Source organism: Schistocerca cancellata, chromosome 7 (genome assembly GCF_023864275.1).
Source record: "Schistocerca cancellata isolate TAMUIC-IGC-003103 chromosome 7, iqSchCanc2.1, whole genome shotgun sequence".
In the NCBI taxonomy this organism is placed as follows: Eukaryota; Metazoa; Arthropoda; class Insecta; order Orthoptera; family Acrididae; genus Schistocerca; species Schistocerca cancellata.
The window spans coordinates 33,035,246-33,305,813 of record NC_064632.1 but is presented as its reverse complement, the minus strand read 5'-3'; the positions used below and the strand labels follow the sequence as shown (position 1 = coordinate 33,305,813).

At 40.7% G+C, this 270,568-nt stretch overlaps 3 protein-coding genes across 4 annotated transcripts in view; 2 read left to right on the top strand and 1 right to left on the bottom strand.

Annotated features, from left to right (window-relative positions):
• The window catches only part of LOC126092541 (proteoglycan 4), a 174,196-nt gene extending 88,640 nt beyond the window's left edge, over positions 1-85,556 (top strand). The window contains exons 4-7 of the mRNA XM_049908194.1: positions 76,656-76,721; positions 77,864-77,974; positions 78,514-79,179; positions 84,336-85,556. Coding sequence (XP_049764151.1) covers positions 76,656-76,721; positions 77,864-77,974; positions 78,514-79,179; positions 84,336-84,356 — 864 coding nt within the window. The 3' untranslated portion in view covers positions 84,357-85,556. The remainder of the gene's footprint in view (positions 1-76,655; positions 76,722-77,863; positions 77,975-78,513; positions 79,180-84,335) is intronic.
• A 45,305-nt stretch (positions 85,557-130,861) lies between these two features.
• LOC126091903 (uncharacterized) lies at positions 130,862-140,257 on the top strand. The gene is made up of 3 exons (XM_049907204.1): positions 130,862-131,001; positions 139,626-139,826; positions 139,894-140,257. The coding sequence occupies exons 1-3, from the start codon at positions 130,944-130,946 to the stop codon at positions 140,253-140,255; spliced, it is 621 nt and encodes a 206-aa protein (XP_049763161.1). The 5' UTR covers positions 130,862-130,943; the 3' UTR covers positions 140,256-140,257.
• LOC126091902 (uncharacterized) lies at positions 140,157-253,870 on the bottom strand. 2 transcript variants are annotated; one of them, XR_007521279.1, is made up of 12 exons: positions 253,145-253,870; positions 251,529-253,052; positions 227,432-228,697; positions 213,938-214,119; positions 208,030-208,236; positions 205,749-205,860; positions 177,823-178,024; positions 163,661-163,831; positions 147,647-147,786; positions 142,290-142,430; positions 141,863-142,024; positions 140,157-140,863 (listed from the first exon to the last, which is right to left on the bottom strand). XR_007521279.1 is itself a non-coding variant. In XM_049907203.1 (11 exons), the coding sequence occupies exons 1-11, from the start codon at positions 253,358-253,360 to the stop codon at positions 141,926-141,928; spliced, it is 4,260 nt and encodes a 1,419-aa protein (XP_049763160.1). In that variant the 5' UTR covers positions 253,361-253,870; the 3' UTR covers positions 140,872-141,925. The 2 variants fall into 2 exon arrangements, 1 of the variants encoding a protein (XP_049763160.1); XM_049907203.1 differs by lacking the exon at positions 140,157-140,863 and having other exon boundaries at positions 140,872-142,024.
• Positions 253,871-270,568: the final 16,698 nt, after the last annotated feature.

Here is a 270,568-nt window from a genome sequence, read left to right as displayed (position 1 = left end):
CAGCAGCTACTCCCCGTTGCAAGTCCTGTACCAACACGGGAAGTCCGGATGGGATGGGTTAGTTGCCGCGAGTACATTTATCGTGTCATCAACTGTTTCCTGTAATAACGTGCAAATATTTCGCGCTCTTTTAAACGTCTAGCGTCTTCATAAATATTGCAACCCGCGCTATGTGGTTTTCATATATGCCCAACAATATCGACTGTGATTTGTGGGTAACGGGGGAAACTATCAAATCAGCATTGTGCCGAATCTGATTTTGGCTTGCGCTTAAAGATGACAAATGCATTTTTGTTTCATGTCGGAAGAAACCTTTTTAAGCAGGTAATGCGTTCCAGTCGCGAGTGAAGTAGATGACGAGCTTCAGTTGGTAAGACTCGAGGAGAACTAAGGAAGGAGGTTAAGACTACACGTACGCCTCGTGCTGCTACTGCATCCGATTCGGTAAACGTGGGAAGTAGTGCATTTGCGAAGGAAGCCTCTGCTAATAGTCCGATGGATTACAAATACTAGGAAGTGTTGGAAAATTCCAATTAGTGCGCTCGTGGTTTTAGATCTCTCAAAAGCTTGCATAATTATATGCTCCGGTTTTGAGGGCTTAAGTTTTCACTCCAAAGTATAGGTTCTGTGCGGTGCTGTGAACTTAATTCTGCATCATTCAGCGTATATTTTTATAGACGACGTATTTAAAGGCCCTTGCTCTCAATTGAATTCGTCCTCGTACAGCTGAAATTGCATTTGTCATGCACGTATTTTTAGCTGTAATGACACCCAGGTTACACGCTATTGCAGTAAACAGCTAATGGTGTAATTGTAATACGGACGTAGGACATCTAAACCAGCACCTTACGCGGTGTTTGTGATACCGGTACGGTTTACACCCTCAGTGGATAAAGTACCTGACGAACATATCTGTAGTAGTAAAAAGTTGCAACCCGCAACAAGCGCCCCGCGAAGAACAAAATGAGACTAACACTTTGGACAGAGGTATAAAAGGGATAATGGTTTTTGTCCTCAGTCCTTCAACTGCTTCGATGTGTGTCGCCACGAATTGCTCTCCTGCGATTACCTTTTCGTCTGAGAATAGCACTTGCGCTCTACATAAAGTATTTGTTGAATGTATTCGTCTGTCTTCGTATACAGTTTTTACCTTCTAAAACTCCCTCTAGAACCGTGGAGGTTATTCTCCGATGCTTTTAACACGTGGCATATCATCCTGTTCTTGTCAGTGTCCTCCCTATGTTGCTTTTTTCGCCTATTCTGCGGAGAACCTCGTTATCTTACCAGTCCGTCTAATTTTAAACTTTCTTCTGTAGCGTAACTCGAGCGCTCAGATTCCTTTCTGTTCCGGTTTTGCCACTGTCCATGATTAAACTACCATACAGCGCTGTGCTGCAAGCGTATATTCTGAGAAATGTCTCTTCAAGTTAAGGCCTATGTTTGAAACCAGTAGACTTCCCTTGGCCAGGAACACCGCTTTTGCCAGTGCTAGTCCGCTGTAGGTTCTCGGTCCGTCCTTCAGGTGTACTATGCTACGTAGGTAGCAGAATTCCTTCACTTCATCTACTTCGTAATCACCAATTCTGGTAAATTTCTTGCTGTTCTTATTTGTTACTTCTCATTACATCCCTCTTTCGTAGATTTACTCTGTCGTTACTCTGTACTCATTAGGCTGTTCATTCCACTCAGCAGATCATGTAATTCTTCACTTTCACTGAGGATAGCAATTTTGTCAGCGAATATTATCATTGACTTATATTATCACCTCAAGAAAGATAAGTGAGTGTTCAGTTTCCAGGTACATGTCCACAATGCTGTTACTGGCATCCGCGCTTACACTGCCTTAGCACTCCGCCATAGGAGGTAAAACAAAATGACTGTTGCTCCATTTTTGGCTCCTAGCGATATGCTACCGTACTGTGGCCGGAGACGTTAGTGTGTACCAGATCTCGCGTCCGTCGGCCGTCGTAATTTAATATATTATTTACCACAAAAATGTATTGGTAATGGTGATTGTTGCCGACTTACGTGGTGGGCCTTAATCACAATGGTACTTCATTCAATTTTTATTTAGAATTAAATGCTTTTGTGAAGTTCTATTTTTTTAACAACATTGATCTTCAGTAAACATTTCTTACGTTAATGAACGTTAGACTCGCTGAATCTTAAAACACGAACATATAAGTTGAACAATGGAATAAACTTTTCATATTAATTTCCTCGACTAGTCACTTCACTTTAAAGCAAAAAATCTTTAGTTATTAGTTACAATTGTGGCCCACACACAGGCGCGAGAGTATTTCTTCTTACCATTGCATTGTAGTCGGAGTCCTGGCTCTGGCTCTCGGCTGTGGTACTGAAAATAAGAATCTTAAAGCTATGTATTTTCTGCAACGTCGGGCGGCTGTGGAGAAAAATGTATGTTATGTTAATAGTGGGCGAGTTTTTCGCTTCCGCTAAATTTTATAAGTTAATATCGCCACGTAATGGCGTCGTTGGCTGCATCGGCCGCTGCGATTGTTGCACTGTAAATTACTCGAATGCAGGTTAATTTAAGGAAGGCGGACATGAAATCGGGATCACCTCTTACAAATTAAAAGTGAACAATAATGTTAAATCAATATATTATCTGCTTAATTAGTACAAATATGCTTACATTTGCCAGTACTCACAAGATGTCAGTCTACACGCAACCAAGACAAGTGAAGACGACTAAAAAATTAACAAAAGAGCGTATCTTGTCTCTTTAGATCATTGTTATATTTCGTTGCCCTCGAAACTTATACAGAGAAATTATTATAATACGGGTACATGAGAAAAATGTATACTATTGAATTTTTAAATGTATCTTCTTTATACTGTTTTTAAGTCTTTACGTATTATTTCACTGGGGACGCTATACAGAACTACAGAGATGTATCTGGAAAAAGTTACGTAATTTTTTCGAGGTGGTAGTAAAAAGTCCGAATACTCTTCGTAGATCCAGTCTTTCTTTCTTTCCGTCCATAAGTCGTAAAGATCATGACCCTTGAGATCCAAATATGGGATACAACAGATTACACCACCTGGCATTCATTTTACGGCAATTAGGAGTTAAAACGTAGATGACGAGCACAGAAGTACCCATACGAAAGTGAGGAAGGAGGCAGCAGGTGCGCCGTGTTTTGGTCTCCCACGTCACGGCGGTAAACGCCAGACGACCACGCACGCCGGCCTTGCCAAGAGCGCGCCTTGGCAGCTGCGCAGGTCTCTCTGAACGGCGGCGCCTCCAGAGCGTGCATGCAGTACATTGCCACTGCTATTTGTGGCCCTCTTTCAACGCTCGAATGCCTCGAGCGATGTGGCCCAGTCGTTGACAGTGCCAGATTGCCCTGACACTCTTCTCGTAACACCCAAATTTTCAACTTACACTCATGCTAGTAATGTAGTGCATTTCACCTAGTAAGCGGGGTTCGAATCCCTGTCCGGCACAAAGTTTAAACTTTACCCATTGATTTGAAGCAGTGCCTGTTCGCAGCCATTGTGTTAATTCCTCTCTCAGTTCATAATGGCTGCTGGATCAAAGTGGTGTCTGTTCTTTCGGACACGGTACCGAACGATGGTGCCTTCCCCAGCCTTGCTCAAAGCAGTAGCTGCTAAGTCATCGAGGGATGAGCAAAATTGCCTTTCCCGTGCAGAGGCAACTGTTCGCATTAAATCCAAAATGAGTCTACTGACTGATCGTATTGGCCATTCTCACCATGCTCACCATGTTCTTCATACTGCCGCATAAAAACCTCAGTTGCGTTGTTATAAAAATATTTGTGCTTTGTGTTTTGTACGTACTTGGGTTGACACATTCTGTTGCGCAACGCGAACTGTTTCCGCCTCGAAGTTCGTAATTTATTGAAGTAACGCTGTAGACGAGGTGATAGTAAATTTTCAAGAGGTAGAACGCTTTCGTCGTTCACGAGTGAAGTGGGAGACTTGGCTTCGTATCTATATACAGCTTAGATCGTCTGTACGTACCTGGAACTGCTTACGTTACCCATCTTTAATGATGTTTAAACATAAGAGGCTTGTTTTTTGAGTAGTCCGAAATTTCTACGCTTACATTCGCAAGCACAGCTTGTGCAAATTAAGAATAATTTTTTGGCAATATTCTGCTCCCGCTAGTCTTCATGCTGTTAAAAACTAGTAGGCAGTTAGTCATTGTTACGTGTTACATGAAAGCAAAATATTGTCAGGTTTTCTGAAATCCACACAAGAGGTTTACCAGAAACAGCCAACTTCATACCAAGTGAAGGTATCAGTTTCTACCGCTCCTTCTCAAAGGACGACACAGTTTCTGTCGGCAGTTTCCCAAACTCAACAGCTCCTCTCTAGGTATAAGTTACTACCTCTCCTGGGAGAAAAGGAAGACAAGGGTGGAACATTCGGTAGCTGTCATGGCGGCAAGGACATGGCAGGACATCGTTTACATCTCACGGGTTGGTTGCACAGCAGAACTTGCGTACTGTAATCTGTAATGAAACTTTGATATTTTTAAAGAGCCCTTGCCACTCACGCATGTGATTATAACAACGGTAGTAATTTTAAGACATTATGTAAACATGTGTGACGTGTGTTTATATCTTTCTCAGTTGCAGTTGATACTAGCGCAAAAGCTGAAATCGTGATGGTGCAGGTAATTAAACACTCAAATGGCGGTATTGTTGTTTAAATACACGCAAAAGGTATTCCAAAACTAGAAATCCAAACGGCTACCTGAAGTGAATCGCTCGTCCTCGAGGTTGCTTTGTGGTGCAGAGGCTGTAAAAGCAGCAGCTTGAGATACACAGAACTATACTCCAACGTGGTCTCATCTGTAAGAGGTACAGGATCGCTCGTGCTCCGCGAATGCAACAGAGTAATGTGTAGGAGTGGTATCGAGCGCACTCTCCTCTCGGCTATATAGATAGCATGTATGGCATCTGTGTAGAGATAGTGCCGTCCTAGTTCAAATATTTGGCTGTGAGCATAGGTGATTCTTCAGACTTTCGAAAACCTGTAAAGATACCATTTAGCTGAAGGTTAGTTCGAACACTGCAGCGTTTCAGTAAACTTGTTCCTGTGGTTTGTGGTGCGCCATTACCCTCATCACACACATTTGAAGCGACATACACGGTCAGTATTGAGGGCCGGACCACACATTTGTAGTGCCAGAGAATCGTGCGTGTGCGTAGCGTATCATTTCAGTGGCGCAAGGAAAATGCTCATAATGTGTAGTGGCTTCTGAACGGCCCACAGCGTTGCGTATGCGGAAGGTGGTGCGATGCTTCAGAACGGAACTCGTTCAGAGATGGGGTCGCCGAGGCGCTGGGTACGTGGCCAGGACGCGTAGTTTCCTGCGGAGCGGCGGCCGTGTATCCGCAGTGGACCCCCGCGCCACCGGAACTGCACCCGCTGGCCGTCCGGAATCCCTTTTCAAAAACCGTGCTGGCGGCGCGCCTGGTCCCACCGGTGGCTTGTCACAGTTTCTGCGCTGCCGGCACTGGCTCACAGGAAGCAACAAATCAGCGCCTAAAGTCGGCAGTGTCACGGAATCAGCCGGACTAGGGGTGGGAATGGTGCTTTTAATAACCAGGGCTTCTACTGGGTTGCACGAGGCAGACTGCTCAGGTACAGGGCGGCAGTTATCCACTGAGATCACAAACTTTCATGCGCCCTTCCTGAAAAACCGAAGCCGTTTTCGGAAACACGGCTACACTGCCGGGAACCGTGCAGTGCGGAGTAGCAGTTAGTGTCGCTGCCTAGCGTGCTTCCCCCCCCCCCCCCTCCCCTCCCCTGTTCAAATTCGAGTACTAGCAAATACTTGTTAATTAGTATTTTATCATTTCCAGAAGGGTCTCGAAGTGTGTATTTGTCCTGTTTGCTTATTTTTTAATATTCCGTGTTTGTATAAATAGCAGCGCTCTTCGTCTAGGTCCTAGGAGACAGTTGTCTGGCTGCATATAAGTGTCTGTAATATGTGCTTTTAGTGCTAGGTTTTGTGCTTAGTTGGCGACCCTGCTTTCGGATTTGGACTTTGTGGTTACAACGTGACAATTATGTAGCTGTATGGACACCTGAGGTACGATTAAATTGTACTGCGACGGGGCTGGTGTGTCAGTTGGTTAATTTGCTAATAAAGGATGGCGCGTGTTTCTTGTCATAGAACAGTGTGCAGTTTTCTGAAGCTTCCCTACAGAGAATGTCAGTGTGAATTAGAAAAGGTTCTGTGCGCATAGCTTCAGACGAATTATTCTAAGGTAATGTCGGTTGAGGACTGTGCCTCGTGTAAATGTGCGTGGCACGTGACTTCTACCATGTTCTAGGTGGATGTGTCAACATCCATTTGTGTTCTTGAATATGAGCCAGACTTCAAAACTGCCCCACAGGGACTGAAGTACTAATTTTAACCAACAACCAGGTAAAACTGTCTTTGTTTGAAGAAATAGATGTCAAGTTTCACACGCGAGGCTTAACCTTCCTTAACATAGTAGTGTGATAACGCGGATGACTAAGAATGGAACATATCTGGAGATGGTGAGAACTTAATCAGTAAACTACTACATATACAAAAATTAAAATACGTAAGGTTACTGTAACGTGTCTGTAAGACAGATGTAACAGAATAACTCATATTAAACTAAACTTTTGATCAGACGTCGCTACTGCAGAATCTGTAATGTGCGTAGAAAAGCACGAACGGAAGTTTAGCATATGATTGGTATTCACATAGTGGACTCTGTACCGAAACTGTACTTGGGGTCGTTCAGCTTAATCTCGTCCCACCTGAGCTCAATCTGTTGACACACTTGTCACCCACTGGTCTGAGGCGGGCATATTCAACGCTAGCTTTCTGCGGGACACCTTCGTGTCTCGGGCGCTTGTGGGGAAATTGTTTCCTGATCTGCGACCAGCGCCTTTTATGCACGCGGACAATGACTGGGCCATAAACAGGGTGTGGCTTACGTAAGTGCAGGGATTTCCTTCGGTGACTGAGGAAAGTGTACTGAGCAACATGAAATCAATATTTTGTCATTTGCAGACTAATAGTTACAGCTGTTTCAAATCGTATGTTTTTCGGTTGGGTAACACTTCAAAGTACATGGGGCAAATACAAGCCATATGTGCTTAATTTTTCCGTGGGCAACAGGTCTAGTGTTTAAGCGTGGACCCAAGAATGCAAAAAGGTTTGTCTGTACTGCCACTTGTCGTTCACTTCGCGGCCCTGGTACGGCCATGCAGAAAACTTCGGCGTAAAGTTTGTGACATCTTTCCGGAAAGATTGTTCGATGCACAGAAACAGCCAACACTCCGATGCGTATAGGTAATAAGATATCACACACAAAAATATTTGCATTTTCACCCGTTACACGCTGTAAACCTTATTCGCCTTGTGTGTGTAAAAGTTAGGACAGAATGCGATACAGCCTCGTGAAGTACATTATTGCAGCCATTGAGTTTTTCTCATAAAATAGTTGTAGTACACCAATACGATCATTAGGCACTGTTCAGTTAGCTGATGCAAAGGCGAGAAGCTTGGCAGTTTGGTGTTCGGCGGTGTACGTTATAGCTGGTGACTGTATTTGCTGGCAGCTGTCTGCAGTCACCAGCCTCAGAATATGCAGCGGAAGCACAGTTCTTCCGGTCTCTCAGACTGACAGCGGGAAACAGCCGAATGTAGGCACACGATGCTGTGCATTGCTTTTGCGGAGCCATGGAACTCATTTTGCGAGCAGTTGCTGCTGCGTAGCTGCAGCCCTGATCTTCGATAGGAGTCTGGGTCAGATAATGGAATTTAGTCTGTTTTCTTGGACACTAGTTAAGTTTGATGGCGGACATCTAAATCTCTTGTACTGTCGTTCCAGCTGCAGTCGAGGGGCAACTAAATGTTGCATCGACAGGGCCAGTTGTCAAAGTAGTTTATGCTGCTGCCTTATGAATGTTTACTGCCGTATGAGTGTATCTGAAGTCGGTCTGGTAAAGCGTCTTCGCATTTGTGTGGCATGGTTTCCAGAAGCGTGTGCGTGTACGATTTGGGTGTGTGATAGCGTGTCACCAGTGTAGGTTATGTCGCCCTTTGTGTGCCCTAGTCACTTTCCGTATTGAATCTTTCGTAGTCAGATTGCAGCCTAACTGAAGCATGCTGTCTGTTGCTAAAGACTGCCAGTCTAGGTATCACTTGATTCGAAGTATTCCCTGTACGCAATGGCTTCACGTTACAACTGCATGACTGTCTACACTCATCTCAAAAGATACTACAGAGTATGTACAAAAACGTGCTGAGAAGTAATGGCTCCGATTTTTTAGGCGATAACTCGTAAATCTTTGTAAATAAAACTTTATTAACATTCTATATCTCGATTCATGTCTACCTGTTCATTCCTCAACATCGTCGTCCTGGCTTTGCCGACGAACACATTTCTCCCAGAGAGAGAAACTCCTTGATACTGTCACTGTAGAATGTTGGATTGTGTTGGAGCCACAACCTCGCCTCTGCTTGCATCACATTCACTCCCAAAGTCCTCGACGGTGTTGGTTTTGGAAACAGATGATCAAATGGAGCCAAGTCGGAACTGTATGGAGGATGATCGATGACAATGATCCAGAGGCCTCGGATTGTTGCAGATCTCGCACCGCTCGTATGTATTCTGGCATTGTTAGAAGAGAGGTTGCTCCATATGTTGAACTCTCCAAATCCGTGCTTTCAGCTTTGAGGGCCTCGCAGTACCTTGCGAGGTCTATACGGTGCCCTTAAGCGTGAATCCCAAGTGATAATCCTAAAATACTGAGCTTGACTTTGCCTTCTGTTGACATGGTCTGGAATTTTTTGGCGCCTGTGATCCTCTGTGGTGCTCTTGTTCTCTGGGTCAAAATGGTTAACCCAGCTTTCATTACCTGTTAGTGTTAAGGAACCTGTCGCCCTCACACGAAGGAAAACATTCGGAAGTTCACCCGTGAACTGAACTGTTTCGGCAAAAGAAATTGTTGACAAATGTCAAGTCTTCCGTTTCATGTCAGAGCTGAGCATTCGAGGCACCCACCATGCACACGGTTTTGTGCTGTAGTTCTGCAATGATGACCTGTACACGCTCTTGTAATATGCCACACTTAACACAGTGCTGTCTGTGTTATCCGACGATTTTATCTGTTGAATACATCAACCCAATTCCAGTGGGTCTGAGTTTCATCGTCCACTCAGTTGTGTCACGTTGAGGTTGGCACCACCGTTCCCTTCATTACGAGCACGTCCATCTCAACTTCGCGCAGTACTAATGCCGATAAAATCGACACCCTACAGAGCTTTCATTCTTCTAAGGATTTATAAAAGTTTTCTGCCGTTAGGGGCCCGATTAAAGCTCGCTGTTTCCGACGCACTGACAGGTGCGTTAAACTCCGCCATGTTAAAAGCTAAAATTCGGAGCCCTCTAGCGACAGAGAGTTGCAACTTGCGTCATCCACCCACTGATCTGCATGACACCTAGTACAACTGATCCTGAACAGAATAAAAAGCTCTGGGGCATTTATTTTCAGCACGTCCTCGTACTAAGGTCGCCCAGCATTTTTTCAGGCGAAAACATTGCTACGAATGCGAAACGTTACGTATGTATTGTTAGAGGTGTCCTCAGTGAGCGCGCCAAGTTTGTCACTTCCGGCAGATAGCGTGGCTGTAGGACAGTTTATAAGTGGTGTCTGTAGGTGATATAAGTTATAAGCAACGTGCCTTCATTCTCTCTCACTGCAGAGATAGAAACCGCGAGGAATATTCACAAACGCCTTGTGCAAAGACTGGAGCATCTGCTGTCGACAGGAGGACAGTTAGTCGCCGGGCTCGGAGGGAAAGGTCATCAGAAGGCAGTTCCGCGGAGCTCCACGGTTTGCATCGATTGGGGAGACCATCCACGGCCGGCTTTCACACCGGACCTAGCCCCCCCCCCTCTCTCTCTCTCAAACTTCCATTGTTTGGGCCATTAAAGGATGCCATTCGTGGAAGACATTTTGAGGACGGTGAGGTGGTGATCCACACAGTGACAAGGATTGGAACCACCGGGACGAGGATTGGTACCGACGGGGCATACACGGCCTTGCTTCGCGCTGAAGGCAGGCCATACAGCTGGACGGAGATTACGTAGAAAAATAGGGGTGTAGATACAACACGATTCTTTAGTGTGTAATTCTCATTATGTTCAATAAATTTTGAAGAAAAAAAAATGCGGTGCATTACTTTCTGGGCGACCCTCGTATTTCTGTTTCAAGGAATAGTGAACTTCGCTAACAGCGGCACCACTAGGCGTATTTTACGTTTAGCTAACTGCACGACTGTTCCTACGTCAGAGCTATTTGTCTAAAATATTAAATTTGAGTAGAGGAATAAATTTGCACAATTAGCAGTTTAGTATCTTGTGTAAGATTCAAAGACTTACCTTCTCGAGTTCTGTAGTTTCGAATGAGTGCAGCTATGTGCTATCCAGATGAAGAGTAACGTCACAAACGGCGGAATCGTAGGTGCCTCCGTGTCGCTGTAACACCCTGACGGCCACACCGCACTAAGGAACTCACTTGCTCGAAAGAACAATACGAGTCACACTCAGTGAACCTGTAATCTACTGGCGGCACACCGGCTGTTACCTCATTAGCCGTCGAATGGACGCAGCTCGATGTCACAATGTATGCCGGTAGTAATAAAGGCGCAAGGGGGAAATGAGCAGGTGTGGCTGTGTGACTCAGAGATCGGATTTAAAAGCGAGAAACGTGAGAGGCTGCTTGGCCGCCCGCCACCGGCCGCGGCCCCGCTTCCCACCTGTGCGGTCTAGCGGCCGGCCGCAGACGGCTTGTTTACACGGCTAAAGAGCCCGCTAAATTTCGCCCGAGGACGTTGCGCTGGCGGCGTCGCAGTTTCCCCCGTGCGACAGCGCGGGTGCGTCACGGCCAGGCCTCCCAACTCGCCGAAGACTGAAGGTGGTTCTCAGAGGCTCGAGGTCTGGTACCTTCTCGGGTCCTGTCGAGCCTCGGGCGATTCAGTTACATACTATCGTTGCTATTCGTGAAAAGTAAATGAAAGAACCTTCGACATCGCAGCGCGTCAGCAATCTTTGGTTCATATATTAAAAACTAAAAACTCGCCTCGATTGCGAAAAAAGCACCTAGTGTTAAGTGTTAACCCAGGATTCGGCGTAGATAACTACACCTTCAACCAATAAAACCCACAAGTGCCTAAGAATTACTTTTCGTTTATAAATGTATAGCTATGGTGTTCTTTTAATCATTGAGAAACGTCTTTTTAGGCACTTGTGGGTTTTATTCTTCTGAAGAAGGTGTAGTTATCTACGCCGAAACCTGGGTTAACACTTAGCACTAGGTGCTTTTTTCGCAATCGAGGCGGGTTTTTCGTTTTTGAAAAGTAAATGAGACAGTCTGTTTAAATACAGGGTTATTACAAATGATTGAAGCGATTTCACAGCTCTACAATAACTTTATTATTTGAGATATTTTCAAAATACTTGGCACACACATACAAAAACTCAAAGTTTTTTAGGCGTTCACAAATGTTCGATATGTGCCCCTTTAGTGATTGGGCAGACATCAAGCCGATAATCAAGTTCCTCCCACACTCGGCGCAGCATGTCCCCATCAATGAGTTCGAAAGCATCGTTGATGCGAGCTCGCAGTTCTGGCACGTTTCCTGGTAGAGGAGGTTTAAACACTGAATCTTTGACATAACCCCACAGAAAGAAATCGCATGGGGTTAAGTAGGGAGAGCGTGGAGGCCATGACATGAATTGCTGATCATGATCTCCACCACGACCGATCCATCGGTTTTCCGATCTCCTGTTTAAGAAATGCCGAACACCATGATGGAAGTGCGGTGGAGCACCATCCTGTTGAAAGATGAAGTCGGCGCTGTCGGTCTCCAGTTGTGGCGCGAGCCAATTTTCCGCGGGCTACGCGTGAAACTTGCCTGCACGCGTTCAACCGTTTCTTCGCTCACTGCAGGCCGACCCGTTGATTTCCCCTTACAGAGGCATCCAGAAGCTTTAAACTGCGTATACCATCGCCGAATGTAGTTAGCAGTTGGTGGATCTTTGTAGAACTTCGTCCTGAAGTGTCGTTGCACTGTTATGACTGACTGATGAGTGCATTTCAAGCACGACATACGCTTTCTCGGCTCCTGTCGCCATTTTGTCTCACTGCGCTCTCGAGCGATCTCGCGGCAGAAACCTGAAGTGCGGCTTCAGCCGAACAAAACTTTGAGTTTTTCTACGTATCTGTAGTGTGTCGTGACCATGTCAATGAATGGAGCTACAGTGAATTTATGAAATCGCTTCAATCATTTGTAATAGCCCTGTACTTGTGCTGCACATCTTCATACATATGCGTTGTGCGTCACGGAGAGATTTACTATTCAGATTTCGAGAGCACTTTTCGCAAAGAGTCAAACAACATATTACTTCCCCCTACATATGTCTCGTGTAATGACCACGAGGAGAAAATAGAGGATTATCGAAAGTCATTCTTCCCAAGCGCCACCTCAGTTCACTACCTCGTAGCTTCCATAATTCCTGCAAGATGCCACACTCCCGAGTGCTAGTTCATACTTGGCAGTAATAAATTACATACATACGAACGAACATTCCGTGTAAATGTCTATGAAAACTGCATCAAAATGAGCTTGTGAGATTAGAAAATAATTTTGGACCTCAAAAGGCATTCCTGTTCCATAGCCCCCCTAGTCATCTGTTCTGAACCCTTGTGACCATTTCCTTTTCCCGAAAATGTCTTCAAAGGATGTCATTTTGGGAATCTGGAGAACATTCAAAACAACGTGATCAACATGTTAAAGGCCCTACAAAGCTGACGCCTTTCAGCGCTGTTACGAAGACTGGGCTCGAAGACCCGGCCGATATTTAGCTACCGAGGAGAGCTACTTTGAACTGGACAATTTTTGTTTGAAAAAAGTAAAAACTTTGCTAAATAAAAATGTCTCGTGACGGTCGTCGCACACCTCGTAGGATCATGTCGCAGAGCATGCATTTCAGTCCGTCTTCATCACATAACCTGTTTTTTGTTGTTCAGGGGACTTCAGTGTAATTATAGTATTCCAACAAGTGTCATTCCTATTCGTGTCATTGCTTACTACTTTACCTTGCATACCTACATCAATACCTTGCAAACCACCGTGAGGAGGTGCATGGCAGAGAGTACGTCCCATTGTACCAGTTAGGGTTTTTTCCTTTTCCATTTACGTATGGAGCGCGGGAAGAATGATTGTTTAAATGCCTCTGTGCGTGCAGTAATTATTTTAATCTTCACAGTCCCTGTGTGAGCGATACATAGGCGGTTGTAGTATATCCCTGGAGTAATCATTTAAAGCCGGTTCTTGAAAATTGTGTGAACTTGAAAATTTTTTTAAGAGTTTCTCGGGATAGTTTACGTCTGTTTTCGAACTGCCAGTTCAGTTCCTCCAGTATAACTGCGACTCCCTCTCACCCATTAAACAAACCTGTGACTATTCATGCTGCCCCTCTCTGTATACTTTGTCCCTGCTAGTCCTATAGGGTACGGGTCCCACAGACTTGAGCAGTATCCTAGAACTGGACGCACCAGTGATTCGTAAGCAATCTCCTTTGTAGACTGATTGCACTTCCCCTGTATTCCACCAATTACCTGAAGCCTACCATCTGCTTTACCCACGAACCTATATGGTCATTCCTTCCACAATTTGTAGTTCTACGTAAGATCTAAGTTGCAATGAGCTAGGTTACTAAACGGCGACATGTTTGTGATTAGTGGTAAAATTTTTATTAGAAATTTAGACTGAAGTTTTAGTTTCTGTTTCCATTTGATCGTATAGATTTCATAAATAAAAGTAAAAATATTGTAACTGGCGAGAATCGAACTAATTATCTTGCAATCCCAATAAGATGCGTAACAGGTCTGCTCTTCACCTGGGCACGGTACTCGGATAGCTGCGAGTTTCGTGTTGCGCCCTCGCTGTGGTGATTGCTCGCTTCCGGACACAGTGATGACTGGCGGCGTAGTTGTGTAGGGCGGTGTCCGGAACGCGATCAGAAGGGGGGAGGAGGGTGTCGGTGCAGCCGGATGCCGGCTCCGGTCTATTTTTGCCGCTGTCGCGCTCCCCTCGGATTCCTGCCGCCGCCCCAGAGATGCCAGACGCCGCGGCCCGCGAGTAAAAACACGGCACGCGCTGCCTTGGACCGGCCGGCCGAGGCAGCAGTTCCGGCGCTGCTGCCGCCTTCCGTCCAGCCGGCCCTCAGCTCGCTCCGCGTTTATTTTAAACACGCTGCTTATCGGACCTCCAGCGTCTGCCGTCGCGTACCAAACTGCCCCGCTGCTCGTTTATTTTTATTTCCTCTGTTACTTTATACGTCTAGTTCAATAAGAGTGAAAACTTGAATCAGTCTCAATGATAAAATCACCAACACACACACACACACACACACACACACACACACACACACACACACACACACACACACACTCTGAGGTGACAAGTCATGAGATAGCGCTATGCAGATAAAAGGGCAGTACACTGGTGAAGCTGCCATTTGTACTCAGGTGATTAATGTGAAAAGCTTTCCGACGTGAGTATGGCCGCACGACGTAATTTATGCTTTGAAAGCGTGTAAGTAGGCTGTTTGTTTTCTTATTGGCAACGTTACGTAGCGCTCTGTATGAAAATCACTGGCTGTGCTCTGTGCAGTCTGTGGCTAGTTTGCATTGTTGTCTGCCATTGTAGTGTTGGGCAGCTGGATGTGAACAGCGCGTAGCGTTGCACAGTTGGAGGTGAGCCGCCAGCAGTGGTGGATGTGGGGAGAGAGATGGCGGAGTTTTGAAATTTGTAATACTGGATATTATGAACTGCTATATATATTATGATTTTCAACACTATTAAGATAAATACATTGTTTGTTCTCTATCAAAATCTTTCATTTGCTAACTATGCCTATCAGTAGTTAGTGCCTTCCGTAGTTTGAATCTTTTATTTAGCTGGCAGTAGTGGCGCTCGCTGTATTGCAGTAGTTCCAGTAACGAAGATTTTTGTGAGGTAAGCGATTTGTGAAAGGTACAGGTTAATGTTAGTCAGGGCCATTCCTTTGTAGGGATTTCTGAAAGTCAGATTGCGTTGCGCTAAAAAATATTGTGTGTCAGTTTAAGCACAGTCTTGTATAATTGTTCTAAGGGGACGTTTCACGCGGAATGGTACTTCTAGACACTTGGGACAATCCATTTTCGAAATAGTTAGGGAATTTAATATTCCGCGAGCCACACTGTAGTGTGTCTGCCGAGAATACCAAATTTCCGGCATTTTCTCAACACGCGCAACCCAGTGGCCAACGGACTTAACAACCGAGGGCATCGGCTTTTGCGTAGAGTTGTCAGTGCTAGCAGACGAGCAACACGGCAAGAAATATATTTGGGACGTAAGTAGAACGTAACCGTTAGGACAGTGCGGCGAAATTTGGGATTAATGGGCTAGTATGGCAGCATACGACCGACGCGAGTGCCTTTGCTAACAGTACATCGCCTGCAGCGCCTCTCGTCGGCTCGTGACCGTATCGGTTGGACCCTGGAAGACTGGAAAACTGTAGCCTGGTCAGACGAGTCCAGATTTCAATTGGTGAAAGCTGATGGTAGGGTTCGTGTGGCGCCGACCCCACGAGCCATGGTCCCAAGTTGTTTTGGCTCCATAAGGGTGTCGCTTGTTTACACGGAATGGACTGAGTCCTCTGGTCCAATCGAACCGATTGACTGCAAATGGTTATGTTCAGCTACTTGGAGACCTTTTGGAGCCATTCGTGCTCTTCATGTTCCAAAATGACGATGGAATTTTTGTGGATGACTGTGCACTGTCACTGGGCCACAATTTTCGTCATTGGTGTGAAGAACGTTCTGGACCATTCGGCCACCCACATCGCCCGGCGTGAGTGCCGTCGGAAAAGTGGGACACGACGAGAGATCAGTTTGTGCGCAGAATCCTGCACCGGCAACACTTCCGCAAGTGTGGGCAGCGTGGCTCAGTATTTCTGGAGGGGACTTCCGACCACTCGAGTCCGTGCCACGTAGAGGCGCTTCACTACTCCGGGAAAAAGCACGTTCGATATATTAGGAGATACCCCGTGACTATCATCTCAGTGTAGAAAAGTACCAGGTGTCTCAGAAGTCTTCCCCTGATTGCACACATAAGGCATAAAATATGGGACATAGGTAAATACTTTTTAATAGCATTGACATATCAATTTTTGTGTACATACACACTGTTTGTTGCAGACCCACAGACGTAACAGCAGAATGGGAAACAGTTTGCAAATACGAGGGCAGTTCAATAAGTAATGCAACACACTTTTTTTCTCGGCCAATTTTGGTTGAAAAAACCGGAAATTTCTTGTGGAATATTTTCAAACATTCCCGCTTCGTCTCGTATAGTTTCATTGACTTCCGACAGGTGGCAGCGCTGTACGGAGCTGTTAAAATGGCGTCTGTAACGGATGTGCGTTGCAAACAACGGGCAGTGATCGAGTTTCTTTTGGCGGAAAACCAGGGCATCTCAGATATTCATAGGCGCTTGCAGAATGTCTACGGTGATCTGGCAGTGGACAAAAGCACGGTGAGTCGTTGGGCAAAGCGTGTGTCATCATCGCCGCAAGGTCAAGCAAGACTGTCTGATCTCCCGCGTGCGGGCCGGCCGTGCACAGCTGTGACTCCTGCAATGGCGGAGCGTGCGAACACACTCGTTCGAGATGATCGACGGATCACCATCAAACAACTCAGTGCTCAACTTGACATCTCTGTTGGTAGTGCTGTCACAATTGTTCACCAGTTGGGATATTCAAAGGTTTGTTGCCGCTGGGTCCCTCGTTGTCTAACCAAACACCATGAAGAGCAAAGGAGAACCATCTGTGCGGAATTGCTTGCTCGTCATGCGGCTGAGGCTGACAATTTCTTGTCAGAGATTGTTACAGGCGATGAAACATGGGTTCATCACTTCGAACCTGAAACAAAACGGCAATCGATGGAGTGGCGCCACACCCACTCCCCTACCAAGAAAAAGTTTAAAGCCATACCCTCAGCCGGTGAAGTCATGATTACAGTCTTCTGGGACGCTGAAGGGGTTATTCTGTTCGATGTCCTTCCCCATGGTCAAACGATCAACTCTGAAGTGTATTGTGCTACTCTTCAGAAATTGAAGAAACGACTTCAGCGTGTTCGTAGGCACAAAAATCTGAACGAACTTCTCCTTCTTCATGACAACGCAAGACCTCACACAAGTCTTCGCACCCGAGAGGAGCTCACAAAACTTCAGTGGACTGTTCTTCCTCATGCACCCTACAGCCCCGATCTCACACCGTCGGATTTCCATATGTTTGGCCCAATGAAGGACGCAATCCGTGGGAGGCACTACGCGGATGATGAAGTTATTGATGCAGTACGACTTTGGCTCAGACATCGACCAGTGGAATGGTACCGCACAGGCATACAGGCCCTCATTTCAAGGTGGCGTAAGGTCGTATCATTGAATGGAGATTACGTTGAAAAATAGTGTTGTGTAGCTAAAAGATTGGGGAATAACCTGGTGTATTTCAATGCTGAATAAAACAACCCCTGTTTCAGAAAAAAATGTGTTGCATTACTTATTGAACTGCCCTCGTATGTACTCAAGCCAGGAGAAAGCCCAGTGTGCAGTCTACTATCAAGAGACCGTCACAGAAACGGTCCTCATTTGAGAAAAGGACACGTTTCAGATAATCTTTCTCTAATCTCGGCCAGCATGGCAACAGAAAACACACAACAAGCGCTGTAATCAGTTGATTGGAGGGATTGCGAGATGTAGACTTCGCACGCACGGAAAAGTTGTTTGTGTAGTATGCGGTGCACTTACATCTTCGGAATGTGCAGTTCACGTGAGACTCTGCCGTTTGACTTCGTGCGAAGGCGTCTCTCTCCGTCTGAATATCTGCGCATCACGTCCAGGCCTGCCCGCCTGTTGTAAGCAGACAAGATGCTCCTGGTTTTCAAAAACTTCGCGTACCCCATCTTGCTGTTTTTAATATGTGGTGGCTGTTTATGATATGTCGTGTGGAAGTTCCTCTGGACTGTTTCGTGATACCAGAGGGACACATTGGGTTGTCTCCTTGTTTGAATACACATTCGCAAATGGTGTCAGTCCGCTGTTACGTCACTGGGGCCTATAACAAATAGTACGTACGTTCACAAAAACCTGGATGTCACATGCAGTATAGGATAAAAAGTTTTTGTGCCATTTTATGCCTTATGAATGTTTATAATCTGGGAAGTAATGTATATAAATCCTATGCGGCCGACAAGCTAAAGTACTTCTTAGCGTAATCAACGATGAAACGCTGGAATTACCTTAAATTTTCCCAGGAACTCCCACACAGTAGAGGGCTCACCCACGAGAAAACTTCAGTCTAGACTTGGAAGTGCTTGGATTACTACCAGTACTTTGTAATCTTTGTGGTAGCTTATTGAAAACTGATGTAACAAAATACTGTAAAGCTTTCTGCATTAGTCAAGGAGATGCTGTTTGAATGCAGATTGGATTTCTGCCTAGTTTTGACTGATTCAAAACTGCTAATTTTTGGGAATAAGCTCATATTGTTAACAACATTAAACAAAATATTTGAGAGGCCGATGTTAGAGTTGCAAGACACTTGCAGAGCGTCGGCAAGAGGTTAGGGAACTTCCGCCACATTCCTCGAACAGCTCGTTTTGAGCCAAAAATTCCCTTTGTGAAGGGGAAGAGTAAGCTCAGGATGTAACACCATATGCCATAAGAGAATAAAAATAAGTAGACTAAACTAGCACTTACTTCGCACAGTTTTAATCTAAATAGAGCAGCATTAAGTTTTTGAACAAGTTCCTTAACATGGACTTCCAACGATAAGTTGCTATCTGAATACCTAGGAAATTGAAATGTTGAGACTCCGTAATCATATGCCCATTCTTTCTAATCATAATGGCAGATTTAGTTGAATTCAAAGTTAAAAATGACCGAACGTAAGTATTATACTCACCTGTCATATTAAAAGACATATGACAGAAGCGGTGCCATAACTGATCTCAAATCGAATTCCGCGTCACAGCCATTCTCAGTACTTCCATCGGAAACACAGCCGAAAAAGTGTCTGTTTTTATTTCAGCGTAATGTCGCGCGTATGCTGTTTGCTTTCCGACTGGTTTTAGATGTGTAAGGTGTCCATTTCATTCATGTTGTACCGGATCAGTCATACTCAAGTGATCGAATATCTTCGTTAATTTACATTTAAAATATGTTCAGGACACGCAGGGTCTCATATTAACATTATTCGTTAGCTGTATGTCCCGTACATTCAGATGTGCTTGATAAATTTGCTTTTCATTTTAATCCGTAATCTTCACAGTAAAACACACGCTCCGCGTACGGCATGCAGACATTGTATGTTAGTCAGGAACCAAGGACGCTACTCTACTGGTATTATAGCACATGACTACACCGCAGATTTTATAGTTTACTAACATTTCAGAAGTTGTCCAAGCAGAGTAGAAATTCGTAGTGTCTTGTCAGACGTTACCAGGTGATAGTGAGAAAGGCGTACTGGCTACCCAGGTTGCGGACCTGTGAATATGGAGACAGTGTCTCTTAAGCGTGCCAGTCCTTGTTTCTTAAACGGCGCAAGTATTATGATAGTGAAAATGAGTCGCAAAAGTAACCAGTTTTAAAAGCTGGACAGATAATGGGAAGAAAATCCCCTATTGTTACTGGAGCTTCAAAATCACATCTAGTCTCCCGCGGAGTCAGTCCTCAGGTGCTGAAGTGGTTACGTGTGGGTGTGGCACTCTTGCAGTACCTCGAATTTTATCACTCAGCTGGCAGAACAGCAATAATTCAAAGCGCTTGGTAAGTTGTCAACTGGTCGTCTGGTTTCTGGGCATTGTCACCTTATGCACAGTTTGCCTATCGTGTGGTGCTAGAACGACTGAAAGGGGAACAATCGTTTAGTTTACTGAATGTAATTTCAAAAGTGCAGAGCTTAACATATCACCAACTCCTCTGTAATACTGAACGTCTGATGTACACGCAGACCTTCCAGGTCGTATCTCCGAAAGCACTACAGCATTTTCAGTTACAAAGAAACTTTAGTGCAGTCACAATATTGCAGTTTTAATATACAGTATACTGTTTCTTAACCCAGGATAAACCAATTACGGTGTCTTCCTCTCAAGTCAATTTGCTCGACGACTCCTTAGCTACTTTTTGTGAGAGGTGGTTCTAAAGTAATTCCAAATGGAAACTGAAATGAATACACAGCTCCTAAATGGTCTGGCTAGACAATGAGCGTCGGCTGGTAGTCTTGAGAGCGTGCCAAATAGTTGCGGCGGAGCGGTTAATCACCCCCAGACATTGTACTCATAGCGCACCACATTGCACATGCTCTGAGTTCACCTCGTAAATTCCAGCGATGCGCGCAGGAAATGTGTGTTCCGTCCGTGGTGTTAAAAAAAATAGTCAAACCTCCCCTCACGGACACTGTTTGGAGTTGGTGCGATGCAGATGGCCTCTTGCCTTTCGCAAGTTCAGTTGTACGGGTTGCATACGCTATCTTAATTACCGCTGTGAAGGTTTTAGGAGCCAGTGAGGAAATACGGAAACCGTGTTGTGTTTTAAAAACGTCCTCAGTTCAGTTAGCATATCTTGCTCGGTACCCCATACGAATATACCTTTAAGTATCCCACCTCAGGCAGCTGCATCTTATTGTAATTTAGGGGTTTCAAAAAAATGGTTCAAATGGCTCGGAGTACTATGGGACTTAACTACTGAGGTCATCAGTCCCCTAGAACTTAGGTTAGTTAGGTTTAAGTAGTTCTAAGGACATCACACACATCCATGCCCGAGGCAGGATTCGAACCTGCGACCGTAGCGGTCACGCGGTTCCAAACTGACGCGCTTAGAACCGCACGGCCACACCGGCCGGGCTAATTTCAGGGTTTCCTGAATCTTGGGCGTAGTTGTGGAGCCTTGTCAAAAATACAAATTTGTTAAGAATTCTTTTCTGAATATATTTGTCAGGTTAGTAGACCTCTACGAAAGTGAAATGTGGAAAAGATACAGAAGACATGAGAGAATAGACCCTTATAAGAGAATAGTGGCTTTGAAATGTTGTGCTAAAGAAGAATGCCCAAGATTATATCAACAGTTCATTATTTATATTAAGTGCTGAATACAATTAAGCTGCAAGGGAACTGATGGCACAAGTTTACTAAAAGAAAAAAATAACTTGCTATAACACATCATGAGCAAGCAGTGTGACGTGAATATCTTAGTGAAGGGAAGTCGGGTAGGGGTGGGAAGTAGGTGATGAAAGTAGTAGAATGAGACTGACTTGATTACAGTAAACAAGTTTCAAATGGGTGTAGCTTGCAGTATAGCGAGGCAGAGGTGAACAGGGTAGTATAGGACATTTTTGCATAGAGCGCAAAATCGACTCGTCCGCGGACGAAAAATTGCTACCAATCCTAAGATGGAATTCTACAGTTTATTTCGCGCTAGATCTCATTCTGTCAATATTAGCCTCTCTAATTGAATTTTGCCATATGAGAGTATTAAAGGGCGATCTGTTTTCTTAAAAACCATTCAAAATCAAAGACCGCACAATACTTTTATTAAAGACAACCCGTTTGAACAGTCTTAACGGGTCATCTTCAGGTATTACACTTTTTTTTTGTAGTAAGAAATGTTCATTTTATTTCGAACCTCAACACACGATGTCACGTAGATGAAATGACACATTATAAACGTTTGTCAGCGCTAAAATATTTAAAAACACACAGCACTTTGTCTAAAAGACCATGCCTTTATACATTTTGCTCAGAGATGTTGGTTACATGACAAAAACACGATACGCAATAGCACATCTGTTTGCATATGCTGGAAACATACTAAACAGTGCGAATCCACTTCAAATAGCCATTTAGACAAGGTGCTGTGGATCATTAAATACTTTTAGCGGTGACAAATATAACGTCCCGTTTCATACACTTGACATCTTGTGCATGAGGTTCTGCGTAAAATGACCATCTTTTACTACAAAAATTGTTTGACCAGAAGATGACGACTAAGACTGTTCGTGTTATCTTGAACAAAAATATTTTGTGGGATTTTGGTTTTTAAATGGTTTTTAACGTTTTAATATTAGCCTCCGTGGTAAATTTCCGACAGCGCTGTTGCCGAAGAGTTATCTGCAAACATTGTGAGGTTATTACTACTCCCATTTGGTATTCTTAATAAGTATGACTGAACGTCAACCTTCTGTTATGATCTAGGTCCCTAAGAAACAGACTAAGTTATTTGTGTAAGACTGTAGAGAGAGAACTTCCAAAATCCATAATCACTCCTTTAGATTACATCTGTCCATGGAGTACAGACTGTACTGTAAACTGTAGCTGGCTTTCGTATGCTCACTTGACGGAGACAGCAGCAACTTAGCCAGGGGTGCGGCTACCAGCGTAGAAGCTCTTCTACAGCACCATTAAAAGTAAAACTAGGATGTGGGAGGATCGGCCAAAATACGGTAAGCCGGATACAGTTTGACAGATTTTCAGATTCAGATGTGATTATGATGACTGTTTAAGTGCTATTTACGGTAGTGAACATAGGGGCTTGCATGAAAGGACTACATACTAATTACAATACACTTTCTTAAATTCAGAGGCAGTAATGGGAAAATTGTAGTTGTAAGCAAGCATGGATTTGGGGATACATAGAGCGGCCTACGCTTCCACCACAACTGTCAATTACCATTCCATTTGTTGTCAGTATTTCAAAAACCCAATGAAACTTTGACCACCCGGGAATACATACATTGATCTAAAGCTTTAAGTGCTTCATTCTCACAAACGGAAGAAACTAGTACGGTGCAAAAACCAGTAAGATCCGTTATCAGAATTACATTTATAATAGATATTACAATGAACCTACTAGGATAGAGTACCACACACATAGCTCCAAATTTATTTGAGCATAATATAAATTTCATCGCTCATAAACCTGAACTCTTGTTTCAAAACAGTATCTGACACTTGGGGCCAAAATATCTTCATTACTTGTTTCAAGAGGTATGACATGTTATACCTCAATCGTTGCCTGAACCACAATAGCTTGCAGTTTGAACAATGATTCTCATTTGGTCGTCTTAGTCTGACACATTTGCAGTTACAAATGACTTCCATCTGTATGCTCGTGCTTAAGCTTTATTACTTAATTCGACATAGCCATTGGCCTAAACACTCTTCAACAAATTGTGTATCTGTAATCCTGGTGTGACAATGACCAATGATCAAAGTAACCTCGAAACAGAGAAATAATGAACAAGACTTAAGAAGTCGTAATATTCTGTCAGAAAAACTAATCGGTGGTCTGTTTTGAGATTTAATCGGGTAACATATATGATATAGTCGAAGAAACTGATGGCTTTGCAGTTAAACGATATCGGTGGATTTGGCACGAGCATATTTCAACACTTTTCGTATAGAATTAGAAATAACAAGTTCGCGAACTGTTGGGCAAGAAAATCGGCACTACGTGTCGCCATCTAGTGTATATTGATTTGACATTACCACCAAACAGTATTCACTAAACACTGAGCTCAGAAGAGAGCTGAAAAAACGTTGTGTGAATGGTCAGAGTAACCACGGCGGTCAAAGTACAACCGGTGTACGGTTGTCACAATACCGTCAGGGAATCTACCCAGGTCAGCAGACTCACCGCACTAATTTGGTGCTGAGAACATGGTGAACACGCAATTAAATGTGCTAGAAACAATATCCTGCCCTGGATGAACACTATTACATCTGAATTCTGAGAGGCTCTTCTTGAATTCCATTTTTGCATGGTCCAGTTACATAGGCAAAGGGTTGCTGGGTAATAAAATATTTCCATAGATTTGAGAAATTGGGTGGAATTCCCATCCCCGAGAAATACGGCGCTCCCCCGCCACGTGTCGAGACTTCGGGCACGGGTAGACGGTATTTATTTCGGCCCCGGTGCTCTCGGCCGCGTCATTACGGGCCGAGGTACCATTCCGCTGGAGTGGCGACCCGCGGCGCGTGTGAAAGTGTCCCAGATGATCGATGCGGAGCGCGGGCGGCGGTCGCCATGGCAACAGGAGCCCCACGTCTGGTATCGACCCGGCCACCCCCGCCGCCCCCGCCCCCCTTCGATGTAATTATCTCGCCGCCCGCCAGCCGCTGCCTGCTTCAATATGGCTGCAGCGCGCACGCACGTGTCTCGCCGTGCGCGCGGGTAATGGTGCCGTCCACGTGACTTCCTGCTCCGTGTCGGTTTGAATTGATGTCGGGTAGGTGCGTTAGAGCGCACGTGGGCGTAGAATCTAGACTTGCTTTTCGTGACATATAAAAAATTTAAAAATACTTTAAATAAAAGTGCAAACTCTGATCCCTAGAAGACTAGTGTACGAGAAATGCTTCGAATCATGGTTGTCACTTTTTACCTGATTCTTAGAGCCAGGAAGAGATAAAAATATTTACAAAAACTGGAAAGGAAGATTAGGAGCTAACATTACATCTTCGATGTCACTGGAGACAGAGCAGAAGGTGTGACGGGGAAGGAAATCCTCCCTTCCTGTGCGAACCGTCCCAGATACGGGGAAATCTCGGAAAATGGAAATTAGAATGGTCGAATGGGGATTGAACGGAGGTTCTCCAGGATGAGTCCAGTCTTCCCAATGCCCACCACGCTCGGTACGTTACTTTTAAGAATAACGCTCGTTCAGTTTTCTCAAAACTAAGGTTGTAGTTTGCCTAAAATCTTCATCGACGACATATTACAAATGGGTGTTACGTGGCGGTGATGACTGTACATGCACGATAAAAGTCAAGCTTGATTGATACTTTTTTGATGATCTGTTCTAAAACTGAGAGGTGCAGGAAGAATGAATATTTGGAAGGGATAAGGAAATTTCTGATACACACCGCTCACCAGCGACGAAGCAGAAGGTTGCACTACACGACGAATTAGTTGGAGTTCCTTGTTTCTGGAAGACAGCAGACTAAACTGAATCAGCGTGGCTTAGCAGTCAGAGATTCGAATCCTGATAGGCCCGAATTCGGGTCAAATATTTTAGTCACTGAGGTACATACATCAGTAACTGAATGGTAGTATTCATTAACTTGCTCTGAATTAAAATCCACTCATCGTGTCATCTTAGGCCTCCACAGCCTGTGATGTGAATTAGTCAAACTAGTTTAGTGGTTTTTGCTATAACATTTGTATTTCTAGTCTTCCTGTATTTTGCGCTCAATTACGAACTCGTTGGGCGTTTATCTGCTTCCACTTCAACTGGTAGTGCACCAACACAGTTTTACTGTTTACCTGTCGAAAATAAACCAGTAGCAAATAAGATTTAAAGCGGTTTTAGTATTGAGGAATGGAAGTTTCTGTTACTTTGGTATTGAGGAATGAAAATAATTACAAAGATGGGAAGATGAGTGTAGGTTCGTTTTGCGGCATCGTAATGTTCCCGAAATGTGTTAGAATTCAGTGTTAGTCCTCGGGTTCGTCCTGACTTATTTAAATGTAGCCGTGGGCAAGGAAGATGTCAGGCTGATTAGTGTGAAGAATCCTCAAGAAATAAAAATGACTCTTAAAACAAGTTCTCGTAAGACATTCTTGAATGTTATTAGTCTGTCTGGGATGCGAATGGTATTTAACGGAAAATATAGATTATATGAAGAGCTGCACTGTCACGGGTTTCAGACTTCAGAATTTCACGGGAATTGTTAACCAACCAACTACTGTGGGGTCACCAGGGATAATGTACGTCGCGGAGAGCGTTAAGTCACGAAATTAACAGCGTCCTCGATCGACCGTCCATATTAAAAACTTTCCTTTCTTAATAGAAGTAATTACCCAGTCCCCTATGCCACATCCAATGTATAGGAGAAACACCGTGTAGGTCACTCTGTTTACGGGATAAACGGAAACTGTATGCAACAAGTCACCTGACCAAATGAGTTTCTACTATCCTTTTATACTCAGGTTTTAAGGCTTTGGCGCCACGTTTTCGTGGTGTGGGCATTTGCAGAACTGACGATTGATTTCGGACTTCCAGCTAGCCTGCAGTTCCCTCCTTATGGATCTCCAACTGGCGACATTGTGCATCAGCATAATCACTTCAGGATGGCGGCCGGTTATTCAGTTGAAATACTGTCAAGATGACTAGATTATCCGACTGCAGATCTGGGAAGAGTATAATCAGCCAATACGCCGACACGCACATGCACTTTCGCGTTTTGATTTGGTGGATGACGTTTTGCCGCTTTCTCTGTATGCAGTATAAATCGGCGATATGGGGCCTCTTGAAACACCAAACATTTAGGCTACCTCGGTTACGGAAACACCCGCTGTACAAACGTGTGTTGAGCATTGCACAGGTGCTGTTCGTGGTCAGATAGAATAGCACTACGTGCAGGCTTGGCTACGATCTGCATTTATGTTCAAGAATGCATTTCTCGCAGTGATCCATAATACCGTGCAAGCCCTGTATGTGGCCGTATTCCGCCGTTGCACAGACCCAGCCAGGAAGTCTGGCTCACCAAAGTCAGAGGGGACTGGTCGTCTCACTAAGTGTTCGGCTTTCGATGCAGCGAAGACCGACCTCCATTTCGCCTCATACTGCGAGTGTATAGCAACGTGTTGTTGGCATACATAGCGATAGTGGACACGATGGCACATTTGCTGTTTGTACTGCACAGTAGGGGGCCGAATATTGAACCTTGTGGGACTCCCGCTGGGATCTGACTTTGAGGACAGGCCACGCTGTACCGTGACATGCTTCTCATTCCGCTAAAGATCTCAGAAGACGCACGTGCGTTGCTGCAGTCAGATGCACAGTGTTTTTGTACAAGGCACCCTCGTGACGCAGCCGAATGCTCGCGAGACGGCCCAAACGTCGTCCCGAAGTGGTCATGTCGATCGAATGCCTGTGTTGTCAATGGCGCGATGAATCGGAGAAACTGGTGGGTAGTGGCATTTCATTTCCGGAAGCCAAAGAGGTCTTCAGGGAACAGATGTACTGCCTCACAGCTGAGCCGAGGAGGCAGTTAACCAACTTCTAATGGAAGAGTTACAGGGGGACACCAGGCGTTCGGCTTGGATGGCTTCCGAATTCGATCGCAAAATTGCGTCAGAGAAGTGTCGTCTTTTTATTGCGGCAGTGCTAGAGGCGTGTAACGGCGCTGTTGGAGTCACGTGTCGGCGGCGTTTATCGTAATGAAAGACTGCCGAGCGGCGGAGATCACAGCAGCGGAACTGAAGAGGTGCTCCCGCGAGTGAAAACAGTTGCGGCACAATGGCGGGACGCCGTATCGACCTGTTCCCTCCTCCCGCCCCGCTGCGCCGCACTGCACATGCAAGGCGTTGCACTCCAAATGTTTGCCTTGCGAGTGCGCTCAGCCCCGCCACCGGGCCTAACGCCCCTACTGAGCTTCCCAGCACGTACCCTGCTACATTACTGCTAAAAAGTGCGGTCAACTGTGAACCCTCACTGGGTGGGACGTGTCTAAGACCTATCAGCGAAATCCTGCAGTGCAACGAGTATAGTGAGGAACGATAGCTTAAGCCAAACAAGGACTGCTTCTTGCGAGCAGTCGCCTTGACGCTTCAGCTGAACAAGGCTACTCTTAAATGAAACTTCCATTCTCACTGTTCCACTTTTTTGATTTCTTATTAGTACAACCAAAGGGTCTCTTAAAACGTGCATGATTTTTCTCACACGATATCTTGCTAACCAGGATGGACAACAAGCACGTATAATATTCCTAGATACTCGAAAAGCATTTGACATGATGCCCCACCGTAGAATGTTAACGAAGGTACGAGCATACGGAGCAGATTCGTTCCCAGATGTATCTCAGAAGGCCACTTTGCCATCAGAGGCAACTGTTACAGACAAAGGTACTGTCAGGAGAGCCCCAGCGAGCTGTGATAGGACCGCTGATGGTTGTAGGTATACAAAATGTGACGGACGGGGTGAGCACCACTGTGCGACTGTTTGCCTACGACGTAGTTACGAGAAAGTGTCGTTGTGATTGTAAGAGAATAAAGGATTACTTAAAATTTCTATTCTGTGCGATAGTAGTAGCTTGCTATGAATGCACAAATATGTATGTAGATGTTATGTAAGCTCAAAATAAGCCATTGGAAATGTGAAATGCTGGTACATTAATAACCGGTTTGACAAAATGTTGAATGCAAGCATGCAAAAGGGGATGTACGAGGTGCATTCAAGTTCTAAGGCCTCCGATTTTTTTTCTAATTAACTACTCACCCGAAATCGATGAAACTGGCGTTACTTCTCGACGTAATCGCCCTGCAGACGTACACATTTTTCACAACGCTGACGCCATGATTCCATGGCAGCGGCGAAGGCTTCTTTAGGAGTCTGTTTTGACCACTGCAAAATCGCTGAGGCAATAGCAGCACGGCTGGTGAATGTGCGGCCACGGAGAATGTCTTTCATTGTTGGAAACAGCCAAAAGTCACTAGGAGCCAGGTCAGGTGAGTAGGGACCAGGAGGAATCACTTCAAAGTTATCACGAAGAAACTGTTGCGTTAACGTTAGCTCGATGTGCGGGTGCGTTGTCTTGGTGAAACAGCACACGCGCAGCCCTTCCCGGACGTTTTTGTTGCAGTGCAGGAAGGAATTTGTTCTTCAAAACATTTTCCTAGGATGCACCTGTTACCGTAGTGCCCTTTGGAACGCAATGGGTAAGGATTACGCCCTCGCTGTCCCAGAACATGGGCACCATTTTTTCAGCACTGGCGGTTACCCGAAATTTTTTTGGTGGTGGTGAATCTGTGTGCTTCCATTGAGCTGACTGGCGCTTGGTTTCTGGATTGAAAAATGGCATCCACGTCTCATCCATTGTCACAACCGACGAAAAGAAAGTCCCATTCATGCTGTCTTTGCGCGTCAACATTGCTCGGAAACATGCCACACGGGCAGCCATGTGGACGTCCGTCAGCATTCGTGGCACCCACCTGGATGACACTTTTCGCATTTTCAGGTCGTCATGCAGGATTGTGTGCACAGAACCCACAGAAATGCCAACTCTGGAGGGGATCTGTTCAACAGTCATTCGGCGATCCCCCAAAACAATTCTCTCCACTTTCTCGATCTTGTCGTCAGACCGGCTTGTGCGAGCCCAAGGTTGTTTCGGTTTGTTGTCACACGATGTTCCGCCTTCATTAAACTGTCGCACCCACGAACGCACTTTCGACACATCCATAACTCCATCACCACATGTCTCCTTCAACTGTCGCTGAATTTCAATTGGTTTCACACCACGCAAATTCAGAAAACGAATGATTGCACGCTGTTCAAGTAAGGAAAACGTCGCCATTTTAAGTATTGTTCTCATTCTCGCCACTGGCGGTAAAATTGCATCTGCCGTACGGTGCTGCCATCTGTGGGACATATTGACAATGAACGCGGCCTCATTTTAAAACAATGCGCATGTTTCTATCTCTTTCCAGCCCGAAGAAAAAAAATCGGAGGCCTTAGAACTTGAATGCACCTCGTATTGCGTTGTAAAGGTGCCGGATGTAATTTTGTGGGATGTTCCACTTGGTCAATACAAGGATGTCAATGCTGTTTGTGGATGACGGTGGCGTTATCGTCAGATGATGTCCCATATGTTCTCGATTGGAGACAGAGCTGGTGATCGAACGTGACAAGGCAACATGTCGACACCGTAAAGCATGTTCGGTTGCAACAGTGGTACGTGGGCGAGTGTTATTCTGTTAGAACCCATCCTCCCTTGGAATGCTGTTCATGAATGGTAGCACAACAAGTGTAATCGCCAAATTGACGCACAAATTTGTGGTCTGGCTGCGTGGGATAACGAGAGTGCTCCTGGTGTCGTACGAAATTGCGCCTCGGACCCGTAGTTCGGTCCGTAGCTCGGTCCGCAGCTCGTGGTCGTGTGGTAGCGTTCTCGCTTCCCACGCCCGGGTTCCCGGGTTCGATTCCCGGCGGGGTCAGGGATTTTCTCTGCCTCGTGATGACTGGGTGTTGTGTGATGTCCTTAGGTTAGTTAGGTTTAAGTAGTTCTAAGTTCTAGGGGACTGATGACCATAGATGTTAAGTCCCATAGTGCTCAGAACCGTAGTTCGTGGTTGTGTGTGTGTGTGTGTGTGTGTGTGTGTGTGTGTGTGTGTGTGTGTGTGTGTGTACCCTAAAACAACTTCCTCATAACCAACACAAGGACATCACTGGCGATTATGCAGAACCAGCTTTCATCAGAAATATAACAGACCTCCACCTTGCCCTCCAATGAGCTCTCGCTTGACACCGCTGAAGTCGTAATTAGCGGTAGTTCGGGTGTCGGTGAAATGCACGCTACAGGGCGTCTGGCTCGCAGCTGCCCTTGAAGTAACAATCTGTAACATTCTGTGTCGCTGTCGTGCAAACTACTGCTTAAATTTGCTGCTGCAGATGCAGTTCGATGCGACAGAGCCATACGCCGAAAACGATGGTCTTCCACCGCGGCAGTACCACTCGGCCGTTCGGAGCCCGGTCCTCTTGTGACGCTGCCTTCTAGTGACCACCGTTGCCAGCTGTCACGTACAGTGGCTAAATTCCTGCCAAGTCTTTCTGCACTATCGAAGAAGGAATAGCTAGCTTCTCGTAGTCATGTTTAAAAAAAAAAAAAAAAAAACCTTAGTTCAAACTATGTGAGGTACTCCTAGCCTTTTTGTTGCCTTAAAGGCATTCTTTGCTAACATGAACTCACCACGTCAAATCTCAAGGCAACCAACGCTCACGACCGTTACAGCGTGTATTCAAAGCAAAACTCATTTGAATCCTCAGTGGCGCTATTAGCGCCTGTCTTATGTGACTACCCGAAATTAGAAGAGACGTCAGGTGCAGAAAGTCTACAAACTTCAGTTTGTCACACAACTCCATCTCGGTACAGCGATTTTTTCCTGTCGGTGTGTTTCTGAAAGTATGAAATAAAATTTGTTTCAAATATTATAATTGTGCCTGCAGAAGACTGTGTATAGGCATCTTAACGAAAAAACTTAACGAAAAAACTTAACGAAAAAACTTAACGAAAAAACTTAACGAAAAAACTTAACGAAAAAACTTAACGAAAAAACTTAACGAAAAAACTTAACGAAAAAACTTAACGAAAAAACTTAACGAAAAAACTTAACGAAAAAACTTAACGAAAAAACTTAACGAAAAAACTTAACGAAAAAACTTAACGAAAAAACTTACGGATCCGTATTTAGTGTTAGATTCTTCTGCTTACTGCCATAACCGAAAGTAAGGAAGAGACTAGCAGATAGCCTTGGCAATAGAAACACATCTGTGAAGTTTGGATCCCGGTGGCAGGTAGTAGCAGCAGCGCTCGGATCATTACAGCTGGTAAGAGATAGCTGGGAACGCGCCGTCTCCCTACGCCGTTTACTCGCCGCTTAACTGGCTGCAGGCTGTAAACAAGTTGAGGAGCCATCACACCAACTACTGCCGGATGCCCCTTCTCAGGCGTTCCGTTGTGAAGGTTTTACTACCTTCACGTAGTTGTATGGGAGATGTGTCCGCTCTGTAGCGGCGATTATCAGGCACTGATTACAGCCACATTTTACAGAACGTGTTAAGACACATTCATAATGTGTACTTTTAGCAGTATGGCACTACTATCATTCCCGATCAGTGATAGGCAACGAAAAATCTGTCATTCTAGCGGGTGCCGCGCAGCTGTTGCTTCCTCTCGAGAACGATAAAGTAGTTACTGGGTGAATTCCTCGGGTGAGGCAAAATTTGACAGCCAGAAGCAGCAGCGTGCGACTGTCCTGTGCTGAATTAACTGGGGCGCTATGGAGCGACAGCTTTCCGCGACATTTTATCTTGACAGAATCCTGTGACGATATGTCCCTTACGACAAAGGCTAGGATAAACAATAGTTTTGCTTTCGGACAGTTTGGTACACTCGAATAGTACTCACAGAATGGTTTATACTAGGGGCGAATTTTCCATGACAGTTTGTCAGATAGCTCCATGCGAGTACTCTTTAGTGTTGGAGGCTCTTGCGAGAGCATATGTCGGAAGCGTTTACTCAGAGCAGTGTGTCATTCTGTCCGTGAAGGAAGAGGTTGCGATAGAAGAGCGACTTAAAGTGCCTTTAGTGGAAAAAGGAGAGAAACGGAAACGACCGCGTTCCTGTTGGTTACGAGAGCGACTTAGGCGGCGGGATGCAAGAATCCTGTCTGAGACGTTGTGATCGAAATTTTATAGAGTGACAGCGCCAGCATCGGAAATATAATTCTCTTCATAACTGGACTCAAAATTCCAGTGTAAATACTATTATGCGCAAATCAATTAGTGTTAGTGACTACTTGTGAGAATAATAATCTAGCATTAGCTACATTTATTCTCTTTAATATTTGGTGAAATAAGTTACGACGAAATAACATTACACCAATTTCATCTTGATACCAATAAGTTAAAAAGCTATCTGATAAAAATATTCTGGGCGTACATTCATTTGAAAGTACTATTTGGACTGACTAGGAACCACTCGTGCATTCTCGAAGGTCTGTTAAACACCAAACACATTATTATAATCAATAAATAGCACTTTATATAAAATTGTAGCTACAGCTGTAATACATGAAGTTAACTGGCGACTTTCAGACTTCCAAAACTTCACTTGTCTATTTTAATATGTTGTGGAACTATTGATTCGTTGAACTGTGGATATTCTGGTAAATTTTGGTGGTGGTGGTGGTGGTGGTGGTGGTGGTAAAAACTGTAGCTATTTCAGCGAACAAACTTTGCTTCTCAGTTTCTGTAGTTCAGTAACTGTACATTCCAAACGACTTAAATGGAAAAATTTTGTCCTGGGTCCAGTTCCTGGCAGCTTGCTTCATTCCTTGTTTCGCTTGCACATTGACATTCACTCACAGAGCATATCCATCGCGACGTTAGTATGTTGTCCCGATAATGCCGGTGCATATGTATGGAGCGGATCGTTGCCGTGTTGGTGTGGCCCAATGGGTAGTGCGCTAGTAATACATAAACATTTTCGTATTAATGTGGAAGCGAATCTCCAGAGAGACAGTTTTATTTTAGTTTCTTAATTCTGTGTAATGTGTATAGATGTTACTTTGTTAGTTGCTGCACAGCGTTGTTGAAGTACAGAATTTTCGAAATAGGCTAACAGCTCGTGCTGTTCGTTTAGGACGTAAAGCGGGCGATTTCTTCGCTCAGAAGCATGCCACGGCCGCAAATTATGGCTCAAGACTCAAAACACACAGTTTCGTGGGTACTTAAATGTGTGCATAGGAAAGGCAAAATATATTACCAAGGTATGGAACTGTAAAAACTGAAATACGCCCAAAATTGCCGCTCGGCTCTGAGTAACCTCAGCTTTCCCGACAACACGAGTATAGTTTTTGTCAGAGCTACGGCGAGCAGCTCACGAGACGGAGGTTGCCGTCTACTCGAGATGTCTAAACTAGCAGACCACGACTCCACGACTGGCTGGGATCTTGGGGGGGCGCCCCCCCCCCCCCCTCCCACTCACTCTGAGACTGCCAGCGAGCCGAGTCACGACACGTATTACTCGCAAAACTTCAGAGAGTGAAAAACTAAGGTGTACTACTTGCTTTGCTCCTTTGTCCCTGAGTCATAACGATACACACGGCTCTGTATCATGGTGATCAGAAGTCAGTTGGATTGGCGTGACAAGTTAACGTTTTCGCTTGTGCTTCGGTTATATGCGGTTTCTGAATGGGTGTGAGCAGCAGAGGGCCGCAGTGGCCGGTAAACTCTGTTCAAAATGACATGCAAGTAGTTGAAAGCATAACCCTGACTGTGCAAATGATAGCAGCTGAAGAAATGAATTAAAATTTGTGCCATTGCCAGCTTGAACTCGTTGCTTACGAGGCAGAAATGCTAGCCACCACGGCGCTATGGGTAAGATATCTGCACGGACGACCCTAATGCAACGCCTGCTTAACACAAATTTAATTATATCAGAGCTATAGATCACATACGCCTGAGTTATAGCCGGGATGCCACTGTAATACTGGAGAGTCTTGGCAATAGTGATCATCTAAGAAGGGGAAAATAAGTGGAAGATGTGAACTGGTGTTACGGAGGGATTGGACTAGAATAGTCCGTGCAGGTATCTTAGCTGTATTGTTCTGCTGGTGTAATGGCTGGCATACTTGCCTAGTGACGAGAGTTTAATTCACTTCAGCTTCCGTAATTATCGTAGATAAAGATGAGTCTGTCTCAACGAAAAACTAGATCCGATCTACGTATTCACTTTTTCCTCTGTCAACTTCACATATATTGCGATTACTTGTTCTTTAACAGAGCAGTAGTCTCTAACGGCGTTATTCGTCATTCAGACTTCTTTGGCTGCACCTGAAGAGACTGTGCCTCTTCTATGATAGTGCAGTGTTGTCGTACAGTTTGACCAGTTGAGCATGCCTTGTTACATAATCGTTCCCTTTCAAATGCAGGAAATGTGCTGCTCGATACTCCACGTTCTCGATGGCCTGCGCCGTTTCATTTTCGTTCCTGTTGCGGTTTGGAACGGTACTGTGGCGCGGTTACTTCAGTGTCAACAGCGCAACAGATACGTACCTGCAAAAAAACAAAATTACGTATGTATATTTTTTCCGAGGTGGTAATTAAAACTTCTGTCCCCGTATATTCGTAGAAAGTAGTTACAACTGGATGGCACTCGACCTGACAGATTAACAACGTATATGGGTTAGTTAACTTGTGAGCTCTATATCCGCGGTGTGAAAATAATTAAAATCACTACTCGAATCATTAATTGCAATGAAATTAACAATCTAGTGAATAGTAACATCAGTACCCCCATAATTTACAAACAGGACTTAGACATTTTGTGTGGCAAATAAATCTGTTCAGTTTTTAACACTGAAAGGTCGTTTTTCTTTTGTTCTCCTTGGGACGGAACAGGGTCCTGCTCTAGCAGTGTGGTCTTTCGGCACAGTTTGTATCGGTGTTGGTTCTTTACCAAAATATCACTACTTCATAGACCGTCACGTCCTCTTCAACATCATGGACAGTGCTTTAATCTCCAATTGTTTCATTGCCTCCATATTCCTCTCATCCTTTAGCATCACTCACTTCTGCCCAGTAAAAGTATACTGAACCTCTCGTCGTGCAAACACAAAAATAGAAGTGTGGAAAGAACAGGCTATTGTGGGATACCTGGTATCGTAACAACGCTGCTAGCGAAAACACACTTCAAATAAATGTGGGCTTGCTACTGGATAAGTTTTTGCGTGCTCAAGATGTGCAAGAATCTCAAAGTGCAGTCCACTCTCGGAAATATTAAATAGTATCGAATATAGTACCACCCTCTCACTACGTAGTATTGCAGGGTTAGTGTGTGCGCGGTTCAGTGAGCGAGTCCAGACACTACCTGCAGTAGTACAGGATAGAGATGGGCAGAACTGTTCTTTTCAGAGATCGGATCAGAACTGTTCACTCCCTGAAATGAATTAGCTCTTTTTCATGACTCACCACTCATTTGCAATAGAAAATAAATGGAAGGCACATTGCCCTTTAAACTTGGTTTATTCCAGTACTATACCTGTATTTTGATCTTATTTGATCCTATTTTGAAGTAACACAGATAATGAGTAAGAATTTTGTATTGTTTATTGAAATTTCCACGATATGACAAAGTTTTTGATTATTGATTTATTTTGCACTATCGTGGTTTTTTGGGTGATCGGAAAATGTTGTAACTTGAGATTTACAGTAACAATATATTTGGCTATAATGTATTAAAATTTCATTAACCTCATACAAATACATCGCAAGCCATATATTTTTAAAGTGTACGTTTCCTTCCGAAGACGCCTAAAATCGCAAAATCCGTACCAGAATAAGAAAAAAAAATATAAATTTGACTGTAAAACGAAAGTGCTGTATATAGCCTTACGCAGAATAAAACAAGGAAAATATTGGTGTATCACATTTTGCGATACGTTTGTCGGTTCGCTCGTAATTAAAGCGTAAATTCGAGTGTCCATAATAAAAATCCTATAGTAAGAGGAGTCGTCAGGAACCTAATCTGATCAGTTTAAACAAATAAAAATAAAATAAAAACAAATGATGTATACATAACATAATGTAATATACATAGCGGTATTACTACGAAGAACAATATCCAGTAGAGACGAACTCCGATGCAGAAGCACTGAGTCGAGCAGGTCGAGCCGCGAGCTGTATTATTGTGTGAGCTAAGACCGCAGAGACCAGAGTTGCTTTGCTCAACGCTCTGGCTAGAGTCGAGAACGGTGGGGTGAGCGTTGAGCGGGCGAGTTCCGAGGGTGGGGGGAGCGGTGAACTCACCCGCTCAGAGACAAATCGTCCGTTCCCTTGCGAGCAGGTTGTTGCAAGTCGTTCCTATGTTATCCGCTAGATGGCTCTCTGTCCTGTTGCTCGCATCATCTGCCCAGAGGGCAGGACGTGCGACTGAAACGATCGCCGACAGAGTGCGATGCTAAGTTATGCTGCGCCAGACACTGCACTCGGCAGACGACGCACAGAGACGGCATGGCATATGTGAAACACAAAATCCAATGGGGCACTGCACAATGCAGGCAGCCAAGGTAGAAGCAGGGCAGAGGCCGGCGCTGGCTGTGTTGTGTGGCGTGCACTGTGCTGTGACCAGCAGAGGCGCTGCTGATATTCTCTCTCTCTCTCTCTCTCTCTCTCTCTCTCTCTCTCTCTCTCTGCCGTGGGAAACGTTTGCAGCTACTGTTATTTTTTTTTCTGAATCACTGATTGTTCACTCCTTTGAAAGATTCAACTCTATGAATCAGTTCAAGAGCGCATCCCCCATCTCTAGTACAGGAGCGCCCGCACGCAGTGTTGCCTAAGCAGCGCGCATCACGGCCGCTGCTGGCAGCGAGATTTGTGGCCGCCTGCTCTCGAAGGCGCCCCTCCCGCTCTTGAATTGTGGCCTGCGTAACGAAGTCTGGAGTGTAGAGGGCGGCTATTTCTGGCGGGAGTAAGGCACACAATATTCTGGAGCGGGATCCTCCCTGCTGCCTGGCAGTAAATCTGGCGCCGCATTCCAGCAGGGCGGGGCGGGGAAGCCGCGACTCCGCCCATATCTATAGCGCGCAGGACGCCTCTCAGTTGCTGGCGGCGGGCACTTTCCCTGTTCCGGTCGCGAATGGTGCGTGGGAAGCAGGACTGTAGGCAAAACTATGTGAGCGCTCGTGACTTCTTTCGCAAAAAGGTAGAGACACTGTCGTGCGAAAAGAATCTGGACACCCGTATGCTATTCAGAACTGACCACTAGGTGCCACGAGAGCCCGACCCGAAAGTATAAAACGAGGTGGGGAGTACTGTTATGATCAGAGAAGAGTGGGTGCGTCAGAAAAGGTCAGGGACTTTGAATGTGGACTGGTCATTGGATGTCAAAGTAACAAATCCATTGGGATACTTAAAATCCCTATAAAGCTTCCATGTTGGTGATTGTAAGGTGAAACATAGGGAACGACGACAGCTAAAGAAAGAACAGATAGATCCCGCCTACTGTCGGCTAGGGCTCATAGTTGTCAAATTTGGTCTTGATTTCTCCTATTTCTCTTCAGTTTCTCCTCCTCCTCCTCCTCCTCCTCCTCCTCCTCGCCTTCCTGTTGTTCTTCCTCCTTTCTGACTCTTACATTTACCACAGTGCAAGATATTGTAATGCAGCAACAAGCTGTACTGGCAGATGTGAATCTCTACATCCACATACATACGCCGCAATCCACCATATGGTGCGTGCCGGAGGGTACGACGTACCACAACTAGTACCTTCTCTCCCTGTTCCACTCCCAAACAGAATGAGGGAAAAATAACTGCCTGTATGCCTCTGTACGAGCCCTAATGTCTCATATTTATGGTCTTTCCGCGAAATGTAAGTTGGCGGCAGTAAAATTGTACTGCAGTCAGCCTCAAATGCTGGTTCTCTAAATTCCCTCAGTAGCGATTCACGAAAAGAACGCCTCCGTTCCTCTAGGGACTCACACCCGAGTTCCTGAAGCATTTCCGTAACACTCGCGTGATGATCAAACCTACCGGTCACAAATCTTGCAGCCCGCCTCTGTATTGGTTCTATGTCCTTCAATCCGACCTGATAGGGATCCCAAACGCTCGAGCAGTACTCAAGAATAGGTCGTATTAGTGTTTTATAAGCGGTCTCCTTCACAGATAAACCACATCTTCGCAAAATTCTACCAATGAACCGAAGACTACTATCCACCTTCCCCACAACTGCCATTACATGCTTGTCCCACTTCATATCGTTCTGCAATGTTACGCCCAAATATTTAATCGGCGTGACTGTCAAGCGCTACACTGCTAATCGAGTATTCAAACATTACGGGATTCTTTTTCTTATTGATCTGCATTAATTTACATTTATCTATATTTAGAGTTAGCTGCCATTCTTTACACCAATCACAAATCCTGTCCAAGTCACCTTGTATTCTCCTGAAGTCACTAAACGACGACACCTTCCCGTGCACCACAGCATCATCAGCAAACAGCCGCACATTGCTATCCACCCTATCCGAAAGATAGAAAACAGCGGACCTACCACATTTCCCTGGGGCACTCCAGATGATACCCTCACCTCCGATGAACACTCACCATAAAGGACCGTACTGGGTTCTATTACTTAAGAAGTCTTAGAGCCACTCACATACTTGGGAATCAATCCCAGTTGCTCGTACCTTAGTTAGGAGTCTGCAGTGGGGCACAGTCAAACGCTTTCCGGAAGTAAAGGAATATGGCATCCGTCTGATACCCTTCATCCATACTTCGCAAGATATGTGAAAAAAGGCGAGTTGCGTTTCGCAGGAGCGATGCTTACTAAAGCCGTGCTGATGCATGGACAGCAACTTCTGTCTCAAGGAAATTCATTATATTCGAACTGAGAATATGTTCGAGAACCCTGCAACAAACCGATGTTAAGGATATTGGTCTGTAATTTTGAGGATCCGTCCTTCTACCCTTCTCATAGCTAATTGTGCCAAGTGCTTGAAGTTGAGGCTTTGTCTTCGATAGATTGCAAACAGCAATCGAGGGGGTAAAATTGCTACAATAGCCTGTGTACCCCGTCACAAAACAGCTCCAGGTCAACTTTCTTACAAATGAATGAAGATTGTGAGGCGCTATGGAGCGATTTGCCCTTATTCTCGCGGGGCATACGGTGGTGTCAGATGCGCAGCCACGGCCAGCAGAGTGGATAGCTAGCGGGAGGCGTCCGCTGGCCGGGTTTCCAGCGGCGCCGGACGTGGCTGACGCGAATCAATAGCGGCCTGTGTGCATGCGTAGCAATTAGACTTCCCCCCAGCCGCGCCGCGGCGGCGTGCAGACAGACCGCACATACGTGGAGGTGCTGCCGCAAAACTCCCTGCGAGGTACTTGCGCGACTGGCGTTCCAGGTGATGCTGTCGCGTCCCAAACGTGATGGTTGCTTGCGACTGGGTTCGGGAAGAAGGGAATAGTTGATTGGGCTGAGTGAGAGGAGGGGGAGGCTTGACCTGAATTGCTAATATTCCCTTCTCACAAATGGCAAGGCTTGGTATAAGTACTGAAATACACTCCTGGAAATGGAAAAAAGAACACATTGACACCGGTGTGTCAGACCCACCATACTTGCTCCGGACACTGCGAGAGGGCTGTACAAGCAATGATCACACGCACGGCACAGCGGACACACCAGGAACCGCGGTGTTGGCCGTCGAATGGCGCTAGCTGCGCAGCATTTGTGCACCGCCGCCGTTAGTGTCAGCCAGTTTTCCGTGGCATACGGAGCTCCATCGCAGTCTTTAACACTGGTAGCATGCCGCGACAGCGTGGACGTGAACCGTGTGTGCAGTTGACGGACTTTGAGCGAGGGCGTATAGTGGGCATGCGGGAGGCCGGGTGGACGTACCGCCGAATTGCTCAACACGTGGGGCGTGAGGTCTCCACAGTACATCGATGTTGTCGCCAGTGGTCGGCGGAAGGTGCACGTGCCCGTCGACCTGGGACCGGACCGCAGCGACGCACGGATGCACGCCAAGACCGTAGGATCCTACGCAGTGCCGTAGGGGACCGCACCGCCACTTCCCAGCAAATTAGGGACACTGTTGCTCCTGGGGTATCGGCGAGGACCATTCGCAACCGTCTCCATGAAGCTGGGCTACGGTCCCGCACACCGTTAGGCCGTCTTCCGCTCACGCCCCAACATCGTGCAGCCCGCCTCCAGTGGTGTCGCGACAGGCGTGAATGGAGGGACGAATGGAGACGTGTCGTCTTCAGCGATGAGAGTCGCTTCTGCCTTGGTGCCAATGATGGTCGTATGCGTGTTTGGCGCCGTGCAGGTGAGCGCCACAATCAAGACTGCATACGACCGAGGCACACAGGGCCAACACCCGGCATCATGGTGTGGGGAGCGATCTCCTACACTGGCCGTACACCACTGGTGATCGTCGAGGGGACACTGAATAGTGCACGGTACATCCAAACCGTCATCGAACCCATCGTTCTACCATTCCTAGACCGGCAAGGGAACTTGCTGTTCCAACAGGACAATGCACGTCCGCATGTATCCCGTGCTACCCAACGTGCTCTAGAAGGTGTAAGTCAACTACCCTGGCCAGCAAGATCTCCGGATCTGTCCCCCCATTGAGCATGTTTGGGACTGGATGAAGCGTCGTCTCACGCGGTCTGCACGTCCAGCACGAACGCTGGTCCAACTGAGGCGCCAGGTGGAAATGGCATGGCAAGCCGTTCCACAGGACTACATCCAGCATCTCTACGATCGTCTCCATGGGAGAATAGCAGCCTGCATTGCTGCGAAAGGTGGATATACACTGTACTAGTGCCGACATTGTGCATGCTCTGTTGCCTGTGTCTATGTGCCTGTAGTTCTGTCAGTGTGATCATGTGATGTATCTGACCCCAGGAATGTGTCAATAAAGTTTCCCCTTCCTGGGACAATGAATTCACGGTGTTCTTATTTCAATTTCCAGGAGTGTATCAATGAATGATCGTTTTACAACTTCTTTCTTCGGAAAACAGTTTCGACTCCTGATGTACTTGATCTAAAGGAATTGTACCCCCGAAAACGTCTTTGCTCAGATAGTGACTAGCACCGTTCCGCCTGCGTGAAACGACTCGGTACTGAGCGCGCACATCCACCAATCGACACGCAGGAGTCACCAGCTGAACGACTAAGGTTCCATCAGCTACGCTGCCGCTAACTCTGCTTAGCCGTGCCTGGCTGCTCTGTTCGGCTGGCTCGGATAGCTGCCGCCGCCGCCTTTATATTCAGACAGCAGTAGACCTCTCGGAACGCTCTGCTTCAAGAGTTTCATTCAGTTTTGCCATTCTCTCCGGCAGTCCCTAACACGGTGTGTTGTCGAAGTTCCTTCAGCATGTCATTGGCTCTGTGTACTACTCTTCTTACCCTCGCTCCTTGTCTGCAGTTCTAACTCGCTAGTTCTCACAGTTTAGAGTGCTATCGCTATACACCACCGCACCATGGCAAATCTGGTCAGTACTTTCCCCGATGCAATTAGCAGCCTCTTGACGCTTCATGTATTCTCCATCAGAGGTCTACCTATTGAGTCTAGGTGACAGGCATATCGTGCCTCGCAACTTTCCCTTCATTATGTTTCCGATTTGCGACTTCACATTTTCTCCCGTGCGCAGTGTGCTTTCCGTTGTACCACGTTTCAGTAGAGTATGGAGCGTGGGAATTGTGTTCAGAGAAATGCGTCGTCACGGTCCCCATGGTAACGGTATTTCGTGGACTTTACTATATGTTTTGATTCCTCACTTACAGATGCTGCTTGTAACTTAGTTACTAATTTTTTTTTCAGTTTCATTCCGGGCTGTGGAACAGCAACTAGTATGCGTGATATGAAGAAACAGGCAGTCTTGGTTGCAGTGTCAATTTTTACTTCCCATTGACGCGTTGTGACCTTTATTTAGGCACCTCCAGACTGGCTGATATCCTTTAGCGATGGCTATATATATGATACTGCGCGTACAAATATCCGAAAAGCAGATGTCCTTATCAAACCTGTAAAAACACCGCGCGGTGCACTCCTTATGGCATCTGGCGCAGACAAATGCAAACGAAACAGGATCAACCTTACTGTGACTCCACTTCAGTGATGTGCCGGAGGTATAGAGCATATTGTAGATGTACAGTGTGATGTGTGCAGGGGCATTTGCCTTGCTCGGATATTTTAGTGCACGGTATCTCACGAAGCCATCGCTACCAAATATCGGCCAATCCGAAGATGTCTAAAGGTGAAACGCGTCATTGGGAAGTAATTAAAAAAATTAACTTTGCAACCGAGACTGCTTGTACCTTGTTAACTTCGTAACTACGCGTTTACATTAAAGCATTCGCTAGCCTCAAATTTTTCACCATCTCGATGGCTGACTTTCGCGTAGGTTGACAGACCGACCTATTCCAGTTAATCTGTCGCAAATGTGCTCTACGTACAACGGATTTAGTGTGTAGGTAAGTTGTCGGATTCTCTGGGTATGAGAACTCGGCACGCTTCGGCGGTAGCGCCGAACTAAGTGTCCCGCAACGTGGGGCGGCTCCCGGAGCGGTCGATTGGTGCCGCTTCGACTCCCGGCGGCCGCCGGCAACTGCGCGCCAGGCGCTGCGCGGCCCGCGGCTAGGGTTGCGGTGTCGGCTTTCGCGTCTCTTGTAGCGTCGCGTGGCCGTGACGGCGCCGGGCTCCGGTGACAGCCTCCCCTCCCCTCCCCCCTGCCCCACTCGTGGGCTCCCTAGCGCCGCCATCGATCCGAAGGATAACGATACACTCGTATGTTTATTTGCCTTCATTAGCTGTTCGCTCGTCAAGCTTGCTTGCTTTTTATACCACAATTACGAGGGTCCTATTTTTATTCGTGGCAACTATAGGATACACACACAAAGCACAGCACAGCTAAATAGGGAATACTTCAGCTACAGATTGCCGTCTTTTCCCCACAGTTCGTTACGCACTTTTTGCCAACGATGAAACAGAGCCTGTATGTCGCGCTTGTAAAGTATCGGAACCAGCTGAGGCTAAACACTTGTAAGGTAACAGGGGATAATATGGAACTCTTTCACAAGTCATTTAAAATTTAAAGCACAGCAGCATAGATAATATGCTGGGAAAAATAGACCGGAAAATACTTGTTTTGTGTATTGATGGGCGTTGTAGTTCCGTTGCATAGTGTTTTGGTTTTCTTTAAATTGCAACGAATTATATAAGTGTGGTGATAATTTGTAAAATTATATAATGTATTTAGATTTAAGTATTTAAATATTATAAAATATTGTAAACGAATTGTGGCCATGTTTAGCGATTATTTTTGAGTACTGTGGTGTCATGTGACCCGACTCAGGACTGTGGATATGAGCGGGAAAATCGGGGGTCTTTTGTCGTTGGCCGTTGTGGTGGCGAGTTGGGAGCACCAAAGTGCCGCGAGTGCAAGCATGGACGCCAGGGTATGCGAAGGAACAAAGTGAAAGTGTGTGGGTGTGAGACAGTGTACAAATTGCACCGATTATTACTTGTGAACTTAAAAATGCATGGCCACAACGTTAAAGTGTTTCTTTTGAATAAATAAGTTTCAGTCTAAACGTGTATAGTTACATTCACTGCTGTTCAAAAGCCGGCCAATATCTGACTAAATAACAGGGGCGCAAATGCAACCGTTTACTACCAACCCCCTTTGCAGATGAGCCACGTGAAAAATAGGTAGTAAACGAGCCCGAGTTCAGTTGCACACTTCCTTAAGCTTCGACAACACCGAGTCTTGAAAATGTTCGCCACACTGTACATCTTTGTGAGGCCTGGCGTTGTCATATTGTAAGTGAAAGGTGGTCTTCTTCTCTGGCCTTAACCTGGCAATTCAGACTTTGAGGTTAGTGTCATCTTGTAGCGTACTAAACGACATTTGCTCCAGGACATCCAAAAGAACTACATCCTGCTTATCCCAGAAGACTCCACACATCACTTTTCTTGCAGACGGCTGTACTTTGAATTTCTTCTTTGACGGAAAATTCTCTTGTCTCCATTTCATGGACACTCTTGGATTCCGTCTTATAGTGGTGACACCACGTCTCATCTCCGGTGACGATGCTATTCAGAAAATACTCGCGACGAATTTCCATTCGATGAACTTTTTGTTCTTCTGTAAGCATCCGTCCGACCGATCTCCCACAGATTTTGCAATAACACAGATGTTCCAACATCGTTTTCAATGTACTACAGCCGACATTCAGCTTTGCACCCAATTCTCTGGTCGTTATCCGCCGATCAGCACGGATGAGTTGATAGAGGCGCTCTTCATTGCGAGGGATGACAGCTGTGCAGGGCCGACCGGACCGTGGCTTCTCGAGCACATGTTTCTAAGCGCCTTGACAATGCCGTACCCTTCGCCCCACATTGCTCACGCCCATTGTATCGTCTCCATACAACTTCAGCAAGCGTCGAGGGATTCCAGTGTGCACAATTTTTTCAGCAGTGAGGAATTCAGTCACATCCGTTTTATATGGCGCAAACTACCGTAGAACAACGGAACCACCTGCAAACTAGAGGAAGGTTCAGACATAATGTCCTAATGTACTATTAGGTGTAAAAAGTTTGAAGTAAATCCTCGTCCGAATGTTGTGACCTCGCCTTGAGTGGATTTTGTGTTGTGATGAGAGAACAGAAGCAAATTTCGATGTGAATCTACCGTCTATTTTAGCTAATATGTGTGGCGGAGATTTTAAACTCTCGTGAGTTTTCTAAACTGCAGCCTAATCTTCTAAGTTGTAGAGTGTGTATGTGTTGTTGTGTGTGTCAGGGCGTTTCCTGTTTTTCCTTGGAATTACAGTTTTAATCCTTTTTACGTTCGCTAAGGACCTTGCTCTCGTGCGTCCATACAAACATAGTTATAATGCGTTGCTATGCTGAAACATAATTTTACCTGAAACTTATTGTGATCTGAAGGTTTACATTTTTGTGTTTTAGTAGCTATTTCTTTCTTTAGCAAACTCCATTTGCTCTTCGGCAGTTTTTGTCATCAGACAAGCACTCACGCATTTAGAAGATAGCTATTAGTCTTTTTCCGGGCGAATACCGAAAGATATTTTTGGTTTGAGCAGGCCTCACTGTATGAGCTAGCGCTCTGCTGAATCCACTCTGCAAGAGTCTGCGTAAAAGCTAAGCAGCAGTCCGTAGATGCCAGTATCGCACAAGATACTTTGATACTACTCTCTCGCTCGTGTCGTCCTAGAGTTTCGGAACATATAGCTCCGACGTGAGAGAGCTTACTTAATAATATCAGTCGGCTCCCCTGGCAACAACTCAAGTCACATCACCACCTTCCTGAAGCTAGCGGCGTAGGCAGCAGCTGCTACGTAGTCAAGACAAACCAAGACAATTAGTCTTTGTTACAGTGTGAGCGTAAAGCCATTCTTCATTTTGTGTAATGTGCTCGTAATGTTTAATGAGCTCTGAAAAGGGAGCCACATCTCTTGAAAGCTGTTGTTCCAGAATCGTCGGACAATTTCGTTGAAGTTTTATAAATAATTTAGTACTAGGTGTTATTGAAAATTTTGTCGGAGAGCAAAACTAAAGACTTAGCTGTAAAGCAAGTTTTTGTGGCATTATATTGTCATGGTCTTCAGGCGCAAAGCAGTAAACAAAGGACGTTGCATGTTCAGTTCCTACATTGTTTCGCTGCATCACACCGCACCACCAAACATTATCGCGAGGATTCCGAATGTTACGTGAAGGGCTGTTCGACCATTCTCTGCACTCCCACGAGTTGACTCCGCAGCATTTTAACCGACTATAGCTCCTCTTGTTCAAAGAGTGTGTGACGAGACGTTAGGTGTGTTCATCATTTAGATGATATTTTATAACAAGTTGCACAGGTAGACAACGTGTTCTTAAACAACGAGCTGCGGGTAGTTGTCGACTGTAGAGCTTTTATTCACATCCTGGTTACAATTTAGTAATCCTTGATAGAACAAAAGGCCACAGGCACAGCAAGTGCGCATGTAAATGTTTGTTTCTAACAGTTTGATGTCCGGGTGGTAATTTAAATCTTCTGGCGAAGGCTCCACTCGTGCGATTGGAAGTTATTTTCGGCAGATACTCTATAAACAGCACTGAAGTCACAAGGATTTTCATTCCGTCACAGGATTTCCCACTGCCACACCGGTTTCCTTCTCTCTCTCTCTCTCTCTCTCTCTCTCTCTTTCTTTCTTTCTTTCTTTCTTTTTCAATTCCAGTACTAAATTGGTAATGCCTTGATATTAAAGAACGTGCCCTGTCAACTGATAACTTACTTTAGTTACACCACAAATATCAAATATTGACTCCCTAATTCTAGTCAGTACCTCAAACCGCGCTGTAGCCATCTAATACTCAGCATTTTCTGCAGCACCATAAAAAGCTTCTACTCTCTTCTTGTTTGGATTGCGTAACGTTAACACTTCAGTTTTGTACAAGGCTACATTCCAAATAAATACCTTCATAAGACTTCGTAATATTTAAGTTTATATTGCTCTTTTAGAAAAGCATTCCTTGCTGTAGCCAGTCTGCATTTTATATGCTCTCCTATCGGTTACGTCGCTGCGCAAATACCAAAACTCATCTGCTACTTCTCTCTTACTGATCTAATTCCAGTCGTAGCGCCTGATCTAATTAGACTGTGTTCCATTACCTTTTGGTGTTCATCTTAAGTCATTCTCTCAAGGCAATATAGATACCGTTAAACTAATCTCAAGGCCTTCGCTGTTTCGGCCGAATTACAATGTCATCAGCAAATCGCAAAGTTTCTGTTTCTTCTCTCGGAACTTCAATTCCTGCCCTAAACTTTTCTTTGGTTTCCTTCGCTGCTTGCTTATTGTACAGATTGAATGACATTGGAGATAGGCTTACACCACCGTTTCACTCCATTTTCAACTACTGCCTACCTTTCACAGCTTTCGACTCACGTGACTGATTCCTCTAAAAGTTGGAAGTAACCCTAAGCCCGTCTCCTACCCCATCTTTAGAATTTGAGTGTAACCAGTCAACATTTTCGAAGCCTTTCTCATCGTCTACAAATATTATAAACGGAGATTTTCCTTTGTTTAATCTATCTTATAAAAAAAGTCGTAGGGTCAGTTCTTCGCCTTGTGTGCGTACATTTTCCTGAAATCCAAACTTATCTTCCCTGACGTTGTAGAAGTGAATCTTGTCGTGTTCTAAGACTGGCATTCAGTAAGTAAAGCAGCATTTTTTATTTTCCTGAAGGCAAGTCGGTTTCATTCAGGCTTGCAGTAAACCATACTATTTCCCACTTTTCAGGCCACAAAACCCTGTTTTCCAACATACTCTGTTCAACGCACGGCCTTAGCCACCTTACCGAGAGGGCCTGTATGCCTTCATGGGCCACTGAACTGGTAGACGTCGGAGCAAACGTCTTGTTACACCAATAACCCCCTCAGGTACTGTGTCCTTTCATTGGGCCAAACAGATGGAAGTCTAGTGGGCGTACACCTTGGAGTACCCCAACTGGCGGGCGAGTGCGCCGGTAGTGCCAGCAGAGACGTCCAGTTGAGCAGCGAGGTGTTTGTGATTCTTCGATAACATCGAATGAGAGTGTCCGCACGCTCCAACAGCGCAAGACTCACAGCTGTGTGCGGCCGGCCGGCACGCGGGATATCGGACAGGTTTGTGGCGATGGTGAGATTCCTCGCCCAACGGCTCGCCGTGCTTTTGTTCACTGCCGAGTTTCCGTAGGCATTCTGCAAGCACCTAAGCATATCTGCGTAGCTCTAGTTTCCCACCGAAAGAAACTCGACCGCCCTCTGCTTAGAACGCACCGCAATCACAGACGCCATTTTGAAGGCTTCATGAAAACTATAGGGACTGAAGTGATAGTATTTCACCATGTCCGACAAATTCCGCATTCAGAATAAGGTTTTCACTCTGTAGCAGTGTGTGCGCTAGTATGAAACTTCCTGGCAGATTAAAACTACTCACGCCCCGTCCTCGCAGATTTACTTCTGCCAGTACTTCGTCTCCTACCTTCCAAACTTCACCGAAGCTGTGAGGACGGGCGTGAGTCGTGCTTGGGTAGCTCAGTTGGTAGAGCACTAGCCCGCGAAAGGCAAAGGTCCCGAGTTCGAGTCTCGGTCCGGCACACATCTGAGAGGAAGTTCCAAATTCCGCATTCTTTCGACCGCAATTTGACGAGAAAAAGAACGTCGCATCATAAATTGAAAGCCCCTTGTAACTATTCCAACCGGTCCATAAACGAAAGCGTAATGAGCTAAGTGTCCCGTGACTATAATCCGTTTATGATAAGAATAAACATCACGTAAACAAACATAAACGCGATGATTGGTCAGAAGCCGTAGCACACGTACACTGGTGTTATTTGAAATACGTCCTACTTATGCATTAGCTGTCTTATTACTTTAAATGAAACTAAGGTATTCAACTGTATTAACAGCCATCAACGTTTTTCTTAATAACGCTTTAGCTACGTTGTTTTTATTTCAAAAATTGTACAGTCGCAGCCTCTGCAGCGTTGTGCTCCGATTGTCGCGCTGTTAATGCGCAGTATGAAGATGGCTGAGGCTGCTTTCTGTTCCGTCGTAAAACACGCGCGTGGAACACGGTTAAAAAGCGCCGAGAAATAGGCTATTCTTAGTGTTTATCACAAATTTACGGAGATTACCGGCTTTGAAGTTTTCCCAGCGTTACATATAATACAGTTGTTAAACTCGCATTAAACGTGTAGCGTAATGGAATGTGAGCCAAACGCGGTTATTCGTGCGTTGGTTCAAATCTCCCCAATACCTTTTTCCTCGTTCAGTGTGAAATACCTACATCTCGTAATTATAAAACTCATCATTTTTTATGAACAATGCACGTCTCCTAATTACATATTGGACGCGAAATTCATGTTTCCATTTCAAATACAAATTCTTAATTATCGACGTTTTATGAAACACTGTTCATAATTTGTTTAAATTAAGAAACTATAACAATTTGTAAGGCAAAAATGAAAAACCAAATAGTCTTTATTTGGACTATGCCCACCGTTTTATACCACAGAGGTAGATAAGTATCGTAGAAACATGAAAAACAATCATTTTCACAGCATCGGGCTCATCTTAAAAGTGCTGCATTTTACATTTGCTACTGTACCATTACAATATTGATGCCGAGCTGCGGGACCTGACCCGAGAAGTAACAAGACTGTTGAGCTGCCAGACGCACGCAGCTTTTTCACACGTGACTGCCGAACGGTGATGGGATATAGAACGGCTCGTCATGAGAGAAAATGCTGCGGCTGGTTGGCTTCGTGGAGTCTGTTGTTGATAGGCTCGACGTAGCAGGTGACACTTCCAGAACTGAAATGTATTTCTCGGATTCGGTTAGGGAAGGAGCTAAGAGATCACCAGACGACTGGCTGTAAAACCTAGTTCACACGATGACATTGGGTTGCACCACTCGTTGCGTGGAATGAGTTGCACGCAAGTGGTTTCATATACGATTGTAGACACGGCGACACCAATATACATTTCAGTTTCGTCGTTTCGTGGGTCCGTGAGTCGTGTCTGAAATGGAAGTTTTGGCAGCTGCACGAGTTGTGATGGAGTTTGTTGCGTGGAATCGCTGCATAAGAAAAAATAAGAAACCTGTGTAGAATCGTGACTGCATAAAGAAAAGACCTCAGCTCGGTTGCCCAGTATCCTTGCTGAAATAATTTATAACGCAAGATTCAAAAAGATCTTTTAATTATCTTCGAACGTCGCCAGAACTGTTCACATTTCTTCTAAATAGTTAATTATGCGACAAGGAATAAAGGTACTGTAATGCATGAAGCGCTGTCGCCAGAACTGAAATTACATATCATATTGCGTGCATTACAATCGAACACTTGGCATGATATAAGATAACAATTATTCGAAGCAGGCCACATTAAGAATAGAATGGTTTGCAAACTACTCTTGAAGATAGATCTGTACATGGGCAATAATGCTAACATATGAATGGGAAGCACTGCAGCGACGTTTTAAGTAGATGAATATTGACTAAAGAATGCAGCTTCTTGTAGACGAGAGCATTGCCACAGCTAGGATTACACTTGCTTGTATTTTTCGTAGTTCAGTTACATATGTGCTCCTAACTAAATAAATTTTGCCCTGCAGCTCAGTTATTGTCAATCTAGGTCATTATCGCTCACGACTGTGTTAGCGGCAGCAATATGTTGCTTATTTTTGTAATCGGCGTCTCTGAAATCCCACAAACACCTATGCAAAGCATAGATATCCGAAACGCAAACAATATTCTCCGTTCCGCACTTCATATTTCAGTTTGTCTACACTCTACGAATACACGTAACCTCAAAACTCGTGCAACTAGTGCCGCCAAAGTTGGAACACGCCGAAAGTGTTTAAAAGTTTCACCAACGAGTTGCGCAAACGCGCGGCGCGCATGCGCAGTGGCCGGTAGCGCGGTCGCCTGCAACCTAGCGTCGTCGTGTAAACTAGGCTTAAATAATATCTTCGGTGGCTTCAATATTTAACTGTAGGGTGAAATCCTTCAATACTCTCTTACGTATAGTACGTTAGCTGAAAACGTTATGATTTTGTCTAGTCGTCTAAGGAGCGTATTGCGGGGATTTGCAGTGTATAATTTCATTCTGCTTAAAAATTAAATGACATTCGAAGCTGTGCTGCTCTTCTGCTCGTCTCTTTTTACGTGTGAACTGCATCTGTCAGTCACTGCAGGCTAACTGTACCAGCTGACCGGCCAGTGTTGTCAAGTGTGCAGGTAAAGCTGCTGTCACGTATTATCGTACTTGACAGTACTCGAGACAGCTTGGCTGCAGTCCCATGTGAAACTGAAATCCAATGAGGTTCCAGCAAACGGGGAAGAATACGTAGGGCAATGTTTACGTCAGGTTTGTTCTTACGATGAACGGATTACGGTTCGCCAAAGTCCGTCGGAATCGGTGGGGCGCAGGGTCTGGCTGGCTTCCTCCCCGGAAGGGGAGCTCAAGGTCGGAGCTCAGAGCCCACTGCTGCGTGACAAGATGCAGCTCGGGCCGCGGTGTCGGTTTCAGGACTGTCGATGCAGCGGCGGCGCAAGGCGGGAAACCCGAGCGCCAGCGGCCTTGTCCGGAGGCCGCAGGCTCGCCGCAGCCGTCCTCCGCGCCTCCTGCTCTGCTCTGCTTTGCTACGCACTCGCCGTCTGGCGTCTCCCAACGAGCCACCCCGCCTCGCAACCATTTCCTTCCAACGGAGCGCCTTTACTCTGAGGTGACGAGACCCACTTTTGCCCGGCGTAGAGCAGCCACTCGACGTATCATAGGCCCAACGAGTTGTACGAGGGCAGTTCAATAAGTAATGCAACACATTTTTTTTCTGAAACAGGGGTTGTTTTATTCAGCATTGAAATACACCAGGTTATTCTCCAATCTTTTAGCTACACAACACTATTTTTCAAGGTAATCTCCATTCAATGCTACGGCCTTACGCCACCTTGAAATGAGGGCCTGTATGCCTGCACGGTACCATTCCACTGGTCGATGTCAGAGCCAACGTCGTACTGCATCAATAACTTCATCATCCGCGTAGTGCCTCCCACGGATTGCGTCCTTCATTGGGCCAAACATATGGAAATCCGACGGTGCGAGATCGGGGCTGTAGGGTGCATGAGGAAGAACAGTCCACTGAAGTTTTGTGAGCTCCTCTCGGGTGCGAAGACTTGTGTGAGGTCTTGCGTTGTCATGAAGAAGGAGAAGTTCGTTCAGATTTTTGTGCCTACGAACACGCTGAAGTCGTTTCTTCAATTTCTGAAGAGTAGCACAATACACTTCAGAGTTGATCGTTTGACCATGGGGAAGGACATCGAACAGAATAACCGCTTCAGCGTCCCAGAAGACTGTAACCATGACTTTACAGGCTGAGGGTATGGCTTTAAACTTTTTCTTGGTAGGGGAGTGAGTGTGGTGCCACTCCATTGATTGCCGTTTTGTTTCAGGTTCGAAGTGATGAACCCATGTTTCATCGCCTGTAACAATCTTTGACAAGAAATTGTCACCCTCAGCCACATGACGAGCAAGCAATTCCGCACAGATGGTTCTCCTTTGCTCTTTATGGTGTTCGGTTAGACAACGAGGGACCCAGCGGGAACAAACCTTGGAATATCCCAACTGGTGAACAATTGTGACAGCACTACCAACAGAGATGTCAATTTGAGCACTGAGTTGTTTGATGGTGATCCGTCGATCATCTCGAACGAGTGTGTTCGCACGCTCCGCCATTGCAGGAGTCACAGCTGTGCACGGCCGGCCCGCACGCGGGAGATCAGACAGTCTTGCTTGACCTTGCGGCGATGATGACACACGCTTTGCCCAACGACTCACCGTGCTTTTGTCCACTGCCAGATCACCGTAGACATTCTGCAAGCGCCTATGAATATCTGAGATGCCCTGGTTTTCCGCCAGAAGAAACTCGATCACTGCCCGTTGTTTGCAACGCACATCCGTTACAGACGCCATTTTAACAGCTCCATACAGCGCTGCCACCTGTCGGAAGTCAATGAAACTATACGAGACGAAGCGGGAATGTTTGAAAATATTCCACAAGAAATTTCCGGTTTTTTCAACCAAAATTGGCCGAGAAAAAGTGTTGCATTACTTATTGAACTGCCCTCGTATGTTGAACCATGCCGCCTGTATAGCCGTCCATAATTTCGACAGTGTTGCCGGTGCTGGATTTTTTTTGCACCTCTCTACCATATCCCATAAATGTTCGATGGGATTCGTGTTGGGCGATCTGGATGGCGAAATCATTCTCTCAAATTGTCCAGAATGTTCTTCAAACCGGTCGCGAACAGTTGGCCTGGCCTGGTGACATGGCGCATTGTCAGCCATTAAAATTTCATTGCTTTTTGGGAACACGAAGTCCATGAACAGCTGCAAATCGTCTCCCAGTGGAAGAGCATAACTAAAACCATAACCGTAACCGTTTAGTCATTGATCGGTTCGGTTGGCCCAGAGGCCAGGCCACTCCATTCCATTGTCGAGCCCCATCTGCTTGCACAGTACCTTGTTGACAGCTTGCATCCATCGCTTCGTGTCTGCGCCACACACAAACCCTACCATCAGCTCTTACCAGCCAGTCGTCTACGTTTGATCAAAAGCTGATGTGGTTGCCCCATATTCGCAACCTGGGGACTACGTGCATGTGGAAGCTTAGTGCTCTCCACCTCCTGGCCCACACACACCTTAGGGTGCAGACTTTACTACTATTCTCCATCTTGACTGTGCTTTGGTCTTATCCAGACTAGATTATGGTAGTCAGGCGCATGGCGCAGCGGCTCCTTCCACTCTGCAAGTACTTGACCCTGTTCACCATTGTCGGATGCATGTGGCTATTAGCGCACTAGTTCCATTGTCTTCTCACACAAATGGGGATTCCCCCTCTACAAATACGACGGAGCCAACTCCTGGTTTCTTACGCATTCGCCAATTGCCTGACCCGGTCCTCTTTGCTAACGAGGGATCTCTTTCCTGACAACTGCCCACAGGTGGAATTGCCAGTTGGCATGCATCTCACTTCCTCTGTCCGGATCTCCACTCGCTGGAATGCACTCCATGTGTTTCCTCCCGCACACCCGCTCTAGGATGGTGCCTAGACGACGGATTACGACTGATCTATTCCAGCGTTCTAAGGTCTCTGTCGCCCCCCTATGGTTTTGCGGCGTCTTGTACGTGCCATTCTTGCAGAGTTCCGAGGTGCCACAATCTTCTGCACTGATAGTCCTAAGATAATTAAGGTGGGATATGCTTCCACGTCTTCTGCTGGCTTCTAACACCATTTATTACCGGGCCCATGTAGTGTGTCGACAGCAGAGCTTCTAGCCAATCACAGGGCCCTCCTTTTTGGTTCTCAGCCCTCTCTCCCACATTGTTTTAATTTATGAATCGACGAGCTACCTGCAGGCTATCGACCGATGCTACTCTCGTCATCCTTTCGTCTCTGCTATTCATGACCACCTCCCTGCCCCTGGCTGTACCGCCTGCTCAGTTGTCTTTCTCTGGGTCCCAAGTCCTATGGGCATCTCAGGGAACGAACTGGCTAGAGAAGCTAATACTTACCCCTATTCCGTTACACGATTCCACCTGCGGATATATGGCCGCTCTTTTCTAGTTTTTAGATTTGGTCTCATCTTTTATGCCTTTATCGTGTGTTTTAGCTCCATTATTTTATAATTTGACTCCTGACTGATTCCGTCTTTCTAGGGGGCCCTGTTTCTTCTGAGAGTAACTTCGGAATCGCGGGACTGATGACCTCGCCGTTTGGTCCCATATACCCTCTCAGTTAATCAATCCTCCAACGGCAACACCTGAACGTACGGGGTTACCAGGCTTTAGAGATCGGGTCCTTGTTTACTACACCGTGTGCCAGCTGCCTGGCGGGTCGGTTTCAAAGTACTGCGCGTGGCGGTGTCCCTCGGTGCCGCCACATCTTCTGGAGACGACGCCACCGAATGTCGTCGTCCTCGTGGTTTGTCCACAACAGATCCAGTTATCTTCAGCTCGGTGTGACAATTCCTAAAGGCTTTGGCACAAAGTGTGGCATGAGGGCCGTGAACACCCCACTACCATCGCTGAACAAAAACCACATATCGCTACACTTCAGTGAAGCGACCTAAGCGCGCTCGTGTAAAGTCAACTGTCATCTCCTCGTTCACCGGAAGATGGTGGTACGGACGGTCAAGGTATTCTCAGGGTTCCTGTAACATAAAAGGACGACGTTCATTAATAGAAATAATTACAAAACGTGTGGAGATGTAAAACTAAGGAGCGACTTGTCACCCATCCTGTATTTATTTACAACTTATACAAAATATGAAAGTGATTCAAAGTTGTCCTGCCCTTCAGAGTAGTCACCAGCATTGTGTATAACCTTTTGCCAAGGCTGTGGAAGTTGTAAAATACCCTTTAGCAGCGCCAGTTGTGCTGATAGTTCCAGCAGAGCGGTCTGTTGTCAGAGGAATCTGAGTTCTGAAACGAATGCCGTGAAGTGCTTCCCAAATCTCACTAATCAATCACAAGTTGCGCCGTATGCTGCGCCCGAGCATATCCCTACAGAATGGTGGGCAGGCCCCACAATGTGTCGTTGCTTCGTTCTCGAAGTTTGTCGCAGGCAGTGTTCCAAAAAATGAACTTCTTAAAATAACAAGCGGCGACAAATTCTACGGCACCCGCCCACTATTTTGCAGGACTGCTCGGACGCACATGGCGCGAGTATGACTGATTTATTCTGTCGATGGGCCTGGGAAGTGATGTAACATCCACCAGTCCGTGTGGCTGCAATCGGATTCCTAAGATGAAGGAACCTCTTCGTGGCATTCACTTCAGAACTGAGATTCGTCGGCCAATAGACTGTTCCGCTTGAACTATCAACACAACTGGTGGTGCTAACGGTATCCTAAGACTTCCACATCACTGACAAGGGTTACAGACTGTGTGACTACTTTGAAGGACAAAACTTTCAAACGTGTATCCGCTTTACGTAAGTTTCAAATTAATAGGTTAAAATGATTAGTCGAGATCGCAATAACGTTTGTTTAGTGACGGGTTCGGCTGTACTGTTGTACGATAGTGGTATCACGTGAAAAACCGGAGCCGCCAGCACCATTCATAGGGGCCCCAAAGAGTCCTGAGCGATGGCTTTAACATCAGCCGAAACTGGTCAATATACAAAGCTTACTGCGATCTCGACTGTTGATTTTAAGTATATCACCACCATCTTTGTAATTCCACTGTTTACAAATCGCCTCATACATAAATACACTGTGAGGATTAGTAATATTTTTTAAGAACTTAGCTTACCTAGTATGCGAAAGGGCTTTAAAGTGACCGCTATAATTTTTAAAATCATTCATGCGCGATCCAATAACGCTGTGTGTGGCGTGGTCTGAATTTGAGCTGCTCCTGCGGCTGAAAAGTAATCGTAATGGTACCGAAGTAGTGTAATTTGGTATTGCTTCAACGAAATAGACGCAAATACTGGGAGTCTAAAATTTGCGATGAGTTTACTATAAAAGGATCGTCGCAAACTAATAACGCAGGTAAGTTTCTCGGTCTGAAGAATGCTGAACGAAACGAAAATGTGCAAAACGTGCTTTGCTGTGGTTAACGCTCAAAGGTATATGACCCGAACCAAACAAACATGTGTGGGAATTATCAGGTTCTCGCCCTTTGAATAAAGGCGCCTCCAGGAATAGAACCACTGATCGAATAATTGAGATGGACAGAATAATAGCTAGCAACTGAAGCTATATTCGGTGGAATTATAGTTAACATCCTCTGCCAAACACAAAATTACTTCTGGGGGTGAAACAAGCCGATATCAGGTTCCTCCCCGAAACTACGCTGTCGAGGCGGCCTTATTCAGGTTGAGTAAGAAAGGTGGTTGCACAATTTGCTTTAGGTGCAAAGACGCAGCAAAAAGTTGTGGCCTGCAGCAAATAATTTTCAACTCTTTAACTTGATCGCAAACTTACTTTGCTCTTGTTCTTCAGGGGGATTTTGCACTAACTGCAAAAGTGCTCCAGTTACTTGAGCAAACTTATTTGCAAGTGTAATTGACTTAACTAACCTTCAACTGTTGGTACCTCACCCTTCTTAATAGATCATTCCGATAACTTACACCTCTCAAAACGTGTGCTGCCGCAGGATCTTCTCAAAAAGAACTAGTGTGTAGAAAAGCAACTACACATCGCTGTCTCTCCATCAGTTGTAAAATATAATAAATTGCTCTTTGGCATACACTCTGAAGATTGCCGCTAGATAACTAAAAATAGTTTTTCACAAATGTAAACATTTTGTTTGGAGTATATGGAACTATAAAAACGCTTGATATGTTTGCGAATAAATAAGGATGGCAAGCAACATGAAAGAAGGCACACGTGGGAAAGTGATTTACTGCTCACAGCATTTGCAACCGCAGAACAATGCAATTCAAAATCAGAGAATTTGTCGTTCTTAGCCTTTGGTTAACCGCGAAGAAAACAACTGTATCGATAGTTAAGTGGTGACTGTACTTTGACCCAGGTACGGCGACACATGCTCGCGAGCGGGAGCGCCGCTCCCGTTTGTCGCGTGTACAGAAAGCTGGAGGTGCGCAGTTCACCTCCTGACTCAGTTCTAAATCTGAAATCTCGTTTGCCGGCTGCGCATAACGGACCCGCTTTAAATATAAACGCACGGAGCATTTTTGAAAAAACCTTGGCAAGTTTTTACCCGTCGTGCATACTGAGCTGAAAATACAAATTTGTCGTGTTTGTCAATGCGGTTGAGAAACCGTGATTGCGTAACGTAAGACTCTGCTATAGCTACTGCAAAACATAGTTCATTGTCATCTACATCCTCTGGAAGAGGAAAGACATTTTGGGAGCATTGAACTTTCGTGTTGTTCTTGCTCTTAGTGTTGCCGTGGGCTTGAGCATTCGTTGATGTTAACCCACTAATGCAGATACCATTATTAGTCGTAGCAAATACTTTGGTAAAATTCAGAATGAAATTTTCACTCTGCAGCGGAGTGTGCGCTGATATGAAACTTCCTGGCAGATTAAAACTGTATGCCGGACCGAGACTCGAACTCGGGACCTTTGCCTTTCGCGGGCAAGTGCTCTACCATCTCATTCTGGAAACATCCCCCAGGCTGTGGCTAAGCCATGTCTCCGCAATATCCTTTCTTTCAGGAGTGCTAGTTCTGCAAGGTTCGCAGGAGAGCTTCTGTAAAGTTTGGAAGATAGGAGACGAGGTACTGGCAAAAGTAAAGCTGTGAGAACGGGGCGTGGAGTCGTGCTTGGGCAGCTCAGTTGGTAGAGCACTTGCCCGCGAAAGGCAAAGGTCCTGAGTTCGAGTCTCGGTCCGGCACACAGTTTTAATCTGCCAGGAAGTTTTGGTAAAATGGGTTTTGCCTTTGTCATCAATGGTACATCTTACTACACAAAGATTGTGGGAATGTTGAATTGAATGAAGGCATTTTCTTGTCGACTGCTCCCTGCTGTTGCAGAGTGTTTCTAGGCCTCTAGACTTGAAAAAAAAAACCACAATTTTTCTAGAACACACCTTCGATTTTCCTGTGACAAGAGTCGAAGAACAAACTAGTGGAAAACATAATGACCGTGAATGGCACCTGTGATCAGGCGTAAGGATAGGTGGATGAAGTAAGTTCGTCTGGATTCAGAAATAACGAGACGCTCTATTTTATTTAGTATCGTACAAGTAGTACAGTCAACAAAAGGAAATCGATCGTTATCAGTTGACAAGAAATTGGCCACTTCGAGTGAATTTGGTCTCGCCGTCGTTGCTTCTCGTGGTGCATGTGTGTGGAGATGACAATGTACCAGTTCGTTGGTAGTCTGCGTAGGACTGCACTTGGAAAAAACTAACTCCACAAGAGAACCTCACTTCTGCAGTTTGCTCTGCATATCGTGATAGTAGAGGGTGGCCTATTGAGAGCCTTCCATATTGTCCACTTCCCTGAATGACTTCTTCGGGACAGCCCATTTCTCACTATTGACATTTCTCCTGCCACTTTGAGATCCTTGCTTGCTGTGGTGTTCCTGTACGAGTTAGAGTATCTGCCAAGCAGCTCTTTCTTAATGTCAACTGAAGTGCTGGCTGACGGCAATATAAAGGACGTGCTTGCAAAGTCGTAGCCTTGCTTTTCTTGCATCTAGCAGGTATCCCGCGTCTAATTTCAGGAGGGGTCATGCCAGCAGAACAGTGTAGGTCTTAAACAACACGTGATGGTGAAACAGGTCTAATTAAGCGCCACATCCGTTTCTGGTATGACTAGACATGTTCTATTCCGAAAATGCATTTTCAGCACTAGGGTAACTCGGCGCTAATTCTCGCGGTGCATGGGTGAGCGCCCCACCCCGCACCCACCTGTTAGTTTGCGCGTTATGTTGTTTCTGGCGCACACTCTCATTTTTAGGCAATGTTATACGAAAGTGTAGAGCGCAGAGTCACTCCCGGGTATTCCGGAGTCGGACAGTTACACAGTGAATTTTGGCAGGGTTCAGTTTCGGGTGATCATTCACTGAAGTAGGTAGTACATTCTTCTGCAATGCGTGGAAAATTCTAGCATCAGCCTTCATTCAGCGTGGAGGTGAAATGACAGACTGTACTCAGTCCGTTCAAAAAGTTCGGAGACTTGTTTTATTCTTGGTGCAGAAGCGAACGTCGGAGTAGTAACCACCGTGGCAACTTGAACGACTGTAAACAGATGACGCGTTTTACCAGTCGGTTGAGAGCAGGCGGTGTTAAGTATTAGACCTGCAGTCGTAGTGCGTCAATGTTGTCACAGATAGCAGTGTAGCGACATCTCGAAATAGTGTTGAAGATCTTTTATAGAATGTATTAAAGACAAAAGTATGTTAAAGTTTCTCGCACACCTCGACTCCAGAATAAAAACGAGGTGGCGCGTACGCCTGTCGCTACTTGCTTAAAATGCAAAAGGTGGGCAATTATTAGTAGGAAAAAGATTACCGGTTACGAGACTTCGTGTTATCAATGCGAACCTACAAGGAGCAGAAACAGATATGAATGGTCCACGCTGTGACGACATAACAGAGGTGCAAGCCAATGTGATGCACGAGTAAGTCATCCCAAAGAAGGAATTTTCTGTTAGTTTCACATGGCTGAATGAATGTTCTGTGCGCTGCACTCAAGGGGGCGGGGGAAGAGACTATAGAGCAAATACAGTATGGAAACCACGATCTTAACGTTTCTGTTTTTTAGGTTCTGAGCCTCATCCGGTAAAAACGGAACCCTTGTAGCATCGTCTGTCAAGAACCCTTTTTCTCAGGAACGGGTAGACGTAGAAAGTTGAAATTTCTCTGATACTGAGGTCTATCGTCCTTGGCCGTGTCAACAATTGAAGCTTCTAAGTCAACGAAATCAAAAGATCGAACATTTGTCACATTTTAACACTCGCAAACTCACATCAAAACCTATCAGATACTTTCCGTTGCTTTGCAGTGATGAAAATTGACCAGAAGTCAGGTTTCACAGTACAAGTGAAGGAGAAAACCCGAAAACTGTTAATCTGTAATTGTCACGCGAAAAGTCTTCATTTATGCAACGTCAAACTCGAAAACAATCAGTAGTTCTCGATTCGGGCTGACTGGGTCGCAATGGTAAGTGAAACATCAGACGATGAATCACTTCGTTGCTCATATGGCGCGTTGCGGTATTTCTCCACCATCAGATATGCAGGAGCGATTGCTGCACGTAGAAAAAGCGTTTAACGTACAACTTGAAACGCTATATCTGGCGAATGTTTTACATAAAACTTGAAACGCCACATCTACGTGCAGCAGTCGCTCCTGGAGGTCTGATGTATATATTCCGAAACTCGTCATGTGAGCAATAAAATCATTACTTACCTGTTGGACTTTTTACCACTGCAACCCAGTCAGGCTGAATGGAGAATTGTTGTTTACAATAATGACCATGTCTCTGCGTGAGTCACATTTATATTGTTGAAAGTAAAGCATTCTCGATAACATAGCAATCCCTGGGAGTGATACCATTGTCGATAACAGGCAAAAGTGGTTAAGACTCTAGATTCCCGTAATGGGTGAACCGTCTGCACGGAACCCTGCGTGCGCTAGTCCTGCTCGCATGTGGCCATTTTTTTATAATATCTGGAAACTTTCGTGCTGACGGTATGCATCTCAAAATTGCATGGTAAACATACGCTGATCGGCCAGAACATTGACCTACTACCTAATAGCAAAAATGTCTACCTTTGACACTGATCATAGTGGCGGCGCATCATGTAGGCCTCGGTAGGTCGCTGGAGGAGTTGTGACATCTGCGCGCACAAGTCACCTAAGTCACGTGAATTCCGGGGAGGGAGACGATGAGTTCAGACGTCACGTTCAGTAACATCTCAGGTGTGTTCGATCGTGTTCAGATTGGGGGGGGGGGGGGGGGGGCAGCACCATTGGAACTCGCAACTATGTTCGTCGAACAACTCCATAACTCCTGGCCTTGAGGCATAGTGCGTTATCTTGTTGAGAAATGCAACTGCCGTCGGGAAGGAAGTGTAAGTGGTCTGCAACCAGTGTAAGATACTCCTTGGTCGTCGTGGTGCCTTGCACGAACTCCACTGGACCCATGGGTGACAACGTGAATGTTCTCCAGAGCATAATGGAGCCGCCTCCAGATTGTCTCCGTCCAACGTCCAGTGCCTAGTCATGTGTCCATTTCAGTCGTAATTGCCGATGTCGCGGCGTTAACATTGGCACGGCGATGGGTCGTCGGCTGCGGAAACCCATATTCAGGAGTGTTCGGTGCACAGAGCGTTCACACACACACACACACACACACACACACACACACACACTTGTGCTCTGCCCGATATTAGTTCCGCCACAGTTCGACCACCCCCCCCCCCCCCCTCCCACCGCTCTATCCGGTTTTACTGGACTGCCCAGCGTACCTCAGACATCTGTATTTATGGGTAGCCGTCCAACTCCACAACGTTTGGACGTTGTTTTACCTTGGTTTCGTCACATGTTGAAGACACTACAGCAATCCTCGAACACCCGACAAGTCGTGCAGTTTCCGAAATGCTCGTGCCAAGCCTCCGGGCCGTCACAGTCTGCCCTCGGTCATACTCGGATCGCGCGCCTTCCACATTTCTACGCACGGACAGTACGCTTACTTACACTACATGCACGGTGCGTGTGTCTGACTGGCAGTTATTCTTCGCCAGGTGACGCTGCTGTCGCCTGGACAGATTTATACCGATAGGTCGGTGGTAATAGAGTTCTGGCTGATCAGTGTACTGTGACGAGCAGGTGTCGCACAAATTGCCCGGCTGTCACTTTGTCTCAGTATTATGAAGCTGTAGCGTCAGTGACAGCATAGGGACGGACAGTACAGCGTGGGATGTGATAATACCTACATCAGCGCGGCTGCTATGCAAATCGTACTCAAGTGCCTGGCAGGGGGTTCATCGAAACACCTTCGCACTAATTCTGTTGTTCCACTCTCGAATAGCGCGCAGGGAGAAAGAACACCTCCATTTTTCCGCGCGAGCTCAAGTTTCTCTTCTATTATGATGATCGTTTCTTCCTTCGTCGGCATCAGGAAAACATTTTCGTATTGTGAAGAGGAAGTTCCCATCTCAACGAGAAACGCATTTTAGCGACGTCCACCCCATGTCCTGTATCATGTCAGTGACCTCCCTCCCTCCTCCCCCCTCCCCTCCTCGATAATACAAAAGTGCTGCTCTTCGATGAACTTGCTCGAGGCTCTACGTTCACCCTATTTCGTTTCTGGTAAGGATCCTACACCGTGGAGTTTACAGTCTCTTTAATAGATCTGTTCCATCCTGTAACCGTTCTGCTAATAAATCGTAGTCTTGGGTTCGTCTTCCCCACAACATTTTCTGTTTTACCTTTAAATTTAAGTTCTTCGTAATTGTCATTCGCGGTCTTCAGATTTGACTGATTTATTGTGTAACCTAAGTTCAACAGATTCATTTTAGCACTCGTGTGAATGACCTCACACTTTTCGTTATTTAGGGTCAATTGCCAATTTTTGCACCACACATATCTTTTCTATATAGTTTTGCAATTTGTTTTGGTCTTCTGATGACTTTACTAGAAGATAGGACAGCGTCATCTGCAAACAACTTAACACGGCTGTTCAGCGCGTCTCCTGAATCGTCCATATACAAGGTGTTGCCATAAGAGCAAACAGGACATAGAGGATGGTCCACTGAACAATTTGTGCCAGGGAACCTGAGGTTGGGGAATCCAGCTTAGGAGATAATAGGAATAAAACCACATTACTGTGTGCCTTTCTGTTTACGTTATTTATCTGCAAATGCAATCGACACAATGAACGATCATTTGTACTGTACAATACAAAATGTGCTGAAACTGGCGGCCATCAACCTCAATGCAAGCATGACATCGGCGAACAGTTCATGACGCAACCTGGCAAACATCCCTCGTGTGTTTAGTCACGCCACAGGCAGCTACAGTTCTGGCAATTAATACCACCTCCGTATCCACTGGGGCCTCATACACAAGTGACTTCAGATACCCCTATAGGAAATAATTAAGGGGATTCACGTCAGGTGACGTAGCAGGTCGTGGAATAGGACCTCCCTTTCCGATCCAGCGACCAGGAAATACTTGCTAGTAATCAGGCTCGTCGTTCTCGTTTATGTGCAGGAAATGTACATAAACAGCACAGTACGTCTAACTTGTATACTTGTTAGTTATAAACAAGCTGGAAAACAGTAATACTAGACAAAGCGGTAGTCAAGTTCACTTCTATATCTCATTAACCTGGCTCTCGGACCCCAGGTTACCTACATCAAATTGTTGAGTGGAGCATTCTCTCTGTCCCGTTAAAGTTTTCCACTCTCTTACGGTGCTCTGCCTATGATATTAGCTTCGGCAACGCCAGAAATTTTCTGTTTTACTCGATGACTTTCCGTCAGTTACTACGAAGTGTGGTCTCTGACAGGAAATCACGAATCTACCTTAACCGAGATGGTATTGCAGGAGCGCGCAATTTGATTACAAGCTGCTAGCGAGCTACGACAGAACCGTTCTGGAAATGTAGAAAAACGGAATCAATTTGAGATCCCTTGTCATTAGCAATGAACACTTCGTGTGAGTAGAGCTAGTTGTGTTTACTAGAACGTTTTTGAAATCTGTGTTAACTGCGCGTCGGTAGACCGCTCTGTTAGAGGTAATTCATAATATTCAAACACAATACATGTTTCAAATTACTGCTGCATGTTGTTGTTGTTGTGGTCGTCTTCAGTCCTGACACGGGTTTGATGCAGCTCTCCATGCTACTCTATCGTGTGCAATCTTATTCATCTCCCAGTACCTACTGCAGCCTACATTCTTCTGAATCTGATCTACCCATCTAATCTTCAGCATTTCTCTGTAGAACAACATTTTGAAAGCTATTCTCTTCTTGTCCAAACTATTTATCGTCCATGTTTCACTTCCATACATCGCTACACTCCATACAAATACTTTCAGAAACGACTTCCTGACACTTAAATCTATACTCGATGTTAACAAATTTCTCTTCTTCAAAAACACTTTCCTTGCCATTGCCAGTCTACATTTTATATCCTCTCTATTTCGACCATCATCAGTTATTTTGCTCCCCAAATAGTAAAACTCCTTTACTACTTTCAGTGTCTCATTTGCTAATCTAATTCCCTCAGCATCACCCGACTTAATTCGACTACATTCCATTATCCTCGTTTTGCTTTTGTTGATGTTCATCTTATATCCTCCTTTCAAGACACTGTCCATTCCGTTCAGCTGCTCTTCCAAGTCCTTTGCTGTCTCTGATAGAATTACAATGTCATCGGCGAACCTCAGTTTTTATTTCTTCTCCATGGATTTTAATACCTACTCCGAACTTTTGTTTCCTTTATTGCTTGCTCAATATACAGAGTGAATAACATCGGGGATAGGCTACAACGCTGCCTCACTCACTTCCCAACCACTGCTACCTTTTCATACTGCTCGACTCTTAAAACTGCCACCTAGTTTCTGCACAAATCGTAAATAGCCTTTCGCTCCCTGTATTTTACCCCTGCCACCTTTAGAATTTGAAAGAGAGTATTCCAGTCAACATTGTCAAAAGCTGCATATCAACGTTAATGGTATGTACCTGTAATTCAGTGGATTGCTCCTATTTCCTTTCTTGAATATTGGTGAGATTTGTGCAATTTATCAGTTTTTGGGTTAGGATCCTTCGTCGAGCGATAAGTATGGAGCTGTTGCATAAGCATAGTCTGAAAGGAACCTAAAATCTGGACTAGAAGCCTCGCAGTTACTGACTGTACGAACGGCAAGGACGATATCCCTGCGAGCGGACGACGACGCGGCAGACAATAAGCGGCGCGTTGCTCGGAGGGAGGGCGTGTCCCCACGGGAGACCGGGCGCCGGGAATGTCACCGTGAAACGCGATCCGCCCGTTCGGCAGGCGACCAATGGCAGGCGCTCTTTGTGTGTGTGGCGCTGCGGCGGCCGCCGCTTCCGGAAGCCCGTGTCCCGACCTCTCGGAATGCCGCGGCAGGGTAGGCCGGCGTGGGGGGTGGGGACGGGGTATTTCGGTTCGTGGTGCTCCTCGAAGGCCGGGCCGCAGAGGAGGAGGGGTACTGGGTAAATATAAAAGTGCGCGAGCGGCCGTGCCGGGCGCCTAGTTCCGCCACCGCCGCCGACGCCGCCGAGGGGGAGCGCCGCCCTCGCAGCCCGGACACGCTGTCGCTGGTACTGGTGCTGCTGTGCCTTGGGCTCGTCGGCGTCGCCGCGTGCTTCCTGGGAGCCGTGCTGTCGCGAGCCGCCATGTCGTCCGCGGCCGCCCCCGCCGCAGACACCCCTGCCGAGCAGGCTGCCGCAGCCGCCGCCCCCGCCCCCGCCAAGCCTGAGCCCGTCCAGCCCCCAGCGCCTGCCTCTGAACCCGCTCCAGCTGTTGCCGAACCTACCCCTGCACCTGAATCCGCACCGCCGGCTGCAGTCGCGGCCGAACCTGCACCCGCCCCCACAGCCACACCTGCACCTGAACCTGCGTCGCCAGCAGAACCTACACCCCCAGTTGCGGTCGCTCCCGAACCCGCTCCTGCTCCCGTTACAGAAGTGATCCCCGGCCCGGAGTCTGCTCCCATGGCCGCGGCTTCACCGACAGAAACCCCTGCCCCTGCCCCTGCTCCTGCCCCTGCCCCAACTGCTCCTGAATCCACTGCTCCACCAGCTTCAGAAACGGCTGCAGCCGCTACGCAAGAAGCCGCACCCCAGAAGGTATGGGCGCTGTTTAGTAGCCAGTCGTCAGTTATCCTGTTGCTCTGGTGCTTTTCGTTAGTGTAGAATTAACAAAAATGTCAACGTAGATTTTATACCAGTTAAAACTGCAGCCGAGTGTCATTTCTTAAATTACACTATAGGAAATAATGCAACCAGCCACCAGCCTTTCAGAAATGATTTTATTGTACCATTACTAGTTTCGGGCCTGAGACAGATGGCACGGTGGACATTTGTTATATTTTAGTATGCAAATGTAAAACTATATATAATTATATACAAAGTAAAATTTTATGTAATTTTACCCTGCTATACGCTGTAGACATATCCCTCGATGATTGTGTTCAGGAGTCCTTTATGTCTTAATAGATGGCCTGTAAATGGCACTCTTCTTTTAACAATGAAACTCCAGAAGCTTCTCTTCTCACCTGCTCTTTCCAGAACCACTTAGTTTGTGACCTTATCGATACATTTTATTTTGAGCATGCGTCTATAGCACCACATTTCAAAAGAATTTAGTTCTGATCTTCCTCTGTCCCGAGAGTCCATGTTTCACACCCGTAGCATGCCACACTCCACACACGTGATTTCAAAAATCTTTTCCTGATTTCAAGGCTGATGCTCTTAGATGTTATTTTTTTCTTCTTGTTAAAAGCAGCATTTGCTTGAGTAATTCTACTGCTATTTCTGCCTTGCTCCTTCCATCCCTGGTAATATTACTGCCCAGATAAGTAAATTTATCAACTTGTTCAAGCAATTCATTGCCTACATGAACTTGGACTTTCACTTGATGGTACAATAAAATAATTTCTAAAAGACTTGCGGTGGGTTGCATTATTTCCTACAGTGTAATTTACGAAAACAGCTTTGCTGGTCGACCAAACTGCATAAAACATTGCGTAATAAGGGGAATATTAAACTTTGAAAATCATTTTGCTTTGAGACCCTTCCATTAGTCTGTGCTAACGTAAAACCTATATCGTATTGTGGGTCCGCCTTGGTGAAAAACTTTAGTTTTTTTTTTATTTATCCCCAAAATAGTTTCAGCGACAATATCGCCATCAATGGGTTCTTCAATTCTAAAAAAAGACAAAAATAGCACACCTATAAACACTGTAAAACACGTGACCGTTTGGTTCCAAAATATTATGTTCTGTTCATCGCGTCTTAGTACCTTACTCGCTTCACATCACAGCTTGGTTTTTAAGTTTGTTGCCGCAATTTCTGGCTTTTTTCTGCTTTCTTTGACGTTTCTAAGACGTACAGCATGTTATCTGCAACTGTGTAAGTGGCTGTTAGTAAAAAAATATGAAAGTGTTGGGGTTGCTGTAGTGTTGTGGATACAGTTTTGGTATGTGTAATATGTTATGTACTCACGTTCGTTGGACTGCTTGCAGGTGCTTTTTAAAAACAGAAAAACACAAGGTGCCAAATGTTGTATGTTTGTGTTTAAAAGCAGCTGCAAGACGTCCAACGAACGTGAGTACATGATGTGGCCGAGCGGTTCTCGGCGCTTCAGTCTGGAACCGCACTGCTGCTACGGTCGCAGGTTCGAATCCTGCCTCGTGCATGGATGTGTGTGATGTCCTTAGGTTAGTTAGGTTTAAGTAGTTCTAAGTTCTATGGGACTGATGACCTTAGACGTTAAGTCCCATAGTGCTTGGAGCCCTTTGAACCAGTTCAGAGTACATCACAAACTACGTGGCAACCTAGTACACACCAAAAACTGCATTCACAACACTATAGCAAACCCAATAGTATAACACTGACAAAGTTGTTTTGTATTTGTTTACTAACAGCCACTCATAAAGTTGTAGGTGGTACGTTGTATGCGGAAGAAACGGCAACAAAAACAAAGAAAATATGCCGTAAACAGTGGCAACAAACGTAAAAACTATGCTGCGACGTAAAGCAAACAAGCTAATATGAAAAAATTCTCAGAACCTATTTGGAACCGAACAGTAAACGTATAGTAATGTTTTACAATGTTTGTGGATATGCTATGTTTTGCATATTTCAGAATTAAAGAACCCACTAACGATGGCGATATTGTCGCTAAAACTAGTTAGCGAATAAATGCTTTGCACCAAGGCGAACCCACAACCCCGTATTGCAGATACTAAACTTTGACATGTACGCTGTTCAAGACTGGAACAGTAGTGGCTTGTTACTTGAATCCTCTGCAAGGCACCTAATTGTGAACTGGAATAATCATGTAGATGAGAGTAGATGGTTTAAAAACTGCCTCTGTTCGAGATAGTTCTAATTTCTCTTATGTCCTCATGTTTCAAGACTGGTTTGAGGGCTTACAACTGTGTCTTCAGGTAGATCGCTGGACGACACTAAAATTTTATCTGGATGTAGCCAGTCATTTGTCTTATCCTTAATTTCGAATACTTTCCAGCAGAAGGGAACACATTTTTTAACCTCATATTCACCGTTGACTGTAGATACTCATTTCCCATTTGCAGTTTCGCCCTTAAAGCTGTTGTTAAGCGGTACTGCTAAAGTTTTGCTCGAACAGTGTCAAACTTAAAAATCTTCAGGCATGTGTACATGTCATCGTTAGAATAGAGGCTTTTCAGCTCAAGAATATAGCAGCAGTGAACGAGCGCGAAGCTCCGTACACCGTGAAATGGTATAATTTACAGCAGTTGACGCTAACGTCAACATCTTTTACACAAATAGCGTAAACAGATGTTCTCAGAGACTGTTTACATGTTTCTATCACTGAATACCACACAAACGAAACAGGAATTGTCATCCATTGATCTACCTCAGGATGGTGAAAGTCTTAGAAACTCGTCGTGAAACAAGCGCCTAACATAATTGCTTTAAGGCGGACACTATTTAGTCCATCGTTTTTTTTAAACCCTTGTTTACTTTAATTTCGCGAAGATTCTTGTATACTTACCCTGAGAAACTGAGCTGAAATTTGATGTTTCACCAAAAATATCAGTTTAACTGTTGGAAAAAGTTTGAAATTTTTGGAGAGTGTGATTGAGAAAGTAACTTGGGTGAACCACCTCTGTCGTTCGCACCTGTGTTTGATACGAAACACTTTGCTGCGTGACGCTGTGAAATGAAATTAATGAGCTACGTAGAGACGGGTAATGCAACTATATCTCGCAGCCGTATCCCTTTGTCGGAAGTTTCGTTTTATATTCTCAAAAGTGTGTTGCATATAAATCAGCATTGCGTGGAGGACATGAAAAAACTTATGACTACTTAGTCCTGTTCCTAAAGTCGCCAGCTGTTGTTTGTTGGAAGGATTTTTGTTTCGGGAGGGGGGGGGGGGGGGGTAGGTCGCCGACACAAACCAGCGCTTGGGTGTTTAATACGACGTTAGCTGCTGTTTTGTCTCATTACAAACAAAATTTGCGGAAAATTGTAATTTGACGTGAGCAAGCGACAGTAATTACTGTTAACACTTCCCTGAGCATTTTATGTCACGCTCAACTGCCCTTACACTGAGATTTGAGCTAAAATAAATAGGTTGCGCTTATCGCTTCTACAGGTGACATTAATTCCTTGACAACATTTTTGTAATGTGAGTTTCCCATGTACACGGGACACTGTAAGAAGCATCCCACTTGCAATCTGTTTCGGCTGTCTCCACAGTTACTTCACAAAAACCGCACTGAAAACAGCGTTGGAGACAGCACTGAAATTGCGCCTGACGACTGCTATTCGGGTACCGGTTACATCTCGCCCGCTGCTCTGTGAACCATTAATTCCATATGTTAGCTCTTGTTTCACATTTCAGCTGTAAATGAGGCGGAAATTGCAGCGATGTGCGTTCCTTGTGCATGTACGTTGTAAATACTTCAGTTACATCAAGATTTAATAAATCTTTGTAGATAATTTTTTTCTTGCAAATGAAACTGGCACATGGAGGGACATGTGGGGCAAGTGCCATGTAGCAGTGTGGTCATTAACCTCTCATGCTCGCTACTTACTGGTATGGGGGCAGATCTGAACCTACTCTCGGAACCACAAAAGTCGGATAAGGTAAGAAATCCGGACGTACATGAACACGGAACGTTGTCGTGCACTTAACCAGCAAAGTTGTGCGAGGTTAAGAATAAACAGTGCCGATTTAAGACTGCATTCAAAGATTCTGGAGTAACACATTCCGTCTGCTAACAGGCACAGAATTGGCGCGAATCCTATAAACTACACGTAGCATAATAAATTATAAAACCGCCCAGAAGTTCGAAATTCTGTTGGGACCGTTGAAAAAGAGGTGTGCAGACGTAAGAGGTGACATCAAAAGCAAGGTCGATGTTGTAATCTTGAAGAAAGTTGGCAGAACAAGGAGGCAGTCATTTCGTACCCGCAAAATAATTACAAAAAATCAGGGCGTATGTGTTGTAGAATGGTACTTCATATACGAGGCGTATTCGGAAAGTAAGGTTTGATTAGGCGCGAAATGGAAACAACTCTGAAAATCCAATGGAACCTCGCACAGATGTGTTGGGCAGTGTCTTTAGTGTATCTGTCGATCGCTTCGCGTCGCTCTTTGCAGTTCAGAACGCAAAGTGGTAACGTAGAAATGGCTAAAACAAGTCTCTCCCGCCAAGTATGTGGACCTGGTGAGAGGTTTCGCCTGAAGCTACGCAGCCTATATAACATAAATGTCAAGCGTTTCTTTCTTCAAAACAATTTTCAGCCGCATTTTGCAGGAGCTATGAAGACGCTCCTGCAGCGTTTTCGACGGGAATTGTTTGATCACCCACAATACAGCCCTTAATTTGCTCCCTCCTCTGGTCACATGAACCGCTGGCTACGCGGTGATTTTGGTAACAGGGGAAGGCAGACCTGCGTAGAGAATTGGCGGCGGCTTGTTTCTGCGACGAGGGTACTGGAACGTCTGTCACGACAAATTTCTGACTCGGAGAGGCGACTATTTAGAGAAGTAACTGAAGGTGTGATTAGCTGTTGGAAATAGAAAATTTTTTATTTTTCACTGTGGTTTTCATTTCGCGACCGATCGGATCTGACTTTCCAAACAGCCCTCGTAAAAGACAGAATGACAGTGTCACGTTAAGGAAATTTTAATAGTACTACCTTCCACAGAAATCTACTGTGGATTAACTTCTTAACAAGGCTAGAATGAATTACTATTTTAATAATGGCTAAATGCGACACATTTTTCTGAAATCGGGTCGGTTTCCTTATAGGTTCCAATACACCATATTATTACCGACTCTTTTGGCTATAAAAGCCTATTTTTCAACATAATCTCTGTTCGACGTGAAGACATTAAGCCATCTCACTGGGACGGCTTGTATACCCACAACGTACCGCTGGACTGGTCGACGTCTGAGCCAACGTCTTTCTGCCTCGGTAACCTCCCCATCTTCCACTCAATGTTTCACGCGGAGTGCATCGTTCATTGGGCCAAACATACGGAAGTTGCGAGATCAGGGCTGTAGTGTGAGTGAGGAAGAACAGTCCAATGAAGTTTCGTGAGATCCTCTCGGATGCGCGGACTTGAGGCCTTGCGTTGTCATGGAGTAGTAAATTTGCATTTGTGTGGCGACGAACGTGCTGAAGTCTCTTCTTAAAGTTCTGGAGGATGGCGCAATGCAGTTAGTTGATCGTTGGACCGTGAGGGAGGACATCAAACAGAATAACCCCTTCACAGCCCCAAAAGACCGTCGCCGTGACTTCACAGCGTGCGGCTTTGACTTTCTCTTTGGAGAATAGGCGGTGTCGCGCCACTCCGTGGATTGCCGTTTCGTGTCCGGTCCGAAGTGATGAAACCCATGTTTTATCGCTTTCGACGATCTTAGACAATAAAAATGGTCTCGATGAACCTCGTAACTTCTAAACAATTCCGCACAGATGGACCTTCGTTGCTCCTCCTGGTCTTATATCAGGCACTGACAAGGGTACCTCCCCATCGCACCCCCCTCAGATTTAGTTATAAGTTGGCACAGTGAATAGGCCTTGAAAAACTGAACACAGATCAATCGAGAAAACAGGAAGAAGTTGTGTGGAACTACGAAAAAAATTAGTAAAATATACAAACTGAGTAGTCCATACGAAGATAGGCAACATCAAGGACAGTGGGAATCGAGGAGCGCTGTGGTCCCGTGGGTAGCGTGAGCAGCTAGGGAACGAGAGGTCCTAGGTTCAAGTCTTCCATCGAGTGAAAAGTTTAGTTTTTTATTTTCAGTTTGTGTGACAAACTATTATGTTTTCATCACTTTTTTGGGAGTGATTATCACATCCACAAGAAAACCTAAATCGGGCAAGGTAGAAGAATCTTTTTACCCATTCTCTAAGTGTAGAAGTTAGGTGGGTCGACAACATATTCCTGTCATGTGACGCACATGCCGTCACCAGTGTCGTATAGAATATATCAGACGTGTTTTCCTGTGGAGGAATCGGTTGACCTATGACCTTGCGATCAAATGTTTTCGGTTCCCATTGGAGAGGCACGTCCTTTCGTCTACTAATCGCACGGTTTTGCGGTGCGGTCGCAAAACGCAGACACTAAACTTATTACAGTGAACAGAGACGTCAATGAACGAACGGACAGATCATAACTGTGCGAAAATAAAGTAAACTTTTCAGTCGAGGGAAGACTTGGAACCAAGGACCTCTCGTTGCGCAGCTACTCACGCTAACCACGGGACCACGGCGCTCCTTGATTCCCACTGTCCTTGATGTTGCCTATCTTCGTATGGACTACTCAGTTTGTATATTTTACTAATTTTTTTCGTAGTTCCACACAACTTCTTCCTGTTTTCTCGATTGATCTGTGTTCGGTGATGGTGATGGTGATCCGTCGGTAACCACGAATGTGTGTGTCCGCACGTTCCAACACTGCAGGAGCCACAGCTGTGTGTGGGTGGACGGCGCGCGGGGCGTCGGGCGGGCTTGCGCCACCTTGTTGAGATAACAGGCGCCTCGGCTACTACTCACTGTGCTTTCGTTCACTGCCAGGTCCCCGTAGACATTCCGAATACCTGAGGTGCTCTTTTTCTGCCGAAAGAGACTGACAGCTCTCTGCTTGGACTGCACCTCTGTTACAGACGCCATTTTGGAGGCTACATATTGCACTGCCACCTGTCTGAACTTCATGAAAGTGCAGGGGCTTGGGCGATATCATCCCATCCCACCCCGCCCCACAATAAATTACGCATTTCTAACCGAAATTGTACGAGAAAAGTGTTGCATTTGGTACTGAACCCTCCCCACATATGCGCTCTACGACAGTTTCTGAACTTATGGTGCAGGTCAAAAGGTCGTTGAGTATTTCTCTGGCTGTGGGAGGTGAAAGAAAAAGACACACTTTAGACGAAAAGTACTATTATTCCATAAGAGGATGATATTAAATAGATTAGGCGTAAATTCAAATGACGTGTTGTAAGATATACTCTGGTGCCTCTTGTCAGCTTAGAGAGGTTACTTTTTTCCACTGGGGTCCAGATGTGCTTGGCAGTACATTTCACCCTCTGGCCCCTATATTAGATTAGATTAGATTAGATTTACTTTCATTCCAATTGATCCGTAGTGAGGTGGTCCTCCAGGATGTGGAACATGTCAGAAAAACAATAATACATGACAAATATTTACAACTAAAACAAATAAGCTAATGTACCATTCCACAGGTCCCAAGTAGAATGATCATTTTTTACTGAACACTAAGAGTCAATTTACAAATACTAATGCACTGAGTTTAAAATAAAGTTTTTTATTTATTTATAAGGTAATAAACATGTAATACAACTACTGTAATACTTATTTACAATGAACACATTACTGCACTGAAATGGTGCAGAAGTTAGATTATACTTACACACACACACACACACACACACACACACACACACACACACACACACACACACACACACACACACACACAAATTTTCAGTGAACACATTACTGCACTGAAATTGTGCAGAAGTTATGTTGTACTTATATACAAATCAGTTGGTTTTAGTAAGAAATTCATCAATGGAGTAGGAGTTGGCCACCAATAAATCCTTTAGGCTTCTCTTAAACTGAATTTAAACTGAATATATGTGGCGGGTCCCTCGGAACAGAGGCATCTGGCATTCTTCAGCTGTAGACATATTGGGAACTGGTAATCGGCGTCATCTGCTTTAAGATTATGGAAATTGCACAGTATGCAACGAGCGATGAAAACATTCGAATACAAGTATGCATAAAAAGTGCAGTTTCCTGTGAAGTCTCATCAGTGGACAGCAGCCGAGAGAAATTACTGTCGAAAAGTTTATGGTGATAGAGATTGGAATTTACAGGTACAAGTAACGATTTCCTGGGATAATTGTTTTGCTTCACCAGCACCGCCACCTTCAACCTCACTTCTGGTACACCAGACTTAAAATATATCTGTTTTATATGGAAATGTTTGAGGTGTGTGATTGTACTGTAAATTTAAGAATTAATTTCTACTGCATCAGTCACTTTTTACTAATATTTAATTAGCACAATGCCATTGTCAGTTGCATTAGAGTTTTATGTATATTATGTTAATCTGAACTGTGGTGAGGTTCATTTGCTCGGTGCTCCAGTAAGATTTCGTATTGGAAAAATAACCATTTTAGCTGGAAACTGAGTTGTCTGGCACTCTGAGCACAGTAACAAACGCATGACAGGTTAACACGTTTACATTCCTAATGTTTATATCGTGGTCTCTGGAGTGATGTAAACGTCTGAATGTGAAACTGTTAAGTTGTGATGTGTTTATTACTGTAGTCTCACTGCCAGACAGCTAAATTTCAAGCAAAAATGGTTATATTTAGATGTATAAGCTGACGTCGGTAGGACGTAGGTTGCAGTAGTTACTCAGAGTTGAAGAGGGTTGGACAGAGTAGATTAGCATGGAGAGCTCCATCAGACCACTCCTTAGACTGAAAACAGCAGCTGTGACTACTATTACCTTACTGCTGCACCCAGCAAATGAACCTCATCACAATTCAGATTAATGTAATGTACATATAACTGCAATGCACCTAATTATGTATTAGTAAAGTGCTCAAGCAGTGTAAATTATTTCATAAGTAAAATTTTAAATGCTAATTAGGTAGTGTCAAAACATGGTGTTTCAAATCTGTTACGAGTAAGGTGATTTTTCACAATCTGTGAAACCCACTTGAGAGGATGGATTCCTTACAAATACCACTTCTAGTTTCCTTCTGTTTCTGTCAGGATTTTATAGAGAAGGGTTGATCCAAGATTTGTGGTAAATTTTACTATTGTGAATCAGAAGCTGTAACTTAATTTTCATGTCACAGATCAAATGACATTTGCTTTCCAGCACTATGCCAAGTAAGGGATAGTAGATTTTAGAGTAATTCATTTAGTTGTCTTATGTGGAGTTAGATGATGTAGTTTATCTTCATAATACTAATTGAAATTAGTTTATACCCAAAGTTAGAAAGTAGTTGCCAGTTCAGCAGTTGGTGTGAAACAGCCAAAGTAGAGCTGGCAGGAATTAAGATGGTCACAATTGGGTGTTAAATTGCATCCTCTGTGAACAGAATATGAAGTACCTTCTTGCTGTGGGGAGAAAGGCTGGAAATAAGATTATGCTGAAGAAAAAGTATGTAGGTAATAGTGCAGAAGAAAACTTGGTTTGTGTGCTAGATAAGGAGGCATCGAAGGTGTATGCATGGAGTTAGAGATAAGTAGACTGTTACAGCTGAGGGTTCAATTACTTCTTGCAGCACTGGCTTTAGTTATGTCAGATGTTTCGTTAGTGGAGAAATTAGTTCTGTGACTAAAATTTGTCAGAAAATGTATTTTACTGAATTTGTATTTGGCATCAGTGATTTGGTGTTTTTGTGGGTTGATATTTCATTTTAATAATTACTTTAGACGAAGATATATTACAATATTTTGAGCACAAAGAGAACATACAATGTTACTACAGTCGTTAGCACTTCTAATACTTTCAGTCGGTGGTGGTAGTTACAGATTTAAAGGAAAATAAATATTAGTGCAAGAAACAGGACAGAAACAAATAAGATAAAAATGTAGTGCGTTGTTAGAAAGGGAGGCAAGCTGGTAGTCATGGGATTCACATCCCCTCCCATCCTGTCAGTTTTGAACAGCTTCAAGTTGTCATTATGGTACTCATCCTTCCAGAATAAAACTTTACTTCAGGAAGCAATGTGCATTTAAGTTATTAGGAAAAACCTGTCTTTACCTTAGAGTATATAATAAATATTGATAGATACAGCAGTCACAGTAAATAACATTTACTATTCTATGAACTGTAAGCAGCTCATGAGAGGATGTTAATAATAATAAAAAAATGGTTCATTTGGAGACAGGTTCTACCTATGATGCCTATTAAGATGTGTAGGAGCAACTGTTAGAATGCATACTGTAATAAAAGGCACTGGTGTTGGCCATAAGGGAAGAGCAGCATCCAGATGCCAGTAATTTACTTGCGTGCTTCGAATTGCCCAAAATCGGTATTGACACTAAACATCACCGTCACATTTGCTGTGCAATAGGTTTTCTATAACACTTACACATGACAAAAAGTACAATAATTTTCCTAACTTTGTAGTAGGAACAGCTGTAAATGGATTTTTCTTAGATTATTAAAGAATTCTGTAAATAAATTTATTCTTGCTGATCTCGAGGGAAATCTGCCTGCAGGTTGCAGAAGAGAAGACCGATGGTGCTAGCACAGCAGAAATGCCAGCAGACACAGCTGCACCACAGGTATGATGTGAGCTCAGCCCGTCTTTATCTCTGCAATATAGTTAATATTAATATGCTTAGCCACAATAGAAAAGGTTCAACTGGGTCTTGTGACCAGTATGTGGATGTTAAGATTCCATTTGAAACACAATGTTTGTTTCAGCCATTGACATTCTACAGACATCTCTTTATCATAACAAAATTGTGATTGCACCATATGTGCAAACACATTTGTCTACTTTTCCCTTTCATAAAATATTTTTAATTCTTGTTATAGGTATGTTTCCTTTGATCCCGAACATTTGGATGCGATTGGTTTTATTGAAAGTTAATTAGTTCAGGAGATACTATAATTTAACCATAAAATCATTAAGATACAAAAAAATGTGTCAAAATTAAAGCTTAACAACCAGCAACTTCATACGTTTCATAAACCAGGTGGTCTCGATTTGAAAAAATTAGTTTACCTTAAGATTAGATAGTTGAAAAGTTATATATTGACACCACCAAATTTTATACTATTTCATATTTCTAAAATCTATGTTAATATTTTAGCTCAATTTTCTGAATACGTTATTCTTAAATCTTGGATTTTAAGGGAAATATTCAAAAATCATACATGTTAGATTATGAAATCAGCCCTATTAAAGTTTGGGTAGAATTAATTGCAAATAAAGTTAGAGATCAAAACTAGTGCCTTGTGTTTTGCAAAACGCCAATGTACAAATAATTTTATACATTGTTTATTGGTCATAATTTGGTATGGTTAATTCTAAAATGTTCAGTTTTAGCATTATTCTTAATGTTTTATTGTAATTACAAAAACATGAAGTTGAGAATTGCTGCCAAAAGGTGTGGGTGTAAGGAGGGGAACTGAGGGTGGAGGAGGCTGTTGGGCAATGTGTTCATAAGGGAATGGAAACTTGTTTGAACAGTGTAATATCTGGCATGTATGAACGCTATGAAAGTAATAAAGGACCAGACAGGACAGTTTCATGTTCTCCTGTTTCATAGCAGCAGCTCTGGATTGATGCGCGCGCAGAGAGCGGGGGAGGGAGGGAGGGGGGGGAGAGAGAGAGAGAGAGAGAGAGAGAGAGAGAGAGAGAGAGAGAGAGAGAGAGAGAGAGAGAGAGTTGTAATGTTTATGTAATTAATTCTTTCAGGCTGATTCGTCATCGGTGGAAGTGAAAGTGGAAGGCAAATCAGAAGTACCATCTTCACCAGAAGCAAAAGAACCAGAAGTTTCGGCTCCAAATGAGGCACAAGCTCAGGAAGTAAGTACTGTAGTTACTCCAGCAAAACACTTTGAGCAGTGATCTAGCTAGTAATAGCTTGGCTTCCTAAACATCACCATGATTAGTCTATAACAGTGAGGTATGTCTCGGAGGAATATAAACAATGGTTGGAGGGAAAGGTGTAAGGCTGGTGAGTGGCAGATCTCACAAATTAAGTAGCCAATTGTGACTGAAAAGTAATAGACTATAATTTCATACGAAGCTGGTACTTTGAGGGAGTGCTAAAGTTCAAACGGATGCAAAAATTAGTGCCTAAACCTTAGGTTTTGTTTCCCTCTAAATGAGGTAATTCCTTTGGATAGTAATGAAGCCCACACAGTCTGGTGAAATAATTTTACTAGTATCTCACATGCACTGGAGCTACTGTAATAAGAAGTTAAACTGCAGGTTTTTACTATTGCCATTAATTTCTTAAATCTTCAATTCAAAGCAGCATGATCAGCTGAAATGAGCTGATGTAGGGGTTATATTTTCTGTACCTATAAGATTTAATTTTAATTTCGTACTTATTTTTTCAGGCTAGTGCAACAGAAACAAATTCAGAAATTAAACTGGAGAAAGAGGAGCCAGCTAAAGTTGAGGAAGTAGCTCCAGCAGTTCCTTCAAATCCACCACCTGCTGAAGAACCAAAATCTCCTCAGCCGCCGGTCGAGGTGAAGGTCGAAGCAGCATCTCCCGAAGCGCCAGTGCTAGCAGCAGCTGCCTCTCCTGTAGAATCTGTTGAGACCACTAGAGAGGTCATTCCCCCAGTTGAGACATCACTGCCTGCAGCACCGGCTTCCCCCACACCAGCTTCGACAACAGAAGGACCCCAGATCCCGGCAGAGGTGGCTGTGTCGCCAGTCTCGGTGGCTCAGCCTGAATTAGCAGATAGCCCAGTTCCAGAAGCAAAGGTCTCCTCTGAAGTACCAGAGGTTCCAGCAGCTGTAGAGCCTCCGTCAGTTATCCCTCCTGTGCCAACAACTCCGGAACCACAGCCACAGCCACTTCCACAGGAAGATAAGCCAGAGAATTCTCCTGCATCGGAAGCACCAGCTACTCCCACACCTGCTGCCGCTGCTGCCACAACTGACAATGTCGTACAGTCATCAGAAAATGTTACAGTTGTGGCCGTAGATTCAGCAGCAGTACCTGCTGAAGCAGATTCTGCAGTTGCCTCAACAGACTCTGGTACAGACACGCAGGTACGTTACAGATGTTTATATAGAAGTTGTGTGGCTTTAGTAGTTAGTTTTGCCTGAAAGAGAACACACCTGTGTACTACTTCAATTTCCTTTTTACTTGTGCTAGGATCTTACTTTTTCTACGTTCTAATACTTTGTTAACCAAAAGCACCCTAATCATTATGTGTGCATCCAGATTTATTGACCTCTGGCTAATCTTGGAGGACATTGCTGACTTTGAGTAAATATACCTTTACCATAATTTTCATAGCTGTGAAGACTAATAATATGTAACTTTTAAATATCAAAGACTCACATTGCAGTGGTTGGATGTTGAAATTTAATTCTTGAGAATACAGTTCAAATTGAGGGTTCTTCATATTAGCACTACATTTGCAGATTCCTGAATTCCCACAAAGCTTCAGTTTTTGATACTGCTTGACAATGGAAAATAATAAGGTATCTGTAAAGCACACAACTGTCCTAAATAACTGTTACGGTACTTAGGTTTCCTCATGCAGTTAATAAAGAAAACTGCTGTGTATAATCTGTGCCAGTAGAAATACAATCTTGACGGAGAATGTGTGTCCCAAATATTTTTGAAGTGTAAGAAAATTGTCAAATTGTTGGAGTAAGATAAGATAGTGGATAATCCCACAAAAATGAGAGTATTTCTCATTGTTCTGCAGATACAAACATTAATGTTGCAGAAGTTTTGGAACTGTGAAGCATAGTTTCTGCATTGGTAAATTATACATTGTCTCAGCTCGATGCTTGGTGTCCTGTAAAACTGAGTACCATCTTGCCTGCACTTAGTATGAATTTACACTGATGTTCAAAATTTCTTAAACCATATGACAGACAGTGGTTGGCCATACTTCCCTTAAGAAAAGGTTCTTACATAAATCCATCCTTCAAAACTGTCATCACTGCAGTGTCAGTTTTGTAGAAGTGTAATGTGTCTTGTTTTTTTCTAGTCTGCTTTATAACTATGTATGCCAAAAGAGGGGCAGCAGCCTTTTTAGTAGTTGCAGGGGCAACAGTTTGGATGATTGACTGATCTGCCCTTGCAATAGTAACCAAAACGGCCATGCTGTGCTGGTACTGCAGACGGCTGAAAGCAAGGGGAAATTACAGCTGTAATTTTTCCTGGGGGCATGCATGTTTACTGTATGGTTAAATGATGATGGTGTCCTCTTGGGTAAAATATTCCGGAGGTAAAATAGTCCCCAATTTGGATCTTCGGGCGGGGACTACTCAGGAGGATGTCGTCATCAGAAGAAAGAGAACTAGCATTCTACGAATCGGAGCGTGGAATATCAGATCCCTTAATCGGGCAGGTAGGTTAGAAAACTTGAAAAGGGAGGTGGGTAGGTTAAAGTTATAGTGGGAATTAGTGAAGTTTGGTGGCAGGAGGAAAGACTTTTGGTCAGGTGAACACAAGGTTATAAATACAAAATCAAACAGGGGTAATGCAGGAGTAGGTTTAATAAAGAATAAAAAATAGGAGTGTGGGTAAGCTGCTACAAACAGCGTAGTGAAGGCATTATTGTGGCAGAGATAGATATGAATCCCATGCCTACCACAGTAGTAAAAGTTTATATGCCAACTAGCTCCGCAGATGACAAAGACGTTGATGATATATATGATGAGATAAAAGAAATTATTCAGATAGTGAAGGGAGACGAAAATTTGTCATGGGTGACTGGTACTCAATAGTAGGAAAAGGAAGAGAAGGAAATGTAGTAGGTGAATATGGAATGGGATTAAGGAATGAAAGAGGAAGCCGCGTGGTAGAATTTTTCACAGAGCATAACTTAATCATAGCTAACACTTGGTTCAAGAATCATAAAAGAAGGTTGTTTACATGGAAGAAGCCTGGAGATACTAGAAGGTTTCAGATAGATTATATAATGGTAAGACAGAGATTTAGGAACCAGGTTTTAAATTGTAAGACATTTCCAGGGGCAGATATGGACTCTGACCACAATCTATTGGTTATCAACTGTAGATTAAATCTGAAGAAACTGCAAAAAGGTGGGAATTTAAGGAGATGGGCCCTGGATAAACTGAAAGAACCAGAGGTTGTAGAGATTTTCAGGGAAAGTATTAGGGAATTACTGAAAAGAATGATGGGAAAGAAATATAGTAGAAGAACGAGTAGCTTTCAGAGATAAAATAGTGAAGGTAGCAGAGGATCAAGTAGGTAAAAATATAAGGGCTAGTAGAAATCCTTGGGTAACAGAAGAAATATTGAATTTAATTGATGAAAGGAGAAAATATAAAAATGCAGTAAATGAAGCAGGCAAAAAGGAATCCAAACGTCTCAAAAATATTGACAGGAAGTGCAAAATGGATAAGCAGGGATGGCTAGAGGACAAATGTCAGGATGTAGTGGCTTATCTCACTAGGGGTAAGATAGACACTGCCTCGAGGAAAATTAGAGACCTTTGGAGAAGAGAACCACTTGCATGAATATCAAGAGCTCAGATGGAAACCCAGTTCTAAGCAAAGAAGGGAAAGCAGAAAGGTGGAAGCAGTATATAGAGGGTCTATACAAGGGTGGTGATCTTGAGGACAATATTATAGAAATGGAAGAGAATGTAGATGAAGATGAGATGGGGATATGACACTGCGTGAAGAGTTTGACAGAGCACTGAAAGATCTAAGTCGAAACAAGGCCCCGGGACTCCATTAGAACTACTGGGGGAGCCATTCCTGACAAAACTCTACCATCTGGTGAGCAAGATGTATGAGACAGGTGAAATACCCTCAACTTCAAGAAGAATATAATAATTCCAATCCCAAAGAAAGCAGGTGTTGATAGATATAAAAATTACCGAACTATCAGTTTAATAAGTCACAGCTGCAAAATACTAACGCGAATTCTTTACAGAGGAATGGAAAAACTGGTAGAAGTCGACCTCGGGGGGAGATCAGTTTGGATTCTGTAGAAATATTGGAACACGTGGGGCAATACTGACCTTACGACTTATCTTAGAAGAAAGATTAAGGAAAGGCAAACCTACATTTCTTGCATTTGTAGACTTAGAGAAAGCTTTTGACAATGTTGACTGGAATACTCTCTTTCAAATTCTGAAGGTGGCAGGGGTAAAATACAGGGTGCAAAAGGTATTTACAATTTGTACAGAAACCGGATGGCAGTTATAAGAGTCATGGGCCATGGAAGGGAAGCAGTGGTTGGGAAGGGAGTGAGACAGGGTTGTAGCCTCTCCCCGATGTTATTCAATCTGTATATTGTGCAAGCAGTAAAGGAAACAAAAGAAAAATTCGGAGTTGGAATTAAAATCCATGGAGAAGAAGTAAAAACTTTGAGGTTCACCAGTGACATTGTAATTCTGTCAGAGACAGCAAAGGATCTAGAAGAGCTGCTGAACAGAATGGACAATGTCTTGAAAGGAGGATATAAGATGAACATCAACAAAAGGAAAACGAGGATAATGGAGTGTAGTCGAATTAAGTCGGGTGATGCTGAGGAATTAGATTAGGAAATGAGACACTTAAAGTAGTAAAGGAGTTTTGCTATTTGGGGAACAAAATAACTGATGATGGTTGAAATAGAGAGGATATCAAATGTAGACTGGCAATGGCAAGGAAGGTGTTTTTGAAGAAGAGAAATTTGTTAACATCGAGTGTAGATTTAAGTGTCAGGAAGTCGTTTCTGGAAGTATTTGTATGGAGTGTAGCCATGTATGGAAGTGAAACATGGATGATAAATAGTCTGGACAAGAAGAGAATATCTTTCAAATGTTGAGCTATAGAAAAATGCTGAAAATTAGATGGGTAGATCACATAACTAATGAGGTGGTATTGAATAGAATTTGAGAGAAGAGGAGTTTATGGCACAACTTGACTAGAAGAAGGAATCAGTTGGTAGGGCATATTCTGAGACATCAAGGGATCGCCAATTTTGTAATGGAGGGAAGTGTGGAGGGTAAAAATTGTAGAGGGAGACAAAGATATGTATACACTAAACAGATTTAGAAGGATGTAGGTTGCAGTAAGTACTGGGAGATGAAGCTTGCACAGGATATTTTAACATGGAGAGCTGCATTAAACCAGTCTCAGGACTGAAGACCACAACAACAACAACAACAACATGCCAGAAATAAATGGACAAGTCTCACTCACTTAAATACTCAGTCAAATCTTTGTACAAAAGTCATAAATAAATAAATAAATAAATACAAAACTATCAGCATATAAAAAGCACACAAAAGGCATGAAATGCCCTGTGTATAACAGTATATTAATGCTTATGTAAGAAAGATATGACAGGTTTTTGTTTTCTTGCCCTTTCTGGTCTCACTTTGCCCCTTTCGTCTAGATTCTACAGATGTTCTGTAACACAAGTTTTGTGAATGAAAATTGTGTGGCCCCACAGAAAGGGTATTCCCATTGATTCGTTGGATCATCTCTCTAATAACTGGATTTCAACTCGCAGTTAAGTCATTCCTGTTAGTTTGAGAATTGCTCTTCACTTCTGTGATCCTACAACCCCCTGAGAAAAGATTTTGTGCAGTTTTGACTTTTCAAGATGTGAAGTAGTCTGTGGAAGGTAAATATCTCATAGTCCCAGTCTGTGGTGCAATTTGGAACCAAAGTAAAGATTGTATTCCCAATTGCTGTAACACTGCATTGTTGTTAGTTTGGCTTTAGTTAAACCCTGCAATTGAAATAGAACTTAGGGTTTTAACTGTTTCTGTTCTACATATTCGGAGATTCATCAGGGAAATTTTAGGTAAATGCCACTTGTAAAAATAGGGACTTAATCACACTATTTGTTTCTCAAACCTGGAGTCTCTTTACTTCTCATTCTGTCCTGGCACAGTGCCTTCTAATGTACCATCTATGATGCCTCCCCCTTCATATTGAACTAATACTCATCCTCACTACAGGTGGGACTCTTTATCTTCCAGGGGTCTGAGTGATCCACACATTCTTTTTAATCTTCTGCAACCTAACCTTATCTCCTTTTGGCAAAGGAACTATTAAATCTGAAAGCTAGGTGTTCCCTTCACTTTTACATGCATCGGCAGTACTGCTCATTTTACTTCCTAGAAGTACACTCTGCATAATTTTGCTACTGAGATTTTTTGTACTTGTAACACACTGAAAACTATCTGTACAGCATTAACACTGTTTCCATTTCACAGGCTAAACCAGCAGCGGAATAGGACTGAAGAATCTGTTTTCGGACTAGAGGTACTAAGTGCGCCTAAGTGAATGGTGGTGTGTGTGGCCAGTCAAGTAATGGAACATATGCTTGTGCCTTTTCTACACCATCAGTGGCATCTAATTATTTTAGCCACGAAAAGTTCACCAGAGGACCAAGACAAAGCAGGCACTAATGTGATGCCGTATGTAATTAAATCTGTATTGAAGTTAAAAAAATACTCTTACTTGACATTCTCCTTCCAAAGCATTGTCACAATATATTTACATAACATGTGTTACAAAGAGAAGTGGTTTCATGCTTGTGATGTAAAATTTTTAAAGATATGGAGACAGCATTATGGACGATATGCAGTTTGTAAAATATTGTAGGCAAGATTGCGAGATTTGTTTCTCATTGTAGTTCAGTAAGTGCGGGGGAGTGGTTCTTTCAGTGGATTCGAATGTAGATCTGAGTTGCGTCAGTTATCTTACATCACACAGGAAGCAAAATTTGATAAATTTCTGGATAATTTTTTAAAAATTATGGAAATATTTTCTTAAGATTTTGTATTATTATCTGAAGTTTTGTATGAATTTTTCTGATTTGTAGATTTAGATTTAGCAAATAAAGAATATTTTTACTGACATCTAAATTTCAGAAATTAAATTTATGAATTGTGCAGTTTTTACATTACCTTGAGATCTCTATATTATATATAAATATATATTTCTACAGTGTTTTAGCATATAATTTATATTGTACTACATTTGTATATCATTGTATTGAAAGTCTGTGTATATTAAGCAGCTGCAGAACTGACCAAGCTTACACAATTGGCAGCTACATTGCAGACCTATGCAACGAAATTAAGTGCACAAAACCTAGTGTCGTCAAGTTGTGCATTTGTATAACGTGATATTATCTTGAAAATTTTTTTCCATTTCATCTTTTGTACACATTGTCAGCCTTAATCATATGTGAAAGTATTGTTTGGCAAACTATGAGAGTGTAAAAGTCTGATACTATATTTTCAGCATTGGATTTGTGTACAGTTCTTAGTTTAAAATGTTTTACAGCATTGATATGTAATAAATATTCCCCTTTATATTTGAGTATTCATTCCTTTGTTTTGCTTTGAATCAATAGCATAAGTTATAGTGGTGCTTTGAAAGCAATTTCTCTGTATTGTAAAAGTATACATTAAAATCTGGCAAAATTCTTTCTGTGTAAAAAACCTTTCCCTAAACTATATAAGTTGACAGGAAAGTCACTCACCTGGAATATGAAGGGAAATAAAGTAATGATATACTAAAGATAATTTGTTTAAAGATCAAAATAGATTCAACATTAATAAACAAGGAGTTGCCCAAAGGAGGAGGCAATTGTTTGCCACTAAATATGTTGCATGTGAGTGTTCTTTCTTATAGACCTTGCCTGTTTCCAATAATTTCTTGGACCATTCTTGTGCATTGGATGTTCATATCTAAGTACCATGTAACTCCTCTCATTATTACTCAGCAATGTACATAAGCACAAAGCGGCCACACACTAACTTCAGGAACCAGCTGTTAGAGGGGAAACTGTTTCATGAACTTAATCCGTGATCGGACACGCATGCTGAACTCTACATCTCCTTTATTGGGTCAATGAATATTCATATAATAAACAATACTGTAACATATGGGGAAAAATGTAATAATCCAATAGTACATTCATATCTGAAATGACCACTTAGGTCATAAATATTGTTATTAAAAGAATGAGGGCAAGTAATTATCAGAGATCAGATAATGGTAACTTTACCAGACAGTGAACATATGCAGCTGGCTTTTGTAGAATACAGTAATTACTTTTGACTGCAGTTAGGGTTGGAGATGAAAGGGAGTGGGACACTGACAGCAACAGCATATTACCATGTTGTTCAATGAATAGTCAGCGAAAAGTGCCATACAGAGTTGATCCTGCGCCATTGTCTGAACTGCCAAATCTGTCACTGCTGCTCACGCTCACACACACACACACACACACACACACACACACACACACACACACACACACACACCCGCCCCCACCCACCCTCACCCCCACCCACCCTCACCCCCACCCACCCCCTCTGTAACTGTGTACTTACGTTAACTATTTTTTATAACTGAAAAATATTATTTAATTCAACTATACACAAAACAATGCACACAACAAATTAAATTTCATTGTAGTAGATAAATCACAAGTAGTAAAAACTTTCTAAAAAAAATTCAAGTAAAGGGTACTGTATTGTTTATGGAGCTGCTGTACATTGGTTTTAGTATGAAGTACATTGGTTTTAGTATGATGTACAGTAAAAGAATAAGAATCCTACTAGACTAAACAATGCTTTGGGTATCAGAAAATGTGGCAACATAAAGCAAAGATGACACAATACTAAATTATTGAAATCGACTTTAGGGAACACATGTGTGGCTTTAGCAGGACATTCAGTGGGAAGAACTGTGGATACACCCCCAGAATCTTTCAGAAAGCAAGCTGGTGAACTTGCCGTGTAAGGAGAAATTTAGTCACCTGTCTGATATACACAACTGTTCAGATACATATGTATCAACCATCCACTAAAGATGAAACCTGCAAACATATCCTTAGAAAAAAAGGTGGGAGACATCCAGAGAAGGTGACGTGTTTGTGTATCCCTTTGTGTTTCGATAACTCTGCACAGTTTAGGAACTTACACTAATGATCGTGGATATTTTGGTACGCAGAAAAACTACCAGAAGAGTGAAAGTACTCATTCATAAACCCAATCCACAAGAAAGGTATCACTTTATTGAGTCACGTGCAAGAATACTCGGCATGTTTACTTGAAAGAACACAAGCACAGAATGAACATTAAAATGGTGAATACCAAGCAAGTTTATTTGGGTGCTCATGCATAGACCTAAATTCAGTTCTGAAGTAATAAGGCAACCTGAAATGGCTAACTCATTTACTCTTTTGTTGACTTTGACAACATGACTTGATGGTCTTTTTCCTATTTTAGAAGGTAAGGGGCTAGACCAAAAACCAGGAAGCCTCATTAACCACACATTCCCGGAAACAATGTCTACAGTAAAATTTATATGCAGAATATCAAAACCCTTCAAAAAATTAAAACAAACACTTGCCAAGGAGATGGAATGTCTCTACTACTATAATCTTGTCTTACATTAAATCCTAAGCAAATGGGGAAAAAGAATGAAAATAAATCTCTGGAAACCTTTTCTGTTTGGATGAACAAAGATAATCTCTCTCGTGTTGCTTCAACAGATTTAGTGATACTAACAGGCAGTGAAATTTCAGTAGTAAGACAGATGTGAACAATAACTCACAACTGTGAGAAACTTTTTTTTCCATTGTGGTTGTGACTTTCATGTTTGTTTTTAAGTAATAAGAAAAAGCTGTTATCAAAGAGAGATGTTCTAAAAAAAAGTTAGTAAGGCAGAAATCTTCAAAGAACGCAATGGAAGAGGCTGCCCTAAAAATCACTCAAAAAACTGTTGTTTTTACTATACTGAACATTCAGAAATTAAACATGTGAAGTACAGCATGTCAAAAGGATCGGACAATTAGTGTCAGTGAGGTCATAGGAAAAATGAGGCTAGTAAAAGAAGCACCGAGAGATAGATTACAAGAACTCCGGAGTGTGTAGGAGAAAGCAAGACTTACAACCAAAACTGCATAGCCACATACAGATATTAGACATTACAGTATAGTGAGCAATCGTGAAGCTCTGTAGATGAGGGGAAATTTTAGTTCCCAGTAGAAATGGTGGCCTGGAAAACAGTCTGAAGGAAGAATGAAGAATTAAAAGGGAAATTCTTGGTCCAGGTGAAGTGGAAGAATAAGTGTTTGAAATATCTCGACAGAACAAAGAAATTGTCAAACCTGACAGCAGCCGTTAAAAAAAAGATTTTGTGGACATAAGTCAAGGCTTACACACCAGGTTATAGTATTGCAAAATTAAAGAATGGATCAAATGAGTTAAAAAGGACATCAATTTATGTCCAGGCAGAAGCAGTTGCAGTGGTAGACAGAAATCTGTTCAGTCAAAAGATAGTTGGGTCTTTTCCATCCTCAGTCTATCAAAGTCAACTGAAGAAAGAAAAATAGCCTATGGAGAGAGAACGAGAGTTGTATGGAAGATTGGAAAAACAAATGTAAGAGCACTGTAAGGTCCACGAGCAAATATTAACATACAGATTTTATGTAATTAGAAGAAAAAGGCCTAATGAGTTGAGATGCTATCGCTTTCAAAAATTATTTTTGTATAATTATTTTACTTTGCATTTCTTTTAAGTGCAGGAAGCTAAGACAGTGAAGTCACGTTTAGCAGCTGTTGTGTTGTATGGATAAAATATTGCAGTTAAATGTGCTTTTGTTAAAGTTACTGCAGCATCTGAAAAAGCTTGTTCAATGTCTGGATAAGATCTCTTAACCAATACTTCGAATAACCTTCAAGCTATCCAAATGGGACTCTGCTTCAATGCTCTTAATCTATTCTTTCATGAAGAACTTGAAAGCAGTTGTTCCCTTTAGCTAGCTATGCTGTATCAAAGGGTCTGCTGTATTTGGGAGCAAAATGAGCTGCACATTTTTGAATACAAGGCTGAACTTTTTTGTAAGGAGTCTCCTTACAGGAAATTAGTCAGATGAAATGTTTGATACATGTGATATGTTTACTAGAACACTTTTGTTAAATACTCTAAAGTGCCCTAGCTCAAAACCATCTCACTATAGCAAAGTAGCTGCAGTGGGAACTCCATTGTTGAACATGAGAATTGTGTAGGTGGCAGTGTTGTGAACCAAATGTAATGTAGCCATATATGCCATGTTAGCAATAGCTGTATGTTTTGAGTACTCATTTCTTTACAGTGCTTAAGAGAAAGGATCCTTTTGTGCCCATGCCCGTATCTTGCCATGTCCTCAGTACAGTTGTTGGCGAGTAGTAAAGGAAACATATGGAGAATTCTAAAAGGGAAGTGATCATGGAGGAGAAATAAAAACTTTGTGACAATGACATTGTAATTTTGTCAGATTGCAGACAGTTGAACAGAGTGATGTCTTGAAAAGAAGTTGTAAGGTGAACAAAACTAAAGGTAAAACACGGGCTGTGCAGTGTAGTTCGTCTGATCCTGGGCAAATTTATTAGAAAATGAGATGCTAAAAGTAGTAGAAAATTTTCACTCTTTGGACAGCAAAATAACTGAGGAAGACAGAAGTAGAGGATATAAAATGCAAACTGAGAACAGAAAGGAAAATTTTCACAGAAGAGGAACATGTTAACATTGAGTATAAACATTGCACCCCCTCCCTCCCACCTATTTTTCTCCATAATTATTACTCATTTCAGTAAAAAGATCTTCAGAAATAACTCTATATATAACCACTGAATATATCTAAAAACAAAGATGATGAGACTTGCCAAACAAAAGTGCTGGCAGGTCGATAGACACACAAACATATACACAAAATTCAAGCTTTCGCAACAAACGGTTGCTTCGTCAGGAAAGAGGGAAGGAGAGGGAAAGATGAAAGGATTTGGGTTTTAAGGGAGAGGGTAAGGAGTCATTCCAATCCCGGGAGCGGAAAGACTTACCTTAGGGGGAAAAAAGGACAGGTATACAGTCGCTCGCGCGCGCGCGCGCGCGCACACACACACACACACACACACACACACACACACACACACACACACACACACACACACACACACACACACACACACACACAGCAATGTCTGCTTGTGTCTGTGCATGTGCGGATGGATATGTGTATGTGTGTGCGAGTGTATACCTGTCCTTTTTTCCCCCTAAAGTAAGTCTTTCCGCTCCCGGGATTGTAATGACTCTCCCTTAAAACCCACATCCTTTAGTCTTTCCCTCTCCTTCCCTCTTTCCTGACGAAGCAACCGTTTGTTGCAAAAGCTTGAATTTTGTGTGTATGTTTGTGTTCGTTTGTGTGTCTATCGACCTGCCAGCACTTTTGTTTGGTAAGTCTTATCATCTTTGTTTTTAGATATATTTTTCCCACGTGGAATGTTTCCCTCTATTATATAACCACTGAATAGATTTTTAAATTACAGTTTTATACCGTGTTTGTTGTATACATGCCACTGGCCATGTGTTATAATATTACTGCGACGTGCTTATGCAGTAAAGTGTAGCCAAGGACATACCAATCTTCATTTGCACATCATTTTAGTAACATGACACCCTAAAAAAAAATGAGGAAGTGTTCTGACGTAGTTGGCGGTGCGAACACCATTTCCAGTTGCACTTGGGGTTAAAGTTTGTGCTCATTACGGACACCAAAATATCAACTTAAATCAGCTACATGGTAGTCATATTTTTAGTACTTTGCAAAAAATCTTTTACATGGCCTTGCTAATGGTGTTTGGAAATGAGCTGCCTTGATCGTCAGCTCCAGATATGGTTCCCTAGCTCATCACTACTTACTGGCAAGAGAAGCGTAGTTTGCCTGGGAAAAACTTGGTTAATTATTAGTGCACAGTCATTGATTAGGCATTAATTACTAAGATGTAGTTCATCTCTGATATGGCAAATGCATATCAGTCAAACAATGAAAAATCCAGATGGAATAACGACATTCATAACATTGGCATGTCAAGTCAACTGTAATGAGAATAGGTGTTAGAATACCAATTTATAATTAAATAATACTAATAAGTTTTGTCTGAGGGAACTCATCAAAATCTGTGTCTACTTCTTTATCAGTTCCATTAATAATGTCTTTTCAGACTCGATAACTACAACAAATGTATAATGTTGTATGGTTAATACTCTGAGAGAGTGAGACAAGATTTTTACTTCATTATATTGGGTCTTTTATGCCACAGTTTTATAGACAAAATGTTCAGTCTTTGAAAAAGGACTTGTATGAATGCATTCACATTTGCTACAAGCCTACTGTGATCTTAGATCCTCTCCAACCAATACTCGTAATTATTTCATTTGCCACAATGGGACTAATATTACGGATTCCACAGTTCCATGCAAGTAACACCAAGGGATTTGGTTCCGTGCTAAAACACCAATAACATTACAATATATGATTATAATGATAACCTTTTCTCATTTAGTATAAAATAAGCCCATTTTGACTAGTTTCAAATTCCAGTAGTACCATAACTTAATATCATATTGTCCAGTCTCATATAGTCCAGTCTCATATTTTACCACCAACACTGCCAGTTATTTTGACTAACCCAACATTACATCACACTTTTTCCCTATTTCTTACAGTTAAGCTCAGCCTTAAGACCAAAGAAGTTTCTAAAGCTGTGTAACATTTTCAAACAAACTGTATTACCTTTCCTGATATACCACTTATCTGAATTGACTAAATGTCTTATCTGTGTTATAGGGTATACCATTAGTGTAATAGTTATATATTAGTTAAGGTGTCACATTCTAGAAAGAGTTTTCATTGGTAGCATCTATCCATATTCTGTACTGTCTTAGCAGATAGTATACTTTTTTCTTTCGAAAGTGAAACACACATGTAAAGTTTTCTTTTTCTTGTGAAGAATCCATCCTACCAGCTTATATATGCTTTCCTTTAATGTTTGTGAAACCTATAACAACTTCACATACTTAAAGAGCAATTTGTATCTCTGTACATTAAACGGAATGCTATTTGCATGGTCTCTTAATGCCACTGATCTGCTTGCAGTCGCCCAAACACATTCTGTTAGGAATAAAATTAAATAAATAAAAATTTAGAAAATATGTATATTCAGTACTTTGCTTTCTAATATACGTAAAGCCCTTGGCCCTACACATTTACGTGTGTGTAAAGATGTGCATTTATATATGTTTTCCACTTTATATTGACCTTTAATTTCTTCTGTGTGAAGATCTTTCAAAATTACTGCTTGGGTGTTTTACATCTATTATTTCCTATGGTCTGTTGTTTCATACACAATATTTTCCTGTGCTTTTATCCAGTTTAGAACTATGCTCATAGGCGTGGATCCATAAGTCAGCTACTTTACTTACAAATGTAAGTATACTAGCAAGTTAATGTTTGTTTCAAACATTGTTCTGCACTTGCTTTAAGCTTTTGTTCTTCTAAGTAAGACAGAATTGATATCTTTCCCTCACACAGTGTAGGCCATTGTAATAAATGTGATAGAGGCTCATCAGTGATTTTTTTGCCTAAAATTTCTAAAGGTGCTAACCCAGTGCTTAAATGTGGAAGACCATTTAATAATGCCTCAAATTCTCTTTAATTTTCGACCTAATTGCTACACTGCTCTGTGATTTTCTAGTGGATGATACTTGGAAATTCTTGTTGGTTTGACTTTTTATACTTCTAGAAACTGTTTGACTTTGGCTCCAACGAATTTGATACTGTTATCAGATTGTAACCTTTTGGAACTTTACACTTTGACATAATCTTCCTTTAAATGCTTGTATAGTATTAGCATTAGTGGTCAGATGCAGTACCATTCGTTGAAGCATCCAAAGACAATTCAAAGACTTTATCCATTTTAGGATGATAGAATAAGTTGGCACTTAATATTTCCTTCTTTATAATATCAAATACTTCACTTTCCTTATCACCCCATAGTGTTTGGTTTTAATAAGTATAATACAAAAGGGTGAAACATACTTAATCTAGGACAGCACCATCTATAGATACTTATTGTACTGAGAACGGACTCTTAACTACCTTTACTTTTTGGTTATGAGCATTTTGCAATGGGCTGTGGGGGAGGCCTTATACCACTGACAGTAAATTAGAACCTCACTAATCTGTACCCAAGGAACATGGTTGGAAGGCAAGAAACATCGGATTATCAGAGGAACACTTTTACTGACCCATAAAATCACAATACAGTACAGTACAACTTTCTAGTTCAACTAGAAAGACCGTCTGAAATCTAGTTCCGTAACAGTAACAAAGTAGTTACATGACAGTAACAAATTGAAAGAAAACATTCACACACTAGAAAATCTTACATGACAGTGTAACATACAATAGAGCCATTACTGTATCACATGGTAAGATATATTGCTACTGTGAGTACAAGTTTAACATCTGTATATACTTCATTACATCATCGCAGTGATACACAACTGATTTGCACGTAAACATTGAAAACATGAGAAATCACATGGTAAAAAAGTCCTCTTCTTAAGCAGGATGAAAAAAGTCTGTAATGTTCTTGTGCTGAGCAGACAACTACTTTAATTTTGTCTGGATGTTCTGGCATTTCCTAATTCACAAAATGTCTATTAGGGCAGACATAGAGCTTTGTTCAGTGCGTTGAATGGCTAAATCAAATGCATTTTTAGCGTATGTATGTAATACTCGAGCCATAGCTTCAATGTCTTTGTCGTCGTTATCGTCACTTATCTATTCCCTTACCTCACTGGGCTGTTTTTACAACATCCAGTTGCAAAGACAGTGTCACATGTTTACGTTTAGTTGATGCCATAATGTAGTTTAACCCACTTTAATATGTTAGAGGAACACTGTCATAAAACAAATGCATGCACAACCCCACTTATTGATCCAGTTAGAAACAAGTTACTTCATAATAGAAGTGACAGAACTATTGCACCTACCAACAGTCAACTGCCTACTGATCCATATGGTAGACGATGAGTCATGGACAATTCCAGATCTGATTGTAGCAGTGACCTGTGTATGTAAGCAAACACCGGAAATGGGATGGTCAGATTAAGTGGGGAGGCGGAACATCCGAGGTCAGATTAGTGAGATTCTACAGTCTGCCCTAAATATCTAACTTCCTTCACCCTGAAAGTGGATTTACTCAATTTTACATAACTCATCTCTCTGATAAAATCTATATTATTACTTTTAAAATTTCAGTGTGTTCAGCCCACATTTTTGAGACAGTCATAACATTGTTAACATACAAGGTGTTTGAAGACCTCACTGACGAACTTTGAGGAATGATAGTTCACACAAAGAGGATCATTTTTTATTAAGGAATTTATAGTCTTAAATGTTTCCATAAGATTACAAAATGGACAACAACGATTCCAAAAATTACTGTTTATTATTATTAGTAGGCATGTTCTGACAGTAATTTACTTGAGCAGTCCAAACAGCCTCCCTGTGCCTCAGTACGTGTTGCTGACCTTCATGTCATTGCTTTCCCAGCCCTGGAGAGCACGTCAGGATTGCATTGGATTTTGTGGAATGCATCAGTTATTTGGGCTATCAGCTCAGCTCTAGTGGCAATTGGAGTAACATAAACCATACATTTGACATATGTCCAAAGAAAGTAATCAAGGGTCTGGTCACGCTACTGGTCCTTCTTGTCCTATTTGACCTTTCCCAAACTAGAAAGCTGTGCTTGTGCATCAACACTGAAGTGTGCTGGGGCCTTTTGTATGCAGAAACTGTAAGTAAGCTTCTCTAGTTAACGTAGGTGGCAGTATTAAAGGTCCTAGAGGAAACTTTGTTGGTGAGGGCTAACAGCAGACGTGTGGGTTCTTGTAGTTCCTGATGTGGCTGTTCCTGCTGTTAAAATACCCATCAAGTGTAAGAAAGACATCACCAGTATTTTCTATATTAATAATAAAACTGTAAAACTACCATGTCTGATCTCCAAAACCACTTGATGAATTTTCATGGGGATTTCACAGGTAACTTTAGCAGAGCATGGGGCGGCATACAGTTGTTATTTTGTGGAAATAGGATCATAGAAAAAAGATATTATAATGTAAAAAGTTTTAGGAGTCTGCTATGCTTAGCAGTTTGGATGTTTGCTTTAGTGATGGTGTAGTACACCAAAGACCCAAAAGATGACACTGAATTTTTTTTTTATCTCAGTGACAAGTATTTCTGTAAGTTTACGGAAGTGTTGACAATGAATTTACTTGGCTAGGATATATGAATCTACTGATTTTTGCATTGTATGTTAAAAACATAACAAAATTGTTTATCTTCTTTCAACAGATTTTGTTTGTATTTGACTTCTTGACAAGGAAAATGAATTTGTTGATAAAATGATCCTACAATGGTTCCATTTTTACAGAATGAGGTACAAACCCTAAAAAGTGACTGTTGCAAAAGCTCTTCTTTAACTATTGTTGTGAATCATGGGCATATAGCCATCTACAAATAAAATTGCAGAAAAACATCATCCACTTGTTGGCATACACACCATTACACAAATTGCATTCAGTGTGGCTAATCAGCTGGTCCTAAAAGATGCACCTCTTAAAGATGGTATGTGTGTTGGCTGTACTCCTGGAATACTCTCCAAACAGATATGTGACTTGTTCCAATAGCAGAGTCTATGGCATGTGTGCTGCATGAAGATTCATTGCTAAATCTATGGATCATTTCAACCTTAAACTCTGGTATTCTCACATCATGCAAATGATGACAGGCAAAATTTAGTAGAGATATGTGCATCTGTAAAAAGATCAGTGTGCAAAGCATAAAACTACTACCATCATCAAAACTTAGCAAAAGATATTGCCGAGAACCTGAGAAAATTCTGGACCTATGTAATATCACTAAGTGGGTCTAAGGTCAGTGATTGACCAGTCTGATATGGCAGTGGAATATAACAAAAGGAAAGCTGAAGTTTTAAATTTCACATTTAAGAAATTTTACACACAGGAGAATTGTACAAACACACCATTGTTTGACCACTGCACAAACTCCTGTATGGAGGACATAGTAATAGACATCTCTGGCACAGAGAAACAACTGAAAGAATTGAAAACAAAAAAGTCACCTTGTACAGATGGAATCCCTGTTTGGTTTTACAAAGAGAACTCTATGGCACTGGCTCTTTACTTAGCTTGCATTTATTTCGATTCTCTCGCCTAGTCCCAAGCAACTGGAAAAATCTGCAGGTCACTCCTGTATACAAGAACGGTAAAAGAACGAACCCACAAATTTACAGGCCAATATCCGTAACGTCAATTTGCTGCATAATTATTGAACTGAACATATTCTCAGTTCAAATACACTGATGGAACAAAATCACAACACCAAAAAATAATTAATGTGGAGTAATGAAATTTCGGGAACACATTTGTCTAGGTAACATATTTAAGTAACATTGCAAGATCAGAGGTTAATCTAAGCGTAAGGTAAGCCATTGCAAATGCGAAATGCTGGTACATTAATAACTGGAGTAACTGCCAGAATGTTGAATGAAAGCACGCAAATGCGTGTGCATTACATTATACAGGTGTCAGATGTCAGTTGGGGGCATGGAGTTCCATGTCTGTTGTACTTGGTCAGTCAACACAGGGGTGGTTCATGCTGTTAGTGGATGACGCTGCAGCTGTCATCCATGTGTGTTCAATTGGAGACAGAACTGGTGATCAAACAGGTTAAGGCAACATGTCTACACTCTGTACAACACATTGGGTTACAACAGTGGAATGTGGGCAAGTGTTATCCTGTTGGAAAATGTCTCCTAGAATATTATTCATGAATTGCAGCACAACAGGTCGAATCAACAAACAAATTTACAATCTGAGTGCACGGAATAACCACTGAGTGCTGCCACTGTCATATGAAATCGCAACCCAGACCACAACTCGGGTGTAGGTCCAGTGTCTGTAGCGTGCAGACAGTTCGGTTGCGGGCACTCAACCGGCCTTCTCCTGTGAGGCAGAACCAGCTTTCATCAGAAAAAGCAACAGACCTCCACCTTGCCCTCCAGTGAACTCTCACTTGACACCTCTGAAGTCACAAATGGTGGTGGTTTGGGGTCAGTGGAATGCACATTACAATGCATCTGGCTCAGAGCTGTTCTTGAAGTAACAGTTTGTTTTGTCACTGTGATGCCAATTGCTGCTGTAGATGATGGTCGTCCCTCTCAGTAGTGCCACGTGGCCATTCAGAGCCTGATCTTTGTGCAACCATACATTCACGTGACCACCACTGCCAGCAATTGTATACAATGGCTACAAACTGTCAAGTCTTTCTGCAGTATCACTGAAAGATCATCCAGTTTATTATAGCCCAATTACACAACCTCATTCAGGTCCAGTGTGGTGCTGATAATAGCATCTTTGTCCCCTTAAAGTCATTCTTGACTAACATCAACTCACCACGTCCAGTCTCAAAGGTAACTAATGCTCATGGTGGTTACAGCGTGTATTTAAAGTGAACCTAATTTATTGTCCTCAAAGTGACACTACTAGTGCCACTCTTATGCAACTGATGCAAAATTTGAACAGACATTATCTTGTAGATGTAGAAACACACCGATCGTCTTTGTTTAAGTCGCACAACTCCTTCGTGGTATTGCATTTTTTTTTTTTTTTCCATCTGTGTTTAATAAATGTTCTCAAGACCAGAAGGCTCCTGTCCATGATTCAGCACAGTTTTAGAAAGCATTGCTTGCGTGAAACTCAGCTTGCCCTTTTCTCACATGATACCCTGTGCACTATGGGTGAAGGGAAACAGGCAGATTCCATATTCCTAGATTTCAAGAGCATTTGACACAGTGCCTCACTGCAGACTATTAACACAGCTAAGAGTTCACCGAGTAGGTTCCCAGATATGTGAGTGGCTCGAAGACTTCTTAAGTAACACAAACCAATATATTGCCCTCGATGGCAAGTATTCATAAGAGACGAGGGTGTCGTCAGCAGTGCCCCAGGGAAATGTGATAGGACCACTGTTACTTTCTATACGTATTGAGTTGGTGCTTAAGTTCATAGCATTTTTCCATAAGCTTAATAACCACAACAGATACACATTCCAGAGACTCTAGTCATCAATAATATTTTCTCCATCACTATTTACAACAGTCTGGCAATGCCGGGGCAATTTTTTGATTCCGTGACTAGAAATCACATGCTTTTGAGATGAAGAACTCGTCAAGTCGTGTTTGGCATGCATTTTTATCCACAAATGAAGTTCCTTGAAGGTTATTTGATAGAGAGTGGAAAAGGTGAACATCTGAGGGCAAGCTTATGTGAATAAGGTATGTGTGGAATGACTTTCCAATCCAACTCCTGTATAGCATTTTGGTCAATCAGGTGGAATGAGGATGGGCATTATCATGGAGTAGCATCACTTCATGCTGTCTTTCTGGTCTTTGTTCTTGGACTGCATCTGCAAGATGTCTCAGTTGTTGACAATAAATGTCCGGAATAATGGTTAAACCTTGGGGAAGTAATTCATAATACACCACACTGCCGCCATTCCCCCAGATGCAGAACATTACCTTTTGTGGATGCATGCAGGTCTTTTTACGGGGAGTTACTGCCTTGTTTTGGCTCAACCATTCCTTTCTTTTCCTTACATTAGCATAAAGATACCATTTCTTGTTACCAGTAATGATACAGCATAGGTGTGGTCAGTGTTTCTGATGAGCCAATTAACGATGAGGAAGCAAAGATGCACATATGGCCACCCACTGATTTTTCTGATTTTGGCGGTACTCAAATACTCAATTTTTGGACCCTCCCCATTGCGCGTAAATGTTGCACAATGGTGGAATGATCACAATCCATCACATTTGCCAATTCTTGAATTCACTGACATGGATCATTGTGGATTAATATGTTTGAACAATCTTCATCAAATCCCGAAGATCTTCCTGAGTATGGAGTCACTAATGTCAAACCGATTCTCCTTAAAATGAGAAAACTATTTGCTTTCTGTGTTCTGTCCAATGGATTATCTCCATACACAGCACAAATGTTTCCAGCTGCCTCCATTGCTGTCATCCCCCAATTGAACTCAACCAGAAGAATATGTCAGGAATGTTCTGATTTCTCCACTTGGCACTCCACTTTGTGCTCACAGCTCCACTCACTATCTCCAAATGACAAAATGACGATATGTAAACTCAAATAGCAACATGAACAACAAATAAAATATGGCAGTTGATAAATAAACCCATAGCAATTGGAATACCAACATGCAAAACAAAAATGCTATAAATTTATGCACCAGTCTAATATATAAATGATCTGGCAGACAGTGAGAGCAGCTGTCTATGGCTGTTTGCTGATGATGCTTTGATATACAGGAAGATGTTATCATTGAGTGACAGTAGGAGGATACAAAATTTCGAGTTGGTGTGATGAACGGCAGCTAGCTCTAAATGTAGAGAAAATGTAAGTTGTAGGAAAATCAAACCCCTAACGTTTGAAAACAGCATTACTGGTGTGCTGTTAGACACACTCATATCAATTAAATATCTATGTGTAACATTGCAAAGTGATTTGAAATGGAACAAGTATATAAGGATTAGAGTAGGGAAAGTGAGCTGTCAACTTTGCTTTATTGGGAGAAATTTTAGGCAAGTCTATTTTATCTGCAAGGGAGACTGCATTTAGGACACTAGTGTGTCCTTGAGTTCTGCTAGTGTGTTTGGGATCTGCACCAGGTCAGATTAAAGGAAAACCTGAAAGAAATTCAGATATAGGTTGCTAGATTTATTACCTGTAGGTTCAAACAACTCGCAAGTATTACGGAAGTCCTCCAGGAACTCAAATTGGAATTCCTGGAGCAAAGGCAACATTTTTTTTTAGGAACATTATAGAGAAAATCTGGAGAACTGGCATTTGAATTGAATGGAGAACAATTCTATTTCCCCAAAGTACATTTTTCATAAGGGCCACAAAGATAAGATAAGAGAAATTAGGACTCATATGGAGGGATATAGATAGTCATTTTTCCCTCACTCTGTTGCTAAAATTAATTGATAGTAGTGGTACAGGGTACACTCCTCCATGCACAGTATGGTGTCTTGTGGAGTGTGTATGCAGATGTAGGTGCAGATGCCCACCACGCACTCCCTGTTTCTCATAAGCATTCATTAATTGCAGCAAAGGAACTGTGATGCAGGTGTCTTCTGCTAGGGAACTGATTTTCATAGATATGGAGAGCTGCTCTTCCATTTCCCCTCGTTTCACCATAACACTGTCATGTCAGTAACCTCATCAAATCCATACTCCATTTTTCACTGAGCTCTAACAGCAAGAACACCTCAGAACTAGTAAGATGCACAATGCTGAAGATAAAGCTCTGCAACACAAGCTGTGACAGGACTGGTATGACTCCACAGAAGAACAGTCTCACTAGGATTTATGTATTTGATACCATCTAGCGTTAATGATTTCCTTAGTAGGTACTGGGTGGTCTCTTTCTTCTTCTTCTTCTTCTTTTTGCGTTACAGCCTCTGTAGGACCACGGGTAGCTCCTTCGTGGACTGCATTTTCCTCTTCTTCTCCCAGAACTTCTTCATTCTTTCTCTTCTTCGCTCCCTCTCTTCTTCTGAGATCTTCAGTTTCCATTTCTCCTGTCGGCTCCACTGGTGACACTCTAATCTTTTCTTGTATTCTTCTCTGTCATTGATCTCCGGCATATTGGTCGGTGTATATTTGTTCCTCCAATTTTCCTTTCCTTTGACCTTGATCCCCAATTCCAACCAGTCCTTCCAAAGTTCGACAACCCACTTGGTTCCTGTCTTTCTCCTTGTCCTCCCTGTTGTTTCCCACACTCTCTTCGTCATTCTGTCCATACTCATCCTAACTACATGTCCAGCAAACCTTGCCCTTTTGAGTCTGATTTCCCTGGATATTGTTCTCATGTTCCGGTATAATTCTTCCCTAGGTCTTCGCATCCACCTCTCTCCACCTCTTTGGGACCTAGTATTTTTATCAGTATTTTTCTCTCTTCTTTCTCTAGTTGTTCTGCCCCATTTCTTCCTAGTGTCATTGTCTCAGCAGCATATAATACTGCATTCCTCACCATCGCCTTGTAGTGGCGTATCTTTGCCTCTGTGGTCTCTTTCCATTTCAGTTATTCAATTTAGTGCATGAGAATCTAGTACGAGCCATAAATCTCCACTCAGTTTTCTGATCCAAGTTGTGAGTTGTTATAAGCACTAAATGACCTTTGTATCACCCTTTGGTTTAGCAAGGTTTTACAAAAAGAAGAAGGGTTTGTCAGTCTTAATTTTTAGCTCACTCTCGTAACTCCTTTCTTATGCTCTATTGCAGTCTGTTGTAATTCAGCCATCTCCTTATTACTCAGGAACTCTCGAACTAATGGTTTTGCAAAATTTTATTTTCTACCTCCCTGTCTTTCACTCTTTGGCCACAGTTAATATTGCCCCTCTCCAACAATCCTACAGTGTTAGTATTCACACAAATCATTAATTGGTTTTCTGTTGGCTTATTGCTCTGGATACTATCAGTTAATAGGATTTCAGCTACTGGGTGCAGAGGGTAGTTGTAGCTTTTTATCTGCAAAATCTAATAGAGCTTGTTGCTTCTAGCCAGTCTAATTATTCATTAGATTATGAATGATTAGAAAGCTATGATAAAATACTAGATTCTTACTGCAAAAGTCATCACTACCTCTGCTCTTACCAGTTACCCTCAGAAGCCAATTGTAACAACAATATGTACTCCTGTTACAACAAATGTTGGGTACATTCCTATTCTCCTTACTTGTTCAAAACATTTTTTTATTGGCTACACTTTTGTCACTACCTAAATCTAGAACTTTTTCATGGGTTGATTTTCAATCTTTCCCACCACTACTAGTTCAGTTAGTTCATTTTTAGTCCTATTTGGAACTATTGTTACCATTTCTTATTGTTTCCCCAGTCTGGCCTCTGCATTTTCAATAATCACTGTTCTGCTTGGATACCGATTACACTTTTCAACAAAAATGCACTTTGGAATGCTTTTCTGTCTCAAAAGTAGCTAAACTACCCTAATTTTATGGCATCAGATTTTATTTGTTACCTCTAATTTTTAAGATAAACTACTTTTAACCAGAAATTCTATAACTAAACTTCAAAATTCTTTCCTTTTTGAAAACAACTAAACTAGACCAATTTTGGGTCAAGAAAAATGGATGTAACATTAGATATTTTACAATAGCTCTAACTCTAGTTTTATAGCTTTACTAACTTCAAGTAAAATGACTTACTCACATATGTCTTCTCCTTGGTAGTCACTTCTACTCCTTTTCTGGGTCATCTCTCATTCTCCAACAGAGGCCCATAAGCATAGAACTGTTCCATTTTACCTGGTATCTTGTTCCATTTGTGAAATGCCCTGATGGAATTTTGGTTGTTGGTTGTTTAGGGGAGGAGACCAGACATCGAGGTCATCGGTCTCTTCGGATTAGGGAAGGATGTCGGCCGTGCCCTTTCAAAGGAACCATACCGGCATGTGCCTGGAGCAATTTAGGGAAATCACTGAAAACCTAAATCAGGATGGCAGGGCGCGGGATTGAACCGTTGTCCTCCCGAATGCGAGTCCAGTGTGCTACCACTGCGCAACCTCCCTCGGTCTGATGGAATTGCTCTGCATGTTCATAACTTGGAGCACCTTAGTTGCCAGGGAAGAAGTCCAGGTGATGATGTAGGAAACGGAGTTTAAGTGACATGTTGCATCCTAATTTATGGTACATTTCTGGAAGATCATTGACAATCGCAATGCAGTTGTTAACTTTTCATTTCCCACAAAGCCATTCACAACATCTTTAAATGCTTCCCACACTGATTTCTCATGGCTCTGGAGAAGTTGATCAATCTGTGGGCCAATGAAGATACCTTCTTTAAATTTAGCATCACTAATCCATAGGAACAGTCCACTGAGGTATTTAAAAAAGATTTTCCATTCTGTTCTATCCCCTTTAGAAAGTTCATCATTAATCATGTTAATTAATTATGTTTTTTGAATAGAGGAGGAAAAAGAATTTTTCTTCTTTCTACCAAAGGATCATGCTCAACATTTTTTTTTTCTCTATGCCAGAGATTTTCCTTGAGGGCCAGGCCTTTACATCGTAGTGAGATGACCTAGCCCAACAGTCCTATTGGCATAGGAAACAGCAGTACTTTGTGTAGCCCAACTACATGCCCAGCAAAACTGCAATGACTTTCAAGTCTCCACAGATCTTCCACTGATGGTTGGTGTACCTAATTGCTGTCAGAAGTTATTTCATATTTTCATAGGTTTCTTTCATGTGGACAGCATGGCCAATAAGAACTGGAGGGAGGCAATAGCCATTGTGTAGATTTACAGCTTTTAAACTTAGCTTCGAAGAGTATGAATAGCCTACAGTCATTTTGATTCTACTCCAGATAAAACACTGTCATCAAACAAATTGCATTACAGTACCCAATAAGGGTATCTTCCTTTCTTAAGTACCAACCCAACTGTTTTTGCCAAGTATAGCACTTTGACACTAGGTTGCAGAAGATTCCATTCTAGAAGCTTCTATGCCAGAATCTCTGCTTTGTCTTGAGATAGGTCCAAGTCTCTAATTAAATTGCTTAGTTCACCCTGGCTAAACTTTCATAGCTCACTGGTTAGTTCATTGTCAGGCACAAAATCAGTATTGTTTGAAGATGAAGGATGAGGTGATTTTTCCCTTCCACAGTTTTTGTCTATATCTGATTGTGAGTGTACACTTCTGGAGGGAATTGGGTACAGGCAGACTGTCTCCACGTGCTATTCATGAATGGATGATGGGATGATGGGGTATTCTAAAGTCCACTTCTTTTTTTCTCTACATGCTATGCAGGAGAGGGTGTATTGTACAGAAATAGCAGTGGTTTATGTGATTTGAAGGCTCTCTCCAAATCAAGCTCTTTTGTTTAACAATCCACATAGAGAAGGTCATGTACTGCAGATTGTATGTGGTGTCCAGGGCTTCTCCAGACCTACTAGTTGTGTTCCAAAATAGTGGGGATATGATGTCTTTAAGATTGGAGTAATCTGACGTTTCTGAAGATAAAATGGCACCTCCAATACACACATGACAAAAATTGTCAGAAAAGTTTTGACAATTACATGGCATCCTGGATTCTATGTGATCTGAAATAAAAATAAAAGCTTGATTTTTTTTCAGAATAAATAGCATCTTACATTTACACACAAAGTAACAGAAACTGAATATAATTCAACACCTGAAACAAGCTATACTGAATATCTGTCACAAAAAATAAGCAAAAATCACTAATTTCGCTAAACATTAGCAAGCATGACTGATGATTCCTGCATTCAGTTGCACTAACATTATCTCTAGATTCCAAATCTTCCTACTAGTTATAAATATTACTCACAACCCCATCACTGCTGTGGTCAGATGTGCCATCACAACCTCCAGGCATCAAATTTCGTGAAAATTATCCTTGTAACTTAAATAGGTTGTACCTGAGAAGCTAGAACTAACTGAAAGTTTTAAACATCATTTTCATTTTTTGTATGATAAAATGAATCAGAAATATCTATTTTCAAGTTGGAAAGATTTTCACTGTTGACGAGTGTTAGGACATTGTACTTGTCTGTTATAGGTATTTTGATTATGGTTTCCTCTCGTGTTAAATTTTGCCCATTTGACTTCACAGCACTGACTGTTACTTATTTCCAACTCACTTTGCATGTTTGTTTTTCCTTTTTAAAACCACCTTTATTTCTCTTAGACTTCTCTTCCTCCCCTTTTTCATTGAATGTGTTTAATTATCCTAGGTAATTTAGTAGGTCATTGATTTTAGTACTGTCTTTCCCTAACAGCTCTTCCTTACTGGGAAAACCAATCAAAGTTGGTCTTCATCTATGGGTTATCTAAAAATTTCGCTCTATTTAGATGCCACTTAAAATGACGTTTACAGGCTCCTCATTTTCTCTCATATGAGCATGGATCTGATAGTTTTAGAGTGTGCGTTTCCTGATTGCCTGCATACCAATATTCTTCTTCAAATAAGCTTCAAAATTCTTGCCAGTTAGTAAACTCATCAATATTCAAGAATCCCACTTCTCTAGTTTCTCCACTTAAATGATCAACAGCATGCTGTATCCTTTCATCCTTGTCCCACAATTTGGGAAATGCACCTTCAAATGATCTAAAAAATAGCACCAGATTTACTTTATTACCTTGTTTAAATACTGGTGTCTTTTTTGACATCCCCTTTCCAATCTCAGTCCGCCCCCATAGCTGACTGGTCAGTGCGGCAGTCTGCCACACCAAGGGGCCCGGGTTCGATTCCTGGCTGGGTTGGAGATTTTCTCCGTTCAGGGACTGGGTGTTGTGTTGTCCTCATTATCATTTCATCATCACCAGTGGAAGGCAATGGGAAATCACCACTGGAATCACTTCCCTAGATGCTCATGTGGTGGACTTCTCTGACGAGGCTTCCCCAATGACAAGACCTGGCGTAAGGCAGAACACGAAGTTTAAAGTTCCAATCTCAAATTGGTACTCTTCCCAGATACACTTAACTGCACTTGAAGTCCCTTTACTTCCCTCTATCATTTCTTTTTCCTTGCATCTCTTATTAGAGCTACCTATGGTCACATTAAGTGGACTATTTACTAGACTCTCCTATGGCATCTGTGGAGACAGAGGTGCTTCATATATGGAAATTGTGTACAAGTTCAGGTTGCTTTATCTGATACCCTTAAATTCTGGACTAATACCACTTGAATTATCATTCAGCTAAAAACAGTGTAGTTCCTCTGATGCATGTCTTTTCTCTGCTGCTGCTGTATCTGTTCTGAATTCTTGAAAGTGTTCTCTATTTTCTACTAAATTAATAGAAAACACTTCTTCTCATACACGATTATAATGAGCCATCGATAACTTTACAAGTTATGATATTCTGTGCATTCTGTACAACTTGAACAACAGTTCTCATTAGAATGGCAGATCGGCTTCCTCAATTGTTCCCATGGTGTAATACCGATAGTCATCATACTCCCAAAATTATACAAGCCTAAACTTGTTATTCAAACTATGGAATATTCCTATTTCAGCCCCTGTTGTTTCATGAAATTCAGATATCTGGCAGCTCTATATGTAATCTTCAAAATGGTGTCTGTAATGGTGTGTTCCAAGCGGAGAGCTGTCATTTTTGGCAAAAAACCACAGCATTGCAGATATTCATAGGTGCTTGCAGAATGTCTCCAGAGACCAGTGACTTGTTGGGCAAGACATCTGTCATCATCACAACAAGGTCACACGAAACTGTCCAATCTCCCGTGAAGCCCAGCTGTGACTCTTGCAATGTTGGAATGTGCAGACACTCTCATTTGAGGTGATCAAGGGATCACAATCAAACACCTCACTCCACAGCTGGACATCTCTGTTGAGAATGCTGACACACTCGTCCACCAGTTGGAGTACTCAAAGGTGGGCACCTGCTGTGTTACTCGGAACCCAAGAGAAGACCAGGAAGAGCAGTGAAAGACAGTCTGTGCGGGATCGCTTGTGAGTTACGAGGCTGATCGTGACAATTTTTTGCCAAATATCGTCACGTGTGATGAAACGTGGGATCGTCGCTTTAAATCGAAAACAAAACGGCAATCCACGGACTGGCACCATGTCACCTCTCCTCTGGAGAAAATGTTGAAAGCTGCATCCTCAGCCAGTAAAGTCACGGCAAAGGTCTTCGGGGATTTTGAAGCGGTTATTCTGTTCGATGTCCTCCCTCGTGGTGCGACGATCGACTCTGAAGTGTACTGTGCTACCCTCAGGAAATTGCAGAAACGACTTCAACATACATGTTACCACAAAAATACAAACAAATTTCTCCTTCTCCATGACAATACAAGGTTTCACACAAGTCTGTATTTATTTATTTCATGTTCCGTAGATCCAGTTAGTGAGTCAATCACAAGGATATGGAATGTGTCAAACTGTACAGGTTTCAATTTAAACTTACAATAAATACAAGGGCAATTCAATGCCAAATTGTACACAGTTGAAGTAAGACATACTATAAATACAGTAATAGATACAATGTCAGCTAGATAACATAACAACCATTTAACAGAAAAAGGAGTTTCAAATAAAGGTTATAAATAAGAGCACAAAGTTAAATCAGATATTAGGCCTACAAGAGTAAATACAGGTACAGCCAATCTGTTGTTACAAAAAGTGTGATAATGCTCAAATGCTCAATAAAATCAATTGAACTTGTTCTAGACACAACAAGTTTAGTGATGGTATACATTTTCTTTTGAATATTCATCCACAGTATAAAAAGATTTCTCTGTCAGGTAATCTTTGAGAACTTGTTTAAATTTTGGCAGTTCTGTATGAACACATTTGGTATGTAGTGGGAGAGCATTGAACAGCTTAATGCTGGAGTAGTAAACTCCTTTTTGTACCAGAGTGAGACGTTTCATTTTGACACGTAGATTGTTTTTGTTTCTGGTGTTATAGCCGTGGAATTTACTGTTGTCTTGGTAGATAGAATAATTTTTTCACACAAAGGTCAGCAAGGAAAAAATATACTGCGAGGCAGCTGTTAGGATATCTATCTTTTGAAATAACTGCCTGCAAGTGTCTTTCATGGGCCCCACACATTATTCAGATTGCTTTTTTTGGATGGTGAAAACTTTTTTTGCAAGTGGTTGGTTCCCCCACAATATGATAGCATATGACATCAAAGAATGGAAGTAGCCAAAGTAGGCAACCTTAATGGCGTCAACTTCAGCCGCTGAAGAAATTACCCGTAATGCAAATGTTGCCGAGCTAAGTTTTTTACATAGATGAAGAATGTGAACTGACCAATTACATTTGCTGTCTAAATAAGCACCCAGGAATTTTGTGTCTTCAACTTTCTGTATTGGTTGATCTCTACATTTTATGTTAATTTCATCGAGATTACATTGTGATGTATGGAACCTCATATAATGAGTTTTATTTGCATTGAGTGAGAGACCATTTGAGGAGAACCAATTTAAGATGTCATTAAAAACAGTATTTGTAGTTTGTTCAAGATTGTGATCCATCAAATTGTCAATTAGAATTGTAGTATCATCAGCAAACAGGGTAAATTTGCTGTTTGTCTCAGAATAAAGAGGAAGATCATTAATGAAGATGGGGAATAGCAGTGGGCCAAAAACGGAGCCTTGAGGCACTGGAGGGGAGCTCACAAAACTTCGCAGCTCTCTTTTCCCTCATTCTCCCTACAGTTGGGAACTCGCGCCTTCTGACTTCCATGTGTTCAGCCCAAAGAAGGATGCACTCTGCAGGAAGCAGTACATGGATGATGTGGAGATTATTAATGCAGCAAAATGTTGGCTCCAATGTCAACCTGTAGAGTGGTCCATGTGGGCATACAGGCCCTCCCAGTAAGGTGGCATAAGGCTTTCACACTGAATAGAGATTATGTTGGAAAATAGATTTTTGTAGCCATAAGAGTAGGGAATAATATGGTCTACTAAAATCCTGTCAGAAAAAGCCAACGGCCTTGCTGCAGTGGTAACACCGGTTCCTGTCAGATCACCGAAGATAAGAGCTGTCGGGCTGGGCTAGCACTTGGATGGGTGACCATCCAGTCTGCCAAGCGCTGTTGGCAAGTGGGGTGCACTCAGCCCTTGTGAGGCAAACTGAGGAGTTACTTGATTGAGAAGTAGTGGCTCCTGTCTCGGAAACTGACATACACCCGGGAGAGCAGTGTGATGACCACATGCCCCTCCAAATCCGCATCCAGTGACGCCTATGAGCTGAGGATGACACGGCGGCCAGTCAGTACCGTTGGGCCTTCATGGCCTGTTGGGGAGGAGATTACTAGAGTTTGCTGTCAGAAAAAAAAAGATGTGTTGCATTACTTACTGAATGCTTCTCTTACCATTGACTTTGTGCAACACATCACTTTACCAAAGTGATATGTTACACCCATCATTTCTTGATCTGCCTATTATCTCTGTTACTATTCTTTGTTCCTCCTTATAAAACTTAGAATAACTATAATTGTCTCCTTGCTTCTGGGATAGTTATAGATATGTTATTAGATTTTATGAATCTATTCTGTCACTTTGTCTTTTCTCTTTGTATTTTAATATTTGTTACATGTAACTGTATGTGCTCTATTGTATGCTCATGTAGTTTAATACTGTCAGATATGATTTCATTCAAAGACTCTGTTAGCTCCTCTTTTACATCTTTAAGTTTACTGACAAACTGCCTATTGGCTTCTGTCTCGGGTTCTTCGGCCGACGTTCATCTAATGATTTTTCTGACGTTTCGCCAGCACGAGTGGCTGGCATTGTCAAAGCTTCACCCTCCATTGCCGGTGGTGAACTGGAGGCGAGCTCGCGGCCGCAGGCTATATGTACCTGGCGCGCCAACGTCCGAGGGCTTCTCCGCGGTCATTTCCGGTGCGTTTCTCCTCTTGCTACCTGCGACGGTCGTTCGCTGCAGTACGGGAAGCCAGGACCCGTTTACCTTAAGGCTTTCCTCTTTCTTGTTGAAACTGTTCGCGTGTTTTTGGATTTCTACAGCTTCTCTGAACAGGCGCGTGTGATAGTGCTTCTCTACAGACAGAACTTCCGTGTCGGCGAATTTTATTACGTGGTCGGTCTCATTCAGTGCGTGCTCTGCCACGGCCGATTTCTCCACCTGCCCCAACCTGCAATGTCGCTTATGCTCTTTGATCCTGGTGTTAATGGATCGTCCAGTCATTCCGACATAAACTTTTCCGCATGTGCAAGGTATACGGTATATTCCCGACATTGCAAGTGGGTCTCTTTTCTCCTTCGCCGATCTAAGACACTCTTTGATCTTCCTTGTCGGTTTGAAAATCGTCTTTACGCCGTGTTTGCGCAATATACGGCCGATTCTGTCCGTCACTCTGGGAATGTATGGCAGAAAGGCCGTACCCGACATTTCTTTTTCTGGTTCCTTACTTCGCCGAGTGTTTGGCTCTGTTACACTTCTAATGTAATTTTTGGAGTACCCATTGCTCCTCAGAACAGTTTCCAGGTGTTGCATTTCTCGTTTGAGGTGTTGAGGCTCACATATTCGTCCTGCTCTCGTTACGAGCGTACTAATCATGCCTCTTTTCTGGCTCGGGTGGTGGTTTGACAGTTTGTGCAGGTATCGGTCCGTGTGTGTCGGTTTTCGATACACGCTGTGTCCCAGGTTTTCGCCGTCCCTTGTGACCAGCACATCTAGAAATGGCAGTTTCTTGTTCTTTTCTACTTCCATGGTAAATGTTATGTTGGCATGGAGGCTGTTCAAGTGTCTCAGGAATTCACCGAGCTGTTCTTCACCATGGCTCCACACCACGAAAGTATCATCGACGTACCTGTACCACACCTTAGGTTTGCAAGTCGCCAAGTCCAGTGCCTGTGCTTCGAATTGTTCCATGAAGAAGTTGGCCACCACTGGACTGAGAGGACTACCCATGGCGACGCCTTCCAGCTGTTCATAGAAATCGCCATTCCACGTGAAATAGCTCGTGGTGAGACATGCATGGAAGAGCTTTTTGATGTCTTGCGGGAACATGGAACCGATGTACTCCAGAGCGTCGCTGAGTGGCACTTTCGTAAATAACGAAACAACATCAAAACTGACCAGGATGTCGTTTGGCGCAAGTTTCAGTTTCTTCAGCTTCTCAATGAAATGTCCTGAGTCCTTAATGTATGTGTCGGTCTTTCCCACGTGTGGCTGGAGCAGAGAGGCCAAGTGTTTCGCCAGTTTATACGTTGGTGAGCCAGGAGCGCTAACGATCGGTCTCAGTGGAACGTTGTTCTTATGGATCTTGGGTAATCCATACAGCCGAGGTGGTAGGGCTTCTGTGTTGCGCAGGTTTCTCTGTATGTCCGCCGGCAGAGAAGATTCCTTGATTAATCGATTCGTATTCCGAGTGATACGCTGCGTCGGATCTGCGCTTAGTTTTCGGTACGTCGTCGGATCTAATAGGTCTCGGATCTTTTGCTCATAATCTTCGGTCTTCATTACGACGGTCGCATTCCCCTTATCGGCAGGCAGTACCAATATACTCTTGTCGGCGTTGAGATTTTTAATGGCTTGTACCTCTTCTTTCTTCAGGTTGCAAGCTGGTGGTTTTGCTCGGCGCAGTATCCTGGCTGTTTCAGTGCGTATTTCCTCTGCCCTTTCACAAGGAAGGGTCCGAATGGCTGCTTCGGTGTTGGCAATGATGTCCTCCATAGGTATAGTTCTCGGGATGATAGCGAAATTCCCTCCTTTTTGAAGAACAGACACTTCCTCTTCGGTCAATTGTCGTTCCGTGAGGTTGACCACTGTGTGTGACATGTCGGGAATCGCCTTGTCGGTCTGCTTCCGGCAGCTTTCAAACTTTTTCTTTTGCCGCTCGGTGCAGCGCTCGAGTTCGTTCTGCATGCTCCTGTGAGTGATGCTGTCGATTTTGTCCCAGTCGTCTCGATGCATTCTGCTACTTAGTTGATAGAAAATGTCCAGAAGTTCCTGATCCGTTCTTGCCAAGTCTCTCCGTGTTGTATGTATTCGCTCACGAAGAAAAGCTCGTTCCATTCTGTCGTAGATACGATGTGCTTGGGCGGTGGTGAATAGGCGCTTGCATCTCAAGAACTTCGGTAGGCAGTTTGTCAACAAGTGGCCACGAAAGCCTTAACAATTTAAGTTTACTATCTACACAATGTCAGACGTCTGTAAGCCTTTCATCTAGGTCTTCACTAGATATAATTGTAGCTAATGTATTATAGTGGCAACTTCTCCCACTGAATATAACAGCAACACCAAATATAGCAGGAAGAGGTAGAAGGCACTGTATTAAGACTCATCCGAGCTTTCCAAGTGATTTATTGTTTCCAACTACAGTGCCCCCGTTCCTCTCGATCTGCGTCACTGGGTCCCGCAATGCTGAGGACACGACTTCGCTGTCTGTGAAATGGCTTGGCGCAGAATGGCTGCCTCAGCGACCCGTGCACGAACTGCTGTGTGTCGGCCTTGTACGGCAGCGGAGTCGGTCGTCATCAGGATGCCGGCAGTTGACTCAGCGGTCTGCGTCCCTGCCGACTCTGCACCACTTGCTGTGAGCCGCCGGCAGCTATCTGCATGGTTCTCGCCTGCGTGGCTAAGATCGTGGTGACAACAAGTGCCCATGATCCGGAGTCCGAATCTGTGGCCCTCGCCTTGGGATGCCTCCGGCATGTGTTGGAAGCCAGGACAGCTGGCCGAGGTAGTGAGCCGTGGAGTGGCCTGCCGCTGGCTGGCTACGGACCCCACGTTGGCCTCAGAGGTTTGAACCAGCGATCTTCCACGGACTGGAATGCTGGCACCCCATCTGCTGCTGTGTGTAGCTGGTGGTGTGACATGCAGCGCCGTCCAGGAGAGCTGCTACACTTGAATGAATCTCGTTAGAAACCCACACCTATTTATACGCAGCTGTGTGCCTCTGTTTTGCCATACGTGCTGCTTCGCGTCACATGCTCATAACACGCTAGGTTGGCCAGTAGGCCCCTTCTGCCTGTGATTTGTGACATGCCAAACCACTACGTATACTCTTTCAGCAATTTGACAGCCCTGTGGCCTCTGTTCTACTTCGTAACTGTTGGTATGCGTAACTCACTGCAATCCGGCCTGCACCTGGTTATAACTTGTGCTCAGAATATAGTATGAAACTAACTTTCCCTATCCTAAACGGTGGTGCTGCCACATTATTCCCCTCTTTGGAAAGACCTGGTCCCCGGGTCAACCCTTAACTAGCTCTTAACTTGTTTGGGTCAGCACCTATGGCATATTTCCTTACTATTAGAAAACTTAAATGTGGTCTAGTGCCCCTTAAAACCGTAACGTGAAACAAAATGTAAAAATTCCTTACTGGACAACCACTGCTCGATCAACCCCTTACCTACTCATCTTACACCCTCGTTATCCAATCCACTGGGACTTGGACTACCCTTGGTTCCCCCTCTGAATTAGCTCTCCACCTGATCAGAAAGAAAACAACACATAACATAGTTAAGGCTGCGATGACACTTGGCACAGAGGTGTTCATCAAAATTATCATTATTTGCTGTTGCCTTTCCCAATATTGAGCGACATGTTGCACAAGCTGTTTGGCTGATATGCGCCCCTCTTGCTCTAAAATGAACTGGTTTTTGGACCTCAACAGACCTGACTCCAGAGTTTGATTTAACAAGGTCAGATTCTGCCTTGGCAAAAACTCTAAAGTGGCTTCTCGCCAGTACAGCTGTGGCTGTGTAACATCTAATTGCGTGGCTCCTGAAATTGACACTGGCAGGTGGAAGGTTGGTCCTATTATGTTACACTTAGTTCCATTGATTAAAATTCCGCTCCCCTCGAGCTCTATATGTTTCACTTTTGCAAATACTCCCCGCTGAAAACAACTTGCTACTACTACCAAATTCTCATAGGTAGAGAAGATCCAGTGCATCCCGACCCGTTGCAAGTTCGATTTTGGTTCCACAATGCCCCCCTGGCTAAAAATAACTGCACCCTGCTATCTAGCACTTCTAGATGCCCCTGTAAGGTTCACAGATTATGATTTATTACTTCTTCCGATGCCTTAGTCTATACCACTACCTGCCCTGCTAACGCACAGAACAACCATGTATTGCTCAGGACTTACAATGTCCCTATCTGAGTTGCATGCCAAGCTTCCATTGCCCTACTCTCCTCTGCGAGTTGCCTCACCACTTCCAGAATGTTGTTCAGTTCTTTTATATCGCTTTTCTCTGCGGTTCCAAAAACTGTCTTTAAAAATTTTCCCCCTGCATTCGGCCATCCTCATTTCCGTCTTACCCATGGCACCGCTTCCTCCATCTGTCCTACCTGCTTCCGTAGCATCTTATAAGCCTCATGCAATTACTTATACTCCCCTGCAACTTCCTTCAGCATTTCCTTGCCCTCTGCACATTGCCTAAGCTCTTTGAACACTTTCTCACGCATCCTTACTTCATTCTGCATTTCCCATTTGTTACATTCCAACCTTAATGCCCACTGGTAACTTGACACCACCACATATTAATGCCTTGTGTACAGCACAACCCCATCCAGGTGCTGCACCCATAAGGTGTCCACCCTGATGATGAAGAGATGAATCGCCGCCAATGCTCCCCCTTTCAGTGACCTGAGGACAGGAATCACCATCACCCTTCCTCCCTCTTCACAAGGACTGCTGTCCGCAGCAGCCTATATTTGAAAATACAATGCCTAATTACTTTATGCAAATCCAATGATACATGATGAGAAAACAAAGAAAACTACATTCACTCTACTACTTTCTAGATCGCATAGCATACGGTACTTCAAGCTTTACTCTATCTTCCTGGTTTTCTCTGTGCTTAGCACCTCTCTTCACTCTCTCTTTCTTCCTCTTTCCTTCTTGTGACATGCCTGGAATCACATCCGGGCAACCCTTAAATGGCCATAACTGCCCAATGTGTACTAGTGTTGTTCTAGTTGGCAGCTGAAGCTTAACATTAACGGGAGATGTGGTTTCAACAACTTGGTATGGCCCCTGATACCTCGTGAGGAACTTCTTTGTTTTCCCTTTTTGCATATAGAGGCTGAGAACATTATCCATTGCCCCACTCTATATTGTGGTAAACTTCCTTGCCACTTTACTGCACCTTCCTGCCTTTCCAAAGCCTTCATATTAACCTTTTGTACCCGTTTCCAAACATCCTGACTTGTCCTTGCGAATTCACATACAGATTCACCGGTCCTTCCTTTCTGTAGCCTCACTAATCAAACGGTGATGGCATTTTTCACCCATACACTACCTCATATGGAGACAAACTGGTATTTGTATGGACTTTTGCATTGTATGCACATACAATATGCTTCAAATACTCGTCCCACTGATGGCGATGAGAATCCACATTAAAAATCAGTATCTTCCTGATTCTTCTGTGTACCCGTTTTGTCCTTCTGTTGGCCTGAGGATGCAATGTACTCGTCCTCAACTTCTTTATGTTCAAGAATTTACACAGTTCCTTCATTAAATCCAACATGAAGTTGGTCCCTTGGTCAGTAATTATTGTCTCCGGTACACCGAACTTCAAAATCCAGTTGTTTACTAACGCTTGCACGACCATTGCTGCCTGTTGATTTGGCATAGCCACTATCTCCTCATACCTCAAAAAATGGTCTATTATTGTCAGAATGAATCTGTACCCCGATGCTGTTCACCTGAAAGGTCCTAAGACATCGATCCCCAGCATGGAGAATGGACATGTTGCTTCCGGTAATCGTTGTAGCTGTATCTGTTTCTGGCTCAAATCTGCTCTCTGCGCACATGGTATACATTTTTGACATACTGACCCACATTTACTTTCCTACCTCTCCATCAATACCTCTCTGTCACTCTCCTATTCATTGCTCTACACCTTCCATGACCAGATAACATGTGATCATGTGCTTCCTTTAAAACCTCATCCCTCAATTTTGCTGGGACTACTACCCTTGGCCCTAACTTCGTTTCCCTGCACAGAAGACCACTGTACATATTAAAGTGTGGCTGTGTCCAATACAATTTACAATCGTTGTCCGCATCCTGTAATTCTTACCATACTGCTAGGTCATAGCCTATGACTTCTACTTTTGCCACCTTCCTACTTAGTGCATCTGCATTACCATGCTTCTTCCCAACTTGTGCACCACCTCATAGTCGAATTCACTAAGCCTCACAGCCCATCTAGCAAGTCTAATGGACGAATCCTTCAACCCCAACCCCAACCAGACTTGATGTTAACACTTCTTTCAGTTTGTCAAACGCTTTCTGACACTCTTCTGTCCCCTCAAATTTCACACCCTTCCGTAACAATCGCGTCAATGGCTGTGCTAAATCTGCAAAACCCTTCACGAATTTTCGATATAAATTGCAAATTCCGATGAATGACTGCACTACCTTAACTGCTTTCAGTTCCCGAAAATCCCTTACAGCCTGTACCAACCTCAGATCTGTTTGCACTTCATACTTACTGATAATATGACCCAAATATTTTACTTCTTCTAATGCAAAATGACACTTCTCTAGGCTCAACATCAAATGAACTGCTCTTAACGTCATAAAGACTTCCCTTAACCGTTGTCTATGTTGTTCCATACTACTTGAAAACACTATAACTCATCCAAATAGACCAGACACTGCTGTGGTTTCAAACCCCTCAAGACGCTGTCTAGCAACCTCTGAAATGTTGCCAGAGCATTTTTCAAACTGAATGGCATTCTTATGTACTGGTAATTGCCTCCAGGAGTAGAGAAAGCAGTTTTTGGACAATCCTCTGGAGCCACCTCTGACTGATGATAATCACTTGTCAAATCCACCATAGAAAAGTACTGGCACTGTCCTAAGTGATCCAAAGTCTCTGATATGTTTGGAATGGGGTATGTGTCCATTACTGTCTTATTATTGAGGTATCGGTAGTCACAACAGAACCTGTATTTCTTAGTTCCATCCATAGATTTTTTAGGCTCAATAACAATTCCCACTCCCCAGCAACTATTACTATGCTCTATAATACTGTCCGCAAGCTGCTGATCAATGAAATCCTCCACAATCGGCTGCAAATACCTCAGTATTCTGTATGGTTTATGGTAAACAGGTGCTTCATTTCCTGTTGGTATCCTATTTTGAACTAATGGAGTTGCTGGTAACGGCCCTTGTGGAAAAAACAAATACTTAAATTCCCACAGTAATTCTTCCATATGCTCTCTTTCTCCTCCTTTCAAATGCTTAACTTTGTCACACAATGCAGTTCTATCAGCAGTTAGTGGTTGATCGTTTCGCCTACCTCTCGAGCACCAGTCTTCATTATCTGGCACATCCAAATTTGCTACTAAAACTCCTTTTCTCAAATTCGCATCTACAGCGCTAAAATTATCCACGTTCACGGGAACTACGTGCCCGTCATTTCCCTCTTGTATGTGTACAGTACTACGTTTCATAAAACAACCCAATGGACCCAAGACATCATTATCCTCCAATGGTTCAATAACACATACTGTACCCACAGGTACATTTGACTCCACGCTTACCCAAAGCGGCTTCTCGGTGCCACTAGACACACACTCATGCGAATTAAGCCTTAATGCTATGTACGTGGTTCAATTGGTTTGTTCATTACATTGAATGCCCCTTGTGACAGCTCTGCATTGACAACAATTTCCCCTAGCTGAAATAACATTCCACCAAGTTCTACAGTTCGTTGTCCGAGGTCAATTTTGGTATGGTGTTGATGCAAGAAATCTACTCCTAGGATCATGTTGTAGCCCTCGCTTACCTGTGGTACTACCTCCTTGCATGCATTAAATCAGACTTTCTCTATTCGAAAGTCAACTGTCGCCGACCCCAAAGGCATGACCTCCTTGTCCCCCACTCCACGCAACCTATAACGTAGTGGGTCCAGCTTCCTTCGTCCCACTATATTCCTAGTAGCCACTGACACTTGCGCACCTGTGTCCAACAAAATCTTAAACTTTTTTGTTCCTATGGATCCTACCACTGAACATTCCATATCTGCATACATATTCGTAGCATTGAAATTAAACGGGAACTCCCTTACGTGGGTCTCGGGCCCCCTCTGCCATTTAACGCTTGTCCGCCTCTCCTATCTCCACTTCTCCATCCCATACGACCACACTTAGAATATTTCACACCCGCTGTAAACACTGTTTGCCTCTCACGTACCCCTGTTGGCATGTCTATTTCCTCACATTGAATTGCCAGCTGAACGGCCGAATACAAATCTTTCGGAGTCCCTTCATGCACTTTTCGTGACATATGCACCGGTAACCCTCTCAAAAATACATCAAGTGCCCTTTGCTCGGCCCCCTGCAACAGAACACTATTTGCTTCATTGCTCTGACCCAACTCATAAGTATACTCATTAATTTCCCTTATCCTGTCCGCAAATTTCTCCATCATCTCCCCCTGTCTCTTTGACATTGTAATTAATCTCTCTCTAAAGTACCGAGCGCTATTCTGTTTTTTGTACCTTTGTAAAAGCCCTTCCTTTAACTGCTTAAACTGCCCAGCCTTCCTTGAGGCCTCAGAACACCTTAAATATGTTTCCGCTTGACCCATTAATCTAATCTTGGCTATATGCAACAACTGCTCATCACACCAACCATTCGCCACCACTGAAGTCTCTAAGTCCTCCACAAATGAACGCACAGTCTCAGATGCCTTGACAGAAAACAGAATAATCAAACTCATGGCAGCTGGATCAATCTCCTGCACCCAAGGCAACAACGACTGATCAGATGTGATTTCCCGCTCTGTTCTAGATGTTAATGCATTTCTCAACTGCGTATTGTCTGCTGTCAATTGTGCTACTTTTTCCAACAAAATCCATACCACTTCTGGTTTCGACACACCTCACGTCTCTGATTCTGCCATTGTGTTGCTTTTGTTCCCAGTTAGTCCCGAAACAAAACATTTAAGTACAAGTGTAACCCGACTCCCTGCACCTCAGTATGATTATACTTGGTAACATCATACTCAAACCAATACAAAAGTAATTAAATGCTACGAAAAAAAAAATCTTACTACCCCAAATATACTAACACTTATTCTGACAAAAAAAAAAATCATTTGCCTACGCAAAACATCTAAAATGGCCTGCCGTGAGCCATATTCAAAAACGCAAAAAGGCAAGAAAACATCCAATACTCATAAGAAAATTGGTCAAAACTCACCACATCTTGTGAATGTAATGTGGGCGGTGGGCTCCATCGTTGTACTGGACAGATGACGTCTGCTATTCTGATACCAAATGTAGTGGCAACTTCTGCCACCGAATGTAACAGCAACATCAAATGTAGAGGAAAGTGGCAGAAGGCACCGTATTAAGACTCGTCCTAGCTTTCCAAGTGATTTATTGTTTCCAACTACAGTGCCCCCGTTCCTCTCGATCTCCATCACTGGGTCCCGCAATGCTGAGGACACCACTTCACTGTCTGTGAAACAGCTCGGTGCAGAATGGCTGCCTCAGTGACCCGTGCATGCACTGCTGTGTGTTGGCCCTGTATGGCAGCAGAGTCGTGGTGTAGTCAAGATGCCGGCAGTTGACTTGGAGTCTGCGTCCCTGCTGACTCAGCACCGCTCAGTGTGAGCCGCAGGTGGCCAGCTGCGTGTTTCTCACCGGCGTGGCTAAGATCGCGGTGACAACAAGCACCTACTATCCAGAGTCCGAATCTGCGGCCCTCGCCTCAAGCTGCCTCCGGCATGTGTTGGAAGCCAGGACGACTGCCCACAGTAGCGAGCCGTGGAGTGGTCCGCTGCTGGCTGGCTACGGACCCCACGTCGGCCTCAGACGATCGAACCAGCTACCCGCCATGGACTGGAATGCTGGCGCCCCATCTGCTGCTGTGTGTAGCTGGTGGTGTGACACGCTCCGCCATCCAGGAGAGCTGCCACACTTGAATGAATCTCGTTAGAAACCCACACCTATTTATACGTGGCTGTGTGCCTCTGTTTTGCCATATTCGCCGCTTCGCGTCACGTACTCATAACACGCTAGGTTGGCCAGTGGGCCCCTTTTGCCTGTGATTTGTGACATGCCATACCACTACGTATACTCTTTCAGCTATTTGACGGCCCTGTGGCCTCTATTCTACTTTGAAACTGTTGGTATGCGTAACTCACTGCAATCCGGCCTGCACCTGGCTGTAACTTGTACTCAGAATATAGCACGAAACTACCTTCCCCTATCCTAAATGGTGGTGTCACTACAGTATCTATCTTTGGTTTCAAACTTCCCATATTATTCTGTTTTTTCTGGGAGCTCTCCTCGAAATTTTTGCCACTGCACTTTCACTTGTTCTATTTTTTAAACTGGATTCTTTAATGTGGATACCCAAATGTTCTGTTACATTAGTTACTCCCTCTTGAACCTCCATTATTTTTTGTATAACTTCGGTCCAAAGATTATTACTAATGTGCTTCATCTTAGCACTGATTCCTGCAATCTCTTAATTACCTTATTGTCTTGGGTATCTGCATTTTAGTTTTTATTTCAGTACTACAGTTTGTTCACAAAGAGAAGAATGAGACCTCCCTAGTTCTAAATCAGCACAAGTTGACTGACTTCAGTCTGTTCACATTTTGCGTTCAACTGCTCCAACCTCAGCAATCTAATATAGAACCAGGCACATGTAGCCATTACGAAGTGACTGTTGTATTGTGTTGTGTTTTGTAGTAAAGCAACACGTCTCTTGATGAGTGACAAAGCAGTTCTTGGCCTATCACAGGTCATTCCAGGTACTCCTACGACTCCTCAGAGAAGGGAAATGCATAGTACATTATCTAGTGGAGCAATAAAAATAATTAATAATGTTGCTGAATGTTTCAAGCAGGAGAGCAAAATTAAGAGTTGCTTCACCTTCTCTCTCAGCTAATAATATGAGCAGTGACATACACATGGACAAACTTCAGTTCTGTGAGAAGAATTTGCAGGTTTTGTAAAAATAATCCTGGGAAATCGCCGAAACTCCTGGCAAAAAGAGGTAACTTTCAGTTCAAATTTTTCATTTTGACAATGTTTGGGAACTGCCTTCCCCTTTGTATGAATAACTTCAAAATGGTCATTTTGTTTGTATGTGTAAGAGCTGCAATAACAAAGTATTATTTTTAAGAAAACACTAAGTAGTGTAGTGCTCGAGGCACTTGGCTGGTATGCACGAGGTAGTTAGCATGAGTCCTGTCACATGTCAGTATCTTTACATTGTAATAGAAATGACTGTCATTATTTTTATTCAGTTAATTGTGGCTGCTTAGTGTAATACTTGGGACTGTAACCTAAAATACCATATAGGTGGTTTCAAAAAAGGTGACCCTTCCCCTAGGGATTGCAGTATTGGCCACTGTTCAATCAGCCGCACTTTCAAATACGTGTGCTGCCAATCACGCCGGCACATTTCCTACAGCCATCACCACAGCACAGAGGCACTGCCACTAATGATTATTATCACTGACAATGAGATGAAGCATCCCGTCTCTGCACCTCCAGTGGCGGCTGTATTTAAGTTTAGACATTCATGTGCTGAGCACATTTTGTGTGTTTGCCAGGTGAATAACATAGTGGCCAGGGCTCGTCATCTACTGAATAGGTATTGTAATGAAGACTGGCTGATTTGTAAATATGTTTTATTTGTTTATGTTTCAACATTCAAAGCTACTATCAGTGACTGATGCTGCAACTACAGCAACAAAGTTATGTATTATTTTTACTATTTGATATTAGATGTAGAATGAATTAATATCTGAATTCTCTGTCCGTGAACAGGACCTTTTCCTCACTCGTATACCCACTAAAGAACCACCCTGCATGCTAGGAAGTTATAACAGGAACCTCTCCTTGTTACTTGTAGCAGTACATTCTGTATATAATGCACTTGTGCTTTCTGATATTTTTTAAAAATTATCTTTCACTTAGGCCTAGATCTACTGAGAAAATCCATTTGGATAACTTCGACAGGGATGTCTTGAGATAAACAACTGAGACATCTACTTAGTGCAGGAGACTGCTTCAAGTCTGTGACAACTTCAACCAATACTCGAGGAAAAGATCAGCTGGACTTGGAGTATTACACGTCTGTGGAATATTTTGTTGTCCATTGGATTCACATGGAAAAAGTGCACTAAAAGAATTCTTTACTGCTAGAGCATGGAAACACTGACTGGCAGTTGGGTTACAATGTAGAAATGAAACATATTAAGGAAGCAGCCATTGAATTCTTCTTTCTGGATGAAACTTGGACAGATAGTAATATGATGGTTTTTAAATGTTGGCAAAAGAATGATGATGTCAGCATTACAGGATGGGGAACCTCCTATAAAAGACTTATTTTTGGACATGTTGGGTCGAGGAAGGGGTTCATCAAGGAAGCCAATTAAACTTCTGGACAAAATCCAGAAAAGATGACTACCATGATCAAATTAATTGTGGAAACTTTGAAAGGTGGTTTGCAAATCATCCTACAGAGTCAGTCATTATGATGGACAGTGCTCCATACCATAACAGGCAAGTGGATGAAACATCCACACAGTATGATACCAAAGCAAGGATGTTGCAATGGCTGCAAAAGAGGGATTTTGCCTGTAATGAGAGCATGAGGAAGCAGGCTCTGTTCAGGTTAATTAAATACACTGACCTGCTAAAAAATGTGTGTGACTGATGAAATGGTAAAAGTTAAAGGCCATGCAGTTGTCCACTTGCTACCCTATAATTGTGATTTGAGGGTGTTAGAACTGGCAATGGCAAAAGTAAAATGGTTGTTTAAGGAACACAACAATTCAGACTGCACAGTGGTTAGCACACTGGACTCGTATTCAGGAGGATGACAGTTCTAACCCTCATCCAGCCATCCTGATTTATGTTTTCTGTGATTTCCCTAGATAACTTCAGGCAAATGCTGGGATGGTTCCTTTGAAAAAGGACATGTCTGATTTCCTTTCTCATCCTTCCCTTTTTTCACTCGACACACTGAAACCTTGGATCAAGACAACCAGGTAGGTGCAGTGTTTTTGATTTCCAGAAAGCATCTGACTCAGTACCACCTCTATGCTTACTGTCAAAAGTATGATCATATGAGGTATCAAGTGAAATTTGTGACTGGATTGAGGAATTTTTTGTAGGGAGGATACAGCATGTATCTTGGGCAGAGCCATCATCAGATGTAGAAATAACTTCGGGTGTGTCCCAGGGTAGTGTGTTGGGACCCTTGGTGTTCATCTTGTACGTTAATGAGCTTGCAGACAATGTTAATTGTAAAAGCATGCTTTTTGCACATGATGCAGTTATCTATAATAAAGTACTATCTGAGAGAAGCTGACTAAATATTCAGTCACATCTTGATGGCATTTCAAAGTGATGCAGAGATAGGAAACTTGTTCTAAATGTCCAGAAATGTAAAATTTTGCACTTCAAAAAACTAAAAAAAATTTAGTTTCTTATGATCGTAATGTCAATGAGTCAGTGTTGGAATCGGCCAACCCATACAAATACCTGGGTGTAACACTTTGTGGCGATATGAAATGGAATGATAACACAGGTTCAGTCATGGGTAAAGCAGGTGGTAGACTTCAGTTTATTGGTAGAATACTGTGGAAATGCAATCATTCTACAAGATATTGCTCACAGATCACTCGTGCAACCTATCCTAGAATATTGCTCAAGTGGTTGGGACCCGTACCAGATAGGACTAATGGGGGACATTGAATGTATACAGAGAATGGCAGCATCAATGGTCATAGGTTTGTTTAACTCATGGGAGAGTGTCACAGAGATACTGAAGGAACTGAAATGGAAGACTCTTTAAGACAGACATAAACTGCTCCGAGAAAGTCCATTAACAAAGTTTCAAGAACTGGCTTTAATGGTTATTTTAGGGATATACTACAACCCCCTATGTACCGCACACAAAGGGATCATGAGGATAAGATTATAATGATTACTACACACATAAAGATATTCAAACAATCATTCTTCCCACACTCCATATGTAAATGGAACAGGAAGAAACCCTAATAACTAGTACAATGGGACATACCCTCTTCCATGTGCCTCACATTGGATTGCAGTGTAGATGTAGATATTGTTCACTTATAAGTGTATACACCGAACTTTCAATGAGACCAGTGTGCCAACTGTTCTGAGTTAGAAGATAAGGTTTTATTTGAGGATCAGCTCCTGGGTATGTGATAATAATGGTTTCTGATCCTGCTGGTAACTTGATGAGGCAGTACTTCACTGAGCTTTTTGCATAGAATGTCTACCTTTGCTGCCAGTGAATCATAATCAGTACACACAATCGCTTCTGTTGCTGCTACTACTGCTGTATTGCCATGTGGCTCTGCCATGTCACTAATTCATGGGGAAGAATAGTCTCTTGTATGCAGTCCGCAACAGCTCTCACTGATACCCCCATTTGGGATGCTATGATTGCTTTAATTGTGGTGGTGGACTGTTGCTCCATATTGTATGTAATAGGTTGTCAGGAACAGTGATAATGCCCACCTTCCTCCACAGGTGCCTTAAGTACTGAGGCAGCTTATGACCCCCGATGTCTTCTCACATGAGTGCTGGTCAGATGTGGTCTTCTTGTGAAGGGGCTACTCTTTGGTTGAGCTCAGTTTTTAGCTTCCTATAATATTCTTCCATTGGTAGCATAGTTATAATATCTTGGACTTCTGCAGCATATCAATAGTCTAGTTGGTTCCCTACCAAGGGGAACATCATCGAATCAGCAGTAATTCCTGTATAATGAAACTTGCCTCTACTTGAGCAAGACACGGTAAAGGATTGTGTCGCCATAACAGTGGCACGTGAACAGCTAATCACAATACTCTGGATTCTTCTTGCACATTGTAATCATCCTCTTGTGTAGTTTTTTAGGCTTTAATAATGTCCAGTCACCAGTTGTCAGTGCAGTTGTGATTTGGGTTGCTCGACTTTGTTAGGGGTATAGCTTCCAAGCCTGCTGGAGCATGTAAATTATCCACTTCCTGAATTATGTAGAACAATAGCTTTATTTATCAGAACAGTGAACAACTGCATTCAACTCACTTATAAACTGTTGGGAGATGTTTTATATGAGTGTAGTATCATCTCTTAAAAGACTGAAACAGTTAATGATGATGATGGGTCAGTAATCAAGCTATATGAAACTCTGGCGCAACTGTGGTGTGTCTCCCCCCCCCCCCCCTCCCCCTCTCACCCTCACAGCATGGTATCCAGGAAAGTGATGCCCATGTCCTCCTGAGAAATGTCGTTGAGTACTCTCAGTGGGAACAAAAGCTCCCTATTGGTTGCAACCAGGCCATGAATGACCACCAGAATCCAATGTTCACAGCGACCAAAGGTGTGAGCTACACCAACCAAAGATTCTGCTACATGAAACTTCTGAAGATAACCAAAATTTTTAATACTACTTCATTTTTAGTCACATTTATTCTGAGTTTCAGCTAGAAAGTCTGAGTTTCATGTTTCTCACACAGTTATGCAATACATGGGTGCATCTATGAAATTTTGTATCTTTCGAAGTTTACCCATTACATATTAATTTTTTCATATGTTTCTGTGAGAAAATGTGCCATAAAAATCAGTCATCTCACAGATTTCACTTTTTAATGACCTAGATTCAAATTAGAGTATGTACCTATGCAAAATGCCATTTGATTTTTATTTTTTATTGATATCATTCATAACAAATGCCAGTTGTAGATGATTATTTCCCAAAGTTAATTTATGTGATATAAAAGAAAACTTTAGTACTCGCTAAACAAAGATTTAGTTTTATACTCCGATGTTATAGGTAACTTCTTCAGGAACAACTTATCTTGAAGTAAAAGCTAAACACAAACAAACCTTGTGATGTGGTATATTTTGAAAACTGTTGAATTTATTTTCATAACTATACAAATATATTTTGTTTCCATTACAATTATAGGATTTTGCATTCATAAAAAATACTATTTCATTTAAATTTGTCTCTATTATTAAAATGAAAAACCACACCATTTCCTAATTTGACTACTAGGTGCTTCTAGATGCTTTTGGAAGAAACTGTTTTTATACAGACTATAAAATTCATGCCAAAGGGGGCACTTCAGTTCCTCACTACTGCAGACATTTCTTAAGAGCTCTTACACTGCTTTTATATGGCGCTTTTAGTCTTTGTTTGATTTTTACTAGAAAGTGCACTTGTAAATGCTTCCTACTTGTGTTTCTGTTGTAATGTAATAAGCAATGACTGTGAGCAATCTCGTGATGAGTGAACATAAAAACAAAAAGTGTCAAAACTAGAAGTCAGCATTATACTTCAGTCTTAACATATTAAAAATTCTGAATGACTTATACTTTAATCAAGATGTTTAATGGACACAAACCCCACAGATGCTGATGCCACATACAAGATAAGTAACAGTATAACCTCTTCTCTTAGAACATTAAAATATACATTGCAAAAACAGAGTTGATCACTAAAAATGCCTGAATGAAATATGAATAGCAAATCTAAGGGGGAGGTTATAGAGCTCAAACGGAGGCCAGCGGCATGTAGCACAGTAAGAGGCACTCTACGCAGGTGCAAGGTAGGCAGCAGGAGGTGCAGCACCGTATGTGACTGATGCTCGTGTGGCAGCTCTGTGGGGCTCTTCTTGCCGATCAGCATGGACCTGTAAGAACTGAGAACATGTGTGAGTGTGTCTTCTCCTGAAGTGTCTCCAATGTGCTTTTTCATCTGTGTTTTGAAAGTCTGTATGAGACATTCTGTCTCCCTATTTGAATATTGAAAAGTCTGTGAAATAAATAAGAGACAGGAAAACAAACAAAGGGGTCACTGAAAAGACTGAAATGGAAGACGTGATTATGACCATAATGAAAATGAAACTGAAGTGAGTGAGACATGTAGCCAAATGACTGGAAAGGTGGATCAAGGAATTCTTTTACAGATTCCAATACATATGAAAAGATCAAGAAAACAACCCAGCAGAAATTGGGTACACGAAATTATAAAACATACAGGAATGCTTGTATATGGAGTCAGTAGTGAAGGAAAAAATCTAGAAGAGGCCTTTATCCAGCAGTTGAGGTGACATAGAATCCACCAGTTTTACCTTCAATATAATATTGATAAACAATAAATATTACAATAGTGCAGTGACAAACTGAAACCTGTAGAATGTTGTCTGTGCGATAAACAAATAAATAAAGAGGAACATTTATTGTTGTGTCCTTCCTGACTGAAGAAAAGAAAGGAATTCAGAACTTGAGCCTGAATATACAATTAATAAGCTCACCTAGCCTTCAGTTTAACAGCTAAGATCTACAACATAGGAAGTTTACATCTCAGTTTGAAGTGAAATTTAATAACAGTTTAAAGTAGTATGTCAGACTGAGATTGGAAACTAGATAGGAAATATTTATGGCTTTCAAAGAACAAAAGGAAGGTTCTGACAGCTTTCATCGATGTGAGTGTTCTGTTAAAGCTTCTGGTTCTTCAGTATAAAAGGTGTAACAAATGCATGGTAAGGCTTCTATGAAAATTATCAGGAATCAGAACAGTATATTCCTCATTTTATCTCGACCTATCTTCCACAACATGAGTTGTGGAAGTAATTAAAGAGCAATATTGTTTTAGTTAGTTTACTTTGTGCTGTCCTTATAGTTGCATATAAAATAGTTATTAGATCAGATTAGTTTTTCATTCCATAGATCCATGTTGAGGAGCTCCTCGTGGATGTGGAACATGCACCGCCCCCCCCTTTTTTTTTTAAAAAAAAAAAAAGCTGAAATAACAATACTAATAGTATGATATATACAATACATCATTTGTTTCTATTAAAAAATTCGTCAATGGAGTAGAAGGAGTTGGCCACTAGTAAGTCTTTCAGGCTCCTTTTAAACTGATCTTTATTTGTAACTAAATTTTTTATGTTTGCTGGCAAATTATTGAAGATGAGTGTTCCTGAGTAGTGGACCCCTTTTTTAACTAAAGTAAGTGCTTTTACGTCCTTGTGCAGATCATTTTTGTTTCTGGTATTGTATGTATGAACTGAGCTGTTTGTTGGAAAAAGAGATATATTATTTAGGACAAATTTCATTAAGGAGTAAATATACTGAGAGGCAGTAGTTAGTATACCCAGTTCTTTGAAGAGGTTTCTACAGGACGTCTGTGAATTTACTCCACAAATAATACATATTACACGCTTTTGGACTCTGAAAACTTTTGTTTGACTTGAGGAGTTACCCTAAAATATTATACCATATGACATTATGGAATTAAAGCAGGCAAAGTATGCAAGCTTTTTCATTTTTATGTCGCCTATGTCTGCTAACACTCGAATTGCAAATACAGATTTGTTAAGGCATTTCTGCAGCTCTGTGGTGTGCTCCTCCCAACTGAATTTATTATCAAGTTGTAATCCCAGGAATTTAAGACTGTCAACCTCTTCTATCTGATCTTCTTCATACTTTATGCATATGCTGGGTGGAAACCTCTTACAGGTTCTGAATTGCATATAGTGAGTCTTTTCGAAGTTTAATGTCTGTGAGTTAGCTTTAAACCATTTATTAATATCCATGAAAATATCATTAGCAGGTCTTTCTAGAACTACACTCGACATACTATTTATTGAAATACTTGTGTCATCTGCAAACTAAACGAACTCTGCTTCTGGCAGTGTAACTGATGAGAGATCATTAATGTACACAATAAAAAGCAATGGCCCTAAGATGGATCCTTGTGGGACACCACATGTAATTTCTCCCCATTCTGATGATGACTGATGACTTAATTCACTAGTCCCTTGCACTGACACCCTTCGTTTCCTGTTAGCGAGGTATGACTTGAAACATTTTGCAGCACTGCCCGTGACACCATAGAATTCTAATGTATTTAAAAGGATGTTGTGGTTCACACAATCGAATGCCTTTGACAAATCACAGAAAATACCTGCTGCCTGTAACTTGTTATTTAATGAATTAAGTACATTTTCACTGTAGGTGTAAATAGCCTTTTCGAAATCAGAACCCTTCAGAAATCCAAACTGTGTTCTTGATAATATGTTATTTGTGGTCAGATGGTTGAGAAGCTGCCTGTACATTACTTTTTCTAAAATTTTTGAGAATCCTGGCAAAAGTGAAATCGGTCTGTAGTTTGATGGTATCTCTTTATCCCCTTTCTTGAATAGAGGCTTAACATCTGCATATTTTAGCCAGTCAGGAAATGTCCCAGTTATAATTGACTGGTTACACAAGTAACTTAGAATTGTACTAAACTCACAAGAACATGCCTTAATTAACTTTGTTGGTATTTCATCGTAACCACTAGAATGCTTTGTTTTTAAAGATTTTATTATGGAAGTTATTTCTTTTGGTGAAGTGAGTGACATATTCATGTACCTGAAGCTATTTGTAAAGGCTAGTTTCAGATATTCAAGGGCATTATTTACTGATCCTGACAATCCCATTCTACCGGTAATGGCTATAAAGTACTTGTTAAATAGATTTGCCACACTATGCCCATTGGTTACTAATGTGTCATCTACCCTTAGTGCTATTTGCTCCTGTTCCTTTCTGGTTCTACCAGTATCCTCTTTCACTATATCCCATATTGTTTTTATTTTGTTCCCTGACATTGCTATCTTCTTCTCGTAGTGCATTTGTTTAGATGTCTGAATTATTTCTTTTAATATTTTACAGTATTCCATGTATTTAGCTAAATCATCAGGATTGGAGCTATTCTTGGTCGACAGATACATTTTCCTTTTTGTCCTACAGGAAATCTTTATTCCTTGTGTGATCCCTGGTTTTATTATAGACTTTTGTTTAATTTGAGTAACTTTTAGAGGAAAACAGTTTTCAAACATGGTACTGACATTGTTCATGAATGTGTTAAATTTTTCATTCATGTCATGAGCACTATAAACATCTTTCCAGTTCATATCTTTGAGCAGTTTTCTAAACACTCAATTTTTGGTTGATTGAATACTCTCCTGTACTCAGATTTAGCAGTCTTCATAATCTGCTTAGAATTTACATCTAAAACAAGGAGCTGCATGTCATGACCTGATAGTCCATTAATTACAGGTTTTATGATCTGATTGTTCCTTTGATTTGTCTATAAAAATGTTATCAATGGCTGTCCTTGAGGATTTAGTTGGAAAGTTTACAGTGTGAGTTCGATTGAAAGACAACATTACTAACTGCAGTAAATGTTTACTGGAAGATTGCATTTGAAAATCTGTATTAAAGTCACCAACAATCAAAATTTCTTTGTTTCTTCCTGTTAAATAACCCAAAAGAGCTTCTAGATGATTTATGAATAGATTATAATTTCCTGCAGGTGCCCTGGCCGGCCGAAGTGGCCGTGCGGTTCTAGGCGCTGCAGTCTGGGACCGCGAGACCGCTACGGTCGCAGGTTCGAATCCTGCCTCAGGCATGGATGTGTGTGATGTTCTTAGGTTAGTTAGGTTTAACTAGTTCTAAGTTCTAGGGGACTAATGACCTCAGAAGTTGAGTCCCATAGTGCTCAGAGCCATTTGAACCTGCAGGTGCTCTGTAAATAGTTACTATTATATAGGATCTGTTATGGAACTCTACTTCTGTTGCACATGCTTCTAGATGCTGCTCTACACAGAATTTATTAATATCAATGTTCTTGAATTTATGACAGTTTTTAATAAATGTGGCAACTCCTCCTCCATCCATATATACTCTGCAGAAGTGGGAAGCTAACTTAAATCCTGAAATGTCTAACATATCTATACCAGTGGTCACTTGATGTTCAGAGAGGCAGATTATGTCAATTTGGTTAGATGAATTCAATTCATCGATACAAATGAGTAGTTCATCAACTTTATTTCTGAGTCCCAGGATGTTCTGGTGTAATAAAGATAACTTATACTGCATACTAATGGGATTATAGCTGCTTTTGGTACATAAACTGGACTTAAACTTGTTCAGAGGACAAAATGCACATAGAGATGTTTATCGTTAATGAAATAAACTTACATGATTTATTATTAACAAAAAATAATCTGATGTGTTTCATAGGTTCTGAAATTTTAGTGTTAATTATGATACAATGTGATTTTCCATTAATCATTATGATACAATGTTAAATTTTTATACAATTCTCTTACATGTATTAATATTTGCCATTTCATTTATAAGTGTTGTCCTTTAAGCTATGTATTTAGTGTACTGATATCTATGTAACAGCTTCACATTTCGTGTAAAAATAATTTAACTCTGGCCAGTTCTAAAAATACTACAAGGTCACTGGGACAAGAAGTTCCACTTAATGTGGCAACTACTGGCTTCCCTAACCTAATCAACAGTAGGCACATCACAGTCAAATGCTCTGTCCCAGGCAACAAAATCACAGGGAACAAATAGTGCACAGTTATAAAAATGGTAAGAAACAAAATATCTAACGTTGAAGCAATGACTATTTCCATTCATAATATAATTATGTTATCTACAGAAGGTTATAAAACATTCTTTCATTCTGATTATTATGGGTAATGCTTTTAGATTCCGGTTAGATGTGGTGATTGTTAAAGTATAACTGCTAGAGAGAACAAATGCAGTAGTAGAATGATAAATATCAGTGTACTCAGTTGCTCATATTTTGCAGCTCATTCTGTAGTTCCACAGATTTCCATTCCAATCATAGCTACTGTGCTCTTTCTTATTTTTTCCCTCTCTTTCAATTTTTATCTGCTTTATATCATGGTCAAATAATTATTCTCTTTAAGCACTGTGTGTTTAGCTGTCGTACTCTGTGTGTGTTTAGTTGCCATAACCATTGTATCTCTCACCATGAAACTGATACAGCTGAAAAGATGGTTCTATCACTCTTATGTTGTTATATACTCATATACTCTCTAACATACTGCGCACATGGATCAAGCATGTGGAAAATACAGGAATAGGATAAAACAAATTGTTATTTGAAGCATTTGTAATATTCATACATTTTTATATCTCTTGTGAATATTTGTGGATTTACTCTCATACATCCCCAAAGGAAAACCACAGAATATTTATTCCAAAACTTTTTCTGCTTGTACTTAATTGGCATTATGATCATAACTTGATTTTCATGTTCTTTTGTTTCAACTGAAGATTATTAACTTTTACTTGTTGTTAACAGGGACTATCAACATTCTACAACTATTTCTGTAGTTATAATCATTTCCTTCCTTATTAGAAAATAAAATCATAATGTAGAAAAGACTGGTTGCACCCGAACAAACAGTCTTACTTATCTATGTCACATTCGCTACCTAGTGGCTACGTCCTACAGTCAGTCTTTTTTTCCTGTTCTTGTTTCATTCTGTCTGTGGTTTGTCTTACCACATAAACCTCAGTCTACACAGAGTACTTTATCTGGTATAGAAGTACCAAAATAAATAAACTTAGCACTAGTAACTTACACCCTTTTAATGAAAGAATGTTACATATGAAAGCTAAAGCATACCTATGTGGTGACTACTGACCACCAAAACCTGCCTTTGTCATCAAAACTGATGTGACTATGTTCTTTGATTTCAGTCTGTTTTATTCCGCATCACTGTTCACGTGTGTTTTCTGTGTGTGTAATATTTGACAAATAAATAATGTTTATATATTCAATCATTTCATTAGTTCATTTGTCCAGCTATCCATGACAGTGATTGAATTAACCACATCTGTATCAGACCACTTCATCAGAATACATTGTTACTAGCAGCAGTGGTCAATGTGTGGCTGAAAAGTGCAATTATCAGTGTTCACCAGTTCAGTCAATGTTTATAATGACCTTGTCCTCAACAGGATGTTAAACATTACATTTTCCTTTTTGCTTCACTTCAGCCTTGCAATTTCAGATACAAAGTATGGCAGTGGCTGTATAACAAAATTCTTGTTGCTAATTAGTGAGGAGCCCAGCACATCCTCAGTGGACTCCAGAATAATGGAAAGTAACATGTGAAGTGATACACTGTCATATATAGGAGTCCATTAGATTTGTATGCATAGCGGCTTTTGTTTGCTAGTGTAAATCATTCAAATATGGATGCTTATAGCTTGCAAATATAGGAAGATATAACTGAGGTGTTCATCGGTGGCCAGGCGTGGAAACATGGCCAAATTTGTAGCAAAACTTTCAGATAACATCCTTCCTTGGAGCTGACAGACAAACAAACAAAATATATTCACCACATATAAAAAAAAAACTACTCACCAAATGACAACAGGAAAAAACATATAAAAATATGAAGAAATGCACAAGGTTTTGGAGCTAGTGGCTCCTTCTCCTGGTAGAAGGGTTGAAGGGACAGGAAAAAGAATGAAGGAAAAGGTGTGATTTAGGAAATGGGGAGTGTTATGGAAAAGTCAGCCAGACTCTGAGTCTTTCCTTCTCATTCTGTCCAGTAAGTCTCACCTGACCCAGGGTTCTGGGTTTTCTGTAATGCTTCCCATTTCTTTCACCTCACCAGTCCTTTTCCTTTATCCCATACTGAACTAGAGAGAAGTGGCTGGTGAATGGGGGACAGGGTGGGGGAGGTAGTGTCAGGCAGGCATGAGGATACAGTCTAGCAGAGGTTGATTATATGGCACTTGTAGAACTGAAGGACATATTGTACAGACAATTCTCATTCACCCAACTATAGATGGCACAGTTTGTGAAGCAGGTTCAGTTGCACAAAATGCCATTGGTTGTTAAACAGTGGACATTCACTCGGGAGGACAGTAGCAGGTTGGTGGTCATGCCCACATTTCAAGGCTGCACACAAATTGCAACGGAGTTGATAAATGACATACCAGCTCTCATAGGTGGCTCTGCCTCTAATGGGATAAGATATCCCTGTGATGTGATGGTACTGGAATAGGATGTGCTAAGCAAACACCTGAGACAGGATCTTGCACTTGAGTCTTTGCACAGGAATATGACCTATGTGGCAAAGTGTTTGGAGTGGGCATAGCACAAAAATGCACCAGAACAAGATGTACTTTTGATAGATGGACTGAGAGAGAGGTTAGAAGAATTTTGGGATGGATCCTCCTCACTTCAGGCCATCATGAAAACTATGATGCCCGGATGGAGGATGGGGCTAAGCTGTCCCAGTCTGGAAGGAATAAGGGAGATGTTCCTCTGCATCTGGTCAATGGGGAAGATTGGAGAATTAGGTGCATTTGTGTATATGGCATCGGAGATCTGTTCATGGACTAGGTCTGAAAGACAGTGCTTATTGGCAAAGGCCTTCAGTATACTGGACAAGTGATTGCTCATCACTGCAGATGCACCATCCATGGGTGGTTACATTGTACAGGAGAAAATTTAGTAAGTGACGGCTGCTATGGAAGTGGAGATACTGTTGGTGTTTGGTAGGATTTTATGTAGCCATTAGAGTATAGGTCAATATTCAGTAAGGTATCACACTGAGTTGGAGAGAACTAGAAAAGCAGCATAAAATTTATCAAGGTTGTGGAGCAGTGAGGATATAGTGTCCTAGCCATTGGTCTAAATCATAAAGATATTATTAATGAAGCTGAATCAGATGAAAGGTTTAAGATCCTGGGTGGCTCGGAAGTAAAGCTATTATGTGACCCGTGAAGATCTCAGACACCCATCCAGAACGACACAAAGAATAGAAGGCACAAAAGTGGAAGGGCTATGAACTTAAAGAGAATATTATGGTAAAGGAATTGGAAGTAGATGACGATGAGACAAATTTGACAGAGCAAATGAAAGACTGAAGTCAAAACAACGCTCTTGGAGAAAATTATTGAGCTCCTTCAGGGAAAATAGCATGACAAAATTATTCCACCTGGTATGCAAGGTATTTGAAACAGGAGAAATACCCTGACTTCAGATGCTTCTAGGAGTGAATACTACTGAACAAAAAGTTTAAGAAGTATTGGCTTCAAATTACCGATACCCTTTATTTACAGATAAATCGAAAGATTTTGGGGAAGATCAGTTAGGGTTCTGGAGAAATGTAGGAACATGTGAGGTATATATTAAAGAAAGGCAAACCATTTATAGCATTTGGAGAAAGCTTTTGACAATGTTGCGTGGAACACTCTCTTTGAAATTCTTAAGGTACTAGTACTGAGGATAAAACAGAGGGGGCAGTTACATGATTTGAAAGAAATAAAACTGAAACAGTAGTTGAGAAGGGAGCCAGACTGTGTTGTAGTCTGAAACTTCCTGGCAGATTCAATCTGTGTGCCTTTCGCAAGCAAATGCTCAGTCAGTACAGCAATTTCTAGTGAAAGGCAAAGGTCCTGACTTTGAGTCTTGATCTGGCACACAATTTTAATTTGCTAGTCTGTTTCATATCAGCATACTATCAACTGCAGAGTGAAAATTTCATTCTGCAAATGTACTCCCAGCCGTGGCTAAGCCACGTTTCCACAGTATCCTTTCATCCAGGAGTGCTAGTCTTGCAAGTTTCGCAGGAGAGCTTCTGTGAAGTTTCTAAAGTAGCAGATGAGGTACTGGCAGAAGTAAACCTATGAGGACAGGTTGTGGGTTGTGCTTGGATAGCTCAGTAGGTAGAGCACTTGCCCGCAAAAGGCAAAGGTCCTGAGTTTGAGTCTAGGTGTGGCACACAGTTTTAGTTTGCCAGAGTTTCATATCACCGTACATTCCACTGCAGAGTGAAAAGTTCATTCTGGAAATATTCCCCAGGCAGTTAATCCATGTCCTTGCAATATCCTTTCTTTCAGGGGTGTTAGTCTTGCAAGTTTCACTTCTGTGAAGTTCGGAAGGCAGGAGATGAGGTACTGGTGGAAGTAAAGCTGTTATGATGGGTCATGACTCATGCTTGGGTAGCTCCATCAGCAAAGCATTTACCCGCGGAAGGCAAGGGTTCTGAGTTCGAGTTTTGGTCCAGTACACAGTTCTAATCTGTCAGAAAGTTTCATATCAGTGCACACTTCACTGTAAAGTGAAAATTTCATTCAAGGTTGTAGCGTATTCTCAATGTTATTCACTCTGTGAAGGAAACCAAGCAAAATTTGAAACAGAAATCGAAATTCAGTGACAAGAAATAAAAGCTTTGAGGTTTTTTGATGACACTGTGTTTCTTTCAGAGATGGCAAAGGACTGGGAAGATCAGTTGATAAACAGGTAAAAATGAATATCAACAATATTTGCTATCAGCCAAATAACTGGTGACAGGCAGAGTAGAAAGTGTATAGAACTAAAACTAGATATTTCATGAAAATTATTTATGAAAAAGGGATAATTTGTTAGCATTAAATATTTAAGTTTAAGTCTTCCTAAGTCTTTTCTGAAGGTACTTCTCTGGAGTGCAGCCTTGTATGGAAGTGAAATGTGAATGGTAAACAGTATAGACAAGAAGACAATAAAACTTTTGAAAGTGCTACAGAAAAATTCAGAAGATTAGATGTGTGTATTAAATAACAAATGAGCAGGTACTGAATCAGATTGGAGAGGAAAGATATTTGTGGCACATGACCAAAAGAAGGTATCGGCTGACCAAATTCATTTTGAGGCATGAAGGAATTGTCAGTTGCGTAATGGAGAAAATTGTGTGTGTGGTGGAGGGAGGGTGGGGTGCTAAAAATTGTTCAATGAGACCAAATCACATTCAACTGGATGCATGTTGCAATAGTCAAGCACAGATGAAGTGGTTTACACAGGATAAACCAGCATGGCGATCTGTATCAAATCAGTCTTAAAACTGGAGACCATAACAAAATCAAAGAGATTTCTATGCAAGAAAGCAATTCATGTCCCTCCAGCCATGCTAAATGCTATGGATTTGTTTGTACTTTTTCCCTAATTGTTTACAGAGTTCTTACAAACATATGACACTATAAACATGTCATGTCTATTAATAAAGTTCAAAAAGGATTCATTGTGCCACAAAAATACGTTACCATGGTTTGGTTATGCATACATTAAAGAAGAAGGAAGATTAGGTTTTAATGTACGTCAACAACAAGGCCATTTGAGACCGAGTGCTAGCTTGGATAGGACAAAGATAAGGCACAATCAGTAATGTCCTTGCTGAGGTGAACATGTAGTTATAAAGTTAGAAAAAAAAGCTTTTATAACATTTAAGTTCGCCCACACATGTAACTGTGTGTGCATGGGGGGGAGGGGGGGGGGGTTAGTGCAGCTTTACAAGTGTGCACACAACAGGCATACATGTTCAGACGAAGAGTGTGAGTTTGAAAGCTGAATGAACTGATGGAATCTCCTGCTGCTTCTTGCTTGCATAGTTTCATATTTAGGCACGAAAAATACAAAAATAATTGTGTTTTCTGCTACTGATGTTATGGTGGCCTAAAAGCTGGAAACTGGTTTGTAATAATAAATACCAGATATAGGGTGTATCTCATGGAGGATAACAGCAACCAACCACTTCGTATAATGCTATTTATTTATTTAAATAGAGGCATTACTGGTTTCAAGCTGACAAGTTCATCTTTAAACGACCCGTTCACATTAAGATACATTTTACATTAGCTTTCACTATTCGTTTTCCTAAATGATGAAAACAAAATGTGAAAGCTAATGTAAAATGTGTTTTAACTTGAACGAGCCCTCTGAAGATGAACCTGTCAAAACCAGTAACAGCGCTAGGTAAATAGCACTATACAAAGTGGATGGTTGCTGTTCTCCCCTCTGTAAAAGTCAACCCGTATTTTGCACACTGCCAAGGGTTCAGAATGCCAGTTTTTGACAAAACAGCATAAATACCAGAGGAGTAAAATATAATCTGTAAACTCTTCATTTTTAAATATGAAGCTACCCTGTACACTCTTTGCCTATGAAACTAAAGCTACTCAAAACTTACCCTATTCTAAGTTTTTCAGGACAGCTATAAGTTGCACTCAGCAAGTGTTATTGACCATTTTTGTTCTATAAAATTACATGAGCATCGTCAGAATCACTGGAATTTACAGTTTAAACTACAGTAGCTGGCTGATTACATGCTATTGCTAAATTACTCTATACTGTTTGCAGCTGTGGTTCATTATACTATCACTCACTTCTACCTTTCCTCAATATACCAATTAATGAAATATTGTAATACCTACATGAAGATAGACTCATCAAACAGAAGAGGCACAGTGAACAGTAGAAAGTCATTTAGAAAAGGCTGATGTAATGTGCACGTGCATGGGGACAAAGTTAGATGAGGTTTTGCCAATTCAAAATGGCACTTATATTTCCCTCATCACACCAAAGACTTATTAACTAACAGCCTGGCGTCCTGTGGAGACCACATATGAAGAAAAAGCAGTCCCTCTTCCACTATTCAGAATATGATTGTGGTGTCACTTCCAGGAAATGAAATAAAGAATCAACATAATGTACAGTTTTATTAACAAATACCAACACAATAATACTGAAAGGTACATTGTAACAGTTTTAAATTTGTAATGGCAAGTGTTAAAAAGGATAATATTAATATGTATATTCTAATCAACAGTCAGTTCTATAATACAGAACTTTACATAGTTACAAATCGAGCACATGATAGAGAGCAGTACTGCCATGTGCCCACTGTGGAAGACACAGGTACATTGTCCAGACTTGTCTTTAACAAATTTTAAATTTCACTATTGCTTTATATGAATCATACAACTTGACTACACAAGGCTTAAAATACACAATTGTCACACTGTCTATTTTCATTTAGTGTAAAATGGAATTTAAAAATCTTTCCCTTAACCACAGGTATACAGTAGTAGTTGTTTTTGTGACAAGAGGAGTTGCTGAGTACGCAGTGAAACCACAAACAAAATGGAAAATGTATGGTTGACTGTGACAACCTTGCCACTTTTTGAAAACTGTTGCATTTGGCACTTTGCGAAGTTCCTGAACTAACCAATAGTGTCACCACCGTTCGCATCTTACAAAGAAGACATTTAACAATGGCTATTATGCATCTTTTCAATACTGACACATGTTTACAATTGTTTTTTGGTGTTTTGCTTCTACCTAGAGAAGGATTCCCCCCCCCTATAAAATTGTCTTGCCATACTCATTCTTTTGTATTTGAGTATAAACTACTTGACTTGCTTATCAGAGCATATAATTGTCTTTCAAATCACATTTATATATAAGTATTATGATGCATTAATATAATTTGGTTAAGTTGTACCAGCAAGTTTGGTGGAATTAGGACAACTTTGCCTTTCCAGAATTTCTCAACTTTTCCCATACTTTCCTTCATCATATCTTATATATTTTGTTTTGTTTTACATGTTTTTAAAATTCTAAGGTGCACATTGGACCAGGCTGGGTGTCCACAAGTATCAAAACAATGATGGTATTACTCTATGACCTGCTGTCTCTGCAATGGTTAGTACGGAAATGATTAGCGGAAAGCAGCTAAAAGATGTAATATTCCACTTAGAACCACTGAAAAGAATTAAGTGCTTATATTAAAAAACATTGAGGTGCCAAGCTGTAATGAGTAAGCACAGAGCTTCAAACAAGTCCTTGAAACTGTCATGGTTACACAAATTGTGAAAGTAGAGATCAAGGGTAATTCTCTCAAAGCCTGTTCATACATAGCAGTTAACACATTACATGAAATAAAGAAAAAATGTCAAAGTTCTCCCCATTGAGATTACTGCTGGTGAGATTAAAGGTGTAACACAGAATAGCATTGGCAGAATAAACATTGAATGGTCACAAAATTTCCCTCTGCTGTGATTTATTATTCCAAACATTAGCTACCAAACAGTGTGCGCGTGTGTGTGTGTGTGTGTGTGTGTGTGTGTGTGTGTGTGTGTGTGTGTGTGAGAGAGAGAGAGAGAGAGAGTTGTAGATTCACTTATGAAATAAGACTGTACATTTTAAGTAGTGCTGGTGAAAAACAGTACAGTACAAAAGAAAGAAGATGGATGTATTTCATTACAACGATTACTGATGTTATTACATGTAGTTCATACAAATCTGCGTATCAGGTTGCAACCTTTATATTTGTTATATGCTGGATGCAGTTGAGGTATCATGCATTGTAATACTCTTCCACAACTAAAGTGTCATCTTTTTCCAGGAGACTGGAGAAATATTCTCTCACTGTTGAATGTGGATCATGGGGAATGTACTTCATGCTTCAGACATCTGTTGTGGGTGCAGCCAACAGAAGAGGATTTATTATTCATAGGAAAAACAATGAGAGATGAAAACATTCCTCTGATAGTGAGTGTAGGCTGTGGAACTGGACTACTGGAGTGGTTAATCACCAATGCCACAGGTGAAGAGAATGATGTTATGTTATAGTGTTAGATAAAAATGGGACCTTAAAATTTTTCTTTTGCCAGGTTTGGCTGTAATAGGAGTTGAAGTAGACCGTGCATGGTGGGAATCTCCATATGCACCGCCCACATTCATCCCCCTGAGATTTGTAAAAGATGATGATGAACTGACAAAACTTCCCAAGGAACACGCACTCCTCTTCTGTTATTTTAATAACAACACGGCCTTTTATGATTATTTGAAGGTGTATGAAGGTGGGTGGCTCATTATCATTGGTCCAACAATTGGTAGTGGGAGACATTCAAAACCAGCACCTTTTGATAATGACTTTCAAGATGTTGGATGGAAATTACAAACATTTAAGGAAATAGGACATACTAAAGATTACATAGCTATATACAAACGTAGTGGTATCACAGTCCTTTAAAACAATAACATTCCATGGACATTCATTTAATAATTAATGTCATGATTACTATTAATTTATTTAGTGGAAAATGCTTCAAATCTAAACCATTGTACACTTCCAATAATGTTACCTCAATGTATGGATGGAATGTAAGAAACATACATTATTTATATATGGTCAGTTTTAATTTGTAACGCAAATACAGAAAAATAAATAGATTTTGGCATTGTAATTTCTGCACTGTTTTACAACCACTGTACAAAAAGAAAATAGTTTAAACAATTAATATACATTCTGTGTACTGCTTCTAAATGAAGAATACAAAATTATATTTTAATTACAACCTATAAAAATAATGTAATATTAAACCCCTTAAAATAAATGTCAGTCTCATATGAAAAACAGTGAATTGAAAAATGAATGTCACAACATTTACCATACTTACATAACTTGTACAATTATGTACATTAACAGAAGATCATATTGGCCGCAAAAAAACATATTATGAGAAATAGCAAATTAAATAAATTAGATAGCTATTTCAAAATATTGTATATTTTTAATGCAAGTTTAGATTCTGTTCCCAACATTTCCAAGTCTTTAGAGAAGATACTTGCAATTAGCTTCTAATGAAAAAGAAAAAAAAAATTAGAAACCATCTTATAGTCTGACAAATAATGTAACATTAATATACAGGGACTTGTTTCAAATGCAAATACTCCGTGGGTAATACCGAACAATGAATCCAAGTTGCAGAACATCTAGCAATCATACTCTTTGTTGCAAAATATGAACAAAGTATTTGTTTACAGAGCAAAGGAAACAGGATTTCAAAGGACAGGCACAAAAAATGGATTTAGAGGTGAATATTACCCACTGCAAAGCATGTTGCAGAATGTTTAGCAATGGAAACAGTGTACCTGATAAGTAAATTGTAGATTGGTCTACACTGTGATTATGAAAGCTGACACTGAATCTGGGATTTGTAGCCAAAGATCTCCTCCTTTGTGCAAGAAATAACAAAAACAAGCAATACAAAATTTGTGAAAAGATAATGAAATGTGAACCATTCAACATACATGACAAGAGAGATGCTAAAGAGGAATAAATACCCCAGATAATTAAGTGTAAAGGATCTTCTCAATACACAGCTTCTCACATCTTTATGTCATATGGTGCTGTCCATTGTCTTACATGCATTGTTATAAACTTTGTGCATCATTTTCAATATCCAGATGACCAAGTGACATAGTTCACACAAATTACCTTACATTTCTCTGTCCAGCTGAGCACCATAACAATTATTATTATAATATTTCTCTCTCTTGTTACATGGTACAGACGACTTTTTTCCATTGACATTTTTAATTCTTGATCACAAAAAATAAATCTTACATTTTGTGGAGACTCGGTGTCAACTTCTTTATATCTCTATCATATGTGTGCCTTAAACATTTTTATGCATACAATAATGTCTTGTAATAACAACAACAAGAAAAACAACAGAAGCAAGAGGACTCTAAAGACTAGTTCAAAAAATGCAAGTCAAAGGATAAGGAATTTGCTCTTCTATTCACTGCGTAGGACAGGATCAGTTAAAAGTAACAGTGAATTAAGTGACATACTGAACAGTTTGCTGTTAGCATCCTTTAGTTGTCAAGTCTGGAATATGATGTTAGCTTGTATCTTCAGGGGGCTGCTTGTTGCAATACACTAAACTTCAGCTCTCGAGGTTCTTGGAAGTCTCCCATGATTTGTTCATTTTCCCGTCCTGGGTGAAACTGAATCTGGGTGAACAGAAAACATTTCACGAGATGCATTCACTCACGTCAACACTTCCTTCCACAATGATAATTCCTCCATATTACCTTTTTAATTCAACACTGGAAAAAGTTATTTTGAAGTTACTGACTGATATGTCAACTATACACAATGATTGAAACGACTGTGTTATAATATTGGCTACTCACTAGTGTTGTTAGTAAAGAACACCTGCTGTCATTATTAAAGAAAATATTTTCATGTTTAAAAGTACACACAAAGAATACTTACATCTGAAATAGTCTCTGCAGCATGAACACTCAGTTCTGGAAGACGTTGCCGCATCCCATTGCTGTCCACAAGTAAGGGCTCAACTAGGTGTGCAACGTAATCTGATTCAAATGGCATATCGAAATTAAATCCTCCGCTATCCTGAAAACAAGGGGAAATAAAAGCAAAATAATGTTCAGTAAGAGACAAGAATAATAAATTGTGGAAAAATTTGGTATGCTATTTTGTCTCTCAGATGTAGGTGGTTCCAGGAACCTGTACTTCTCATACAAGATACTAATATAACATCACTCACCAAAAAGCAGAAGCATTGGGTTGTCAACAGGCACACACAAAAGAAGGAAAACCTGCTAGCTTTTGGAGTTATCCTTTGTCAAGCTGGAGTAAAATACACAGACACACACACACACGTTCACACGCCTATGTCCCTGTATAGCGCCGGCTAGTGTGTGTGTGTCTGACAACTCAACACTTCTGCTTCTTGGTGAGTTATATTCTACAAGAACTTCCCTCCAACATTAACATCATGTCATTGTTTTTGAAATGTTTAATTTATTTTGATACTGAGGGAGGTGGTACAGTGAATCCATTTTCAGGAGAACAGCATAAAAACTGCATGCAGATAATGTGTTATATTCACAATCTTAATACAAGACAAGCGTATGGTTCCTGAAGAGGAGCACTACTTTTTACTTTTCAGTAATTGCAGGGGCAACCGTCTGGATGATTTGACTGATCTGGCCTTCTAATATCAACCAAAATGGCCTTGCCATGCTGATACTGAGAACGGCTGAAAGCAAGAGGGAACTACAACCATAATTCTTCCCCGAGGGCATGCAGCTCTACTGCATGGTTAAATGTCGATGACATCATCTTTGGTAAAATATTCCAGAGGCAAAATAGCCCCCATTCGGATCCAGATGGGGATTACTCAGGAGGATGTCATTAACAGGAGAAACAAAACTGACGGCCCACAGATTGGAGCATGGAATGTCAGATCCCTTAATCAGGCAAGTAGTTTAAAAAAATTTAAAAATGGAAATGGATGGATTAAAGTTAGATAAAGTGGGAGTTAATGAACTTTGGTAGCAGGAGGAACAGGACTTCTGTTCAGGTGAATACAGGGTTATAAATACAAGACAAAATAGGGGTAATGCAGGAGTAGGTTCAATAATGAATAAAAAAAATAGGAATGTGGATAAGCTACTATGAATAGCATGGTGAACAGATTAGTGTAGCCAAGACAGACATGAAGCCCACACCCACCACTGTAGTACTGGTTTATTTGCCAACTAGCTCCGCAGATGGTGAAGAGATTGATTATTCAGATATTAAGGGAGATGGAAAATTTAATAGTTATGGGGGACTGGACTTCAATAATAGGAAATGGAAGAGAAGGAAAAATAATAGGTGAATGTGGGCTGGGGGAAAGGAATGAAAGGGGAAGTCACCTGGTAGAATTTTGCACAGAGCTTAATTTAATCATAGCCAACACTTGGTTTAAGAATGTAGAAAGAAGGTTGTATATTGTAAGAGACCTGGACATACTGGAAGGAACGGAAAGCAGAAAGGTGGAAGGAGTATACAGAGGGTCTATACGAGGGAGACGTACTTGAGGGCAATATTGTGGAAATGGAAGAGGACGTAGATGAAGATGAGAAGGGAGATATGATACTGCATGAAGAATTTGACAAAGTACTGAAAGACCTAAGTCAAAACAAGGCCCCAGGAGCAGACAACCTTCTGTTAGAACTACTGATAGCCTTGGGAGAGCCAGCCATGACAAAACTCTTCCATCTGGTGGGCAGGATGTATGGACAGGAGAAAAAATTACCAAACTATCAATTTAATAATTCACGGCTTCAAAGAGCTAACATGAATTCTTTACAGAAGAATGGAAAAACTGGTAGAAGCTGGCCTTGGAGAAGATCAGTTTGATTTCCAGAGAAATGTAGGAACACTGAGGCAATACTGATCCTACGACTTCTCACAGAAGATAGGTTAAGGAAAGGCAAATCTACATATATAGCATTTACAGACTTAGAGAAAGCTTTAGAAAATGTTGACTAGAATACTCTTTTTCAAATTCTAAAGGTAATATGGGTAAGGAAGTGAAAGGTTATCTACAATTTTTACAGAAACCAAATAGCAGCTACAAGAGCTGCAGGCTACGAAAGGGGTGCAGTGGTTGAGAAGCGAGTGAGACGGGGTTGTAGCCTATCCCCAATATTATTCAATCTGTATATTGAGTAATCAGCAAAGGAAACAAAGAAAAATTTGGAATAGGAATTAAAGTCCAGGGAGAAGAAATAAAAACGTTGAGGTTTGCAGATGACATTGTAATTCTGTCAGACACACCAAAGGACTTGGAAGAACAGCTGAATGGTATGGATAGTGTCTTGAGAGGAAGATAAAGATGAACACCAACAAAAGCAAAACAAGGATAATGGACTGTAGTTGAATTAAATCATAAATGGTCAAAGATTATAGGATATAAAATGTAGACTGGCAATGGAAAGAAAAGCGTTTCTGAAGAGGATAAATTTGTTAACATCAAAAGTAGTTTTAAGTGTCAGGAATTCTTCTCTGAAAGTACTTGTATGGAGTCCAGCCACGTATGGAAGTGAAACATGAATGATAAATAGTTTAGACAAGAAGAGAATAGAAGGTTTTGAAATGTGTTGCTACAAAAGAATGTTGAAGATTAGATGGGTAGATCATGTAACTAATGGGGAGGTACTGGACTAAATAGGAGAGAAAAGAAATTTGTGGCACAACCTGACTAGAAGAAGAGATCAATTGGTAGGACACATTCAAGGGATCACCAATTTAGTACTGGAGGGAAGCATAGGGGGTGGGGTAAAAACTGTAGTGGGAGGCCAAGAGATGAATACAGTAAGCAGTTTCCCAAGATGTAGGTTGCAGTAGTTACTCAGAGATGAAGAGGCTTGCACAGGATAGCGTAGCATGGAGACAACGACAACAACATTAGCTATGCTTCATTGTCAAAAATTGAGAGCATGATTTGTATTCCTGTCTAATGATGTTCAGCAAGTTGGCTGTAGGCATTAAGCCATCAAGATTTAGGTTTTCCTACATTGCTTAAGATAAGTGCCAGAATGCTTCCTTTGAAAAGAACATGTCTGACTCCCTTTCAGGATCTAAGATCTGAACTTGTGCTCTGACTCTAATGACCATACCTTCTTGACAATGGGGTGTCAAATTCTAAACTTTCTTCTCTCATTTTATGATACAAATTGAAATAATTAAGCTGGCAGTGTACAAGGGAAAGACAGGTACATTTCTCTGGATGTGAGCAAAAGATAAATTGAGTAATATCCCACACGTAACTGAATACTCACAACATTGTTTATTTATCAATTTCAAGTTGTTACAGTATTTAAGAAGCCATTAAGAACATCTAGAGCATTACACCTTACATGACACTTATTAAGTCTAAGGACACAGACCTCTTGTGATGCAGATTCTTTCATGAAGTATTTTAGCAATGTTGTTAGTTGTTTTGCATTCCCAAACTCTCAACTGTGAACAGATATCTCAATTGGGCTCAGTTTGGATGTTGCACTATGAACAAAGAAAATGTACTTATATTCCCCTGATATAATATCATCCTGCACTATAAGTAGCTAGTTTTCCAAGAGTGTGACTTCCATTTTCTGTACATATCTCCTGCCATTCACCCAACCTCAATACAGCAATGAGCACTACCGAATAGTGTAAGGTAAGGCATAACACAGAATAACTCAGCCACTTTCGGTGACAGACAAAATTGCTTCACAATAAATGAGAAGGTGTTCACACAATAGTGTTAGTAGACTGTATGTGGGCAGTTGGAGGAGATATGGCAGTCAACTTTTTTTTTATCTGAAATAGGGTTTTTTATGAGACAAATTCAGTGCTCTTATTATGCCATAAGTGTGACAAAAAGTTGCAAAGCATGAATTTATCTAAATATTGGACTCTTTGTTGTTCTTGTGGGGGTTAAATGGTAGACAACCTAGAAATTAATGCAATTCTCGATAGAAATGTGCATCACTGACATAACCAATTGTAAATTGCATTTCGTATACATTGACTGACATGCGACAGAAGCACTGCCTGTACACATAAAGTTTGTAATGAGGTTTGGTAAGTGTCATCTACAGTGCATTTTCACTGGTCATTTTTAATATTCAGTTAGTCTTAAAACACGAAGAACTGGTGACAGCTAAATTATAGGGATAGTCATTAAATATGATCAAGAAAGCAGAATAGTTACCAACATAGCTGCAGAATCAGCAGATCTTTTGTGAATAATTTTCAAGTACTTATGTACCTAGACTGGAGGCACATTTATGGTTAATACTGGAGTGTTCTATCCTCAAATATAAATATTCAGAAGCTTTGTGGACAGAGTAACAAAGGGCCACATTTTTAATTCTACCTTGAATTCCTTGATTTCATGCATCCCTAATTTCTTTCACGGCTACAGTCAACTTAGATCAAAATACCAAAACCTACTTTCAGTCCTTGACAAGGAAGTATACTGTATTCTACTTTTAAGTTAATGAGCCTTGTTTTAAGGCTGTGAATACGGCACACAATCTATATTCATTTTTAGTTTTAGCTGCAAATAGTATTAAAGCATAAATGCTCGTGCGTGTGTGTGTGTGTGTGTGTGTGTGTGTGTGTGTGTGTGTAAGAATTGCAAGATCCTTCAATTGGGGTATGTAAGATGTGATGTTATCTACTTGGTTTGGAAACATTGGTCATTCCATAGACCCAAGGATAGTATAACGTTTTAGGTTCCTACATGAAATTTTATTGAACTTCGAGAAGGACGCAGAAAAGGGCTACAGGACTTTTTTTCTAATTTAGTTCCACCAAAACATTGTTTACTAGATCATATATGGCAATGACTGCCATAATTAGACAGTTATTAGTGTATCAGTCCAAATGCTAAGCACGAAGTAGTACATCAGGAGCACTTGCTTCGCACAGTTGAAGAAGCAGTGGCCTTTCTTGCAGTTGTGTTACATTCACTTGTAGCCTTTTCAAGTACAAGTAACGTATAGCAGAATAACAATAATAATATAATTCTACACAAGTTGGCTACTTCTCTTTGTTAATATATACCTCATTCCGCATCCCTGCAGATCCTGTATCATTTTAATCTATGCCTCCTCATTTATGCATTTCTGCTTTCTGTATTCAATTTTTTATTACAATTAAGGTGTGTGGTATGACTCATACAACAATAATTAGACAACAGTAAAGTATTTCTCATTTATGCTCTGGTGCAAGATGACATCTGCTATGCAGAAGCAACATTGAAAATCGTTATCTTTTAATGTTACCTCCTCCTGCAATTTCTTCAACTTCTTGTTGGCAGGAAATGTGCCCAGTTTGTGCTCTCCCAAATGTGCCAAGTAATTATCTTCTTTCACTGTATGAAAATTACATTCGTTGCAGCTAAACATCAAGCCATTATCTAGACCTGTGGACGATGAGGATACAACAAAGTTATTTGTTTAAGTAAAGCATTTTCATGCAACATTATATGTTAAGGCATTTTTTTAAAAAATAAGTACATACTAATACTAGTACATGTGGGCTATCAATTAGTGGACTATTAATTAGTGAATTGATTCAAGAGGAAAAATACTTCAATATGCTGTATTATATACACAGCTTTAAAATAAATAAATAAATAAAGACTCATCAGGCAGGAAACCAGCAAAATAGATTATGCAAGTTTAGTTAAGAATTGGATTGTATACTACATTAAATTAAACAACAAGGTCAATGTCTTAGAATATGGAGTTTATACACGGATACATGAAAGGGCCAATTATCATTTAACAAAGGCATTTTTGCAGCCAGCAAAAGACATTGCAGGTATTAAGAGAGAAAAAGAAAAGAAAATATCAAATGAAACAAGAGAGCTGAAACCAAAAAGATGAGAGCTTCAAACTCCTTTACTGAGGCAGCTATTATACTGCTACTGGGCACAAATTTTTAAAAAAATAAAATGTCACTAGTTAGGATTTCTGTGACTTATCAAAAGTATTTGATTGTATCAATCGTAATATTCTATAGCAGTTTAGGAAATGGGGAGAATTCAGAAAAGTCACCCAGAACCCTGCATCGGTGGAGACTTGACGGACTTCTCAGCCCGTCTGTTAAGTCTTCCTGGATCCAGGGCCTTGGTCGATTTTTCCAAACTCTACCCATTTCCTAAACCTTGCCAGTCATTTTCTTTTATCCCTCTTCCTTACCCTTCAACCCTTTTGCCAGACGAAGGAGCCTCTGGGTCCAGAAGCCAGCAAATTTCCTTAACCTCTACATGCAATTTCTGCTGCTGCCACTTGGTGAGTAGATTTTTTATCTATATATTTATATTATATTTTGAAAAAACTGATTATTTTTGTTGCTATAATATTGTATTAGCTCTCTCTTTTACATACACAGTTTAGAACATGACTGATTTAGTTCCTATTTAAGAAGCAGGATGCAGGACATTACTGTAAAATGTTCAAGAATGCATTTGGGTGTGCACACTGATAAAACCATTAATTGGGAAAATCATATAGTTAACCTGGCAAAGCATTTAGGTTCAACTACTACTGCCACAGGAATGATTGCCAACTTTGGGGACCAAGAAGTCAGCAAGTTAACAAGTTTTGCATACTTTCATTCACTGATGTTCTACAGGATGTTATTTGGCAGTAACTCCTCACTTAAGTGGAGGGGGGGGGGGGGGGGGGGGGGAAGATCTTTGAACAAAAGAAAGTAATTAGAATTATGTAAAGTTTTCACAAATGTACATCTTGTGGGCATCTTTAAGCAATTGGGAATATTGTCCGCTGTCTCACAGTATATTTATTCAGTGATGGAATTTGTTCTCAACCATTCACTGTAGTTTGAGAATGATAGATGTATTCACAAATACAACTCTAAAAGGAAAATTCATTTACATCATTTACGTTGTTATGAATATGAGCTATGAAATATGGACTTACTAGTTAGCTTTTGGGTTGGTCGGTTGGTTGGTTTTTGGGGAAGGAGACCAGACAGTGTGGTCATCGGTCTCATCGGATTAGGGAAGGATGGGGAAGGAAGTCGGCCGTGCCCTTTGAAAGGAACCATCCCAGCATTTGCCTGGAGCGATTTAGGGAAATCACGGAAAACCTAAATCAGGATGGCTGGACGCGGGATTGAACCGTCGTCCTCCCGAATGCGAGTCCAGTGTCTAACCACTTAGCTTTTGGGTATTGCTCGTATGTTCGCAAATCAAAAACTTACTTTTTTATGCGGAACAATACAAACAGTTGAGAACTGTCTTAAGTTACTCAGTGATTCCACTTGAAATGTGGGGCTTTTGTGTTGTGACTGTGCTTATTGGGAAAACAGTTTTCAATTCATGTCTCGCATCACACAAATATAACAAGAGGGGAGGAAACTTCAAGAACCAAGTAACAGTTGCTGACGATGATGTACCGAAGCCAAAATGATGGAGGACACCCCTTCATATCACTGCCAGCTCCAGGTGTCAGTGGCAGTTCATAGTCACTATTGACCAATGTCGGTGAAGCAGTTGGGAACGCAATGAGTACGTAACGTAAAATACATTGGGTGTAGAAGATAGTTCTGGTAATGACGTGAACCTTAATTGCAGACATTTCAGTGATGGGAAATAGAGCTGATATACCATGGTATATACAGAGAGTAAGAATTCTAACACTGGCAACCTTCATCCCATGGTTATTGGGAAATGAATACATTTTGCTATCCCTTGTATTAAAGTGATATATATTTCACTAGCAGAAAAGAATGGATCGAACGTATAATTAAACGATTTAGTCACTGCCAGTTCTATTCTTCAATCCAAGGGAATTTCTGAAAAAGAAGCTTATATCCAAAAGCACTTAATATATAAACAAGATGCATCAAAAGTGTGCAGGTACATATATCTGAAGATGGATTGTTAGCTGAACTGATATCCCAAGGTAAAAATAATACATTTTAGGAGGCTAACAAAATTAATAGGTCGAGATAAGAGGCAGGCTGAAAAGTAATTGTGGACTTGCGTACTAATGTTTGATAGCCAGAAACTTCACAACATGTTTTTATTTATGATTCCAGATGTGAAATGTCACCCCATATTCCAACAGTGAAAATCTGCTATAATTGCTTACATTATGGTCATACTAGTAAACAATGTAAAAGACACTGCACCAATGTGGCAGACGTCATGATAATGGAAGATGTAGGGTAACATAATTTGTATGTATTCACTGTGATGAGGAACTAATTTGTTAACTATCACAGAGTATTATAATACAGTTATAATAGTACAAGGGGCCCCCAAGCAACTAAAGTGAGAAATATTTATTATTTACATTTTGCTAAGAGGCTGCCTTTTCACCTGTTGCCTTGCAGCTGATGCAACAACAACTGACCAGATCACTTGACTTGGGTACTGCAGCCAAAAAAACGTCCCTCTCTTCTGTTCAGAGCCGCCACCTACAGTAGGAACTAATGGCTTAGACTTCTTCACCTTCGCATCTCCGTTCTCCTCTGAGGTGGGTCTGGGACTATTGGAGCTACCTTCACTCATCCCCATAGCAATCCTCTCCACGGTAATCCCCATGAGCAAATAAACTGATATGGTTTCTTTTTATGAAGATTATACTACTTAACTAGCACACACTGCATTCCAATCCTGACTATAACCTCAAATGTATGTACAAACTGGTGACAGAATAAGGATGTCAAATTCACCATTTCTGGCTTTGAGGTGCCACATACAAATTAGTACGACACGAGCGGATGCATGAAACAATCGTGCAGGGCTGTCCAGCTGCACTGTGATGTAATGGATGAGTGTTTAGCCCAGTCAGTCTGGACTGCCTACTGCAGTCTACTCATTGCCACCAACAATACCACAGCTGTGTGAGTGAATTTGACCTGACCCATCTCCTCTGCCATCTTCCCACCAGGCCGCATCACTCTGGGTGCTACCGTCACGTCACCACTCGATGCTGCCACGCTGCCATTTGTCAATCGACAGATTGAGTCGCGAGCTCTGCCACCAGGGAGACACTGCCAGGGATGTCCCCGACAGCTGCTGCTAAAGTCTTTTGTTCGTTTGATGTCTGTAATCTAAAGGTATGTCCACAACACTGTAACAGGGACAGTTAGAGATGGCTCCAGAACTGCTAGCTTGGATGGAACAACTCCGGGTGGAGAATGAGGACCTGCAAAGGCACCTTAATTAGGCATTAGGAAATGTTCGTTGATTCCCAGCACCATAAGTAAACGAGCAGAAAATGTCTGTACTTTCGTAATACATTTAACAGATACAGGGAAACTGTTCACATATGGTGTTGGTAGACGTTTACAACATGAAGTTACAAGGAGAGGCTTGCGCTTATGTAAATTCTGTGGACGGGCAGAAAAATACAAAGGCATTTGATGTCTTTGCAAAAGGACTAGCGGATGAAATCAATGTTAGACAATCAACCTTTATCACTGATATAGGAACACAAATAAGTGTACTGTTATTATATCTCATGGTCAAGAAGTAAAACAGTCACATTGTAGACTGAGTGGATTGGGGAAAATGGTAATTTACCCAATAGGTTCACAAAATCTGGAACTAGAATACAACGACACACAACTACTATTTCGATGCCTAGGTAAGCACATTTAACTTCCAAGCACAGAAAGCCCAGATTGGGGGAAATGCCTACCACTCTGGGTAATGTTCCCCTTATTTGGACACGAGGGAGTCCAGAACGAATAGTCACATTCCAACAACCCACTAAAGCACGTAACACAGTGTTGAAGTTAAACTACCTGTATACCGACAAAATATCAGCGGTTCAGGGAAAATCATTTGGACAGAGGTAAAGAAGGATTTTTTAAGAGGAGATATTTTTTTAGTGGCTCCATTAACAAATAATTATTTTTGATGATGAACAGACACATGTGAATCACAGTTTATCTCAAATGAGTGTTTCACAAATTTTACAAGTGAGCATAGAAATTTTTGGAAGCATAGACATTAAAATTCTTGGGGTGACACACACCAAAGTGCTCGAAATTTGAAAACTTATGCTACAAGGGAGTACACCAAAAGTCACCATTGATCAATGACCACTGAATACTTGCAACCCAGAACTGCTCCAAGTAGACACTGGCAACACAATTCATTGTCTTTGTTTACAATTGAATGACACAATTCATTGTCTTTCGTAGCCTGTGCTTCTTCGTGGAACATAGTGCAGACAGCTTACTGTCACATATGCAACTAATTAAACTGGTCCCCACCCAGTTACTATCTCATTACGAACTCCTCCATGACATAATAAATCAAGATATAGATTATGTTCAAAAGCAACTTTGTAACATAATGGAAACTTTAATGGTATTTTATGTATTACAAGCTGTGTTTTCAACACAAACTTCTTTCATGCACTAGTGGATATATTAGTGTTGGCAATACAGACTGGCCTGCAAAATAAGCTGAGTTCGATTTTAATTCCTGCTGAATCCTTGCTTCATACCCTTATGAATATGTCAACACAACTATGACTCCCCCCACCCTCTGTCTTCAAATGATATACCCGTCACTTCTAGTTTTATACCACTGTATTATAACCATATTATTGTAAAGCTGATTCAAGATTACCTCAAAGTTATTCTTGACTTGAGGATACCTCCCTCTTGTCTGAATTGTAAACTGAAAGGATATATGTTTTACACATTCCCATTCCCTGGAAATTTACTCACAAGTACTTAGTTAGGCAAACAAATGACTAATGTCAGCTGAGATCGACAGATGTCTACAGCTTTGTCTGATGGAGTTGCCAGTAGAGCTCAAAAATACATTTGTTCCAATTTAACTTCATACAACAACACTTCTTTGTGAAACTTTTGTTATCAGCAGAAACCAAACAATCACCGTGTTCCCAACTGATAGTCAAAGTAAGGCAACCTTAGCTACACCACTTAAGAAACAGCTATTTATGTGCCATCCAATACGCCATTCTGGTTTCACTTGTGTATTACAATCAGAATTTCACTCCAAACACGTTTTCTAACACATTACGAGTAATGCTGAGTAACAGGAATTCTGTTGAACCATCCATCTACAAAATCCTTGGCCCTGGATTTTGGTTCTCCACACAATTGACAGAAACTGTGAATGCTAATATTACACCATTCTTGTTATTCATTCTGGAATTTAAGTTCTCTCTCAGCACACATCTTGTCTTATCAGTTCTCTTGGATACTAACAACACCGTATTGCTCAAATCTTTGGATCAGCAGCAGCAAAAAATCACACTAGATCAAGCTGCTGCCCATGTTAAGGCATTCCACTAGCACGATATTTTATTTAACATGACTGTTCCCATGATAACTTCCACCCTGCTTGCTATTCTGATACTGAGCATGACTACATACTACTGTTTCATGCGCAAGCTACATAGTAGAATGCGTACAGACACTCCACGTGATTACATGCCTTGGCCTAGTTCCAATGAATTGTACCAGAGTGAAGTGTAAAACGTTTCTATTTATGGGACATCCACAACTGTCGTTATTTATTATTGTCAATGATAAAGTCCACTAGATTTGTAAAAATTATTTGTTTCTAAAAAGGAAAGCAAAACTTGGTTTCAGCATCTATGTCCCATCTTCATATGCAAAATTATAAATCAATAATAACACCTATTCACATCATTAACATAAGAAAAACTAAAGAGAACCAACAGAAATTCTTCAAAAAAAAGCGCTGTATGTACATTAAAATCTGCAAAATGCATAACTGAGGTTAAAATAGCTTAAAACAGAGCATTCCTGGTACATGGCATAGAACAAGATACCCTCTTCAATGCTATATCTGCCAGAAAGCTTCTCAAAGAGGAGGACCTACATTAAATGACAAAGGTCCCCAATTAATAGAGCGGAAACCAACATTGAATCAAATAGAAAGTATTAATGGGATGACTTCCCAAATCTCAATTATGTAACTTCTAATGTCCCATGGTTAAGGGCATGCCACACATGGACTTGCATGAAGACAGGTAGGTGGTCTTTCGAACATGAAATGTCCAAAACAGGGTGTTATATACACAGTGCACCTGTAGGCATGTGCGAAAACACAGTGGAACCCCCTGAGTAAAATTTATAACTCACCACTGCTGCATATACACTCATCATACCCATATCAAGCACAACCTGAAGTTAAAATGCTGCTGGGAGCGGCCATGTGCCCATAATTGGGCAAGTGGATGGCTCACCCCATCTGATAGCCAAAATTTGTATTAATGAAACCACTAGAAACAAGTCCGAGAAACCACAAACCAGCATCCACTGAAGTGGAAGCTAACTTCTCTCATGTAACAGCGAGGCAAGAGTAACAGATTACCACGTCTGCACTTGAATACCCTGCAAACCAACCAATAGGATCCATAAAAAGTAAACTGATATAATTTCTCTAATGCCACTCTTTGTACCAATACAAAGCCATGGTGCAACTAATGCAAATGGATAAAAACCTATTAAACATTTATAGGCTATCAGCAATTACAGTAGAAGCAGCTAAGTTAGAGCAATATCGATCACATTAAGAGCAATATTATTCACAGTAAGAAAAATCATTACAATAAAAAGCACAAAGAAAGATTTTTAAGGAACATTGCTCACAGCAGCACTGACCATATCAGTAAAATCCAAAATAAAACCATCATCATCATCATCATCATTTAAGACTGATTATGCCTTTCAGCATTCAGTCTGGAGCATAGCCCCCTTTATACAGTTCCTCCATGATCCCCTATTCAGTGCTAACATTGGTGCCTCTTCTGATGTTAAACCTATTACTTCAAAATCATTCATAACCGAATCCAGGTACCTTCTCCTCGGTCTGCCTCGACTCCTCCTACCCTCTACTGCTGAATCCATGAGTCTCTTGCGTAACCTTGCTTCTCCCATGCGTGTAACATGACCCCACCATCTAAGCCTGTTCGCCCTGACTGCTACATCTATAGAGTTCATTCCCAGTTTTTCTTTGATTTCCTCATTGTGGACACCCTCCTGCCATTGTTCCCATCTACTAGTACCTGCTATCATCCTAGCTACTTTCATATCCGTAACCTCAACCTTGTTGATAAGGTAACCTGAATCCACCCAGCTTTCGCTCCCATACAACAAAGTTGGTCGAAAGATTGAACGGTGCACAGATAACTTAGTCTTGGTACTGACTTCCTTCTTGCAGAAGACAGTAGAACGTAGCTGAGCGCTCACTGCATTAGCTTTGCTACACCTCGCTTCCAGTTCTTTCACTATGTTGCCATCCTGTGAGAATATGCATCCTAAGTACTTGAAACCGTCCACCTGTTCTAACTTTGTTCCTCCTATTTGACACTCAATCCGTTTATATTTCTTTCCCACTGACATTACTTTCGTTTTGGAGATGCTAATCTTCATACCATAGTCCTTACATTTCTGATCTAGCTCTGAAATATTACTTTGCAAACTTTCAATCGAATCTGCCATCACAACTATGTCATCTGCATATGCAAGACTGCTTATTTTGTGTTCACATATCTTAATCTCACCCAGCCAGTCTATTGTTTTCAACATATGATCCATAAATAATATGAACAACAGTGGAGACAGGTTGCAGCCTTGTCTTACCCCTGAAACTACTCTGAACCATGAACTCAATTTACCGTCAACTCTAACTGCTGCCTGACTATCCATGTAAAGACCTTTAATTGCTTGCAAAAGTTTGCTTCCTATTCCATAATCTTGTAGAACAGACAATAACTTCCTCCTAGGAACCCGGTCATATGCCTTTTCTAGATCTATAAAACATAGATACAATTCCCTGTTCCACTCATAACACTTCTCCATTATTTGCCGTAAGCTAAAGATCTGGTCCTGACAACCTCTAAGAGGCCTTAACCCACACTGATTTTCATCCAATTGGTCCTCAACTAATACTCGCACTTTCCTTTCAACAATACCTGAGAAGATTTTACCCACAACGCTGATTAAAGAGATACCTCTGTAGTTGTTACAATCTTTTCTGTTTCCATGTTTAAAGATTGGTATGATTACTGCTTTTGTCCAGTCTGATGGAACCTGTCCCGACTCCCAGGCCATTTCAATTATCCTGTGTAGCCATTTAAGACCTGACATTCCACTGTATTTGATGAGTTCCGACTTAATTTCATCCACCCCAGCCGCTTTATTGCACTGCAATCTATTGACCATTTTTTCCACTTCCTCAAATGTGATCCTATTTCCATCATCATTCCTATCCCATTCTACCTCGAAATCTGAAACATTACTGATCGCATTTTCACCTACATTGAGCAACTCTTCAAAATATTCCCTCCATCTGCCCAAGGCATCCACAGGATTCACCAGCAGTTTTCCTGACCTGTCCAAAATACTTGTCATTTCCTTCTTACCTCCCTTTCGAAGACTGCTAATTACACTCCAGAATGGTTTTCCAGCAGCTTGACCCATAGTCTCCAACCTGTTTCCAAAGTCTTCCCAAGATTTCTTCTTGGATGCTGCAATTATCTGTTTGGCTTTGTTTCTTTCTTCAATATAACTTTCTCTGTCTACCTGGGTTCTGGTATGTAGCCATTTTTGATACGCCTTCTTTTTCCTTTTACAGGCTGCCTTAACTGTGTCATTCCACCAAGCTGTTTGCTTCATCCTACTTTTACACACTACTGTTCCAAGACATTCTCTAGCCACTTCTAGTACTGTGTCCCTGTACCTTGTCCATTCCTTTTCCAATGACTGTAATTGACTACATTCAACTAACTGGTACCTTTCTGAGATCGCTGTTATGTACTTGTGTCTGATTTCCTCATCCTGAAGTTTCTCCACTCTTATCCTCCTACATATGGACCTGACCTGCTGTACTTTCGGCCTCACAATCCCAATTTCACTGCAGATTAAATAATGATCAGTGTCATCAAAGAATCCCCTGAATACACGTGTGTCCCTCACAGCCTTCCTGAATTCCTGATCTGTTATTATATAGTCAATGACAGATCTGGTTCCCCTGCCTTCCCAAGTATACCAGTGAATGTTCTTATGTTTAAAAAAGGAGTTTGTGATTACTAAGCCCATACTGGCCATAAAACCAAAATAATAAAAATCACTGAAAACAATAAAAGCAATAACTAACATAGTAACCTTCAACAAGAAAGCATATAAATGTGCTGTGGTACACAGGCCCCAAATACAGGGTGCAAACATGAAAGGAAGACATACAGATGCCTTTTAATTGGAACATACAGAACAATTTTACCAGGCTGTAATACACTGAAAGTATTGGATTTAGTTATTAAGTATGCCTCCATGCTTTAACTCTGCTTGTTCCTTAAGTGCCTTCTCAGGGTTATTAATTTTACATTTCATAAACCCAATTTTTTCTAAGATGTTAACTGTTTGCCATTTACCGTAGCCAATTTTTGCAGATGCACCTGAAGATAGGACACATGTCCTGAAACCAGGTTGTACTTTCCTTTTTAGAAATAAACAATTTTTACAACTCTGGTGCATTTTATCATTGATGGTTAATTGTAAAATTTAGTGATGACTTTTATTTTTCTACTGTCATGAAAGGAAATTTTGTAATTTCACATGGAATTGTTTACTTCAATCAAAACTGTTATTCTGTATTTGTCTAATGAACTACTTACTTTTGTGACTATTTTAAGAAATATTCTTTTATTACTTGTGCTTATTTGTTCATTCAATGTTTTTCAAGAGTTATTTTTACAATCTTTCTGTCACCCCTCAGGTGTTTAATCTAATTGGATTGTTTCTTGTATATAAGACACATTAATGCAAATGAAAAATGTCATGTTCTGTAGTTGAGTCATTTTACGCTCTTGTTAGTTAAGTCTATTTAATTACATATGCCACTCCATTTGATGCTCAAAAAGATTCAATCAGACAAGTCGACTTGGTGCCTTCCACAGATCCTGATTACAATTGGAATGAACTACTGTGTCAAAAAACTCTGTTCTGTGATATTGGTATGCTTTATTGTCACATTGGTAACCAACTGGTGAAACCCTGATAGTTGCCCAGTCAGTGTAAGGAAAATGGGCATTGTGTGTTCATGTAATCTTAAAAAGACCAACTGCAGTCTGTGGAGGAGGCTTTTCAATGTCACACAACACCTATTCTATTGCAAATCACATTGAGTCCATTACCACTAGAAATTGATTATTCACCTCCTTTATTAATCCTAAAAGCCAACCTGAAACCATGTATTAAATATTTTTATGTTAAGTTATAATCCTTGTCATATGAGTTTTTCAGTTGCTGTTACTCCTTAAAACTGACTATGAAACCAGCTTTGTCTACCTTTGTAACCCCGCTGTCATCACAGTCGCCTGCTGCCAACTGTGGTCACCACACAATGGCAAAATAATTGTACTCATATTTCATTGAATACTTAAATGAACTTAAAATATTGTTACCCCTTGATTTATGGTCCCATTAAGATTGTCTAATTCACCTGTGGTTCAGGGAGGGAAAGTACAACATGCTTCCATGCCCCTGAAGCAAGAAATTCTTATTATTTAAATTTTACAATGCGGCTGCCGTTTTCATCCCTCACCTTTCAGCTGATGTGACAACAGTTGAACGACTCACGACAGAACAGGCTGAATGGTCATTAGTAAAGCTGCCTTGTCAATCAAAACATGTTGCAAGATTACTTATCTTGTGATACTAATGGCTCTTGGAGCTGTGGCCAAAAAAAGTATCTTTCTGCTGTGTTCATAGCCGCCGCATAGAGCAGATGCTAAATGGCTTCGATTTAATATTTGCATTTGAATTTTCCTTCTTCCTCCAATGTGGGTGTGGGGCTACTGGTGCTGCCCTCTCTCGTCCCCCAGGCAAACCTCGCCACGCAATCCCCGTGAGCTGATACAGTTCCTTATTCTGAACGTGAGTACTGTATTTCATTTACAAGCCAACATCACTTTCCAATCCTGACCACACACATAAGTGGGTGTACATAATTAATAATTGCTCATCAATGTTGATCCCACAACTGCTTTGGCAGATTTTAATAGTGAGGCAAAGAAGTAAGGCTGTTACAATCAGACCACAATATTAATAATCACAGGAGTTAGTAATGTGGCTACTTTATTCAGTAAACATTATAGAAACAGTGGTTGGAACATAAAAAGTTGAATGGGTGAAATTCATGTTAGAGAGAGTAACAGGTATAGATACAAGACTTTCTGGTCAAGAACGCTATAAGGAACGACTCATTGCAATTAATGATGCTGAACACAGCACTATACCAAGGTAGAAAATAGCAGTCACAGATGTGGAATATTCTGGTGGAACACCAAGTGCTCAGCAACATTAGCAAGACAAAGATTAGAATTAAATTTTTAAAGAAAACAATAATAGAGAGAAAATTGAACAAGAATTCCTAGATATCTTTCAATGTTTGTGTCATTCAAAATATGAATTAGAAATATAGGTAATTAAGACTGATAATAATGACATCAGGAAGAAATACCAGATTTACGTTATGCCAGTTGAAGTGTGTCAAAAGGAAAGTCACCTGGACATTATATAGTTTCTAAAGTTTAAAGTTGGAGGCAAAGTTACACAAAGGGAACTTCCAATATTACAGTATTATGAAAAAAATAGATTGAACTATTTGGGAAGTAGCTACATGTCCTTTTCATAGTATTGTTGTTATTCGAACCTCAATTTACTGTTGTTTGAACTTCCAAAGTTAGTTACAGAATATTTATAAAAGAAGAGAAATCCTCAAAAACTAGTAGAATTCTGTCATTATCTGCGTTAAAAAAAAGGGGGGGACAGACAAGACACAAAACCATTGACCTATTAGCTTCCTATATGTATTGTATATCAGACATTCACTGTTATGCTGGGTACTGATAATTTTTTTAATAAACTCATGAGAATAACTATTATTATTATTATTTGTAGGGGATATGTTGAATGGTCAAAAGAACTGTTCCAATACATAACTTTATTCACCCAATTCCTCAACTTGAAAACATAATATCTGTGTTGTCTATGTAATGTACATTGTACTAAAACAGCTGCAATAAGGCTGTCATACATGAATAAGACAGATGTTTAAATTGTAGCTTATAACATCTGAAAGCAGTTTCTTCATAAGAAGAGGAAACTAGATATCTAAACAGAGAAAAGTGAAGAGAAAATGGACTAAAACAAAAGGGGAAAAATCACTTCAAGCATTGTATAAAGCAACAAATGTAAGTAGCAGATACAGAATACATGATTTATTTAAAACCAGTTATTTTGCATCTTCTGATCAAAGTTCAGAAAGACATAATATAATTTTATGCATGTTTCACTTTGTGGTGTTCTGGTCGTACAGGATGTAAAAGAAAACTAAGAACATTAAATTTTAGTGTGTATATAGGAGATAAACAGAAACATTTTATTTCCAGGAGCACTATGAAGGTTTCGATGTCAGTGATGTTCAGAGACAGCGTCAGATTGATGTCATATTTTATTTTAGAGGTGGTGTTCAAAATGTTGTTCATTTAAATCAATGCGCAACTGAACATTAATGTGCTTGAAACAGCCTGGTGTTTCATGAATAATGGCTGCAGCTTCAACCAAACAGTTTACCAGTTCTTCTGGAGTATCTATCAGTGCCTCGTACAACAAATTTTTTATCTTACCCCACAAAAATAAATCCATAGGTCAGCAACATCTCTAAAACAAAGCAGTTTAAACACAAATTCTGAACATTACTAGTGTTGAAACCTTTATGGACCCCTATCAGAGAAACAGTGCATCTGTGTCATTTTTGTCACACAAAAGTGTTTCTTTTTATCTTCTCTAAACACTCTAAAATTTTTTACACACAGTTTTTTTGCATTATGCATACCTTAAGGTAAATGTAAAGTACCACCTCAGCCGCTGTTAAGAAAATGCTTTAATTTCCACTACTGGTAGCATTCACTGAACATTGTCAGGTGACAAGTACTGGAAATCTTTTAAATTCCTTGGGCAAATATTAAAACATGTCAATGTTACTGATACAGTTACTTGTTACTGAAACTTTTTAATATGTGCCAAAGCACTCCACATGGTCCACAGCACTTGTTGCACTGCATGATAACTGATGAACACCAACTGTAGTAAAATTGAAGTATTTTCTTAACAGCCATTGAGCTGGTGAGTTACATGTACTTTAAAAATTTGAAGTGACCTTTTCTTACCCCCTGTGTTGAAAATCACAACAATTATTTTATTTGAATATAATAGAGGGAAACATTCCACATGGGAAAAATATATCTAAAAACAAAGATGATGAGACTTACCAAACAAAAGGGCTGGCAGGTCGATAGACACACAAACACAAACATACACACAAAATTCTAGCTTTCGCAACCAACGGCTGCTTCGTCAGGAAAAGAGGGAAGGAGAGGGAAAGACAAAAGGATGTGGGTTTTAAGGGAGAGGGTAAGGAGTCATTCCAATCCCGGGAGCGGGATTGGAATGACTCCGGGATTGGAATGACTCCTTACCCTCTCCCTTAAAACCCACATCCTTTCGTCTTTCCCTCTCCTTCCCTCTTTCCTGACGAAGCAGCCGTTGGTTGCGAAAGCTAGAATTTTGTGTGTATGTTTGTGTGTCTATCGATCTGCCAGCCCTTTTGTTTGGTAAGTCTCATCATCTTTGTTTTTAGATACAATTATTTTATTTTATTTTTTGCTTGGTAAAGGTACTAATTGAAGATTAGTGTCCGCATCTGACATGCACATTATTAATATTCACGTCTGCTTTTTTTATTTTGAGTATGTGTCATATTTTGAATTAAGATTTTTTATGTATTTCCTGATTTTACAGTATGTTTTAATTCGATTTCTGCTTTTCAGCAAATTTTCTTGCAACACTGGCTTGTTTTCTATGGGTTGATAACTGTGCACTATACCAACATAATAAGAAGATACATACGTTACATGTCATCTTTTTCATTTGTATGTCTCCTTTTCTTTTGAAGTAGTTGTTATACAGGTAACATAGATTATAACCACCTTTTGCAAATGTAATAAATATCTCACTTAGACAAAAGACGTTTCGCTTTATTTTAAAGCATCTTCAGTGGTCACTGTAACAATTTGGTTTTTCTTAAAAAGCAATATGTCAAGATCATAAACAGTTTTTATGTTTTACATTGCTGTTATTAAATAGTATTATTTTATTATCATTAGTCACAATATTTTGCTTCCTCCTTCATCCTAATGTGCTTCCACACATGGAGTTCAGTTTTTTAGAGCATTGTACTTCACTGACTCTGGATTGGTTTATGTTTTCATGTTGTGTACATGTACTTACACCTAGTGTTGTTTGTTTTGGTGTTGTGAGATGCAATCATCACTTGTTTTGTTTTCTGTGACTTTGGAATATTGTGCTATTCCTCTCACAATTTTCGACTTAGTGCATGTTTCCATGTGTGGTGTGGGTATGTTGGATGTTTCATGTGATACTGATATTACGGTCATATCTGTTTCTATTGTGCCTTGGGATATAAAGAATATAAAAGAGCATTGAAGCGTGGCACCAGCCATTCAACATTTGCAGAACATCTGTTACAAGAAAACCATCTGTCAACCACAATAGAAACAGATATGAAAGTAATCAGACTGAGCAGCATAAAGCATCTCCTAACACTAAAAAAACTTCCAAATCAAAGTGTAGATGCAGAAAAGAAACACACAATAAATAACCAAACAAACTTCAGGAACCACATTTTATTCAAACAAATAAAACATATAATAGATAAATAACAGTTCCTCTAGTCACCACAAAAACCGTGTCACACAGAGCAGCCAACATATTCCCACAGCCACAGAAAACAAAACAAACACGAACGCGTCTCACAACTTCAAAACAAATAACATGAGGTGTAAGTGCCTGTACACAACAAGAAAATGTAAACCTATCCCATGTTAGTGCAGTGCAAGGTTCTAAAATATTGAACACCTAAGTATGGAAGAACATTAGGAAGGAATAAGAAGCAAAATATCATGAGTAATAATTGTAATTTAATACTACTTAATAACAGTAATTTAAAACATGGGAACTTTTTATGGCCTTGACAAACAGCTTTGTAAGAAAAACTACACTGTTACAGAGACCACTAAAGATGCTTTACAATAAAGCAAAATGTATATGGTCTAATTAGGATATTTATTACAGCTGAAAAAGACATTTATAGCCCATATTACTTAAATATGAAGATAATTTGCAGAACAGAAAAAAATCATTGACATAATAACAAATACCTGGATGTTTGGTTTTTATATGTGCCTTGTATGTACTGGACTGAATGCAAGCGTAAGTACAGTGAGGGCACTTGTAAGGCTTGGCTCCACTGTGGCGCATTTTGTGACGCCGGAGGGAATTGTGGTCGGAGGTCTGGTAGTCGCATTCATTGCATTTGAATGGCTTTTCACCTGAAAATATATCAGAGCTTAGAACAATAGTTAAGAAAATCTTGTAGAGAAAATTAAATGTTAAAATAGGTTAATGTATTTTTGCAACATTGTCTTAATACATGAAACATTAACAGTTAAAATATAACACAAAAATGAATAATCACACTTGTTACTCTGTTTTCTTAGGTACAGTGCCATAGAGGGTATTTTGTGAAGTCTCAAATGATTGATTAATTAAAGTTTTTATGAAGTACTACAACTTTTGGATTACATTTTTATATATCAAATGTTACACAATTTGATAGCCACAGCCACATCTAAAAAGTTGGAAATTTTACTTATCATCCATTTTTAACACAAGAAGACATTGCTTCTAGAACACTTTGGTTCCTCCTTGTTTCAACAGGATATTTACAGTCTGTCAGGATCTACATTTTTAATATTATTTTATTTTACTTTTATTTTACAATAAGATCTGAGATGGCTTTTTAAATAAACTAAAATTGGTAAACACAAAAACATATGTATTTTTGATTCTGACAAACTATAAAAATTCCGTTGAAAATCTTGTGTAGAATGCATCACCCGTAAGTTACGCAATCTGATGTCTTAGGAAAAATAACATGCTTATAATGGTCTTCTGTTCAGAGGGTCACTTCCACCCATAATATTACAGGTCTAGAGGCTCTGGTATGGTTAAAGCACTCCTCTTACTGGATTCATCCTGATCGGTATGTTGAGAAGGAAAGTTAAGACAAGCAAGATGTCCGCTGGCAGAACAGCAGACAATTAGGAAAATAAATCTTTATAATTTTTTATTTCCAGAAACCTGATAAGGATTTGATGGAACACTACCTTACAACATTTCCAGTTCCTGTCATTTTATATGTTGTTGTAGTTGTGGTCTTCAGTCCTGAGACTGGTTTGATGCAGCTCTCCATGCTACTCTATCCTGTGCAAGCTTCTTCATCTCCCAGTACCTACTGAAGCCTACATTCTTCTGAATCTGCTTAGTGTATTCATCTCTTGGTCTCCCTCTACGATTTTTATCCTCCACGCTGCCCTCCAATACTAGATTGGTGATCCCTCAATGTCTTAGAACATGTCCTACCAACCGATCCCTTCTTCTAGTAAAGTTGTGCCACAAGATCCTCCTCTCCCCAATTCTATTCAATACCTCCTCATTAGTTATGTGATCTACCCATCTAATCTTCAGCATTCTTCTGTAGCACAACATTTTGAAAGCTTCTATTCTCCTCTTGTCTAAACTATTTATCGCCCACGTTTCACTTCCATACACGGCTACACTCCATACAAATACTTTCATAAACGACTTCCTGACATTTAAATCTATACTCGATGTTAACAAATTTTTCTTCTTCAGAAATGCTTTCCTTGCCATTGCCAGTCTACATTTTATATCCCCTCTACTTCGACCATCATCAGTTATTTTGCTCCCAAAATAACAAAACTCCTTTACCACCCAACTTAATTCGACTACATTCCATTACCCTCGTTTTGCTTTTGTTGATGTTCATCTTATATCCTCCTTTCAAGACACTGTCCATTCCATTCAACTGCTCTTCCAAGTCCTTTGCTGTCTCTGATAGAATTACAATGTCATCGGCGAACCTCAAAGTTTTTATTTCTTCTCCATGGACTTTAATACCTACTCCGAACTTTTCTTTTGTCTCCTTTATTGCTTGCTCAATATACAGATTGAATAACATCGAGGATAGGCTACAACCCTGTCTCCTCCCTTCCCAACCACTGCTTCCTTTTCATGTCCCTCGACTCTTATAACTGCCATCTTGTTTCTGTACAAATTGTAAATAGCCTTTCGCTCCCTGTATTTTACCCCTGCTACCTTCAGAATTTGAAAGAGAGTATTCCAGTCAACATCGTCAAAAGCTTTCTCTAAGTCTACAAATGCTAGAAACATAGATTTGTCTTTCCTTAATCCAGCTTCTAAGATAAGTCGGAGGGTCAGTATTGCCTCACGTGTTCCAAATTTCTACAGAATCCAAACTGATCTTCCCCGAGGTCGACTTCTACCAGTTTTTCCATTCTCCTGTAAAGAATTCGTGTTAGTATTTTGCAGCTGTGACTTATTAAACTGACAGTCCGGTAATTTTCACATCTGTCAACACCTGCTTTCTTTGGGATTGGAATTATTATATTCTTCTTGAAGTCTGAGGGTATTTCGCCTGTCTCATACATCTTGCTCACCAGATGGTAGAGTTTTGTCTGGACTGGCTCTCCCAAGGCTGTCAGTAGTTCTAATGGAATGTTGTCTACTCCCGGGGCCTTATTTCGACTCAGGTCTTTCATTGCTTTGTCAAACTCTTCACGCAGTATCATATCTCCTATTTCATCTTCATCTACATCCTCTTCCATTTCCATAATATTGTCCTCAAGTACATCGCCCCTGTATAGACTCTCTATATACTCCTTCCAACTTTCTGCTTTCCCTTCTTTGCTTAGAACTGGGTTTCCATCTGAGCTCTTGATATTCATACAAGTGGTTCTCTTTTCTCCAAAGGTCCCTTTAATTTTCCTGCAGGCAGTATCTATCTTGCCCCTAGTGAGATAAGCCTCTACATCTTTACATTTGTCCAAAGGTCCCTTTAATTTTCCTGCAGGCAGTATCTATCTTGCCCCTAGTGAGATAAGCCTCTACATCTTTACATTTGTCCAAAGGTCCCTTTAATTTTCCTGCAGGCAGTATCTATCTTGCCCCTAGTGAGATAAGCCTCTACATCTTTACATTTGTCCTCTAGCCATCCCTGCTTAGCCATTTTGTCGATCTCATTTTTGAGACGTTTGTATTCCTTTTTGCCTGCTTCATTTACTGTATTTTTATATTTTCTCTTTTCATCAACTAAATTCAATATTTCTTCTGTTACCCACGATTTCTATTAGCCCTCATCTTTTTACCTACTTGATCCTCTGCTGCCTTCACTACTTCATCCCTAAAAGCTACCCATTCTTCTTCTACTGTACTTCTTTCCCCCATTCCTGTCAATTGTTCCCTTATGCTCACCCTGAAACTCTGTACAACAACTGGTTTAGTCATTTTATCCAGGTCCCATCTTCTTAAATTCCCACCTTTTTGCAGTTTCTTCAGTTTTAATCTACAGTTCATAACCAATAGATTGTGGTCAGAGTCCACATCTGCGCCTGGAAATGTCTTACTATTTAAAACCTAGTTCCTAAATCTGTGTCTTACCATTATATAATCTATCTGATACCTTTTAGTATCTCCAGGCTTCTTCCATGTATACAGCCTTCTTTTATGATTCTTGAACCAAGTGTTAGCTATGATTAAGTTATGCTCTGTGCAAAATTCTACCAGGCGGCTTCCTCTTTCATTTCTTAGCCCCAATCCATATTCACCTACTATGTTTCTTTCTCTCCCTTTTCCTATTCTCGAATTCCAGTCACCCAGGACTATTAAATTTTCGGCTCCCTTCACTACCTGAATAATTTCTTTTATCTCACCATACATTTCATCAATTTCTTCGTCATCTGCAGAGCTAGTTGGCATATAAACTTGTACTACTGTAGTAGGTGTTGGCTTCGTGTCTATCTTGGCCACAATAATGCATTCACTATGTTGTTTGTAGTAGCTTACCCGTACTCCTATTTTTTTATTCATTATTAAACCTACTCCTGCATTACCCCTATTTGATTTTGTATTTACAACCCTGTATTCACCTGACCAAAAGTCTTGTTCCTCCTGCCACCGAAGTTCACTAATTCCCACTTGATCCAACTTTAACCTATCCATTTCCCTTTTTAAATTTTCTAACCTACCTGCCCAATTAAGGGATCTGACATTTCACGCTCCGATCTGTAGAACGCCGGTTTCTTTCTCCTGATAACGACATCCTGTTGAGTAGTCCCCGCCTGGAGATCCGAATGGGGGACTATTTTACCTCCGGAATATTTTACCCAAGAGGACGCCATCATCATTTAATCATGCAGTAAAACTGCATGCCCTCGGGAAAAATTACAGCTGTAGTTTCCCCTTGCTTTCAACCGTTCGCAGTGCCAGCACAGCAAGGCCGTTTTGGTTAGTGTTACAAGGCCAGGTCAGTCAATCATCCAGACTGTTGCCCCTGCAACTACTGAAAAGGCTGCTGCCCCTCTTCAGGAACCACACGTTTGTCTGGCCTCTCAACAGATACCCCTCTGTTGTGGTTGCACCTACGGTATGGCTATCTGTGTCATTGGGGCACGCAAGCCTCCCCACCAATGGCAAGGTCCATGGTTCATTTGTGCAAGTTAACAGGGGGTTAAAAACATTTTTTGTGCTACAAATATGATAATCCAACAAGGGCAAAATAACTTAGGTACAGATTCATGTGGACAGTTGAGTAAATCACTGTACTAAAAATATTTTTTATGTTCTCCTCTTACGCCAAACTGCCAGAATGTTTGTTTACAGACATTCATGGGTGACCCTGCGAACAACAATTAAACAATTTAAAATCAGAGATGGTAAAATAGTCTACATTAAAATTGAGCGAAAGTCCAAATACGCAATAGCTGTTTATCATGTTTTCACTATGTGACGACCAGTTTCATAACCTGGAGGTATATCTTCAGGTCATATCTGCATCTAGAATAAAACTACTTAGTCAACATAACCTACCAAACAAAGTAGACAGAAAAGTGATCTACTCAAAAAATAATACTTCATGTGCCATGAATTACAAGATACAAGTGCTTGTAAAAATATGTCAATCCTCAGAAAACCTTGAATGAAATGACAGATGGGCATCCGATCTGAACCATACATGATCACTAATACATCTCTGAATCACAGTCAAAGGACGAGCCCAGACAGCACATGCAAATCAAGGTATGTGATAAAACCTGTGAGCACAAAACATTGCTGAATGAACATAATGCAAATTAAAACACAGCTTGTGGTGTCACGAGAGTATGAAAGAGTTGAAACCTACCATCATCAACATCCATGGGAGAAACTAGAATTAAAAGACACACAATCCTTGTGAGGCATCAATACACTGAAGTATATTGCCATGCATCAAACAGAACTACATGTTACAGCACTAGTCATACACTGAATACTGTGAAGCTAAGCACATGCTACCCCGTTGCAAGTTGAAGATCATGACATCTAGTGGTAAAAATAAAATTAAAAGGACATATATGTTGGACCTTGGAGGTCGCAGTAACAATGTTAAACATCCATCCAGTAGTACAAGAGACAGGGAGGTGGCATCAATAGTGATGAGCAGGGCACCGTGTGGTAAAGGGAAAGAAACTGTGGGGAGTCGGTTGAGGAAATGGTTGGTATCTTTTATATAGGAGGATAGGTTCTGGGTAACAGGTTGAAGGTGTTGGTCTACGAGAGCAGAGGTTCTCTCAGTGGGGGCACAGTAGCCGGCCACAATGGGGCGTCCTGGTGGTTGGGTTTATGGACTTGAGGAAGCATGTAGAAGGTGGGAGTGCAGGGAGTGGTAGAGGTAAGTAGAGAGATGGACTATGGGGAGAGTTTCTGGGATGGGCCTAAGGATTTGAGTAGTGACTAGAGATCCTGCTGGATTGCTGGAATGGGATCACTGTGGCATGGTTTGTAGGTGGAAGTAACTGACAGCTGACGGAGTCCTTCTGCCATGTAATCCTTGCAGTTCAAACTACGGTGGTGGAGCCTTTGTCAGCAGGTAGGATTATAAGATTGGGATCAGTTTTTAGATGGTAGACTGCAGTTCTTTCTGTGGATGTAAAGTTAGTATGCATGTTGAGGGATTTGGGGAATGATGGTGAGGCAAGGTTCGAAGATAATAAATTCTGAAAAATTAACAGGGGGTGGTTTGGAGGCAGTGGGGGTGGATCATGGTTGGATAGAGGAATGAACTGAGTTAGGAAAGGTTCAATATTGGTCTTTGGTTGAGTCTGATTGGTCGGGTTGGTGGCGAAAAAGTGTTTCCACTGTATGGCCCGGGAGAAGGAGAGAAGGTCTTCAACTAGTCCTGCATGGTTGAATTTGGGAGTGGGGCAAAAATTGAGACCTTTGGAAAGGACTGATATTTCTGTGGAACTAAGGCTTCTGGAGGAAAGGTTCATGACTGTGTTGCTACTACTCCAGTCTGGTCACTAACATCACCTATCCCATCAAGGGCAAGGCTACCTGTGAAACCAGTCATGTGTTTTACAAGCTAAGCTGCAACCACTGTGCTGCATTCTATGTAGGCATGACAACCAACAAGCTGTCTGTCCGCATGAACAGCCACCGACAAACTGTGGCCAAAAAACAAGTGGACCACCCTGTAGCTGAACATGCTGCCACACTTGAAACCCCTCATCTCAGTGACTGCTTCACAGCCTGTTCCATATGGATCCTTCCCACCAACACAAGCTTTTCTGAATTGCGCAGGTTGGAACTTTCCCTGCAATACATCCTACGTTCCCGTAACCCTCCTGGCCTCAACCTTCGTTAGTCACTGTCCTCACCCATCCAGCCCCCTCCCTGTTCCCATTCCAGCACTACACAGCCATCATTTCACTGCCACACCCAGCCTTGTAATTTATTTTTATTTTTATTTCTCTCCTTTCCACTACTTACCCCCTTCCCCCTCCGCACCTTCTCTCCTGCCCTCCGTCTATACTGCAACACTTCACTGTCCACCACTCCCACCATACTGTCCCTCCCCCTCCCTGCCCCAGCCTCCTCCTAGTTTCAGCTCTCTGAGACTGCAGACGTGTGTGCTAGTTGTGCTTGCGCGCGTGTGTGTGTGTGTGTGTGTGGTTGTGTGTGTGTCTACTGCTGACAAAAGCCTTAATGGCTGAAAGCTATGATTGTGTGAATCTTTTTATTGTGCCTATAGTGACATAAAATGACTGATATTGAAATATGTGACCATGGAATAGAAAAGCAACTGAAATCGCTCAACAAAGGAAAGGCCACTGTACATGATGTGATACCAGTTCAATTCTAAATAGAGTCTGCGAAAGAACTTGTCTCTCTTCTAGCAGGTGTATGATGTAGGTCTCTGAAGGAGGGAAGCATTCCTAATGATTGAGAAAAGCACAGGTCATTCCAAGCACAGATAATTCCCAGTTTCAAGAACGGTTGTGGGAAACACACACACACACACTCTCACACATGCCTGCGCACACAGAACTATAGTTATGTATCTCCAAAGTCGGTCTGTTGCAGAATTTTGGAACATGTTTTATGTTTGCGTATTATAATGTTTCTGGAGACCAAAAATCTCCTCTGTAGGAATCAACATGGGCTCAGAAAACACGGAAACTCACATCACTCTATTCCTGCATGAGACCTAAAAAGCTGTAGGTACAGGCACAACGGAAAGACTGTCGGAGACTGTGGTCATGTATGTGTGAGTTGCATTTGCATGAGTGTGCATGTGTGTATGATGTCTTATCTTTGACAAAGGCCTTGTTGGCCAAAAGATAACTTTCTGACAGTCTTTTTGATGTGCCTTTCTGCGACTCAGCATCTCTGCTTTATGGTGAGTAGCAACTATCCTTTTCATTATATTGCATGTTGTATAGTGCTCTTCAACTTCATCCACTGATGCACAACACTTACAGCCATATTAAGTGATGCTGTAACAGCCTTATGATCACCGATTCCCTGTGCTACCCTAACTGAATTGAAAAATTGACAGGTGTAAGGTGTTACCTTCATGAGTCAGTTCATGGATTAACTGCTCCAGGCAATTTTTTTGATAAGGCAGTCATCATTTTATTCATTTTGCCATTCGTGTGTTCATCTAAATAGCTGTAGAAACTTTTTGTAATTTTCTGCATTTCTGATGTATCGGGAACAGGAACTACACCACCGAGTTCACGAAATCTAGCAATATGACCTTCTGTGCTATGAACCATCGTCAAAATATCCTCATCTGTCATAATTGGTGCAGTGCACACATGATCATCGACTACAACAACGAGTGATATTATAGCAAAGGCCATTTACAAACTTTCTCGAACATTTCATTACACACTGTCTCACTTTCAATATCCACCAATGCACTAAGGAATTTGGGACTATGGAGTCAGCAGCACTGAAATAAGCCAGTTTAAGCATCACTTAAGATATGGTTAGCATCACATTGCTCAAGTACTGCAGGCAACATAGACTGCAACGTATCAGTAATCATAGAGGCAGTTGCACAAATTCTAAATAACTGCTAAGTAAGACATGTTTTCTGAACAGCGTGAGAAATGTGTGCATCTTCATGTTTAGCCAATCTCCTAACTTTCCGGTCTGGTTCGAACATACTGTTCCCAAACACTGCAGTATTTTCATTTCCATTTTTAACTATTACCACAGTGTAGAGGTAGCAGTGTCAAAGTCCTTCTAGATTTCTGTTTTCGACCTTCGTCTTTCATCAGTTGCCTAAAGGTCAATTTACAATGCCAGTCACAGAATAGAATGTCAAAACATTCTACAAATCATTTCAAATGCAGAATTCACACAAACCTACAACAGAATGGAACAAAACCTTATTGTATAGGATTTTTTGGAAGAAAATTTCAATGTTCATGATGGTAGGCATCATCTGCTAATGATGGAAGCTAACCTACTCTCGCCGTGCTCACTCTTACTACAGTAATGGATTTTTTTTGCTTATGTGTCTTCTTAATCTTCATTTTATTGTTTGCTTTGTTTCTGTGACACATTGCAAATGTCCCATGAAGACTTAGTTAGTTTACCTACGAGTGTTTGTTGACAAAATGAGGGAAAGTATCAGAAAGCAAACAAGATAAAGCTTTACAACATCTGGACAAAGGAAACACCTACAGTGTCCATAAATAACATAAAAAGTGAAACAATTTTCATAAGGAATATTTTTTTAATGCTGAGAGTCTGCTGTATTTATGGAGAAAACTACTGTTTTTAAGTTATTTGGTACTGGGAAAGAAAGCAAAACAAAATGGATACAGTAAAAAGACACCATATATTGCCAACTAATAAGGTGTCGTGTTTATGTGTATACATTTTGTCAAAGAAATAAACAGTGATGATCTGAAATACATGAATGCCTCTTTTCCTATTCTTTCACTTTCTAGCAGTGTGGAAAATTCACTAGACAACATCTGAAAAGAACATCTGCTATGAACTTTGCTTTAGTCATTAATACACTCTACTATAATTGCTAGTTGCTTAAGTAATGTAAATGATGACTCAGTTACTCCATGATCTCTGAGGTTTTGTTTAATCTTTCTCTTAGTAAGACAGATGGTATTTGAAACATAACTTACATCATTCAGTACAGAGTTATGTGATGTGATGTGATGTGAAGTGATGTGATATTATGTTGATGCTCCGTCTAGTGAAAACAAACTGGCTTTCTGCGGTGACATTCTCTTCTGTTGATGTACAGTCTAGATCCACTATCCGATATAAAGCATTGGCCTACTTAGAACATTTTTGCTCATAAAAATGTATCTGCCTAGCTAATCATAAATGACTCCATCAGAATTCTACTCCCACAAGCGGGAACGCATTTCGACCAAGTATGGCCAAACCCATTCATAATTTGTAATGTTGTCCAAGCAGAGGCACAAAAATTGCAGGTACTTGATGTTATCATATCAATATCAGCTGGCAACACCAGTATTTCCTATTAACAAGCCTGCCGAGTGAGTTCACATATGTGGTGATTTTTAAGACAATGGCAAATGCACAATCTAATATTGGTCTTCAACCAAAATGAAGAACAGGAGGGGGAGGGGCTTACTGTTTATCATCCTGTCAACAACGAGGCCATTAGAGACAAAGCACAAGCTCGGATTACAGACGGATGGAGAGGGAAAGTGGCAATACCCTTCACATATGTGGTGATTTTTAAGACAATGGCAAATGCACAATCTAATATTGGTCTTCAACCAAAATGAAGAACAGGAGGGGGAGGGGCTTACTGTTTATCATCCTGTCAACAACGAGGCCATTAGAGACAAAGCACAAGCTCGGATTACAGAAGGATGGAGAGGGAAAGTGGCAATACCCTTTCAAAGGAACCATCCTGGTATTTGCCTTAAGTGATTTAGGGAAATCACAGAAAACCTAAATCAAGATGGCGGGATGCGGGTTTGAACCATCATCCTCCTGAATGTGAGTCCAGTGTGCTAACCAGTGCGCTACTCTACTCTGTACCGAGAACAGAGGAGATGCTGGTGAAAATTTGGCAGAGACTAGTATTTCTCCAAAGTGGATCTCAAAGATGTCTATTTACAGCCTCCTTTTGACGAGGAGTCAAAAAAGCTCCTGATTCTTCATACGTCATTCGGAATGTACCAGTACCACCAATTTCCATTTTGAGTAAATAGCGTGTGTGCTATGTTACAAAGATATCTGAAGCAGTTGATTGAGGGCATCCCTAATTGCACAATTCAGATGATACTGTGGTAATGGGGCTAATGGGGGAACAACTTATGGCTGGCTTCCAAACAGATCCTCCACAGAACAAAATGTTAAAATGTTGGCTTGACAATTGTGGATTTTTTGCGGCCAAGCATACAATACCTAAGACACAGCCTCCAATGGGAGCTACTCTAACTCAGCAACTGCAATTATAATGTTCATTAGTGGCCCATCTCATATACAGACACCCACCCCAGCTACTGATAAGTCCACACTGACGCAATGAGGCACTGTGGTTTGTGCTCGGTGACAACCTATGCCAGGGGCTGTGGGCAAATTCTCAATCATGGCAAATGCAGTAGCAGCAGCCAGAGTGCACGACCCACTCCTCCATAGTGAAATGCCGCCAATAGAGTAGGAGTGGCTAGAGCACCTACTAAAGGACACTGATTGGCAGTGCAGAACATTTAATGATCCAATGCTATGAACGGTTTTATACTAATAACAATAGAAGAAGAAGAATGTTGAGTTCTCATTCCATCCACTCTCCATCTCCCCACCATCCAGTTGCTTCACAAGTTACACAGGGGAATATCGAGTACGGTGATATATGCGAGTCATTGATGAGGCTGTCAGTTCTGTCACACCTGTGCCCAAATCTAGTCAGTCCCAAAGTAGCATTTCTCACTAAGCCCTAAACCTTAGCAACCAAGGGAGAGAATTCATATACATTTTGAAGGCTCTTTTCATGGTGCAGTGTGGTCGCTCGTGGTTGATGCACTCCTCAATTTTCTGTACGTGCCACACGCATCAGTTCCACAGTGCCAGCTACGATCTGGGCACTGGCCTCAATTATTGTAATAGAGGCATACACTATATGACTGTGTCTGACAGTAGCCTCAAATTTATAACCCTCACATTTAAACAGTTCTGACAGCACAACACCACAGAGCATCAGACCACTGTTCTCTTTCATTCAGAGTCTGATTAAGAGATCAAACAGATGCTCAGCACATTTGCATGCACATACAGAAGGCAATGCAGGAGGTGGCATCTGAGGAACCCCCTAGCAGGTTTCTCACCATCTGTACAGGTTGTAACAATAAGGTACAGCCAAACTTTCAGGAAATATACCAACACCCAGAGGAATAAATTGTGTTATATAGAAATGGGTCCACAAATGCTTTATTTCCATGTTAGGACTCATTTTCTACTTCTCTTTATAATCACATTAACCACAGAAAACACACAGAAATGAAACATACCAGCATTACACGAAACCTTTTCTTATATTAAACATTCAAAATATCCTCTTGGTCAAATTTGGTTGGTACGCACAGTAAGTTGTAATCCTTATGTTCAATGACAGTGTTTTCTGTTCCAATTTAATGAAGGTGATGATGACACGTGGCTCACTTTACTGCTTGTGTTGACATGTGACTAACTTCACTGCTTACCTTCAAATCTGATTAACTTAATTACTCTACAAGCATCAAGCACGTAGCATCAGTATAGTACAATGGAAGTTGCAGATGCCCATTAGTTATAAGGATTGCTGTGGCACTCAATTTTTGAATTGGTGGAGATTTCCAGAACAATGGTGCCCCAACACGAGGATGTTTGAAACAACTGATCATTGTCTTAGGGATCATAGGATGTTTAAGCCTGTTTAAGCCTACTACTCACAACTGTTTGGGGGGGGGGGGGGGGGGGGACTACATGGATGAGGACACTTCAGCTGGAGAAGGAACTTCTTGGTGCAGTTGATGACAAGCAACCCTAGCATCAGCATATGACAATTAGCTACTGCAAGTAATGTTGACGACATAAGTGTTTTTAGAGTGCTATATGAGTACCTGCTATAGCCATACTATATACAGAGTGTGAAAGTACTATCAGCAGCTGATTTTCCTGCACTTCTGTGAACTGTTCATTCAACAATGTGTCAACCCTCACTTTAGTGCAAATGTGATGTTCACGAATGAGGCTTTGTTTCACTGTGATCAGATAGTAAATTTTCACAATGAGCACATACGGGCTGCTGAGAATCCTCATGAAATTGTGCAATCACATCATCAACATTTGAGAAGGCATTGTTAGTGTCTATTAGAGACTTATATTCTTCCTCCAGTCTCAATGGGGACAGTTACCATGCTTTCTCAGAGAATAATCTGCCTGTTTTCCTACAATATGTGCCTTTATGAACGCGACGAAACGTACTTCCAGCATGATGGAGCTGCTCCTCATTTTGGTGTTATGTTCGTAAGCTGATTCCATGACAGATGAATAGGTAGAGATGAACCAATTCCTTTGTCTCCATGCTATCCGGACCTAAACTGAGAAAACTTTTTATTTATGTGGGCATTCGGAACTAATTCTGTGACAGACGGATAGGTAGAGGTGAACCAGTTCCTTGGTTTCTATGCTATCTGGACCTCACCTGACTACATTTTTTGTTTGTGGGGTCATTTGGAAGCTCTAGCATATGGAAACCCAGTTCAAGATGTACAGATTTTCATGCCCGTATTGTGGATGGCAGTGAAACAATATGCAATTCTCCTGGGATACCTTAGTGCATCAGGGATTCAGTCTGATGGCAGGTCGATGCATGCACCCTTGCTAATGGAGGATATTTTGCCCATTTCATTTAGGAAACCATTTCACACTCTGCTGATATGTTCTTTTCCTGAGTGTTGCCCATGATTAATGTGTTGAAGAGTTATACAAACTGACATCTAACAGGGAAATAAAGTGTTTCCACACCCATGTCCATATACAACATTTTCTTCTTCTACACGTGAGGACTGTTTAAGGAAAATCTGGCCTTTTTTTTTTTTTTTTTTTTTTTTTTTTTTTGTTACACCCTATATAGATCCTCCCACAGCAATGGACATAGCCCATCTGAAATTTTGCACAGGCACAGATGACAAACGTAATTTCACCTTCTGGACTGACCATACAGAGGCTGGGACTGCTTCCACACATACACAACACACTCAGCATGGGCAGTTAAGTCTGGGCTCGCAAGTCTGGCCTAGTACTGGGACGGATTCAAGAAGTCGTGAGTGGTCACAAAGGGTGGCAGCTTTTTGAAATTGTGGCCAAAAGGGTGTGCCTGGTTGGCTGTAGGAACCAGATGTGACCGTGACTTCCATCACAAACAGTGCCCCCACCTCAGCCTGTCAGCAATGGATACTAACAGGACATGAGAGACACCCATGGAACAGCCAAAGTGTGTAGGCCCACCATTTCCCCACCCCAGACCTACTAATGCCCTTGCTGGAACAGGGGAACAACATACAACCTCACTGCAAGTCCCAGTTGCTGCAAGCCACAGTTGTCTGCCAGGGGAATAACAGAGCAACAATGGGTGGCAGTGGAGACAAAAGCCTGAATATCGTTCTGGCCTCTCCAGTCACCTATTCCTCCAGACATGTGCCCAAGCAGCCTCTCACAAACACAAGAGCAATCAGACTCATCCTGTGCAATTACACTACCATGACTGGTCCCACTCACTATCATGACTGAGCCCATCTGCATCAAATCAATGAAAACTCATTTTACATCACAATATTATTAATTAAAAGCAGATTGGGCTTTAGAAACTTTACACAATCATTAATAGAACACTGTGACAGACCTGTATGTTGCCTCATGTGCATTTTCAGGGAGCTGATGGAGGACGCGCAGTAGCCACAGTTACTGCACAGGTGTCGACGGACCTTATGGTGGACGTTATCCTTGTGTAGTCGCAGTTTGCGCAAAGTGGAAAAAGTTCGACCACATACATCACATTCTCCTTCGTGCTCTTGCCTTGATTTGGAACTCGCATAGTGGATGCTCTGAAACAAGAGATGATTCTGTCAAGAATTACGTAACTGATACACAGTGGATAATAAGTTAATAGTAGCTTAGCCTCATTCAATAGAACTCAGGGATTATACAGAATACTGACGCTATGACTATTTTAGAAGGTAGGTCGAAGAAACGTCAGTGCACATTTATAGCACCTACAGATACACTAGACTCTCGTTAATCCGGCCATTCCTGGCACATATGGGTGCCTGATTAGTGGAAGTGCCGGACTATTGAGTGTCTGAAATTTATTTTATTCATTTATTTTGTTTTTTATTTATTCTGAAAACATAGGGGATATAATGTACAGTACTTTATTAAACTGAAGGATACAATTTTAATACATAGAGGATATACTTTATTAAATCCAAAAATACACTAATTTTCAAAGAAAACTTAGTCCTTGAATGTATACTGTATATAATTATACAATCGTATCACTCACTATGAAACATGTCCCTAATTTTTAACTGTCGTAATGATGAGAGCGACGCATGCTTTATCACGCAACCGCTTTACAAGCATTACATTGGTACAGCATGTGTCTGGTAAGGCCTCGGCAGCTTCATCACCAGCAGCATAACTCTTCATGATCTCTCCTCCTGTGTCCTCTTCTTCGTCACTTCCATCATTACTTTCTTGCACGCTTTTGATTATTTCTTTATCTGTTAAAGTTTGGTCCATATCACAGTTTTCCTCATTCAGCCACTTAGTAACATCTTTAACATCAATTTCTTCTCCTCCTGGAAGGTTGTGCAACATATCAGTGTACAAAGTAATTGATAATTCCGAATTAACTGGCTCATCGCTGTCACTCACTACTGGATCCAACTCGGCATCAATGGATGGCCACAATTTTCTCCAGCTCTTCATTATGGTAGTGCTCTCCATTTTATCCCATGCGTCAGCTGCTTCGAAAACAATGTCACATATGTTAGTTGCTTTCCATGCCTTCAGCATAGTCTCGATAGAGCTGTTTTCACTTTTGTTCAGCAAGGAGACGAGAAGTTAATGTTGATAATGATGTTTAATTGATTCCAAAATTCCCTGCTCCATGGGCTGAATTAGGACTGTCACATTTGGTGGGAGAAACAGTGCTTTTACATGTACACCATCGGACTTCGTAGAAACATCTGAAGGATGACTGGGAGCATTACCAATTACACGGATAGCTTTCAGTGGACTTTTTCTTCTTTAGCTCTTTTCTCACTGCTCGTACAAACGCTTCATGGAACCACCAAGAGAATATTTGTCTGTCCACCCATGCTTTCTTCTGAGTACAATACTGCACTGGTAGAGTATTTATGTCAGTGTGTTGAAAACAATGTGGCTGTTGAGATTTCCATTCATCATAAACGGTAGTTTATGACTCCCATTTTCATTACAACATGCCATTAATGTTACGCACTGTTTCTGTTGCTTGTAACCAAGAGCTTTCTTCTCGTCCTTGGCAGCTAATGTTTTTGAAGGAAGCACCTTGTAAAAGCGTCCTGTTTCATCAGCATTATACAAGGCATCAGCGGTTAAATATTATTCCTCTGTTAGCTTCCGTAACTTGCTTACAAACTCATCAGCATCCTTATCGTTAGTTGAACGACTTTCCCCGGTGACTGTCAGCTGCCGAATGCCATGTCATTTTTTCCAGCTTGATAGCTGACCTTTGCTCGCTGCAAACAAACTACTATCGCCAAGTTGTTTGTTAAATGCAGATGACTTAAATGTAGCTGACTAGAATTCCTTTACCGCGTTGTTGTATGAACCATCTATAAACAGCTACGTCCAGTTCTTCATTCTCATTCATTTGCATAACCTTCAGTTTTCCCAACTCACTATCCATTTGTGTTGAGTACTGCCAAATAACATCTTCTTTCTTTTTGATGTCACAAATACTTGCTCATCCAACACTGAACTCAGCAGCAATGGCTTTCTGCAAAGAACCTCGATTTAACTTATCTAAAATTTTGAGTTCTACTTAAGGTCTAACATAACATGTTTCCTTTTAGAAGACGTGATTCCAGACTGTAAAGAAAGCTACAATTTCAAATACAGTATATAAAGCATTGTTTAACTAAGCACTGTTACGCATGATAATTCACTGTGTATGTGTTTTTGAAATTGCGACGGATTACTGAGAGGCTGGACTACTGAAGGCCGAATTAGCGAGAGTCTAGTGTACAGAAAAAGCATTTGATACTGTAGCCTGGAATATTCTCTTCCAAATTTTGGAGTCGCCAGGTATAAAATATAGGGGAGAAAGTGATGTATATACTGTACAGAAACCAGACTGCAGTCCTCAGTGTCAGAACACATGAAAAGAAGGCAGTACAAGAGACTGGAGTATAGTAGGTTTAGGCCAGTCTCCATATTATTCATTATGTACATTGAACAAGCAGCACAGGAAATGGAGGAGAAATTTGGAAAGTGAATTTACGTTCAGGGATACAAATTAAAACATTACAGTTGACTGATGACATTTTACCTCTAATTGAGATGAGAAAGTACTTGGAAGATCAGTGTAGACCATGTCTTGGAAAGAAGTTATCAGATGAACACCAATAAATGTCAAAAAATAGTAATGGAGTGTACCCAACATGAGTCAAATGACAGCAAGGAATTAGATTAGTAAATGAGATGCTGAAAGTAGTAGGCCAGTACTGCTATTTTGGCAGCAAAATAACTGTTGATGACAAAAGAAATAACAATATAAACTGTAGACTGGCAATAGCAGGACAAGCTTCCTTAGAGAAACAAATATGTTAACATCAATACACAAATTTAGATGTTAGGAAGTCTTCTGTGGAAAGTTAGTTTGGATCATACCTTCACTGAAACTGAAATAAGAATGGACGACAAACGGCACAGCCAAGATTAAAGTAGTAGCTTTTGAAACATGGTGGCACTGAAGAAACCTGCATATTTGATGAGTACCAGGCACGGAATCAATTTTAGGGAGAAAAGAGCATTAAAGTACAATTTAACTAAAAGGAAGTATATGTTGAATGTACTGAGGCATCAAGAAATTGTTTACTTGGTAATAGCTGGAAGTGACATGAGAGTGAATTAAAAACTGTAGAAAGAAACCAAGGATTAAAAACAGTAAGCAGATTCAAATGGATATAAGGTGCAGCAGTTAAGCAGACACAAAAAGGCTTGCACAGAGTAGGGTAATGTGGAGAGTTACATCAGACCAACCTTCAGACCAACAAGGTTGATGATGAAAACAACAACAGCATGTGTGTTTGTGATCTTCAGCCAAAAAACTGGTTTGATGCAGCTCTCCATGCTATCTATCCTGTGCCACCCTATTCATCTCCAAATACCTACTGCAACCTACATCCTTTTGAACCTGCTTATTCCATTCACCTCTTGGTCTCCCTCTACACTTATCTCCAATACTATAGTTGTAATCTCTTGATGTCAGAGCATGTGACCAGTCAACCGGTCCCTTCTTTTAATCAAGTTACACAACAAATTTCTTTTCTCCCCAATTCTGTTCAGCACTTACTCATTAGTTGCATGATCCACTTATCGAATCTTCTGTATTCTTCTGTAGCACTACATTTCAAAAGCTTCTATTATCTTCTTGTTTATCATCTGCATTTCACTTTCGTAAAAGGTTACACTTCAGAAAAATACCTTCTGGAAAGACTTCCAACATTTAAATCTGTATTTAATGTTAACAAATTTCTCTTCTTCTGAGATGCTCTTCTTGCCATTGCCAGTCAACATTTTATATCCTCTATACTTCGGGCCATCATTAGTTATTTTACTGCACAAATAGAAAAATTTATCTACTACTTTTAATGTTTCTTTTCCTAATCTAATTCCCTCGGCATTGCCTGATTTAATTTGACTACATTCCATTACCCCTGATTTGCTTTTCTTAATGTTCATTTTATTTCCTCTTTTCAAGACACTGTCTATTCTGTTCAACTGCCCTTTCAAGTCCTTCGCTGTCGCTGACAGAATTACTGTGTCATCTGCAAACCTCAAAGTTCTTATTTCTTCTTCCTGAACTTTAAATCCTTCTCCAAATTTTTCTTTGGTTATCGTTACTGCTTGCTCAATGTACAGACTGAATGACATTGGAAATAGCTACAACCCCACCACACTCCCTTCTTAACCACTGCTTCCCTTTCTTGGCCCTTGACTCTTATGACTGTCATCTGGTATACATATAGAGTAAGACGAAAGCAACATTAATTTTATAGCAGCTGGTCTATGACAGATGAAATAAACCAGTTGGAAGAAGAAAGGTCAGATTTTAATATTCAGTCAAAATTGAGGTCATTATATACTACTCAAGGAGAGAGGGTGGAATCCACTACATCCTGTTACATGGCACTAGTATCCATCTGAATTGAATAAGGGAAACCATAGAACGTCTAAATCAAAATGGCCGGATGGGAAAGTAACTTGCAGACAATGTTATCAGAATGGAAGAGGATGAGCATGATTAGATGGGTGATGCAATACTGCATAATGAATTTGACAGAGCAGTGGAAAAAAACTAAGTCAAAACAATGCACATTGAGTAGACAATATTCCCTCTGAATTGTTGACATCCATGGGAGAAAAAACTATGATTAAACTGTTCCACATGTGCACAAAATATGTGAGAGTGATTAAATACTCTGAGGCTTCAATAAGAACATAATATTACCAGTCCCAAAGAAGACAGGTGATGACGTGTGGATATTAGCAAACAGTCAGCTTAGCAACAGGTATCAATTTGAATTACCTACAGAAGAATGGAATGACTGCCAGAAGCCAATTTTGAGGAAGATCAGTAAGGAACACATGAGGCAGTACTGACCCTTCAACTTATCTTAGAAGACAGATTGAAGAAACACAAACCTAGATTTATGGCATTTATATTTTACGAAAGTTTTTGACAATGTTGATTGGAACACAATTTTTGAAATCATAAAGGTAGCAGCAAATCATTATGTATAAGTTGTTTAGAAACCAGACCACAGTTCTAAGAGTCAAGGGATATGAAAAGGAGGCAGTAACTGAAATGGGAGAGAGGCAGAGTTGTGGTCTATCCCAAACATCATTGAGTTTGTACACAGAGCAAGCAGCAAAGAAAAGCAAGGATAAATTTGAAAAAAGGAATTGAAATTCTGGGGGATGAAATAGAAACTTTGTGGTTTGTTGATGAAATCATAATTGTGTTAGGGATGACAAAGTAAGTTGAACGGAATGGACATTGCATTGAAAAGGAGGTTATACAAGAGAAACAAGGGTAATGGAGTGTAGTCAAATGAAACCAGGTGATGCCGAGGGAATCAGATTAGGAAATGAGAAACTAAAAGTAGTAGAAGAGCTTTGCTATTTGGGGAGTAAAATAACTGATGATGACCAAAGTAAAGAAGATATAGAATGCAAGCAGGCAACAGCAAGAAATACTTTTCCAAAATACAATATTATGAAAAGGATAGTTGCTACTCCTCATATAGCAGAGATGCTGTGTCACAGATAGGCACAACAAAAAGACTGTCACAAAATAAGCTTTTGGCCAACAAGGCCCTTATCAAAACAAACAAACAAACACACACACACACACACACACACACACACACACACACACACACACAACTGCAGCCAGGGGCTGCAATCATGTGTGTGAGCTGCATTTGCCTGTGTGTGTGTGTGTGTGTGTGTGTGTGTGTGTGTGTGTGTGTGTGTTTTGGCAAAAAGCTTATTTTGTGACAGTTTCTTTGTTGTTTCTATCTGTTACTCAGCATCTCTGCTGTATGGTGAGTAACAACTATCCTTTTCATAATATTATTACATTCCACCCAGACAAGAGAAAAAAGCTTCTGAAATGTGATAAAAAGGAATGATGAAGATTAGATGGGCAGAACTAATACCTAATGAAGAGATATAGCAATGAATGGTGGAGAAAGAAATTTTATGGCACAACTTAATCAAAGGAAAGGATAGGTTGCTAAGACACTTCCTGAAATGTTAAGGTAATGTTCTAATCAAAGGAAGCTTTGGGGTAAAGATGGCAGATACAGACTAATACTTGACTTCAATAAGTAGGTTCAAATGGTTGCAAGTTGCAGTAGTTAGGTAGAGATAAAGGGAATTACACAGGATGGACTAAAGTGAAGAGCTACATCAAACCTCTCTTTGATCCTGTTCAGCTAACTGTGAACACCACAAGATCCTGAAGAGGATCCCAGCAGAGGGGTTAAAGCATTGATTGTGTAGAAGAAATATGATGCATCCTAATAACCCAGAAGATTTTTACCTTCAATGACAATAACCACAAAAGAATGCAAACTTACATAGAAAAATATTTTGTCAGTAATAATTATTATTTTCTAAAATATTATGATTATTGTATACTTAGTATTACTTTGTGGTGGGAACTGTGGAACATGATGAATGAATGATTCAGTTGGACAGTGGAACCCACAAGTTTTGTAAAACAAATGCATACATGCAATACTGAATATGAGAACTCAGATTTCCTGAGGTATATATGAAACTCTAAAAGCAAAGACAAGTGGGAAAAATCTTTAGGATGCCAATTTAATGTGTTTTGTACTCATATGGAGAACTCTCTGAGAAACTATGCAACTGTTCGTCACCACAGATCACGCAGTCTACATCTATACACTCCTGACTGAGTGAAAAGACTGACAACCTATATTGCATAAAGTGATGATCAGGTAGTGTAAATCATCAAGTGGAATACTGTAATTATTTGTTTGTTTGGGTGACCATCTTCCACAGCAGAGGTCAGAAGAAATATTTGCTTTTTCCATCCTGGATGTGCTGCAAAATAACACAGTTTATTTCTTTACTTGCAGTACAATTACTTTGGAAAAAGTAAAGCAATACTTGTTAATCATTTGTTATTTGTTGCAGTTTTACGACATACAAAAGATTCAGATTTTGATGGCTGGAATCTTTTGTACCAGAAATGTTTTTGTTTAGATTAGTGGCATTTAAAATTACTTGTGTTCTTATTTGTGACTGAGTAATTTCTGAGTGCAAATGTTACATAAATATTTTATGTTAGCTATAGGTAGTGCTACAACTTCAAGTAGCACCAGAAGTGCAAGCATCAAAAGATTGTTTGGTTCATAATTTCAGCATATTGAGGAAAGCAGATGAAGAGAAAAACTGAAATAGTTGGATTATTTACTGACAATTTTTCTATCTTAATGAATTTCCAGTTTTTTCTTAAACTTGTTATTTATTTTTTTATTTTTTTGGAGACAACATACAAGAAAGGGATATTAAATAGTAGAGAAACATAACATATTTGACATTTTTTTACTATTATTTAAAGCATGGTAATTTTTTCCAGAATGTTATTTTTGGCATTGGTATTATTGTATACAGCTTCTAAAATGGAAGCAATGACAAAGGGCACGACTGTCATTTCCATATGGACTTTCAGCATAATAACCTAACAATTAACAGTAAATTCTGAGACTTTGGTTACAAACCAGACTCAAGATAGTGAATTAAGTGATTGATATGGTTGCAGTTCGAGATGTTGTTGTTGTGGTCTTCAGTCCTGAGACTGGTTTGATGCAGCTCTCCATGCTACTCTATCCTGTGCAAGCTTCTTCATCTCCCAGTACCTTCTGCAACCTACATCCTTCTGAATCTGCTTAGTGTATTCATCTCTTGGTCTCCCTCTATGATTTTTACCCTCCATGCTGCCATCCAATACTAAACTGGTGATCCCTTGATGCCTCAGAATATGTCCTACCAATCGATTCCTTTTTCTAGTCAAGTTGTGCCACAAACTTCTCTTCTCCCCAATCCTATTCAATACCTCCTCATTAGTTATGTGATCTACCCATCTTACCTTCAGCATTCTTCTGTAGCACCACATTTTGAAAGCTTCTATTCTCTTCTTGTCCAAACTATTTATCGTTCATGTTTCACTTCCATACATGGCTACACTCCATACAAATACTTTCAGAAATGACTTCCTGACACTTAAATTTATACTCGATGTTAACAAATTTTTCTTCTTCAGAAATGCTTTCCTTGCCATTGCCAGTCTACATTTTATATCCTCACTACTTTGACCATCATCAGTTATTTTGCTCCCCAAATAGCAAAACTCCTTCACTACTTTAAGTGTCTCATTTCCTAATCTAATACCCTCAGCATCACTCAACTTAATTTGACTACATTCCATTATCCTCGTTTTGCTTTTGTTGATGTTCATCTTATATCCTCATTTCAAGACACTATCCATTCCGTTCAACTGCTCTTCCAAGTCCTTTGCTGTCTCTGACAGAATTACAATGTCATCAGTGAACCTCAAGGTTTTTATTTCTTCTCCATGGATACCTACTCCAAATTTTTTTTTTCCACTGCTTGCTCAATATAGAGATTGAATAACATCAGGAAAAGGCTACAACCCTGTCTCACTCCCTTCCCAACCACTGCTTCCCTTTCATGTCCCTTGACTCTTATAACTACCACCTGGTTTCTATACAAATTGTAACTAGCTTTTAGCTCCCTGTATTTTACCCCTGCCACCTCCAGAATTTGAAAGAGAGTATTCCAGCCAACATTGTCAAAAGCTTTCTCTAATACTACAAATGCTAGAAACGTAGGTTTGTCTTTTCTTAATCTAGCTTCTAAGATAAGTCGGAGGGTCAGTTTTGCCTCATGTGTTCCAACATTTCTACAGATTCCAAACTGATCTTCCCCGAGGATGGCTTCTACTAGTTTTTCCATTCGTCTGTAAAGAATTCGTGTTAGTATTTTGCAGCTGTGAGTTATTAAACTGACAGTTTGGTAATTTTCACATCAGTCAACACCTGCTTTCTTTGGGATTGGAATTATTATCGTATTTACTCGAATCTAAGCCGCACTTTTTTTCCGGTTTTTGTAATCCAAAAAACCGCCTGCGGCTTAGAATCGAGTGCAAAGTAAGTGCAAGTTCTGAAAAATGCTGGTAGGTGCCGCCACAACAAACTTCTGCCGTCGAATATATGTAGCGCTACACAGGTATGCTTTGCAGGCACAAAGATAAATACTGGCACCAAAACCTCTGCGTCAGTAAATAAATTTAAAAAAAAGGTGGAAGAGGAGCTTTTTTCTCAGCCCCGAGTTTCGACCACTGCATTTTCATACATTATCCAACGAAGTAAATAAAAATTCCGTATTGTTCATCTTCCAATGTAGCAGAATTTCAATGTACTACGAAAATCCGACTGGCAAGACTGTTTGGGATGTTTGTCAATACAGCCTACGCTACGTTCTGAATTTTTTCCTACCTGTGACAAGAGATGGTTGCTAATAGGAACTTTTATGAATTGTGAATCACATGCAGTATTCTCTTCACCATAAGAATAATACGAATATTAACATTTTGCCATGTATTGTTTCGTGTTTGCTGCTAACTCATTTAAATCCTGTCTGCATAATAAACTACGAAACTAGAGTGAGACAACAGCAAATGCGAAAGAATACACATATCGTGTCATGTTTATATTCATATTATTCTTATGCCTAATAGTGATTCAGTCAGAAATCAAGCACGACAATTGACTAGATTTTTAAATCTAAGATGACTCTAATTTCTGTGCAGAGTGTAATGTACTAAAGAGGCGTCTGCAAAGATTTTCAAACGGAGAAAAATTTTCGCTAAACTCTCGTTCACAACATCTTCTTATACGCAGTCTATTATTTGGTTTTTGTTGATCATTATCAAATCAAGCAGCAGTGTAAGTAACAACAAATAGCAGTCTCTTGCCACTGTTTCGCTAATGAAGATGATTCCTCTTTTTTTTATTTTTTTTTTTTTTTATTTTTTATTTTTTATTTTTTTTTTTTAATTGTAAGCGGCGGTAGTGCGCACAAAAGCAAGCCATGCCGCGAGCGGCGATAGGCTGTAAACACGCACTATCAGAATGCGACAAACAATGCACGACACAGCACAGTAACGCATTTTCAGCTTAGAGTGATGTAAACACCTATAACAAAGAAAACGGCACTTATGAGATCAAAGATAAATAAGCAATCAATTCAAACCAGACAAAGCACATGAAAAAGGAAAGGTACCCGTTTAAATATGGACGGAGCACCTGACGTATAGCAATGGCTACCTGGTAAAGCTTAAGTGCTAAGCTTACGACTCAAACCAAACTACTGTAGCTGTATCGTCATTCATTCGACCTAAATTCTGTCTCATATTAAAAAGGACCAACTTTGTTTCGATTTGGAGGCGCGGCCTAAAACTTTTCTCTCCCCTTGAATTTCGAGTCTCAAATTTCAGGTGCGGCTTAGATTCGGGAAATTTTTTTTTCCTTGACTTCGAGTCACATTTTTCAGGTGCGGCTTAGATTCAAGTGCGGCTTAGATTCGAGTAAATACGGTATATTCTTCTTGAAGTCTGAGGGTACTTCGCCTGTCTCATACATCTTGCTCACCAGATGGTAGATTCTGTCTGGACTGGCTCTCCCAAGGCTGTCAGTAGGTCTAACGGAATGTTGTCTACTCCCAGGGCCTTGTTTCAACTCAGGTCTTTCATTGCTTTGGCAAACTCTTCACACAGTATCATATCTCCTATTTCATCTTCATCTACATCCTCTTCCATTTCCATAATATTGTCCTCAAGTACATCACCTTTGTATAGACCCTCTATATACTCCTTCCACCTTTCTGCTTTCCCTTCTTTGCTTAGAACTGGGTTTCCATCTGAGTTCTTGATATTCATACAAGTGGTTCTCTTTTCTCCAAAGATCTCTTTAATTTTTCTGTAGGCAGTATCTATCTTACCCTCAGTGAGATAAGCCTCTACATCCTTACGTTTGTCCTCTAGCCATCCCTGCTTAGCCATTTTGCACTTCCTGTCAATCTCATTTTTGAGACGTTTGTATTCCTTTTTGTCTGCTTCAGTTACTGCATTTTAATATTTTCTCCTTTCATCAATTAAATTCAATACTTCTTCTGTTACCCAAGGATTTCTACTAGCCATCGTCTTTTTACCTACTTGATCCTCTGCTGCCTTCACTACTTCATCCCTCAGGGCTACCGATTCTTCTTCTACTGTATTTCTTTCCCCCATTCCTGTCAATTGTTCCCTTATGCTCTCCCTGAAACTCTGTACAACCTCTGGTTTAGTCAGTTTGTCCAGGTCCCATCTCCTTAAATTCCCACGTTTTTTGCAGTTTCTTCAGTTTTAATCTACAGTTCATAACCAATAGATTATGGTCAGAATCCACATCTGCCCCTGGAAATGTCTTACAATTTAAAACCTGGTTTCTAAATCTCTGTCTTACCATTATATAATTTATCTGAAAGCTGTCAGTATCTCCAGGCTTCTTCCATGTATATAGCCTTATTTTATGATTCTTGAACCAAGTGTTAGCTATGATTAAGTTGTGCTCTGTGCAAAATTCTATCAGGTGGCTTCCTCTTTCATTTCTTACCCCTAATCCATATTCACCTACTATATTTCATTCTGTCCCTTTTCCTACTGCCGAATTCCAGTTCGAGATATGAAAGCAGAATAGTGACACATTACTCCAAATACAGGGTGTTTCACATATGAAGCAAATGCCATGTCAGGTGTTGTGTGAGAAAGAATACCAATGACACAGGTTCCAATCACCGCATAAACTCCCACCTACAGTATTCCTCGGGCTCAGCAGTGACTTTAGTCAAATTAGATGGGTTAGATGTGGTCTTGCAAAGATGTCAGAGGAAGTCATTGTGCAATTTATCACTTGAGATTGGTGTGTCAATGCAATTTAATTAAAAGTGCCCTGAACACAGTTGCTGAGTGCATAAGGTAGCAAGTGCAAAAACTGACACAGAGAGACAAGGGAGGCATATCTGAAATGTGCAGATGGGTATAGTGCCCCCTCAATCATTTTAAGGTTTTTATTATTCATTCATTATGCTCTGTAGATCCTATCAAGGTGTAGAACCTTCAATGATCTAGAATGTGTCAAGACAAAAATCAAAATAAGGCAAAGATATCACAGAAATTTAATTGGCCTACTGCATTAACAATAAACTATCACTACACTACTTAATGCTATTCATGGTTATTCTGTCTAAATTAATTAAGTAAATTAGTAAGGAAACATTCTTTGAAAGCAGCTGCTGCTGCATCAGTTTTATCCGGAAAGTAAATTACTTTTCTGCCTGTAACAACAATGCACAGGGCTAGTGTGGCCATATTGTTGTCTGAGCATTTGTTCATTCAGTAGGCATCCAGCCATGCCAGTGAGAAGTTCATGTTGTTTCCCATTATTTCACAGTAAAAGTTTTAAATGTGTGCTACCATTGAAAATCCTGTGAGTTGTTAAGTGCAGTCAGTGAAAAGGCTTTTTTTTTTTTTGACAAAAAAACCATAAACCAATTGAAAATTATTGGCAACTGTGTGAAGTGTATGGAAACAACGTAATCACATAAGGTGGGTGCGCCAATAGTGCATTAGGTTTAAAAGTGGTCAAAGTAATGTTCACCATGAAGCGCGAGGTACATGGCCAAGCATTGTGACTGATGAACTGGTCTCAAATGGCGATGACAAGATTTAAGAAAACCGCATTACAGTTCTGATCCTGCATCCAGTGAGGACCATCTGTTTCGAATGATGAAGACCTGCCCTCAACGCAGCACTCTGACAATGACTCGTAAGAGTGATAGGGCATGACTAACTGGTTTTATGACAATGGAAGGTCACAGTTTGTTCACCACTATGGTAAGTGCCTAAATTTGTGAGATTGGGGACTATTGAAAAGTAGTATTTAAGGCTTGGTTTTAAATGAATAAGTCATTTTATTTTTTATTTTTTTTTTTATAGTACCAACATGTAATCTACTTTCTGCCCATCTCATCCTCCCCCTTTCTCTCTGTCCATCCCCTCCTCTCGCCCTTCTCTCTACCCATCATCTCCTCCCCCTCTCTCCAGCCATCACTTACTCCCTCTCCGTGCATCCATCTCCTCCTCCTCCTCCTCTCTTTCCATGTCCACTTCATCCTCCCTCGCTATCCAACTCCTCTCCATCCTCTGCCCTGCCTCGCCTCTTTCTGCTCAGCTCTGTATGTATTGCCCCTGAAAGGTATGCCAATTCTACCTACACAACACACTTGCTGTCAGGACAGTCTACATGTCCAGGTAAAACATTTTATTGCCCATATTGCTACACGTATGAGAGCTATAAGGTTCTAACCCACATAGTGCTGGTTCTGAGAGAGCAAGCAGTAGGCATGCCAAATTTGGTTAAAGTCGGTCCAATGGTTTAGGAGGAGATCTCTCTCTCTCTTCTCTCTCTCTCTCTCTCTCTCTCTCTCTCTCTCTCACACACACACACACACACACACACACACACACAGATGTATGAACTGGGTGTTTCTCCTGTGGGTAGTCAAACACATTTTCTTTGGTGTTTGTGCAGGTATTTGCAATTTCGTTTTTGCAGTGCGTACCTGGTATCAGCCCAAACAAATCCTGCTCACAGTATCTTTCATACGACACCCAGCATTGACGGAATGCGTTGGTTTGTTTCCCACTTCAAACAAAATTATTTTTATATCTGAATTTTACATGCCCATTTGACATAGCTACCAGATTAGTTCAGCGCAATATTCATTTTACTGATATGTATTAACAGGAAAGTAAAACACAAAGAATAATCATATTCCAGCAGCAACTCTGCAGCGGGCTTCTGCATGGTGGTAGCTGTCAATGTGGGCTAGTATTGTGCTGTCTCTGCTTGAGTACTCATTACTCCTTGTGTTTTATTTGTCATGTAGCTAACAGAACCTTTCAGCCCCAAATATAGATATTCAGATAACTTATAGAAAGAATGACTAATGAGGTATGTTTTTAATTTTTTAATGAATTGGCAGGGATTCCCAGTTCCTTGCTTTATGTTAGACGAAAGCTTATTGAATATCTTATCACCAAAGCACGTAACTCCTTTCTGAACTCTGGGCCAGGATGCAAAGACTACATGAAAATCATTTTGTCTTTTATTGTGGCAGTGTAAATTGCAGTTCAGTTTAAACTGATTTTTACTATTGGCAGCAAAAAGCTCTAAGAAGTAACATATTGGGAAGTGAGTAAGAATTCCCAAGATCCATAAAAAGGCTTCTGCAGTTATGGTTATCTGCTTTTGACAATATTCTTACTGCTCGGTTTTGCTGAACAAATACTTTTTTTTTTTTAAGTGCCAGGCCCCTCAGATAGTTTCATAAGACAACAGTGAGTGAAAAATAAGCAAAATAAGCCAAGACTCTTGTTCTTAGAGTAAGACAATGACACATAATACAATGCATTGAGCTTTTTTATTTGTTTATCCATATGTTCACTTCATTTTAATCCAGCAAGGACCCGCAAGGAATTTTACACACTGCGCTTCATTCAGTGTAGTGCCATTAATGTCAACTTCTGGGGCTGAATAGTCATCAAGGCTTGTTTGAAACTGCATAATTTGAGTCTCTATGAGATTAAGACTTATGCTATTACCTGTGAACCACTTGTAGGCCTGTTCAGTTATCATCTGAACTGTGTCTGCTAGGGTTGGGTTTGAACACTTGAGTTTGTGTCACCAGCAAACATTAAAGTTTTTGAACTGCCCTTTAACTCCTCATAATCTGATGGAACACCTGAGTTTCACTCCAAATAAAAGATTATAAAATATTCTATTTCGCTAGGAGTGTGATGGGACTGCTGCACCCCATTTATTTGTAGTTTGGTCCTGCAAATGTAACATTACGGATGTATTATCTGTGACTCCAGAGCAGTTTGAATCTCAGCATGGGAAGTCCTCATGCCATTCACTTGCCTGTAGTTGTATGTTGGTCATTCTGTGCTGGTTTTGAGTGTTTACTGTGATAATCTGGCCTTCATATTTTCTCTGCAGTTTCATGGTATATCTACACTGACAAGCCGAAACATTATGAGAATCGCCCACCGCAAGGTTGAATGCCTGGTGGTGCTGCAGGCACATGATGCAGTAACAAAAGTATGTATGCAGAGTAGATACAGATGGTGGATCATCCTAGCAAAGATATGGACTGCAAATGGGGAAATCCATTGAGATTGGTAATTTTGACAAAGAGCAGATTATTATTACACAGAGCCTGGCAGATTATTATTAGAGCCTGTGAACGAGTATCTCGAAAATGGCAAAGTTGGTCGAATGTTCACATACTACTGTTGTGAGCATCTACAGAAAGAAGTAGGACAGTAAAATACCACTAGGTGCTAAGTGGTTGGACATTCACAACTCTTCACAGAATGTGAGGTTCAGAGGCTTGTTTGCTCTGTAAAGTAGGATCTCTGCTGAAAAAGCACCACGCTGGTGCACATACAAGTATTCAGGAGCACACTGTCCATCGTACATTACAGAAAATGGAGCTCCGCAGCAGACCACCCCTGTGTGTTCCCATGTTGACCCAACTACATCGCCAGTTACAACTGCAGTGCAGTGGGCATGGCACCATCAGGATGCGACTGTCAATCAATGGAAATGTGTCAGCTCTTTGGATGAACCACATTTTTCCTACACTAGGTCATTTGCTGTCTCCACAAACATTGTCATCGAGGTGAAAGGTAGCTTGAAACATGCAGCACACCACAGACGAAGGCTGGTGGGAGCGGTACTATGCTATGGGAAACATTCACCTGCACTTGCATGGGACCTGTGGTAGTAATTGAACACACGCTGATGGCTGTGAACCACCTGCATCCCTTCATGCTTGATGTCTTCCCTGACGGTTATGTCATCTTTCAGCGACTCATAGCCAGAACCGTGCTACAGTGATTTGAGGAGCATTACAGTGAACTCACATTGATGTTCCGGAGATCAAACTCGCCTGATGTAAATCCTCTGGAACCCACCTGGGTCGCTATCGGACACCATCACCATTTACGGAAATCAGGAGCCCACTATTTACGTGAATTACATTACCAGTGCATAGACATCTAATGCCTCATACTTCCATAAACCTACCAACAAATTGACGGATCCCTGATATGCAAAATCAGTCATGTATTTTGTTTCAAAGATGGACAAACAAGCTATTAAGCAGGTGGTCATAATGTTTTGGCTTATCAGCATATTTATGCCAATAGTAGTGTTGAAGCACGAAATTTGAAGATTTTTAGAAATTTTTGTATAAAATATTCTGTACCTGTAAGTCTGGTTAGATCTACAGCATCACGTTTTTGCACGACAGGCCTTGGCAAGATGAGGAGAAATGGAGTTACTCTAGAAGTTGTCCCTGTCTGATATTGATACATTAATTTCTTTATAGAAATGTAATGATTCTGAAACAAATCATGTTCTTGAACAATTCAAACTCACCATTTTAAAGGCCAAACAAAAAATTGTCATCACCAACAGAATATTTCCACTTATTTTCCAATATCTGAAGAAATTGAATTTGAAGACGGCAGTAATAACAAGAAATATCTTCCAACTATTTTCAGAACATAAGAAGAAAGAAGGGGATTTTCACTTGGAGTTCATTGCCAGGTATGCCAGATACTATTGCAAATTGTGGAAAATGTGAAAAATATGCTATTTACAACATAAAATCAAGAACTCATTCAAAGTGTTCCCAATGTAAGATTTTTCTATGTGTCAGTGAGAGAGAGAGTTGTTTTTATCAAAACCACCTCTCGTAAGGAACGTTTTTTGATGACTGGACCATTATGACCTGACAGGACTCCAAAGTCCCTTTCTGAAAAATTAAAATAAAAGACCAAAAAATATATGTCTCCAGTTTTCTATCTACTACAGCAATTTCCAACCTGTCACAATGTTAATACCAAAGACAAAAATGTACATTTGTCCATTGTGACAGTCAAGGTATGGTATTTCTATAATGGATTACCTGGAAAAAGTGTTAAAAAACAAGAATATTTAGTGAAAATTGAGTTATGTAATTGTTAGGTACAATAACATTACTTACGACATGCTCAGTCAGAAGTTTGGGCAAAAGGGAAGTGTTGATCAACTATAGTAAGAAATGTGTAGGGTTTCAAAATGCTGGAAGAAAAATTTAAAAAGGGGAAAAAAATGGGGGGGGAGGCACCTCAGAATGATGTCAAATTTGAACATAATATTATTGAAGAAGGGGAAAATGTTATGGAAACAAAAAACATTTATCATAAGTTTTACCACTAGATGGCAGAATATGCAAAATAAAAGACTTGAGGTACACAGCTGTTCCCCAGTTCGCATCTGAGAGACTCAGCATGACTGTATCAATCCAGGATTGCATCCTGCTGATGAAGCTCTTTTACAAGAACACTGACTGTGTGCCAGCACTCTGAAGAAGTTGTGGACTCTCAAGGGTACGAAAAAAGGTGATGATACAATGTCTGATAAGGGTCTGGAGAAAATGATTACAAAATTGAAAAGACAGCTTTTTCAAAGTGTAATGTGGCAGAGGGAGGAAATCAACTGATCTTACATCAGTAGATCTGGTCACAGAATTGCACAACAGGTTGAGCAGTGGTATGTAAACATGCAATGTACAGGGAGATACCAGAATTTTGCAAATGCCTGTGAGTGCGGTGCATAAAATCCTATAAAACATCTTGCATTGCTATCCATACAGAATTACCCAGGCTCTGGTGTTGCTTCATGCTGACCTGCCAGTAGCACCAACATTTGCTCTAGGCATGGTCCATATCAGTTGAGGTAGGCTAGGATTAAATCTTAACTTCACAGTCTCGAATAGTATTGAATTTAGCATATGTTAAAATGAAGGACTAAGTAAGGAACACGTATTTTTTTTGTTTTCTCAAAAAAAAAAAAAAAAATAAAATAAAAAAAAAATAAAACAAATCTGCTCCAAGATACAGCCCTCCAAAGATGACACTGCGCATACCATTTTGAAGATGTGAACTTTGGAAAAAATTTTAAAATGCTGTATCTCTGGAACAGTTCTAGATATTTTGATGTTTTTTTTTATTTGAAAGGTAATTGCTTTATGATTACAAAGAAATCCTCCATTTGGACTTATCTGTTAAAGGTCTTTTACTATAGAATTCTGAACTTTTTTTTTATAATTTATGGAATTTGTTTTTTTTTCTTCCAAAATGCCAATCCATAAAATTTTGATTTTTTTTTTCTGTTGATTGGTACCATATAGTTAAACATTCCCTGGAAAGGAGAGCTTCCAGTTTTAGGTTGAACAGGTTTTATAAACAATTAAAATTTTTGTCATACCTGTTTTATTACCGCATTATCACATAACAGACTCATAAAAATCAAAACCTAGCCTTATTCAACATAATTTTAGTTTTGAAAGATGAGTACGAGACTCATTTTTCAAGCATTTTAAATGGTTCGAAAATGTATGTGAAAGGTCCAAAGACTTAAAGGTTTCAATTTATACAGCTTCTGTGCACTCTGTTTTGTACTGAAATTAGCCAGTGAATGAATTAAAAATGTGTTCCACTGCTTCAGTATCTTCCTTCGATATACAGTGATGCCTTCCAGTGTTTTGAAGATTGTGAACAGGAAGTGAGTACTGATGGTGTTGTTGCTGTCCTTCAGCTGGAAACCTATATCCAGCAGCTGGTCCATGTGGTAGCATAAAGTTCACTACAATTTTGTTTAACTCATAACTGGTGTCTATAGTCTCTGCAACCCACAAGTCTCAGTCATACACACACATCACAAACATTCCCCTTCTCAGGTTGTGAATCTGAATATTATCTTACTGTTTCTGAGGTGTTGGCTGAACAAACAAATTTTTTTTCTTTCTTACTCTTTAAAGTGCGTGCAATATGAGTTCGCCCATCACTTTGAGTCCAAAAATGTGTCTTCTGAATTCCTTTCACAGGAGTAGTTTGTTTGGACCATTCTTATTTTTTCTGCTCATGGAATTCTTCTATTTCCTCTTTGGACAAAAGAATGATGGCTGTGGATGTGTAAGATTTCATGACTTTCGTAAAATCCTCAACATTCTGAATCACAGCTGTATTTGGTATGGAATGATTATGTTTTGTAGCATGGTGCTTCAGCAGGCCTCCTACACCATCACAAGGCCCAGTAGCACTGTATACTCAGTCAGTTGGTACAAGCGACTAACTCAGTTCAAACAGCTGGTAACAATTTTTAAAATGACTAGGTGCACTATCAGGAATAACGATGATCTTCTCTGCCCCTGTCTGCAGTTGAAGAATTTTGTGCATTGCTAGCAAATCATGTGCTTAGTCATGTCCTGTGTCATCACTTATAACTGCAACACTTGTGGTATTGTTTTGAAAATGTGTCACTACTGTAAAAATTGAAACCTGTTCATTACTCCAATGATACCCTTGTACTTCTTGTGGAAGAATTACAGGCCAGTTCTCAGCAAAATCACAGTGAAGCATTAAACATAGCTCTTCAGCCCGTAGACATCCTTTCACTTCCGCAGTGTGTTGTAGCAATATCTTCAGATGCTGGTGTGTTACCGCTTTCACTGACTACTTAACAACTTCATCAATGAAACTGTCAAAGGCAACCGTTTTCTTAATTAGTTTACTTTCCTCCCATGTTGCATATGTAATTTCTGCAGAGTTATCTTCCAGGTCAAGTGTCTGTAAAAACAGTCCTCCCTTCCCAGGGCAGTCACCACATTCTTGAAACAAACAAGTCTCTCACATATGTCACATGCTCCAGTAAGTTCTCCAAAGTTACCGCACAAAGTTCAAAATTCGCGTAGTACACATATAAACCGACATCTCTAGGTGGGTGTGGAATTACCTATTTACCTTGTAGTGCATAAAATTTTGTTCTTCCAATATGAGAAGTTGTATAGTTGCTCTTATAAATTGCAAAAGTTTCTATAATACTGCACGTCATGCACCTCTTCACCTTCACAACTTTTTGACCTTCAATTGTTACAATTATAGTGTCTTTTTTGTTGCCACTCTGGTGAGAACAGTCCCATTTATCTTCCAGATAAAATGGCTGCACTATTTGAACTTGGACTGCTTGTACAGTATGACCATAATAGGGATCTGGTCTTCCAAACACTCCTTTTAGAGACCTCACATTTCTTGATTTGTCTACCATGTACTTTGATACTGATGGAAATGGTTCAAAATTGTTTTCCTTGAAAATGTCTCTGGAATAATAGTTAAAACTTACACATTTTCACTGTAGGATGCACAATATTCAACAGCTGAATTGATATTTTTGAAAAATTCCTGGCAACAGGTGCAAGAGTGCTTTGGTTCACTTTCTTCTGAAGCTGGAATTTCTACTTTGAAGAGTGTGGTCAGTTTTGTTGTAGTGTATTCATCCATAGCTTTAGTAATTTCTCTGCACTTTCTTGATGCATAGAGCTTATGACTCAACTTCACTGCCCACAGTTTCTTAACAGGACTAACACCTACCTTGTATTGCTTCCTTCCACTGTTTCGAACACCCGATATTTTAAAGGTGAGTGGGAGAAATGAATACGCCCTACTGCGCATCACCTATTTGTATGTGCAGGTAAAGAAAAACAGTTATGAGAAAAAGATGGAACCGGCGGCAGACAAATACCTGCTGTATGGTCCACAGTGTTTCCGTGTACAAGTCGAGAAGAACATGGAAAGTTTATGTAGTATTCTGTGCTCTTTAGTGCCTGTGTTGATTATAAAAAGACTAATGAACAATTGAATATAGATTTCTATGTTCATTCATGTATTGGACTCACTTGAGGCTAGAGGCTTTTGAATTACTTCATGTCTTGGCTATGAACGAAGCAAGATACATGTATTCTGTTTGAATATGTGTAAATGAGTCTAATGTTTAAGGAATACATTAGCTTACAGAAGTTATTGCCTGCGAAAGTTGAAAATATAAAGTGATTGAACTGAAAAGCATTCTATGAGTACCCAAATTATTTCAAGAATAGAGAAGTAGTTTAATAAATTCCTCTAACCAGCTATAGTCTTAGAAGAAGCTTTTGGGAAAATGACATAACTGATTACCCAGAGAAGAGGATCGGCTACACACAATATGCAAGTTAACTGATTTGAGACACACGTGAGCCTTGCAACTCAATACCACACTGTCGCTTGTCATCCGTAAAACGTTAGAACCTCTGTAGTTGACTGATTCAGGGTATTTAATTCTTCCTCTATTGATGTAAAATCTGCATCATCTGCACCATGGGAGGCTTCACCTTGTTCAGATATTATCATTGTTGTTATTCTGTCAAAACATTTAGAACACAGAAAGTCGTCACTGGAAACATCCGCACTTTGAAACAGTCTGCAAATGAGAACACTTATTCCCAACCTGAACAGAGTTTTTTGTCTTGTATATCACTCTTTTATCGATACATAAATAGTCTGCAAACTTCACAACAGTCCTTTTCACAAAACACACTGTAACTGTGTCAACTGGCAAATTCCTCAGAAAAACACAGAACTCGTTGGATGGTCTCAGATTTCTTTAGAAGCCTCTTCAGTAAACCAATTAGCACTGAACAACTACAATGAAGAAACCTGCACTGAACAACCACGACAAAGAAACTGACAAGAAACTACAACAAAGTGTAAGAAATATCTGCAACAACGAAAGTGAAAAGAGATAACTGCAACAAAGCAAGTGATAAGAAATAACTACAACAAAGACAACAGAAATAAACATTGTAACAAAGAAATTAGTAAGAAACAACTTCAACGAAGACATACATTACCCTTGAAAAAAAAAATTAAATAAAACATGTCCAACTTAAAAGTGGAAGGTCTCCTTTACAGAGAAAATAGTACTACATGGTACTAATCAACAGAAAAAAAATATAACTTTCCTGGATTGGCATTTTTGAAAAAAATTTTTTTTCTTTAAACTATAAAAATAATTCAAAACAGTAAAACAACTTTGACAGATATGTCCAAACAGAGGATACCATTGTAATCATAAAGCAATTATCTTTCAAATAAAAAAAACTCTAACAAAATATGTAGAACGGTTACAGAATACATTTAAAAAAAAATTACCAAAATTCACATCTTCAAAATGGTGTTCCCAGAGTCATCTTTGGATGCCTGTATCTCAGGGCAGGAATTTTTTTGGTGAAAACAAAAAAATATGTTTTCCTTACTTACTCTTTTAACGTAAGGTAAATTCAATAATATCCGAGTCTATGAAGGCACCCCCCCCCCCCCCCCCCCCCCGGCCTGAAGTGATACGGATTATGCCTCTAGCATTTTTTACTTGCACGGAAGTGGAAAATGAATGCCCACAGAACATTCTGTGGATGAATACAGCCCATTTCCATCTTCAAGAACATGTCAATACACAGAAAATCCACTCGCACATCAACCAGCACCACTTCATTTTGCAAAGGTAACTGTGTGGTGCAGGTTGAGAGCATCATATATCGTAGGGCCATATTTTTTAAAGGAGATGGGTCCTGTTACTTGTACCATCACTGGTAAACACAACGAGAGTCTTTTGTGCACGAACATTTTTCTAACCCTTCAACAGTGTGGGTGTTTGGGTAGGATCATTTTTATAAAAAATGGCACTCCTCCACAAGGTGCACAGCCAGTGAAGCAGCTGCTGCAGAGGCACTGTGGAAATGCTAGAATTATCAGCCATCACTTCCCATCAGCTTGGCTGTCCCGATCATATTTTGTTAATCCATGTGACTTCTAGCTGTGGTATTGTCCGAAAGATCATATGATCAGTGTTCCGATTACAAACATAGCTGAATTGAAGGCATGCATTGTGTAGCACATTCTGAAAATGACCCCTTAGACACTCTTATCTCTTGTGGAGCATGTTGTTTCTCGATTTCAACTTGTGGCAGAAAACGGTGGTCAGCATATTGAACATCTTCAGCCAGTCTCACAACAATTAAAAAATGATTTCATCATTGCTTCTTATGTTTTTTCTTCCTCAGGATGATTCGGAATTGATTTCATTGAAATAAGAAAGTACTTGTAGTAAAAATGAATGATGAGGAAAGTAATTATGTTGTTTTTAGATAAGAATGCAAATAATTCATCTCTGAGACCACCCATTACATGAATAGGATAAGTTATCAATAAATGGGACTATGGACTTGCTGTAGTACTGGACTTACAACGAAGGGAAGATTATTTGATTTGGAAGTCCAGCATCTAGACGTAAATGGAATGCAGGAGAGAGAAGCTTAAGTCATCAGGCGGTGGAAAAACTGTTGACAAATTTTAATATCAATACCAGCTTAATTTTTAGTTAAACTATGGCACTAAATTTCTAGTTATAATCAATTTTCACAATAGATGAGAGCTTGCTAAAATGAAATAGAAAAGCTGTCACAGTTTTATATCATTATGTCTATAAGCATGGAATCTTAAGGCTCACAGCATGGAATATTTATTTATTTATTTAACCAGTGTCACATTAAGAACAATGTAGAAAAAGACAGATTGCTACTTACTGTAAAGAAGACACATCAAGTTGCAGACAGGCACAATTAAATATAAAGCTTTTGTCTGCAACTTGACGTGTTCTTTATAGTAAGTAGCAATCTGTCTTTTCCTACATTGTTGATATTCCTACCTAGAGTTTTTATTGGAATACACATGTAGCTTTTTATGGGTAAAACTGATGACTACTGATTTGACTACTCAATGAAAGCTAGAAAACAATTTTAATACCGCTTCTTATAGCAAGTTAATTCACAATAATAATACTCAAATCCTAGAAGTAAACATGGGCTGTGGGGCAACACACCACTTTTTGCAGTCACTGTCTTATTTTCAAACAATCCAGGATGGAATGTAACAATATTATGAATAATGTTTTATTTTCTCTACTTAGGCAGCAGTTCAAATCTGTAATGTATGTAGCCACTTGTGACCTCAGTTTCTATGATAAATTACCATATTTACTCGAATCTAAGCCGCACTCGAATCTAAGTCTCACCTGAAAAATGAGACTCGAAATCAAGGGAAAAAAATTTTCCCGAATCTAAGCCGCACCTGAAATTTGAGACTCGAAATTCAAGGGGAGAGAAATGTTTTAGGCCATCTCCAAATCAAAACAAAGTTGGTCTATTGTAATATGAAACACAATTTAGGTCAAATGAATGACGATACAGCTACAGTAGTTTGGTTCGAGTCGTAAGCTTAGCAGTTAAGGTTTACCAGGTAGCCATTGCTATGCGTCAGGCGCTCCGTCTATATTTATATGGGTACCCCTCCTTTTTCACGTGCTTCATCTGGTTTGAATTGATTGCTTATTTTTCTTTGATCTGATAAGTGCCGTTTTCTTTGTTATAGGTGTTTACGTCACTCTAAGCTGAAAATGCATTACTGTACTGTGTCATGCATTGTTTGTCGCATTCTGATAGTGCGTGTTTACGGCCTGTCGCCACTCTTGGCATGGCTTGCTTTTGTGCGCGCTACCGCTGCTTAAAAAAAAAAAAAAAAACAGAGAGAGAGAGAGAGAGAGAGAGAGAGAGAGAGAGAGAGAGAGAGAGAGAGAGAGAGGAATCGCCTCATTAACGAAACAATAGCAAGAGACTGCTATTTGTTGTTACTTAAACTACTGCTTTCTTTGATTATGATCAACAAGAACCAAATAATAGACTGCGTATGATAGATGATGTTCTGAACGAAAGTTTAGCGAAAATTTTTCTCCGTTTGAAAATCTTTACAGACGCCTCTTTTGTACATTACATTCTGCACAGAAATTAGAGTCATCTTAGATTTAAAAATCTAGTCAATTGCCGTGCTTCATTTCTGACTGTATCACTATTAGGCATAAGAATAATACGAATAAAAACATGACATTACATGTATATTCTTCCGCGTTTGCTGTTGTCTCACTCTAGTTTCGTAGTTTATTAAGCAGACAGGATTTAAATAAGATAGCAGCAAACACGAAACAATACATGGCAAAATGTTTATATTCGTATTATTCTTATGGTGAAGAGAATACTGCATGTGATTCACAATTCATAAAAGTTCCTATTAGCAACCATCTCTTCTCACAAGTAGGAAAAAATTCAGAATGTATAATTGGCCATATTGACAAACATCCCAAACAGTCCTGGCAGTCGGATTTTCGTAGTGCTTTGAAATGCTGCTACATTCAAAGATGAACAATAAGGGATTTGTATTTACTTTGTTGGATAATGTACAAAAATGCAGTGGTCGAAACTCGGGGCGGAGGAAAGAAGCTCGTCTTCCACCATTTTTTTTTTTAATTTATTTACTGACGCAGAGGTTTTGGCGCCAGTATTTGTCTTTGTGTCTACAAAGCATGCCTGTGTAGCACTACATAATAGATATGTTCGACGGCAGAAGTTAGTTGTGGCGGCACCCACCAACATTTTTCAGAACTTCCGCTTGCTTTGCACTCGATTCTAAGCCGCAGGCGGTTTTTTGGATTACAAAAACCGGAAAAAAGTGCGGGTTAGATTTCAGTAAATACGGTAAACTCTAGGGCTCCTTTCCATCTTTCCCAAAGGTAACATAGCTGTCTTGTTTTACATTGTGGTTTTTGATATTAAACTGGTACTGCATCTTCATGGCCACGGTGAAGTACTAATATGAACATATGCTGAACATGAACATTAGTAGTTAATAAAAAATATTGGTGAAACTCAATACTATCAATGTAGTGATAAGTGAAAGCAGCAGTATTTTTACCTGTAAATACTAATATTCCCACACAATTCCTGCTGATTCACTTAGTATTCCCCCAGGAACCAACTGATTACTGTGAGAGCTGTTTCATGTGAATGTGGATCATGAACTAGACAATCTGATGCTCCAGTGGTCTGGTTTGTTACACCAATGGCCTCAAATCTTTAGAAAGTGCAGCTCTTCTGGAAATATGTATAATGAAACATAAACAGTATAACGAAATGTAAGCTTATGGGTTAACAACATCTTTCCTGCATGCTGTGTCCCTTGTACAAGACAGGAGCCTGGAAACCTGCAACACACCTGTGTCCCGCGAGCGGGCATGCTTCAGCTATGATTTACCACAATAAGCACAGGTGCCTGCAAGCCAAACACCAATCTGCGCTTGTCCCACATGTCGGTAAATGTTCCAAACAACACCGTCATCAACAACAGCAACATGCCAATTTGTTGTCCACAAAGTCTCGGGCAGCAGCCACAATACGTGCCAAGTCCACTGCCAGTATAGTACACTTCCACGAGTGCTGCACTGCGACCACAGGCACTATTTTCCTATGACGTGTCACATGCTTGCCAGCAGTTCGCACTTTATCCGCGCACGGTGACAGTATTTATGCTGGCACCCGAACACAGTTCGGCATTTTGTTCACAGCTATTGAACCGGTTACTCTGTCAATTTCTCTGGGCCAGGGACCTGCTGCACCTGCAGCTCATCAATCGGAGCTCTCATCGGGAATCGTCATCCGTCACTTGCAGTGTTTATCCTCTACTTCCTAACAAGCTTAGGACAATGACAGTTATCTCTTCAGACTTTGGCCTTATGCCACCTATGCGCATACGGTTTCCCTATGCTGAGACCATGACTGATTGTGTAATTAACTTCTGAACAATCCATGTGATTCTGGACTTGAACATGTCCGTTGCTCACTTTGGCCTTCAGTCAGTTTATTATTATTTGTCTTCCTTGTTTTGGACACTCCATGAAGGACACTTATGATTTATAATATTCAAATAAAACTACTCTACATTGTTTATTGGGCAGAGTTTTCATCCTGCCTCCAGTTGCACAATACATATCACGATATGTGTGTCGACATACCACTGTCAACTCTTGAAAAGACTAGTTTCTTTATCTGCTGTCAAATTACTGTATTTACTCAAATGTAAGATAAGCTGTTTTTTTTTTCCTTTTTAAAATTCATTGTTCAAAATAAAATACAGGGTCATTCATTTGCAAATAGCTTTGGTACATGAAGTAAATGTTTTTATATTCTGAAACACTCACTGTTGTTTTGATTTAAAATTTAATTACATTTTGAGTCTGTTAACTTCACTGCCAAAGCTGTGTGGATGGTAATTTGTAGTTACCAATATATAGATATAATGCATTTGCCGATCACAGCTGAGTCTCAAACCTAAAACAATGCTAACATTAAGTTAATGGTTATTAACAAACCAGAGGTCACTAACATTTGTACAGCAGAAAGAAAATTTGATGTCACAGAAGCAAATATTTGTACATGGCTTCAGAAGAATACAGTAAAGAATGCAACTTCTACATGCAAAACTTTCAGGGGAAGTAAACAGGAATGCAAAGGATCAGAATGACGGCACTGGTGATTCATATAAGACTATTTGTAATTTGGAATAGAATTTGTTAAAACCAAAAAGGAAACATCTTCAAAAAATAATATTGCATTCTCGATTGGCTTCTATTTGGGTAAATAAGGTGTTTAACTATTACTCCATGGACACCTTTCTTGTCATACAATGCTTCTGCTCCTCTAAAAAGGTACTCACTGCAATTAAAGGAGATATTATATGAAAGCCCATTCTTATTATTTCACAGTTTGTACTGTGTCCTTGCATCTTGTGGAACTGAAGCAGCATAGAGTTTCTGAGCAATGAACACAGTCCCCTGCCACTATCCATCACATGTACATCTGATCCTTTTGCTCTCCAGATGCAAAATAAATAACTTTTGAGTTTCAAAATCTGATATTAAATGAATCTTCTGAAGCGAAAAAACTTGAGGTATACAAATGAATGAGCACATTACTACAATATGGGTATATAGTGACAATTAAAAAAAATTAGGAATTCTAATTCTTTACCCTGTGATTTCGTAACTGTTTTGTATTCTTGAAGCCCTTGCCACACGTATCACAGAGGAAAGGTCGCTCACTGCCATGGATTCGTTTATGCATGTTGATCAGCTTGCTGTAACTATAAGAAGTAATTAGTACAATTAAATTTCAGTCAGGAGACTGGGGTAATATTAAACAGGAAAAACCATTATCTACAAAATTCACAGTTCCTTTAATATTAAACTCGTTTCTTACAAACAACTGTTGTTTATTGCATTCCTTCACTTTCTTTCCAAAATCAGGCAATTGTAATTGAATTCTCTGTCCAACCTACACAGCTAGTACTGTGCTGTAGTGGTTTGAGGAGAACAATTATGAATTTGGTCCCAGACTGGCCACATATCAACCCCATCAAACATACCTAAGGTATCACTGAGTGACAGCTCTGAACTCATAAACTGATTTCTTATAAACTACAGGTATTGTGTTATTTGCGTATGGACATCTGATGCCTTCTATCAATGGCTACAAACCAAGCACCTGTAAAACCACTGTCATGATGAACTGCTGCTCTTTAACGTGCAATCAAAATGAGTAAACACAATTCTCTGTTTTGTCACGGCACAATTTCATTATTCTGACAATCTAACCCTGCACTTTTCATTGAGAGGTCAAGGTATTTATAGTTCACATACAGAGCTTCATTTAGACTGAAGAACCTCTATGACTTGGTAATATATTTTAATTGCAATTATCTGTATGAATGATTGTATCTAGAATTAACAGATATGAAAGCAGATGCAGTGCTTTATAATGGTTTAGCAAATAAAAATAAAGTAAACAATGACTGTAACCAAGAGCAAAGGATATTCTTTCCCAGAAAGGAGAACAACTGTTTAACAAATACACCATGGTTTAATTACAAGAATTCTGCTTCTGTCACTACAAATTAATGGTTTTCCTCTCTTTTACATTACCATGCCAATGTTCAGAAATCATAAGAGGAAACATCAATGACACTGAAAGTTTGAGAGCAGCCTGAACGCATACTCAGACAGCCAAGGTGACTGCTCTAAAGAAGCAGGAAATCTGGGTTGAAGTCCCAGCCCACACAAGTCTTCAATTATCACTACATAATCATTAACCACTGTAGCTTACACAAACATCGGGTAAGTAGTCCCCAATTTTTTATCTATCCTATTAAATAATTTCAACAATAATTACTTTCAGTTTGTTGCAAGAGGAGGAATAATTTTTTGGTGGTGTGCAGGTAATGTGGCTAAAATATTAATCCTACATAATACGATTAGTATTACCATCTATGCTGATGCATTATGGTTAGAGATACCCCTACCACTTGAAACTCTTGAAAGTGTGGAAGAAAATCAATGAGATTGAGTCACTTGGTACTAAAAGATGTAAATGAATTACAAACTGATCACCTTTATACACAGCAGCTCTGAATAATTTGTGCCAAATGATTGCTCACCACAGTAGAAAGAACAAATAAAACTTCATGGATTACAGTCATTGACTGATGATCAATCACTAACAGTTATGGGTATCAAAATTTATGACAAACTAAGCAGCAAGTTAGTTCCACAGCATATAATTGTCACTCGTGGACTGAACATGTACTGAAAGCCATTAAAAAAAAATTACTTATCAAGTTTTTTAATACTAATATAACAACATTTTAATCATGTTCATTACAAATGCCATCACTGTACGTGAAAAGTAATGGTCTTCACAAGCCTTTTTTTTTTCACACACATCAAAGAACTGATTTTATATATTACAAATACACTTTGTTAATAAATTATTTAGGAATAAAGGTAATCACTCAACAAATAGTACAGGTATTGAGCCCCTCCCCCACGCACACCACACACTTGCTTTACACCAACATTGTGCCAGCTGCATACACAATCCCAGCGTTGTGTATTTAGTTGCTGCAACATAGTTGTATGGATTTGTTTGTTTGTGTGTATGTGGGGGGGGGGGGGGGGGTGCACGCAAGCGCATGTGCATGTGTGTGCCAGCTGAAAAAATGATTTGCCCAAAAGTTAGAATGTTTTCAGTCTTGTTTATGTGCCTGCTGATGACTCAACGCCTCTGCTATTCAGTGAGTAGTTATCTTCACTTCTAAATTATTTACAGTCTGTTACAACTTTCCATTAACATAAAAACACACTTTGCTGGCATGATGTCAAACACTTCCTACGTCAAACCACACATCACTAATGAAATGTATCACATTAACCTAGTATTTTAAGAAAGCAAAGAAGATTCTACATACTAACCGTACCTTGTTGTTTTATAAGAGCACTGATCACAAGAAAATAGCTCCATATTTATTACATGTGTCCGCCATAAGTGTGTGCTCATTCCATTCCAATGGCAGTGAACATGGCTGCATTCTGGACAAGAGTACTGGGCACCATTATGGCATCGTCTGTGATACTCAATGTTTTCTAGAGAGCGCATACGGACTGCACAGTTGTCTATGTTACAGCTGGAAAGTATAAAACAAAATGGGGGAATACGTAATATTTGCAAAGAAGATTTCGAAAATGCCTATTATGTATTTTATTGGTGTATTTGTGTAGGCAGACAAAACTTCACTTCACAAGTGATATCTAAATCAAGCTGTAAACTGTCTTCCAGTTCACCATAGGTTATATAATCTCAGCATATTTTCTGTAGTATGCCTTGTTAGATTTGCTTTGCATTTTCAAACAGATCTGAATGAATATATACTTCACAAATAATACATGCTATGCAGCTGGTTAACACAATAATATCACCAACCTGTTTATAAGGACACAAAACCTCTTGGCACATTAAAACTAAGTGACAGTTCAGATTTGAACCTGGATTATTGCCTTTTAGATCCATTAAGGAACATAAGATATACTGACTTATGGAAGTACGAGGAATTGTTGTAACAGTCTTGACCTTCTCCACTCTCTTCCAAAATTATTTTAACTCTATGATATGGATTTCTAAGGTATTAAATATTGTGGTGTAATATTGAGCTGATTTTAATTCTCTTTTATGCCAATGCCTGATCACAAATGTATCAGTTGAAATATGTCTGCAATCATGCAATAGGATTAAAGAGAATTGAAATCAACGTTGCCTGGATTTCTGTTTCTCTTTGTTGCAATAACATTACAACTCATAATATTAAGATGCCTATAATCATTAATTTTGGGAAATCTTCGTAAATCTATATCTGGACAGCCAAACTAGGATATGAGCTTCACTATTCCTGAACCAAGTCAAGTGCTTTAACCACTGTCATTGGCCCTACTTCTCTCAGTAACAGAAATTTCTTTCCTTTTAACTACACAAACATTGTTTTTTGCCTTGTTTCACAAAATTTACTATTAATGTTACTGCACAACCTAGGTTTCGGGTTATAAGACCATTTTCAAGTACATTACTGAGTCCCACAGATGATAATGCACAGATAAGCATCATGATAAGGCAGAAATAGCCATCTCAACTTCTTAATGTATAGATCCATGGCTTAATGTAAAATTACTTGAATGACCATTTTTAGCAATTAAATATGGAATTACACAATATAGTAATTACACTAACATGACGGGACTAAAGTAATGCATCAGCAAAGAACTTTTTATCTGCTGATGGATTGAGGCCCAAAGTTTTATTTCTATCCTGGAGATATGATATAATCTAAAAAGGTGAATAACTGAATTGGGCTTGCTCATTTAATAATAGGTGTGCCCTCTTTCCTCTGTGTGTAAGACTTGTACATATATTATGTATTTGTGGTTATTGTTCAGGCAATTTTCCGCAAAGGTTGAATCAGGCTTCTTCAAGCTGCAGCTTCTATGATGTTTTTCTGCATCAGGCTTAAAGAAAAAAGTGTGTTTGTTTTGTTAATTTACAACATTTCACCAAGAAACCACACTTGATTCAATTAAAATAATTATTTCCTTTTAGATTATGAACAAGGTAATGTCTGAAGAAAGAGATGGCTACACCACATTTCTGTTTCTATAAAATAACAGGCTGAAGGAAATTAATGAATGTAAATGCAACATAAAAGACAGAAATGTGATCTCTGAATGTGGGAATATTGCAATAGAAGATGCACCCAAATTTCTGATACCTACAAGACAGACAAATCCCTAAATTGTTGATTCTGTACACTAACTGATTCTGCCCAGCTACCAGGCCTAGTTAAGATAAAGATACTGGAAGAATATTAATTTTCTCTTCTTGATTTCTTTGTCTGGTAGCTGCAATATACAAATAAATTTTAATTTCTGACAGTAGCTTACTGTTCTGAGAGAACCACCATTTTAACTTTCAACAAGCTCACAATACCTGTGGAAACAAATGTGAAGAAGTTGACATCTTCTCCTTTTTATCATTTATCGACATCACTTTCATTATGAAACACAGGTAGTATGGTCATTGTTTTTACACAGATTTTTGCCCTTAAATGGAATACAAATGGAGATCAGGGTTTAATGCTCTGTCAAAGATGACATCATTAGAGACAGAGGACATGCCTGGATTGAGAAGTATGGAGCAGAAAAATCACCTCTGTCATTTTCAAAGAAACCATTCTGGTACTTGTGTAAGTGATTTAGGGAAGCTGCAAAAACCAAAATCTGGATGGCCAGACAGGAATCTGAAACACCATCCCAAATATATATCCAGTGTCTTACTGCTGTGCAATGCCACTTAATTTTCCCTTTGACTCATGATCATGTAGACATCCTCACAATGAGAGGGTCCCTCTTAACACAGGATTTTCTACTTCTACATTTTTTTATTAGCTGTATTAGGAAATTAGACAGTCTGTTTCAATGTAATATTTTGATCTTGATGTTTCTAGAGATATTACTGCTATACCATTTTTAAGTTGAATAAATGCATAAAATAACTTTCTGATGGTTTTTAACAATAATGTTTATTACAGAAAAACCTCACATAAACATGTCTGTTGTTAGAACAGTTTCAAATGCATAGTCATTTGCAATATCCCACGGAATGAGCCCTGATCTAAGACTGTACCATGATATGTCAAGCCACGTGCACGTGCACTCACTGATGACAGATTTGTATCAGGCTGGGATTTGAACCCAGATGTCCCACTTTGTGCGAGTGGCTACCCGAGCACGTTTCCCATCTGACCGAAATCTCCATATTCCGCGTACTGCAAAATAGTTCCCCTGTCCATTATTCCTCATTGCTCACACCCCTACTCTATCCCTGTGAGAGATTGGACATTATTGTGCATTGCAGTGAAAGATAAGTATGCTGTCAGACACATACATTATATTGGTATGGAGTCTGATCTTTCAGACATGCTGCAAACTGGCCAAACTCAGTTCAAAGAAGTCATCCCAGCACTTGTTAAACAGATCTCTTGCTATACACTATGAACTGCATGTAAAAATAGTTAATTGCCACATGAATATTTAGGCATATAGCCCATCATCAATGGCATATATTGTTTATGTCGATATCAAATGATGTATATGAGAGATAACAAGAGACCTGTTATATAAAAACACTTGCCCTGACCACAAGATCCTTATTTTCATCCCATGACAGTAGTGTCCAATATTACCAAGAAGTGACTATTTAGTCTTTGACAGTATGACAAGTACACATGAGAACTTTCGTATCACAGAGATCCACATTAATTTTAACATCATACAGTTTTCATACTTGAGACACACATCATATGATATAGACGTGCACAAATATGCCACTGATGATGGGGTACATGTCTGGAATTAAACATTTTTACATGCAGCTCATGGTGTACAACAAGATGTCTTTTAACAAGTATTTACAAGCTGTGGAGCACATACCATACAAAATTGTTCTCATCCCAATACCTGCCTTAAGTTGTTCAGCAAAACCACAGAAAACTTAAATATGAATGGCTAGATGGGCATATCAATTATGATCTTCCCAAATGTAAGTCCAATGTCTCAACTACAGTGCTACCTCACTCAGTACCAAAAAATTATGTGCAAGGGCAGAAATATTACTGTTGAACTACCGAGCTTACTTAAATGGGCTTTGCTAACTTGACCTTCAACATTATTAGTATGAGGTACCTTCCACATAGGACCATACAATGGTTTGAAAAGCCTCATGGAAAGGTGAGGTGAAGTGTAAAATTGCAATGGATTGAGAAAATCAAGGTATTGAAAATCATGATTTGGTATTTATTCAATGGCCTATAATTTCCCCTAAACACTCGCAATGTTCTGGGAGCAAGTATTGTATGAAAGTTTCCCTCCTCCATACATGTTTCATGTTAAAATAAATCAATAACAGGTGCAGGTGTTCAGTACTCTAGGAGACTCAGATTTGAGTGAATGGATTTGCCAGGTGTTGAATTAGTATTATTTTGAAAATATTAAAGGACAAATGGAGGGACTGGAAGATTGATACTGGACTGTTCTGTAGTCCTTGACAGGAGTATTCCTATTAAGTATTGGCGAATGGCTGAAGGTTTCAATTTCCAACTTAGTTCTTTAAAATTTATTTCCTTTGAGTTTACTTATTGTCTCTGATTTATTAACCATGTGCACCTCGTTGTTAGATGGACTCTAGAATCTGAATCTTGGCTGTCAGCTTCCTATGAAAATGTTGTATGTCAGGTGCCTCCTGGCTTTGTAGCAACCTTTTTTGTCACCACCAGTGACTATACTATTGAAGGAATCTGCAACAAGCCCAGAAAGATGTGCTGTTTATTATTTCTTTACTCATTTCACTATGTAGCCTGTCATAACTCCTACTTCTTCTTGGCAACATTAGTCTTTATTTTTACATTTCTTCACCTGTTAGTTTTCAGGTATCTTGTTCTTTTTCTAAAGCCCTAATGTCTCTTCTTCACAATCTTATTTCTTTCTCTTTTGTGAAAATCCACACTTCATGTCCATACAGTCGAGTAGGAATCGCCGTGTTTTTGTAAAATTTCATCAGTCTCCTTCCTTACTATATTTACAGCACATAGTTTTGTAAAATTGTAACAGTCTCTCCTGACTTATTTTTAAATTTCTCTAAACCAAATCTTCAACACAACAGGATATTTCTATTTCATTTTCAATGTCTTCTACATAATAGTATTGCAACAGGTAAGTAAATACTTGTCTCTTGTCACAAACATTGTTAGTCTGAGTATATGGAAGTCAACACTGGCAGTAAATAAGATAATTTCCTTCACCGTGATCCATACACTTATTACACAGTGCTAGCCATTTTGGCTTCTTCAGTATAACACCTGAAATGCATTAAGAAAAGTATTGTTAAAAACAACTTCATTTTGAAGGGTAAAAACATATTTGATAGTTGCACCTTATTGTTTCATTTTGCCACTGAATCATTATTTCAGTCTACAGGTGCCTCAGCACAGTATTCCTAGACCTCTCTCACCCCTAGTCCTTGCTCTCCCACCCCTTCACCAGCCCATACTCCTTCCTTGTTTACCCAGCTCCTTCCACTCAATACTTTCCACTTGGTGGGGCAATGAAGCTTTTATTACTGCTTTTCAGTTCCAAGCATTCTAGCATCATACCAATTCCTTTAACACTGTACATTTACCTTTTTTTCTAGTGGGAATTTGCTCAACAGTGACGGATTTTTTAAAACTTTAGTCATCTCTAAAGTAATACTGAAACATCATAATTAGTTTGTTGAAGCAACAAATTAAGCATATGGAGCAAGTGGTTCAGCATGTACACTGCAGAGCACATTGAATCTCTAATGAAGACACCACTAGTTTTTCTCAAAGTAAAGCTGTCCATGTCCTCAATGTGGGTTCGAACACTGCAAGGTCGTACTAGAGGTGATACGCCCTTGCCTTGCTTCAACCTTCCAAATAACTGATTTATTTTAATATGCACTTCAAAGCCTGATGCATACTGGCTTTTTCCCCAATAATAAATCATTTCCAGATGTGAAAGAGGTGATAAGTGATAGAAAAACAACTGTATGGCAGTCGGGGGCAGGACTTTTAATGTTGTAGTCCAGCACCAACCTGTTGACCCACCAAGTTTATACAAAATAAATATATTAATTTTACACGTCTTCACATTTTATTTCTCTTAAGAAATGAAAGCTTTAATGTCATCAATCTATATTTTAAAAGAAAAAGCAAATCTGCAAATAGCAGTGACGATGGTAAAGCACCGGCTTAACAAAAATATTACCTGAAGCCAGTCTCCTTCTCATTTGTTGAATTTGTTGAAGCTTTCTTTCTGCTACTACCAGAGGTTAATTGATTTCTGGATCCTTTTGGTCTGCCACGTTTTCTAGCAATTTTTAGTTTCTCATCTGCAGCTTCTATGGCTCCATCCTCTTTCACCAAAACACGACACTGCAGCCACGCAGGCTGTAATAAAGGTTAAACAATGTTACATTCCATCCTGGATTTTCCATTGTTTGATTTAAACAAATTTTAAATTTTGTAATCTATAGAAATTATTAGAGTCAAATAAAATTCACTGTTATTAACATCACATGAGTCTTTAATCATGGCAGAACTACTCTTACCTGTTTGCTAGGACAGCAAGACTATAACATTTTTAGCATAATCTGGCAACAAAAACTGATATAACAATGACAGAATAACCAATGCATGATATCTGTTAATAGCTCAAGCTGGAATAGGTGTTAATTCATGGTATTCAAATGAAAATTGTTCATGATCATCCATAAAACTAAAGCAGCTAAAACTGTTGTTAACCATTAATATTGATACACGGGGGGAAGGCGATACCACAGTCTCTGCTCAACACTGGACAATAACTGATTGTTATCAATCCTGCAAGTGAGATTAGTGATTCGTAAATGGGTTCCTGAAGATCAAGGAGAAATACAACAATGACTCTGCAAAACATTAAGCAACACAGCACAACAAAACAGCATGATCGCATCCTCAATAAATTACCACATGCAAGTCATTGATGTTGTAATGTACTTAAATTGTAAGCACACTGGAAGCAACATTTTACAGTGGCACAGCAGTTGGTGGGATGAGAGTGAGAGGAGGCAGTTGGGGTAACAAATTTGGTCAAATGGCACTAAGACACCATCCACTGGACAAACTGTACTGGAGGAATGCTGGTAGACTGGAAGCGTTCCAAATCAGACAGCAGCAGCACCCAGAAAAATGGCATCATTATATACAGTGTGCTGTAGGGTTCATGATTTTGGCATGCTGTGAACTAACCAACTATGTTGGTACTGTTTATGAGTCATCAAAAGAGGGAGTGTTTATAGTGTGTGTGCTACCATGTATGCTAAACTGTTCATCAACAGAGGACCATTCCCTCTACAGATCAATTTTAATTTGGCTTGCAAAGTGACAGCAGGTACATTTAGGTGTGGCAAGGAGCTGAAACCTTATATCACCTACCAAATATCCAAGAAAGGGATGTACCAAATATCCAAGAAAGAGATGCCTTCAGAAAAATCGGTGTGTGTGTGCGTGTGTGTGTTTTGTGTCAAAATTGGAGGGAGGACAACAGATTTTCATGATTTTCCATGAGATTTTTGGTTGCACAAGTATGCAGAAAATGAATTTTCTACAGTTGTGTTTGTTATGCTGGTGCAATGGTTTACAATTTCAGCCTAAAAGAAAACATTATTCAACCATAGGGCTCTCTCTGGGAGCAACAGCTTCAACAGTAAAAAAAATTCAGGAGGATGATAAGTTCACTGTCACATGTACATTGTTTACAATGAGTACCAAATGGCATATTTATAATGCACTGACATGATTCTGCTAAGGCAATTACTTGTTTACAAATGACATCATATTTGTCATGGACTGTAAGAGTTATCTGTTTGCACTATTGCAATTTCAGCTGTGTGGAAATTATCAAGTGGCATAACTGTGCTTTCTTCATCATCACAAGTCATCGGTGAGCATTCTGTCCTCACAACCCAAGCATCACCATTCCAGATGCTTACCAGAGGGGTGTATTTTTTCCTTCTTTTCCTGCTGTTGTTTATTTTGTAAGATTTGTGGTGGGTCTTATACCAGCACTACATGAAGTTGCATCCCTGGCCGATATAACAGGGCAATATTTTGACGACCCAGTACACAGCCAGATGAAAGTAGTATTACCTTTATCCTTTCTTCTCAGAGTGGATTTTGGTGGTCCGGATCCTTCCGTGCCACCTCCCTGTTGATCCAACTGCGGTGTAGATCCCTGGAATGCTTCCGCAAGTTCCCTCTATTGTGCTACTAAATAAATAGCCACACTTCTCACAAACAGGGGTATATTTTGACCAACATTTTCATTATTACTTTTCACAACACAACTAACAATTGTTACAGTAATACCACTATCCTGAGTACATTCAAACATCTGTACACGCATACTTTAGGACCTGAGAGAAAAATCAGACAAAAACTATCACTCTTCAATTGTTCATTACACCCTTGTTGGTGCGTTATTTACTCCATGGCTCTCGGATTCAGACGTTTGCTGCACCATGGCACAAATGACTCCCGGATGACCAGTGGTTGTAATAACATTTTTACTGGTCCCCTTTTCGCTGGCTACACCACTGCTCCACATTCAATGCATACAAGAAACAAAAACACTTAGTTTCTCTTTCCCACTACATTTATCCTTATTCAACTGAGTCACAAGCATCTCTTGTCGATGGCTTTCCAATGGTGTGTTGGAATGTTTACAAATATCCTGAAACACTATACCAGCTTCTATTAGTGCGTGCTGAAGAGATAGACTAGACATCGTCATGATTTGATCTATTGACCAGCTTGTTTCTCTCCTCCTTGATCTTTCCTTCCATGATTATTTTTTCTAGATTTTCTCTATCTGTTCTTACAATGTGGCCAAAGAACTGGAGAATTTTTTGCCTGACACTACAAGAAAAGCACTTGGAGCTATTAAGTTGCTTAATAATGGACACATTAGTTATTCTTTTGGTCCATTTTACACACAGCATCCTGTGCCAGTAGCAAAGCTCAAATGTGTCGAGGGCTCATGACAGGTAACTGTAAAAGACAGAAAACATATGGGTTTCAACAAGGTGGATCTTTGTACTGTTTGTATTGCTTCATTCTGCCAGATATTGGTGAGTTTCTTCATAGCCATTGCCCTAGAGTAATCCATCTTCTTATCTCATCTTCACGGTTTCCCAAGTTGCAAATGGTTGACCCAAGGTTGATGAAAGAATGCAAGACTTTTGGTTCTTGTAAATGATCTTTGAGTTGGACTTGCTGAGATTGATGTCTAATCTATATGACTGACTAAAGTCATTTACTTTTGTCAGCAGCTCAGTAAGATCATTTTCGCTGCTGGTTAAAATCATAGTGTTATCGGCAAATTGAAATTTGTTATTAGTTCTTCCACCAATTGAGATGTTTGAGTCCAATCGTCAATAGTTTTGCTGATGACATGTTTGCCACAGATGTTCTACAGATTGGGAGGTAGGACACGACCCTGTCTGACACTTTTCGGTGCACTGAAGAAATCAGATGTGCCAGCATTTGTCTTCACAGCTGTGTGGTAATTATAGTGTGGACTTCTGATCAGTAGTATCAAGGGTGATGGGACACCAAACTCTGCAAGCACCTGCCACAACTTTTCCGAGGCAATGCAAACAAAGGCCTTCATACAGTCAAGGAAACAAATGAAAGCAGGAACACAGAATTCTCATGTTTTCTCACTTATTTGTTGTATGTTGAGCATCTGTTCTTGCGTTTCTTTCCCCTCAACAAAACCCGCATGTCCTGGGTAAAACTGAATGTATGGCTTCAAATGTTGGTTCAAAATGTATAGTAAAATTTTGCTTGCTTGGGATATAAAAGCAATAGTTTGGTAATACACAATGAGTTAGAAAAAATTTCTAGTTGTTGTGTGAACGAATGCTTCTACATTTACAAAAATGTAAGTTAATGCAGATGAGTAGGAAAAGCAATCCTGTAATGTTTGAATACAGCATTAGTAAGTTACTGCTGGAAGCAGTCACATCGATTAAATATCTGCATTTAATGTTGCAAAGTGATATGAATGGAATGAGTACATAAAGACGGTAATAGGAAAGGCAAATGGTCGACTTTGGTTCACTGGGAGAGAGAGTTACAGGAAAGTATGGTTCATCTGTAAAGGAGGCAACTAGTGTGGCCCATTCTTGACTACTACTATGGTGTTTGGTATCCACACCAGGTCAAACTAAGGAAGACATCAAAGCAATTGAGTGGCGGGCTGCTAGATTTCTTCCCGGAAGGTAGGTTTGATCAACACCCGAGTATTAGAGAGATGCTTCAGGAATTCAAGTGGGACCCCTGGAAGGAAGACAATGTTCTTTCTACAGAACACTAGTCAGGAAATTTAGAGAATTGGCATTTGAAACAGACTGTAGTACAATTCTTCTGCCGTCAACATTCATTTCCTGTAAGGGCCATGAACATAAGCAAAGAGAAATTAGGGTTCGTTCAGAGGCATATGGGCAGTCGTGTTTTCCTCACTCCAGTGGTGAGTGGAAAAAAGGGAGGAAGTTTGGTTTTAAAGTCCCATCAACTTCGAGGTCACTAGAGATGGAACACAAGTTCAGACTGTATCGAGGATGGGGAAAGAAATCGGCTGTACCCTTCCAAAAGAACCATCCAGGCATTTGCCTCAAGCAATTTAGGGAAATTGCGGAAAACCTAAATCTGGATGACTGGACATGGGTTTAAACAGCAAGTGAAACAGGAAAGGAAATGACTAGCAGTGGTGCAGAGTGTCCTCTGCCATGCGCCATACAGTGGCTTGCAGAGTGTGTATGCAGATGTAGATATAACTGAAGCAGTTCCTAATTGACCCTTTCTTGTGCACGGAGTGATGAGAGAGATTCTGACCAGTCTACTGGACATTCCCAGTTTCCTTTACTCTTCCACACAATGAATGCAGAAGATCAACACATTCCCGTCCAATTTCTTTGATCATATCCCCAGATATACCATCTAGACCACAGGACTTATAATTCTTCAGATGCTGAACAGTGATTTCTATTTTTCTGCATGGGATTAGATGGCAGTTATAAGAGTCAAGGGGAATGAAAGGGAAGCAGTGGTTGGGAAGGGAGTGAGACGGGGTTGTAGCCTCTCCCCAATGTTATTCAATCTGTATATTGAGCAAGCAATAAAGGAAACAAAAGAAAAATTCGGAGTAGGTATTAAAATCCATGGAGAAGAAATAAAAACTTTGAGGTTCGCCGATGACACTGTAATTCTGTCAGAGACAGCAAAGGACTTGGAAGACAGTTGAACGGAGTGGATAGTGTCTTGAAAGGAGGATATAAGATGAACATCAACAAAAGCAAAACAAGGATAATGGAATGTAGTTGAATTAAGTCAGGTGATGCTGAGGGAATTAGATTAGGAAATTAGACATTTAAATTGGTAAAGGAGTTTTGCTATTTGGGGAGTAAAATAACTGATGATGGTCGAAGTAGGGAGGATATAAAATGTAGACTGGCAATGGCAAGGAAAGTGATTCTGAAGAAGAGAAATTTGTAAACACCGAGTATAGATTTAAGTGTCAGGAAGTCGTTTCTGAAAGTATTTGTATGAAGTGTAGCCATGTATGGAAGTGAAACATGGACGATAAATAGTTTAGACAAGAAGAGAATAGAAGCTTTCAAAATGTGGTGCTACAGAAGAATGCTGAAGATTAGATGGGTAGATCACATAACTAATGAGGAAGTATTGAATAGTTTTGGGGAGAAGAGAAGTTTGTGGCACAACTTGACCAGAAGAAGGGATCGGTTGGTAGGACATGTTTTGAGGCATCAAGGGATCACCAATTTAGTATTGGAGGGCAGCGTGGAGGGTAAAAATCGTAGGGGGAGACCAAGAGATGAATACACTAAGCAGATTCAGAAGGATGTAGGTTGCAGTAGGCACTGGGAGATGAAGAAGCTTGCACAGGATAGAGTAGCATGGAGAGCTGCATCAAACCAGTCTCAGGACGGAAGACCATAACAACAACAACAATGACAGGATCATTTCTGTCAAATTAGATGCTTCTGTGTGTAAACTCGAGATCATACAGATCTATGCCCCAACTGCTGTAGTGACAGATGGTGTGATAGAGAAGATCTGTAAACAGCTGGAGCAGTTTCTTAGTAAGATCCCTAACAAAGAACAAGCAGTGATTCAAGGAGGCTACAATGCTGATATTGTAGGTACTACCCAGGACATGCACTTACAGTTTGTCATTGGGCTTTATGGTGCAGGTGATAGAAATAAATGAGGCAGGTGCTCACTGTATTTCTGAGAGAGTATCGACACAGCTGTCTGTAACAGTATGTTCGAACACCACTCGAGGCAACTGTGCACTTGGATATCACCTGATGACACATTTAAAAATCAAATTGGCTTACTGTTAGTTTGAAAATGTTGGAAGACTTTGGTCTTAGACTGTAACACTGTGAAAATGATCACAGTCTGCTATACACGAAAATGTGGCTTAAGCTCAAATCGGCCAAGAAGAGCAGAGAAAGACAGATAAGACTCAGCCAGCAAAGAAGCTGTTTGGAAATTTTGTGAGTTTGTAAAACCAAAACTCCGCACCAGTCTTGATAATTAAGCTCCAGCATCACAGGAATCGAATGAAGCAGGTTGTTTCCTCATCTCCTCCAGCATCAGTACAACTACAAAGTGTGAAACATCCTTTGATGTCACAGCCAGCACTACACTTAATTGAAAAGAGAAGAAAAATGAAGAAAACTAGAATTCATTCTATCCAGGATCAAGACAGATATGATACTGTGTAGAGAAATACAATGGAATTGCAAAAGGGATGGATCACAGTTCATTAATGTTGTCTGTGGTGATATAGAACATCAACAAAATCACAATCTTTTCAAGAAACTCAAAATCATATCTGGCAAATTTAACACTTTTATATAGATGGTAGATGACAAGAATGACAACCTTATCAGAGACAATACTGTGAACACGTATATTCCGGAATTAACAGCAGTTCTGACAGTCAACTTGTTGAGCAACTTATGTTGTTTTTGTTGTTGATGTTGTGGTCTTCAGTCCTGAGACTGGTTTGATGCAGCACTCCATGCTACTCTATCCTGTGCAAGCCTCTTCATCTCCCAGTACCTACTGCAACCTACATCCTTCTGAATCTGCTTAGTGTATTCATCTCTTGGTCTCCCTCTACGATTTTTACCCTCCACACTGCTCTCCAGCACTAAATAGGTGATCCCTTGATGCCTCAGAACATGTCCTACCAACCGATCCCTGCTTCTAGTCAAGTTGTGCCACAAACTCCTCTTCTCCCCAATTCTATTCAATACCTCCTCATTAGTTATGTGATCTACCCATCTAATCTTCAGCATTCTCCTGTAGCACCACATTTTGAAAGCTTCTATTCTCTTCTTGTCTAAACTATTTATCGTCCATGTTTCACTTCCATACATGGCTACACTTCATACAAATACTTTCAGAAACGACTTCTTCTGTAGCACCACATTTCGAAAGCTTCTATTCTCTTCTTGTCCAAACTATTTACCGTCCATGTTTCACTTCCATACATGGCTACACTCCATACAAATACTTTCAGAAATGACTTCCTGACACTTAAATCTATACTCGATGTTAACAAATTTCTCTTCTTCAGAAACGCTTTCCTTGCCATTGCCAGTCTACATTTTATATCCTCTCTACTTCGACCATCATCAGTTATTTTGCTCCCCAAATAGCAAAACTCCTTTACTACTTTAAGTGTCTCATTTCCTAATCTAATACCCTCAACATCACCCGACTTAATTTGACTACATTCCATTATCCTCGTTTTGCTTTTGTTGATGTTCATCTTATATCCTCCCTTCAAGACACCATCCATTCCATTCAACTGCTCTTCCAAGTCCTTTGCTGTCTCTGACAGAATTACAATGTCATCGGCGAACCTCAACGTTTTTATTTCTTCTCCATGGATTTTAATACCTACTCCGAATTTTTCTTTTGTTTCCTTTACTGCTTGCTCAATATACAGATTGAATAACATCGGGGAGAGGCTACAACCCTGTCTTACTCCCTTCTTAACCACTGCTTCCCTTTCATGTCCCTCGACTCTTATAACTGCCATCTGGTTTCTGTACAAATTGTAAATAGCCTTTCGCTCCCTGTATTTTACCCCTCCCACCTTTAGAACTTGAAAGAGAGTATTCCAGTCAACATTGTCAAAAGCTTTCTCTAAGTCTACAAATGCTAGAAATGTAGGTTTGCCTTTCCTTAATCTTTCTTCTAAGATAAGTCGTAAGGTCAGTATTGCCTCACGTGTTCCAACATTTCTACGGAATCCAAACTGATCTTCCCCGAGGTCGGCTTCAACCAGTTTTTCCATTCGTCTGTAAAGAATTCGTGTTAGTATTTTGCAGCTGTGGCTTATTAAACTGATTGTTCGGTAATTTTCACATCTGTCAACACCTGCTTTCTTTGGGATTGGAATTATTATATTCTTCTTGAAGTCTAAGGGTATTTCGCCTGTTTCATACATCTTGCTCACCAGATGGTAGAGTTTTGTCAGGACTGGCTCTCCCAAGGCCGTCAGTAGTTCCAATGGAATGTTGTCTACTCCGGGGGCCTTGTTTCGACTCAGGTCTTCCAGTGCTCTGTCAAACTCTTCACGCAGTATCATATCTCCCATTTCATCTTCATCTACATCCTCTTCCATTTCCATAATATTGTCCTCAAGTTCATCGCCCTTGTATAGACCCTCTATATACTCCTTCCACCTTTCTGCTTTCCCTTCTTTGCTTAGAACTGGGTTTCCAACTGAGCTCTTGATGTTCATACAAGTGGTTCTCTTATCTCCAAAGGTCTCTTTAATTTTCCTGTAGGCAGTATCTATCTTACCCCTAGTGAGATAAGCCTCTATATCCTTACATTTGTCCTCTAGCCATCCCTGCTTAGCCACTTTGCACTTCCTGTCGATCTCATTTTTGAGACGTTTGTATTCCTTTTTGCCTGCTTCACTTACTGCATTTTTATATTTTCTCCTTTCATCAATTAAATTCAATATTTCTTCTGTTACCCAAGGATTTCTACTAGCCCTCGTCTTTTTACCTACTTGATCCTCTGCTGCCTTCACTACTTCATCCCTCAAAGCTACCCATTCTTCTTCTACTGTATTTCTTTCCCCCATTCCTGTCAATTGTTCCCTTATGCTCTCCCTGAAACTCTGTACAACCTCTGGTTCTTTCAGTTTATCCAGGTCCCATCTCCTTAAATTCCCACCTTTTTGCAGTTTCTTCAGTTTTAATCTACAGGTCATAACCAATAGATTGTGGTCAGAGTCCACATCTGCCCCTGGAAATGTCTTACAATTTAAAACCTGGTTCCTAAATCTCTGTCTTACCATTATATAATCTATCTGATACCTTTTAGTATCTCCAGGGTTCTTCCACGTATACAACCTTCTATCATGATTCTTAAACCAAGTGTTAGCTATGATTAAGTTGTGCTCTGTGCAAAATTCTACCAGGCGGCTCCCTCTTTCATTTCTTAGCCCCAATCCATATTCACCTACTACGTTTCCTTCTCTCCCTTTTCCTACACTCGAATTCCAGTCACCCATGACTATTAAATTTTCGTCTCCCTTCACTATCTGAATAATTTCTATTATTTCATCATACATTTCTTCAATTTCTTCGTCATCTGCAGATCTAGTTGGCATATAAACTTGTACTACTGTAGTAGGTGTGGGCTTCGTATCTATCTTGGCCACAATAATGCGTTCACTATGCTGTTTGTAGTAGCTTACCCGCACTCCTATTTTCCTATTCATTATTAAACCTACTCCTGCATTACCCCTATTTGACTTTGTGTTTATAACCCTGTAGTCACCTGACCAGAAGTCTTGTTCCTCCTGCCACCGAACTTCACTAATTCCCACTATATCTAACTTTAACCTATCCATTTCTCTTTTTAAATTTTCTAACCTACCTGCCCGATTAAGGGATCTGACATTCCATACTCCGATCCGTAGAACGCCAGTTTTCTTTCTCCTGATAACGACATCGTCTTGAGTAGTCCCCGCCCGGAGATCCGAATGGGGGACTATTTTACCTCCGGAATATTTTACCCAAGAGGATGCCATCATCATTTAATCATACAGTAAAGCTGCATGCCCTCGGGAAAAATTACGGCCGTAGTTTCCCCTTGCTTTCAGCCGTTCGCAGTACCAGCACAGCAAGGCCGTTTTGGTTATTGTTACAAGGCCAGATCAGTCAATCATCCAGACTGTTGCCCTTGCAACTACTGAAAAGGCTGCTGCCCCTCTTCAGGAACCACACGTTTGTCTGGCCTCTCAACAGATACCCCTCCATTGTGGTTGTACCTACGGTACGGCTATCTGTATCGCTGAGACTCGCAAGCCTCCCCACCAACGGCAAGGTCCATGGTTCATGGGGGGGGGATCCTGTCATCACTGGACAGAAAACGGCCATTTAGTGACCCAAGGGAGAAGACTAATTTTCAGGGAGTAGTGATGAAAGAAACCACGACGCTGCGATAGTCGTTCATAGAAATCCGAACGGCTGTGTTCTGTATTACAAACCCGTTAATGATGCTGTCATTAATGGGTTTGTAATACAGAACACAGCCGTTCGGATTTCTATGAATGACTATCGCAGCATCGTGGTTTCTTTCATCACTACTCCCTGAAAAATAGTCTTCTCCCTTGGGTCACTAAATGGCCGTTTTCTGTCCAGTGATTCCCATTAAGTCCAAGAATATAAAGGTTATACGTGCAAATTTTTCTTCCTGCTTTGGTAAGTTATCCCAGCTAAAGTATTCCGTGTACATTCCACGTAGCAATCATTCCTACAATGTGCATGGATAATGTGCACTGTAGTGATGGTCTAGAGACCAATTCTGTGATCTAGCACACATGTCAAAATCTAAAAATCTTACATTTATACATGTCGTCTTCATACCTGTATGGTGAATTTTATAACATTGTTAAGATCTTTAATATGAATCATACAAAATATCTGCTTGTGTTCATGGTCTAATGATTATCAGTCATTAGTTTTATAAATTTCTTGGTGCAATCTAACACATCAAAAAAAGTTATGCATCACCTCAGTTCCGATAGTTCCGGAACCTATACAGAAAACTGGAATAGAGATCAACATAAACATGTCTGCCCTTTTCACTGCACATGAAAACCACACATTGCATGTTGTACCATCATACCGCGAGAACTTCAGAGTTGGTGGTCCAGATTGCTGTACACACTAGTACCTCTAATACCCAGTAGCACATCCTCTTGCATAGATGCATCCCTGTATTTGTCGTGGCATATTATCCACAAGTTCATCAAGGCACTGTTGGTCCAGATTGTCCCACTCCCCAATTGCGATTCGGCGTAGATCCCTCAAAGTGGTTGGTGGCTCACATCATCCATAAACACCCCTTTTCAATCTATCCCAGGCATGTTCGATAGGGTTCATGTCTGGAGAACATGCTGGCCACTCTACTTGAGTGATGTCATTATCCTGAATGAAGTCATTCACAAGATGTATATGAAGGGGGGTGCAAATTGTCATCCATGATGAAGAACGCCTCGCCAATATGCTGCCAATATGGTTGCACTATCGGTCGGGGGATGGCATTCACATATTGTACAGCCGTTATGGCACCTTCCATGACCACCAGCAGCATACGTTGACCCCATATGATGTCACCCCAAAACAGCAGGGAACCTCCACCTTGCTGCACTTGCTGGACAGTGTGTCTAAGGCGTCAGTCTGACCGGTTTGCCTCCAAACATGTGTCCGGCAATTGCCTGGAAGGCATATACAATACTCAGTGGTGACGAGAACTTGATGCCAATCCTGAGTGGTCCATACGGCATGTTGTTAGGCCCATCTGTACCACACTGCATAGTGTCGTGGTTGCAAAAATGAATCTCAAAGGACAGCGGGAGTGAATTTGTGCATCATGCAGCCTATTGCGCACAGTTTGAGTCATAACATGACGTCCTGGTGCTGCACAAAAAGCATTATTTAACATGGTAGTGTTGCTGTCAGGGTTCCTCCGAGCCATAATCCGTACGTAGGGGTCATCCACTGCGGTAGTAGCCTTTGGGTGGCCTGAGCGAGGCAAGTCATCAGCAGTTCCTGTCTCTCTGTCTCTCCTCCAGGTCCAAACAACATCACTTTGTTTCACTCCGGGATGCCTGGACACTTCCCTAGTTGAGAGCCCTTCGTGGCACACAGTAACAATGTGGATGTGATTGAACCACTGTATTGACTGCCTAGGCATGGTTGAACTACAGACAACACGAACCATATACCTCCTTCTGACCTCCTCCGTCTAATTGGCGCTGCTCATGCATGGTTGTTTACATCTTTGGGTGGGTTTAGTGACATTTCTGAACAGTCAAAGGGACTGTGTCTGTGATACAATATCTACAGTCAACATCTATCTTCAGGAGTTCTGGGAACCGGGGAAAACATTCTTTGATGTGTGTATATTCATAGTTCCAGACGCATTTCACCTTTTACATTAAGGCACCGTAGTGGATTTACCAGTTATTCATTTGTCTGGCTGAAATATGCATTTCCTCTCCTCTGTTCAAAGGTTAGAGGTCACACATTGCATTGTTATTTCATTTTTAAAAAAACTGACACAATTTTATGTCACAATTGTTTTGTTTTGCAGTTTCTATATTTCATATGATTATTGCCACAGAACACCACTACTGATGTAGCAAGCACTAATTTCTTTTACTGCGAGCAATTTCTGTCGCAATATCAAGTGAACAAACAGTTACAACAGAATTCATTCACAGTTCTCTTAAGAAAAATCTGCAACCTTTGCAAAATCAGTAGTGGTGCCCTATAGCATCAGCTTATGGAGGGGCAAAATAAATAAATAAATAATAAAAAATAAAAAAATGAAAAAACCGGAAATTGTTTTAAAAAAAATCATGATTTTGTAAAAGTTAAGTGACAGTGCGACCTCTAATCTGTGCCTGGGTGAAAAGAAATGCATATTTTGCCACAGAAGATGCCATAAAGTACAAGGTGAAACCCGCCTGGAATATAAATAATAAATATAGTTATAGATTGCGGCACGATAAAGGCATTTCAATTTAGAAAATAATTATTTATATACCTGATGTGGAAAATGATCATACCAAAAAAATCCAAACCCTTACACGCAAGTTGGGTGTGGGACAATAAACAGTCCACAAAACTATGGAGACACACTGCAAAAAACAGAGGTGGGAAAAGCATCCATGATTAAGGCTACTCACATAATTTGAAACTGGTGAGTTAATCATGTCAGAAATTTCACAGAACACATGTTTACTACAGTTCATGTTTTGACATGATTTTTTACACTTTTGGCTACAAGAATGTACTTTTGCATCTGGTTACAACTGTGGCCCTGTTAGAGACAGACTTTTATAAGAGGGAAACAAGTTGTCTTGTCATCATATATAAAAACTCGTAACAATTAAAGAGGATTATTTTTGCTTTCTTATCCTTAACATATTTCATGGGATTTACAAAGGCAAAGAAGAGTTTGTCACAATCTCATCAATTAAGATCACTTGCAAAAATAAAATAGTAACACAGCAATGAACAAAATTTGGGTGCATAAAAGATTGAGAGACAATTGCATGTATAAAAAATATGGTCAAAATTACCTTATAGTTGTAGGAATTAACTTTATGAGTGCCTTCATTCTGTTGAGCCATATCTGTCAAATCTGCAGCAGTCTGGTCTAAAATAGGTGAGCTGGTACAGTCATTTCCATGACCATTAAAGCTCGCTACTTCTTGTTCTGCACTATCCTTCTCTTTCACTGAAGGTGACACCTCTGAAAATGAAACCTTCTCACTCTCCAAATTTTTTACTCTTATTCTACTTTTCTCCATGAATGTTTTATCTTTTGGTTTTTCATTATTCTCAGCAACATTGGTATTGATCTCTGAAGAATCATTTTTAACACTCTTGTCTACAACGGCGGTCTCTTTCTCTGCAATGTGATTTATTACTAAATTCTTATTCCTGAAGAGTGAACTAGTTGCGAGTTCTTTGGCTTTTTCATCAGTCAGTTTATGGACACTAAGCAAGTGCTCTTTGAGAGGAGCCACACCTTCATATATGCGTTGACAGATGACACATTTTAACTGCATGGGACCACTTGAAGCTTCCACATTGGCCGCATGTTCCTTTTCAATATGTAAACTTACTGCAGATTTCTGTAGACTAATGAATGGACAAAATTTGCACCTGTAACAGAAAAGTTTTTCAACAAATTTTGAAATATAACTATCATTATTTTGTTTAGCTTTTTTGCGTCTCTTAAGTTTGACTGCGGAACTTTTTGTATGGACGTGTCTTGCAGAGCAGTTCCTATTTGGTTTAGACCAATTGTTTTTCGGCTTCTTCTTTTTTAATTTTGAGCTCAGTTTTGCATTACTTGGTTTTTCTTCATTCAACAATTTGCTTTTTGGCTTAACACTAACAGTTTCCTGCTTAGTAATGGAAGCTGGAGGTGATATATTTTCTTCTTTCTTGTGGGCAATGTCTGTTGGATTAGTAGAAACCACAGATGAACTATCAGTACTCTTTTTTGTATTTGTGTTATCCACTGGAATTGCTGTCTTTTTAACTTCAGCCTGTGTTGTTTTCAAGATAATAGCTACAATTTTTGTGTACAATGGAATGCGATTCACAAGTGGTGGCATTTCTTTGGTACTGACTGCCATTGGTCCATCTTTAACTTCTGGTTTTTTAATACTTTTGCCTGAATGACTGGTGGTGTTCTCTGGATGATCACTGGCTATTGTAGGGGAGTGCACCTCTGTGGTCTTTTTGCTTTCTTGGCATATATTACCTGTGAAACTTACATCTTCAGTCTGAGTTGTTGTTGAAACTTTTTCCACACTGACCGGTGCTTGCAATACCTAAAACAAACAAAAATATCCATCAATAAAAGCATACTGTCTTCTAAGTTTCCTTACAAAACAGTAGCTAAGCTTTATTTGCGACAATAATGATACAGCAATAAATAAATTCTGAAATTTCTCACATGCTGCAAAAACTGAATTAAATTTTATTATTTATTTAATAAGATCCTCCCACCTCAACAACCAATGAAAATGGCTGGGCAATGGAAAGTCCAACATGGAATAAAAACAATATGGAAAGATTAGATTGCTGCTCCCCACCTAGAGGAGGTGCTGGGTCTTAGAAAAGTACAATGGAAAAGAATGCTAGAAATATTTCATCTTTCAAAGCCTTCCTTTAGAAGCAGAAAAGTCAGATGCACTCGAACAAGTATACCTCTCTCTCTCTCTCTCAAGAAAGTGCACACGCGCACACGCGCGCGCGCACACACACACACACACACACACACACACACACACACACACACACCTGGCCACTACCTCTGGGTGCTATGGCCCTATGACTAAAATCACCAAGAACCATTTTTTTAAATTGTTGTTATCATTTAGTCATTTAGTATTTCAGCTTCACAATGTTTTTATGGCAAACGAGTACAGCTGTCATCAACCTGCACAACTTGCTTCAACATTCCACCTCTACCCTCTAGATACTTCATTTTCACTGTGTTTTCCAACGTCCTGCAAGGTTTAGAGATTTTAAAAAGTTCTCTCCCACTTCTGTGATGAGGCAAATAAACTCTTCCATAAAAGAGTTTGAACACAGGTAAAGGAAATTTGTCAGAAGTTAAGATTAGTATCTGACCACAAAATCACATTAAAAACATGTTAGGAATGTTACAGACCAGATGTTAACTGCTGAGATAATATGCCTCACAGATAACTTTGTGTTCTTTGTTAATCTTATTCTATATTAATACATAAATGTTTTCTTTTGCCTTTTGTGATCAATGCTTATGTTTTGCCGTCTTTCTAAATATTTTACTCTTATACCAGTACCAATTAATCAGTATTGTAATATTGTAACATAATATTTTTATTACCATTAAAAATGTTTAGTTATTGTTTGATTAAAAGCATGCCTACTTCTATTGACACACTTGTTCCAGTAGTATTTCTATCTCTTCATGCAGTCCAGGGAAACTTCTTTTTTTTTTAATCATTCCTGATTATCCATGAAAAATCAACCTTGCAGTAATGACACCAATGTTACTGAAATGACATCCTTTTAATTCTGGAAACAAGAAGTAATCACGTCTAATGCGGCCCATGGAGTAGGGTGTTGTGGGATGAAAGCTAGCTTGTACAATGTTTTCAAAATGTTCTCTCTCTCTCTCTCTCTCTCTCTCCCCTTCACAAATTCACAGTGATAATTGTACTTTCATCTTAAAGTGAATTCAACATTTGTCTACTAGGATGATCATCTGTCAAACCTACTGAGGTTCAACCTGTTCTGTTATTTCTCTGACAGTTACATGATAGTTTTCACACACCATATGCTGAGTTTCTGAATGCAAGTGCCTTCCTGGTTGGTAGTCAGCCACAGATCACTGAGATCCACTTCTTAAACTTGAGAATCATTCATAATAAGATGTCTGACCTACAGTATTGTCTCCATAAGTTTTCCTCACTCCCACACATAATTTAATGTTGCAGCTTTGCTCCCACATATCAGACACTTGCTTTTTTTGGAAAGTATGACATACTGTCTTGGAGAATAAGGGTTGACTTATGTTCCTTTTTATATATTTCTTATGGCACAATCACATGAGCATTTTCCAATGAAATGACTGTTTTCAACCAACCAGTGATAACCTTCAGACTATTCTTTGTCTCCTCTTTTTATCTACTGACAGTCTGAAGATGACCACTGACTGGTCGAAATCAGTTATGTCTTTGTGAAATGGTCATGATTGTGTTATAAAAATATAATACCTTAAAAATCTGCAAAGAATTATATTTTGTTGTCAGAGAAAGTGATTAGCTAAATTGTTAACACTTTATTTTTATTAGACACAATCACAAAATGCTTCAAAACATTAACTGTTATAAACCTATATTCGACGTCATCAGAACCACAAATGAAAGCAGCAGATAGCGGTCACAAAGACACACAAAGCTTTGACACACTACCCAGATTTCAGAACGAATAAATCCCTTATTGGGAAGTAGAGAGGGATAGTTTGGAGAATGTTAAAAACGAAGGGCAGGTCTCATGATGAGACAGACTCAGCCTCGTTCTACTACAGGCAGATTCTCTCATCCTGGGGTACGAGTAACCTGCGCTTCCTAATTAAACTTCCCCACCTTATCCTTCACTCTTCTCCAATGACATAACCATTAGTTCTGAAAGCTAGGTAGCACGTCACCTTTACTACAGTGTGTAAATTTTTAGATGGCAGACCTCACCCTAGTCCTAAATCGGTAGAAGTCGGTAAACGTCGGGAGGCTTCAGTAGGCACGCTGTTTCGACTGCTGCCAACATTACGTAGCTGACTGTGTTGTACGAGGTAGCCATTGTCGTCTGCTTCGTTATTGTTTTGCGCTGTACTGTTCTGCGTGTTTTTATTCTGCAGTTGTGCTAAACATTATCAAAATTAGTGAAGAAGCAGTTGCTGGCCCATCTTGCGAGTCGTCAACAACCCCTACCGGTAGGCCTACGGTTAGAAGGAAACCAGTATTACGTAGCGATGCTCACAAAATTATATTGCGTGTGATTGAATGCTGCGAAAGGGAAAGGAAACAGAAAAAATTCCTTCAACCCATTTACAAATCTTCAGTGAGAGCTGCTACATACACAGGACAAACCATGCGTAGCATTGGAAGATTCAAACAGTTTTCCAAGAATCATCCTGGCATATCACCACAAACGCCTGGCAAGAAAAGGTGAGTTTCCATTTCAGATATTTTGTTCACGACCACTTTGAAGGAGCCCCCTATTTCGTCCGAATTACCTTATATTTCATTTTTCCTTGCTACTGTATTGCCTTGTATGGAAACACCACTGGTTACTGTATTATTTTGAAACACATTCATATTACAGTACATTTCCAAATTCAAAAAAATACATGCAGTCCAGAAGGCATTTTCTTATAAATATTTCTCTCTCTTTTAACTTAGGAAAAGAAGTGGAGAAATCGAAGTAATGATCGATGATTTCAACCAGCGTGTCATTCGCAACACAATAGCGGAATTTTATTCAGTGCGGAAGATTGTGCCGAGCCTGCGAACACTGCTTCCAGTTTTGCACGACAAAATAGGCTGGAAGTGGAGTATTGTCTCGCTGAGAAAAGTACTTTTGTCTATGGGATTCATATGGCGTAAGGTGGAAAACAAGAGGAATGTGTTGTTAGAACGTCCAGACATTGTGCACTGGCGATCTCGTTTCATGAAGAACTTCAGGCAAGCAGGCAGAGAAATATTTTTATCTCGATGAATCGTGGATCGATAATAACTTAACGTTTAATAAATGTTGGCAGAGGAAGGGTGACTTACGGCGTGAAGAGAGTGCCGTTGGTATCACTACATGGGGGAGCGCATAGTAGACAAACATACATACATTCATTTTATATATATATATATATATATATATATATATAGAGAGAGAGAGAGAGAGAGAGAGAGGGGGGGGGGGGGGGGGGGGGAACATTCCACGTGGGATAAAATATATCTAAAAAGAAAGATTATATATATATATATATTTAAAAAGAAAGATGATGAGACTTACCAAACAAAAGCGCTGGCAGGTCGATAGACACACAGACAAACACAAACATACACACAAAATCTAGCTTTCGCAACCAATGGTTGCCTCGTCAGGAAAGAGGGAAGGAGAGGGAAAGACAAAAGGATTTGGGTTTTAAGGGAGAGGGTAAGGAGTCATTCCAATCCCGGGAGCGGAAAGACTCACCTTAGGGGGAAAAAAGGAGGGAAAAAAGGACAGGTATACACTCGCACACACACACATATCTATCCTCATATACACAGACACAAGCAGACATTTGTAAAGGCAAATATATATAATAGAAGGAAACATTCCGCGTAGGAAAAATATACCTAAAAACAAAGATGATGTGACTTACCAAATGAAAGTGCTGGCAGGTCGACAGACACACAAACGAACACAAACACACACACAAAATTCAAGCTTTCGCAACAAACTGTTGCCTCATCAGGAAAGAGGGAAGGAGAGGGAAAGACGAAAGGATGTGGGTTTTAAGGGAGAGGGTAAGGAGTCATTCCAGTCCCGGGAGCGGAAAGACTTACCTTAGGGGGAAAAAAGGACGGGTATACACTCGCACACACACACATATCCATCCACACATATACAGACACAAGCAGACATATTTAAAGACAAAGAGTTTGGGCAGAGATGTCAGTCGAGGCAGAAGTGCAGAGGCAAAGATGTTGTTGAATGACAGGTGAGGTATGAGTGGCGGCAACTTGAAATTAGCGGAGATTGAGGCCTGGTGGATAACGGGAAGAGAGGATATATTGAAGAGCAAGTTCCCATCTCCGGAGTTCGGATAGGTTGGTGTTAGTGGGAAGTATCCAAATAACCCGGACGGTGTAACACTGCGCCAAGATGTGCTGGCCGTGCACCAAGGCATGTTTAGCCACAGGGTGATCCTCATTACCAACAAACACTGTCTGCCTGTGTCCATTCATGCGAATGGACAGTTTGTTGCTGGTCATTCCCACATAGAATGCATCACAGTGTAGGCAGGTCAGTTGGTAGATCACGTGGGTGCTTTCACACGTGGCTCTGCCTTCGATTGTGTACAACTTCCGGGTTACAGGACTGGAGTAGGTGGTGGTGGGAGGGTGCATGGGACGGGTTTTACACCGGGGGCAGTTACAAGGGTAGGAGCCAGAGGGTAGGGAAGGTGGTTTGGGGATTACATAGGGATGAACTAAGAGGTTACGAAGGTTAGGTGGACGGCGGAAAGACACTCTTGGTGGAGTGGGGAGGATTTCATGAAGGATGGATGATGGATGAGAAATGAGATCCATCATATATATATATAAAAAGAAAGATGATGAGACTTACCAAACAAAAGCGCTGGCAGGTTGATAGACACACAAACAAACACAAACATACACACAAAATTCAAGCTTTCGCAACAAACGGTTGCTTCGTCAGATAGCATTTTACAGTAGATTTTAATGTACATGACGATTTCAGTTTCGTTTACGAACAACATTTAAAGCGAGTTTTACTTCCAAGTCTTTCGTCTGCTTTCATTTAAGCATGACGCACAATTTGTAGTGCCAGCACTGCAACTGGTAGGCCTGCTTTGTCCCCTCCCCAACGACTCCTCTCCCCTCGCCAGCCAATGCTTGCTTCCCCCTCTCCCCGCACTCCCCTCACAACTCTGCCATCTTACAGTTAACACACTGTATTACGTATGTCTATTGGCAGTACTACACATTTTGTTTCTTATAGCTAAGTACTGGCCAGTAAGTCTCTCTCATGATTTAATAGTCTTCTTGACCGAATTTTCCTTTGACACACATAATACTTTGTCATAATCAAAAATCAACATGTTGTGTGCATGCTATAATCAAATTTCAACAACACATATATGAATCATTTCCTTCATAACATTTTCCATGACACAAGTATTCGATTTGTGGAGTTTAAATCCTTTTCTTATTTTTCAATTTCAACTAACATACACATAGTGCTTTCATAGCCATGTCGTTAATATTTATTCTGCTTGGACAAAATCTATATCTCTCAATGATGTAGGTCTTCATTCAACATTTTCATAATAGGCAAATAAATAAAATATGTCACTACTCATGTACCACATCATTGGTGACAAGGGCAATAAAACCTTTACGAAGTAGATTAACACTCAGAAACTATGACTTACATCCATTTAAACTTTTTCTCTTTGTACCATTCAATCTATTCATTTGTACCTGTCTACCGCAGTGAAATGTGCAGCGTGTACACTGTTTAAACTGATTGCATGCTGTCTGTGTACGTCATACAGGTGGCTCTGGGAGTGTAAGATCGCAGAATCTCTTACTGAGAGTACAATGTATATTCAAAACTGTAAATGCAACAAACACTGCAAAATATTACACCAGGGATTCATCTTATTTGCCACAACTTTTTCTAATCACTGATACAACAAAATTTTATGTAAAAATAATCAAACATATCGGCATATCAATCTGAAAATGATTCTTTGTAACTGGCTGTGCTGCTAAATATTAGAGACCTGCAGAAGAAACCTCACCAATATCCATAACAAATGTTCCACATGCACACTAGTGTGCCCCTCGATCCAGATGATAGAAGATCCAGAAGGTAGAAGAAATTTTAATCACCAGCAAGGAGAACAAGGCAGTGGCGTACAGTAGTGGAATGTGTGCCAATGTCTTTCGTTAAATTTCAGACCTCTCCATAGCCTCTCTTGAAGGGATGGTGTATGATACTGTGCACAGCAGCATCTGCTCAGAAGCCCCATGATACTATTTGAAAGGATTGGACATTATGTGAGCACCAGATTTCACTGTCTGCTGACATTTTATTCTATTCACATTGATAACAACAGAAACAGAATGCGTAAGCAATCATCATCGTCACATACATTAAACAAATAAGCCTACAAACTTGTTACTTTTTCACTGTCTTAACAGGAAACCATTCTGTTTCTGAATGCACATAACACTGCTTTTTCTACCATAAACAAGTTTGGTACACATTTGAAGTAGAAATGATTACTACATAGAGTAAATAGGCCTACCTGAAACTAATGGGCAAGGATCAGATTTGTGGTGGCATCATTTTTCGCAACAAGCTTAAATGCAACATTAAAGGATATGAAAGGACTGACAGCTTTCGACAACAAATTAAAACATTATCTGATTCTAGCTTGCTCAAAGGTACTGCAGTATACTTCCACTTATGACAAGATAACAGAAACATAAACAAAATTGTAATTTAGTACTTTCATGTTAGAACTGTGACTAATGATATGTATAAATTTTGCTTTTACTTTGCGAACATGTCATTCTCAATGGAGAGAAGTCTTCCGAAGTAAGAGTGATTTCAAGTGTGCCGGAGGGGAATGTCGTAGGACCGTTGCTATTCACAATATATATAAGTGACCCTGTGGATAACATCGGAAGTTCACTGATGCTATTTGTGGATGATGCTGCAGTACATCGAGAGATTGTAACAATGGAAAATTGTACTAAATGCAGGAGGATCTGCAACAAATTCACGCATGGTGCAGGGAATGGCGATTGAATCTCAATGTAGACAAGTGTAATGTACTGCGAATTCATAGAAAGAAAGATCCTTTGTCATTTAGCTACAATATAGCAGGTCAGCAACTGGAAGCAGTTAATTCCATAAATTATCTGGAAGTAGGCATTAGGAGTGATTTAAAATGGAATGACCATATAAAATTAATTGTCGGTAAAGCAGATGCCAGACTGAGATTCATTGGAAGAATCCTAAGGAAATGCAGTCCTAAAACAAAGGAAGTAGGTTACAGTACATTTGTTCGCCCACTGCTTGAATACTGCTTACTGGTGTGGGATCTGTACCAGGTAGAGTTGGTAGAAGAGATAGAGAAGATCCAATGGAGAGCAGCACCCTTCATTACAGGATCATTTAGTAATTGTGAAAGCATTACGGAGATGATAGATAAACTCCAGTGGAAGATCTGCAAGAGAGACGCTCAGTAGCTTGGTACGGGCTTTTGTTGAAGTTTCGAGAATATACCTTCACCGAGGAGTCAAGCAGTATATTGCTCCCTCCTACGTATATCTCGCGAAGAGACCATGAGGATAAAATCAGAGAGATTAGAGCCCACACAGAGGCATACCGACAATCTTTCTTTCCACAAACAATACGAGACTGGAATAGAAGGGAGAACCGATAGAAGTACTGAAGGTACCCTCCGCCACACACCACCAGGTGGCTTGCGGAGTATGGATGTGGATGTAGATGTAGATGTAGATACCTTGGCAAAAACTGACACATCAAATTACAAAGTAAAGAAAGAAAAGATTTCTGTTAACGATTTTTCTCCAGATACACTGATATATTTAAAAGCATGTTAAAGTAAGTGTGTGTGTGTGTGTGTGTGTGTGTGTGTGTGTGTGTGTGTGTTACACATGCTTATGAATGTGTTAAACACACAATTTTTTTAAAGTACCAGTATTGTTGTGAGTTAATAATACCTACCACTCACCTTTTACACATTACAAACATAGAAATTCTTCTACGGAATAGGAGGAGTTGTCAAGGAGAAAATTTTCATTTTGTTTTCAAATTTAACTTTGCTGTCTGCCAGACACTTTATATCATTGGATAAGTGACAAAAAATTATGGCGGCAGCATTGTGCAACTCCTTTTGTGCTAAAGACAACTTTAATGTTGAGTACTGGATGGCAGTTTTTCTTCTGGTATTGTAATTATTTTCATCGTTGTTCCTTTTGAACTGCAGAGGATTATTTGCAACTAACTTCGTGAGTGAATAAATATACTCTGAAGACGTACCTAAAGGCCTAACTCCTTACACAGATGTCTACAAGATGATCACGAGTGAGCACCATGAATTATTCTTATATCTCATTTTTAAGCAGTATACTTTTTCTTTCTTAAAGTTGAGTTCCGCCAGAACTTTACTGAGTGAAAATATGAAAAATATGTCAACTTACTGCTTTGTGTCTCCCTAAGTTTTCAAATGACTCAAAGTAGAAATGTGGCTGAACTAAGTCTTTTTAAGAGTTTCAAAACATGCATTTTATAGTTTAAATAAAAAGCATTATAAACCTCGACAATGGCTTTGCTGCAGTGGTAACACCGGTTTCCGTCAGATCACCGAAGTTAAGTGCTGACAGGCTGACCATCTGGTCTGCCGAGTGCTGTCGGCAAGCGGGGCGCACTCAGCCCTGGTGAGGCAAACTGAAGAACTATTTGATTAAGAAGCTGCAGCTCCAGTCTCGTAAACTGACATACGGCCGGAAGAGTGGTGTTCTGACCACATGCCCCTCCATACCTGCATACAGTGACATCTGTGGGCTGAGGATGCCACGGCGGCCAGTTGGTACCGTAGAGCCTTCCGAGACCTGTTCAGACGGAGTTTTATTGTGGACTTTGCAGAGCGGCACTAAGGTTTTAGATGTGGAGATGTGGTAGGTCACGCACAGATGCAACATTCATTCTTAAACAGGTTATAGAGAAGTCCACTGAATACAACAGACCAGCTTATCTTTGTTTAATTGTCTTAAAGAAGGCTTTAGATAGGATTCAGTTAACAGATGATGTTAACCTGTCTATAATCGATGCATTCTTTCTGTCTTAATAAAAACAATTGGAGACACTTATTCCGACAACTTCATCCAGGCAAAAACTGGCTCAAAGGTAACTAGCTGTACAGCTGTTAATAATGATGATATTAGACAAGGTGACTCTTTGAGCCCACTACCATGACCACGACTTTAGTCATGGACGAGGCAATAAAGAAGGTATTAGCTCTTAGTGGTTTTAGAATGGGGAACAAAGAAATAAAAATAATTTGTTGGGCTGATGATGCAGTTCTTCTAGTAAAGAGTGAAGCTAACCAACTGAAACTTTTACATGTACTTAATGTGGCAGCCAAAAATCTAAATATCCACTCAAAAAACCAAATGTATGACCATTTCTGGGGAACCAATTACATGAAAACCGAAGCAGATGGAAAAACAAACACTTAAGAAAAGATGCAAAGGCAAGAACACACTATACAATAGGAAGACCAATGATGACAAACACAGCTAAGACAAGACCTGAAACATCAAAAACCAAAAGCTTTTGGAAACCACAGAAATGAGAATTCTGCATAGGATTGCAAGGAAGACACCGAGAGAAAGAGAAGTGCAAGCATTTGAAAAGGATATACAATGTGCTCCATTAATGAGTGGGTATATAAGAAAAAGCATGAATGGAACAAACATACAGATATGATGGATGAATGGAAGACTGTGAAAATCAAGAGAAATTTACCACCAACTGCTAAAAGAAATATGAGCCATCCAAGGAAAAGATGGAGTGATGTTCCCTCCCTAGTTGTTATTTTCTCACTGTGTGTTACATTTATCATTGGTGTAGTACCTCTAGATGCACAGAAATGAATATGTTGTGTCTTTCTGAAAATGGAAAATCCAGGAAGGAATATAAAAATATTATGAGACGGAAAGTTGCTACTCACCATATAGCAGTGATGATGAGTCGCAGATAGACACAACAAAAAGACTCTGACAATTAAAGCTTTCAGCCACTGTCCTTCATCAGCAATACACACACACACACAAACACACACACACACACACACACACGTGCAAATGCAACTCACACACATGACTGCAGTTTTAGGCAACTGAAACCACACTGTGAGCAACAGCACCAGTGAGTGATGGTAATGGTGACTGGGTGGGGGTAAGGAGGAGGCTGGAGCGGGTATGGGGAGGGATAGTATGGTGGGGATGGCGAACAGTGAAGTACTGCAGGTTAGACGGAGGGCAGGGGTGAGGTGGGGAGCGAGGGGAGGGGGGGGGAGACAGCTGCCTCCCATTCCCTACCAAGAAGTCCCTTCCGTACACCCTAGCCGCCCATGGTTGTCACATCTGCTGTGATGAGCAGTCCCTCTCGAAATATACCAAGAGTCTCACTGAAGCCTTAACTGATCATAAGTATCCTCCCAACCTTGTACAAGAACATATCCGACGTGCGTTATCTTTCCAGTCTCCCACCACCTCACAAAGTCCCACCGTCCAGCCACAGAGGAGCATTCCCCTGGTAACTCAGTACCACCCAGGACTGTAGCAACTGAATTACATTCTCCACCACGGTTTTGATTACCTCTCGCCGTGCCCTGAAATGAGAAATGTCCTGCCCACTATCCTTCCCATCCCTTCCACAGTGGTATTCCGCCGTCCACCGAACCTACACAATATAGTTGTCCATCCTTACACAACCCCTGTTCCCAACCCCTTACCACATGGTTCATACCCCTGTAATAGACCTACATGCAAGACCTGTCCTATACATCCTCCCACCACCACCACCACCACCACCACCACCTACTCCATTCCAGTCACACTAACATCAACTATCCCATCAAAGGCAGGGTTACCTGTGAAACCAGTCATGTGGTCTACAAGCTAAGCTGCAACCACTGTGCTGCATTCTATGTAGGCATGACAAACAACAAGCTGTCTGTCCACTAGAATGGCCACCAACAAACTGTGGCCAAGAAACAAGTCGATCACCCTGTAGCTGAACACGCTGCCAAACATGATACCCTTCACTTCAATGACTGCTTTGCAACTTGTGCCATATGGGTCCTTCCCATCAACACCAGCTTTTCTGAATTTCGCTGGTGAGAACTTTCCCTGCAATACATCCTACATTCTCATAACTCTCCTGGCCTCAACCTTTGTTAGTCACTGTCCTCAACCATCCAGCCCCTTCCCTGTTCCCATTGAAGCACTACACAGCTGTCATTCCACCACCACACCCAGTCTTTTTATTTCTCTTGTATTTTTGGATTGATTACAGTACTAGTGTCACCCAAAAAAAGAAATAATTCTGCTTGTTGTATGTTAGACTGAAGGATATTTACATATCTGAGAAACAACAGTAGACCTAAGTTTGAGCCTCGTGAGATCCCATAAGTGATTTCTCCCCAGTCAGAAAAATCTCTCCTGTTACATTGGTTGAGTTATTAAGTATAACTTTCTGCATTCTTTTTGTTAGATAGGACGTTATCAATTAGTTTGCTATAACATTAATTCCATAAAATCTCAGTTTATCAAGGAGAATATTGTGAATCATAGAGTCAAGGCTTAGCAGGTCACAGAAAATACAAAACTGGTGCTATTTTGTTATTTGGTGCTTGTAAAATTTGGTGAATGAATGTGTAGATAGCATTCTCATTTGAGTAACTCTTATCAACTCCAAACTGTGATTTGCTGAGGATATTATTGTTGCTCAGGTGGGCTTCTAATCTGGAATACACAACCTTCTGAAAAAATTTGGAAAATCTTGTAAGCTGTTGTTAATATCTCTCCTATCGCCCTTCTTACAGAGTGGTGAAACAATGACATATTTCAATATATCTGGATAAATGTAACATTGTTTGATATCTGGAAAAATGGCTTGAGTTGGTGATGCATTACATATTTTAGGCCGGCCGGTGTGGCCAAGTGGTTCTAGGCGCTTCAATCTGGAACCGCGCGACTGCTACGGTCGCAGGTTCGAATCCTGCCTCGGGCATGGATGTGTGTGATGTCCTTAGGCTAGTTAGGTTTAAGTAGTTCTAAGTTCTAGGGGACTGATGACCTCAGATGTCGAGTTCCGTAGTGCTCAGAGCCATTTGAACCATTTTGAACATATTTTAGAAAAAACAGTGCTTATTATATGGGAACAGGTCTTTAGTACACTGTTGGAAACCTCTTCAAAAATCCATATTAGCTTTTATTTTTGAGAGTATATATAATTTCAGAAGGAGAAGTGCCTGAATTTTATGTTAGTTGATTCTTCAACATATTCTTTCGATTTTTCTCTTGAATTGTTTGTCCCTATATTTTTAGCTGCATTTAAGAAATGATTATTAAACATATCTGCTACCTGTGACTGACTGTTTACAGCCATTCAACTTAAATTAATAGTGATGTTATCCTGTTCTGTGGCATGTTATCCTGCCTCTCATTTTACTGCATTCAATTAAGTCTGTTGTTAGCATTACTGATTCACGATATAAAGTGAATGTTCCTTGATTTTTAATAACTTATCTTAGTAATTTTTAGTAGTTTTTATAGTGTCTGCTACTGCAGGATCTTTACTTGTTCTTACCAAAAGATACAATTACCTTTTCCTTTCGCAAGATACTTTAAACTCTCTAGTGATCCATATTCTTTTAAATGACAGTTTCATGTCCTTCCTAATTAGCCTATGTGGAATGCTTTTTTCAAATAATGATATGAATTTATCATTAAATAGATTAAATTTTATGTCAACATTTGGTTCATCAGAGACCTGTGCCATAGGGTTGGGAACTGTAGGGTTCCTCTAGATGAGTCAGGTGTGCACTACACATCAGAGGCTGACTATTTGAGGGATGCATACAAGGCTTTTCTAGATTAGGTGACTCTCCATCCAGTCCAGATAACAACAGCTGCAGAGGACACATACAAGTTTAAGAGTAATACCCAAAGGAATGCACCCCCCCCCCCCCCCCCTCCAGTCCGCTCTCTCCCTCCCAACAGGCTAGTGTATTAAAATCCTAGTAGATAGCTGCCGAAGCATTCGCATCAAAGTGCCAGAGTTTGAAGAGCTTCTAAAAAACACTTAAGCTCACATAATACTACATACTGAAGTCTGGTTAAAGCACTAAGTCAATAGCAGTGAGATTTTTGGGGAAAATTTCAGTGTAAATCAAAAGGATATGCTAATGAGAAATGGACTGGGAAATCTACAGAAAAAGAAACTGAAGCTGCATGCAATACTGTTTGGGCAAGTCTCAGTACCAGTGGTGGGCATAAAATGATAACTGGATTCTTCTATCTCCTACCAGACTCACCTCATTATGTAACCAAAAACTTTAGAAAGAACCTCAGTTCCCCTGCACATAACTTCCCCAATCATAATGTAATCATCGGTGGAGACTTAAATCATCCATCATTCAGTTGGTAAAACTACATTCCTGTCAGTGGTGAGCACGACACGACATCCTGTAAAACATTACTAAATGCCTTCTCTGAAAACTGCCTAGAACAAATAGTTCAAAACCCCACCCACAATGGAAATACATTAGGTCTAATGGGAAGTAGACCTGACCTCTTTGACGATGTCGACATCAAAACTGGTATTAGTGACCGTGACGCAGTTGTGGCAACTACACTCCTGGAAATTGAAATAAGAACACCGTGAATTCATTGTCCCAGGAAGGGGAAACTTTATTGACACATTCCTGGGGTCAGATACATCACATGATCACACTGACAGAACCACAGGCACATAGACACAGGCAACAGAGCATGCACAATGTCGGTACTAGTACAGTGTATATCCACCTTTCGCAGCAATGCAGGCTGCTATTCTCCCATGGAGACGATCGTAGAGATGCTGGATGTAGTCCTGTGGAACGGCTTGCCATGCCATTTCCACCTGGCGCCTCAGTTGGACCAGCGTTCGTGCTGGACGCGCAGACCGCGTGAGACGACGCTTCATCCAGTCCCAAACATGCTCAATGGGGGACAGATCCGGAGATCTTGCTGGCCAGGGTAGTTGACTTACACCTTCTAGAGCACGTTGGGTGGCACGGGATACATGCGGACGTGCATTGTCCTGTTGGAACAGCAAGTTCCCTTGCCGGTCTAGGAATGGTAGAACGATGGGTTCGATGACGGTTTGGATGTACCGTGCACTATTCAGTGTCCCCTCGACGATCACCAGTGGTGTACGGCCAGTGTAGGAGATCGCTCCCCACACCATGATGCCGGGTGTTGGCCCTGTGTGCCTCGGTCGTATGCAGTCCTGATTGTGGCGCTCACCTGCACGGCACCAAACACGCATACGACCATCATTGGCACCAAGGCAGAAGCGACTCTCATCGCTGAAGACGACACGTCTCCATTCGTCCCTCCATTCACGCCTGTCGCGACACCACTGGAGGCGGGCTGCACGATGTTGGGGCGTGAGCGGAAGACGGCCTAACGGTGTGCGGGACCGTAGCCCAGCTTCATGGAGACGGTTGCGAATGGTCCTCGCCGATACCCCAGGAGCAACAGTGTCCCTAATTTGCTGGGAAGTGGCGGTGCGGTCCCCTACGGCACTGCGTAGGATCCTACGGTCTTGGCGTGCATCCGTGCGTCGCTGCGGTCCGGTCCCAGGTCGACGGGCACGTGCACCTTCCGCCGACCACTGGCGACAACATCGATGTACTGTGGAGACCTCACGCCCCACGTGTTAAGCAATTCGGCGGTACGTCCACCCGGCCTCCCACATGCCCACTATACGCCCTCGCTCAAAGTCCGTCAACTGCACATACGGTTCACGTCCACGCTGTCGCGGCATGCTACCAGTGTTAAAGACTGCGATGGAGCTCCGTATGCCACGGCAAACTGGCTGACACTGACGGCGGCGGTGCACAAATGCTGCGCAGCTAGCGCCATTCGACGGCCAACACCGCTGTTCCTGGTGTGTCCGCTGTGCCGTGCGTGTGATCATTGCTTGTACAGCCCTCTCGCAGTGTCCGGAGCAAGTATGGTGGGTCTGACACACCGGTGTCAATGTGTTCTTTTTTCCATTTCCAGGAGTGTATTATTACCGAAGTATAAAGAACAACTCAAGTGAGTAGAAAGATATATATTTCCAGTATACTAATTAAAAAAGCATTAGATTCCTATCTTAATGAGGTACTTGACAGTTCCAGCACAGGGTAGGAGCTTGTAGAAGAATTACAGCTCAAAAGTTTAAAAGAATAGTTGACCATGCACTGGACAGCCATGTACCCAGTAGAACAGTTCATAATGGGAGAGACCCTCCGTGGTATACAGTCAATATGTAGAAACTTTTAAAGAAACAGAGCTTACTGCATAATAGGTGCAAAACAAAGCACAGAACTAGAGAAATGCTGAATGAAACACATTTGGCCGTCACGAGAGCAATCCATGAAGCCTTCAGTGGCTGTCACAAAGCCCAAAAAATCAAATCCCTGTTGGATTCTAAACTGAATTTTCAGCCAAATTACCCCCTCTTTTAACAATAGTATATTGTAGATCCCTTGGAAAAAAAAGAGAATGTCCAGTAGTTGGAAGAATGTACAGGTCACACCTCTTTACAAAAAGGGTAGTAGAAGTGATCTACAAAACTACCAGCCAATATCATTGATAGCAATTTGTTGTAGAATTTTAGTACATATTCTGAGTTTAATCATAATGAGGCATCTTGAACAGAATGACATCCTCCATGCCAACCAATAGGGATTACACAAGCATTGATCATGTGAAACCCAACTCACACTTTTCTTACATGACCTACGAAATGCTTTGGATCAAGGCATTCAGAAAGATGCAGAATTTCCTGATTTACAAAAAGCATGTGTGTCAGTACCACATCTATGTTTACTGTCAAAAGTACAGTCATATGAGATATCAAGTGAAATTTGTGATGGTACTGAGTAATTTTTAGTATGGATAACACAGAATGTTATCTTGGGTTTGTAGTTCAGGAAAGAGCAATCTGAATTGTAAGTGGAGTCAAAAGAAATCATTACTGTACAAATCTTTTTGAAAAAATATAAAGTGTTATCAGTGACCTCACAATATATCCTATCCCTTACGTGCTTTTTAATTAAGAACCACCCCATGTACAAAATCAATAGTGCCACTTTCCATTATGATACAAGATCTAAACACAATGTCATACCCACAGCAAAAACTTGAGTGTTATACAAAAGGGAGTACATTATTCAAGCACAAAGGTGTTCAAATGCACTCCCATCAAACATAAAAATTCTTACCAGTGCCACAATTTAGGAGTAAATTGAAGGAATATCTATTGGAAAACTCTTTTTACTCTCTCGATGAATTTTTAATGTAAATATTTCTTCACTGTAGTTTAGGAATGATACACCGTACATGTAATATCTATTACTATCACTTTCTAAATGTTTAATGATGTACTTTAATGTTAGCATTTTACATCCTATAACGTATGTTAACTATAACATTGGAAACTCCAGGTAGGAATCTCAACAATGTAGGAAAAGATAGATGCTACTTACCTTAAAGATGACACGTTAAGTTGCAGACAGGCAAAATTAAAAGACACTTACACAAAGCTTTCAACCACATCCTTCATCAGTAAAAGCAAAATACATATCATTGATACACAGAAGCAAGCACACCTCACGCACACATGAACACCAACTCCAGCAGCTCACGCCAGAGCTGCCGGAGTTGGCAGCCACGTGTGCATGAGGTGTGCTTGCTTGTGTGTTTCTCTTTTGCTGATGAAGCCTGTGGCTGAAAGCTTTGTGTTAGTGTCCTTTAATTTTCCCTGTCTGCAACTTAATGTGTTGTCTTTGCAGTAAGCAGCAATCTATCTTTCCCTACATTGTTGTTCACTATAATATATGATTTTATTGTTTTATATCCAGGGTTGCCACAAGTTACCCCAAGTGATATTACCCGATTTCCAGACATGTCTTAGCATTTTCCCCTGACAAATTTTGAGATCTCAAGGGTAAGTTAAGACATAACTAGACAATCTGTCTTGGCAGCTATCATACAAGAAATAATAGTGCAAATGAGGAAATATCTTAAAAAAAAGAAAAGAAACTTCCAAGCAGATGATGTTTCCTGATGTGAGCAAAAATCTTAAGTACTAGCATCAACATCTTTTGTAATGAACTGTTTTTAGATAGAGAAAGCAAGCCAAATAGTATATGTGTTTCATTAAGATCACTGATGTTATTTTATTTCAATAAAACAAAACACTTTTGGTGACAAAAATATGCATTTCCTTGGAATCACAAGACAGATTTAACATACCTTCACTGATTTCAGAAATAACCTCAAAAAAAAGTAGGCCTCTTGAAAAAAGTGTATAAGGCGAGGAAGAATTGTGAAAATCAATGCTGTAGGTGACCGCCAATAAAATCTTTATTCAACTATGTTCATCATTGCTGGTTATTACTCACTGTGTTATATCTATTATTTTACAGGTATTTTGTGATTTTTGTTTAGAGAAATATATGAGTATATAGCATACAAACCACCAGCGACTGACACAGTTTTCTTCTTCTTTTGACTTTCTAACATATAAACCACTTTTTAAGTGCCACAATGTCCTAGAACAAATAAAACTTCTATAAAACGCCACACTGTACAATGTATTTGTGGTGAGACAGTCGCAGTTCCTAAAGTCAATCACCCATGGCCTCTGATCTGCTGAGGAGCACCGGAGTCCTGGGTCCATGAATAAACCATGAAAATCCACTGCATTATGCCACATACAAACAGTCCTGACCTGGGGACAGATCGGTGAGACTAGATCCGATGAGCAGGACCTGCACATTAGTCGGAACCGAATGACTTCAGATCGGCAGACCCGATCCATTAAAGATACCCGCAGAAACGGCCTGCAGTTTTGCCTCTTAATCAAAATCCACTCATATGGCCAGCTATTCATGAGCCACAGACAGCATGTTGAAGAAATGATACCTTGGTGATCAATCCATACAACAGATAACTTGTTCAAATTCTCTGAGAATCAATCATAATGAGGATAGGTAGCAACTCACTGTAAAGATGATTGCTGAGCCACAGATAGGCACATAAAAGAACAATCACACTCTCACAACTAATTTTCAGCCATAACTTTTGTCAGAAAACGAGAGTGCACACACATTCACACAATCACTCAGACAGAACTAATGCACACACGACCGCCGACTCCGGCTGCTGTGCCTACAGCCTCTTAGAATCAGATCCAAAGAAACTACTCCTGCCTCTCATCAGCAGCTGCTGGGCCAGTGGGAAGAAGTTGTGACAGCACTGACTGCAAGCTGAGGGGAGTGGTAGGAAGTGGTGAAGCAGTAGTAATGAGGGAGTAGGGAAGTGGTGCATGCACTCAGCTGCACCCAACCAGTGACACTGCACGACACCTCAATAAACAAACCATTTCATCTACTGAGAGAAAAATGAGATTTTTCCAAGTTTCCCTGATATTTCCCTGACTTGTTTGAAATTCCCTGATATTCCACGATTTCCTGAACCTGTGGCAACTCTGATAGCTCAGTTTCACTGCAGTTCGAGCCCAAGTTTGTAGTATTTTGTTTCCACATCCATGTTATATTACAATCTATAATTGCTGTATATTTAGTTTATTGTTCACATGTATGGTACAATATCTCAATTTTTAAACAATGGAAAATCCAGGATGGAATAATGACAATATTATGAAAATGATAGATTGCTAGTCACCATATAGTGCAGATGCCGAGTCACAGAAAAAAAAAAAAAAAAAAAAAAGACTACTGAACGAGTCAGCTTCCAGCCAAAAGGGCTTCTTCTGAATTAGACAACATAAACATGAACATTCATGCAAGTACAACTCGCACACACACATGACCACTGTCTCTAGCTGGCCTCAGCAGCCAGAGGCAGTGGTCATGTGTGTGTGAATTGTGTTTGACTGTGTGCACATACATTGTCTAATTCAGAAGGCCTTTTGGACAAAAGCTAACTTGTTTAGCAGTGTTTTTGTTGTGCCTGTCTGTGACTCACACTCTCCACTATGTGGTGAGTAACAATTTATCCTTTTCATAATATTGATATATCTCAATTTTTAATTTTTTAAATTACCTTTTTACTTTGTTAAACTTGACTCACTCCATATCTATGAAATTCTTTTGTCTACTGGATCAACGGAACACAAATAAATAAACAAACTCTGTGTTCACATGGATCATAGCCGTCTTAACCCATGGACTGCAGTCGTGTGTGAGAGTTGTGTTTGCACGCGTGTGTGTGTGTGTGTGTGTGTGTGTGTGTGTGTGTGTGTGTGTGTGTCCATTGTTGACAAAGGCCTTAATTGCTGATGAAAGCTATAATTTTGAGAAACTTTTTGTTGTGCTTATCTGTGACTCAGCATCTCCGTCAATCTGTAATTTCTACCTTTAGCCAGGATGTTTTCTGTTCCACCTACTATGATCACCTGATCCTCTCTGACCAGAGTCCATTCATGTCAGATCACTATATCTATTTCCTGGATTATGTCAGGTATTAAGATTTCTGGCTGGACTTCCAAATGCTCAGTTCTCAAACGAAAAGACCCACAGATCCCTAGATACTAGATGAGCAGGACATTATTAAAATCTATGCAGGATATTATAAAAAGTGTAACAGGGAAGATACATGAAGAACAGGAAATTACTCTTACAAATGCTAAGGATATCAATAGTGGTAAAAAAAGACCTGTCAAATTACATAGATGATTACTTTATAAATGCTTTCCAAAATGTGGCTTCAATTGACCAATCAGGATAAACTTAGGTTTTGCACACCAGCATACATCATGAGGTTAGTTCCAACGAAAAAGCATGAAGTGGTAAAGGTGATTAAAAGCCTCAAATGCAAAAGTCAACTGGTGTAGATGATGTTCCAGTGTCACTTAAAATCTGTATCGATTCACAAATTGCAACTTTAGTCCTTGGCTCACATTGTTAATTTATCAATCACTGAACATGTGTTCCACAAAAGATTAAAAACATCAAAAGTTATACCTTGATTCAAGTGTGGAAATAGGCATAAAGTTCAACATTACTGACCCATTTCACTCCTTCCGGCATTCTCTAAAGTAATTGAGAGATTAATGAAGCAATGAATCACCAAGTACCTGGATGACTACAGCCTGCTGCATAATAACCAGTATGGCTTGCAAACAATTACAAGTACAGAAACATTAACAAAATAGTTAGTATTTTGGATAACAACAATAGTGCTGTAAATAGTCTTCATTTACAATATATCTGCTGGGAAAGCTTGAAGAGTCACAACAATAGTGTTGACAGAGTTAATTTAGATCTTTCTAAAACTTTCAATATGGTTACTCATGATATCCTTTTAGATAAGCTGGATGCAATGGTGATAAAATGAACAGAAACAAGTGGGTTCAATCATATTTGCAAAATATGCTGTTTGTAAAAATCAGGTTCGTATCTGGTGTAAGGAAAGTTGAAATAGGTGTATCCCAATGTAGTGGGTTAGGGCCTCTTCTGTTCCTCATTTATAAAAATGATATAACACCTCAGACACTGCTACCATGAAAATGCTGTTAGCAGATGGCACTAATGTAATAGTAAGTGATGTTAGGGAATCTCTGACCACTATAACTGATAAAGTCTTTAAGTCCTTCCATTCATGGTCCAATGCCAACAGGTTGACCCTAAATGTGAATAACACAAACTATATACAATTTGAGAAGACAAGTCAAAACCAAGATCTCCATCTGGTACTGGGCAAAAATTAATTAGAAAGGGTTCAATGCACATAACTTTATATATTGACCAAGACTTACACTGAAAAGACAACATAACTAATCTCACCCAGAAACTTAGTTCTTCATGTTTGCTCTGAGAATTATTTCTAAAGTTTGTACCCCAGTCAGTTCTACAATGGCTTATTTTAATTATTTTCAGTCCTTTGTAGCTTATGGGATAGTTTTCTGGGGTAATATTAATAGTTGATTACATGAAATTTTGACATTACAGAAAAGGGCTTTTTAAATCTTGTCTCATAGCTCAGCTAGGGCTCAATGCAAGCTCCTATTTAGAAAGTTGTGTTTGCTTAATGTTCCCTCCTTGTACATGTACAAATGTGTGCTGCTGATATGAGCTACACATGGTGACCTGCTAACCAAGTTTGATTATTGCAACAATAATACTTGCAACTCTGGGTCTCTCCATATACAATAAGTTAGAACATCTCACACTCAAAGACATGTGAGGCACTGCCAACAAACATACAGAGGTGGAGACAGAAATGGCTTTTAGATCAGAGTTAAAGCCATTTCTTGTTGAGAAGTGTTTCTATCATGTAAATGAATATGTTACCTTATACTGTAGAACTACTAGGTCCTGATTCACTGTTGGGTTGTTTTGATTCTGTTAACTGATGTACCATCAGTGTTATGTTTGTCTTTGCAAACAATGTTTCTGCTTTTGGTCTTCTGTTTCCTCTGTTTCAAAGGCAGTGAGACAAACTATGCTGAGAAAGGATCTGGTGCTAACCTAATTTTATGTTTATAGTGTTGGCAGGTTTTGTGGTTGTGTTTTACGCCTTTTAGCAGTGCTATATAATGTGCTCTTGTGTTGTATTTTTTTTTTTAGGGATATTTTAGATCAGTTTCATGATTTACCTACAACATTAATTGACTTATTGTGCATTTTTAATTATTTGTGGTGTTACATAATTTGTTCATGTGTTTTCACTTTCTTCGTAGTGTTTTTATTTTCAAAATTTATTTTTCAGTTATTTACTTATTGTGCATGTTGCACTCACAATGTAGATGATGTATTTCGTCATTCCCCTTCCAATAATTTACCCAGCAAGGTGATTACTCGTCTTCTTGTACTGGGAGACTGGGGTTTATTCCCTGTTCAGCCATCTTGACTAGGGTTTTCCATGGTTTCCCCGTGTCTTTAAGGCAAATGCTGGGATGGTTCCTTTGAGCAGGTCATGGATGACTTCCTGCTCTATCCTATCATAATCTGCAGATATTTTATATGTACTTATTATTTCTATATGATCCTGTCATGTCTGGTACCATCGTAACAAATTGTTTATGGACAAATAAATAAATAAATCACAATCCTTACACAAATTCCTTTTCCTCTGTCACCTGGCTAAGGCTAGTACTTGGATTGGCTTCACAATACTTGTGACCTATTCCTAATCTGTCTTCCACCATCATGTCTACACCCTGTCATGGCTACTACCTACAGCTAGCCTCTTTTCTTCCAAATGTAGTTGACGAAGTTGATGAGGGTTGTGTGTGTGTGTGTGTGAACAGAAGTTTTGCACTAATGGTATTGTCAAGGCAGTTCGTTTTTGGGCGTATTCACACATTTTCATACATGATAATATCCATTCTTGTTCTCTTACATGTACCTAGAACAGTATGCATCTAATATAATTATATAAAATGGTAAAAAGACAATTAATAAGTACAGGCCTTAATTTAGTTAAGACAGACAGATTCACAGTAAACTATGTTTCGTACAAAATAAAATGACACGATTAATCTACATACCTGTTCATTACTAAGTTCATCTTGTGGACCAGTATCAGTTTCAGAATCATGATTAAATTCTGAATTCAGAGCTGACAGCACAGACGACACCTGACTACTTGTCATTGCAGGGAAAGCACCAGCTCTAGACAGCTGAGATAGAATTTCTGCAGGAGACTGCACGGCATAAGACGAGTCCAAAGCTGAGAAACTGGTGACTACAGATGTAACTTGATCAGGTGCGGAGGACTGTGAGGACTGTGCAGAAATATCAAGTGACTGTGCAGATGTGTCTGACAATTGAACAGCACCTGTAGCTTGCATCATAGCTGTAACATTGATGCCAGAAATATTTGTGGCAGCTGTATTTGGTCCAAACACTGAGCATTCTGTAAGCATTCTGTCACGAGCTGAACTTAATGTTGTCATAGATATTCCATGGTTTTGCCAAGATGGTGTTTGTCCTAAGCGAGGATCTCTTACAGAAGTTACTTGTCCAGATTCTCCACTAATTACTGAATTACATACGTGTACTGTGTCAGAGGAGACAGGAACTGAAAGTGGAATGTTCAATTCACTGCCACATACCGTGTTAGGAATTGAAATAATCTGTTCAACAGATGTTGTGGAATGCTCATTTTTGTTCAAGATTATGTTACTTGACATGGGCAACAGTGTGCTTTGACTGATAGAATTTTTGTGCCTGGTATCTGGTAATGGCATCAATGAATTGTGGCTAAAATCAGATGAATCATCTGATTTTATGTCAATCTTTATACCATTTTCAGTCTCACACACATCAGATACTCCAGAATCAAGGAATTTAGGTACGTCTTCATCATCAGTGACAGAATCAAAGGCAGCAGAGGAAGACAAAGCTGTTGTCAGAACATCCCTGTCAAGATTTGAAGGATTGGGATGATTTTCTGGAATATCTTGTGATAAACTTGATTTCAAATTTGACAATAAGGGTAATGGAACAGAGTCATCAATGGTTAGGTTGTTCTCAGTCTTTGGCACTGCTGAGAAAGCAGCATCAATAGTAACATCTTTTGATGATGGAAATGTGTCCTGTTTGGGTACAAAGGTGTTTGCAGATGGCAGTGCCATATCACACAAGGATCCATCACATTTGTTGGACAAGGACGAAGAGGTTACGGAAAAATGTGATGTATTTGGTGTTGGAGCAGTATGCTGAGCAATTGAAGTGACAAATGATAACTGACTTGAGTCTGAAAGACTAGCAACTGACGATGATGGCACAAAAGGTGGAGCTGCAATAAATGTACTGTTGTTCAGAGGACACACTTGGGAAACGCCAGAAAGTGTATCAGGAAGCAGAGGGTTGGTTTCTGATGGAAAGAATGTAAATTGCTGAGAATCAAGCTGATGCGCCTTTGCCACCATATTATCATTAAAGAAATTAGGGGGAAATATTTTAAGATCCTCTACATGAAATATTTCATCTGTGTCTTTTAAGTCGTCTTTTCCATGTTCATAACACGGCATAGTTTTCTCCTCTGCTGTGGCAAATGACATTAATGCCTGAAAAAAATGAGGAATATATCAGTCATTGCCATATTCTAAATGGATTCATTACGCAAACAGCAAATCTACGGCAAAAGAAGGAAACGAACCTGACGCAAAATGCTTTCTGAAGGAGACCAATTTGCTGAAGAATCTGTTCGCGTATCACATACACCAGAACCATCACATTTTGTTAAATCTAGCAGCTCTGAGACGACAGTGTGACAATGTGGTGACAAATCTGAATCGTAATTTAAGGTATCGTTATTAGGAGGCTCTGTCTTTGGTTTTTCCATTACAATACCGAATTTATCTGAATTTTCCATTGTGGTGTCGAAATAGTATCACCGTTTTATTTCATTTTATGAGAGCCGCTACAAAATGTTGCACGTGGTAATTTACTTAGAACAGAAAAATGCATTTCTTTTCACAGCTGAGGGCAAATATAAGGGACTACGTATTCAAATAACTCAAAACTTTCATTTCAAGTGTTTAATAATGACATCATAATCTGCTATGCGCTTTTCTCAGTTATAATATTCAACATTTTGCACGAAGAAGGTTACTACGTGCAGCAGTAACCAATATTCTTTTGTTTCTGCATCCTACTCTCGCGTCAGTTAAATATAATTTCACGGCCATATCGAAGAACATTTCACGCACTACCCTGATGTGAGGCTAGTTGCTTCCTTGAATCGTCTATGGTGTCACATTTGTTGCTGTTTCACTCACTGTGTCGCAAACACTGTTGTCGAAGGTAAAAAAAAGATTACATTTTACGAAAGCTAATCACTTCTTCCACACAGATACATTAAAATTCAATATTAAAATACCCACATGCCATCACGCCATATTTGATAACCTTGAAATTTTTGTGTTCGACTACGACTAGAATATCGGGAAGCGCCAATTTTAAATTCAAACGCTATTAACCTAGACTGTAAGAAAATATACGATCGCAGTTGAAATGTAAGCGAAGACGTTATGTAGGTCATCTGACTGAAAAGGAAGTAAATGCTGTATTTGTAAGATTATTTGAGAAATATTGTTGTTCGATAACACTAGTGTTTAAGTATTACTTGTGTATACCGACATCTACAGCATATATTCTGCGCTTAAAGCAGAGCACACCGTTAACTTAAGGAGAAAATAGCGAGAATTGTTGGATGTGTGATTGATATTAGAGAGTATAAATTGCAGATTTTAACATTTACATTACGATTCTGTCAGTGATTAGCGTGTGTGAACGTGTTGAGCTTTATTAAGATATTGGGGATTAATTTTCCTTGGCAGCTATTTTGTAATAAAAAGGTAAATCGCAATTATTATTATTGGGAAAATTGGCTAGAAATATACAGTGTTAAAACTGCATCCTCCGAACCAACCTATCATCATTGCTTTCGCTAAAAAATAAAACAAACATCAAAATAGCGTATAGTAAAAACGCATAGAAAGCACTGTAAGGAACTGGTTTGTAACGCTGCATGAATTATCAGAATTGACTGGAGGATGCTTTAGTCTAACCAAATTGGAAACATTTGCCACAAAATATTTCCGTCATTTAAAAATATTAGCTCTTTACAGGGCAAACTATTTTCGCAGAACAGAATCAAACCATTGAGGAATTGTAATTATGTAATAGAAAATGAAGATTATGCAAATTAGATGTGAAAGAGATTTTACAGTCTCATTTGTTGAGTTCGTGGGAAAAAAGAAAGTATTATAGTTTTGTGTGTCTACAGATACCCCAATAGTAACAAAAGTGTCGCTGGTGTTGATGACAACCCACATTATATTATAAAAACACCAGCTACACATATACTCATTTGACAGATATCTGAAATTCATGTTTATCAGGTGATGTCTTCGGAAAACAGCTAAACACAGGAAATGTAGTACTAATGATCAGTAGTGTACGACTAATTCTAGACCTCTGTCAGTACCACCAGGATTTTCTAAAATGATTGAAAAAGTGTCATTTCACAACTGACTACATTCTTAGGCAAAAATTGTTGTGGCCCCATCATAAGTTGCATTGAGAAGTATCTTTTTTTTTCATTTCTTGATGATACCAGTGTCCATTTTCATACCATCTGTATACATGCGATATTGTATGTGCAAAAACAGCCACTCAGTGATGATCAGAGTGGCACTATATCCAACTCGACAACAGTAAATCGACCATCAATAGAGCACCTGCAGCATGCTGCAAGTTTGCAAAAAATATTATTATCTACAGGTGTCACCATGTTTTTAGATCACAGCACTCAACTGAAGCAGCTACTTTTAACCTGAACAACCATGTCTTAAAAGTTATGGGCAATCACACAAAAGTTTCAGGGCTATCTTTAGACCTAATAAAAGTGCTGGGTATAATTGATCATTCTTTACTCTTGAGAAAGCAACAATATAGTGTAAAAGGCATGTGAAATGAGTGGATTATTAATATATGGAATATTAACATAAATAAAGTACCGTACATAGAAGGAAATGAAATCCAGGTAGACCTTTTGGAACCATATGTACCACATCCTAGTATCCTAAGGGGCCCAATTTTTGGTCCTATTCTGTTTTTGGTATACATAAATAATTTCGCATTACACATTAGGAATTCAGTGCTTCACCGTCGATTTATCTAATTTTCTCTTCACCTGTGGATTGAAGCATTCAGAGAACTCTTGAAGAATGGCAACGTAACTCCAATTTCACCCACCGACTCGGCATGGGAGGTTTCTATGACGCTCAGCTGTTTGGCAGTTAACGGCTCAGCGTTTGCTACGCACATGCGTCTTTGAAGGATCTGCGGTTCTCGGCGACAGTTAACTGTCCACAATTCATCAAATCCGTTCTTAAACGAGACAACAGAGGCTGGGATGACCAAGTTATTCTTCAGTGGTATGCTTCTCTTACATTCCACCACAATGTCCATGGGTTGATGCATGGCACGACACATGACAGTTACGTTTCTAGGGCTGACTGCAGGAATGATCACTTCATCCAGCACACAGTCTCCACACACTCGGATGCGCATCTTCCTGTCCACAGTATCTCATCTCGTCTAGCATAATCTTTGAGCGACCACAATCTATAATTGCTTGAGAAGCTTTCAAAAAGTCCCATCTGAGAATGATGTCATGACTACACCCTTGTAAGATGATTAAGTCTAAGGGTTGTGTATGGCCACTTATATCCACACGAATGACACATATTCCTGTAGGTTTTACATATTTCCCTTTAGCCACCTTCAGCAGAGATGTTTTGTTGTCGATGAATATGGTTTTCTGCAACTGGTGACGGTACTTCTCCGAAATGACTGAATATGATGTTCCAGAGTCCACAAGAGCTTTGGCTGGTCAGCCATCCATGAGGATATTGATGTAGTTTCCTGTCATTTTTTTAGTGATCGACAGCGGAGGATTTTTCTCTTCGGTGGCCTCACCTCCAAGTTTTCCAGGTTGCAATGGCTAGGTGATCGGCTGGAGCTTCTAAATGGCGATGAAGACCTCGATCGGCGTGTTTTGGTGAGCATCCTCTCCAGCAGCTAGCTTGCAGCGATGGTGACCTATATCGTCCTGCACCCACATCTTTTTGTTCATCTTTGTCGTCCCGGAGTTGGCATCGCCTAAGATCAGTCTGCTGTCTTCTGGCGTGGGCGTCATCAAATATCTGCCACCTTTCTTGACAAAAGCGCACCACGTGTCCCGGTTGTCCACAGTGGAAACATTCTGGTTGGTTGTCCTGGGTCCTCCAGACATCAGTCTTCCTTGGTGCCCAAACAGGTTCCTTATGTGGCATTGTAGGAATGTAACTTCACCTGGGTCTCGAATTTTTCACCATTTTAAAGGGAAATGAAGGATGAGAGATTGGGTTCAATATCTGTTCCACTTCCTCCATAATGACCTCTTGAAGCATCTTAGTTTTTTGCTCGCCGTGCAATCCAAGTGCCTTCTGAACTTCCTCTCTCACTATCTGACGAAGAACACTTGTGAAATCAGTTCCATCCTCCATCTCAGACATCGATACGATGTTTGGAAGCCATTCAAACTTCTTGCTTGTAATTCTTTTTTGATGCATTGTATTGATATACTGGCACCATTTTGTGAAGTCATCTGCTGTTGAAACCTACTTCAGGAGCAGGGTTTGATACATGTCCTCAGCAACACCCTTCATGAGATGTGCAACCTTATCTCCCTCCTTCATTCTAGGATCCACTATTTTACACAGATCCAAGACGTCTTGAATGTAGGATGCTGTAGTTTCTCCTGGATGCTGTGCCCTGCACTTTAGTTTATCTTCAGCCTTGCACTTCTGTCGTTGTGTGTCGCCGAAATACTTGCGCAGTTCCACCTGGAATACTTCCCAGCTTGTACACTTCTCCTCGTTGTTCTCATACCATTGCTTGGCAGTGCCCTCCAAGTAGAAAAATACGTTAGCCAAACACACAGTGTCATCCCATTTGTTAAATTTGGCTATATGCTCATATACCTTCAGCCACTTGTTTGGATCTTGGCCATTGTCACCAGAGAACCCGGAAGGATGTCTCGTGGTGGCACACAGTTGCTGTCATCATAAGGTCCTCTTCTTCTTCTGTCTTCGATAGATTGTGATCTGTTGAATATGGCTCAAACTCGGATTTCTCGCCACATAAACGGCGGTTCTGTCATGGCCTGATGGGAGCCACTGTGTCGTCAGTATTGTGCGCTATCACAAGTTCCAATACCCAGCGCCTCCACCAGAATAAAATCACATAGAAGAAGATGTAATTAGATGAATGATGAAGACTAACTTCACTTGTTGTTGTTGTTGTGGTCTTCAGTCCTGAGACTGGTTTGATGCAGCTCTCCATGCTACTCTATCCTGTGCAAGCTTCTTCATCTCCCAGTACCTACTGCAACCTACATCCTTCTGAATCTGTTTAGTGTATTCATCTCTTGGTCTCCCCCTACGATTTTTACCCTCCACGCTGCCCTCCAATACTAAATTGGTGATCCCTTGATGCCTCAGAACATGTCCTACCAACCGATCCCTTCTTGTGGTCAAATTGTGCCACAAACTTCTCTTCTCCCCAATCCTATTCAATACGTCCTCATTAGTTATGTGATCTACCCATCTAATCTTCAGCATTCTTCTGTAGCACCACATTTCGAAAGCTTCTATTCTCTTCTTGTCCAAACTATTTACAGTCCATGTTTCACTTCCATACATGGCTACACTCCATACAAATACTTTCAGGAATGACTTCCTGACACTTAAATCTATACTCGATGTTAACAGATTTCTCTTCTTCAGAAACGCTTTCCTTGCCATTGCCAGTCTACATTTTATATCCTCTCTACTTCGACCATCATCAGTTATTTTGCTCCCCAAATAGCAAAACTCCTTCACTATTTTAAGTGTCTCATTTCCTAATCTAATTCCCTCAGCATCACCCGACTTAATTCGACTACATTCCATTAACCTCATTTTGCTTTTGTTGATGTTCACCTTATACCCTCCTTTCAAGACACTGTCCAGTCCGTTCAACTGCTCTTCCAAGTCCTTTGCTGTCTCTGACAGAAATACAATGTCATCGGAAAACCTCAAAGTTTTTATTTCTTCTCCATGGATTTTAATGCCTACTCCAAACTTTTCTTTTGTTTCCTTTACTGCTTCATCAATATACAGATTGAATAGCATTGGGGAGAGGCTACAACCCTGTCTCACTCCCTTCCCAACCACTGCTTCCCTTTCATGTCCTTCGACTCTTATAACGGCCATCTGCTCTCTATACAAATTGTAAATAGCCTTTCGCTCCCTGTATTTTACCCCTGCCACCTTCTGAATTTGAAAGAGAGTATTCCAGTCAACATAGTCAAACCTTTCTCTAAGTCTACAAATGCTATAAATGTAGGTTTGCCTTTCCTTAATCTTTCTTCTAAGATAAGTCGTAGGGTCAGTATTGCCTCATGTGTTCCAACATTTCTGCGAAATCCAAACTGATCTTCCCCGAGGTCGACTTCTACCACTTTTTCCATTCAACTGTAAAGAATTCGTGTTAGTATTTTGCAGCTGTGGCTTATTAAACTGATTGTTCGGTAATTTTCACATCTGTCAACACCTGCTTTCTTTGGGATTGGAATTATTATATTCTTCTTGAAGTCTGAGGGTATTTCGCCTGTCTCATACATCTTGCTCACCAGATGGTAGAGTTTTGTCAGAACTGGCTCTCCCAAGGCCGTCAGTAGTTCCAATGGAATGTTGTCTACTCCTGGGGCCTTGTTTCGACTCAGGTCTTTCAGTGCTCTGTCAAACTCTTCACGCAGTATCGTATCTCCCATTTCATCTTCATCTACATCCTCTTCCATTTCCATAATATTGTCCTCAAGTGCATCGCCCTTGTATAGACCCTCTATATACTCCTTCCACCTTTCTGCTTTCCCTTCTTTGCTTAGAACTGGGTTTCCATCTGATCTCTTGATGTTCATACAAGTGGTTCTCTTATCTCCAAAGGTCTCTTTAATTTTCCTGTAGGCAGTATCTATCTTACCCCTCGTGAGATAAGCCTGTACATCCTTACATTTGTCCTCTAGCCATCCCTGCTTAGCCATTTTGCACTTCCTGTCGATCTCATTTTTGAGACGTTTGTATTCCTTTTTGCCTGCCTGATTTACTGCATTTTTATATTTTCTTCTTTCATCAATTAAATTCAATATTTCTTCTGTTACCCAAGGATTTCTACTAGCCCTCGTCTTTTTACCTACTTGATCCTCTGCTGCCTTCACTACTTCATCCCTCAAAGCTACCCATTCTTCTTCTACTGTATTTCTTTCCCCCATTCCTGTCAATTGTTCCCTTATGCTCTCCCTGAAACTCTCTACAACCTCTGGTTCTTTCAGTTTATCCAGGTCCCATCTCCTTAAATTCCCACCTTTTTGCAGTTTCTTCAGTTTTAATCTACAGGTCATAATCAATAGATTGTGGTCAGAGTCCACATCTGCCCCTGGAAATGTCTTGCAATTTAAAACCTGGTTCCTAAATCTCTGTCTTACCATTATATAATCTATCTGATACCTTTTAGTATCTCCAGGGTTCTTCCATGTATACAACCTTCTATCATGATTCTTAAACCAAGTGTTAGCTATGATTAAGTTGTGCTCTGTGCAAAATTCTACCAGGCGACTTCCTCTTTCATTTCTTAGCCCCAATCCATATTCACCTACTACGTTTCCTTCTCTCCCTTTTCCTACGCTCGAATTCCAGTCACCCATGACTATTAAATTTTCGTCTCCCTTCACTATCTGAATAATTTCTTTTATTTCATCATACATTTCTTCAATTTCTTCGTCATCTGCAGAGCTAGTTGGCATATAAACTTGTACTACTGTAGTAGGTGTGGGCTTCGTATCTATCTTGGCCACAATAATGCGTTCACTATGCTGTTTGTAGTAGCTTACCCGCATTCCTATTTTCCTATTCATTATTAAACCTACTCCTGCATTACCCCTATTTGATTTTGTGTTTATAACCCTGTAGTCACCTGACCAGAAGTCTTGTTCCTCCTGCCACCGAACTTCACTAATTCCCACTATATCTAACTTTAACCTATACATTTCCCTTTTAAATTTTCTAACCTACCTGCCCGATTAAGGGATCTGACATTCCACGCTCCGATCCGTAGAACGCCAGTTTTCTTTCTGCTGATAACGACATCCTCTTGAGTAGTCCCCGCCCGGAGATCCGAATGGGGGACTATTTTACCTCCGGAATATTTTACCCAAGAGGACGCCATCATCATTTAATCATACAGTAAAGCTGCATGCCCTCGGGAAAAATTACGGTCGTAGTTTCCCCTTGCTTTCAGCCGTTCGCAGTGCCAGCACAGCAAGGCCGTTTTGGTTATTGTTACAAGGCCAGATCAGTCAATCATCCAGACTGTTGCCCTTGCAACTTCACTTAACGAAGGTTTATTCAGCACTTGCACATACAAGAGTGTGGAGCGAACTGCCTCCGGCGAGAACACATACAGTATATATAAAGTTACAGAACATTCCAGTACAATGATTCTTGATATTTGTGGATACTTCTAGAATGTACTCGAACCGAATGTAGAAATTAAAATTTTACAGTTCAGGTGAGTTTTGAACTCACAACCCTCCATGCAAAAGTCTAGTATCATAACCACTACACCACAGTGCCTGTTCTACTCAGCTTCTTCTGTAACAATATTGTTGCAAAGAATTGTTACTATATAGCTCATTATTGCTAATTTTGAATTTAGGGATGTGATATGAGAGCTCTACTTAAGATTTTCATGAATATGAATGGGGGCTGTAGGTTGGAAGGGAGTGACAGGACAGAGGAAGGGAACTGTTGAACAGAGAGTGTGGGGACATTGGGTTAATGGAGACTGAGGCCCACAGCCCTCTTGGCCCCTTCGCACCCCACGCACCCCACCCTACCCTAGGCCACCCGCCAAAATGTTATCCCAGGGCATTGTGTGTGTGTGTGTGTGTGTGTGTGTGTGTGTGTGTGTGTGTGTGTGTGTGTGTGTGTGTAGCAAGTTTTCTTTCTCTTTTGTGTGTGCTTGCTGATGACTCAATGCTTCTGCTATTCGGTGAGTGCTCTCCTTTACTCCTCTGTAGTATTAACATTGTGCCAGGACTTTCGTCACTACTGCAAACTGTTTTAATTCTATGCCTCAGTACCTCATGCATGAAAACATGTGATTCATATCTTTAATTATAGAAAAAAGTTTTAAATGTGCAGTATATTCTCAAATTTGTGTCTGCTCATCATATGGATCCAATTTATTATAAAAATTTAAATGACATATATTTGTAACATGTTAATTCAGGTGAAAACTTCTCTTTCCAATACCTTGTGTATGATGTATGTACTGAAAAGATTTATATGAACAAATAAATAAATAAAAAGTAAAATTAATAGAATTAACATTAACCTATGTGTTATACCAACAGTTTGCTTCATGAAACAAATCTTCCATTATACTTTTAATTACGTAGGCGTATTGTATTGGTTGTATTTCTGTAAGATTAATGTCATCAAGATATTTACACCCTATTCTGTATTTGACAAGATTTGTACATCATCATCATCATCATCATGCACTAAAGAGAGTGCCTCATTTCTATCATTCTTCAATAGTTGCGATCCCAAGAAAACAGTAAAGAACAGTATTAATAAGACATCAGAAAAGGGCTGGATTACAAAATGAAAAAAAAGTACCACATGCAAGAAAAAGGAAATAGCTTGAAATGCCTAGAACATACAAAGAAATATGATTGATTTCATATTACAAGAAATGCTGTACTACATTAAGGAAAGTGATTAAAAAAATCAAAAAATCTATGCATAATGCCTGAAATCGATAGTGCAGATAATAAAACAAAATCTGTTTTGACAGTAGGTAAAAGAGAAATCAGGAAATAAAAAAAGAAGGTTGAGGACTTTTTTATTAAATAAAACAGCCAAAAATAAATGATAAGAGCCAGATAGCCATTGTATTTAATAATCATTTCATTGAAGAAGCTCAGGTGATTGGCATGGACACTTCGAATGAAAAAGCAATAGAATACATGCAAGAAGCAGTGCCTAATAAATGCAGGCACAGTGCCATTACCCCGTGCTCTGAACCCCCCCCCCCCCCCCCACCAAAAAAATAAATAAAAAAAACAAAAAAAATTAAAAAAATAGGAATATGATTAACTCCCTTAAAACAAAAATCTCGCATGAAGTTGGTAATAACTCAGTTAAATTATTAAAATCCTGTGAAGTGTTTTCTGTCCCAAATGCAACGCACAATTGTCACAAGTAATATTTATATACAGACTGATGTAAGTCCTAGTGGCTTGCTATGCTTGTGGTTTTAATGTTGGTTTTACAAGATAAGTTTTACTCATTTGATTTGACTTCAACTAATATGGGTTGTTTTATAATATTTGTATAACAGATATTCCCCTGTAACTATTCAAATCCTTTTTCTTAGTTGGTTACATATAGAGTCAACTGACCTTAAATGGTTGGTTTTCCTCTCCCCCCCCCCATTTTTTTCTTTTTTTCCCATATCAGTAGCACTATAACGTTGCCACGCAGTTACCTTAGCCTATAGGTCTCTTTAAAGCAAGCATTAATTTGCTAATTGTAATACGTATGTATCTGCAATACACTATACAGTCCTTTGACTATTCTATTGATTGTGTCTCATAGCACTACAGCTTTGATGTGGGGCGTGTCTAACACCTCCCATGGCCCTTTAAAAAGAGGAAGAAACTTCTCAACTTCTCTACATACTTTGGAACTTTGTTCAATCATTTGTACCATTACTTTATCCTCTACCTTAAAACTAGATATCCGTTTTACTTCATTATACATCCATAGTCAATTTATTTTTTGCTATCGCTGGAGTTACATTCACTTAGGCTCTTTGTTCCCCAGGCCATTCCAATAAGCACGATAGTAGTTCTCCTAGCAGTTCTTTCCGTATAATATCGATAAGCACTTACCCTGTACTAATAGGAGGCATCTCAAATTCAAGGACTAGGTCCACCCATCGTGTATATTACTCGGAGCAATACGTTTGGCAGAGCTGCCTGAACTCTCACACTTTGTGGATAACCTTTATAAATCATTACCTGTTTGATATTACATTTCTGCAACAATCCCTTAAAGTACATACTAACAAATTGGCTTCCATTCGCAGACAAAACTCTTTTGGGAATTGCTACATTTACTAAGTAATCCTTTTCTATACATAGTACAACACTTTTAGTGATAGCCAGCTTTAACGGATATAATTGTACGTATTTTGATTGGACATTCAAAGAAGCTATGATCACTCTTGAAGTGTCCCCTGCACATGAGGTTCGAACATCAGGTTTTAATGGCAAATGGCAAATCATGGAACATATGACCAAGACATATATTTTATTAATTGTGAATAATGAACCTGATACCATGTGTGTGGTCTGTTGAATGGTGTGCATGTACATGCAGTGAGTGACTTGCTCCACCTGGCCTATATGGTAGTTTCCTGCTGTCGTCATCAGACATTAGTTGTATTACAGAATGGTGCCAATCCAAGTCTGGAAGTATTTTATGAAGTGTAGTACCAGTTAATTACAATACACCAGTTCGTTTAAAATATTAAGAATGAGTGGAGCCACAACAAACCTGTGACATCAAATAAGGAAAATACTTATAACTTAACAATTCATTCATGGTTTGCAGTAAAAAGTGAAAGTAGCTGATTTGTAGCCTGTGTGTATGTAATATACCTCTACTTGCTTGTAGCCCTTGAAAACGAACAAATTAACACAAAAAATAGAGTTCTTCAACCTGAGTTTTCATCCTTTTGTATTCTCTGTTCCTAATGCCCAAATTGTGGTATGATACTGGACTACAAGGTAGTTTTTGAGCAGATTTTCAAAACATTAAAATCAACAGTAGGACAATCATTGCGACTTTTTGTAGTATGCGCACACTTATGTTCGTGAAAAGCATTGAATGGTGGACAGACTAAGTTTTCTTTCATTTTCCTATTTAATTTAGTATTTTGATTTTATGTATCTTGAAACTGAGGGATTCAAAATTTTTCAGTTTTTGTTTGATTTGTATGGGTATTACAGGGAATAAAAGGAATAAAAAAACTGAAAATTGGTTTTCACACTCAGCTTAAACTGCTACTGAAAAAAAACCAATATAGCCAAAAATGGTTGTTTTCAGTGATAACTACCATCCCTGTATCACAGTATGTAAGCTGTTTTAGCTAAGACAGTATAAAATGCAAATGACATTCATTCTGTTGAAATGTGACTCCACGACAGCCCTTTTTTTGTGAATCAGAACTCAAATTTATTTTGGGCATGGAACATAAGAACACTGGGCATGGAACATAAGAATATTTACATTTACAAAAACAGCTGTGTTTAATGTCAGTATTTAAAATCTCAGTTACAGCAACTTTATCATGTCCTCACAGTGTACTGGAAACTTATTACTAACAAAACTTCTGAACTACAAACTGAAAGCCATACACCTCAAAGACCTGCAAGTAAAATGTTGTTGTTGGGGTCTTCAGTCTGAAGACTGTGTTGATGATGCTCTTGCAGTGATTCGAGAATTTCTGTGTAAATTCTAGAACCATTCAGCCTTCTACCATCTCGAACACATGATATTCTAGATACAAGTGTGGGATGGTAAAATCCTACCTATGGTGTGTCACATGTTTGTGTGTGCAGGTTTAAAATCAGTTGCGGGAAGAAAGTAGACACGGCGGTCAAACGTCACTGACAAGTACCTGTCGGGCAATCCATAGATGTGTTAGTGAGTGTGTATGGAAGAACCATGGAGTTTTTATGCTGCTGTGTGCTTATGGTGTCATTGACTATTGTTATGTGAAACAAGAACAGTTGAAAAGGTACTCTTGTAGACTCTTGACTCAGCCTTGGTAGAGGCAAGATGTATTTTCTGATTCATTTTAAGAAAGTGATGATAGTCAAGCCAACTTTCTTTTAACTGTAACTCATTTTGTTTCTAATGTTCAATGGTACGAGTTACGTGAGGAAAGTTGCATATTTATGTTGAAAGTGTGAATTATGTTGTGCATGAAAGTCAAATACATCATTAACTGACAAAGAGGAAAGTTTGTATGTCTACTTTCACACTTTAAGGTGTCACAAAACATTAGAACGTGGCGACTTGTGTGAAAGGCCAGAGAAAACAGTAATTTTAAGTAAAAAACGAGGAAAGAAGTTGTTGTGTGTTGCCATAGCAACCAAACATAATTGAGACATTGGAATATGTTTAAGTATCCAATGGAGCAAAATTTGTAGGGAAAGACAGTGACGAAATGAAAAACTCACAATGATCAAAATAGTAAAGAAGATTTCGACGTATTTGTTTAAGAAGTAGTATGCATAGAACACTTCAACCAAGAATATCCAGTCCGGGGAGTATACAGCTCTCACACACATTGCGGGGACGCAGACGTGGAAACCAACCTACATCTGACGCCGCCGGCACCAGCTGCTGTTCACCGGTGCTGACCTGCCCTCCACATCCGCTTGCTTATGCTACGAGAAATCTACACCAGGTGAGCATGAAACAAAACTTCATTACTTTAGAATGAAGTGGTACAAAATATTGTCGAGTGAAGTTTTATTGTGTCATTATCATATTTAAAGTTTGTTTTAAATGCTTACTAGGGCTAAAGCGTATGAAAGTATGGAGAATATACAAGTTGGGGACACTCAAGAACCGGCTATGGCCAAGAAAGTTAGAAAAGAAGTGTTTGACTGGGCTGGGTTGATACAATCGATCAAAGCTCAGAGTGCGACTCCAGGGTTGGTAAATTCTCAATGAGGTGCTCAAAGTCTTAAGTTAAACTCATCAGATTCGCAATTAAATACCCAGAGTGAAGCTTTAAATGCTCAGAGGGAAACTCTAAATATTCAGATGACAAATTTGGGTTTGTTAAGTGCCAAGGTCGACTCTCAAAGCGAAGAATTTAGTAATCTGTGTGAAGGCATGGGTGCTGTGAAGACTGAGTTTGATGCTGTAAGTACTACAGTAGAGAATTTAAAAGTAGACCTAAAAAATGAGTTGACAAACTCTTTGACTACTCATATAAATCATAAAAATAAAATAGAAAGAAACATTCCACATGGAAAAAATATATTAAAAACAGAGATTCCATGACTTACCAAACGGGAAAGCGCTGGTAGATAGGCACAATAAAAAACACACACACACACACACACAAAATTTCGAGCTTTCGCAACCCCCGGTTGCTTCGTCAGGAAAGAGGGAAGGAGAGGGAAAGGTGAAAGGATGTGGGTTTTAAGGGAGAGGGTAAGGATTCATTCCAATCCCGGGAGCGGAAAGACTTACCTTAGGGGGAAAAAAGGACAGGTATACACTCGCACACACACACATATCCATCCACACATATACCGACACAAGCAGACATATAAATCATATGTTTACCAACCTTAGTCAGAAACGGAATGATACCTTTCAGGATTTGTCAAAAAGATCAGAACTTAACATTGAGAACAAATGTAATAAAGTAGAATCAGAACTTATTGAAAAATTATGATCTTTTGAAAATGTGTACAGTATTAAGTATAATGATGTAAGACATGGGTTGTATACTTTGCAAGAGAGTGGTGTCAGTACACAGGTTGACTATGTAGAAAGGAATTTCAAAGAGATATTAGCTAACTCTGATATTATAAATGCAATTAGTTTGGAGGAACAATTTGGGGAAATTATAGATCGAAAAGTTACCGCAAGAATAATATTCGGGAGTGTATCGCCTATTCCTTCTTCTGAACTCACTGATGCTAGGAAGAATATAGAAGACCTGTGGAGAGAATTTAAGCTTATTTAAGACAAAGTAGAAAAAAGGTAACTTCACCTAATGTGGTATTAACTAGTGAAGGGGTGAATGATTTGCAATGGGGAGCTAATTCAGGGCTATCTAGACAATTCCCTAAATTTAAGTTGGACAGAGATGTACTTCCGACCCATTTCTTAAAAAGGTTTAACCAAGCATTATCAAAAAATTGGGAAGATTCTAAGATGATCGAATTGGCTGTGGGTTACCTTCTAGGGGAAGCCTCAGAATGAGGTATAGTAAATATTGAGAGTTTTTCCTCTTGAGAAGACTTTCAAAAAAATTTAAAGAAAATTACTGGTCTGCCAGTGTGCAAGAAAAGTTAATATCATATCCATGGGACTCTGATGGGGTCATCTCTCTCCCAGGGACGTTAACATTCTGAGTTAACGGGAAGAGTAATGACCGTTGGATCCTGAGTTGTTTTCAGTGTTTCTTCCAAATAGTTTTCTGCACCGAATTCCTTTAAAATCTAGAGCTATACTGTAATCTTATTACTTAAAAAAACTCGATATGACCATAAAATAGAGACCGACTTATGAGAATAACAGAAGAAGAAAAAAGTGATGTCTAGACAAAATAAATTGAATAGAGTATTTGTGGAAAATGTAATATGATGTAACTAACTGAACAATTGTTATACTGAAGTGTATGGCTTTTCTGTTTTGTATAGAGTATTTTCTACCTTTTATGAGATGTGGTGTAGATGGGAGGGTTTGTATAAATTTTGAAAGGGGTGGGTATTGTAGCTAGAAGCTTGATTTACGAGAACAGATAAATCATGACTAACACAAAACACACATCCCACCTTTCAAACAACCCTTGCAAACAAGTGTGCCTGATGCTTCTCCATTTGCGATTTCCATAGGGTTGCTAGCATTTCCTTTGGGGACCTCAAAGGGTGAAGGTGGGATAAGTCCGTTCTGTAGGAGACGATTTAACACCAAACCTCCTCCGGTGTCTCACTCAAGCACCTGAGAGTAGGGATCCTGGGGAAGGGGGGTGGGAAGGGTTTCCTGTCTTTGGGGCTATCTTCTTTCTCTTCTTCGATCCTAGCAACCACATTTATTTTTTCCTTTCTTACTTCTCATCTGGAGGACCTGTCTATCTTTTCCCTCTTTCAATATATAACGGAGATGCTGAGCCACGCCGCGATAAGCACTAGAAAAAGATTCACACAATCATAGCTTTCGGCCATTAACCCTTTTAGTGCCAAATACGATCTGATCGTGATCCAGATTTTCGGCGTAAAATGCCAGTAACGATCTGATCGTGATGCCTTTCTCATTCGCTAGGAAATACTAACAACTTTTCCTTCAAGCGCGGAAAAAATGAATGAGAAAGGCATCACGATCAGATCGTTACTGGCATTTTTCGCCGAAAATCTGGATCACGATCAGATCGTATTTGGCACTAAGAGGGTTAAGGCCTTTGTCAGCAGTAGTCACACATACACACCACTCACGCAAGCACAACTTGCACACACATCTGTAGTCTCAGAGAGCTGAAACTACACTGCGATCAGCAGCATCATGCATGATGGTAGTGGCGACTGGGTGGGGGTAAGGAGGAGGCTGGGGCGGGGAGGGGGATGTTGAGTGGTGCTTAAAATAGGTAAATAAATTAGTGAAATCAATGTGAAGTGAAGTAGAAATTAGAAAATAAATGAAAAACTTAGTTTAGTTTAGAAGAATTACACACTGGCAAACAGCGGGCAGAGCAGCAGTGACAGAAAGAAGAGCCAATGATCATGAAGTCAGCACGTTCAGGAGAAGCCATCGCCCTCCCCACATAAGTGGAAGCTGTCGATTCAGCCATCAGGGCATCGCCTGACCGGCTCACGTGTTTATCAGTTGTCACATGTGATCAAAGGCCCTCGCCTACATTCCAAGAGCTGTCGATTCAGCCATCAGGGCATCGCCCGACCAGCTCGCGTGTTTCGCAATTGTCACATGTGATCAAAGGCCCTCTCCTACATTCCAAGAGCCAATGACTGACGTTAAGAAGATTCTTTGAGAAGCTTTTCAATGTGACAGAAGAGGCAATGACCGTGAAGTCGTTCACCTCCAGTGAACTGAAGTGAATAAATACGCGAGACGCAGTGGGCCTGACAGGAGTAGTTTTCAGTTCAGTTTCGGTGCTGAAGACTGTCATGCAGGAAGGGACTGCATCGTACACAGAAGCACCAAGTCTGCCACTGTAATGGAATAGCAAGCAGCAGCCTTGCCGTCAGAAGACAGAAGTTAGAAGGTATTTGAAGACTGATTTTTACGTACCCGGGTGACTCGTGAGGACGGGAAGGAGACGGTCTCACATCAGCAGACACCTGTGAGCTGGGATGAAGATCTGACAGCCGAAGACTGGCAAGCTGGAGTCCGTTGTTCGAGTCCGGGCCACTGGTCTTCCCCCACCGTGCTGCTCCACTGGCCGACGCACAACACGGACAGACACTGCCACATAGAGAAGAGAAACACCGGGACGCCACATCCAAGGTATCACCATCCGATTCACGACTTCGTTCTCAATAATTAAACAGGCCACCCCACGGCGCCCGTCTCCTGTCAACTGGGCGAGACAGCAACACAAGATACACACCGCCAGGCATAATCAGACACCACCGCTGCCGCAGCAGAAGGCTTCGCAGATGACACAGCTGCCGCTCTCCCAGCCAGAACAACCCAGTAAGGAAACCATTGTACAAAACTTTCAATAAAAATTATGTTATGTAAAAATGCTGTTTCATTTCACCTCATACCCAAGCCAAGGAAGAACCCACCCTGCCCACATGTTGTTAAAAGAGAAAAAGTAATTTATTTAGTGTTTTCAACCTGTCATAATGCTTTAGAATCAAATGCCCTTTGCAATAATGCTCATCCTGACAATTGACTAGCATCAAAAGAGAAAACCCAGTTACAGGGAGGAATAGTATGGTGGGAGTGGCGGACAGTGAAGTATTGCAGTTTAGACGGTTGGTAGGAGAGAGGGTGTGGAGGGGGGAGCGTCTAAGTAGTGGAAAGGAGAGAAATAAAAATAAAAGAAATGAAAAGACTGGGTGTGGTGGTGAAATGACGGCTGTGTAGTGCTGGAATGGGAACAGGGAGGGGGCTGGATGGGTGAGGACAGTGACTAATGAAGGTTG

Bases quoted from the DNA above. Each gene is read 5' to 3' on its own strand.
- LOC126091903 (XM_049907204.1), top strand. From the start codon at position 130,944: ATGCTCTGTCCCAGGCAACAAAATCACAGGGAACAAATAGTGCACAGT. The intron at 131,002-139,625 runs GTAAGAAACAAA...ATCTTTTTCCAG, and splicing joins AGTGCACAGTTATAAAAATG to GAGACTGGAGAAATATTCTC. The intron at 139,827-139,893 runs GTGAAGAGAATG...TTCTTTTGCCAG, and splicing joins GTTAATCACCAATGCCACAG to GTTTGGCTGTAATAGGAGTT.
- LOC126091902 (XM_049907203.1), bottom strand. From the start codon at position 253,360: ATGGAAAATTCAGATAAATTCGGTATTGTAATGGAAAAACCAAAGACA. The intron at 205,861-208,029 runs GTACGGTTAGTA...TACTTCTTATAG, and splicing joins TGCTCTTATAAAACAACAAG to TTACAGCAAGCTGATCAACA. The intron at 142,431-147,646 runs GTAACATTAAAA...CCTTGTTTTCAG, and splicing joins TGAAGAAATTGCAGGAGGAG to GATAGCGGAGGATTTAATTT.